The sequence below is a fragment of the Bos mutus genome, chromosome X, assembly GCF_027580195.1.
Source record: "Bos mutus isolate GX-2022 chromosome X, NWIPB_WYAK_1.1, whole genome shotgun sequence".
NCBI lineage: Eukaryota > Metazoa > Chordata > Mammalia > Artiodactyla > Bovidae > Bos > Bos mutus.
The window spans coordinates 50,479,589-50,723,381 of NC_091646.1; the positions used below are offsets into that span (position 1 = coordinate 50,479,589).

At 40.9% G+C, this 243,793-nt stretch overlaps 1 protein-coding gene across 1 annotated transcript; it reads left to right on the top strand.

Moving 5' to 3' along the window:
* Positions 1 to 101,880: 101,880 nt before the first annotated feature.
* Positions 101,881 to 231,959, top strand: PAK3 (p21 (RAC1) activated kinase 3). Its single transcript, XM_070365521.1, has 18 exons — positions 101,881 to 102,139; positions 103,083 to 103,148; positions 103,267 to 103,376; positions 108,963 to 109,061; positions 129,588 to 129,789; positions 153,616 to 153,716; positions 159,287 to 159,440; positions 160,932 to 160,969; positions 165,363 to 165,494; positions 167,670 to 167,835; positions 176,132 to 176,195; positions 202,727 to 202,775; positions 203,089 to 203,201; positions 204,834 to 204,951; positions 206,400 to 206,499; positions 207,373 to 207,569; positions 221,430 to 221,567; positions 225,088 to 231,959. The coding sequence occupies exons 5-18, from the start codon at positions 129,615 to 129,617 to the stop codon at positions 225,175 to 225,177; spliced, it is 1,635 nt and encodes a 544-aa protein (XP_070221622.1). The 5' UTR covers positions 101,881 to 102,139; positions 103,083 to 103,148; positions 103,267 to 103,376; positions 108,963 to 109,061; positions 129,588 to 129,614; the 3' UTR covers positions 225,178 to 231,959.
* The last annotated feature ends 11,834 nt before the right edge of the window (positions 231,960 to 243,793 follow it).

Sequence of the window (243,793 nt, forward strand, 5' to 3'; positions counted from 1 at the left end):
TGTATTACCATTATTGTTATTATGCACCATGGGAGGAATTAAGAAAGTAGGACACCTGCAACCATAGTGTTTTCAGCATTCCTGCATCTCTAATGTTATAGAGGAGGCCATTATCCTCTTTTTGAGAAACAACAGCTACCATGTTAAGCACTTACTATGTGCCAGGAGTAAAGGCTTGCATACATGATCTCATTTAGTCCTCACAGCAATCCCATGAAGTAGGTACTGTTTTTCCATTTTAAAGTCGGGTATGTGAGGCTCAGAGATGTTAACTAACTTGCCCATGGTAACACAGTAAGTCGTTAGCATCAGAGTTCACCGGCAGGAGACTAGCTCTAGGATTCTGTATCCTTATCTCTGTGCTAAAAGGCGTTTGAAATAGCACACTCAAGACACACATACCCCCAAGTGGTAGACGTGGATCTCTAAGAGGGAGACACCAGTTTCACCCTTTGGGCTCCATACACGGCTGGCTGTAGGAGGAGACCCCCAAGCAAGTGGACCACTCCAGCTGGGAGTGATTGTGGACAGAAGTGGGCACTTGGATGCTTGGGGGTGGGGTGCTGTGGGAGTATCTGGCTTCCCAATTGGGAAGACTAGGCTCAGGACAAGAGTGACAGACCAACTCTGAATTGCAGAAACACCCAGAGTAGCAGTCACCAACTTCATCGCATCCTTGTGCCTGTTGGGCAGCTACAGGCACAGAGAGGTGCTGAGGCTTGCCTAAGGTCACACAGCTCGCAAGAGGGCAGGTGCAGTGTAGAACCCTGGTCTTCAGGCTCCAGTTCGGTGCTCTTGCTGCCACTCCACTCCCACTGGCCCCTCAGGTTCAGTGCACAGCAGTCAGAGGGAAGCCACGTCTTTGTGAGTGAAGCCATTGTCTGGATGGTGGTTCTCAGTGTTGCCCAGAGACCTGCAGAAGTGGCAGTCTTCAAGTCCCACCCAGGACTGACTGGGGACTGAGATCCAGCAAAATGGGACTTTGCAAGCCCTCTAGGAGACCCTGATACACACTCAAGTGTGAAAACCACCGGCCCAGACAGAAAGGCACAGTGCCAAGTGCTGCAGCCATAGACGTGCATTCGGATCTTCAACTCGCACAGCACAAAGAAGGGTCGTCTTCCTAGAGAAGGACAGTGAAAAGGAACACAGCTCTCAAGCCACACCTGCAGAGCAAGGTCACCTTCCAACACATGTGGCGGTTAGACATGCACAGACGGGGAGGAGGAGTGCAGCCAGTACTTGCTCATCCACAGGTGCATCAGAGACAGTGTAGTTTTGCCAACTCAGCAACTCCCCAGAGATGTGCCAGTTCCACTGCTTGTTGCCCAGGAGGTGCATCCCTGCCCTCTGGGAAATTGCCATGCAGGATCATAGAACCTCTGATCTGGGAAGGATCTTAGAGAGTACCTACCTCATTGCCCACCCCTACTGCATCACTGGTGATGCCCCTGACTTTCCTTCTCCAGAGGAACCTGGCAGGCTACAGTCCATGGGGTGGCAAAGAGTCAGACAGGACTTAGCACTGAGCACAATCATTTTTAGGACAGTGGTAGGCCGCACAAAACATCAGTGGCTCCTAGTTTGTGGCCTCTGGTTTAATATCTTTCTTTCCCACTTGGCTGTCTGCTCCACAGGGGCACATGCCCCTGGTTCTGCTCTGCTCACCACAGTGTCTGGATTCAACAAATGGAAAAATAAAAATAGAAAATGGACCCACCCTCCCAGTAGAACACCAGGTTCAGAAAGAATACACTGGCATGGGGATGGCACTCTGTCACTCCTCGCCTCTTTTTCAATTGCCCACTGGAAATGGCCCCATGTCCCTTTAAGCCCTACTCCCGGTTGACCCCTGCAGGCCTCCTTACCCTCTGCCCTGAAGTCATACCCTGGCCACATGGGTTCTGGTGGGGGTGGGGCCCTCTGTGACGTCACCAAGGGCCCAGCCCTGCCTGGTCCTCAGTCTCCAGGTGCCAGCGCAGACCAGCGCACCAGGAGCCACTTGGTCTCAGCTCACGATGCGCTCTGTAATATGGTTATTTTTTTGGCCTACGTTTATCTCGTTTGTCTTTGCCTATGTGTTTTATGTTCTGAGAGATGAAGCCGAAGAACTGCCGTGGATGGTGCCCAGTGGAAGGCACTTCCGCGTTCGGCAGAATCAACCAGAGTATGCCCCAGGCTGGTTTGGGAGCAAGTGGCACTGGCTGTTAATCTTCCTCATGTTTTTGGTGATCCTGAAGTTTCCTGGAGGCGATGACAAAAGTAATGCGGGCACTCCTCCTGGCCGTCAGGGCTGTTCATCTGGCTCTCCAGGAAGAAAGAAGATAAGGGCTTCCCCCTACAAAGACTCTATGTGCGGTGCCTTAACCCAGTCCGAGACGTCACTGATGAACCTTATGTCCAGGGTGAAGAATATGAAACTCACTGCTGCAACCGGTGATCAATGCCAATGTCCCAATATCCAGGTTCCTGGTGACGGATGGAATAATGTTACAATACTTGAGGTATGGGACACCGGAGACCCCGATGAAGTGGATTTTCACATCAAAGAAGAAGAGGAGTAGTTGAGTGTTGACAAAGTGTATCCAAACTAATAAAAGTATTTTGCAGCAAAAGGAAAAAATGCCTCTGATATTTTTTATTCGTGCTACAATTTTACCTTTTCCAGAATGTGGTATAATTGGTATCATGCAGTGTTTTCCAGACTGAGAGACCTGCGTTCGATCCCTGGCTTGGGAAGATCCCCTGGAGAAGGGAAAGGCTACCCACTCCAGTATTCTGGCCTGGAGAATTCCATGGACTGTACAGTCTATGGAGTCACAAAGAGTCGGACACGACTGAGTGACTTTCACTTTCACAGTGTATACCCTTTCCCAGAGTAGCTTATTATACTTTATAACATTCATTAAGGTATCATCCATTTATTTTTGTGATTTGATAGCCCATTTCTTTTTATTCTTGAATAATATTCTGTTATATTGATGTTCTGTAGTTAGTTTAAACATTCTGCTAGTAAAGGACATTGTGGTTGCCTCCAATTTGTGTGTGTGTGTGTGAGAGAGAGAGAGAGGGAATGAGTTAAGCTTTATAAAATTCATGTCCATGTTTCTGTGTGGGCATTAGCTTTCAAATCATTTGGTGAACTATCTAGGAGCAAAATAGCTAGATCATAGAGTATGACAATGTTTAGCTATGTTAGACATTGCTTCCAAACTGACTGTACCATTTTGCATTCCCACTAACAACAAATGAGAGTTCCTGTTGTTTCTCATCTTTGCCAGTAACTGGTTTTGTCAGATTTTTGTATTTGGCCATTTCAAAGGGACTAGATCTGATAAATAGAATGCCTGATGAACTATGGACTGAGGTTCGTGACACTGTACAGGAGACAGGGATCAAGACCATCCCCATGGAAAAGAAATGCAAAAAAGCAAAATGGCTGTCTGGGGAGGCCTCACAAATAGCTGTGAAAAGAAGAGAAGTGACAAGCAAAGGAGAAAAGGAAAGATATAAACATCTGAATGCAGAGTTCCAAAGAATAGCAAGGAGAAATAAGAAAGCCTTCCTCAGAGATCAATGCAAAGAAATAGAGGAAAACAACAGAATGGGAAAGACTAGAGATCTCTTCAAGAAAATCAGAGATACCAAGGGAACATTTCATGCGAAGATGGGCTTGATAAAGGACAGAAATGGTAGGGACCTAACAGAAGCAGAAGATATTAAGAAGAGATGGCAAGAATACACAGAAGAACTGTGCAAAAAAGATCTTGACGACACAGATAATCTCGATGGTGTGATCACTCACCTAGAGCCAGACATCCTGGAATGTGAAGTCAAGTGGGCCTTAGAAAGCATCACTATGAACAAAGCTAGTGGAGGTGATGGAATTCCAGTTGAGCTATTTCAAATCCTGAAAGATGATGCTGTGTAAGTGTTGCACTCAATATGCCAGCAAATTTGGAAAACTCAGCAATGGCCACAGGACTGGAAAAGGTCAGTTTTCATTCCAATCCCAAAGAAAGGCAATGCCAAAGAATGCTCAGAGTACCACACAAGTGCACTCATCTCACACGCTAGTAAAGTAATGCTGAAAATTCTCCAAGTCAGGCTTCAGCAGTACATGAGCCATGAATTTCCAGATGTTCAAGCTGGTTTTAGAAAAGGCAGAGGAACCAGAGATCAAATTGCCAACATCTGCTGGATCATAGAAAAAGGAAGAGAGTTCCAGGAAAACATCTACTTCTGCTTTATTAACTATGCCAAAGCCTTTGACTGTGTGGATCACAATAAACTGTGGAAAATTCTGAAAGAGATGGGAATACCAGACCACCTGACCTCCCTCTTGAGAAACCTGTATGCAGATCAGGAAGCAACAGTTAGAACTGGACATGGAACAACAGACAGGATCCAAATAAGAAAAGGAGTACATCAAGGCTGTATATTGTCACCCTGCTTATTTAACTTATATGCAGAGTACATCATGAGAAACGCTGGACTGGAAGAAGCACAAGCTGGAATCAAAATTACTGGGAGAAATATCAATAACCTCAGGTATGCAGATGACACCAACCTTATGGCAGAACGTGAAGAGGAACTAAAAAGCCTCTTGATGAAAGTGAAAGAGGAGAGTGAAAAAGTTGGCTTAATGAGGTGGATGAAACTGGAGCCTATTATACAGAGTGAAGTAAGCCAGAAAGAAAAATACCAATACAGTATACTAACGCATATATATGGAATTTAGAAAGATGGTAACAATAACCCTGTGTACGAGACAGCAAAAGAGACACTGATGTATAGAGCAGTCTTATGGACTCTGTTGGAGAGGGAGAGGGTGGGAAGATTTGGGAGAATGGCAGTGAAACCTGTATAATATCATGTATGAAACGAGTTGCCAGTCCAGGTTCGATGCATGATACTGGATGCTTAGGGCTGGTGCACTGGGACGACCCAGAGGGATGGTATGGGGAGGGAGGAGGGAGGAGGGTTCAGGATGGGGAACACATGTATACCTGTGGTGGATTCATTTCGATATTTGGCAAAACTAATACAATTTTGTAAAGTTTAAAAATAAAGTAAAATTCAAAAAATTTTTCAAAAAAAAAGCTCAACATTCAGAAAACTAAGATCATGGCATCTGGTCCCATCACTTCATGGGAAATAGATGGGGAAACAGTGGAACAGTGTCAGACCTTATTTTTGGGGGCCCCAAAATCACTGCAGATGGTGATTGCAGCCATGAAATTAAAAGACGCCTACTCCTTGGAAGAAAAGGTATGACCAATCTAGATGGCATATTCAAAAGCAGAGACATTACTTTGCCAACAAAGGTCCGTGTAGTCAAGGCTATGGTTTTTTCCAGTGGTCATGTATGGATGTGAGAGTTGGACTGTGAAGAAAGCTGAGTGCCGAAGAATTGATGCTTTTGAACTGTGGTGTTGGAGAAGACTCTTGAGAGTCCCTTGGACTGCAAGGAGATCCAACCAGTCCATTCTAAAGGAGATCAGTCCTGGGTGTTCTTTGGAAGGACTGATGCTAAAGCTGAAACTCCAGTACTTTGGCCACCTCATGCGAAGAGTTGACTCCTTGGAAAAGACTCTGATGCTGGGAGGGATTGGGGACAGGAGGAGAAGGGGATGACAGAGGATGAGATGGCTGGATGGCATCGCTGACTCGATGGACGTGAGTTTGAGTGAACTCCGGGAGTTGGTGATGGACAGGGAGGCTTGGCGTGCTGCAATTCATGGGGTTGCAAAGAATCGGACACGACTGAGCGAGTGAACTGAACTGAACTGAACTGAATTAGTGTGTAATGGTATCTCATTGTTTTATTTTCACCAGTCTACTCTGAAAAGTTATCTTAATTCCATATTTCCATTGTAGCATTTCCATTGTGTTTTATTACCATAAATTCTTCAGGCGTTTTATCTTTAATCTGAGGTTTAAATAGATCATCTGCTCAGGGAAACTTCTGCTGCTGTTTATACCATCAGTTATTACTTTGCTAAATTAGTCCTCTAATAATTTTTTCATGAACGACTCATAACTTTAAATCATGTATATTGGAAAATACTTATTTTTAATTGACAATACTGACTACATTTTCTTTTCTTGAGTATTGCTTTGTCCACTAAAGTTTAGTGGCTCCACACAAAAGTTTAAGTTCAGCATTAACTTCTTCCTTTTTTTTTTTTTTTTTATTTGATTGTCTTATATACTTGCTAGATGGTAACCAAAGTTATATTAGTACCAGTTGCAGTTGCAGTAGTACGTTTACCCTGGAAGTTTTACTTACAAGCATATATGTATTTTATCAGAATATTGACTTTATCTTATGTCTTCTTTGTATGGTTTTGAGAAGCTATATGCTCATTATTCAAGTATTTTTATAGTTTGTGCCTTTTCTCCACTGAGATTCAAATGAATCCATTTATATAATGTTAGATAGAGGGAATAATCATAAAATATGTTGATATAGTTACTAAGGGAGATATATTTTTAAAAGAACAGTAACTAAACTATTTGCTATTTGCTAGCAAAAATAATTTTCTCTCAGTGTATTTTGTAATTATGAAAGTCCAATTATTCTTGCATATAGTCTATATAATCAGAGAAGATATATTAGCAAGGACCTCAATCGAGCATAGATTTATAGAAAATCTAATGTTCGGTTTTAACTAGTCTAACTCAGAGTCTTGTTATGGTTCAGTTATCAACATTCTTGTTTTTCTGTCAGTAAAGAGAATGTGCTAGTTTTCTTGGGGGGAAGACTATTTTAATCAATATTTTCCTATGCTTTTGATTTTCAAGAAAACAGAAATCTTAAGACACTTGTTTTCAAGGGTCTGGTACTGTGCCTAATGAATATTTCTCTAATTAATATGTTATCATTAGTAAAACATACATTCTGTTTACTTCCAACACTGATTTAAAGTGACCTATGATAAAAGATGTATTAAATGTTTGGGATTGACATGTACAGACTGCTATATTTAAAATGGATAACCATCAAAGACCTACTGTATAGCTCAGAGAACTCTGCTGAATACTCTGTAATAACTTAAATGGGAAAAGAATTTGAAAAAGAATAGATATATGTGTAACTGAATCACTTTGCTGTACACCTGAAGCTAATGCAACATTGTTAACTAATTATACTCCAAGATACTACTTTGCCAACAAAGGTCCATCTAGTCAAGGCTATGGTTTTTCCTGTGGTCATGTATGGATGTGAGAGTTGGACTGTGAAGAAGGCTGAGTGCCGAAGAATTGATGCTTTTGAACTGTGGTGTTGGAGAAGACTCTTGAGAGTCCCTTGGACTGCAAGGAGATCCAACCAGTCCATTCTGAAGATCAGCCCTGGGATTTCTTTGGAAGGACTGATGCTAAAGCTGAAACTCCAGTACTTTGGCCACCTCATGCAAAGTGTTGACTCATTGGAAAAGACTCTGATGCAGAGAGGGATTGGGGACAGGAGGAGAAGGGGACGACAGAGGATGAGATGGCTGGATGGCATCACTGACTCGATGGACGTTGAGTCTCAGTGAACTCCGGGAGTTGGTGTTGAACAGGGAGGCCTGGCGTGCTGCGATTCATGGGGTTGCAAAGAGTCGGACACGACTGAGCGACTGACCTGATCTGATAAAATTAAAAATTTTAAAAAGAAAATAAACTTTCATAGAAGACAAAGATAGCAATATAAACTAAAAAACATTGAGAATGAGGCAAAATATTATTGTACTTCACGGTATACTAGCTTTATCAATATAAATATAGTCATTATTTGAAATGGAAGGAAATTAACTCAGCATTGCTCTTTCACATAAAGGCATATAAATGCATATTCAGATATAGATACAAACAATAATGGCATTTTTATCAACCATTCATCTCCTTGTATGTTGTCCATTATAATAGAATCTGTTTGTTGTCTCTCTTAATATAGTGGTATCCTCTTTCATATATCAGATGTTTGTTAAGCACCTACTATGTGTCAGAGTGTTTCAGGCACTGGAGATACAGTGGTAAAAAAATTCCTTGTCCTCATGGAATTTATATTTTATTCTCAATTTAGGTAGAGATAAGCAAAGAAGCCAAATATATCATGTAATCACTAAGGACTATGGAGATAAAACAGGCAGAGGGAAAAAGAACTCAGTTAACTAAACATACATGGAATTAGAAAGAACACTAACTTGTTCTATATTTTTCATTTTTGTCACTAATATAAGAAATCTAAGACTCTGTGGAACTGACATTGAGAAAATCATGCCCAGAATTATATCTTGTTATTAGTCAATGCAGTGTTTAAAGTGGACATGGTGAGTTTTTAGCCACATCTTCAAAATATACATTCTTCATGTATTTTACAGGCAATCTTCTTTTTTAAAGTTGAAATACAGTCCATGGGGTCGGAAAGAGTTGGACATGACTGAGGGACTAAGCACAGCACATAGTTGATTTACAATGTTGTTTTTTTAACTGTTTATATGCAATCTTAACCCTGTTATTGATGACGGATTTCTTTTGCCCTGATGGCTATCTCTTTGTAGAATCTTAATAAGTTTGAGATTAGAAACAAAGACTTTCCTGCAATGCATGTGGTCTTAGTTCTTTTACACATTTCTTATTGGATGTTTTAAGTTATAAAAAAAATAGCACATTAATTTTTTGAAAATGACAACATATCTTATCCAGGAATAACTCTGGAACTTCATGAAAGAAGCTTATTTTCCCACTGTTAATTTTGCATGCCAAAATGCTCATATCATTAGTCATTTCTCTCAAATATATCCTTGCAATTTTTAACTGAACTGAGCCTATGAATTTAGTAATTTTCTAGTAGCAAATAAGATCCTACGGGAATGAGACACCAAGAAAAAGGTGGGGTTGGAGATAGTTTTGAGTATAGGTATAGGCCTAGGATTCAGGATGTTCCATTGTATTTCAAAAATATGTGGGAGATACCAGTTTTGGAAGGACAAGCCTTGTGCACTTTTAAAGTTTGTTTAGTGTTGGCTCGTTTCTGGCTATGCAGTGAAAGTAAAAGTATTAGTCACTCAGTCATGGCCAACTCTTTGTGACCCCATGGACTATAGCCCACCAGGCTCCTCTGTCAATGGAATTCTCCAGGCAAGGATACTGGTTGGGTTTACCATTTAATTCTCCAGGGGATACATACAATGTATATATTTAATATACATATTAAGTAACCAGAAAATGAAAATTCATGGTTGGAGAGAATATTAACCAAGTTTTAATAGTTCTAATGTGAAAGACAATGCCTTTGCTAGCTTGCATTAAGCGATGTGAAATATACTGTATGAAAACATTTCCCAAAGCTGGCCTTTTGTTACAAAAATTTGAGATATGTGCAATTCACACATCTTTGATCAATTTAAGCACATTCTGTCTTACTGGCAGGGACCAAAATCTGTAATCAGACAAGGAGTCCTCTGATGGGGGAGATGATAGAAATGGCAATGACAGTGCACACGGGGTCCTAATTGAGGAATTTTCTAACGGTTATCTAGTAATACGGGGTGCCCTCCATTTGGACTCTGGCAGTAAGTTGAGTATTCTTTGGTTCCCAATCAGTGAAGTGAAAAATCATCCAGTTGTGTTTGACTCTTTGAGACTCCATGGACTATACAGTCCATGGAATTCTCCAGGCCAGAATACTAGAGTGGGTAGCCATTCTCCAGGGAATCTTCCCAACCCAGGGATCAAACTCAGGTCTCCCTCATTGCAGGCGGATTCTTTACCAGCTGAGCCACCAGGGAATCCCAGTCAGGATGAGCACAGTTCAAAATGTTCTCAAGTCCTGGGCCAGGGGGAATGATCTCATTTGGGACATTATTAAGTTCCTGTGAAGAGGAAAGACATTAACCACTCACAAATATTTTGTCATTGACTAAACTGCAAAGATGTATCTGTTAAAGCCATCCATCTGAGTAGACTAGTTCTCTCAAATAGTAAAGACTGTCAATACATCCTAAAAGCGAGTCGATATGTCAGGCATTGACAGAGCTGCTTTGAAGCCAAATGATCTGCTTTGTGCATTCACCTTTCTTCCAAAATATATTCACCAACACATGCAAATCTGGACTCGGCCTCCTCTGATGGAGCCTTTTCAAAGTAAACTGAGTTTCTGTGGCTGCAGTGACACAGACGTTTGGGTGGGAGGAGGGGTGGAGGTGATGGTGGCCATGCTATTTCAAGGCTGGGGAAATGGGTGACCCAGCTAACTAAATGACATGAACTCCCTCACAGACATGCCAGGCTTCCCCTTCATCTGCTCATGGCTGGAAACAGAAGAGCTCCATTGAATCAATTAAAGCAACAAGTTAGATTGACCCAAATTCTTTCAGGAAATGCAAAAGCCTGCTGGCTCCTGGGATTAGCTGGAGTTTCCCAATTGCTCCCCATCTGTACATCACCTTTGGGTCCACTCTAGCTGTGGATGGCTACATCTGCTCACCTCAGTGGCTTGTTTTCCAAACCAAGGTAATTTGAGAACCGCCTAGTTCTAATCAAGCTTCTTTGAACTCTGGAGAAACTTTGTGGCCAGCCCAAAGAGAAATTTGGCCTTCTTCTGAATTGATTTGCTGCATCTCTGGCATTCTTTTCCACCACCTGCCCTTGCTCTTCTGTAATTCCAGGTGTTGTAGCCAACTTGTTAGACGCAGCTTTGTGGAGAACACAGCCCAGAGCAGGTACCATTCAAGGCTTCATTTCTTATAAAGAAAGAAGGATGGGGCCAAGTGGCTGTAGGGGAAATAGCAGCATGGAAAAATAACTGTTTTTTTCCCATCAGGGTAGTGGCATCAGAAGAAGTGAAGAAAGGTCCAAGAACCTTATAGGCAATGACTGATGGCAGAACTCAGATTAAAGGAGACATGGGGCTTAGACAAATTATACTCAGGGCTCACTCTTTCAGCAACGGTTCCTACCCCTGTGATCTCTAGGGACCACAGAAAAAGCCTATGGCACACAGGTTCTTAAACCTGGCTGCACATTAGAATCTCCTGGAAAGCCTAAAACTGTATAGCACAGGGAGCTCAGCTCAGTGCTGTGATGACCTAGGTGGGTGGGATGTGGGGAGGTGGGAAGGAGGTTCTAGAGGGAGGGGGTATGTGTGTATATATATAGCTGCTTCACATTGTCGTACAGCAGAAACTAACACAACATTGTAAAGCAATTATATTCCAATGAAAATTTATTATAGGCACAAGCCCCTCCCTCAGAGAATCGTTCTTAATCAGTGTGGGGATAGGACCATGGCATCGGCACTTTAAAAGCTCTCCAGATGAAAACCAGAATTGCCATAAAGGACATCATTGAGCTGATTGACCACATTTGAGTATGGACGTTTTATTAGATCATATTGCTGTGTCAATGTTAAAACTCCTGAACTTGATAACTAGATTGTGGTTACCTAAGAGGATGTTCTTGTTCTTTTTTTTTTTTTTTTTATTGAAGGATGTTCTTGTTCTTAGGAAATACATGCTACCATATTTAGGAGTGAAGAACATGATGTCTGCAATTTAGGTGAATGGATTAAAGGGGGAAATACCATGTAGAAACATAACAAGGGATGGATACAGTAAGTGGCAAAATGCTAACATTTGGCAAATCTGGGTGAGGGCTTACCCTGCTGGCAAGGGTTCCTTGTACTATTCTTAGAACTCTTCTGTTAGTTTAAAATGATTTCCAAAAAAAAAAAAAAAAAACAATCTAAAAAGTACCCCAGATGAAATAATGTACAACAACATTTAGAAACTACTGGATTCAGAAAAACAGAGAATGAGTACCTATTAAACAGCGGTTACAGTGCAAGCCTTTCTGAGTCACTGTCCTACACCAGTTCATCTCTCTTCTTTAATGGTCATGTAAATCTCCTGGGAGTCTGGTTAAAAACTGTTTCTGATTCAGAAAGTCTGAGCTGAGGCCTGAGATTCTGCATTTTTAATAGACTCTCTGGTGATGCCAGTGCCTCTGGTCCATGGGCCACACCTAGAATAGCAAAGCTCTACGACTGAATCACCCTGCCATCCACCTGTCAATCAATCAACATGTTTTTTTGGAACCATCTCCTCTGGGCTCAGCAGTGTAGGAGAATCCCAAGCTCTGGGATCTAACCCCTGATGATCTGAAGTGGAACTGATGTAATAATAATAATAGAAAGAAACTGCACCACTAATGTAATATGTAATGTACTTGAATCATCCAGAAACTGTTCCCCCCACCCCCCAGTCCATGGAAAAAATTATCTTCCACAAAACAGGTCCCTGGTGCCAAAAAGGTTGGGGACTGCTGCTCCAAGTGAAGTAGGGTGGGCCTGCAGAGCTCTGTGGATAGGTAGTCCATCCATCTTGACCCTGGACTATGGCATCACCCTGTGAGCCATGTGGCTTGGCCCTGTCAGAGTCACTCTGATCCCCAGAACAGAATGGAGCCCAGCGGAAGAAGCTGAAACAAAGGCTGGCAGCACATGGAAGGGGGGTAAGAAGCAAAACAGCCCATGATACAGGTCACAGGGGAAGTTCAGCCCCTCCTGGTGGGTGGCAGTTGGGGCCAAGCTGAGGCTCCAGCAGAGAGCAGCATAATTCTGATGAGGTGTCTGGGTACAGGCTGCCTGAATCTGGCTGCCTCCTCCAGCGTGGAGACTCATTTCTTAGAGTTAGATGTCCAAGGAAGATTCTCGTTTCATGCTGACTGTGGCATGCTTCGAGTTTGTTGCTTTTGCTGTAAGAGGAGCCAAAATGTCTCTCCCCTGGTGGGAGCAGATGGAGCATAGCCCCTGCCTCCATCAGAATTTTCCAGGCCTTGCCTCCCTCCTTTCCCTCATGGCAGCGCCCTTCCCCTCTGCCTGCCTGCTGTGATCATGTTTTCCATGCATTGAATTAGAGGCCAGTCAGTTATTTGTATCTCCCCTGTTTACATCCAAATCAAGGCCAACTAACGGGTGCACAGAAGGACCCAGCTGGGCTTTACTGAGCAGGCAGCCCCAGAGAAGTTTCTGGAAGACAATTGAGAAAGACCTGGCTGACAGGTCTGAGTTTGGATCAGAGTGTTGCCATCGAAGAGCTGTATAAACTTGAGCAAGTTATTTAACATCTCTGAGGTTTAGGTTCATCATCTGTAAAGTGGGGCTGATGATAGCATTAAATTCATAGGGCACTGAACATCAAATGAGTTAGAGAGCTGAGCAGGAGCTTACTAGATGGAAGACAGGCATTCATTTGATGGGGATTTATTGAGTTTCTTCTATGTATAGACATATGTGTGTGTTAGTCGCTCAGTCATGTCCGACTCTTTGTGACTCCATGGACTGTAGCCCACCAGGCTCCTCCGTCCATGGGATTCTCCAGGCAAGAATACTGGAGTGGGTTGACATTTCTTTCTCCAGAAGATCTTCCTGACCCAGGGATCAAACCCAGGTCTCCTGCATTGCAGGCAGATTCTTTACTGTCTGAGCCACCAGGGAAGACCCATATGTATAAACATACTTTATACTGTTCTGAACCTGAAAGAGTGTAGGTGTTTGGTGCAGGAAGTGGAGAGCTTCAGTGCCTGGCTTTGGGTTTGAACCTGTACACTTCACTTACTAGGTGACTTTGTAGCAACTCCTGAACCTTTCTGGGGCTCCATTCTCTCATCTGTAAAATGGGTATGATAATAGTCCCTACCTCTGAGGATTGCTGTGAGGATTAAAGATGGGCTTAGAATGGGAGTTTAACAAGGATTAAGTGTTATTTGCAAAAGTTCCTGCAGTCGAGAGTCATAGGAGCTGCTTTGAGAAACCACACACACACTCATACACACGCATACACTATCACCACACGAGTGGGCAGCCCAGAGAGGACAGGTTACAGGAGAGACACAAATAGGCATTCATTGCCTGTTGGAGGCTCTTTGAACCTCAGGCCAGGGCCCATTTCTGCAAAAAATTCTCTCTGGGACTGTGGTGCCGTGAGCCCCTGGATTTTTTTTTATATGGAAGTAAAATCCACATAACATGTAATTAACCATTTTTTTTTGGCCATGTTGTGCGACCTGTGGGGTCTTAGTTCCCTGACCAGCAATCAAACCCGTGCCCTCTGCATTGGGAGTTCAGAGTCTTAACCACCAGCAAAGTTCCTGCAAGTGACCATTCGAAAGTGAACAGTTCAGTGGCATTTAGTACAGTCACCGTGTTGGCTGCCCCCTGCCCCCTGAGTTCTTTAGAGTTGGTTTCCCCTTTCAACTGGCTGTATCCAGAGGAGGCAGCCCTCATTTGTTTTTGTCAGTCTTCCTGTCACTGTACCATACCTGTCTCCATTCCCACCTGGTTCCTCCCCCTCCATTTTTCCAATGGGCCTGTCTCTCTGCACCCTTCTACCTTTTAGGGAGACAGGAGTAGGTGTCTCTGGCTGACATCTACATTTAGGGAGAGGGAGGGAGTATGTTGACCCACTGGAAAGGTGCCAGCTCTGAAGGGTGGCACCAACAGAGTTCAGGTTGGAGCTGGTAAAGCCACTTTTTGATACGGATGAAAACAGGCACAACCCATTGTCGCTTCGCCCTCCAGTGGCCCCAGGGACAGCAGACAATGCAAAAGGGATTACTACAAACTATTCAGACCTGAATATTCATTGGCAGGACTGATGCTGAAGCTGAAATTCCAATACTTTGGCCACCTGATGTGAAGAACTGACTCCTTGGAAAAGACCCTGATGCTGGGAAAGTTTGAAGGCAGGAGGAGAAGGGGACGACAGAGGATGAGATGGTTGGATGGCATCACCGACTCAATGGACATGAGTTTGAGCAAGCTCCGGGTGTTGGTGATGGACAGGGAGGCCTGGGGTGCTGCAGTCCATGGCGTCGCAAAGATTCGGACACAACCGAGTGACTGAACTGAACTGAATGGCCTCTCAGATCACTTTTTGTGATTGTGTCTTCCATCTTTGGGCTCCTCTTCCTTATGAATAAATTTGCTCTGTATCAAAGCATCTATTACAAAATAACCTTGGCAGGCTCCACAGCCTCACAAAGATCTACTTTGTATTTGTACTTGTGAACAAGAGCCACATCTTGAGTATTTTAAAACAGAAAAAGAATAGTTGATAGGTACGGAATTCTTCCAGGATGCAAAGCACTGTGCTAAATGCCCTGAACTCATAACTGCTCTATATGAAGTATCTCATAGGAGAGTTCTTACAGTGACTCAAGGAAGTAGGCAGTTTTGTCATGTATCTACATTTTATAGAGAAGAAATTCAGGCACAGAGCTGGTCAGTGACTCATCCAGGGCCACCTGGTGAATAAGTATCAAAATCCATGTTTTACGCCATGAAGTAATACTGTGCCCTCATAATCCCAGCATAGATGTTACTTAGTTGGCTGAACAGAAAAAAAAATGTGTATCAACCACATACAGTAGCTTCCTTCATTCACTGCCTCCTACCTTTTAGTTCTGGATCATGAATTTCCCAGCTTTATAACTTTGGCTGAGTCATGTAACCCCTCTGAAAATGTTTCTTCATCTATATAATTGGGGTAATTTTCTTGTCTGATCTCCAACAGATTTGTGAGTATAAGATATACAATGATACAGGGAACATTATGTAAAGTGCTGTGTCAATGTCAGGAATTACTATCATGAATAAATGGCTTCCTGGGATTGTGTAAGAGCCGCACAGTTGCAAGTTGGGAACTAGAGCTCCTGAGGTGCTCTGTAATAACCCTTGGGAGTAGCAAGTTTCTTGGGCTTAATCGAATCCCAGACAAGCCAATCCCATTTCTGCTCTTCAAGGCTGTGTGATCTTTTAAGCACTAGCCAGCTTCTCTGTATGCAGGTCAAGAAGCAACAGTTAGAACTGGACATGGAACAACAGACTGGTTCCAAATCAGGAAAGGAGTACATCAAGGATGTATATTGTCACCCTGCTTATTTAACTTATATGGAGAGTACATCATGAGAAATCCCCGGCTGGATGAAGCACAAGCTGGAATCAAGATTGCCGGGAGAAATATCAATAACCTCAGACATACAGGTGACACCACCCTTATGGCAGAAAGTGAAGAAGAACTAAAGTGCCTCTTGATGAAAGTGAAAGAGGAGAGTGAAAAAGTTGGCTTAAAACTCAACATTCAGAAAACTAAGATTATGGCATCTGGTCCCATCACTTCATGGCAAATAGATGGGGAAACAATGGAAACAGTGACAGACTTTATTTTTGGGGGCTCCAAAATGCTGCAGATCAAGTGACTGAAGGCATGAAATTAAAAGACGCTTGCTCCTTAGAAGAAAAGCTATGACCAACCTAGACAGCATATTAATCCAGGAGATCCAGCCAGTCAATCCTAAAGGAAATCAGTCCTGAAAATTCATTGGAAGGACTGATGCTGAAGCTGAAACTCCAATACATTGGCCATCTGATGCGAAGAACCGACTCACTGGAAAAGACCCTGATGCTGGGAAAGTTTGAAGGCAGGAGGAGAAGGGGATGACAGAGGATGAGATGGTTGGATGGCATCACCGACTCAATGGACATGAGTTTGAGCAAGCTCCGGGTGTTGGTGATGGACAGGGAGGCCTGGGGTGCTGCAGTCCATGGCGTCGCAAAGAGTCAGACATGACTGAGCGACTGAACTGAACTGAACTTCTCTGAACTCCCTTCCATGTCTTTCATCAAGTATAGTTGGGAGAGCACTAGGGGACTCCTCAGGGTTTGGTACAGCAAAGGATTAAATAAAGGTGGTTGAAGTCTTTTAAAGATGGCTCTGGCCTAGTCCATTTTCCTAAAATCACAGCCTATCTATCACAGGGGTTGTCAAGCACATTAACTTGACATGATATGGCTGACAATGCCTTGCATGGTGTCAGTGCTGGCCTCACAGCACACGCTCAAAGGGTGATGACTCTTTTTGTGACTTGTTTTTCTTGGAGGGAAGGCAGAATGCAAAAGGAAGAGGGAGGTAGCAGCCAGGGGCAGGCAGTTTGGGCTGTTGGGCCTCCTGGACCACAAGGTTTGCCAATTCCCCCATTTCCTTGAAATGAAGGTGTGACTTTGAAACTCAGTTGCTTCCTTTTTAAAGAATTAATTAATTTATTGTAATTGGAGGATAATTACTTTACAATATTGTGAAGGTTTTTGCCATACATAGATATGAATCACCCATGGGTGCACATGTGTCTCCCCACCCTGAACCCCCTCCCACATCCCTCCCCATCCTATCCCTGTGGGTTGTCCTGGAGCACCAGCTTTGAGTGCCCTACTTCATGCATCAAACTTGCACTGGTCATCTGTTTTACATGTGGTAATATACATGTTTCACTGCTATACCCTCAAATCATCCCACCCTTGCCTTTTCCCACATAGCCCCAAAGTCTGTTCTTTACATCTGTGTCTCCTTTGCTGTCCTGCCTGTAGGATCGTTGTTACCTTATTTCTAAATTCCATATATATGGGTTAATATACACTATTTGGGAGAAGGCAATGGTGCCCCACTCCAGTACTCTTGCCTGGAAAATCCCATGGACAGAGGAGCCTGGTGGGCTGCACTCCATGGGGTCGCTAAGAGTCGGACACGACTGAGCGACTTCACTTTCACCTTTCACTTTCATGCATTGGAGAAGGAAATGGCAACCCACTCCAGTGTTCTTGCCTGGAGAATCCCAGGGACGGGGGAGCCTGGTGGGCTGCCGTCTATGGGGTCACACAGAGTCGGACACGACTGAAGCGACTTAGCAGCAGCAGCAGCAGCATACAGTATTTGTCTTTTTCTTTCTAACTTAATTCACTCTGTATGATAGGCTCCACTTTCATCCACCTCATTAGATCAGTTGCTTCCTTTTAAAATTTGTTTATTTCAGTGCTTCAGGTCTTAGTTTCTGCACATAGGATCTTCTATCTTCATTGTGGCATTTGAGCTCTTTAGATGCAGCATTTGAACTCTTAGTCGTGGCATGTGGGATCTAGTTCCCTGACCCCCTGGCCCTCTGCATTGGGAGTGTGGGAGTCTTAGCCGCTGGAGTACCAGGGTAGTCGCCCCAAACACAGTTGCTTCTTATTCACTCCGGAACAGTTTATGCACCAGGCTGTGTCTGACTTTCCATGTAGCTTATTTCTGTTTCCCAGGAATGTTGGCAAGGGGATGAAGCCTAGTTAAAGCTCTCCCCACTCCCTCACCCTTCACCTTTCACCTCTCCTGATATACAAATGCTTCAGCAGCAAAGGAGGCAAGACTCTCCAAGCAAGAAATAACTTCTCTTGTCCCTAACTGTAGACATGAAAGACAGGGGAGAAGAGAAACCGGGGATGCAGTGGAGGGGAGAGGAGTCCTCTAAGACCCATGGAAAGTTTTCTTTTTTCTTAATAGGAATTGAATTCAACGTTTTCAGAAATTATAAACGTTCCACACCTTCAGTGCAACCAGTGAAACAATACACAGGCATATGAAGCAAAATAAGCAATGTGCTCCCCTCTCCTTTTCCTCTCTACAGAATAAGCAATAGTAACAGCCTGCGTCTGAATCCTCCCTCTGCCTTCCTGTGCACATGCGAAGGCATGCAGGCACAGAGCCTGTGGTTGGAGATTTTGGTGTTTGTACTAGAATGGGATCATGAGATACACATTGCTCTGCAGCCTGGTTTATGCACTGAAGTACATCACATATATGTGTTAGTATGTGATATTTTTCTCTTTCTGACTTATACTCTGTATGATGGGCTCTGGTTCCACCCATGTCTCTACAAATGACCCAATTTCATTCCTCTTTATGGTTGAGTAATATTCCATTGCACCACGTTTTTATCCATTCCTGTGTTGATGGACATTTAGGTTGCTTCTATGTCCTGGCTATTGTAAATAGTGCTGCAGTGAATATCGGGGTGTATGTGTCTTTTGGAATTAGGGTTGTCTCAGGGTATATATGCCTAGTAGTGTGATTGCCAGGCCATATGGTAGTTCTGTTTTTAGTGGAATCCAGGAAAATGGTACAGATGAACCTATTTGCAGGGCAGGAAGAGAGATGTGGATATAGAGGACGGATGTGTGTACATGGGGGAGGAGGGGAGGGTGGAACAAATTGGGAGAGTAGGATTGACACATATGCACACACATAGACACTGCCATTTGTGAAATAGGCAGCTAGTGGGAACCTCCTATATAGTTCAGGGGGCTCAGCGCAGTGCTCTGTGATGACTTTGATGGGTAGGATGGGGGCTGGAGGGAGGTCCAAGAGGGAGGGGATATATGTATGCATATAGCTGATTCACTTTGTTGTACAGCAGAAATGAATACAACGTTGTAAAGCAACTAGACCCCAATAAAAACAAACAACAATGACCAAAAAAAAAAAAAAAAAAAAAGTACATCACAGACCTCCCAGCATACCAGTAGTCATAGATCTGGCTCATCTCTTCAAATAGCTACATAATACTCCATAACATGATTCTACTAGGATTTATTCAGCCATTTGTCTACTGAGGAGGGCTCAAGTTGTCTAGAACTTTGTGGTCATTCCTGTGAAAAAGGTCACAATCCCCACTCATCTCAGCATATTTACCAAGGCTGGTTAAGAAGATTGCTGGGTTTCAGAGGGCTTTAATTTACCTATGGCGAGATTGCTTGGCTGGTTTTCATAAACAGAATTCTGATTCTCTCCTTTTATTATCAAAAATTTTATTGTTCATCTGTTAAGCGGATCTCACTTGCCTTCTCAGTAATCCATGTATTGCCCCATAGTAGAGGGTGTGAACTGAAAAGGACTTTTGTAAGGAATGGACATCCAAAGATAGCATCTTCTTTCCTGTGTGATCCCAGGAAGAGGTGGATTACAATTTATCCAACTGGACCACATCTTCCTGATGCCTTCCTTCACTGATCTAGTCCAGTTATTCTCCTGCCTTTTCTAGCCATGAGCATTCTAGGCACAACCTTGATAAGCAAAGAGAAACTACATTTTGTTGGGAGCAAACACATTCTGGCTTCTCCCCCAGGTAAAGATTCCTTTGCAAGACAATGCAAAAGGGCTAGAGTGGCCACACTAGGAAGATGAGCACAAATTACAGAAAATGATGAATATCAATCTGCTTAGCTGGTTTCTTTTGCAAAACTATCGTTGAACAGTGCCTTTAAAAATCAAGGACATGGTGGGGACATGGGTGTCCACTATAAAGTTCTTCCAAACTTGTATAACAAAGTGTTAAAATATTGATATGTGGTTTGAGTTACAAAAATTCTGGTCACATACCATTATCTGAGCATATAAGATCCATATCAAAATACTTTACTGTGTATATACTTGATGCTTTTTAAAGCACTTTAAAACTCAAATTCCACTCTTACAGCAGCCTTGTGTGTCAGAAATCACTCTCACTGGACAACAGAGAGAATGAGGCCTGGAGAAGTAAATGATTTGTCCAAAGTCTCATATATAATTGGCTTCCCTGGTGGCTCAGTGGTAAAGAATTTTCCTGTGATGCACGAGATGCAGGTTCGATCCCTGGGTCAGGAAGATCCCCTAGAAAAGGAAATGGCAAACCACTCCAGGATTCTTGCCTGGGAAATCCCATGGAGAGAGGAACCGGGCAGATTGTAGCGCACTGGGTCACCAAAGAGCTGGACACAACTTACTGACTAAACAACAACACCGTATACATGATTGGCAACAGTGTGAAGCTTTGACTATGGGATCCTGAATCCAGTGTTCATTTCACTTGTAGGAAAGGGGTATAAAATGATATCTTCATTCCATTTTTCATTAGGCCTCTGTTTGAGTCTCATTTGGCTTAACCCAATTTCTCTTAGTCTAGGCATACAGATCTATGCTTCTTTCCATGACTGACTGAACACTGATGGAGCAGCAGTAATGTACTAGGTGTTCCAGAGACTGTAGAATTAGATCTGGCTGCTGCCCTATAGCTCCCAATCTCAGTTTGTTGAAGCCAATCTAAAATAGTTCTTGCTCTGAATAGACAGTACAGGTTTATAGGAACATGTCTCCTCTCTAAGCTTGTTTCTCACCAGTATGGACTCCTAAGGGAATCTCTTGTCAGACAGGAATATCTGGTAACTGGTGTTTGAGTAGTCCTGAAAAATCACCCTCATTTTGCCCAATTCAGTCTTAAAGATAGATGAATATGTCCGTTTGTTTTCCAGAAAAACAAATAGAGGCTAGTTTTCTCTTCTGAGGGGTCAGAAGTACATCTCACCCAAAATGTTATAGTCTGAAGCACATTGGAATGGTCTCTTTGATCCCAAATATTTTCTTTATCAGCGAAAATATCCCTTTTAGAGATATTACTCCTTTCTGACTGGGCTTCCCTCGTGGCTCAGTTGGTAAAGAATCTGCCTGCAATGCAAGAGGCCTGGGTTCGATCCCCAAGTAGGGAAGATCCCCTGGAGAAGGAAATGGCAACCCACTCCAGTATTCTTGCCTGGAGAATTCCATGGGGAGAACAACCAGGCAGGTTATAGTTCATGGGGTCGCAAAGAGTTGGACACGACTGTGTGACTTACACTTTCATAGATACTATTTCTTTCCTTTAGGGACTTCCTATAGCTCAGACAGTAAAGAATCTGCCTGCAATGCAGGAGACCCAGGTTTGATCCCTGGGTCAGGAAGACCCTCTGGAGAAGGAAACGGCAATCCACTCCAGTATTCTTGCCTGGAAAATCCTATGGAGAGAGGAGCCTGGTGGGCTACAGCCCATGGGGTCACAAAGAGTGGGACACGACTGAATGACTAACACTACTCCTCCCCCTCCTTTCTGACTCTCACATCCTGTTAGTTAGCATACTATATTAACCATGCTCTGTGAATATCTTTTGCAATGTTGTGGACATCTATCCCTTTTCTAATCATTCCCACTGCCCCTGGCCTGATCAACTTCAACAGTTACCACAAGGTCCCAACAGGTCCCTCTACTTATTATCGATATCCTGTGGTTCACCCTGCATTCTACCAGCAGGATTCTATTTCTAAAACACCATTCTGGTTATGTCATACCCTTGGTCAAAAACCGTAGCTGGCTTTCCATTGCCTGGAGTTGTAGTTTTCAAAGTCTATTTGTTCATTCGTTCATTCTTTGGTTTCCAGTTACCAGGGGATGCTTTTTTCATGCAAAATACTAGGTATCTGAAACCTCCAAGTGAAAAGCAGATAAAAAAAAGTGACATGCTCCAAAAAAAGGAGCTGTGCTTTAGTTGAAGCGAGGAGGGAGGACACAGGGCCTCCTTTTTTCCCTTGGCCTCAGGGAACACAGTGTGGAGACCACTGACTTACTCCTGAGATTCAAAGGGCTTAACTTGGTATTCAAGAATGCACTACCCTGGCCCTAACATGCATCTCCTGTTGGGCTTCCAACTTTCTCCCAAAGGAATTTGCTTCAGCAGTTTGGTCTCCACACAGCTGGAGCTTTCTCCACATTTTTTTTTTTAACCAAAACTTTCTCTTTTTTTTAAAGCCACCCTTTAAAAAATATTTATTTAGTTTTGGCTGTGCTGGATCTTCGTTGCTGTGTGTGGGCTTTCTCTAGTTGCAGTGAGTAGGGGCGACTCTCCAGTGGCGATGCTCTGACTTCGCATTGTGGTAGCTTCTTGTGTTGCAGAACAGGGACTCTGGGCACCCAGGCTTCAGTAGTTGTGGCCCATGGGCTCAGGAGTTGCAGCTTGTGGGCTTAGTTGCCAGGAGGCATGTAGAATCTCTCCAGACCAGGGATCAAACTGGTGTCCCTTGCATTGAAAAGTGGATTCTTTACTACTAGACCACCAGGGAAGCCCAGCATTCCCCACTTTTTACCTTTTCCTGACATATGCATTGCTGTTCTCTTTTCCTTCATTGCACTCACCCTTCAAGGACAAGCTACTTCAAGAAAGCTTCTCTGACTACCTTGCTTCACAGACTACTCGATTCTCAGGGCTATGATGACTTTATCTTCCAAATAACAACAAAAAAAATGGAGACAGAAGCTGTTCAGCGAAGAGATTGCCACAGAGACTGTTTTTATGTTCTCCTTCTAGCTAAAGAAGTCTCATGGTGTGAACTGTGAGGCCAAGGTTCCATGAGTTTGTGTCCCAGCCCTGCTACTTGTTAGCCATGTGACTCTAATTACTGTGCTTCAGGTCTCTTATCTGTAAAATGAGGACAATAATAGTACTCATCTCAAAGATTTATGTGAAGATTAAATTGTGTCAAGCTCTTAGAACACTGTTTGGCACTTAGTAAGCAGCTGATTGGAGAAGGAAATGGAACCCACTCCAATGTTCTTGCTTGGGAAACCCCATGGACAGAGGAGCCTGGTAGGCTACAGTCCATGGGGTCGCAGTGTCGGATACGGCTTAGCCACTAAACCACCACCACATGCAGTTGATAAAAGTTAACTATTATTAGGATAGCTCAGACATGAGGTCATGAAAGTCTGAGCTAAGGCAGAGGCCGTGGGGTGTCTATCAAGGGCAGAATTGTTGGGAGATCTGAAGGTAGGGAATTGTGGAGAGAGTAAGATAAAGAGAGGGCTTCCCCAGTGGCTCAGTGGTAAAGAATTCACCTGCAGTGCAGGAGTTGAAGGAGATGCAGGTTTGATCCCTGGGTTGGGAAGATCCCCTGGAGGAAGGTACGGCAACCCATTCCAGTATTCTGGCCTGAACAATTCCATGGACAGAGGAGCCTGGTAGGCCACAGTCCTCGGGGTCACTAAGAGTCAGACGCTACTGAGGCAACTTCTCATGCATGGCATGCAAGATAAAAAGACTAGTACACAACCAATGAAGGGTGAAACGGGTTGCTCTGTCATCAGAGGAAGGAAGTGCCCTGATAGTTGGTTTCTGCCCAGGCTGCTATCAGCAAGGCTGTATTCTCATGGAGCATGTGCTCAATAAGAGAATGATAACTATCATATTCCAATGCATATATATGGAATCTAGAAAAATGGTACTGAAGAATTCATTTACAGGGCAGCAATGGAGAAACAGACATAGAAAACAGACTCATGGACATGGGGAGAGGGGAGGAGAGGGTGAGAGGTATGGAAAGAGTAACATGGAAACTTACATTACCATCTGTAAAATAGATAGCCAATGGCAATTTGCTGTATGGCTCAGGAAACTCAAACAGGGGCTCTGGATCGACCTAGAGGGGTGGGATGGGGAGAGAGTTGGCAGGGAGGTTCAAAAGGGAGGGGATATATGTATACCTATGGCTGATTCATGTTGAGGTTTGACAGAAAACAACAAAATTCTGTAAAGCAATTATTCTTCAATTAAAAAATAATGAAATTGATCAACCGTAAGTACCTTAGCAAAATTCTATTTTTCAGTTAACTGGAAGCTAAGAGTATAGCCATTTGGAATTGGGCCCTAAGACAGAAGGTGTTGGGAGAGGTGAAAAGAGAGCACAGGGCACTGTCAGGAAGAGGCGGCTACATGGGAGCAGGTGGGAGCATTGTGCCAGATAGCATAAACTCTCTAAAATGTTAGCTGGTAGGATTAAAAGTGCACTAGCTGCCTGGGGCAGGAAGAGACAGTCCCAGAATAACTGAATGGAGACATGGAAAATCCCAAAGAGAAATTTTGATAGCTTGCCTACTTCAAATGGAGAAGGAAATGGCAACCCACTCCAGTATTCTTGCCTGGAGAATCCCAGGGACAGAGGAGCCTAGTGGGCTGCTGTCTATGGGGTCACACAGAGTCCGACACGACTGAAGTGACTTAGCTACTTCAAAACATGCATGTGTCCTAGAGTGTACATGGAGAGATCACAAGGTCCAAATTGTTTTGTTCAAGTATAATTGGGTTAACAATATTATGTTAGTTTCAAGTGTACATCATAGTGATTGGATACTTTCATACATTGCAAAATGATCACCACAGTAAGTCTAGTTACCATCTGTCACCCTACAAAGTTATTACAGCATTATTGACTATATTTCTTATGCTGTACATCCCTATGACTTATTTTAGAAGTGGAAATTTGTGCCTCTTAATCATGCTCACCAATTTGACTCATCCCATTCCCCACCCCCAATCCCTTCTCCTCTGGCAACCACCACTGTGTTCTTTGTATCTCTGACACCATTTCTGTTTCCGCTATTTTTTAAATTTTTAAAAAACAAGTTGTTTTAATTTGCTTATTTATTTATTTTGGCCACGCCTCTCAGCTTGTGGGATCTTAGTTTCCCAACCAGGGACTGAACCCCAGCCCTCGGCGGTGAAAGTGCAGAGTCCTAACCAGTGGACCACCAGGGGATTTTCTGTTTTTGTTATTTTCATTCATTTGTTTTATTAGATCCCACAGGTAACTGAAACCAAACAGTATTTTTCGTTCTCTGTCTGACTTATTTCACTTAGCATAATACCCTATAGGTCCATCTATATTGTTGCAAATGGCAAGATTTCATTCTTTTTATGGCTGAGTAAAATTCCATTGTATATGTGTACATATTTATCCATTTATTTATCATTGGCCACAAATTTCTGCCATATCTTGGCTGTTGTGAGTGATGATGCAATGAACATAAGGGTGCATTTATCTTTTCAAATTAGTGTTTTTGTTTTCTTTGGAAAAACACCCAGAGGTGGAATTGCCAGATTGTATGTTAGTTCTAGTTTTAATTATTTGAGGAATCTCCACAGTGTTTTCCATAGTGGCCACACCAGTTTATATTCCCACCAACAGCACACAAGGATTCCTTTTACTCCACGTTCTCTCTAACTTTTATTATTTGTTGTCTTTGTGCTAATAGCCATGTGACAGATGTGAGATGATAGCCCATTGTGGTTTTCATTTTCATCTTCATAATAATTAGCGATATTGATCTTTTCTTCATGTGCCTGCTGGCTTTCTGTGTGTCTTCTTTGGAAAAATGTTTATTCAGATCCGTGTGCATCTTTAGATCTGCATTAAGTGCCATATATTCATATATACAGCATACATATGGGTCTTGTGTTTTATATCCACTTAGCCACTCTGTGTCTTTTGATTAGAGCATATAGTCCACTTACATTTAAAGTAATTGTTGATAGGTATGTACTTATTGCCATTTTGTTCATTGTTTTCTTCCTTTGATCTCTTAAGTTGCTCTTTGATGACTATCTTTAGTGTTATGCTTGGATGTTTTTCTCTTTTTGTGTGTGTAGCTACTACAGATTTTTGGTTTGTGGTTTCATATATATATATGTATATATGTATTATTGTTTTAAGTTGATGATCTCTTAAGTTTGGATGAATTCTAACAACCCTGCATTTTCACTCCCTCCCATCTTTAATGTTTGTGACATCACATTTTACATATAATTGTTTTGTGTGTCCCTTTAACTGTTGTGGATATAGGTGATTTTACTACTTTTCTTTTTCAGCCTTTCTACTAGCTTTATAAATGGTTAGTCCACTATCTTTACTGTACATGTGCCTTTACCAATTAAATTTTTCCTTTTATAATTTTTATATTTATAGTTGTGGTCTTTTCTGCTTAGCGAAGTCCCTTTAACATTTCTTGTAAAGCTGGTTTAGTGGTACTGAACTCTTTTATCTTTTGTTTTTCTGTAAAACTTTTTATCTCTCCTTCAGATCTGAATGGATTCCCTGGTGGCTCAGACCATAAAGAGCCTGTCTGCAATGTGGGAGACCCATGTATCCCTGGATCAGGAAGATCCCCTGGAGAAGGAAATAGCAGTCCTCTCCAGTATTCTTGCCTGAGAAATCCCATGGACAGAGAAGCCTGGCAGGCTACAGTCCATGGGGTCTCAAAGAATCGGACACGACTTTCTTTCACAGATCTGAATGATAGCCTTGCCATGTAGAGCATTCTTGGGTTTAGGTATTTTTCCTTTCATTACTTGGAATATATCATGCCACTCTTTGTGGCCTGCAAAATTTTCCTTAAAAGTCAGCTGAATTCCTTATGGGAATTCCCTTGCACTTGCTTTTTCTTGTCACTTTTAAGACTCTCCTTATCATTCATTTTTGCCAATTTAATTACAATGGGTCTAGGTGGGGACCTCTTTGGGTTCATCTTGTTTGGGACTCTGTGCTTCCTATACCTTGATATCTGTTTCCTTCCCTAGGTTAGGGAAGTTTTCAGCCACTATTTCTTCAAATATGTTCTCTGCCCCTTTGTCTTTTCCTTCTGGTACCCTATAATGCCAATGCTGGTATGCCTGATGTAATTCTAGAGAGCTCTTAAACTATCCTCATTTGCCTAATTCATTTTTTTCTGTTCAACTTGGGTGATTTCCTCTACTTTGTCTTACAGTTTGCTGATTCATTCCACTGTATCATCTAGTCTACTGTTGATTCCTTCCAATGTACTTTCAATTTCAGTTATTGTATTTTTCAGGCCCTGTTTGGTTCTTCTTTATATTTTCTAGCTGTTAAACTTCACTGTGTTCTTCAGTTCTTCTCCTGAGTTTGTTGAGCATTTTTATGATCATTACCATGAGTCTTTGTCAGGCAGATTGCCTAGCTCCACTTCATTTTATTCTTCTCCTGAGGTTTTGTCTTGTTCCTGCCTTTGGAACATATTTATCTGTCTCCTCATTTTGCCTAATTTTCTGTATTTATTTCTAAGGATGAGGTAGGTTGGTTACACTTCCTGTTCTTGGAGAAGTGGGCTTATGCAGGAGACATTCAATCGGGCCCAGCAGCAAACTTCTCTCTGGTCACCAGAGCTATATTCTCTAGGATTGTCCCCTCTGTGGGCTACATGGGCCCTTCTCTTGTGGCAGAGCTGACTACTGTGGGCACAGTTGTAGGTAGGATTGGCCCCCAGTCTGGTTGGCTGCTGCCTGCTGGTGGCCTGGGTCACAGCTTGACTGGTTGCATGGTTCAAAATGTCCCAGGGCTGGTGCCAGCTGGCTGGTGGGCAGGTTGGGTCCTGGGTTGGCTGGCCATTGTGTCAGGGGGGATCCAGAAGCTGGTGCTGACCTACTAGTGGGTGGGGTCGGGCCCCAAGTTGGCTGATTTGGGGAGCCAGGGGGCCTGGGTCTTGTCCCAGCCTGATGTTGGGCAGGGCTAGGTCCTGGGATCCCTGGCTATGGGGCAGGATGGTGGTCTAAGACTGATGCCAGCCCACTGGTGGGCAGATAAGACCCTGGCACTAATAAGCTAGAAGGAGGACTTGAAAATGGCACTTTCCAGTGTCCTTATGGTAAACAAGCTCCAAAAAGTGGCTGCTATCAGTATTTGTGTCCCTGGGGAGAGTCCCAGTTGCTTTCTGCCTCTCCAGGTCATTCTCTGAGATCAGCAAGCGAATCTGACCCAGGTTCCTTTCAAATTACTGCCTCTGCACTGGGACTTGAAACATGTGAGATATTGTGCAAACTGTTAAAGAGCAGAGTCTCTGTTTTCTACAGCCCTCAGTCTCTCCTGTATGCAAGTTCTGCTGACCTTCAAAGCTGGATGTTCTGGGCACTTGTCCTGCTGGGGCAGAACCCCAGGCTGGGGTGCCCACTGTGGGGCTTGGACCCCTCACTCCTTGGAGAGAACCTCTGCAATTGTGATTATTCTCCTGTTTGTGAGTCAGCTACCCAGGGATGTGGGTCTTGACTATACTGTGTCTCTGTCCCATGAATGTGAGTTGTGCAAGGGGCAGCATAGAGGCTAGACCTAGATTTATTTTTACTTTCTGGGAGTGAGATGAGGTCACTACATCGCTCCGATACATTTATTTTTATGTACCATCTAATGAAATCCAAGTCTGTGTTCACTCTGGGCAAAGGCAAGGCGAGGATGAGAGGTAAAAGCCAATTCAGTCATATAAAATCAATAAATATTTGTTAAACACCTACTTTGAGCAAAATAAGCAGATGTTAAGCAGCTATACCTATTCTACGTAAACACAGCAGAAATTATGAATGACTCCCTACCCTAGGGAGCTTACAGTCTAGGTGAGCACTCAGGTCTAAACTTGAAGCAATAATGAATAATGCGAGTCAGGTTAAAATTCAATTCAGAAAACATTTAAGCATTTCCTATGTATCATGCGTTGTTTATTCAATGGTTAATAATAAGTGCAAATGGGTTATATCAGCAAGATGGTGGACTAGGAAGCTCCAAGTCCTCACAGAAACATCAAATTAACAATTAAGGACTGACTACAATATGGCAACCCACTCCAGTACTCTTGCCTGGAAAATACAGTGGATGGAGGAGCCTGGGGGGCTGCAGTCCATGGGGTCGCGACTGAGCGACTTCACTTTCACTTTCCACTTTCATGTATTGGAGAAGGCAATGGCAACCCACTCCAGTGTTCTTGCCTGGAGAATCCCAGGGATGGAGGAGCCTGGTGGGCTGCAGTGTATAGGGTCGCACAGAGTCGGACACAACTAAAGTGATGCAGCAGCAGCAGCACAATAATTTTATAAGAGTTTCAGAAACCAGTTAAAAATCAGTAGCAACCAAACAGATGCACAATCAAATAAAAGCTACCTTAAAAATGGCCAGACATTTCATTATACTTTACTCACCCTTGCGGTATGGTCAGGGGTAATCAACTGAATTCCTGGTTCCCCCACTTGGGACAGAAGGAGCAGGATGGAACGTGTATGCAATATTCTGGCCTGTCTGTGGGCTACCTGAGGAACTTATTTCTGTATCACCTGACTCAGAGCACAGATGAGGAATAGTGACATAGTTTGGATTTTGGGCTGGAAGCTATGGAGGCAAATTGCAGGAGAACTGCAGACCTGTGGATGCTTGGGACCAAGAAATTATGGGCAAATGAATATAATAACATATCTAGTACCTAAGAAGCAGCAGAAGTGAGAATCTTTGGGAAATTAAAACATTTAAAAGCAGCTGGGCAAACTGTTTACAATAGCCAAGACATGGAAGCAACCTAAGTGTGCATCATCAGATGAATGGATAAAGAAGATGTGGTACATATATACAATGGAGTATTACTTAGCCATAGGAAAGAATGAAATAATGTCATTTGTCACAACATGGATTGACCTAGAGAATATCATACTAAGTGAGGTAAGTCAGGCAGAGAAAGACAAATATTATATATCACTTATATGTGGAATCTAAAAAAAATAATAGAAATTAATTTATTTACAAAGTAGAAATAGCCTCACAGACATAGAAACCAAACTTATGGTTACCAAAGGGGAGTGAGGAGTAAATTAAGAGTGTGGGATTAACAGATACATATTACTATCTATAAAATAGATAAATAACTCAACATTCAAAAAACGAGGATCATGGCATCCAATCTAATCACTTCATGGCAAATAAATGGGGAAACAATGGAAGGTGACTGCAGCCGAAAGATGATTGCTCCTTGGAAGAAAAGCATGACAAACCTAGATAGTATACTAAAAAGCAGAGACATTACTTTGCCTACAAAGATCCATATACTCAAAACTATGGATTTTCGAGTAGCCGTGTGTGGATGTGAGAGATGGACAATTAAAAAGGCTGAGTGCTGTAGAATTGATGCCTTCAAACTTTGGTGCTGGAGAAGACGCCTGAGAGTCCCTTTGACAGCAAGGAAATCAAACCAGTCAATCTTAAAGGAAATCAACCCTGAATATTCACTGGAAAGACTGATGCTGAAGCTCCAATCCTTTGGTCACCTGATGCAAAGAACTGACTCATTGGAAAAGACCCTGATGCTGGGAAAGACTGAAGGCAGGAGGAGAAAGGGATGACAGAGGATGAGAGGGTTGGATGGTATCACGGACTCAATGGACATGAGTTTGGGCAAGCGCCAGGATGGTGAAGGACAGGGAAGCCTGGTGTGCTGCAGTTCATCAGGTCACAAAGAGTCACACATGACTGAGCAACTGAACAACAACAACAAAGCCAGTGCATCTATGGTATTTTATTATAGTGGCCTGAGCTAAAATATCAGGAAAATAATATATAAACAAAATGAGAATATCAATAAAATATAGAAATTATGAAAAAGATGAAAAATTTTGATGATGAAAATGAGAATAAATGAATTTCAAAATTCACTAGAGGATTTCAAAGGCAGATTCAAACAGGCATAAGAAAGAATCAGCAAAGTTGAAGACAGTTTATTTGAAGTTATCCAGTTTGAGAAGCAAAAAAGAATCAGTAAAAGTGACTAGTGCCTATGGGACTTATGTGATATTATTAAACAGACCATTATACACATTACAGAAGTCCTAGAAGAAGGGAGAAAGAGGCAGAGAGATTAGTTGAAGAAATAATGGCTAAAATCTTCTCAAATTTGAGGGAAGACATAGATATACAAATCCAAGAAGCTCAATAAATTCCAAGTAGGATAAACCCCCAAAGACACAAATATTGGTTCAGCAGTAAAGAATCCACCTGCAATGCAGGAGATGTGGGTTCGATCTCTGGACTGGGAAGATCCTCTGGAGTGGGAAGATCTTCTGGAGCAGGAAATGGCAACCTGGTCTAGTATTCTTGCCTGGGAAATCCCATGGACAGAGGAACTTGGTGGGCTACAGTCCATGGGGTCACAAAGAGTAGGACACAACTGAGCAACTAAACAACAACAAAGACATTATAATCCAATAGTCAAATAATCAAAAGAGAACGACAGACAAGAATGTTGAATGACGCAAGAGAAAAATGACTTGAATGTATAAAGGAGTCCCCCATAAGACTGTTACCAAATTTCTCAGCAGAAACCTTGCAGGCCACACTGAATGAAAAGCAAACTGTCAATTGAGAATTCTGTATCCAGCAAAATTGTCCTTGAAAAAGTGAGGGAGCTAAGACAAGCTCAAGACAAACAAAAGGTGACGGAGTTCAGGAGTTCATTCCCACTAGATGTACCCTGAAAGGAATGCTAAAGGAAGTCTAAGTTGAAATGAAGGAATACTAGACGGCAATTTGAAGCATATGAAAATATAAATTCTCCAGTAAAGGTAAATAATACATGGACAAATATAAAAAACACTCTAATTTTAATTTTGTTTGTAACTCCACTTGGTATTTTCTAAAGGATTTAAAAGACAAGTGCGTGAAAATATAACCTATGTTAATGGGTACACAACATCAATAACATAACATTTGTGACATCAATAACATAAAGTGAGTGGGTAGAGCTGTAAAAGAGTAGAATTTTTATGTGATTGAATTTAAGTTGGTATCAATTAAAGAAAGATTGGCATAAGGATGTTGCATGTAATCCCCATGGTAACTACAAATAAACTATAGAATGTACACAAAAGGAACTAAGAAGTGAATCAAAGAGTGTACGGAGTGGACAGTGAAGGGTCTTCCCTGGGGATGTGAGGAAGGTTGCTAGCCCTCTCTGGGCAATGTATCCCACTTGGACACTCTACTGTATTGATTCACTTCTCCCAGGAATCACAGACCCATGCCAGTGAGGGACTAAGTTACAGTGTCATTTCATGCTGCCTGTTTTCCTTGCTTGGAATTTCAGCAAAATTTCATGGGAAGCTTGGCTTAATGGGGCAACAATCTCCCATACATGTTTCAGATATTTGTTATTCTTGATCTGTTGGTTGTCCCTTGGTACCTTCCTCAAGGAATTGGGAGCCAGTGAAGCCTCAGGAAGTTTTCAGGGGAGGAGGTAAGTTTTAAGGTGTGGTTCCCTTTTTCACATCCTGCCTAAAATCTCCTTGTCACTTCTCCACATCTATCAAAAGACTGCAGCAGGATTCCCACCTTCATGTTGAGGAGGTGGGAATCCTTACCAGTGTTCACTGAGAAGAAACTTGTGTAGGAGGGTGGCAGGACTGATGTTTGAGAACTATTTAGAATCTGCAGTGAGAGGGAAGGCAGAACTGAAAAGATCTAGGAAGGTTTTTAAGAGAGATAATGCTTAGTTCAACCTAACAATTGTTAAATATCAGATTTCCATATTCCCCACCAGAATTTTCATGTGACATTCAGTTTGAGAGCTAGATTAACTGTAGAGTTCATTTCCCTTTAAGATTCCAAGAACATTAAACTTCCCTAGTTATGTTAGTTACCTATGTATGTGGGTGGATGAAGAGATGTTGGATGTATGGATAGATCAAGGATGACTGGATGGCTAGATGTTGGATGATTTTTGATGGAAGGATGGATGGATGGGTAGACAGATGGATGAACAGATGGACGGATGGAGAACTGGACTGAGACAAAAGAAGAAAACCTCAAGTTGATCTGCTTGTTTCTTGACTGTTTTTGAAGTTCAGGTAGGCCTGCCTCAAGACATCATGAAATACTTCCTGGTCATTTTCCACTTTTTTTCATTAGGTTTTGAGTTAACAGTGTTATAAATGCTGCATCTTAGCTCCATCTGCATACATTTGAATGACATTAATTCTTTCCTTTTAAAATATTTATTTGGCTGTGCAAGGTCTTAGTAGTAGCTCGTGAGATCTTTGATCTTCATTGTGGCATGCAGTTTCTTTTAGTTGTGGAATGCAAGATCTTTTCCCCTGTCCAGGGATTGAACCCAGGAAGCCCCTGGCATTGGGAGTGGGGAGTCTCAGCCTCTGGACCATGAGGGAAGTCCCACATTAATTCTCACTGTGAAAGTTTAAGCTACACATTGCAAGTGATTTCATCATTAGCTCAACTCTCCAGTGTCCTATACTTTTGACAACTGGTAAATAAGTAATGAAACCCACCCTCATCTTTATCCCAAGCAAATTACAAATTGGACGAGTGATGTGGTCAAAGCCAATTGTTTGCAATGGCTCATCCATTGCAAATAAGACTCATTAGCATATACATGCAGTGCATACAAATTGAATACCTACAGTGAGAGAAAAAAGCACAGCTCCTATCTTGGGGAGCTCACAGTCTAATGAAAGAAAGAGATATTTGAAACAGGGAACCAGGGTACAGCAAGTGAGTACTATACGACTGGGGTAGTCTAGAGCAAGAAGTGAGCCACTATTTGAGAGGGTTAAGGAAGGCTTCCTATAGGAAGGAGGTACTGAGAATCCCTGAAGGCCAACCCAAGAAAATTAGACTTATTCCTATAAAGAGAAGGAAACCAATGAAGTGCTTCTTTGAGCTGAGAACAAAGTAGCAAAATATATTTTAACCTTTTCTGGTTGGGGGCTGGTTTACCACCATACTCAGTTACTGTAGTGACTGTAAATCTCTATGACTGAATCAGTTCTGATTTCCAAACATTTCCACTGTTGTTGTTTGTTCATGCACTTGTCTTTGTTTCTTTATGCATTTAATACAATCACTGACTTTATTGTTCTCAGCCTCTTTTGACTTTTCAGAGGTGATCAGGTGGTCAGAACATTCTCTTATTTAGGAGTTGCTACTGCAACGTTATTTTTCAGCTTTGGTGCTCTCTGTCTCTCTCTATGTCTCAAGAAAATTTAATGACTTAGGGATTCATGGATAGAATGCAGGGAGGGTCTATTGAATTTGAATAAGAAAAAAAGTATGTTTATATTTTTACAAATCTCTAACTGGAATTTAGCTTTTGCTTCTGTTACAAATTTGGCAATAAGCCACAGTAGTATTAGCAGTAGTTGTAGTTTTATCACCAGGAGAAATCACAGATGTTTTTATCCTATAACATTACAGCCATTGCCAATTTCTTGAAATATCATTTGTGCTGATCACTATTTACAAATTACATTAGTTATGAGACCTTCTGCTAAAACCTATTTAACATGTTAATAAAAGGAATATATGTGACTATATCACAAATTTTTATTTTTAATTCTTTTATTTATTTAATTTATTTGGCTGTACCAGGTCTTAGTTGTGGCATGCGGGATCTAGTACCCTGACCAGGGATTGAACCCGGACCCCCTGCATTGGAAGCATGGAGTCTTAGCCCCTGGACCACCAGGGAAGTCCCCACAAATTTTTAAATAATGGGCTTCTTTCAATATTTCCTTGGTAATCCTATACATTTTATACATTTAAAAACGTTGTTCAGAAAGAGATCCATAGGTTTCATTGGACTGCCATGGGGTCCATAGCACAAAAATGGTCGAGAGGCTCACTACTGCTTTTGCCACAATTGCTTGGTCTAGAGTAAGGAGTAATATTTCTTTTTCACCACCATGTTAGCGTCTTTCATCCAGAAACTTGCCCAAGCTTGTAAACATGTAGATCAATATTCTCGAGGACCATTAAACCCAGGTTGTGTTTTGTGTAACTACAGGCGGAAAAAGAACATTACGTGAGCAACTCTGGTTTCCAGCCAAGCTTATTCTTCAGGGTGCAAGACCTCTGGGTGCAAGATAATCCATTATTGCTCTACTGGTAGCCAGTTCTCTTGTAATTTTCGGGAACAGTCAGAAATTGAGATGGGGAGGCTCACAGCACTGCATTTAACCGTTCTTCTTCCCTGGGTGCACCTGTGAACAGTAGACTCTGTAGATCAAATGAAGATAATGAAAAACAAAGGGAAGAAAGCTCACTGCTGAGCCAAGCTGGGCAGGTACTGACAGACACATGTTAGGAAAGAAGGAGGCAGGGAGGTCATGTACATTTCAGCTGAGGGAGGGGTAATTTTGCACCATTTCCCTTTCTCTTGATGACTGCAGTGGAGGGAGAAGGGGGCAGGGATTGGCTCAGTTGTTGAGGAAATGCAGTAGTTTGGTTCTGCTCCCTCCGGGTAGGGACTTAAAGAGCCAGATCTTCTTCCTTGCCCTTTTCTTAAAGGACTCTTCACGGGGCTCCTTGTCAGTTTCATGTTCACCTGCTTTTTTCCCCTTGTTACTAACACACAGGAAGGTATACTCACACATGCACATCAGTGAATGACTCACACTGAAAATTTGAGATGTGCTACACATTGATAGCCAGAGAAGGCAATGGCAACCCACTCCAGCACTCTTGCCTGGAAAATCCCATGGATGGAAGAGTCTGATAGGCTGCAGTCCATGGGGTCCCTAAGAGTTGGACATGTCTGAGTGACTTCACTTTCACTTTTCACTTTCATGCATTGGAGAAGGAAATGGCAACCCACTCCAGTGTTCTTGCCTGGAGAATCCCAAGGACTGGGGAGCCTGGTGGGCTGCCGTCTATGGGGTCGCACAGAGTCGGACACGACTGAAGTGACTTAGCAGCAGCAGCAGCACACATAGATAGCATATTGAAAAGCAGAGACATTAGTTTGCCAACAAAGGTCCGTCTAGTCAAGGCTATGGTTTTTCCAGTGGTCATGTATGGATGCGAGAGTTGGACTGTGAAGAAAGCTTTTTGCCGAAGAATTGATGCTTTTGAACTGTGGTGTTGGAGAAGACTCTTGAGAGTCCCTTGGACTGTAAGGAGATCCAACCAGTCCATTCTAAAGGAGATCAGCCCTGGGTGTTCTTTGGAAGGAATGATGCTAAAGCTGAAACTGCAGTACTTTGGCCACCTCATGCGAAGAGTTGACTCATTGAAAAAGACCCTGATGCTGGGAGGGATTGGAGGCAGGAGGAAAAGGGAACTACAGAGGATGAGATGGCTGGATGGCATCACTGACTCGATGGACGTGAGTCTGAGTGAACTCCGGGAGATGGTGATGGACAGGGAGGCCTGGTGTGCTGCGATTCATGGGGTCGCACAGAGTCAGACACGACTGAGGCACTGAACTGAACTGAACTGAACTGAACTGAAACACATACATACATAGTCCCATTGTGACTTGATTTTTCATCACTAGATTTAGGTACACTGACCCAGAAACACTCTATATTAGTGAGAGTTCATTCACAGCCTGTCTCTATGCACAACACAGGGTCTTTGTGGCAACAGTCCCCTCTAGATGTGTGTCACATGTAGCTGTCAAGAGTCAAATCTTCACACTCATCACCTACAACTGTGAGAGATGATGCTAGTGCAGGCTTTCCTGTCTGTAGGGGAGTGCACATTTTCTAATCTGCCATGCCCCTCCCCTCCCTCCTCCTTCCCCCATAACTACCAGTCCAGGCACACACACAGGCATTCATAAGACACGCTGGGACTAAGGATGTGGAACCAGAGGAGGAACCTTGCCTCACAGGCAGGGCAGTGCTCTGCTAAAGCCCCACACTGGCCTGCACTCACCTTCCAGTTTCTGCTGACAGGGTGAAAAGTAACTCTCTCTGGCTTGACTCTCATTTAGTAGAGATGCCTGAGCAAGCAAAGAAAGCACTCGGGTGGACCCCTTTGATGAGACTTTTCTTAGTGTGTGGGAATGCAACTCCCTTGGCTAAGCTAGCTAGTGAAAATAGTTACAGGATACACTGGGATGTCTGCCACCCACGCCTTTTAAAGAAGATTCCGCAACACCAAATTAGCCATTTGAAAATTGAGCGTAAGTGATTCTCATTTGGCTAATTGCTTTTAGGGAGTCTGTCAAAACCCCTCACTTACTGCAGCCCACACTCAGAAATTCTGAAATAGCTCTGTGGTTGGGCCAGTGGCTGGGGAGCAGCTACAGTTGCTGGAATGAAGAGAGCCTAGTATGGGACCTTGGGCCCTATGGGGACTGCTAAGGGGAGGCTCTTAAGGGGCTTCCCAAGCTGACCTGATATTTCAGTCACTTTTTTTAAATTAATTAATTAATTAATTTTAATTGGAGGCTAATTACTTTACAATATTGTAGTGGGTTTTGCCATACATTGACATGAATCAGCCATGGGTGTACATGTGTCCCCCATCCTGAACCCCCCTCCAACCTCCCTCCCCATCCTATCCCTCTGGGTTGTCCCAGTGCTCTGGCTTTGAGTGCCCTGTTTCATGCATTGAACTTGGACTGGTCATCTATTACACATATGGTAATATACGTGTTTCAATGCTATTCTCTCAAATTATCCTACCCTCGCCTTCTCCCACAGAGTCCAAAAGTCTGTTCTTTATATCTGTGTTGCTTTTGTTGTCTCTCATATAGGGTCATCATTACCATGTTTCTAAATTCCATATATATGTGTTAATATACTGTATTGGTATTTTTCTTTCTGACTTACTTCACTCTGCATAATAGGCTCCAGTTTCATCCACTTCATTAGAACTGATTCAAATGTGTTCTTTTTAATAGCTGAGTAATATTCAATTGTGTATATGTACCACAGCTTTCTTGTCCATTCGTCTGCTGATGGACATCTAAGTTGCTTCCATGTCTTAGCTGTTGTAAACAGTGCTCTGATGAACATTGGGGTACACGTGTCTCTTTCAATTCTGCTTTTCTCGGTGTGTATGCCCAGTAGTGGGATTGCTGGGTCATATCAGCCACTTGGTTTTAACACAAGTCAAGTACCGAGAAACTGGACTATGACTAGTAGGGCATGAGAGGCCCTAGGTCTACTTGCACCACCTTGGGACATGGCTATAAGAACCTCAGGGCAAAGGAAATAGCAAAGGAGGCCAGGAGGCGATCCTTAAATTCACAACTTTCCCCTAGAGTTAAAAAGCTCATCTAGATCTTTTTCCTCAACCCTCTCCAGGGCTATGCCATGGTTTTGTTTTGCTGTGAATAAGCAGAAGATCAATGAAGCTGTTGGCTGGAATCATACTGTGTTAATTATCTATTGCTATGTAACAAATCATCCCAAAGCTTAATGACTTCCCACAAAACATGTTTATAATCTCCCAGGCTCTGTGGGTCCGGAGTCCAGGCACAGCTAAGCAGGTTTTCTCACAAGGCTTCCTCATGATGCTTGTCAGGACTGTAGTCATCTCAAGGCTCAGCTGAGAAACAATCCACTCTGAAGTTCACTCATATTGTTGTTGGGAGGATGCAGCTCCTTGTGGGTTGTCAGACTGAGGTCTTGCTGCTGTCTGGAGACCACCCTGAGTTCCTTGGCACGTGGCCTCTCCTGTGTGGCTGTTTACAGCGTTAGTGTGGCTAGCCCACAAAGGCAGTGGAGAAAGAGTGTCAGCAAGATGGATTAACATTTGGCTGTTAATCAGTGAAGTTACTTCCCATCACATTTGCTATATTGTGTCCCTTAGGAGCAAGTCACTAGGTCCAGCTCTCACTACATGTCTGTCGATCCCAGAGGGAGCATTGAGGTCCATGTCAGAAGCTCTGAAGCAGATGTAACATTATGGAAAGAACGTTGGACTGGGAGTCAGGACTCCTGTCTTCTAATTCTGACTCTGCCGTTAGCTAGCCATGGAACCTTGAGCAATTTCCCTTGCTTTCACTTTCCTAACTTTCTTTACTATAAGGTGGGGACTAATAGTACTGGATTATAAGGATGAAACAAAGTGAAAAGCATAACGGTACTCTGAGGAACTTTTCATAAGTATTATGTCTTATTTTGGAGCAGGGTGGGAATAGGGGGGAGTCCATCCCCCTGCAGAAGAATAGAGTGTAATGTTTAAGTCATATGTTCTGGAGATGGATGCTTGGGTTCAGCCTGAGCTGTGACATTAACAGTGTGACCTTGGTCTAGTTACTTAATTCCCCTAAACATTGTTTGTCTGCAAAATGTGATGATGATACCTACCTCACAGAGTTGTGAGGAATAAATAAAATGATGTTTATAAAACATTTTGCAGGGTAATTGGCACACAATAAGATCTCAAAAACTAGAAACAGTCAGTTTTCATTCTAATCCCAAAGAAAGGCTGGGGAAGATTGAAGGCAAAAGGAGAAGAGGGTGGCAGAGGATGAGATGGTTAGATAGCATCACTGGCTCAACAAACATGAGTTTGAGCAAACTCCAGGAGATGGTGAAGGACAGGGAAGCCTGGCATGCTGCAGTCCATGGGATCACAAGGATTCGGACATGCCTGAGCGACTGAACAATAGCAACAATATCTCAATACATTTGACCTTAATTTTGTGATTATTATTGTTATTATACAGCAATCACGTAAGGAGGCATAACCTCATATATTCTTAAAAAAGAATTCCACAATCTTATGCCTTACATTGTTTCGGTCTCAGCACCCTAGTGGGGCTGGGAACATTTTCTCTTAATTTCAAGTTCTCATTTCTCCTGCCCCTGCGTGTGTGCACACACACAGACATACAAATGCATACACACAATCCTACTTTAAATTTCCCCTGCTATTCTTAATTCTCTCTGTACTTTATTCTCTCCATAAGGATGGCAGCCACAGAGTAAAACTGAAGGATAGATTATTTCTGGGAGATGGTCACAGTAAACACTCAGAATGCTAAAATATGGCCAAAGATGGAGCTGCTGCTGCTGCTGCTGCTAAGTCACTTCAGTAGTGTCCGACTCTATGCGACCCTGTCCCTGGCATTCTCCAGGCAAGAACACTGCAGTGGGTTGCCATTTCCTTCTCCAATGCATGAAAGTGAAAAGTGAAAGCGAAGTCACTCAGTCGTGTCCAACTCTTAGCAACCCCATGGACTGCAGCCCACCAGGCTCCTCCATCCATGGGATTTTCCAGGCAAGAGTACTGGAGTGGGGTGCCGTTTCCTTTGCCAAAGATGGCAAAGATATCTATATGTCTATCTGTCTATGTATTTATATCTATATCTCCAGAGAGAGACAGAGAAAGAGAGACAGATTAATGCCCAGAAATTTTTAAAAAATGATCCAGAGAACAAATGGAGTTCATCTTCCATAAGCAAGAGACTGCCTGAATGCTCCAGTGATCACGTTGTCATTGCTTCTCCACTCCTCCCTTTCCAACAATGTGTAAAATACAATTTTTATATAAGCTTCTTTGTCTGATATTTTAGACAACCTTTGTAGTACTTCATGGATGCTGCTGTTTCAGTCTTTTGGTTATTTCCCAGGTCAGGGCAAGTAGATTACTATGGGGCCAAAGGGTGGGTTTGCTGTCAATAGTCATCTGCTCTTTTTTCCCAAGACAACCTCTGTATCCTACTTGGGCTGCACTCCCTTGAAATTGACCTTGACAGCTGTGCCAAGCCTGTGGTAGACGTAGTGGAAAGAGCTCTAGACTAGACCTGGGATCTAATGTCACCTCTTCTGCTAGCTAACTGTATAACCTTAGGCAAGGCTGTCCTTCTCTGAGCCTCACTTCCTCATCTTTTCAATGGCAATGGTAATATCTGCCCCATTGGCCTCATAGCCTTGTTGGGCAGTTCAATGGAGATGTCAAGAAAGCGTCCTGAACACATGCAGTGCTATGCTAATGGACATAGTTGTGGTTATTGAGGGTCAAGGATTCTGCCTCTTGTTTCAACTGCTGCCATCTGCAGGGACTCACCCAAATCTCTAAGCCTCTGTTTGGTCCCCATTAAATAGCCACTGTGATGCCACGCCCAGAGGGAGTTGTAAGCAGTTGGCTGAATTTTCGCAAAGCACCTGTTGTTCTTTGCTGTGGGTAGCCGATGCCATGCTGGGGACTGAATGGTGCCTGGCATGAGAGCGGGCAGGGGGTGGGATGGGGAAGTGATGTGGCATGCCAGCAGGCGGAGATTGTGGTCATGACTATGAAACATTATTAGATGTTTTCAGGCTTTCCTATAGAGAGATAAAAAACAGAAAGAAAATGCTTTAAAAATAGAATTTTAAATGCTGTGTGACTAGAAGAGATTACGCTTCAGTCCCCTCATATATATGTATTTTTAATTCTTACTCTGGGCAGAGTGCTAAGTTCTTTCTATGCAGTATCTCATTCCTTCTCCACTTCAGCCCCTTGTGAGAAAAGTACTAAATAGATGAGAAAATTGAAGTTCTGAGAGAGGTGAAGTAGCTCTCTCAAGATCAAGTGGCAGAGCCTCACTCCACAGTCATCTTGACAGGTGAATAAAACCAGCCCCAGTGGACAGGTCAGGAGACTGAAACAGAGAGGTAAGTAAACTCCCCAAAGCCAAATGGCCAGTCAGTGGAAAAGCTAATGCCAAAACTCAGGCTTATTATCTGTATGTTGTGAAATGTGGGGGCTTGGGCTCCCTGTGTAACACCATGTCCATCAGTTCATACATCTCTAGGCAGCGATTCCTTGAACTAGTACTCAGTGCAAGGGACTTGCTAAAGAAGGTGGCCCTGGACTCAGACCAAAGTCTAGTTGAGACACCAAGAATTACATGAGGCTAAGCTTGACTAATCAAAGTTGTGTGTGCCGAGTGTCTGTTGAGTAAGTAGATAGACCTGTGGACCATGGCTGGCCCTCACACAGACCTCAGGCAAGTCATTAGATGCCATGGGCCTAAATGTAGGTTTTGGGGAAAAGAAAGTGAACATCTTAGTTGCTCAGTTGTGTCTGACTCTTTGTGACCCCATGGACTGTAACCCATCAGGCTCCTCTATCCATGGAATTCTCCAGGCAAGAATATTGGAGTGTATAGCCATCCCCTTCTCCAGGGTATCTTCCTGACCCAGGGATCCAACCCTGGTCTCCCTCACTATAGGCAGATTCTTTACCATCTGAGCCACCAGGGAAGCACAAGCTTTTTATACTTGTTTTTGTTGTTGTTAAGTCGCCAAGTTGTGTCTGACTCTTGGAGACTCCATGGACTGCAGCAAACCTGGTCTGCCTGACCCCCACCATCTCTGGGAGTTTGCCCAGATTCATGTCCATTGAGTCAGTGTTGCCATCCAAACATCTCATCCTCTGACACACTCTTCTCCTTCTGCCTTCAATCTTTCCCAGCATCAGGGAAAACTTTACAGAAAATTTGTCCAATTGAAACTAGCCATGCATAAGAGAGCCCACAGGACTTTCTTTTGCCAACATTGAGTCCTTTCATTAAAAAATCTTTTGGGGGGTTTATTTAATAGGCAAAAATTGCTTCTGACTGTTACCTCATTTTATGTATTTTATTTCTAGGTGAGGTTGGAAGCTTTTCACATATTTATTAGCCATTTATAGTTCCTCCTTTAGAAAATAGTTGTATCTTTTGCCCACTTAACCATTAGTGTCTATTTTTCTTGACAAATTGGAAACTCTTTATATATGAAGGCTATCAACCTTTTGTGCCAATTTTTTTAGGCTTCCTGATTCCCTGCCAGTGTTTTAAAATTGAGAGGATTTCCATTTGAGGTTTGTACGGGTGTAGATGGCTTTTTTAATTGTCCCACATCCCTTGTTCGTTCACAAACTGATCTTTCCTTGATATTGTTTTTAATCACTCAAGGGTAACCAAATATTTCAGTTCTTAGAGGAAGTAGAGTGAATATTGTCTTCCCCTTAGTCATAGAGACTTGGCATTACCCTGGTAAGAAAAAAAACTTGAGCCTGTTAAGTAGCACACAGCATAGGTCTGCTGTCTTTCTAGTACAAGTATCGGGTGCATAGTAGGTGCTGAGGAAAACTTTGTTGTAAAATTAAAGCAAGCATGAGTCTCCCCCGCCACGTTTTACTAGTTATATTCTCATGTCTTATCTCAGTTAAAGGCAAAATCCATTCTTTCTCTTTTTCTCTCAAATTCTTTCAATATAATAAAAATTTGATTATATCAGGAACAGGATACCTATAGTTATTCATGGGCTTTTAACACTCATAATCTCCCTTTCAACAAGGGATTCAACAAGGTGCCCCAGTTCTGTGAATATCATGGAGAGGACTGCGACATAATGATGAAAAGCCCAAACTCTAGTGACAGAAAGATCTCATTTCAAATCCAAGGTCTGAGGACGTTCCTGGTGGTCCAGTGGTTAAGACTTGGCCTTCCAATGCAGGGGGGTCTGAGTTTGATCCCTGGTCAGGGAGCTAAGATCTCACCTGCCTTGTGGCCAAAAAACTTAAACATAAAACAAGCAATATTGTAACAAATTCAATAAAGACTTTCAAATGGTCCATATTAAAAAAAAATACAAGTTCTGCACCTTACTAGCTCTTTGACTGTTGGCCGATTACTTGACCTGCTTGTGTTTTGATATCTATCTCTGTAAAATGAAGATGATAGTAGTACCTATCTCATAGTGTAGAGGTATTTCCCAGGGTTAAGTGAGACAATGTATGCAGAGAATCAGGTACAGATTAGGTAAGCATTCATTGAATGGTAGCTACAGTTATTACCAATGATAATAATGTGTGTGTTGGGAGCAGTGGGCAAGGATGGACATAGCCTCAGGGACTGGAGCATAAAGGACATTAACATGAAGTCCAAACAAATAGATTCAAGTTCAAACTCTATCATCAACTCATTCTGTGACTTTAGAGTAGTTTCTTTCCATCTCTGGGTCTGGTACATTGACCGTAAAGTGCTCTGCCATCTTCTGCCCAACTGAACTGGGGCACTAACCACATCATTCTTTTTTTTAAATCAATTTTTATTGGAGTATAGTTGCTTTACCATGTTGTGTTAGTTTCTACTGTACAGCAAAATGAATCAGCCATACATATGCATATATCCCCTCCCTTTTGGACACCCTTCCCATTCAGGTCACCACAGTGCCTTAAGTAGGGTTCTCTGTGCTATACAGTAGATTCTCATTAGTTATCTATTCTATACATAGTATCAACAATGTGTGTGTGTGTGTGTCAATCCCAGTCTCCCAATTCTTCCCACATTCCTCCTTCCCCCACCCCACCCCACCCATCATTCTTACAGCAATGGCTGCAGCATCCTAATCTGCCTTGCACTCAAGAGTAGAAAAGGCCTTTCTGAGGTTAAATCTAATGTAGCCTTTGGGACTGCAGGAAGAGTAAGTACTAGTACAAATTAGGTAACAAAGTTACAGAGATAAACATGTTTCAGCTCAATAAAAGAGTTTATCACAGTGCAGTCGGTGAGCATACAGTGATAAGCTACATTGCTTCGGTCAGAATCCTGACTCTGACACTTACCAGCTGTGTGACTTTGAACATTTTAGCCTCTCTGACACTCAGCTTCCTCACCTGTAACACTGGGATAATAATATTACCTACATCATGGAATGCAATGCAATGCTGAGTTGCTTCAGTCATGTCTGACTCTTTACAGCCTGCCAGGCTCCTCTGTCCATAGGATTCAGACAAGAATACTGGAGTGGGTTGCCATGCCCTCCTCCAGGGGATTTTCCTGACCCAGGGATTGGACCCATGTCTCTGCATCTTCTGCGTTGGCAGGTTAGTTATTTACCACTAGTGCCACCTGGGAAGCCCACCTATATCATAAAGTTATTTTAAAGATTAAATAGTTCAAAATTTGTGATTTGCTTAAATCAGTATCTGACATATATGAAGCACATGTAAGTGCTAGTTAAATAGCAAAATAGATGAAATTGAGAGCTCATTAAGAATTGGAGGAAGTGCTTTGATGGGTAGCAAGTTCCCTGTCACTCCCAGGATGCCGGTAGTCACTGGTATTATGAAATATATTCAAGCATCAGGAGAGAATTAGACAAGATAAACTTTATCATCACTTCCTGATCAGAAGTTCTGTGACTTGCTTCACAAGGTCACCCAGCTAGTCAGTAGCAAGTAATACCTCAGATAAACCAGGTTTACTTAGAACTTAGTAGTTTTCTTTCTCTATGCCACTCACTGTCATTTAAGCTTGTGTTTCCCTGGATGACATTTGAAGATCGATCCATGAAATTCAGTGGCATAAAGGGCGAGTTCAACCAGTCACCCTTCTCATGCTCACAAAGCAGCTATATTACTCAGAAATCCAGTTTTACTTGCTGCCTCCTTGTCAGGTCCTGGACAGCTTTGATTGACAAGAGGCTTTGGGTGAAATTGTTTCATTAATGTGCTGAATGTCACTTGCTGATTTACAGACTTCCCATTTGTAAGATTCCTGTTGCTCTTAAATGAGAGGAATTATCACGTCATAAAGCTAATGCCATCAGACTTTCAGTTTTATATCTGACCTAGCTGTACCTGCATCTGCCATTTGACTTTAGACTGTAAGCAGAAAATAGCATCAATTCATCTACCCTCCACCACCCGCCACTCACTAAAGACCAGAAGGAGTATGCCTCCAGGTGAGTTTGCTCAGTGAGAGAGAGAGTGCTGGAGTTACTCTAAGCTCAGCAGACCAGGCTGATGCTTTAATAGACCATGAAGACAAAGGGCAGTGAGAGAACTGGGGCAGAGACGATTTCTTGGAGAATCAGGCTAGACTGTAGCCCACACAGATGGAGCCTCATGAATGATCAGAGATGGAGGGTCAATATAGCCTGCCCTAAACTTGTCTGAAACCCAAACCAGGAAGGCAAGCTGCTGCTGCTGCTGCTGCTAAGTTGCTTCAGTCATGTCCAACTCCATGCGACCCCATAGATGGCAGCCCACCAGGTTCCCCCATCCCTGGGATTCTCCAGGCAAGAACACTGGAGTGGGGTGCCATTGCCTTCTCCAAGGAAGGTAAGCTAGGTATAAGCAAATAGGTAAATGAATTTCCCTAAAGTGGCTGGGCCTGTGGGGCACCCTGTGGCTAAAAAAAGGGTCCTGTGGGGCTTCCCTGGTGGCTCAGTTGTAAATAATCTACCTTGCAGTGCAGGAGACACAGGTTTGATCCCTCATCCAGGAAGATCCCACATGCCATGGGGCAACTAAGCCCTTGAGCCATGGTTATTGAACCTATGATCTAGAGCCCGGAAACCGCAAATACTGAGCACACATGCCACAATAGAGCCCATGCTTAACAACAAGAGAAGCTAACAAAATAAGAAGCCAGTGCACCGCAACTAGAGAGTAGCCCCCACTCACCCCAACTAGAGAAAAAGCCCATGCAACAACGAAGAGCCAGCAGAGTCAAAAATAAATGAATAAATAAATTAATTAACGAAAGAAAGGGTCCTATGAGGCCCCCAATTCTAGGGTCCTGGCTGAGAAACACTTGCCCACCCTGAGAATCCAAGGGGGACATCCTGCATATTAGAGAGGGGCTGGGCCCCTCGGAGTACTTAACTGTTCCAGGAAATGCAGATATAGCAAAAAAACTGTCTCCAAGATGCTATCAGAGTAGTGGAGGCGGGAGGTTTGCCTGCGGTAGAAGACTCAAGCTAAGTCCAGAGAGAGTGTCACTTGATGACTGCAAATGACATTAGGGCCTTGGAATCAGAGAGACCTGGGTTCATGTCCCTGCTTTGCCAAATTCCACTGGTTGAGTTACTTAACTTCTCCAAGCCTCAATTTTACTCTTCTCTAAAACAGAGGTGATAATAGAAATCCTTGATTCATTGGGTTGTTGTGAGAATTATGTAAGATAGAAGATAGGTGAAGCATTTAGGACCCTCCTTGGCAACAACTAACTGCCTCAGTTCAGTTCAGTTCAGTTCAGTCACTCAGTCGTGTCCAACTCTTGCGACCCCATGAATCGCAGCACGCCAGGCCTCCCTGTCCATCACCAACTCCCGGAGTTCACTCAGACTCACGTCCATCGAGTCAATGATGCCATCCAGCCATCTCATCCTCTGTCGTCCCCTTCTCTTCCTGCCCACAATCCCTCTCAGCATCAGAGTCTTTTCCAATGAGTCAACTCTTCGCATGAGGTGGCCAAAGTCCTGGAGTTTCAGCTTTAGCATCATTCCTTCCTAAGAAATCCCAGGGCTGATCTCCTTCACAATGGACTGGTTGGATCTCCTTGCAGTCCAAGGGACTCTCAAGAGTCTTCTCCAACACCACAGTTCAAAAGCATCAATTCTACGGTGAAAAGCTTTCTTCACAGTCCAACTCTCACATCCATACATGACCACTGGAAAAAACCATAGCCTTGACTACACAGACCTTTGTTGGCAAACTAATGTCTCTGTTTTTCAATATGCTATCTAGGTTGGTCATAATTCTTCTTCCAAGGAGTAAGCGTCTTTTAATTTCATGGCTGCAGTCACCATCTGCAGTGATTTTGAAGCCCCCCAAAATAAAGTCTGCCACTGTTTCCACTGTTTCCCCATCTATTTCCCATGAAGTGATGGGACCAGATGCCATGATCTTAGTTTTCTGAATGTTGAGCTTTAAGCCAACTTTTTCACTCTCCACTTTCACTTTCATCAAGAGGCTTTTTAGTTCCTCTTCACTTTCTGCCATAAGGGTGGTGTCATCTGCATATCTGACACTATTGAGATTTTCTGCGGGCAATCTTGATTCCAGCTTATGCTTCCTCCAGCCCAGCATTTCTCATGATGTACTCTGCATATAAGTTAAATAAGCAGGGTGACAATATACAGGCTTGACATACTCCTTTTCCTATTTGGAACCAGTCTGTTGTTCCGTGTCCAGTTCTAACTGTTGCTTCCTGACCTGCATATAGGATTCTCAAGAGGCAGGTCAGATGGTCTGGTATTCCCATCTCTTACAGAATTTTCCACAGTTTATTGTGATCCACACAGTCAAAGGCTTTGGCATAGTCAATAAAGCAGAAATAGATGTTTTCCTGGAACTCTCTTGCTTTTTCGATGATCCAGCAGATGGCAATTTGATCTCTGGTTCCTCTGCCTTTTCTAAAACCAGCTTGAACATCTGAATGTTCATGGTTCATGTATTGCTGAAGCCTGGCTTGGAGAATTTTGAACATTACTTTACTAGCATGTGAGATGAGCGCAATTGTGCGGTAGTTTCAGCATTCTTTGGCATTGCCTTTCCTTGGGACTGGAATGAAAACTGACATTTTCCAGTCCTGTGGCCACTGCTAAGTTTTCCAAATTTGCTGGCATATTCAGTGCACCACTTTCACAGCCTTATCTTTCAGGATTTGAAATAGCTCAACTGGAATTCCATCACCTCCACTAGCTTTGTTCATAGTGATGCTTTCTAAGGCCCACTTGACTTCACCTTCCAGGATGCCTGGCTCTAGGTGAGTGATCACACCATCGTGATTATCTGGGTCGTGAAGATCTTTTTTGTACAGTTCTTCTGTGTATTCCTGCCACCTCTTCTTAATATTTTCTGCTTCTGTTAGGTCCATACCATTTCTTTTATCGACTCCATCTTTGCATGAAATGTTCCCTTGGTATCTCTAATTTTCTTGAAGAGATCTCTAGTCTTTCCCATTCTGTTGTTTTCCTCTATTTCTTTGCATTGATCGCTGAGGAAGGCTTTCTTGTCTCTTCTTGCTATTCTTTGGAACTCTGCATTCAGATGCTTTTATCTTTCCTCTTCTCCTTTGCTTTTGGCTTCTCTTCTTTTTTTTTTTTTTTTTAATTTTATTTTATTTTTAAACTTTACATAATTGTATTAGTTTTTGCCAAATATCAAAATGAATCCATTACAGGTATTTCACAGCTATTTGTAAGGCCTCCTCAGACAGCCATTTTGCTTTTTTGCATTTCTTTTCCACGGGGATGGTCTTGATCCCTGTCTCCTGTACAATGTCACGAACCTCTGTCCATAGTTCGTCAGGCACTCTATCAGATCTAGTCCCTTAAATCTATTTCTCACTTCCACTGTATAATCATAAGGGATTATAACTAACTGCCTAGTAAATGTTAACTATTATAATCATCATCATCAACATTATGGATCAATTACTGAAAGCAGACAAATATAACTAAGAAAATACATATATATTTTTACATACTTTTGTGTGTGTGTGTGTGTGTGCTCGGTTGCTCAGTCGTGTCCAACTCTTTGCAACACCATGGACTGTATAGCCTGCCAGGCTCCTCTGTCCATGGGATTCTCCAGGCAAGAGTACTGAATTGGGTTGCCATGCATTCCTCCAGGGAATCTTCCCAACCCAGGGATTGAAAATGCATCGCCTGCTTGATAGGTGGATTCTTTACCACTAACACCACCTGGGAAGCCCTTCACATACTTTTAAGGCATACTATATTTCACAATAAAGCCATCATCAGAAAGAAAAAAGGAAGGCAGAATGGTTACAAATGTATGACGAATCATGGTTCACACCTTCAGCTCTGTGACCTGTGAGTGCCTGGGTAAATCATGAAGCTACTTCAGGCTCATAGGACCAACCTCACAGGATATTGTGAGAATTAAATGTGAAAACCCCTAGAAAGTGCTTAGAGCAGTGCTCTGCACAGAATTAACTAAGATTTATTCTTGGTTATTATCATTATGGATGTTTTCCCCTCTGCAGTTCTCAGCCTTGCTGTGTTTCATGTTATTCCACCAGACTTTACCCCATCATGTTGAGCTGTGCCATAGGGAATTCCAGAGTGTCACTGATGGGTTCCTGGAGTCAGGGCATGCAATTGAGACTCTCAGGTCCTAGGGTATAACCTTGTGCTAGTTGAAAGAGGTAAAACGTTGTTAGGAGCCCAGCCTATTAACTAAAAGCACTGTGGCTTTCAAAGGTCATTGTTTTCCAGTGGCCCTACAGCTGAGTCAGTTTCCCAATGGACCCTGCACTATGATGTAGCCCCTTCCTTCCACACCCACACACCACCAGCCAGTTGAACGTGTACACTCCTGGCTGATGCATTTGCCATTTTCTTCAAATATTTGCAAAAAGCTTCCCAGAGCAGGAAGCCTCACTGCTGCAGAGCATTCCATGAGAAAGCTGAAGCAGTGGTTTCCATGGCAATGCCTTGGCACTTATTAGTGTTTGCGTAGGCACTAAGGCAAAAGCTGGAGTCCAGACAGACCTTTGCTGGGCAGGGATGAGGAGAAGAGATGGCTGAATTGCTCTCACTTTGCCCTCTTGGGTGGTTGCCCTCAGGGACAATGCAAGGGGAATGTTTAGGATGCAGTCTGCCCAGATGCCCTTAGAGAGTCTTTAACTCTTCTCCCGGAAGCTCTGAAACTACTCATCTCACCCAGTACCCCACCTTTGCCACTAGGTTCAGCTTCCCCAAACACCCCTTCATATGCCACTCCTCTGCTGCCCCAAACCTTTGGTGCTGGTCCCTAGTAGTTCTAGAGCAAGTCTAAATTATGGCTTTTGAGTCCTTCCACATCCTCCTCTTTCCTGAAGCTCTGGCTGCTTTTCCTCACCCTATCCTCATCCTTCCCTCCCTCCCTGTCTACAAGGTTCGTGTATGATTCACCCATATCCTGTAAGTATAATTATTTGGAGCCCTGAATTTCTGTGGGGACAGTTTCCTCTGGTATTTCTCAGATTCTGCTGTTCTGGGCTTTGATTTCTGTCCCCTTTGACCCACAAGGCTTCAACATGAAATCTCAAATTTTCTAGCATTAGAAAATTCCCTTAGGGCAAAAGAAACTACCTCCATGCTCACTTAACTTTTTAGGTTCCTATTATCACTTTAGTTTTGTCCTATAGTACTTGCTACCTTGTTCTTTTTTTGTTGTTTTTTACGTGTGCAATATTTTATTAACCATTACTGTACATTTCTTTCCTTTCATCCCATTAGCCTAATTTCTTTTTTAACCAGTATCATTAGCTTTCTTTATTATTTTTTTTGAAGTGTAATTGACATATGACATTATATTAGTTTCAGGTATACAGAATAATGATTCAGTACTTGTATGTACTGAAAAACAATCACCGCAATAAGTCTAGTTAACACTTGTCTTCATACATAATCACAGATTTTTTTATTCTGTGAGAACTATTCTCTTTGCAACTTTGCTAAGAGAGCAAATATGCAATACAGTATTAGCTATAGTCACCATGCTATAGATTCCATTTCCATGCATGACATTTATTTTATAATGGAAGTTTGTACCTTTGGACTACCTTCACCATTTTACCCCCACTCCAACCCTCTGTCTCTGGCAAGCAGCAATCTGTTCTCTGTCTCTATGAACTTGGATTGTTTTCTGTTTTAGATTCCATATAGAAATGAAATCATCCAGTATTTATCTTTCTTTGTCTGACTTATTCCATTCAACATAATGTGCTCAAGTTCTATCCATGTTAGTTCAAATGGAGAAATTTTGCTCTTTTTAATGGCTGAATAATATTCCATCATGTGTGTGTGTGTGTGTGTGTGTGTGTGTGTGTGCAAATGTGTGAATCTTGCACATCTTTTTCCATATCTTGGCTGTTGTAAATAATGCTGCAGTGAACATGGGAGTACATATACCTTTTTGATTTAGTGTTTTCATTTTCTTCAGATAAATACCCAGAGGTGGAATTGCTGAATCATATGGTAATTCTGTTTTTAGCTTTTTAGGAATCCCCATACTGTTTTCTATTTGAGAAGGAAATGGCAACCCACTCCAGTGTTCTTGCCTGGAGAATCCCAGGAACAGAGGAGCCTGGTGGGCTGCTGTCTATGGGGTCACACAGAGTCAGACACGACTGAAGTGACTTAGCAGCAGCAGCATACTGTTTTCCATAGTGGTTGCGTCAGTTTATATTCCCACCAACAATGTAATTCCTTTTACATCACATCCCGGCCAACACTTGTTATTTCTTGTCTTTTTCATAATAGTCATTCTAACAGGTGAAAGGTGATATCTCATTGTGATTTTGATTTTTATTTCCCTGATAATGAGTGATGTTGAGCATCTTTTGATATAACTATTGGGCATCTGTATGCCTTCTTTGGAAAAATGTCGGTTCAGATCCTCTGCCCACTTTTAATTGGATTGTTTTTGCTTTGTTTTTTGCTATTGAGTTGTATGAGTTCTTTATATATTTTGGTTTGTTGTTGTCCTGTTACTAAGTCATGTCCAGCTATTTGTGACCCCATGGACTATAGCACACCAGGCTCTTCTGTCCTCCACTATCTCCCAGAGTTTGCTCAAACTCATCCATTGACTTGGTGATACTAACCATCTCATTCTCTGCCACTCGCTTCTCATTTTGCCTTCAATCTTTCGCACATCAGAGTGTTTTCCAGTGAGTTGGCACTTCACATCAGGTGGCCAAAAGATTGGAGTTTTAACCTCAGCATCAGCCCTTCCAGTGAATATTCAGAGTTGCTTTCCTTTAGGATTGACTGGTTTGATCTTCTTGCAGTCAAAGGGACTCACAAGAGTCTTCTCCAGCACCACAATTCAAAAGCATCAATTCTTTGGTACTCAGCTTTCTTTATGGTCCAACCCTTACATCCATACATGACTACTGGAAAAACCATAGCTTTAACTAGATTGACCTTTTTTGGCAAAGTGATGTCTTTGCTTTTGAATATGCTGTCTAGGTTTGTCATAGCTTTCCTTCCCAGGAGCAAGCATCTTTTAATTTCATGGCTACATTAATCCTTTATCAGATATATGATTTACAAATATTTTGTTCCATTTGGTGGGTTGCCTTTTCATTTTGTTGATAGTTCTCTTTGATGTGCAGAAATTTTTTGTCTAGTGTAGTTCCCTTTATTTGTTTTTGCTTTTATTGCCTTTGCTTTTGGTGTCAGAGCCAAGAAAATCATTGCTGAGATGTGTGTTAATGAGCTTATGGCCTCTGTAGTCTTCTAGGAGCTTTATGATTTCAAATGTTACGTTCAAGTCTTGAATCCATTTAGATCTAAATTTTGTGTATTATATAAGATAGTGGTCCCATTTCATTCTTTTTCATGTGACTATCCAATTTTCTCACCACTTATTGACTGTCCTTTCTACATTGTACATAATTGGCTCTTTTGTCATAAAATAATTGAATATATATTCATGAATTTATTTGGGGGCTGTTTCTTGTGTTCCATTGATCTATGTGTCTTTTTTTAATATAGATTTATTTATTTTAATTGGAGGCTAATTACTTTACAATATTGTATTGGTTTTGTGAGACAGCAAAAGAGACACAGGTGTATAGAACAGTCTTTTGGACTCTGTGGAGAGGGTGAAGGTGGGATGATTTGGGAGAATGGCATTGAAACATGTATAATATCATATGTGAAATGAATCGCCAGTCCAGGTTTGATGCTATGTGTCCTTTTTATGATAATACCATACAGTTTTCATTCCTATAGCTTTGTAATATAGTTTGAAATCAAGGAGCACATCTCCAACTTTGTTCTTCTTTCTCAAGATTGCTTGGGCCATTTGAGTCTTTTGTGGTTCTATCCAAACGTTAGGAATATTTGTTTGATTTCTGTGGAAAATGCCATTGGAATTTTGATAGCAATTGCATTGAATCTGTAGATCACTTTGGGCAGTATAGACATTTTAAGAAGCAACCCATGCTCCATCACATGAGCACTGAATTTATTTCCATTTATTTGTTTCTTCTTCCATTTCCTTACTCAGTGATTTGTCATTTTCAGTGTACATGTCTTTTATCTCCTTGGTTAAATTTATTCTTTAGGCATTTTGTTGTTTTTTGGATGAAATTTTAAGTGGGATTGTTTTCTTAATTTCTCTTTCTGATAGTTCATAATTAGTGTGGTTCTTTATTGATTTTAAGACATTTTTAAAAAGCATATATTTATCCAGAGATTTTTGGTGGCTTCAACCAGTATAAGAAACCAAAGTATACTGAATGCAATTTTGTCATCATGCTTTGAAGTAGACAGGTAGTCTGGGAGGCTAAATTATATCATTTTTTGTGGATGAGGAACTTACTTGCCTGGAGCCACACAGTGAAATAATGACTGAGTTTGAAGGAGAATTCAGGCTTCCACCATGTATCTCTTGTACTCTACCACCATGTCATCACCACATTACCAATCAATGGAGGGGTGTTGTTCCCCAATGTGCTACCCCCTACTCTTCTTTTTAGCATTTAAAGATTAATTTATTATATTATAATATTTTCTCCTATTAGAACATTTGAGAATGGACACATAATCTAACATAATAGATAATTTCTATTTCTTTTTTTTTTTTTGCTACCCCCTTCTCTTGACAAATACTGAGAATGTGGCTTTCAGTTGCTCCTCATTTTCCTTCTATGTTCACTCAATGGCTGCTAATAGCACATCAACAAAGAACAAGACCTGCTTTTTTTTTTTTTTCCTTTCTTTTTTTTTTGGGAGGGGAGGGTCATGCTGCATGGCTTATGGAATCTTAGTTCCCCGACCAGGAACTGAACCTTGGCCCTGGCATTGACAGTGCCAAGTCCTAACCATTAGACTGCCAGGGAATTCCCAAGACCTGCTTTATTAATTTTGTCTTTAACCACTCTGTTTTGTGTAGGAACCACTAGAAAGAGAGTTGGCAACTTTTCAAAAGCAGTGGTATCAAGGTTTCTGGTCCTTTCTTTTCTTTTCTGTCCAAGTACTCTGGTCACTCCCTGGATGTTACCATAGAAATAGGGAGATAAGTGGTCGCTGGCAAATAATGGATGCTTTGTTGGTTACTCCCATCTATCATCATCTCCCACACTGTAGTAGCAGTCCCTCAGGTGCAGCTTTGAAGAATGTGCATACCAGAATTCTGGAGTGCTTTAACTCATAAGTGTTAATTTTTCCATCTGTGCTGTCATCTGTGACTATGAGAATGTGATCTTAGAATGCATTTTGCAGGTTAGTGGAACAGAAACTCCAAGAAACCTGCCGTTTTGGCATTGCCCACCTAAGCTAGATCATGGAGATTGTGAAAATAAGCCTTGTGGGAGGAGAGTGGGGGCTGGCATTGGAGACTCAGAAATGTCTAGAAGACGAATGATTCCAGCTATGACATATGACATGAAAGCTTGCAGTCTGTCTACACAACCTCTGCGAGGGAAGCCTAGGGGACAGACACCCCAGCCACAGACTCCTTTAGCTCTTGTCTCCTCTTTTGCCTTCCACAATGAAATTGACTGCCACTTTAGATCTTAGGCACTGTTAGCTTTTCTTCCCGAGGATCCTCATCAGATGCTACAGGTTTAATCAGGCACAGAGGTCTGGAAAGAGGCCAACAAGGGGAAGCAATGGGCAAAGTGCCCAAAATGTATAGGAAATTACCTTGAACGTCAATTTGAAAGCAGTAAGGTGGTTTGACACTAGTTAAAAGCAGAACTACACTGCTAACACTTCCCAGTATGTTATTGGCAGATATTGCCCAGTTGCCGGGATTATGTTATACTTTTATTTTCAACAGTTCTATTTTTTGATGTTTTGAGCACAATATTTCTATTGATATTTGAGAAAAATTGTGGCAAATTTAGCATATGGTTATGGGTTTCTTTTTCATATAAATAAGAGATTTCACTAAATTTGCTATCCCTCTAAGTGTGATGTGATTGCACTCAATCTGATATTTCCCAGGATAATGAGAAGGAAGATAATTGGGAAGTTGAGAAAGGAAGATAATTGGTTGGATTTGGCAAACAAAAGTTGGGTCTATTCTATTAAATAAGGGCCACCTGTCTCACCAGCAGTCACGCCTAGTTACACACCTCCAGCTATAGAGGTACTGGTGTAATGAGCAAAATTAATTTTCCTCTAGGAAGTCTCAAGATTATGGTCTCAAGATTCTAGGCAACTGCCTCCATGGCTGATTTCGCTGCATCCCACTTGCAGTTTCGATGGTCCAGAGCTGGGCTAGGCTGTGGGGGTTGTGGCAGCTCATGAGTTGCATTGGCTACCAAATGCCTGTCTGGTGCTCCAGTGGACAGGAACTTTTCAACACTAGTCACCTCTGTTTGACCCTGCTTCTGAGCTTTTGTTTCTGCCACTGCCATGCCACTAAGCTGAGGTAGTCTGGCCTTCTCATTTACTGATCTAAGTTTCAGTCTGTAATCTCATCTCTTATTGTTAACAAGGGTCATCCTGGCTAACCTGCTCAACTGCAGGCCAGAAGAGATCCTTGACTGGTGGTGGGCAGAGTGAGCTCTATGGGAGCTGAGACTGAGAGGACAAGAAGGCCATTATTATTTACTGCATGTTTACTATTTGTTGGGCACTGTTACATGTGCTTTACATGCATTGACTATTCTCATTTGCTGTCACCAAAAGAAAAGGTCAGAATGGCTCAAGCCCTAAAGGATGGGCCATCCACTTGTTTTCCCTGCCATCAGCGAGGTGGTCCTGTGTTGGGAGGAATTACTCCATGAGGCGTGAGGAGCCTGTGGTCCAACAAGCGTATGACTTTAAACAAGCCACTTCCTTTCACTGGGCTTCAGTTTGGCACGTGTGTGCTCAGTCACGTCTGACTCTGTGTGACCCCGTGGACCGTAACCTGCCAGGCTCCTCTGTCCATGGAGTTTTCCAGGCAAGAATACTGGAGTGGGTTGCCATTCCCTTCTCCAGGGGATCTGCCAGATCTAGGAATCAAACCCGTGCCTTATGCATCTCCTGCATTGGCAGGTGGATTCTTTACTACTGTGCCACCCGGGAAGCCCTAAAAATGGGGTGGGGTGTCCCAAATCTCAACTCAGCAACTTGTAACTTGTGTGACTCATCCAAGTCACTAAACCTGGATATGCCTTAGTTTCTACATCTGTAACTAAAGATATGGCTAACACCTGTTTACATGAAAAACATTCAGAATAGTATTGAAATGTTAAAAAAAAAATGCTATTATTACAAATAATAGATATTAATGAGTATCTTGTTCCCCTATCTTTCCTATATGAATTGTCAGTGTTTGTAACCCTTAATGCAGCAGAACTTGACTAATTCTGCAATTCCATATTATTATGTACAGCTCTCAGCACGCTGGGTCATAACCATAATCGTGCCCTAGAACGCACATATGACACAGCACCCGGCCACACGAAGGGATGGAAGCTCAGTACTCAGTCCCCAGTGAATGAGAGACAGGCCTATTTGTATTTATTATCTACCAGTTTTATTGAGATATGATTGCCTTACAGCACTGTATAAGTTTAAGGGGTACAACATCATGACCTGACTCTACACATCATGAAATGATGACCACAATAAGTCTCATGAGCATCCATCATCTCATGCTCATGTGTACTCAGTCACTAAGTCGTGTCTGACTCTTTGTGACCCCCGGTAGCCCACCAGGCTCCTCTGTCCATGGAATTCTCCAGGCAAGAATCCTGGAGTGGATTGTCATGCCCTTCTCCAGGGTATCTTCCCGACCCAGGGATAGAACCGATGTCTCCTGCATCTCCTGCATTGGCAGAAGGGTTCTTTACCACTGAGTCACCTGGGAAGCCCATCTCATCTCATATGGACACAAACAAAAAGAAAGCAGTGTTTCTCCTTGTGATGGGAACTCTGTGATGGGAACTCTTAGGATTTGCTCTTTTAACCACTTTAATAGATAACATAGAGCAGTGTTAATTATCTTTATCATGCTGTATATTACATCCCTGCTGCTGCTGCTGTGTTGCTTCAGTTGTGTCCAATTCTTAGTGGCCCCATGGACTGTAGCCCACCAGGCTCCTCCATCCATGGGATTTTCCAGGCAAGAGTACTGGAGTGGGGTGCCACTGCCTTCTCCGACATTACATCCCTAGTACGTATTTATCTTATAACAGGAAGTTTTTACCTTTTGACTGCCTTCATCTAATTCCCCCTCCCCCACCCCACCTGTGGTAACCATAAATATCTTGTCTTTTTATGAGTTTTTGTGTTTGTTTGCTTTTTAATTATAATGGCCCTACAACACCATTGTCAGTACCTTTTACACAACGTAGTGATTCGATATGTCTATACATTTCAAGCTGATCACCATAATAAAATTCAGGCCTCTTTAAACTGATAGCCTGTGAGGTAAATGCCATAAGGGATTCCGTTATAGAAATTCCAGATGCTTTTTAACTTTCAAAACAAGTTGACTGCATTGAGATATATCTGTGTATAGATGAAGATATGATGTCATTTCACACTCTACACATAGTAATAGATACTAATGAGTATTTGTGGCATAAGGCCTGGTCCCTGATCTCAGAGTTAGTTGAACGTTAAGGGGGAGAGACACATAAACTCAACGGGTTATAGGACAGGGCAGTGTTAACTATGAGTCTAAATAAGAACATGCATATAACCTTATAAGCTGAAACTATATAAATGCTTGTGGTTGTAGTTTTTTTCTGTAGGCCTTAAGAACTACACCAGGAAAAGGAGGGATCATTTCTTGTTGGGGCATCAGGGAAGGTACTGAAACCTGGGATTTTCAATATGCATAACTGAGGGCAAAGGCTCAATGGATAAATAAATAAATATTTTAAAAAATCTAATAAAATATGTCAGATCATCACTCATTTGCTTGAAATCATCACTTCTCATTGCACTTAGAATAAAATCCAAACTCTTGCCTGTGACATACAAGAGCCCTACAGGATTTGGCCCCTGCATGATTCTTCAGCCTCAGCTTGTGCCACGTTCCCTCTTGCTCCCTATATTTCAGTCTCACTGTCTTGTTTGTTTGATAAACAAGTCCATTAGGGCTTCTGTGCCAATTCATCTCTCTATTTGGAATGCTGATCTCCTAATTCTCTACATGTGATAGATGTCTTCTTGTCATTAAGGACTCAGCATAAATGTCACCTTTTCAGAAAGGCCTGTAATGGCCACTTCCTTCCTTGTTATCACTTTCTAGTACATCAGCCTGTTTTCTTTTCTTTTGGGGAGGAGGACTGTGGTGAGTCTTTGTCACAGTGCATGGGCTCTTTGTTGAGGCTAGAGGGCTTTCCCTAGTTGTGATGCATGGGTTTCTCTTGTTGTAGACCATAGGCTCTAGAGCACACAGGCTTAGTAGTTTTGGCATGTGGGTTCTCTAGTTGCAGTGCATGGGCTTAGTTGCCCCACAGTATGTGGGATCTTAGTTTCCTACCCAGGGACTGAACCCATCCCTGCATTGGAAGGTGGATTCTTAACCACTGAATCACCAGGAAAGTCCCTGTTTTATTTTATTCATAGTATTTATCTCTATCAAATTATCTTGTTCTTTAAGTATTTATTCCCCACCACCCAGACACACAACTAGAATGTAAGCTCCGTGAGAGTAGGAGCCTTTTCTGTTTCATCTGCCCTTGTATTCTCCCTGCCTGGAACAGTACCTGACATGTAGTAGATTGGATGAATGTTGAATAAATTAATTGGCAGCAGAGCAGTTACTACAGTGATGCAACAGGCAATAAAGTCCCTTTAATTAAATTGGTGATAATAGGAAGCTAAATTGGAAAAAAAAATCAATATCAGATCAAACCCACCCAGATTTCATTTCAGGGCATTTAATACTGGAAATGGTCTCCCCCAGTGACTCAGCAGTAAAGCACTGCCTACAGTGCAGGAGACGCAGAGATGTGGGTTCAATCCCTGGGTTAGGAAGATCTCCTGGAGGAGGAAATAACAACCCACTCCAGTATTCTTGCCTGGGAAATTCCATGGACAGAGGAACCTGGCGGCCTGTGATCCATAGGGTCACAAAGGAGATATAATTGAACATGCACACATGCAATGCTGGAAACACTGGAAGGCTTCTTAGGTCACTATTTCTATTACAGAGTATCAAAACTGGGACCACAGATCAATTAAGAAATAAGTAATTATCCATTCATTAATCAAAAAAAAAAGCTGTGGAGGAATAGATCAGTAGAACTTGCTATCTGGAAGTTATAGGAGTGGAAGGAAGGGATAAATGATAATTTCATAGTTTCTTGCCTTGAAATCAAAGCAGAAAGCTTGGGAGAAGAATTGCTGGTGGGTGGGAAGGAAGGATGACAGGCTTGGTTTAGAACATGCTGAGTTTCACTCATCCCCTGAGGTTTCTGGCAGAGCCTTTCAATGTGGGCCTAGAATCCTACAGGGAGGAGGAGATAGAGGTGGAGGATTTCATCAGCATAGAGATGAGAGTTGAAAGTAATGGCAGCAGGATCCTTGAGGAGTACAAAGCAACTGAAGGGTATAGAAAATTCTTATTTCAAGGGATCTGTTTATTATATCTCATACCTCCCAGGATGTACAACTAGAATGTGTGGATTATAATAATCTCCGACTCCCCCAGCCTCTTCCCCACAGTTCACTCCCTCCCTTGAACAATCTTGTGGATTCTTTCCCAGGCAGGGGGCCCTAAGCGTGGGCTATGAGGAGTCATTGTCATTCTCCCTGGTATCAGCTTCATAACATACGTTCCTCACTGCTCACAGGGGCGGATATCAAGATAAGCAGTGGAGAGTGCCTCAGAATGATTGAAGAAAAACTTGAGGGGGAAAAATCTGCCTATAAAGTACCAAAGAATTTATGCTTTTGAACTGTAATGCTGGAGAAGACTCTTGAGAGTCCCTTGGACTGCAAGGAGATCAAACCAGTCAATCCTAAAGGAAATCAACTCTGAATATTAATTGGAAAGACTGATGCTGAAGCTGAAGTTCCAGTACTTTGGCCACCTGATGTGAAGAGCCAACTCATTGAAAAAGACCCTGATGCTGGGAAAGATTGAGGGCAAGAGGAGAAGGGGGTGACAGAGGATGAGATGGTTGGATGGCATCTTCGACTCGGTGGACATGAGTTTAAGCAAGCTCTGGGAGTTGGTGATGGACAGGGAAGTTGGCGTGCTCCAGTTCTGGGAGTTGGTGATGGACAGGGAAGCTGGCATGCTCCAGTCCACAGGGTCACAAAGAGTGGACACGACCGAGTGACTGAATTGAACTATAAAGTCATCACCACTATTTTGCTTTCCCACTACAGGTGCACTTTCTGATCCCTTATCCACCGGAGACAATGAAGCATCAACAAGCTCTTCTAGACACGCAGAGCCTCTTGTAAGGCTGACTAATGTTGTCAGTCAAAACACTGTTATAATTTGTATTTATGGCCAACATGTGGCTTGTCACAGTGAAGGAGCTCCTTCATGGAATTTAGTAGCAGGGCTGGGATGAGGTTCTCAGACCCCTAGGGCCAGCCCCTCTGCTTAGAAGGAGCTGCTGGCAACAATCTCAGAGTGTTATCCAACCCTCTCCCTCTGCCAGTAAGCAAGGTCTCATCCTTCACCCTGGGCTTCATTCTGAATCCCTGCTGGGAGCCAAGAGCCTATCAGAGACTGATTGTTTTACTTCCCTTGGCAGATTGGCACTGGCCAGTGTCAGGACTTGTGCAGAGAGTATATAATAGGGTCCCTAATGAGGACATGACAATGATGATTTTGTTTCAATTGAAGGGCTTATTTGTCCTATGTCAGTGTCTAGACCCCACAAGGCAAACCTGGAGGCCAGGGGTGGGTGGAGAATGCTATAAAGTAGGGACTCAGGACAAAATGGCATGTGACCCAAGTCTCTCAGCCGTTTTGTGAAATGAAACTTACAACTATGTGTTCGGCTTTGGGCCTTGGGTTTGAGCAGAAAGAGAGGGATGGGTTTGGGTGGTCAGAGTGGGTTGTTGCCTTCTGAATAAGACGAAACTGTCTGGATTTGGATTCTGATTTTTTTTTTTTTATGAGGCATGTTCCAATTGAGCAGTGACTCTGTGTGGCTTGTTCACATGTCTCTCCCCAGGGCATCAAAGGGTGCCTGGCACATAGCAGGTGCACAATAAATATGTGTTGACAAAAATGAAAAAATATATGTTGAATATATGGATGAATGAAAATAGGTTTGAATATCCACCCCAAATCTTAGAATTGTATTGATAAACTCAGCTTGTCTACTGGAAACCTTTTCCTAGCTGTCACTGGAAGAGGTTAATTTCTGTAACATTCCAGGCAATGAGCCAAAAACTCACAGAGATTGCTTTTAAAAGATGGTCTTGGGCCCATTTCCTCCCTTTTTGTTTTTCTCTAGACCTAGTCTTCCATATTGAACATTTCAAGATTTCAAGACCAAGTCTCAAATTGGCCCTAAGGTGGAGCTCTCAGTTCAAGGCAAAGGTGGACCTTCCCCAAACACACAGATTGTGAATCCATCCTCAGCAGCTCCAGGGTCATTGTAAAATAAGATACTGGGAAGCTTGGAAGACAAACAAGCATGTGGCTGTAAACAGGAGGAAGTACTGGGGGCAGAGAGGAGAGTAATGGGGGCACCATCTAGCCCACCCCTCTGGCCCAGGTTGAGCCTAGCTCTTTGAGCTGCCTAGTTCAGAAACCTGAGTCACATCCCTCAGTCCTCCTGCCTTCCCTCCTCCCAGATTCTCCCACCATCTCTGGAAATTGCTGAGGAAGAGAAATTAGCCTTAAGTTAGATACTTTATTGGTGAACCAGGAAGAACTGTAGGAGCAGGCAAGAGTCAGAGGTCATGAACAATCTATAAGTCATCAACACAGAAGTTAAGAAAACAGAACACTGGAATGTGAGCCAGAGGGCCTCCAGAAAGTGTTTTATATAGCTTTATAGCTTAAATATTTTGTTCGTCATGTGTTATAGAGAATACAGAGTAATAGTCAATAATTTCTTTTTTTTTTAACTCTGTCTTGTGGCGTTATTAATAATGGCAGCTAACATGTATTGTGGACTTCCCTGGTGGCTCAGACGGTAAAGCATCTGCCTACAGTGTGGGAGACCTGGGTCAGGAAGTCCTCTGGAGAAGGAAATGGCACCCCACTCCAGTACTCTTGCCTGGAAAATCCCACAGACAGAGGAGCATAGTTGGCTACAGTCCATGGGGTCACAAAGAGTTGGACACGACTGAGTGACTTCACTTCACTTCAACATGTATTGTAAACTATATGCCAGATACTGTCCTAATCCTCTTAAGCAAATTATCCCACAACTTCATTTAATCCTCACAATGATTCCCAAGGGGTAAGTGCAATTAATATTATCACTATCTTTTAGATTATGAAGCTGAGATCTAGAGTGGTGAATAAATGTTCTTGGGTCACACAGCTACTGAGTGATTGAGACAAGGTTTGAAGCCAGGCTCTCTAACTTCTGAGAGCAAAATTGGTGCACCTACAATAAGTGTGTTTGCTTCCTTTGACTCTCTGACATAAGTACCAGTTTTATAAAGTTTTAAGCCGACACAGTAGAAATGGAAGTGGGTGATTTTATAAATAGTTTAGCTTCTTTCTCAGAATAAGGGACTTAATATCTTGGCCACACCCCTTTATGTCAGAAAAGCTAAAAAGGATATGGTGATATATTTTATACTTTTATTAAATAATAGGCCATGTTACGTATGTTGTAAAGCTGTGAATTGACAGTGGTGGCTTCTACTTTGCAAACTTTTCATAGATGTACAGCACAGATATCTCATAAGCACAGTAAAATTAGGTTCTTATCTGTTCTTCTGGGACTTCCCTCGTGGCTCAGCTGACAAAGAATCTGCTTGCAATGCGAGAGACCTGGGTTCAACCCTGGGTTGGGAAGATCCCTTGGAGAAGGGAATGGCTACCCACTTCAGTGTTCTGGCCTGGAGAATTCCATGGGACTGTATAGTCCAAGGGGTTGCAAAGAGTTGGACACAACTGAACAACTTTAACTTTCACTATTCTTCTGAGATATAGGACATATTCAGGAATATGCCCCATGTGTGAGGTGCAGGATATCTGAAGCAGGGCCTTCTTATATGTTTATTTCCAGGAGGAATTTGAGATTAAAATATAGAGAAGTATAGGCTTCTAGAAGACATGTTGGAAAGAGGTGTGCCTGGTTGAGGAATGAATCTCTACCACTGGCTCAGGAATGGATGAGACAGTTGGAACCACAACAGATTCTGAATCTTGAGGTTCTCAGTGCTCTTTGGCCAGTAGCTACCAGTGTCTCTGAGTGCAAATGGGGAATTGGAGGCCCGATGTCTTCTAGATTACAAGATTTTAGGAACAGGTCCAGAAGAATGCCCAGGTTGTCCCTATTTATTTATCTATATAGATATTAAATGGGCTTCCCAGGTTGTGCTAGTGGCAAAGAACCCACCTGCCAATGCAGGAGACATAAGAGACCCAGGTTTAATCCCTGGGTCAGGAAGATCCCCTGGAGAAGGGCATGAAACCCACTCCAATATTCTGCCTGGAGAATCCCATGGACGAGCTACAGTCCATAGGGTTGCAAAGAGTCAGACATAACTGAAGCGACTTAGCATGCATAGATATTAAATGATGGAATATAAGCCATTGAGTAGTCACCAGTCAGCAAACCTTTGACAGTACTGGTTCCTTGTGTGTTTTAAGTGTCTGGATATAGTATCCTTAAAGGTCCATTCCAGGACCAGGCACTTTTGACATACTACATACTATTAGGCAGGATCTTAATAAAGAAACTCTCAGATGAAGGTACACACAGTGGGGCACTCGTGCCCCACCTAAGACCCTCACATCTGTGCCATACTACAACACAAGGCAGGCCCTATCCACCTTAGAGCCCTTTATTTTTACATTGGCACATTCCTTCAGGGATCTCATCCACTGATCAGGATAACCCCACACAGTACCTTCTCAGACCAAGGTCCACACCACAGTGGTGAACCCCACGCAGCAGCCATCCTGGCACTCACCCACTCTCCTAATACTGTCAGGCAACTCTTGCTTACATGAGAAGCCATACCCTAACTGTACAGAATAAGAGCTTTCTTTTTGAGGTTGCATCTTAGCTGTGATATACACTGAGACAAGCCTGCTCTCCACCAGAGTGCACCCTACCATTATGGAGTCTTGACAGTGACATTCATGGCCTACTTCACCAGTCTTAACTCTTGTGAGGCAACTGCTGCTCATTGGAGCTCTTGTTGAACTTTACAATGTAGTGAAACCAGTCTTACACGATCTGTCACCATGCCACCACTCTGAATATCATGAGGTCAATCTTGACCACCAAGCCACCACTTCATGCAGGATGGCCAGGTCAGAGACTTCCCTTGTTGGATCTAGAGTGTAGCTGACCTTACCAGCTCTCACCTTCACCAGGCTTTATGCTGCCATTTTGCTGTTAGTAACGCAACCCATCTCCTAGACCAGGGTTCACATATACCTGGTGAAACAACTGTCTAGTGCTCCTGATTAGTGCTGTATTATCCAGAAGGCCAGCTCGTATATACTTAGGGCACAGCACTGCAGGAGCACCACCAAATAACTTTTTTTTTTTTTGCCACACTATGAGGCATGTAGTATCTTAGTTCCCTGACGGGGGATCAAACCCATTCTCACTGCATTGGGAGCCCACAGTCTCAATCAACAGACCGCCAGGGAAGCCCTCAAATAACTTTTTAAGGAGTTAGAAATGTGACTTGAAAAAATGAAGTAGTCATGATAAGAAAAATCAGAACTTTGTTGAATTTTTTTTACACCTGTTATATAGTTTAGAATGATTTCCATTTGAATAACAAAGATGAGGGCAGACTTCCAAAATCTTTTCAGTTAATTAGGGCTTCCAAAGGCCTTGATTTGGCCTGCCTTTTCTGTTTCCCCACAAACTATGAGGCAGTCACCTGTCACTACTCAAAATGCCTCATGCCATCAGACAGCCTTTGCTTAGAATAGTAACCTTAAAACTAGGACAAATATTCATCCAGAATACATGAGTATGGCCATAACAGTTGTTCAAATACTGAAATTCTTCCTTACTTACTGATAAATACCTACTTCTCTATATCATCATCCCTTCCCCTTGTGCATCTTATCGTCATCCCAGCTTCCCTAGACCCTCCCTAAGACTTCTTGGACCTCCTCAGAATCTCACAACCAAGATATAAGGCCTGCTTTAGCATCATATTCCAAGTGGCCAGTGCCCATGCAGAATCTGTTGTTAAATATTTTAAACATTATCCTCTCCTGCAACCACTGCCACCAAATATTATATAGCTCTCTAAGGCTCACTACCTTGGTGCACATGCCATGAGGCAAATCTCTACCAAACCAGCAAGACTCCAGTATAGGTATGCAGTGCGTGCTAACCACTGGCCCGCACCATCACTCCCATCCTTATATGGACCCTTTGTTTGGGGGCTATTCTTGAGCAGACCACATCCCAATCAAGCTCTTCATGGAGCAACCCTCCAGACAGTTGTTCATCTCCCCACACCAATTGACAGGTTATAACCATGCCTCCACTTCACTTATTGACTTGACCAGCCACTCACAACTGCTCCTGTTATCTGGACAACCCATGATCTGACCAGTGCACACAACTGTAGCTTGAGGAAATGACTGGCAAGAGCAGGCCCACATAGCTGGTACCAGTCCTCAAAGCCCAAGGACCAGACCAGAGTCCATCAAGAATATGGTGTCAGCCAGTAACGTGGCTCCCACACCACCTATCCATAGAGCATTAGGCTGAACTTATGAAACCAAGATCCAAAACACTGTCTCCATCAGTTCAAGTGAAAGTGAAAATGCTAGTAGCTCAGTTGTGTCTGACTGCCTGTAACCCCATGGACTGTAGCTCACCAGGCGCTTCAGTCCATGGAATTCTCCAGGCAAGAATACTGGAGTGGGTTGCCATTTCCTTCTCTAGGGGATCTTCCTGACCCAGGGTTCAAACTTACATCTCTTATGTCTCCTGCATCGGCAGGTGGGTTCTTTACCATCTGAGCCACAGGGAAACCCCCAAGAATTCAAGGGACATACTAAACAGAGTCAAGTCTCAAGTCCCTCTCGCCTCAACAATGAATCACTACCCCAAGCAGTCCTGTGAAACCTTTCAGGACACTGACTATAACAGGGCAGCAACTGCTCTCCACGTGGCCCTAGGTCCTGACCAGTGTGAGATCCACATTAACACTGACCAGGCAATCACACACACATCCATGCCTCACATTCTGAAGCAAGTCCTCACCAGGCTAGAAAACGAAACTCAGTCCATAAAACTGAAATGTTCTGAGAGAGACTAAGGACTCCAACAGAATCTGCTAAGTTGACCAGAGCCCACAGAAGCATTCTCCACATAATGAGATGATTTGATCTATGAACAAATCTGGCATATAGCCCCATTCTTCACATTCATCTCTTCCTTCCCTCCCCTTCCCTCTTCCTCCCCTCTTCTCCCCTTCCTCTCACTCCTTTACTTCCATTCTCTGTTCCCCTTGTTCTCTTTCTCTCTCAGTCAAGTCACTGCTGTATTATTTGTCAAAAAAAGTATGGATGTGTCCCCAGTTCTATTTATGCCAGAGGAAAACTCAGGAAGGCTCAAAGGCGATACCAGCAACCCCTCCCCACCACCCCCGCCAGGCAGGACTGTTGCAGGAGACTGGGCCTCCTGAATGAGAATCTGTGCTCCTGGAACAGCATGACTGGGGAACAAAATCCCCTTCCTCTAGTAAGCAGGGTCCCCAAGACAGCTGCTGATGAGATAAGACCAGAACCCAGATGGAGGGTGATGTCGGCCAAGTTGAGAGGGACTAGAGGAGACCTCAAAGCTATGGTGGAGAGGGCAATGGCACCCCACTCCAATACTCTTGCCTGGAAAATCCCATGGATGGAGGAGCCTGGTGGGATACAGTCCATGGGGTTGCTAAGTCGGACACAACTTAAGCGACTTAGCAGCAGCAGCAGCAGAGAAGACCTCAAAGCTATAGTTTTTCCAGTTTTCATCTATGGATGTGAGAATTGGACCATAAAGAAAGCTGAACACCAAAGAATTGATGCTTTTAAACTGTGGTCTTGGAGAAGACTCTCGAGAGTCCCTTGGACTGCAAGGAGATCAAACCATTCTATTCTAAAGGATGGAATGTTCATTGGAAGGACTGATGCTGAAGATGAAACTCCAATAATTTGGCCACCTCATGCGAAGAACTGACTCGTTGGAAAAGAGCCTGATGCTGGGAAAGATTGAAGGCAGGAGAAGAAGGGGACGACGGAGGATGAGATGGTTGGATGGCATCACCAACTTGATGAACATGAATTTGAGCAAGCTCCAGGAGTTGGTGATAGACTTACAGGGAAGCCTAGTGTGTTGCAGTCCATGGGGTTGCAAAGAGTCAGACACGATTGAGCAACTGAACTGACCAAGAGGAGCCCTTCTTCTGAGCCTCTTCATACCCCACTCCTTGCTATACCACATGAGGGGATATAATTGTTAAAAGAAACCCTTCGTATGAAAGTTTGTTGTCAATCTTTAGAGATTGAAACAAACCATAATTCATTGTCCTTCTTTCTGCCCATTATTCTCCTTTCACTACATTCTATTCAGTTTTGGTCTCACATGTGATATTATCACATTCAATCTCACTCCCCACTCCCTCCTTAAGTTGTCAGTGTCCTCCATTTGGTGTGTGTATTTTAGGACCTTTTCCTCTAAGTTTATGTATGTATATAGAGACCAATACAAATACAGAGGATTATTTTGTGGGTGGACTTTTTATAATCGTGCTCTTAAGTAGCTTTTCAAAATTTAGAGTGTATAAACATATGTGCTTCCCCAATCCTTTGCAAATATTTTTTCAAACTTTTCTTCTGAAAAATTTCAAACAGAAAAAATGTTATAGTATAATGACTGTCTATATAACTGCACCTAAATTAAATAATTGTTAACATTTACCATCCTTGTTTTATCTATCTATCCATTATTGAGCTATCATTTTTTGCTGAACCACTTCATTGTAAGTTGTAAGTATCATGTCTCAACCCTCAAAATCCTTCAGCAAGGACCTCTTAAAATAAGGACACTCTCCTACATAAATGCCAATTACATTCAAATGATATCTTATTACTCTTATGAAAATTAACAATAATTTCCTAAGCTTTATATCATTTAATATCCAGTTCACATTCAAATTTCCCTAAGAGTCTCAAAATGTCTTTTATAATGCTTTATTTTGGCAACCAGGATCCAGTCAAGGCTAACTAATTGCATATTTTATTGAAAGTAGTAAAAAGTGAAAGTGTTAATCGCTCAGTCATGTTCGACTCTTTGCGACCCGTTGGACCATAGCCTGCCAGTCTCCTCTGTCCATGGGATTCTCTAGGCAAGAATGCTGGAATGGATTGCCATGCCCTCCTCCAGGGGAATCTTCCCAACCCAGGGATTGAACCTGTGTCTCTTACCATCTCCTGCATTGGCAGGTGGATTCTTTACTAAAGCCTTTGTTCTTTTTATCTGTGAATATTTTTTATATTCCACATATAAATGATAACAAAATATTTGTCTTTCTCTGACTTATTTCACTAAGTATATCTTCTAAGTCCATCTATGTTGTTGCAGATTATAGGATCTCATTCTTTTTAAATAACTGAGTAATATTCCACAGTGTCTGTTGTGTGTGTGTGTACACCACATCTTCTTTATTCATTCATCTGTTGATGGACACTTAGGTTGCTTTTGTATCTTCGACTACTGTAACTAATGCTGCTATGAACATTGGGGGTGCATGCATCTTTTTGAATCAGTGTTTTTGTTTTCTTCAGATATATACTCAGCAGTGGAATTACTGGATTTTATGATAGTTCTTATTTTTACTTTTTTGAGGAACCTCCCTACTGTTTTCCATAGTGGCTGCACCAATTTACAGTTTACTAAGGTTCCCTTTTCTCTGCATCCTCACCAACAATTGTTATTCATAAACTTTTTGATGATAGCCATTTTGACAGGTGTGAGGTGATGTCTCATTGTGGTTTTGATTTGCATTTCTCTGATAATTAGTGATTTTGAGCATTTGTTTATGTGCCTGTTGGCCATCCGTATATCATCTTTGGAAAAATGTTCATTTATATTTTCTGCCCATTTTAAAAATCAGGTTTTTTTTATGTTATTTTGAACTTATTGATTTGTTCTAAAAGTTTTTACTGATTTCCTTAGAATTTTCTACACATATGATCATATCTATGAATAGAGATAGTTTTACTTCTTCTTTCCAGTCTCTCATACCATTTTTCCCCTGTCCTAATTGCCCTGGCTAAAACCTCCAAGCAATGTTGAATAGGAATGGTGAGAGTTGACATTCATGTTTTATGATCTTATAGGGAAATCTTTATTAAGATTTTTCATAGACACCCTTTGTCAGGTTGAGATTTCCTTTTATCTCTGGTTTGTTGAGTGTTTTCATCATGAAAGAATGTTTGGTTTTGTCAAATTTTTTTTTTTTGTATTTATTGAGATTGTGTGGAATTTTCCCCTTTATTCCACTAACGTGGTGTGTTAAGTCAGTTGATTTACATATATTGGACCAATCTTGAATTTGGGGGATAAATCTCACTTGGTCATGATATACCATCCTTTTTATATGCTGATGGCTTTCATTTGCTTCTATTTTGTTGAGGATTTTATATATGTTATTTGTAAAGGATAGTGGTCTATAGTTTTCTTTTTTGCAGTGTCTTTGTCTGGTTTTGGTATCAGGGTGATACTGGCCTCATAGAAAGAGTTAGGAAGTGTTCCCTCCTTTTCTAATTTTGCAAGAGTTTGTGAAGTATCAAGTATTAATTTTTATTTAAACATCTTATAGAATTCACTGGTGAAGCTTTTTGTCCTGGGCTTTTCCTGGTAGAAATTCATTGATTATTAATTCAATGTTTTTATATAGCTCTATTCAGATTTTGCAGTTCTTTTTGAGTCAGTTTGGTCCTTTGTGAAACTCTGGCTTTGTTATGTCTCTTTAGACTCTTTTATTCTAGAACAGTACTCCCACCTTTTTTCCCCAAACATTGATTTTGAAGTATATCAAGTTGATTGTCTTGTAGATTGTCTCCTGTTCTGTATCTGTCTGATTATTTCAAATGGTATAGTAGCAAATGGTATTATTTTACCTGTTACTGGTTCCCTTGTATTTCCTATAACCTGGAAGTTACATCTGGTGGCTTTAGTAGTGTTAGGAGAAACATTTTTCTTGTCAACATTTGATGTTTTAGAAAATTTTCATTTGGGCAATCTAATGGATGAAAATGGTATCTCACTGTTAATTGCTAGGAAGATTGGATATATTCTTAGATTTATTGGCCATTTGAGTTTACTGTTCTGTGAACTTTTGGTTTTTATTCTTCGCGCATTTTGCTACTGTGTTGAACATCTTTGTCTTGTTGGTTTGTAGGCATTTATTATATATTCTGCATAAATGAAGACTGCATCCATATTTTTCATTTAGATCTTTCACTCACATGAAAATTAGTTTTCCAAATGATGTATATTAGGTAAGAATATTATTTACTTAAGCTGATAAACTACTGTCTAGATGTGAAGTTTTGAATAGTCAGGTTTTCATTGATTTGAGATGCCACTTTTATTGTATACTGAATTCCCATAGGTACATGAATCAGTTTCAGGACTTTTCATTATGCTCTGTTGATTTATTTTTGTCTAGTCCTACGTAAATACATTTTAATTACCCAGAGGTATTACATGCTTTGATATCTACAAGTACCTTGTCTATTTAAAACTATCTTGGCTATTCTTGAATATTCACTTTATTTTTAAATTTTAGAATCAGTTTGTCAAATTTTATGAAGTATATTTTACAATTTAGATTGTGATTACCTTGATCTTACAAGATTATTTTTGTGAGAATTTATGTTTTTAACATCCTGTCTTTCATTTATAAGAAGGTTTTTCTATGTTGTTCAATACATTTTTAGAGTTTTCTTCATAAAAATTTTGACCATTTTGAGGTCAGATTTATTCCTATGTATTTCAGAAGGTTGGTTTTTTTCTATTACACTTCTCAGTTGTTTATTGCTGGTATATAGAAAGCTATTATTTTTGGCCTATAAACCATATACCCAATCACTTTTAAAAGTGCTATGAGGGGCTTCCCTGGTGGCTTAGTGGTAAAGAATCTGCCTACCAGTGCAGGAGACACAGGTTTGATCGCTAATCTAGAGATCCCACATGCCACAGAGCAACTAAGTTCATGCGCTGCAACCATTGAGCCTATGCTCAAGAACCTGCGAACCAAAACTGCTGAGTCCACAAGCCACAATTTCTGAAGCCCATGTGCCCTAGGGCCCATGGTCTGCAACAAGAGAAGCCACCACAACGCGAAGCCCACGCACTGCAACTAGAGAGTAGCCCCTGCTCTCTGCAATTAGAGAAAAAGCCCTCACAGCAATGAAGACCCAGCACAGCCATGAATAAATAAATGAATAAAAGTATTTTTTAAGTGCTATGGGCTCTAAATAGTTTGTCATTTCATTTTTAAACCTTCTTCATATGTCTTATTGCATTGGCTTCTACAATTTGTGTATGTTTTAATTTCATCTTAAAACAAGCCAAAGAATGTTCAAACTACTACACAATTGCACTCATCTCACACTCTAGCAAAGTAATGCTCAAAATTCTCCAAACGAGGCTTCAACAGTGCATGAACCAAAAACTTCCAGATGTTCAAGCAGGATTTAGAAAAGCCAGAGGAACCAGAGATCAAATTGCCAACATCTTTGGATCACAGAGAAAACAAAAGAATTCCAGAAAAACATCTACTTCTGCTTTATTGACTACGCCAAAGCCATTTACTGTGCAGATCACGACAAACTGTGGAACATTCTTCAAGAGATGGGAATACCAGACTGCCTTACCTGCCTCCTGAGAAATCTGTATGCAGGTCAAGAAGCAACAGATAGAACTGGACACGGAACAATGAACTGGTTCCAAATTGGAAAAGGAATATGTCAAGGCTGTATATTGTCACACTGCTTATTTACCTCATTATGCAGGGTACATCATGCAAAATGCCGGGCTGGAATAAGCACAAGCTAGAATTAAGATTGCCAGGAGAAATATCAATAACCTCAGATAGCAGATGACACCTCCCTTATGGCAGAAAGTGAAGATGAACTAAAGAGCCTCTTGATGAAAGTGAAAGAGGAGAGTGAAAAAGCTGGCTTAAAACTCAACGTTCAAGAAACGAAGATCATGGCATCTGGTCCCATCACTTCATGGTAAATAGATGGGGAAACAATGGAAACAGTGACAGACTTTATTTTGGGGGGCTCCAAAATCACTGCAGATGGTGACTGCAGCCATGAAATTAAAAGACACTTACTCCTTGGAAGAAAAGCTATGACCAACCTAGACAGCATATTAAAAAGCAGAGACATTACTTTGCCAACAAAGGTCCATCTAGTGAAAGCTATGGTTTTTCCAGTAGTCATGTATGGATGTGAGTGCTGGACTGTGAAGAATGCTGAGCACTGAAGAATTGATGCTTTTGAACTGTGGTCTCGAAGAAGATGTTCGAGAGTCCCTTGGACTGCAAGGAGATCCAACCAGTCAATCCTAAAGGAAATCAGTCTTGAATATTCATTGGAAGGACTGATGCTGAAGGTGAAACTCCAATAATTTGGCCACCTGATGTGAGGAATTGACTCACTGGAGAACAACCTGATGCTGGGAAAGATTGAAGGTGGAAAGAGAAAGGAACAACAGAGGATGAGATGGTTGGATGGCATCACCAACTCAATGGACATGAGTTTGAGCAAGCTCTGGGAGTTGGTGATAGACTTCCAGGGAAGCCTGACATGCTGCAGTCCATGGGATTGCAAAGTGTCAGACAGGACTGATCGACTGAACTGAACAGGAGACAAAGGCCAGTCCCTTGAAGACTGTCATCTGGTCATTGTGGCAATCATTGCTTAGGGCTGACTGGCTTTGCCCTTTCCATGACATACTGTTTGTAGTGTCATATGACAGCTTCTGCTCCTGTTACATGAAGAGAAAAAAAAAAAAAATCTTGCTTCTTACACTAGCTTGGAAAACCTGGTGGCTGACACCAAATGTTTAACATGTGCTTTCATCAAAAGAACCTCTCTGCCTCATACTTTGGGGAAATACCTGGAAAGCACAATGGAATGAGTATTCTTCAGTCAGGCCATGGTCCTGTGAAAGGAGCTAGGTGACCACAGACCTGGATTTTAACATTAGGTCTTTTCCTCATTTTTTATGTGAACTAAGACAAATCACTTGATTTCTCTGTGCCTCAGTTTCGTATCTGCCAAGTGAGGATGAAAATAATATCTACCTCGAAAATTATTTCATTATGATGATTAAAAGATGGTATGTATAAAATGCTTAGCAAAGAATCTAACACTATTCGAGGTTCACAAAAATTATCTGTTAGAATGAATTACTGAATGGAAGTATTGTGAAAAGCCTCAGAGTGAAAGGCTGTCTTACAGTAATACACTGTCTTACTCTGTATCCATTTCTCTCCAGTGACTTGCAAGCAGACACTAAATGATTTGAACCTGATGAAAGTGAAAAAGGAGAGTTGAAAAGTTGGCTTAAAGCTCAACATTCAGAAAACTAAGATCATGGCATCTGGTCCCATCACTTCATGGGAAATAGATGGGGAAACAGTGGAAACAGTGTCAGACTTTATTTTTGGGGGCTCCAAAATCACTGCAGATAGTGACTGCAGCCATGAAATTAAAAGACGCTTACTCCTTGGAAGAAAAGTTATGACCAACCCAGATAGCATATTGAAAAGCAGAGATATTACTTTGCCAACAAAGGTCCGTATAGTCAAGGCTATGGTTTTTCCAGTGGTCATGTATGGTTGCGAAAGTTGGACTGTGAAGAAGACTGAGCGCCGAAGAATTGATGCTTTTGAACTGTGGTGTTGGAGAAGACTCTTGAGAGTCCCTTGGACTGCAAGGAGATCCAACCAGTCCATTCTGAAGGAGATCAGTCCTGGGATTTCTTTGGAAGGAATGATGCTGAAGCTGAAACTCCAATACTTTGGCTACCTCATGCGAAGATCTGATTCATTGGAAAAGTCTCTGATGCTGGGAGGGATTGGGGGCAGGAGGAGAAGGGGACAACAGAGGATGAGATGGCTGGGTGGCATCACCGACTCGACGGACATGAGTTTGAGTGAACTCCGGGAGTTGGTGATAGACAGGGATGCCTGGCGTGCTGCGATTCATGGGGTTGCAAAGAGTCGGACACGACTGAGCGACTGAACTGGACTGAACTGAAAGAGAAACAGGATTCCCCAGAGAGACCTTCAGTAGCACCCTGCTGCTAAAGCAGCCATATCTTCTTCTAGGAAAGAGTGGGCACATGTAATTGGGCATTCATTGCAAAAGCAGTGACTCCGTACACATGAAAAGAAGCTCTAGACTCCTCAACATTGTTCAAGATTAGCTGGACTCGGAGACTGATTTGATCTAACCCCTGAAAATCTCCAGGGTTTTCCTTGTGCTTCAGGGACTTTATTGGCAAAGGGAAGACCACAGTTCCAGGATTGCTGTAGACTACAGACCCCTCCCACATACCCTGAACTATGTTAATCTGTTTACTGCTCTGTACATCAGAGTGCTTTGGTTGTTTAAAGGGGAAACCAGATGGTGTGCCTAATTTGGGCTCTGACATACTCCTACTTTGGCGAAACCATTTCCCTACTCTGTTAAACAGTTTCTTATTTGCTGAAAGAGAATGATGCTGTGACTCATCCCTCTTTCACCAGGGCTTGGTGAGATAGAAAGTTACCCAATTTAAAAACAAGAATGGCAATAATAACAATAGTAGTAGTAATGTCCAGCAAAAATAGCAGTACCATTTAATGAGTATATAGGATTTGTGAAGGAGAACACTGTGAAGTACTGTGCATGCTTTGTCTCATTCTCTTCATAAGAACCCTATGAGATAGTTACTGTTAACTCCTCTATTTGACATATGAGAAAACTGAGGCCCAGGGAGGTTAAATAACTTGCTCAGTAGTATATAACTAGTATTTTGTAGTTTCTGTTGCTATGATAAATGACTGCTTTTTCTATCATATATCCTAATAAGTTATTGTAATAGGAAAGCTGTTGATTTTCATAGGATGATATTTTATACACCCTACTAGAGTTTCATATTGGTTCTAATATTTTGTCAGTTGACTGTCTCAGATTTCTGTATAGCCATATTACTTGTAAACAATAGCAATTCTTTTTTTTTTTGTTTTCTAATCCTTTTTCTCTTATTTATTTTTCTTATCTTACTGCGTTGGTTAGGCATCAGAATGTTGAATAGTAAGTGGTGATAGTGACCATCCTTGTCTTTTTCTCATCTTAATGTTCTGTCAATAAGTAGTTCTAATTAACAATGGTTTATTGAGTAATTAATACCATCTGACACTCTTGTAAGTGCCTTTATATATTTTATATCATGTAAACCTCATACCAATACTATTAGGAGAAGATACTATTATTTTCTCACTTTTGTAATATGAGTAAAATGAAGTTCACAGAGATTAAATAATTTGCACAAGATCACATAGCTTGTATATGATGGAACTAAGACCCAAACCTAACCAATCTGACTCCAAAGCTTGTGCTCATAGCCAATATTACCTCCTGGCAGTTTCCTAAAAATTTGCTGAGGAAGTTCTCTTCTATTCCTTGCTTGCTGTGGGTTTTTATCATGCATTGGGTATTACATTTTGTCAAGAATTTTTTTCTGCCTTTGTTGAGATGACTGTATGATTTGTCTTCTTAATCTGCCATTATAGTGAAATATGTTCATAAATTTGCTAGTATTGAACTCTCCTTACTTTCCTGGGATAAACCCTACTTGGACATGATGTATCATTTTAATAAGGTGCTAGATTTCATTTCCTTTAGGATTTTTATATTTTTATTCATAAGTGAGATAAATTTATAATTTTCTTTTTCTTTCTTTTCCTATCTGTCCAATTTGTGAGAGTGGCTCATCTTTTTCTACACTTTGGAACCATTTATATAAAATGGAAATTGTCTGTAATTTAAAGGTTTGAAAAGGTAAAGCTGCTTATGTTTTCAACTTGTTATATGATTTTTGTCTATTTTTTTCTATTTCTTAAATAAATTTTAGTAATTTGTCTTTTCCTAGAAATTTTCCTATTGAAATATATTGGTTTAGAACAAACACATAGATACAAAGAGCTGAGTAGCTGTTACTAGAGGGGGAAGTTTAGGTCGAGGGTGAAATGGGTATAGAAGATCAACTGTATGGTGACAAACAGAAACTAAGTAGGGTATACAAAGTCAAAATATAGTGTTGTATACATGAAACATATAATATTATAAACCAATACTACCTCAATTAAAAATAATTTTTAATAAGATTTTATGCAATATTCTTTTATTTTTAATATTACCTTGGTTACTTGTGACCCTATTTGGCTTCCTGGTGGTATTCATCTGTGCCTTCTCATTTTTTTTCTTAATTAGTACTTACTGAAGGTTTAACTTTAAAATGTTTTGGTTTTATGAATCAATTCTATTTTATTTGTTTTATATTTCACCATTTTCTGATTTTTATCTTTATCAATCCCTTCTATTTGCCACAAATTTACTTAAGTGTGTTTTTTGTAACTCTTAGATTTGATAGCTTAATTAATTTATTTTCCATTTTTGTTTTCTAATAAGTGAATTTAAGGCCATATGTTTTCCTCTGAATATTGCCTTGACTGCGTCCAACAGACTTTGATGTGTACTGTACTCATCATCATTCAGTTCTAAAGCATTTGTAATATTTTAAATTCCTCTTTTATTTAAGAGTTGTTTAGAAGTGTGTTTGTGGCTTTAATTTATAAATGTATGTTGGTTGGGTCTGTATGATGGGAGTAGGGTATTTGGTTATCTTTTTATTGCCAGTTTCTAATTGTTTTTGAGTCCTGCATGGCCTGACTTTGAACCTGTATTCTCAGTCAATACAAAGAGTAATTGTCCATCCCAGTGTGTGTCTCTGCTTATCTCCCAATCTGGAAGCAGTGTGGTGTTGACTTATTTATTCAGTACAACCTAGGAGTGAGCCTTTGAGAATATGAGAAATGAGACTGTCAATTTCAAAAAGTTAGTTGATCCACTAAGAGAGGGGCAGCTTTTTTCCTAAAGAGCTTCCTCCACAGGGTGGAGAGAGGTATTTAACCTTCCGAGCCCTCTTTGCCAGGCAGTACACAATTAGCATGTTGGCTTATCTAATTCTAGAGGTTTGTAGCTACCCTGAAGAGTCCTGCTTAGTTGGTTATGGGCACATCTCATAGATCATATGAGGGGTAGAAGCTTCTAAGTCCACTCCTGGAGAAAAAAAGCTATCTGTCCATGGAGGCTAGGGCTTCTGGTTAATTTTTTTCTGCTCAACACCACTATCTTCTTGCTTTTCATACCCACTCTATCCATAGCAAAGGGAGTAATTTGTATATTACCTTGTAACCTATGATATTTCTTTGCTTATATTTGTAACTTTGCATAGCTGTCTTGTCTCCCCATTAATATTTTCAGCTTCTTAAGGGCAGAGGCTGCCTCTTACCTAGCTCCACGGTAGTTCCTCAAGTGGTTTGTAAAGACCTAAGCAAAACAAATGCCTCAGTAAATTCATGCTGAAAGAATAAATTAGATGAATGGGTAACAATATTCTTAGCAAAATAAAACAAAACCAAAACAAAATCCATCGTCTTCCTGCTTAACAATCTGTATTGGTGTTTCATCTCCCTTTGTACCTTATGTGTAAGACCACAGTCTCATTGCCTTGTGACACAGTCTGTATATCATCTGTCTGGACAGAGGCCTCCTTCAGAATGCTTTTGTGGTCTCTTCCTCTATGCACTCCTACTGCCAATCCCCCACTGCTGCCTGATGTATACATCCTGAGAATGGTGAGTTTTAATTTGCTTTCCACATGAATAGGGCCATTTCTTTCCAACTGCACCCTCCAGCAGTGTTTCATTTTCACACCCTCATCCATTGTTTTTAATGTCCTTGCTTCCAGATGACCCTTAATTGGGCTCTTTTGTAGATGAAATCTGACTGCCTTTTTCTTTCTCTCTTCTGTGTCATTAATGACAGTGCAGGACAAAGCAGGCTCTGACATGGCATTCTGCTAATCTCTTTGCCAGATATGCGGTGGACTAGATTATCTATTAGCGCTTTATTTTTCTACGGTCAATTTTCTACCCATTCAAGCCATTACAAAGTGATTTTGCATTATATGGGCACAAGGTAATCCTGAAACAAAAGAACAGGCTGGCTGGGATTCCAGGGGAGTTGCACCAACCCAGAGCTGTCTTGAAATTGATCATCTGTATGGACTGCATGTTCTTCCAATGAGACTCCCATTAAGTACTCTAGGACTTCAAAATGGTGGTGGTCATGTTCCAGGTTGGGATGTGCCTCAAATGGAGACATCTGGCCTTTCTGAGACTGGGCTGCTTTTGCTGCAGAAAAATCTTTGCAATTCTTTCACTGCAGGGAAATCTTTGCAGTTTAGATTGAATTGGGGGCAGGGGTGAGGAGGGAAGGTTTTTTTGTTTTGTTTTGGTTTTTGAGCACAAGAATGTTTTAATCTCATGGTAAAGCCTTTGTGTAAGGCATTACTATGGGCTTCCCCGGTGGCTCAGTGATAAAAGAACCTACCTGCCAGTGCAGGAGACATGGGTTCAATCCCTGGGTCAGGAAGATCCCCTGGAAGAGGAAATGGTTACCCACTCTAGTAGTCTTGCCTGGGAAATCCCATGGACAGAGGAGCCTGGTGGGCTACAGTCCAAGGGGTCACAAAGAGTCAGACACGACTTAGTGACTCAACAACAAATCATTACTATACCTCTTGGATGACTCTTTCAAATGAATCATAGATCTTAGCGCTGGTAAGGACCTTGAGACTATCTGAGGCAGTTCCCATCCTTCTGCTAGGGATGGTACTGTGACCACCATTTTTACAGATGAGGCAGCTGAAGGCCACAGAAAACAGCATTCTGTAGTCCCAGGATCATCAGAAGACATCATACTTGATGCTGCCACTGTTCGTACTGCCTCTACATTGTGATACTGCACCTGTTCGTATTTCCTCTACTTTGTGATATTCTGTCTTCATCACTACTTTGATCTGCTGTTGCTCTCCAGAGAGTCTGACCATGTTGCTGCATGCTGGGCATCTAAGGAGGAGAATCTTCATTCATAGTTCCCATGATTGAGGGTGATCTGACTGACTCCTGTTTGCCTGTAGAGAATTGTTGTATCCTTTAATGCAACGATACTTTCCCTGAGCCTCCAGAGCCACATGCAGTTCTTTCACGTGCAACCTGCCATTTTCCCAACCCTTTGATGTTTCTATTAAAATATTCTTTCTGAGGATACTTCATAGGGTGCATGTAGTCATCAGGTGGCTCTCATGGTTAATGAATGATTGCACATCAGACTCTAGAATCCATGTAAGTAACCCAACCTAATGGGACAATGTGTGTGTCCCTCAGTCACTCAGTCGTGTCCAACTCTGTGGCCCCATAGACTGTAGCTTACCAGGCCCTCTGTCCATGGAATTTTCCTAGTAAGAATACTGGAGTGGGTTGCCATTTCCTCCTCCAGGGGATCTTCCTGACCCAGGAATCGAACCTGTGTCTCTTTGCATTTCCTGTGTTGGTAGGCAGATTCTTAACGACTGCACCACCTGGGAAGATGCTTAATGGGACAGTAAGCTTATACTAATAATATGTAGCTGGATGTTAAAAGTGTTTGGGGGAATTCTTACATATGCCACTGAGGAAACCAGTTTACTGAGGCTATATTGGTCTTTCAGTTCAGTTCAGTCGCTCAGTCGTATCTGACTGTTTGCGAGCCCAGGAACCACAGCACACCAGGCTTCCCAGTCCATCACCAACTCCCGGAGTCCATCCAAACCCATGTCCATTGAGTCGGTGATGCCATCCAACCATCTCATCCTCTGTCGTCCCCTTCTCCTCCTGCCCTCAATCTTTCCCAGCATCAGGGTCTTTTCAAATGAGTCAGCTCTTTGCATCAGGTGGCCAAAGTATTGGAGTTTCAGTTTCAACATCTGCCCTCCAATGAACACCCAGGACTGATCTCCTTTAGGATGGACTGATTGGATCTCCTTGAAGTCCAAGGGACTCTCAAGAGTCTTCTCCAACACCACAGTTCACAAGGCATCAATTCTTCAGCGCTCAGCTTTCTTTATAGTCCAACTCTCACATCCATACCTGACCACTGGAAAAAACCATAGCCTTGACTAGACAGACCTTTGTTGGCAAAGTGCTTTTTAATATGCTGTCTAAGTTGGTCATAACTTCCCTTCCAAGGAGTAAGCATCTTTTAATTTCATGGCTGCAATCACCATCTGCAGTGATTTTGGAGCCCCAAAAAATAAAGTCAACCACTGTTTCCACTGTTTCCCCATCTATTTCCCATGAAGTGATGGGACCAGATGCCATGATCTTAGTTTTCTGAATGTTGAGCTTTAAGCCAACTTTTTCACTCTCCTCTTTCACTTTCATCAAGAGTCTCTTTAATTCTTCACTTTCTGCCATGAGGGTGGTGTCATCTGCATATCTAAAGTTATTGATATTTCTCCTGGCAATCTTGATTCCAGCTTGTGCTTCCTCCAGCCCAGCGTTAACTGATAAAACTGGATTCTAAGCTTTGCTCCACTATGGAATAGTGACTACTTAACCAGATGTGTGCCATTGGACACATTAAGCTTTCTGTTCTTTAATTTCCTTATCTGATAAGATAATAATAGTACATGTCTCATGGGTTTGTTGTAAGGATTAATTCACATAAAGAATCTAGACCCTGTTATACAGAGTGAAGTAAATCAGAAAGAGAAAAACAAATATTATATATGAACACATATATATGGAATCTAGAAAAATGGTACTTGAGGAACCTATTTTGAGTCAGCATCACCAACTCAATGGACATGAGTTTGAGCAAGTTCCGGGAGTTGGTAATAGACAGGGAAGCCTGGTGTGCTGCAGTACATGGGGTCTCAAAGAGTCAGACACGACTGAGCGACTGAACTGAACTGACTGAGGAACCTATTTGCAGGGCAGAAATAGAGACACAGATGTAGAGAATGGATTTGTGGACACAGCAGGCAAAGGGTCTCCCCAAAGGATAGGATGGAATGAGAAAGTATATTCACTATCATGTGTAAAATAGATAGCTTGCCAGAAGATTCTGTTTAACACAGGGAGCCCAGCCTGGCACTCTGTGATGACCTAGAGGGATGGAATAGTGCGGGGGAGGCTCTAGAGGCAGGGGAAAGTGAAAGTAAAGTCACTCAGTCATGTCCGACTCTTTGCGACCCCATGCACTGTAGCCTATCAGGCTCCTCCGTCCATGGGATTTTCCAGGCAAGAGTGCTGGAGTGGATTGCCATTTCCTTCTCCTATATGTATAATTATGACTGATTTGTGCTGATAAATGGCAGAGATCACTACAACATTGTAAAGCAATTGTGTGTGTGCCAAGTTGCTTCAGTCATGTCAAACTCTTTGTGACCCCTATGGACCATTGCCTGCCAGGCTTCTCTGTCCATAGGATTCTCCAAGCAAGAATATAGGAGTGGGTTCCCATGCCTTCCTCCAGGAGATCTTCCCGATCCATGCATCAAACCCATGTCTCTTGTGTCTCCTGCATTGGGAGGTGGGTTCTTTACCACTAGCACCACCTGGGAAACACATAAAGCAATTATCCTCCAATAAAAAATAAAATAATTTAGCCCACATGGTGCCTACCACATTGTAAAGATTTAGTACATTGTTATCATCATCATCATCATCATCACCACAGTCTCCAACTACATTTCAAGATTGTTGTAAGATTAATAATGATATAAACTATATGGCAGTGTTTCTTATCTCTAGTAGTTTCTCAAAAATGGCACCGCTTATGAATATGGTTATTAGAGTGCTGTGACTATACCATGAATCTGTCACATTGCTGGAACATGGCTTATTTGGTCACATAGATGGTTTATCTTGAGCAAATAGTACTGTTCAAATTTTCTACTGCAAATCCACATGTCCCGCTAGAGAGTAGAGTGATAAACACCTGGAATCCTTTAGAAATGGATCACCTTTCTGAGTTTCCCCATTAACCGTCTGTCAGTTTTCTAAAAGCAGTACTAAAATATACTGTCAGAAAATAATTTCTTTTGAGGATAGAATTGTGACAAATGATACTACCAAGGTGGCTAACTAACAGAGACACAATTTTGCAAGGCAGATTTTTGAGATGCGCTCTGATTACTTGGTCTCAACCTTACTTTATTTGCAACATCCACCCATACACCGTACCTCTTAAATAAATTCCCAGCCAAACTTACGTAGTGGACATTGCAAAGGGTTAGAGTCAGAAAGACATTGATTCTCCACCAGGTTCCACCATTTGCTAGCTCTGCAACCTTGGCCAAGTCCCTGAATGTCAGTTTCCTTATCTATAAAAGTGGTATAGAAATAGTTTTGCAACCCCTTAACTAAAAGCCTAGGAGCCAGATAAGTTTCATAATTCACTATTTTCTTTTTATTTTAAAACTACTACTGCAGAACCCAGCAATCAATCACGTCAATATTTCTGCAAGGGAACATGCATATTTATAGAGAGAGCCTCAATGGTTTTGTCACCATATAAGCTTAGTCGGAAAACTTATTAAAAAAATAAAAGCTGATTTTCAGAGCTTTCTGGAATTGGGAGTTATTGATCATGGACTGAAGAATTGTACCTGACCTCATAGGATTATTCAAAGGGTTATATGTGAAGTACATTGTGAGTAGCAGAAGTCCTGCTGCTGACCCTAAATTGAGATTCAGACACATCTGTGTGTAAAGATGTCTATTTGCTTGAGATAATCTGCAGAAAAGGAAGGAGCTCTGTGAGGAGGACCGTGGGACACCTCGGGCTGTGGGGTGGAGGAGCCATCCAGTAGGATATGATGGTTCTGGTTCTGTAGGCAGGGGAACAGAGTTGGAAAGTGTGAGGTAGGGTGATGAGGGCTCTGAAGAGGGGGTGTTGTTTCAGGAAGAAGCTGAAGGTCCTCTTCTCCACCGGGCCTCACAGGGTAGATGCAATGTAGCTTCAGGGTCCAGGTGACAAAGTGTGTCACAGAAAAGTGAGGGGGCATTTCTACCATTCTGGGGAGACCCATCAGTGGCTTCAGCCAAAGCTTCCTGAAGGGAGGGTGGCATTGTTCATGGGCCTTTGCGGACTTGCAGCTGTGAGCGCCCAGGAATCCATACCCACCCCCAACCGGGGCCTCCGTGTTCCCACAGCCTGAGGTGCCCTCTAGCACTGGGGCCTGACAGTCTCTCATTAGAAAAGGAATGTCTGTCTGTCATGGTCCAAGCAATTGGGCCAGTGCCTGGCACGTAGTAGGTACCTAAAGAACATTTGTTCAATTCATTTATTTGCAGTTGACCTTTTGTGAGGAGAGAAGGAGTAGAAGAATAACAGGAAAGAACTTGTCTTGAAGATTCTCAGAAATAACTGGGGAAACAGTAAGGAGAACTGAGCAGGTGGAGGACATGCATCAGTGCCATGTGACTTACTAAAATGTATGTGATCTCGTGTAATTAAGGTCAGGTATGGTTTGGAGAAACTTGAGACCCAATGGTTTATAAAGGTTCAAAATGTCTTCTGGGGTGTCCTGGGTATTAGATAGCTAAGCTTTATGTAGACACCAAGTGGATCTTGGGAAGTTTTTGACTCTTAAGAAGACCTTCAGGTGAGATGAGGATGGAAGGGCTGATTCTGGCAGGTTCTTCCTAAGGTTTAGGTGCTCCATTTGCCCGCGGGAGGTGAGTTTGAAGGAAGGGAAAGCCAACAGTAATAGTTTGGGGAAAAAAAGGACAAAAAGCAAAGATTCTTTGTTGTTCTCCACTGTGCCAAGAAGAAGCAAGTTTTACTTGAGTTATTACTATTACAGCAAATTCATTTGTCACCCGTGTACATGTGGAAATGCAGGTTACATATATCAAGTATACAGCACTTTTTGTGACATACAGTAGATATCCTTTAATGATTTTTATTTTTCTTTTATTTTTAAATTTTATTTTATATTGAAGTATCTGCACATTAACATACATTTTGTTATTCAGTCACTCAGTCGTGTCCAAATCTTGCAGACCCCATGGACTGCAGCATGCCAGGCTTCCCTGTCCTTCACCATCTCTCCAGAGCTTGCTCAAACTCATGTCCCTTGAGTTGGTGATGCCATCCAGCCATCTCATCCTCTGTCATCCCCTTCTCCCCCTGCCTTCAATCTTTCCTAGCATCAGGGTCTTTTCCAATGAGTCGGCTCTGCATCAGGTGGCCAAAATATTGAAACTTCAGCTTCAGCATCAGTCTTTCCAATGAATATTCAGGGTTGATTTCCTTTAGGATTGATTGGTTTGATCTCTTTGCAGTCTCAAGAGTCTTCTCCAATACCATAGTTTGAAAGCATCACTTCTTTGGTGCTCAGCCTTTTTAATATACATTAAGTATCTACATTAACAATGTTCTGGTAGTTTCAGGTATACAGTAAAGTGATTTAGTTATACATATACATGTATCTATTCTTTTTCAAATTCTTATACACACAGCTGTATTTAAAATGGAAAGCAAACAGAGACCTACTGTATAGCATGGAAAACATTGCTCAATATTATGTAACAACCTAAATCGGAAAAGAATTTGCATAATAATTTTTTTTGTATAATGATATTTAAATGGAGACTTTCAGCCTCTGATTTCCTTCCTCCATTTCTGATCTCTGAGTATGAGGTTGTTGAGGGCAGGAATATGCATGTAGTTATATCTTTGTTTCCTTAATGCCTGTCATGCTTCCTGATATATAAAAGGTGTTAATAAAAAAAAAAGACTGCTCATTGCATGAATGAGACACATTGATAATTAAGACATAGATATACAAATTAATGCCACAGAAATAATGAAAAGAAGTGATCTTCGCCCAAACAATCTGACATGAACACTAGTAATTTACTTAGCAAACAGTCTTTTGGTAGGAAATGCAAAAGGTAACTTTATTCCACCCTAGGTCTGGGATTATCACAAAACTAAATTTGGTGGGCTCAAATGACAGAAGTCTTCCTATTTGCTTTTCTTGTGGCTTTTGACATTCCCTTCCCATAAATCCAAATACGGAATAGAAAGTGTATCCAGTCTTTTCCTTCATACGATTTTGTGTATCATAGATGCTGGCTCAGAGTGGGTTGGCTCACATTGCTTGAGTGAGCCTTACCTCATTCTGGTTGATGGCTATTTTTATGAGGTCTCCATGACTTGATGCTTGCCTAAATTAGTTTATTCATTTGTCTGCAAGCTGACTTTTAAGAAGGCTCCACTCTTGTAAGCTTGAGTCATTATTATTCCATAGCCTCTCTCGCTTGTTCCAGGACTAGTTTTTGGTCTCTTTCTCTTTCATCTGATTTATTAGCATGAACCCTTTCTGTTCTCTTTAACCTCTGTTTTAAGTGGCACCTTCCCTCCTTCCTTTGCCACACTCCATACTCTCTAACATCTTAAGTGATGAATTTTATCCTTGTTTACATCCTTCCTTCTTGCCTCTGTTTTTATCACAGCCAATTCTTGGCCTCTTTGATAAACTGTTGCACATAAAACTTCACCTCTGATTTTTCATTCTGGAAGGTGCATTGCCATGCTCTTGACAGTGAGCAAAGGAGGACTTCTCCACCCAGGCGGTATCTATCATTGCCCCATGCTTTACCCACTGCCTGCACCAACTGTTTTCCTTATACAGCATGCCTTTCACTTGGTTCTCCAATACTGCACACTTTTAGATACTTGGCAGAGTGCTAAGCACTGTATAGATAGCAGTGAAAATGGCCTTGCCATTAAGCATCGATCTTATTTATTTAATATCTAAACAGTCACCTCTTTTACCCATGACATGAATAAAGGCAACTTCAAAATAATTTTTATCTTTTTCATTGCAGATATACCCATCCTGATTAATCTTGTGTCAACAATTAATTTGGGTGTCTTGAAATATAACATTCACAAACCTCAAAGTATGCTGGAGAGCTGACTGGCTGGTCCATTCAGATGTGTTCATGAAATATTCACAAGTGCACACACATTTCTATTTCTTCCTGGATTATCTGTCTTTGTGAGCATCCAGAGGGCAGGGACTGGCCTGTTGGCCTTGATTGTGGGGAAAGCTAGCTGAGAGCCGCCTCACTCCACTGCATATAAAATAATGTGTACAAGAGGTTACTGATTCACTGCATTCAATTAATTTTCCCTTCTCTGTGCTATTGAAGAGAAGTAGTGACTGTTAAATGAAATGAAATGAATTGACATAAAACTAATCACAGATTGTAAATAGTTTAGCTCCAATTGTGAAGCAGCTTTTAAACATGGACTGCTTACCCTCTGTGTCTTCCTTAGGGATTTTCATACTCCATCCTGAGCTCAGTCTCTGCAGAAGATATCAGCATCTCCTCTAGGAAGCTTCCTTGGGATCAGCCTCCCTTTCTGTGATGTGGATGGATGGCACCCAGTTATTTTCTAATTGAGCAGAGTAAATGATAAGCTCTGGTGTCTAGCTTGTGGATGGTTCGCATCCAGGGTGGTTTCAAAACACCTAGCCCAGTAGCTGAGTCCTTGAGCCTGTAAGCCTTTCTGTAATTTATTTATTGTTCAATCACTCAGTTGTATCCAACTTTTTGTGAGCCCATGGACTATAGCACACCAGGCTTCCCTGTCCTTCACCATGTCCCAGAGCTTGCTCAGACTTATGTCCATTGAGTCGGTGATGCCATCCAACCATCTCACCCTTTGTCACCCCCTTCTCCTCCTGCCCTCAATCTTTCCTAGCATCAGGGTCTTTTCCAATGAGTCGGCTCTTCGCATCTGGTAGCCAAAGTATTGGAGCTTTAGCTTCAACATCAGTCCTTTCAATGAATATTCAGGATTGATTTCCCTTAAGATGGACTAGTTTGATCTCCTTGCAGTCCAACGGACTCTCAAGAATCTTCTCCAGCACCACAGTTCTAAAGCATCAATTTTTTGTCCATCAGCCTTTCTTTATGGACCCACTCTCACATCCATACATGACTGCTAGAAAAACTATAGCTTTGACTATACAGACATTTGTCAGCAAAGTGATATCTCTGCTTTTTAATATGCTGTCTAGGTTTGTCTAGAGTTTTTCTTCCAAGGAGCAAGTGTCTTAATTTCATGGCTACAGTCACTGCAGTGATTTTGGAGCCCAAGAAAATAGAATCTGTCACTGCTTCCACTTTTTCCCCATCTGTTTGCCATGAAGTGATGGGACCAGATGCCATGATCTTCATTTCTTGAATGTTGAGTTTTGAGCCAGCTTTTTCACTCTCCTCTTTCACTCTCATCAAGAGGCTCTATAGTTCCTCTTTGCTTTCTGTCTTAGAGTGGTATCATCTGCATATCTAAGGTTGTCGATATTTCTCCTGGCAATCTTGATCCCAGGTCGTGATTCATACAGTTCCTAATTTCGCATGATGTACTCTGCATATAAGTTAAATAAGCAGAGTGACAATATTTACCTTTTTGATTCAGAAACTTTGAAACTATGCTGTCACTAACCCAATGAAATGTGTGAGGTTTTATTTTGCTTTGTTTTTGTGCCTTCCTTTTTTGGTATGTTTTGGCACAGTAAATTATTTGAAAACAACTACCCTTTTCCCTAGGTGCTTTGCAAATGACCTATTGGGTAAATGGCCTAGTCCATTTGTCTTGGCTAGTGTAGAAAGAGCTTTGGGCTCAAAAATCATTGAAAATGGGAGAGTATCTACTTAGAGGAAAATGTATTTGCTTATTATTTTTATTTTTCAGTACAAGCAGGTTTTCCAAAAGTTGCATAAAACATCCAGCTTATCTTCAAAGTGCTGAATTATTTGTAAATGTCATTTTTTAAACAAGATAATTTGTGTTTAAAAATGAAGGTGTTATTTAAAAATAACAAATGAAGATGTTATTTTAAAGCGTGTATTGTAGCCAATCAAAACCCTCAGACCAGAAAATGGCTTTTCAATTTCACCAGTCTGTTTTAATCCAGGTTATCTCAAGGGTCTGTTAAAATACCAGTGAGAATGTGTCCCAACCCCACCATCACCTCCCGCCCTTCTAAATCAGAATGCAGAAAGATGAACAGCAGTAAAGATGGATGTTCTTGAGATGGGAACTAGCCTTGACTCCTAGTATGGTCAAATTGCAATTAACCAGAAAGCTGAGGGTCATCAGCACTGAAATGCATTTTGAATTTCTTTCTGACCAAAAGCCCTGTTTTTGTTTGGAAATTTCTTAGAGTTGATGACAAGTCTTCCTTGCCTGTATAAATGCAGAAATCTCTTTTTGAGATCATGGAGTTCTGATGACTGACAACCCTGAACCCCATCAGAACCAAACTTGGCTGTGGGATGGTCACTTTAGCAGGTTCTTTTTCTCTATCAAAAAAATTCCCTTTTTCATCCTCTCCCCCTAAACCTGCAGCAGTTTCTATATTTTCACCTGTGCAATTCATTTCTAAGTGCAGATATCTAAAGGACACAATCCATGAAATGATTAGGACTGTACTGAGAAGAACTCAATCAGATTTCTTTTACCCAAACCAAGGAAGGAAACAAGCAGCTACCTTAGCTCTTTGGGTCTCTAGGTGCCTAGGAGAGGACATTGAAAGGAAGAATGGAACACAGAAAGGGAAAGAACTTATTTGTTGTTGTTCTGTCACTAGTGATGTGAAGTGAAGTGAAAGTTGCTCAGTCGTCTCTGACTCTTTGCGACCCCATGGACTATATAGTCCACGGAATTCTCCAGGCCAGAATACTGGAGTGGGTTGCCTTTCCGTTCTGCAGGGGATCTTTCCAACCCAGGGATTGAACTCAGGTCTCTTGCATTGCAGGCAGATTCTTTACCAGCTGAGCCACAAGGGAAGCCCAAGAATACTGGAGTGGGTAGCTTATCCCTTCTCCAGCTAATCTTCCCGACCCAAGAATCAAACTGGGGTCTCCTGAATTCAGTGACTGTCACATGCAACTCTTTGCAACCCCATGGACTGCAGTACACCAAGCTTTCCTGTCCTTCGCTATCTCCTGGAGTTTACTCAAACTCATGTACATTGAGTCAGTGATGCCATCCAATCATCTCATCCTCTGCCACTCTCTTCTCCTTTTGCCTTCAATCTTTCCAGTGAGTCAGCTCTTCACATCAGGTGGCCAAAGTATTGGAGCTTCAGCCTCAGCGTCAGTCTTTCCGATGAATATTCAGGGTTGATTTCCTTTAGCATTGACTGGTTTGATCTTCTTGCAGTCCAAGGGACTCTGGAAAGTCTTCTCCAGCACCACAATTTGAAAGCATCAATTTTTCGGTGTCCCGCCTTCTTTATGGTCCAACTTTCACATCTGTACATGACTACTGGAAAAACCATAGCTTTGACTAGATGGACATTTGTCAGCAAAGTTATGTCTCTGCTTTTTAATAAGCTGTGTAGGTTTCAAAGAGTCAGACATGATTAAGCATAGACACAACGCAACACAGGTTTGTCATAGCTTTTCTTCCAAGGAGCAAGCGTCTTTTAATTTCATGACTGTGATCACTATCTGCAGTGATTTTGGAGACCCCCAAAATAAAGTCTGTCACTGTTTCCTTTGTTTCCCCATCTATTTGCCATGAAGTGATGAGACTGGATGGCATGATCTTAGTTTTTTGAATGTTGAGTGTTAAGCCAGCTTTTTCACTCCCCTCTTTCACTCTCATCAAGAGTCTCTTTAGTTCCTCTTCACTTTTTACCATTAGAGTGGTATCATCTGCATATCTGAGACTGCTGATATTTTTCCTGGCAATCTTGATTACAGCATATTAAGAATAATTTATAGTTTTGTTTAGGACAGGCCTGTCATGTCCATGGATTATTGTCTTAAACTGTAGAGAGATGACTCGGATGTCAACATGTGTGTGTCGCGTGTGTGGGATGGATTTTTTATAAAAAAAAAAGTGAAATACAGTTTTAAAAAATAGATTTAGTATTTGAGGCTTTTGTTATGGAAATTCTAGATCTTTTAGCATTTACTAAAAATCTCAGGAATTTGAAGACTGTGTGGTATAACTAGAACAGGATACTTTCCCCATCACCCCCCTCCACCAAGGAAAATCCAAATAGAGCCTGGGTGGGGGAAGGTGATAAATCCTCAGCCCCCCACCCCCAATGTAGCTCTGATAAATGTCTCATGATTTCAACTAGAGTTGGGGGGAGAATGATGCTCTGTCTGCCTCCCTCCCTTAAGAAAGAAATGAGGGGGCGTGGGCTTTTGAAATTACAAAAAGCCTGGTTAAGAGTTCTTTCTGGCCTTACATGGATGCTGAAAATTAAAAAGGGTCAAAGACGATCCCAAGATTAGTGAGAAAGAACACCCACCTCCCGTTTACAAAGACACTGCATGTCTTTCAAAAGAGAACCAGCAAATTACCATAGAAATCTGCCCCAACCGATGGTGCTCAAGTAGGAGTCAGAACCTTTGTTAGCAGGGGTTTGTGGGGGCCGGCACCACAGTGAACACAGTTAAGCCTCACTAATTCCCTGAATGGGGAAAAGGCCAATCTCGATTTGTAAGAAACTTGAATTTGAAAATATGTTGAAAGAAATGCCATGTGATTATTTCCACAAACCTGCCTGCGGTCAAACTGCTGGCTGGGGTCTGTGCTCTGAACTGTGGAGCCTCTTAAAGGCCTTGAACAAACAGATAAGGACTGTAATTAGCATACTGGTCATTTGAATGCAAAGTGCAATCGGAGTGGCGCTTAAAACCTGCTTGTTAGCACACTCCACTAGCAGGATGTCACTTTCCTGGGTTTATAGTATTAATTTGCCTAGCAACCTACCCCCTTTCCTTTTTGGCAGTAAACTTGAGCCTGGCAGGTCAGAATTCGTTCAATTTTCCATATTAGCTGCGGGAATGAATAAAGAGGGGAGGAAGTGAACCACTCGTAAAAAATCAGCACGAACTTATTTTCAACTTCGATTTTTAACTGACCTTTGAAACTCATCAGTTAATTCATATTTATTATTTACTGGGTAAGGAATGTGTTGTCTTGGTTGATTAAAAGGGGAGAGGGGCAAGGCCTTGCAGATATCCCTTCCCCCCACAAGTGACCAATCAAGTGAACACAGAGAACATTGAATGTAATCAGTTCCTGGATTATAACAAAATAAGGATTGATTATGAGGCTCAACAGGTGGATAACTATCTGGAACAGCAGCACAGTGATATTTGGATCTATTAACCACCTCCAAGATGGCCAGCCAATCCTGCGTGCACATATTAACTTGGTTTTTAAATCCACTCTTGAGACCACTTAATTTGAAGTGTCACTGAGCTGTATTTGGGAAGGGGAAAAAAGGAAAGATGAATACAGCTGAAATTTTACTCAGATATTCAGAGTCTTCATCATTTTGTTCTGCACATGGAAGGAAAGGGCTGTGTTTTTTTTCCAAGTCGAACAAACCATCTGGCAGTTGACATGGGGATTGCTGGAAAAAGCAGTGCAAAGCCTGAGGGAGAATCAAACTTAAATGCCTGCCCTTTGGGAAAGTTCTCCAATTCTACTTCCTGGCCCTGAGAGAGAGATGGCGAGATGTTACCCACTAATTAAGGAGGAAAGTTAATCCTTAAGTAATGAAACCCCAACTATAGTGCTTCCCAAATTTTAGGACACATTTGAATCAGAGGAGAGTAGCGTATGAGTTTTTTTTTAAAACTCCAATACCCAGTTTCATACCATACAATTAAATCAGAATCTCTGGGCATGGGTCAGGCACTGGCGTTTTATACTGATCACCAAGTGATTCCAAGTGCAGCAAATTGGGACCTACTTACTACCCTAAAGCTTTCCCACTTTATAGGCATTTAATTTATATTTAATCTTCTCAGTTACCCTATGAAGGATCCCCATTTCACAAATGAGGAAATTGAGGTTCAGAAAGGCTCAATAAGTTGCCAGAGTCTCAGAGCTGTTAACTAGTGAATCTAGAGTTTGAATATCAGCAGATTAATTTCAGAGTCTGCACATTGAACTTCTATACAATACTGTTTCTCTGGGCTATTTTCCCTGGATCCGGTGACATTCCAACAAATCTGATATGACAACCCCACATCCACTCACTGAAAATCTACTAGGTACCTACTACGTAAATCTCAGTTTTAGGTATAGTGTGTGACTCTAGGTAGATTCAAGGAAATATGGTTAACTCTTGATAATTTGCGGGGCCTTCTGGATAGCCATAGGTTGGTTGTTGCATTATTTATGTTAAAGCTTAATAAGCAAAAGGCTACCAGAGACAAGACTATAGTTGTACAAAGTCAAATGTATTGGACTGTCAAATACAATTGGACAAAGTCGATATGCATTGAGGAAATGCCTTCCAGAGGAACCGTAGGGTACCACTCTTGAAAAGAGGAGGAGGAGGGAACATCTTTTGAAGGATGCTGAGGAGGATCTAAGGAAGCAGGGATGATTTCTGGATTGATTGCAGTTTCTGAGATGGGATCAGGAGAAGAGGGGTTGAGTAAGAATTGGGTACTGTCATGAGGCAAGGGTGGCTTAGTAATTGGTATTCTTAGTAATACAAGAGAATAACAAAGTGGGTCTGAGCCATCACTGGCAAGACAGTATCAATAGTAGTAGTCACTCAAAGAAGATGGAGGTCATTATGGCATTTTACAGGCGCTATGTAACCTTGGGAGAAACTGTGTTTTCTGTTAACTTTGCAGCTTGTGTTCCTTTGTCTGTTCTCCCAGCCTAGTGAATGGCAGGGCTGTTTTTCCTTAGTCCAAGCTGATTTTTCTCTCTTTCAGTCCCAAGCAAGTTTTGACTCTTGAGATTTTGGCCTTTTTTTCAGAGGGGATGGGCCTGAGGGGGAAAAAAAGTTGACATTCATATCTACCACAAATAGTTTTGCTGCTTTTCACCTGAGTTGGTATATTATCTAATGAGAGAGCGCATGTAAAACTGGCAAATTCTGAAAAAGGTTTGTATTTCAGTTAGTAGTACTGTATCAATGCCAATTTCACAGGTTTTGACAAGGTACTGTGGCTGTGTAAAGTAACATAATACAATGTATCAAAACATTGGGGGAAACTCATTGAAGGATACCTGGGAACCCTCTGTACTATTTCCACAATTTCTCAAAGTTTAAAACAGTTATAGAAAGTGTGTAGCAGAAGAACAGGTTTCTGCTGATCATCTTAGTAAGACATGTTAAGACTTTATTCTCTTCCCCCCAAATAATCCAAAATTGGTTGTATCAACGTCCTGTTGTATGTCACTGAATTGGAATAGGGTACCCAGCAGTGATGTCAGTCAACATTCATGTCTACCAGGTACAGATAACAGTGGGTTATAAACATCAGAACAGTTTGTGCTTCAACAGAGATGTTATTTGAGAAGGATTTGGAAATACACATTAAATATCACCATGTAGGGAAAGAAGGGACTCCCTGGTGGCTCAGCTGGTAAAGAATCCACCTGCAATGCGGGAGACTCGGGTTTGATCCCTGAGTGGGGAACCCACTGGAGTGGGCAATTCTTGTCTGGAAAATTCCGTGGACAGAGGAGCCTGGCGAGCTATAGTCCACGGGGCTGCAAAGAGTCAGACACGACTGAGCGACTAACACACACACACGCACGCAGGGAAAAGAGAGAGAAAGCTATGATAGGCAAAGGGAAGAGCAGGAGGAAAGGCACAGAAGTATGAAAGTCAAGGCATATCAGGGAAACAGATATTGGTTTGGTGAAGCTGACGCTTGGAATATAAGGGAGGACAGGTGGGAGAAGAACCTGGAAAAGATGGGTTGCAACTGGAGTGTAACTGTCTGGGTGTAATTCTCCTCTTTCTGAAATCTAAGACTTTGGATTTTCCTTGGTATACTTACTACACCTCTCTTGTATCCTAGTTACTTGGATTTGTATTTTTTCTCCCCAACTAGATCCCAAGTTCCTTGAGGAGACAGTCCAAGTTTAGTTCAACTGTGTAGTATCTGTAGTACCTAACTGTGTGCCCTGTCCTTAGTAGGTGCTAATAAAATTAGATTTGCATGTAGAATGTGTCACAGAGATGCAGTTGATAGTCCCCCTCATGAACATCTGGAGCCCTAAGATAATGTAGAGAGAGGTGTTGACCTCCAGGTAAATGAAAGCATCAGGAAGAGAAGCACATAACTCATCGTCCTCAAGCTCCCTTTGTGTCTGGCTTTGGTGAGCAGATATGGCCACGCCCTGCCATCTTTGACACATGCCCTCCATTGACCTTTGACGAAGCCCTGATGGTATCTTTTGAAGAGAGGTAATACACCTTGCACATATCAGTTTAATATTCCACTCACACTGCCCTCTGTTCAGCTGCTCTGCATGCTTGCAGAGATAGGCTTCACCCTTCCACCACCTGTTCGTCAGGTCACTGAATTTATAGTAGATAGAATGGTTTAGGTGGGAACTTACCAATGGTAGGTGAGGAGCTCCTCAAGGAGATTTTTGCCCAGGATTGGGCAGATGTACATTGTCTGAGGGGATCTCCACTATGCCTATTGATGATTTTTTTTTCCCTTAACCTCCCAAGAGAAATATTCTACTGCTCACCACTTTGCTACTGCTCACAAGGGAAGGTTGAATGTGGGGACAGGGCCACTTCTGTTCCTGACAACCTCATTATATGGTTATCAAGAGCAGACACTGCCCAGGTTGTCACGACAACCAGCAATGATTCAAAGCTTCCCTGAAAGGTCTGTATCTCTGGCAAATAATCATCCTTTAGCTCTCAGCAGAGGCTGAACTGAGCAGCCAATCACAGGTGAGCTGAGAAAGCATGACATCATAGTCCACATAGTCGAGCCAGTCCACACACACACACACAACAAGATTTGGTTTTCTGTTTCTCCCCTTGGTTCTTTGTCCCCTAGATTTTGTCCTCCACTTTCTCATTCTCTCTTTTCCCCGAGTAAAATGGAAAGAGCAATGAAACCAACTTTTCAGATTCAGTTTACTCTGCGGTTTGACTTAGGTTTGGATGGCAGTGTGGGGAAGGAACGTATAATGTGATCCACTTAGGAACAAAATCAAACAGAGCAACAGCTCAATTAAATCATGTGGTTTGATATGTAGGACCATGGAAGTGGGGCTAATTAAAACCAAGTCAGAGGAGAGGAACTTCCTAATTCTCATATTAATTCATCCACATCCACCTGCATTTAATTGTCTTCTGCTTTTCCTTCACTAACTCCCTGGTGGAGGGGAGGAGGGCAGAGGCTGTGGGCTTCTGAAAGCTTGTAGATTGTACAGGGCAGGTCTTTAACTGATGCTAATTATAGTGAGGTAAGGTGAGGAGAAATACCCCCAAGTCCCAAGGTCCTGCCATACAGGGAGTATATGTAAATGGGGACTCATCAAGTCTATTAAGGAGCCATGTAGCTCTACAACCTGTTAAAACCACTCCTGTTCTATTAGCCATTGGATTTCCCTGGTGGCTCAGTGATAAAGAACTCGCCTGCCAATGCAGGAGACACGGGTTCGATCCCTGGGTTGGGAAGATCCCCTGGAGGAAGGTATGGCAACCCACTCCAGTATTCTTGTTTGGAGAATTCCATGGACAGAACAGCCTATCAGGCTACAGTACATGGGTTCGCAAAAGAGTCAGACACAACTTATTAAAAAGCAATGACAACTCCATACAAGAGTCCAGGGAAATAGGCAGGACAAGTTTCACAATGGAGAAATCTCAAGCTGAGAGAAATTTGTCTTTACCAAGGTATCCTGGCCACAGGTTAGACTAGAATCTGGACCTCTTGATGCCCTGTTGAGAACTCTTAAGACCCACACAAATGGTGTTTTCCTAGCCATGAGCTTCCCGTTTTCCCCAGCCTCTGGTTTTAAGCAGTGTCGGATGAGACCTCTGCTCAACAGGCTACCCAGCATGTTTCCTCCTACAGTACAGCTGGAGCCCCTAATGATTGGAGTGGAAGGCGGGAAAGTTGGGAAGGAGCCCAGTAGGGCCTGACTACAGTGATGGCAATAGGCTAGAATGAACAGGCCCAGATGAAAGAGGAGTGGGCAGAAAGCTCCCAGACAATGCCTTGTGCACTAGCTGCCAAGCTAGGTTCTTTTGTATTCAGAGCAGTAGGTTTTTTGTGTTCCGCACCCCCCCGCCCCCGCCAAGTATAGTTGCTATAGCAAAAACTGTGAAGACCAAGAGCCACAGAGACCCAGAGTTGACCACCAGGAATAATTTCTGGCTTTGGGACTTGAGGCAGGGGTGGAGAGGAAGCCAGAAAATCCAGGCTGCTTTTGTTCAGTGGGTTGTACATTTCTGCCCAGCCTCCAGTGCCTGCCCAGGTATGGCTCAGCTCAGCCTGGAACATCAGAGCCTTTATTGCCAGGCCTGAACCGTTGACCTGGCATTCAGAAACCTTTTAGGATAGTAGGGGTGCTTTTGTTTCTTTTGATTTTTCTTAATCTGAAGTAAGCTATATTTCCCCCTTTTAATGTTTCTTACATACAAAATACTGTGTATTGTAAAAAATGCAGAAGCATATAAAGAAAACACCATTCCCCCACAACACACACACACACACCCATGTGTCTTCCTTCCCACCCTTTTATTTCCCAGAGTTAACTCTATTAGCAGTTTGTTATGTATGTGCTCAGTTGCTTCAGTTGAGTCCAACTCTTTGTGACTCTATGGACTGCAGCCCACCAGGCTCTTCTGTCATGGAATTCTCCAGGCAAGAATACTGGAGTGGGTTTACCATGCCCTCCTCTAGGGGATCTTCCCAACCCAGGGATCGAACCCGCATCTCTTGCATCTTCTGCATTGGCAGGCAGGCATCTCCTGACCCGGGAGTGGATTCTTTACTGCTGAGCCACTGGAGAAGCTTGGTTTGGTGTGTATAATTCCAACTTAAACACATGAACACTCTTTTTTAAACAAAAATAAAATAATAGTACAAGTTCTACAACTTGTTTTTTTACTCAATAATGTGTCAAGGTGTATTTTTACTTCCATACAGAGGTATCAACTTGATTATTTTTTGCTGATATATAATATTCCACAACATGTATATACTGTGATTTCTTTAACAGTTCCCTTAAAGAATCAGTTCAATTCAGTTCAGTTCAGTCGCTCAGTCGTGTCCGACTCTGCAACCCCATGAATTGCAGCACGCCAGGCCTCCTTGTCCATCACCAACTCCTGGAGTTCACCCAAACTCTTGTAAATCGAGTCGGTGATGCCACCCAGCCATCTCATCCTCTGTCGTCTCCTTCTCCTCCTGCCCCCAATCCCTCCCTTTATGTAAAATTTTTTCATTCTCTCATAAGACTCAGCACTGAACATACTTCAACACATTTTGGCATGTTTTTATGAGTATATCTATGGGCAAATTCCTTGAGTTGAAATTGCTTGATCAAGTAGCTTATGCAGTAAAATTTTCCTAAGTATTGCCAACTTCCCCTCCAAAAGGCTGTGCCATATGACACTGCATCAGTGGTATATGAGAGTGAGCAATGTTCCCTTTGGGCTTCCCTGGTGGTTCAGTGGTAAAGAAGCCCCCTGACAATGCAGGAGACCCAGGTTCAATCCCTGAGTTGGGAAGATCCCCTGGAGAAGGAAATGGCAACTCACTCCAGGATTCTTGCCTGGGAAATCCCATGGACAGAGGAGCCTGGTGGACTACATACAGTTTATGGGGTTGTGAAAGAGTCAGACATGACTTAGTGACTAAACAACAACAACAATAATGTTCCCTTTAGTTGGGATTTGGCTGAGACAGTTTGAAGATACTCAGTTTATGTCTGTTGCTACAAGCCCTATCCCAGAGCCTCTCACTTCTCATGCGAGTCAAAGGGCTGGTCGGGTTGGTGGGAACCAAAGGAAAAATACAATTGAAGTTGCCATGTAGGGTGGTAGAAAGAACAGAACTGACAGTGGGAAACCTGGTTTCTAGGACCATCTCTCTGAGGCATTGAACAGAGAGACTGATCTTACTTTCAACCCTTGGATCACCATTCACTCATCTGTGAAATGCACGTCATAATAATTGCCACAGTACACTGTTGTCATTGTTGTAAGGATGCACATGAGGAGATATGAAAATGGTATGTAACCTAGGAGGCAGGATGCACATGCCAAGAGGTTATTATGGTAATGTTGTTGTATCCTTAAATCAATGAGCTTGGGGGAAGGGAGCAGGGGGGAGTGACAGTTGATGAACACATGAAATCTTCTAAGACATTTCAGTTTCCCTGCAAGGTTCCATGCAGTTATCCTATATTCCTGGAGAACAAACCCCAACAGCAGTGAAGACTGCTTTGTGGTATCAAGAATGATACAGAAAAAAAAAAAAAAAAGAATGATATTGGTTATCACCCTTTCACCACAAGACTGAAATCTTTCATGTTGATTCTGGCTCCTAAGTCCAGTCCTTTTTCTATGACACCACTATGTTTTAATTCGTCAAGCACCTAATAGGATTTTGGCCCTGTGCTAGTTTCTGTCATCACCAGAGAGAGAAGAAACACATGCATGAAACATTTAAATAACCATGTGTGGTGATGGCATAAATAGCTCTGAGTTATAGCTGAGGAATATGGGAGGATTAGGGTGAAATCAAGTACCTTTTAATTACAGTTTAAATCAATAGCCTAGAAGACCCAAGTTAAATCATTAGCCAGGAAAATCCAGTTATATCTTTTTATTATTTAAATGTGTTCTTATTATTTAAAATAACCCAAAGAAGTGCATTTTACAAATCAGAGATGTAGCATTTAGTAAATGACATTCATTTATATCAGTGATATTTAGATTACTTTTACCATGATGTAAAAACCAAAATCAATGTGATGGGCTCCTCTTTTTTAACCCCAAAGTTAATTAAAAAGATATCTGTGAGATCATTGGAAGCAGAACCATCCTGATTTAAACCTATTAATCAAGGATTTCAGGAGGAGGGTAATGGGAGTTTTTGCATTAGAAGACAATAACCACGCTGAAAACAAAAGGTATTTAAAAATGCCCGATTAAAGAAAATCAAGCTGATATACTCAGATTTTTTTTTTGAAGCCAATATATATTTTAACAAAATCAGTAATACCACACATCATATTAGAAAAAGCATGGGCTTTGTACTCAGATCTATATATAAATGCCAGCTCTGCAAAATTCATGTAATACTCATGTATGCATAAATATATTTTTTAATTAAGAAAAATAAAAAGTAAAATGCAAAGTGATCCTTAAAGTTGAGGAGTATGTGGTTTAATTAGTCTTTGCCTCCTTCTTTCCTGCTCTGTCATAGACTTGAAGGGTCAATGTTATTCTCTTTTCAATTCCCAGTATCATCACAATTTAAAAGGAATTAGTCCATGGGGTGGGAGGTGGGAGGGAGGTTTAAGAGGGGGGGGACATGTGTATACCTATGGCTGATTCATGTTGATGTTTGGCAGAAACCAACCTAACATTGTAAAGCAATTATCCTCCAATTAAAAGTAAAAGGAAGTTGATACCCACCAATAAAATAAAATAAAATGAATTAGTCCAAAGAGTCATCCCAGTCTCCAAGTTCCTCAGACGTTGTCTCTGGTGAGTCTAGGGGCCTGGTGTGTGACTCTTCCTAAAAGGACCCTTGCAGATATATTAGTTCATTCTTGACTTTGAAGCTTCTTTTGTTGACTTCATGCTGAAATAATTGCTGGATGTTACGTAAATGTTGAGAAAATTGGATAAAAGTGCACTGGGGAGGGTCAGACCCATCTTGACCATTTAAGTATGTGAAGACACACATCTTTATAAAAAGAAGTTTGAAAGTGAAGAGGAAAAATCACCCATAATTCTACTTCTTTAACCCAACTATAATCATTTTATGTTCATCTCTGATTTTGTTTTTTGCTGGCATATTTTGCATCATTATAATTTGAATGTACTTATTATTTTGCACTTTTGGTCATTTTTGATAACAGCTTACTAGCTTATTGCTGGGATTTACTCTAATTTACAAAACCTAGCTAAATTACTCTAATTGACATAATCTAATGTACATAATCTAGAGAAGATAGATTTTGGAGTAACAAAACATGGTATTTGAAGTTAGATTTTAGAAGGCTTCTGACATTGGTAAAATTTTGAACTTTTTCTTAAAGACAAGCAATGCCATGAAGTGTTTCAGTGAAAGGATGGACAGAGACAGCCACATCTTAACGATTGTTAGTATAATCACACACACACACACACACACACACACACACACACGGGATTCCAGTTCTTGGGGTCTCAAAGAGTGCAACACAACTGAAGCGACTTAGCACAGCACAGCACATGTACACCTATATATTTGAAGTGGATTAATAGTTCTCTTTTTGTATAATGATTTTTTTTAATGTGTGTTTCATGTGTAGAAGGGTGTTTTTCCTATCTAGATTGTCATCTCTTTGCACCCACTACCATATCTGCCTCTCAGGTTACTGTGGATTCAGGAGACTCCCATCAGTGTGACCTGCTTGCCTGACAGGTGGTGTCCCAAATCCAAAGCATTTCCCCCCAGTAAAGAGTGATTGTGTAGCTGCACAGACTTCCTCCCTGAAAATGTACCTGAAATCCCAGTCTTCCTGCGGGGGGCAGTTGAAGAAGCTATACTCAATAACGCCCCTCCTCTCCCACCGTCAGGTGCACCTCTTTCTCTACGGCCCCACCTCTGTCTAGACAACCCTGACAGTGTAGAAGTTTCCATCTCCTTTTCCTTTCCCTCTCCCTGTTCCCTCCCCTTCATTTTTTTTTTTTTTCCCTCCCAGGCGCTTCCTGCCTGGAAACAAAAGATTGGTCCCCAGTAGCCCACTCAGGGTGATTTTAGTTTTCTGCTCCCTCTCTGATTGGCCTCCGCGCGGTGCAGAGCCCGGGTGACGTCATAGCGGAGCAGGGCGAGGGAGCGGTTGCCGAGCAGGGCTCGACCGCGGACAGGCAGCTGTGGGCAGCGGACAGTCTGGGGTCTCGCGCGGGGGGCTCCAGCTTTCCCCTGCCCGGAACGAGTGTGCAGGAGCGGGAGGAGAGCCGGGGGAGGGGGGTGGGGAGCGGGCCGAGCCCGAGCTGCGGCTGCGGCCGCGGGGCTGCAGCGCCCCAGCCCCGCCAGCCAACCCCAGCGCTCAGAGGGAGAGGCAAGGTCTGGACGGGGTGGCTGGACCAGTGGCAGGTAAATCCCACGATGGATGGTACCCGGCTCGCTCTGGGGAAGGGGGTGGCAGCTGGGCTCTGCTTTTAGGCGGCCGGGCCGATTTTCTACCCGCTCGGACCCTCCTCCCACTGTCGCGGAGCCCTGGCCTCGAGTCCCCTACGTTGCCTCCCCGGAGCCCTGACACCCGGCGCGCACCGTGCACGATCCCGGCTCGAGATCGCGGACAAGTGGGTGTGTCGGGGCCATTCCCGGATGACCAGGGCCCCTTCGCTGGGTCAAGTCCTAGACTCGCTTGCTGGGGCCTGGGCCGCTTGAGGCAAAATCAGCCCCCAGAGCTACGTCAGGGTGTAGGTCTTATACCATCTTCCCGCCTCCCTCCCCAGACACTGGAGCAGCGACAGCAGCGCTCCCCCCCGCCCCCGCCCCCACAAGGGGAGGGGGTGTGGCCGCGGCCCGGCAAGTCCGGGGGAGGAGGAACAGCCAGACAGAAGCACAGGGAAAAAGTGACGATTTTCTTAAATGGATGCCTCTCCCCCTTTCTTTTTCTTCATCCCCCTCCCCTTTTTTGGTGGGGTGGAGGAGGACAATCAGAGCAGACCTCCTTTCTTCTCCTGTGGTGACTAGAATGATGCAATAATGTCCCTAGAAAGCCCAGGGTCCCTCAGTTGGCTTCTGTCTTTGTCTGGGGAGCAGGGTCACCAGGTCCACTGCCCCCGTTCCCAGTCCCCCTCAGCTTGCCGGGCCCTTGCCCTCAGTTTGCGAACTGGCTTTGCCAAGATACCTGCCATACTTTGGGAGGGGGGAACTTGGACCTTTCTGATTCTTGTTCTGGCAGGCTCTCCGTCCCCAGGTGGTGGTGGAGGGGTGGGGTGGGGGAGCTGAGGGAGGGCGGTGCCTGAAGGGAGGGAGCCAGAGGCCCCACTTGTTTTGTTTTGTTTTGTTTTTTGGTCCCACCTTCCAGAATCTAGTGCCAGACTCTGGACTTGAGGGTTCTGGGCTGTGGTCTGTAGAAGCCAAGGAGAGAAGGGTGAGTGGCTTGGCTTTGGGAAGTATGAAGGGGGCGGCTGCAGTGCTATTTTTAAGAACTGGTTTTCAGCAGGGAAGCCTTTAGCCATGTTAGTCTTGCTCCCCCCATGGTTTTGCAGACTCAAATCCAGGCCAACTGTATGGCTGTCTGAGGTGTTGGAACAGAAGGAGGTCCATTCCTGTTGGTGACAACACTGTGGCCCTGTTCTGGGATGACCGAGGTATAAAGGTCAGTGCGGTTTTCACTGGGCCATCTGCAAAGTTATAATTGGGCAGGTCTGCGATTTGGTTCTTGAGGCCTCTCAAGACACCTTTGGGCAAAGGGGCTTAATATGGTAATAGACGATTAACAGGCCCAGGTTTGTATAGAGTCATGTCAGCCTCTGTTTCTTGATACAGATATCATACCCTCCTCCCCCATGAAAGAGGCAAAATAGCCAGAGACTGGGACAACGCGGGTAAAAGCTGACAGCTGCGAGATCTCGAGGGCAGGAGGACCTTGGGATGTCAAGGAGCAGGCCCTCCAAGCCTCCAGGCAGGCAAGTGGGCCTTGTAGGAGAGACCTAACAGAAAAAGGGGGATCGCCTGTGATAGGGGTACAGGCATGGGGCCACAACATCCTAAGGACGTTCCAAGTAGCTGACTAGCTGACCATTCCCACAGGTAGCAGATTTTGAGAGTTGGAGGCGGAAATGGAGTATAGAGCAAGCCAGCTTGCTGAGGTCTTTGAGGGGAGGGGAGCAGACAGATGTGAGGAGAGAGGGAATTGAGGAATAACTGCAGGGCTTGGGAGGTGCTACTCCCATCAGAGACTGTTATTACAAGGTCAGAGGCTGAGCTACTGTGAAGTCAAAGTGGGTAGCCAAGGCAAAAAAAAAACCCAAATCAGGTCTAGAAATCAGATAGAGTAGGTGGGTAAGGTCAGTGGAGTAGGTAGGAATAAAACCACAGAGAGAAAGAAGAAAAAGGCAGCGTTTTCCCAGGAGCCCAAAGGCCCTGATTTCCTTGGTGAACTAGAGGAAATTTTGCTGCTGAGGCACCTGTGGCTTAGCCCAGACTTAGGGGGACAATTTCTGCATAGCTGGGGAATCAGTAGCATTCCTACTCAGGTAAGCTGCCTTCAGGAGCCGGTAGCTTTGGTCGGTCGAGGGAAGAAGTTTGATGATGAGCAGGGTACTCTCTACAACTGGCTCTTCCTCCTGGGTAAGGAGAAGGGAGTGGAGGGCCAGGGCCTCAGAAGGGACTGAGGGAGCTTCTAACCTGGCCTAGACGGTAGGTTGACTGATTGTACATGGGGTGGGCCAGGGCTGGGCCTGGGGCCCCTGCTTGGGGGATGGGGGTATGTATCTGTCCATGCTCAAAAAGAAAGTCCTCCTTCCCAAGGGCCCATGTGCAGGCCAGGGATGGCGAAAACCACTGCCCTAGAAGGTAAGTGAAGCTGCTGAGGCATCTAGAGTTCAGCTTAAGCTCCCCTGTTGTTCCCCCCAACCTCACTACCTGCTGGAGGCCAGGCGGTTGCCTCTACGGGGACCGGGGTTGGAGGGGAGAGGGGCGCGGAACTCGGCTGCCAGCGCGGCACTAGGCACTACTCGGCTTCTCCAGCAGGGGGCGGGCAAGGGCAAGACTTCAGGCACCAGGGACCCGAGTCCTCCATTTCAGGTGTGAAGCCTGAGCCTCCGAACAAGTGACAGGCTGGCATATATTTCAAATCTGCTTTAGGGGTACCAGATGAACCTTCGGGTCTAGCAGCCTGTTTCCACTTCCTCTCAGAATGTGTTGCTTCCTCTCATGCCCCGCTTCCTTGTGAAGGTATTTGCATTTACCTCCATGGACTTCCCTTGTGGCTCAGCTGGTAAAGAATCCGCCTGCAATGCGGGAGACTTGGGTTTGATCCCTGGGTTGGGAAGATCCCCTGAAGAAGGTAATGGCTAACCACCCCTGTATTCTGGGCTGGAGAATTCCATGGACTGTATAGTCCATGGGATTGCAGAGTCACACACGACTGAGGGACTTTTCACTTTCCACGGTGATTACTGGAGTCACTAATATAGCCTAACCCGGAGTTTAATTGGAAATGTTAATCAATGCAATGGATCCGTGTCTGGTTTGCACATTTGGTCAGTTATCTGCAGGTTGGGGCGATCTGCACGGCACCCAGGGGGATGTGAGGAAGGGCAAGATGGCAGAGCCACAGCTGGCTGTGCTGGCAGGAAGCTTAATGAAGGAAGTAGAGCTCGAAGGCTGGAAAGAGAGAAACAGGTTTCTGGTGGGGAATAGAAACCAAGATAAGGCCTGGGTGCCTGATCACTGAAGTGATATAGGACAATCTTGGAGACCACACAGTGGAGATGGAGGCCAGGGTTTTGCCCTGAGGTGGGGAGGGTCCTGGATTTGGAGAAGGAAGGGTTTTTTTTGGTAGTTGTTTTGTCTTCTGTCCGTGGCATGTGGCATGGGGGATCTTAATTTCCCGACCAGGGATTGAACTTGTGCCCCTGCACTGGAAGGTGAAGTCATAACCACTAGACCACCAGGAAAGTCCGAAGAAGGAAGTTTTAAAGGGAAAAACAGCTGGAGTGGAACCAACCATGGGAGTCCAAAAGTCAGTGTTCTGGTCTGAGAGTTTCTTCCCCTTCTCTGGGCCTCAAGTTTCCTTGTCTTTCAAATGACCGGGGTGAACTAGGTGGTTCCTAAGATGGTAGTAACATTTTAGGAAGTGGGTCCATTTGTTCTTGGTAATGAAAAAAATTTCACTCAAGGAGAGGCCCTTCCCCTCAATTTACCCCTTTTAAATAATACTTTTGGGCATTCCTCTAATTTAGAGGAAGACAGTACAAAACAAGTCCACAACCACTACACACATTTCATCTCTCTCAGCAGTGTGGCCTTACTTTTATTTAAAATGAATGGGAAGGGGGTCGGATGGGGGGAGATGCCCACGTGTAGAATCTCCCCCTATAACCAAGACCCTGATGGCTCAGATGGTAAAGAACATGCCTGCAATGCAGGAGACTGTGTCTGATCCTGGGTCAGTAAGATCCCCTGGAGAAGGAAATGGCTACTTACTCCAATATTTTTGCCTGAAGAATTCCATGGACAGAGAAGCCTGGTGGGCTACAGTCCATGGGGTTGCAAAGAGCTGGACACAACTGAGCGACTAACACTTTTTACTTTTCACTTCAACCAAGCCCCTAAAACGCGCTATGGGGAATTTCACCCAGATCTTATACCCTGGGGTGGAGACAGATACCCAATAGTCGCTCTGACTCTTGGGGTGAAGGTGAAGGAAGGGCCTGGCTTAGGGTCTGTATCTTTTTCCTTCTGTCTTCCTCCATCCTGCTCTCTCTTTGAGCCAGGTGGACTTTTTGAATTTCTATACTTTTAAGACATTGCCCCTAACAATCAGCACAATTGCGCCCTCTAGTGACCTCAATGGGAATGCCTTTGACAGAGCTCCCCTTATACCCGGGGTGTCAGTGTTTAACCTGCTCTGCAACTACTCCCTGTGGAGAAGGGGTCCAATACTTCCAACAGCCCAGAGAAGAAACTTAGGCGGCTGCAGCTTCCTGCAGGCCCATCTGGGGTTGGGAGTTAAGAGAGGAAGCCATCCCACCCCCAGTGCCCAATTTCCTTCTTTGGGCCTGAAAAAGGTTCTGGAACATTCCCAGATATTTTCAGTGCTGGACCAGGCACCTACCATGGGGAGGGGGCGCTCTGTAGTAGAGAGAGTGGTTGTTCACAGATTCCCTCCCCCACCAAAGAGGTGTCAACCCTAATCCCCCGACAGATGGTGGCAGGAAGATGGCAGCAAGGCTGGGGTGTTGGTAGGCACACGGGGGCTCCACTGATCTCTACCTCTGCCTCCAGTAGGAGGCTGAGCCACAGGTGCACACACAAGCAGTATAAACACACAAGAAGATACACACAATGTGGCATAGACATATGATACACAATATAGATTAGACCCAGGCACCCCACAGCACAGAATAGATGGAATACACATGCAACACAGTACAGGCCCAGGGCACATATATAATATGGTACTGACCTGATATGCATATGCAATACGATATAAACACAACTACACACACACACACACACACACACACAGAGGACATGGTAGAGGCACACAAATATGAAGTGATACTGGATGCAGTTCAGACATACCTGACCCCATTTGTGCTCACACACAGGACACCTCCACTCCCGACTTCCAACACTAACCTCCAGACGGGTGGGAGGAGTGTGACCACTAGGTGGAGCTCTGTGTCCTACTGTTGCTGTTGCTCCTGCATTGGCTCCAGCTGTGCAGTCAGCTCAAAGCAGGCTGCCCTGGAGTTAACAAGCGGCTGAAGGGAAGTGGAGGTCTGCCTAAGGAAAGCTCTTGATCCGGCACACAAACCTGGAGCTGCTTGGTTAGTACTGGCTGGTGCACTTGCCCCCTGCCCTCCTCCAGGTCCTCTAGTGTGCCTCCCCACTAGGGGATGGGCAGGGGACTTACTGCGGCCCTTCTTTTTGAGCCCTCTCAGGAGCTTTGGCAGCCCTCTCTCCTTCGCCCCCACCCCATGCCCTTGTAGGATGGTCTCATGCAGGGGGGGAGGGGCAGCATACGGCTCAGCAGCGCAGTGGGTTGGATTTGGAAAGACTGCCTGGAGTGTGCATGTGGGACGGGCCCAGGGAATGCTAGGGCCCCCAGGGGACAGACATGCTTGGGAGGCTTGCCAGCAGCAACTGGCATTCCTGGGGGATGGCTTGGTCTTTTTATTCTAGAAGGGGGGAATTGGGAATGATGGGGCTTTTCCTGGCTCCCCGGGGCTTCAATTTTACTGTCTCTACCTTTAAAATACCCATCCATCCATCCATCCATCCATGTGTTCAGATTAGGACCCTCTGCGTGTGCTAGCTTGGATCTGACCCCGTTGGAAGTTAGCCCATAGGTGCTGCTCTTCTTTGAGGACAAAGACTGTGGAGAAGAGGCGGGCAGGGAAGGAAGGAGAAGGATTGCAGAGCTTGGGGTCCTGTCAAGGAAATATCAGTCTCCTCCTTGAGAGGCTCAAGTGACTGTGAGGAAAGGGAGGGGTTAAACCGACCCTGTCTTCTTTGTGGTTGGGCATGGAAACTTCTTGGGGGAAGCTAGGATAAATTGTGACCTCCTAAAAAGCTCTGGATGTATTCACCCAAAGAAATCTAGAGAAGACTAGGGAAGACATCCCTGTGGCAGAGATTAGAGGAAAGTTCCAAATAGGATTAGAGGCTGAGGCCCTCAGCAGCTCTGAGATGATAGAAAGTTAGGGAACCTCAAAGTGCTCTGCTCACCAACTCAGTGAGGGACATTTTTGAGAAGGAAATGGAAATGATGGTGGAGACTTGGAGGTTAAGGATGAAATAAGCTGAACAGCTGGGTCTTGAGGCAGCTCAGGTATCACCAGAGCCAAACCTGCATTTGCCATCATCTCATGGCTTCCTCCTGTCCACTGGATGATACCATCTCCTGTCAATATGCAAATATTTCACATCTGTCATATTTGACTGAGCGCTCTCAGCACTTACGCAAGCTGCTGAGGGTGGTCCACTCACTAGCAAGTAGATTCAGAGTGGTGAAGTGATAGCCATTCTCAACTTGAAACTCCCAGTTCAGTGCCCTGTCTGGACTCTGATGTACATGGGCTTTTTTATACTTCTTGACTCTGACTCTCTGCCTTCTTAAAGGATTTTCTGTAGTGTGTGTGTGTGTTTGTGTGTGTGATGTTTGGGGGAGATGGAGCAGGAGCAGGTGGGGAAAGAGGTTCCCATTCCCCCACAATGCTTTTCTTGGCAGGTTTCCCCCAAGAGAGAGCAGCTGAGTCCTTGCACCCTGTGACAGCTGCTGTTCCCAGCCCTGAGCCCATCGGAGGTCCTGCAGCAGTGGTGGTGTGAGGTGAGTCATGGATTCCAGGGCAGGAAGTTAGGGATCTCGGAATTCAGGTAAATGCCACCTTTCCACCAGAGCTCCTGCCATCAAAGACCCTACTTTCTGGGGACTTATACCACTGCCCTTGGTTTCCCATCTCTGATATGAAAATGACAGCTTTGACCTACATCCTGGAGTAGAAAAATAAGCTAACAGTCATTGTCAAGTCCTTTGCAAATGTCAAGCGCCATCTAGGAGCTTTAGTATAGAACAGGCACGCATCCCATCAAGCTGTCATTTCCTTTCCTCTTGCTTTCCTGATAGTGAAGTGGCATTTCGGCCACGTGCGACAAATTCACCAATTCTTTCCTGTTATTTCTACCGCCCCATAACCTTCATGTTACCTTCCTATTCAAAGCGTACCCCTATCCTGGCCATCCCAGTTTCGGGGTCTGGAAGGCTTAACTTAAACTTTCCAGAACCTTCCCTCTGTCTTCCCACCCAGCCAGGGGGTGTGTCCTTCCCCAACTCTCCAACAACGCTGAGTCCATAGCATGTAGTGTAGCCCTTGTTGCTCTGCTGCCTTAACTAAGTCTTGCATGGTTTCTAGCATATTCCTCTTGGCAGGTAAACTAGACTGAAGCTCTTCAGGAGTAGTGACCAAATTTCACAGTTCCCTAGTCTCGCTCAAGTGTCTGACAGTTCCCTACCAGCTTTTCCATTTGAGCCTCTCTCTCTTCCTGTCCACTTCTTTCAGATTTCTTGGCTTGCCTCTCTGATCATCTACCTGTGTCTTTTCCTCTCAGGTGGCCATGACAGCTTCTTCCTCTTTCGTCTCCTCCATCTGGCCTTCTGTTGCTATATGCTACAGTCTAGCTATCTGTTTGTATCTTACTGTCCCTCTCTCTGTCTGGTCTTCTGTCTCTTTGTCAGTTGCAGAGATGTCTCTCATATTGCCCAAGGCAAAACCAGACAAGCAAAAGAGAAAAAAAATACCCCATGGGAAAAACAAACAAACTCAAATAAGAAACAAGGAATATGCAGTGCAGTTCTCTTTCACACTGAGCCTGTCCTGGGCCTCCAGGACAAAGGAGAACTGCAACTCAGTGGCAGGTGTTTCTGTGATGCCTTCTCATGGAGAGGGAAGCTCCAGACTTTTGGCCATGAAAGTGAAGGTGTGAAATTACAGCCTTGTTGATACCGATGCATTCAGCTTTCCAGAGATGCCCTGGCAGGGGATCCTCTATAGAGCTGGAGCAACAGAAGGTAACTAGAACTGGCTAAAACAAGAGGCAAGCCCCTGGGTCTCTCCTGGGTGTTCAATGACAGCCACAATAATAACTTACATTTATTGAGTACCTACTGTTGCCAGCATTATGCTAGGCGTTTTTATTTGCATGAGACCGTTTGATCCTACAGTAACTCTGCAAGGTAGGTATTTTTTTTTTTCTGATAGTTGCTGTTTTTGTTTCTGATTATAAAAGTGATACGAGCACGAGGTAGGTATTTTTATCATCTCTCTTACCCATGAGAAGATAGAGGTTGAGAGCAGCTAAGGCACGTGCATGTAACTCAACATATATTGTGATTTGGGGCAGGGGAGACACTTCCTGAAGTGTCTCTCAGCATCTTATTTTGGAGCCCTCCACTGTTCACATAGACACATGTGCATGCACACACAAAACATGCACACTCACACACTCTTGTACATTGACGTGATCATATTTACCTCCCTGGCTCACACTCACTGTTCACACCGGACACATTTATAGCAATGATCACCCTTAACCCCTCACCCTCGTACATGGTCATATTTCCAGACACACTATGTACTGGTACATTCCTACTGCCATGCACTGATACATACATTTATTTATTTTATTTTTAATTTAATATATTTGATGCACTGTATTTTAACTTTGTTTTTTTAATTTTTGGCCCACCACATGACATCTTAAGTCTCCGAGCAGGGACCAAACCAGTGCCCCCTGCAGTGGAAGCATAGAGTCCTAACCACTGGGCCGCCAGGGAAGTCCCCATAGTCATATTCACCTTTCCATACTGACACACACCCATGCTCACGTTCTCATACACTCACCCATTGATGTTCCTTCTTACGTTCTTACACTCCCAGTCATACCTACAGACTCACATCCACACAGATGATATAGTCACCCTTAACTCCCAAATTCCTACACAATCACACACACTTTGTGTACGGATACAGGTTGACATTCCTCTGCCTGTTTCTCATGCAGTCCATACACACACTCAATTTCATATACTGTGACACATTTGCACTGTCATCACTTTTCCTCCTTACAGTTACACGTTTACACATCTCATAACTCACCAGGACACACACATGTGTATACATGCTCATATGTTCACATTTATACATGCTCACACCATAAACACAATCTCACCTATTTAAACTCTTGTTTTTGTACACTCTGGATTGCTTTCTCTTCCACTCATGTACTCAGTGCTGACACAATCACTGTAACTCAGTCACATTTGCATGTAATCACACTTACACATGGCAACACTCATTTTGACAGATTCACAATAGTGCTAAATAGTGACCCACACTCTAATGTACACACCCATGTAAAACTTTCCCTATGTATACACATAGACTGATTTTTACCACATTGACACACTTTCTTACTTCACATGCACACATACATACACATTGTGGCACACTCAGTTGTGTTCATGATCACAACTGTCACCCCCCCCCATTTGCCATTGTTCTCTTCTCAGCCTCAGCTAAAAGGAAGAGAGTTGCTCTTAGGCAGGTGCCATTGGGACTGGATCTTTCTAGCAGAAAGTAAGGAGATTTATGTCTAGGATTAAAAAGAAGCAACTCAAATCCTAGATCAAGTTTTACATCCTTTTGCCATAGATTCCTTTTGCAGAAATCATCTCTAATGGGCAGAACCTTAGCCAGTCCTTTCCAGAGAGGTTAGAATTTAGATGGTTTGTTTGTCTTTTCCAAGTTTATGGCTTAACTTGCCACTTCATTTCCCTCCCAAGGGGAGATGAAGGTGAGGCGTGCATTTCTTTAAGCACTGTTAGTGGTTTCCTATGCAAATGCAGGTGTCTGCTTTTATGTTTCTGATGTGGAATTGCCTGCTGATTAGACACGTGGAAAGGGCAGTCATGCTTCCAAGCAGGTACCTCTCATCCAGCCAGGTCTGCTTTTCCCCTGTTTACTCTGAATCATGGTATTCAAGGAGGAGAAAGAGAAGGTTAATGAGCTAGCTGGATAATAAAATGCATTTCTATTGTGAGTGTGCATGTGCATATATAGACTCCACTGGAATTTCAACAGCTGTTAAAAGTCAAGTCAACAGAGGAAATTTCTCAGTAGGCGGGGGTAAAGACAAGCTGAAGAAACTTCCTTGCACTCCAGACAGACTGTAGATTTCCTTGCAGAGGGTGAGAAAAAAACCCAGGAGTGAACCAGTAGATCAGGAGCCTGGTGCCAGAGCTGTGAGCCACCCTAGTCCACACCAGCACCCTGTAGGAGTCTCCCTAGTCTGTGGCTGCCCCTGCTGGAGTCTCCCTGGAGGAAAAATAGTGCAAAATACGACTGTGCTACCATGTGATGTATTTTCTGGCACACCATAGGGAAGAGCCTGTACTCTGGAATAACAGCTCCCCCCAACCCTGCCATGAACACCCATCATTAGATTGAGAACGTCTTCAATAGTAGAGACCACATCACTTTACCAATTTTGGATTCTCAATGCCTGGCATAATGCCAGACTCAGAGCAGCTGCTTGTGAAACTCAGCTAAGAAACTAAAAGGGATGGGTGGGCAGCAGCATATTGTCAGGACAGATCCAGTGCCTCTGTCCCTCCACCCCAGAATTCCAATGGCATTTACCAGCTCAGACTGAGAGTCCTCTGTGGACCTTACATAGTGGGGGAAATGCAAAGGGTGAAAGCCCCAGACTCTGCCTTTGATGTAATTTCCTTTGAATGAGAAAGATGAAGTCACCAACTTGAAACTGTAGTCCAGGGCAGCAGTCTTGAAGTTTGGGGTTAGAGGAATTTTTATCATGTCATCCAGTGGTTTTTCAACATCCAAAGGCCTTGAAGGCCCATAAGTGGTTGGAAACAGCAGTCAGGATTAGGGAAGCCACTTCCCAAAGCAGACTGCCTCATAGATGTCTTTCTTAAGCACAGGGAAGATGGTTCATCTTTATAGAAAATTGTGTAACAAAGCACTTTATCACTGGGCATAAGGCAGAGGAAGAAAAGTGAGCCTTTAGACCTTAATGGAAATCTTGTACTTAATTAAGATTTAGCCACCACCTCCTCCAGGAGACAGCTTTAGGGAAATTTCCTGGCAAATATATATTTGATCTATTCTGCCAATGTGCTGAGACTTAACTGAAAGCAAATTATAAAACTGACAGTACTGACTGAAATTTAGGAGGGGAAAAATGCACCTACCTGAATTCACTTCAATACAGTGAGGAGTGCTAAGTAAAGAGACCCACCCCTTGTATTTATATGGTATTTTATACTTCTCAAAATATCTAATAACCTGTTCATTCATTATGATAGAGGTGGTGTTGTTCATTGTTGTTCAGTCACTAAGGCGTGTCTGACTCTGTGACCCCATGAACTGTAGCACACCAGGCTTTCCTGTACTTCACTGTTTCCTGGAGTTTGCTCAAACTCATGTCCTTTGAGTCAGTGATGCCATCCAACCATCTCATCCTCTGTCATCCCCGTTTCCTCTTGCCCTCAGTCTTTCCCAGCATCAGGGTCTTTTCTAGTGAGTCCAGTTTTTGCAAGAAGCATTAGGAGCACCGACTCTGGAATTAGCTACCCCAGCTTCTGAATCCCAATTTGGCTACTTCCTACCATGTAACCTTGTTTGAGTCAACTACCTATGCTCAAGTCTCAGTTTCCTCATCTGTAAAATGGGCATGACACTAATACCATCTACCTCATTGAGTTGTTAGGATGAAATGCAATGTCTTGCTCAACAAATGTTGAGCACAAAGTCAGTGCTCAACAAATGGTAGCTCTTACTATCCTTACCACAACCCTTGGACTGTGGTGCTTTCAAAGGGGCAGAACCCTGAAGTAACAGAGAAACAGTATGGTTCTTTGCTGCCAAAGACCTGATTTTCACAGAACTTGTTGCCTGCTTTTCTTTAAGTTTTTATTTCTCTTAACCACAAGCTGGGTCAATGCTCATTCCCACTTAAGAAGAGTGAAAAAGAAAACCCATGAGCACTTCCTCAATTCCTGTGTCATTTTAGGACATCCTTATCTGGCCACTGTAGTGATGTTTCTTGTTCATTTCGATGTCCCCCCTCATCCTACAACATTTCCCTTGAAATCATGAAGCCTTCAGTAATGTCACCTTCATTTGCTGGTATACCGAAACTTAGGGGAGGAGGAATGAAAAAGACTCCTTATGCTGGTGGAGCCCAAGATCTGGTCTCTAACCACAGGCACACCTCTGACCTTGATTCTAATGCTGAAATGCCTGCATTGTGGGCGCTGGGTCTGCTCATTTCCAAGCTTTGTTCCAAAACATCACAATGGAAGCACAGTTCACCCATCTCAAAGCCCTAAGAGCTTTGTTGTCTATGCAAAAGCTGTGGTAACTGAGAACTCATCATTTCACATAAAACTGTAGTGTGATTGAGGAAGCATAAATAAGAGCATAGACTTTGGAGTCACACAGACATGAGATTGTATAGACTTTTTTCTATTATGGTTTATTACAGAATATTGAATATAGTTCCCTGTGCCATACAATAGGACCTGGTTATTTTTCCATTCTATATATAATAGTTTGCATCTGCTAATCCCAAACTCCCAATCCAACCCTCCCCCACCCCACCCCACCCGCCTTGGCAACCACAAGTCTCCAAAGTCTGTTCTCTGTGTCTCTGAGTCTGTTTCTGCTTCGTAGATAAGTTCATTTTTGTCATATTTTAGATTCCACATATAAGTGATAATCGTATGGTATTTGTCTTTGTATAGTTTCACTCTGTGACCTTGGCAAGTAAGCTGCTGTCTCTGAATGTCAGTTTCATCTGTAAAATGAAAATAATGATACCTCAAGGGTTATGCAAGTTATGTGAACTGGTTCATGAGTAACTTTTAGCAGAGTGCCTAGGACATAAATCTTAATGAATGGTGGTAATTTTATGGCCCATGAAATCTGTGGCAGTAATTGTAAACATCTTCTGTGGGCAACATACCTTAAATTGCTTTACTCATTTCTCACATGTGGATCATTTGATCCTCACAACCTCTTGGTGAGGTAGTCACCTTTCTTCTGTGAAGAAAAAGATTCAGAGCAATCAAGGGATAAAGCTCATTAGCAGCAGTGCTGGGCTGAGAAGGTTCCAGTCCAGGCTGAATATTTGCATCTTTGCTTCACAGCGTCTTTGAGGTGGTGGTTAGCAAGTACAACCTCTTTGAATTGAGCATAAACCTTGTGCAAAAAAAAAAATGTCTAAATGGTAGCTACAGTTTTTCTGTTCTCTGAACCATGTGGTGTTTCTCTCTGTGTCTCTGTGTTGTGGTGTTTCTCTCTGTGTCTTGTGTGTTGTCCAGCATGTTACAGAAGTGCAACAAATGTGACATCATAAGAGTGCCCTTTGCAGCAAAGCTGAGGGTCGTGGTGATATATGGCTATGGCAGGACCAGTTCCCACCAAAATGAAAATCTTTCTCAAGGCATGTCATGTGGTGTTGTTCATGCTGCTCGAGGAGTACCAAATGTCCAGAGCCTGGAAATAGAAATTCTTGAAATATACTGAAACACATCACTAGACCTCTGGGGCTCCTTGGCTGTTTCTCTTCTGACCTGAAAATGATGAGGCATCAACTTTAGGGAACCCTAGGAAAAGGATGGAAGGACAAAAAGATAAGCGCACTTTTGACCTCTCTGTGACATTTGCCTCATAGCCATACTCATCTTGGAATACTTTTCTCTTGGTTTCCATGATGTCATAGATTCAGTTCCTCCACTTCTTTAACCGTGTTTCTCAAGGATCCCTGGTTCCTCCTCCAGCCCCTAAATATTGGTGTTCCGCTGAGATCTTGCCTTCTGTCATCCTGTGTCTTATTAGGAGATTGCACCTGCTTCCATGCTGATGGTCTCCAAATTAATATTTTCAGCCCACATATCCTGCTCTCCATTGAACCATTCCATAATGCCATATAAACATGTTATGACTGCTACTCTGTCTATATTTATTGTCTTAATTTTGCTGTCTCTGTTGAGAGGAATGTTTCTCAGGTGGCACTAGTGGTAAAGAATTCACCTGCCAATGCAGGAGATGCAAGAGGTGCAGGTTCAATCTCTGGGTTGGGAAGATCCCCTGGAGAAGGAAGTGGTAACCCACTCCAGTATTCTTGCCTGGGAAATTTCATGGACAGAGGAGTCTGGCGAGCTAAAGTCCATGGGGTTGCAAAGAGTCAGACACGACCGGGCAACTGAGCACACACATTGAGAGGAATAGATATAGCTAGAGAGAATTTTTTCCCAATCACATGTGAATTGATGTTCCTTTCAGCTTTTTATTTTTGCTATGTAATAAAGACAAGGTTCTTAGATCTTTGTTTTGCTTCCCACTAGATATTTCTAGTATAATTTTTATTGAGCTATCCAATGTGTCACGGTGTTTGTTCTCTCTTCTTTGTACATAGACTTGTAGAAAAGTTATATATTTGAGGACCATTTGTAGATATTTAGTCTTTGTAGAATGTTTATGTTTGTTGGTAGAGTCTTTATAAAAATTTAGACAATTTTTTTATGAAACTGATAAGGGCTGTCCTATTGGCCAAAACCAGAATAATGTGTTCTTAGAATTCTCTTGGGAATATGATTACTGGTGGCAGTCCAGTGGCTGCTCATTTAAGGGGCCTTCCACATCATCATATTTGTTATCAGCATACCAACTTCATTAGCTTTTTAAATAACCACCATTCTAAGCTAGTTGTTTACTCTCATTTCCTAAAAACAAACTGAAGCACAGTTCTGTCTGGAATCCTGAACAAAAGGTAAAGGCTACACTGGGGATGTAATGAACAGCATGATGACTATAGTTAATGATACTGTGCTGTATGTTTGAAATTTGCTAAGAGAGCGGATCTTAGTGTTTTCAACATACCAAAAAGCAAAACAAAGCAAAAAATAAAACAATGTGAGATGATGGATGTATGAATTAATGTGATTGTGATAACCATTTCCCATTGTATACATATACTAAAGCATTAATCACATTGTACATCCCAAATATATACATTGTAAATTTGTCAGTTATCCTTAAATAAAGCTGGAAGACCCCCTAAAGGCTAAAAAAACCCATATTAGTCCTCCCACACTCCTCCGGGCTTCTTGGGATAGAACTCTATTTGTACCCAGATTTCTATTTAGGGTCCTGAGACCAGTTAATCCCACTACTAGCATCTCTGCCATCTTTGGCCAATGTCCAGAATAGAGCTACTTTTTGAAACCTCTCTTTTCCTGTTTCTATACTGCCCATGCTTCCTCACACATGGCTTTTTATCTAGACAGGCAGAGTCCAAACCCCTAAGAAAGGCATATGAGATCCTTCTTAATTTGGTCTTTACTGGTTTTTTTTTTTTTTTTTTTTTGCATCAAGTTACGTGTAGCTTCTCTCATACTGCATTGTCTGTAATCTTCTCTTGGTCTTAGTACATGTTCCTTGTGCCTGAAATGTTACCTTTGGTTATTTGTCCTTTTAAAATCAACTCAAGTATACTTCCTCTGTGAAGCTTCATTCTTCAGGCTGTTGGGAACCCCTCTCTTGTCCATCAGTAGCTACTTGTTGTCATCTTCACCCTGAGCTGCCATGGCCAACACCCATAAAACTGTTTTCCTCAAGGGCAGAGACTAACTAGTTCATCTCTTGCCCTAGACCATGGTGAGCTCCTACTTATCCTTCAATACCTTGCTCAAGTGTAGTATCCTCAGACACCTGTGGGGAATACTAGCTACCCTTCCTGCACTAACTTTTCAAAGCATCCCCCTCCTTCTGGGCACATATTAAACACTATATAAATGCTGAATGAAGGATTGAATTTATTTATGAAGATTTATTGATTGCCACAAGATTGCAGAACAATCAAGGAATGGAGCCAGAACTAGCCCTTCTTCTTTGGTTGGAGACAATTTTGGGGGGTTTATAAAAAGACCTAACTAAAAATCAACTCCAGAAATTAAAATTAGGGAACAAGATGCAACTTAGTTCTTAAATGGAACATGAAAGGAAGTGGTTTCTTTTCCCACATATTATAGTCTTTTTTTTTTTTTTATTATAGTCTTAATATATTTTCCCTCAAAGAAGTCTGTTCTGCTCATATATGACTTTAGGTCTGGAAAATGCTTTGTGCCACCCGTACTGGTCCCTTCTATATGTTACCAGGATCCTGTGTTCTGGCTTTTGAAAGTCTTATATGTGTTACTTTCTTCCAGAGTTTTAAGATCTGTTTTTACATAGGACCAGAATCTCTTAGTTCAGGAGAAACAGGTCCTTAGAAACATGATCTGGCATAGTTGGAGTATTTGTTTGCTGGGATATACTCCTGAATAATGTATTACACCACCCCAGTACTTCCCATTTCTCAAACCCCAGCAAACTCCTACTCATCCTTCAATACTCTGCTGAAGTGATATATGTCTGATCTTCTCTGAGAACATTAGTTACCCTTTCTGCTCTGTCCCTCTAATGCATCCTTTGCCTACCTGGGTTGCATCCCTTTGTATTTCCTATTGCATGTATGTATGTCCACCATCCTTATTTAACTGTGAGCTCTTTGAAGACTGGGACTGGTCTTCATTCATCTCTGTTTGTATGTATCTCCATGTACCTGACACAATACCTGGTAGGTATGAATGCTGGTGGCGTGAAGACGAAAGGCATGAACATCCATATCAAACACTTGCCTTGAATGTGCAGGTATTGGTACTAAAATCGGTACTAATTTCTCACCTAGTAGGAGAGTAGTCAAAAAGTGTCTTTTCTTCCTTCTGAACTCCTCCAGTCCCTCTTTTTTTTTTTTTACACTCTTCAATTTGCAAAACACATGCCCTTACCTATTCTGTAGTTGTATTGTTATCTGTATATTTAATATACATTTTATATACAATATGCAGCCAGAGATGAAACCCACTATTCAAGCCTATATAATCTCTTTCGGGGCTGGACATTGACTGATGTTTATCTCTTTACTCCCTGCACCTCGCATGGTACCTAGTACATAAGCCTCAATAAATATTTGTTATTGAAATAAATGAATACAAGCACAGATGGGTTGCTTAAGAGGCATGAGTTACTATCTGACCTTCTTACAGGGTAGCAGGTCTCTGTTTTGGTCTTCAGATTCTTTGAAATGAAAGTCAATCAGCAATCCATAATAAGAAGTCATGTACTTGGTTTCTTTTCCTATAAAAAGCAATGTCAGGCTGACATAAGATCTTCCCTTTTCCTCTCTTTATACAGCTGTATAACTCGCTGGTGATTGGCTGACATAATTGTAAGTGCAGGGAATGTATTAGGCTCAATCTTAAAGGAGAAAGAACACTCTGAGATGACCATTGCTTTATACAGAATTGTAATACAGAGTTATATATATTTATTTATTATGAACACTCAGCTTTCCTCCCATTTTCCTGCCACTTTTTTTTTTTTTTTTTTTGTCATGCTGTATGGCACGTGAGCTCATAGTTCCCCAACCAGGGATTGAACCTATCTCTGCCGTGGAAGTGTGGAATTCTAACCACTGGACTGCCAGGGAAGTCCCTTCCTTCCGCCAGTTTTGGTCAGGATGTGTTCTAGGCCATAGTTCTGGCTCCACAGAAGTCATTGGGAACTACTGACTGAGTCCCTCTGCTGATTCCCACTCCTTGCACTAAATCCTGCTTCTGTTTTATCTGCACTTTTCCTACCAGGATATCATTTCCTTCATTTGAGAGGTAAGGGCTGGGCCCTATGATCTCAGTCTGGGGACTTCCCCAGGCCACAGAAACACTTAGGTATCTGACAGCCTTCTCTTTGTGTGTGCGGATGAGTACTGGGGCATCAAAACTGATCGTGTGCTGCAGGAGGGGTCTGCTCCAGCATGAACCAGTCATGAGCCATATCTTAGAGAACTGGGCAGTGGCAGCCACAACCATGTGGCTGAGTACCCAGCCGCAAGGAGAATGAATCACTTGGTGGATCGGAAGCTCATAAGTGAACTTAGCTGGTACAGGAAAGCCAGCAGGCTTGATTGTGAGGTCATCCTTTAGGCTTTTGGTTTCTAGAGGAATTTCTTTGGGTGGACTGTAATCTTTTCTTAGACCCAGGGCCAGTTTTCTTTAAGACAATAATAATCCCTTTTGGTGGGGGTAGGAGATGGGGAATTCCTACAACTAAGGCTGTGGCCAGCAGTTTATCCCCTACCATTTGTGAAGTGTGATAGATGGAAATTGGGTCTGATCATTTCCCATTCTTCCTTTTTTTAAAGATAATATTTCCTCTTCATTAACTATAGCCCCCCACATGCTATATAGACACATGCTCAGTTCTTTTGTAAACTTTGGTTGAGGGGCAAAAGCTGGAAGAAGAGTTGCTGCATTTTATACCAGTTCAAATTCTTTGACCTCCAGTTCTAGCAAAATGTCTTTTTTGGAGGGGTGGTGGGTAGAATTTGGAGAAGTCAATGGCACCCCACTCCAGTACTCTTGCCTGGAAAATCCCATGGACGGAGGGCCTGGTGGGCTGTAGTCCATGGGGTCACTAAGAGTCAGACACGACTGAGTGACTTCACTTTCACTTTTCACTTTCATTCATTGGAGAAGGAAATGGCAACCCACTCCAGTGTTCTTGCCTGGAGAATCCCAGGGACGGGGGAGCCTCGTGGGCTGCCGTCTATGGGGTCGCACAGAGTCAGACATGACGGAAGCAACGTAGCAGCAGGTGGGTAGAATATGAGCTTTGCTAAAATGATCTAAATTCCTAGTTTACAAAAATGTTATGTGAATGTCTCAATTGACCCCATGTAGCTCTTCTCTTCAAATGTTCAGTGGGTACCTTCCCTATAGAAAGCCAATTTGGGTATGGAAAAATTGAGACTAGACCAAGTTCCTAGGTCAATGAGCCATAAGGCACAGGTTTGAAAACAATGTCCAGACATCTCTATATATACAAAGAGCCCTAGCAATATTGGCAATTGAATTTTTAGGCTTGAGTTTAAGGGAATTTGTGACTTTCACTAGAGTCGATCAGGGAAGGGTATAATTATCACCCATGCATAGTCACAGAGAGCAGTTAGAACCCCAGAGACTCAAGATGTTGGTTTACCATATCCTGTTCACTTGGGCTGCTCATCTGCATCTAATTTTTTTCTGTCCAACAGCCTCCAAGGATACTGTGTTCTGTTTTGAGAATTAGGAAGTGTTTTATTACTTGAATTTTACTTCTCTTCCCCCCCTCCACATTTATTTGAAGCATCTTTTACTTTTTTATGCTTTAACAATTTCTACCTCTGTTCTTCCTGCATCTTACTTTCTCTTTTTAGAACATCAGTGTTGGAAATGAAAAGCCCAAACCTGTAATAAGGCATCAGTTTGCAAATATAAACACACGTCAGATGGTCATTAGCATTTTCTTGGCATTAGCTCATGCAGCATACACAATGAATAATAAAGTACGGTGCTGCATCCATTTAGAAGCTTAGGAAGTCGCTCAAATAGGGAGCTACTTGTCCCACATAATATGTGCAGTATGCCGTGGTATACCTATTAATTTCTTTATTTGCAACCTATCATTGAAATTTGCAACTATAATATGCTGGCTTATTGGATTTCATTAATGTGAAGTTCCTGATGCAAACAATGGAAGTCACTCAGAAAGATGCTAGCAGAGAATAGGACTACAGCAGAACTGACCTCATTTGCTCTTGTGTGTGAGACAGAGCATGAATGTGTTCTGTGTGACCATGTTTTGTATGTGTGTCAGTCGTGAGCTATCTTTTGCAGGATCTAAGACTGAAACAAGGCAGCTGTAAAAAGAGCTAGTGCCTCCCTTACTTGTCTGGCTGCTTTTGCAAATCTGCCTAATAAGTAGCTCAGCTCCTCTTGATCAAATGATCTTCGAAATGGCTTCCCTCCATTACATGCTGTAATGGTATCTCCCAGGCGAGGCTCTCTGAAATAGCACACCCCTGTCTCTGATAGCAGAGTTCCCTTGGTGAGTGCCCCAGAACAGACAAGCCCCAAAACAAGGCCATCTAAGAATTGGTCCTACCGGCCAACAAATCCTCCTGGAGTTGTGTCAGTAAATCTTCTAGCCTTGGGTCTTTGGATGAGAAATGCAGTTGAAATCAGTAAGTACCAGCCTCAAGTGGGTTGAAATGAAAAAAGGTAGAACTGTCATATGAATATTTGGGGAGGATGCAAGTGTATGTATAAAGAGAAAGAGTGTGTGCATGTGTGGGTGGGTTTACCTGGATCCACATTGTAATGGTATCAAGGGAAGGGAATTGAGGAGAGTTCGAGATTCTAGTCTCGGTTCTTGGCAGTTATTTTACGACCCTTGGGTAAGTCATTTAACCTCTATGCCTTGTTAATTCCCCATGTGGAAAATGTGGATGGTGCTCCCTTCTTCACATGTTGTTGTCTGGCTCAAATAAGAGCAGAGCTTGAATAAACTCGTGGTCCTTACAAGGTCATATAGTGAACAATGAGGTGTTGATAATCCAAAGGTGGCTGGCTTTTCCATGATGCCCAATTTCTTGGCCAATAGACTAGTGCCAAAATGTCCAAACTCCTTCTTGGCTCAGACTTGCTTGGAGTAAGCATATAGGCTTATTCAACGTTAAGAAAAATGTACTCAGAGCTTCAACAAATGCATAGAACATATAGAGTTCCATTCATTCCCTCACATGTGAATTTAATGCCTACTGGGAACAAGGCACTGTACTAGGCAGTATGAAAGCATGACAGTTATGACTGAGGAGTTCTTACCCTCTAGGAGTTTATGATCTAGTGAGGGGGATGACATTTTTAATGACTACATGCAGTTGGAGACCAGATGGTAAAAATGCTAAGCTGGGCCCATCAGGTTCTTGTCTACCTAGCCTGGGAGTGGGGGTTTAGGGCTACTGAGGGACACAGATGTGGCAGCTTCTCCTCCCTATAGAATGGGAGGAATGCCCTTTCTCACTTCTTTGGCATCTTAGCCTATTATGGGAAACAATGGCTGAAAATTTGCTAGAAATCTTCAGATGCAAGTTGCTGTAAAATGCAAAGCACTGTATATTCTTTGAAAGGATAATACATTGTACCCTTTGTGGAAGGTCAGGTGTTTTGTTCCTTTTTTGGCAATTGAAAACAGTTCACTACGTCTATTTACACTGTCAATCGTAAGTGTCTGGCTACTTCAGTTGCTAAGAAGGTGTCTAAGGTAAAGTGGGTTTAGTATCAGCATAGGCTAGTTAGCGAAGCATCATTTGTGTCCCCATCACAGTTTATACCTGGAAGCTCAGCTAGCCATCTTGAAAAATGTGTACTTCTGTTTACAAGGGAGCCCAAGAAAGAGCCAGCAAGTAACTCTTGGATCCTTTTTCCCACAACCAAATATAATTCAGTGTAAACACCATTCTCACAGTAAAAGCAGTAACCTCATCCCCAAATACAAAGAACAGTCCAGTGTTGGTATCTTTGTCTAAGGAGATGTTGGCTGACTTTAAATCTGTGTCAGCCTAATACCTCCAAATCTGGAAACTTATTAAAAGTTCACTTCTTACTGATCTGTAGAGCTAATTCTTGCTATAAAGATTTACCCAATTCTAGAAATTTGAAATGCCCTAATGTTCTATTAATGTCTTAACATAGTGAGAGTTCTTTGACTTGTTGACTACATTTTTGTGATACCAAAATCAATCTTCTTTCTTATGTGTACTTGTCAGTTTGATTGTCATCTCATCAGCTTCAGGTGTCTTGCAGCCAACCCTATTATTTTTGTAGGTATCTCAGAAATGTCAGAAACCTTGGAAATTTCCCCTGGGCTGCATCTCATTCCTGCGTTATATCCTCTAGTTTGATATGAGAGGGACATAAGCAGTATTGATGGGCTCACCGATTTATAGTAATGGCCTTGTGTGGTTGGTGGTTTGAGAACTTTACCTCTGGGTTTATTAGATAATGGCTGTGTGTCTGCTGGCCTAGGCTTTTGTTTTTGAAAGGAGGCCAGTATTAGTTTGTTTCTCATCGGGAAAGTATGCAAATAAACAGTGATTTAGATTTTTGAAAGCAGACAGAATAATACAGACATGCATTGTCTCTGTATGGTATCAGATACCATTGTCTCTGATGGTATCAGATCTGATGAAAATATTGATTTCAGTTGCCAGTGGCTTCATAGATGGTCTTGCAAGTCATAGGACCAGTATTTCTGGATTCTCACCTTTCACACATGCGAGTAGAGCACCTGTGACAAATGGGCACAATTGGTATTTTTGATTGTATCCAATTCCACACTTATGTCATGGTATGAATTTTGGCCACATTATCTAGAATATGTTTGAGCACCTATCTTTCCCCTTGACTCCTGGAACATGCAGGTTGGTGGCTTTTTTTTTTTAACCTACTGAATGTTCTCTGAGGGTTTCATTTGGTACCACATTAACAGAATACATTTGGAAGAATGAGAGAATGAGCAGTTTATACAGTGCCTAATCATTTCATCTAAAGTTGCCATGCATCTTGATAAAAGTTTTCCTCTGAAATACTTTGTAGTAAATCTCTGTGTCAAAAGGCGACTCAGTGAAGGGGTGTGTGTGTGTGTGCGCGCATGTACGCACATGTGTGTGCACCTATGTGCACATGCCTGCCCTTGCATTTGGGGGTGGGACTATGGAAGTATATAGCAGAGTGAGGGGAAAAGGGAGATAAGGAGGGAGGAAAATAAAAAATTAATCTTTTTTGTACTCTGAAAGAGGGTTGTTCCAGCTTCTTGGTTATCATGAGACAAGAGGCTCATTTCTTACTGCTGATGAATTTCAATTGTAATTACAGAACCTTGGTAAGCCACATTAACTCCCAAGGGCTGGACCAAAAATATACCATCTGCAAAAGTCATTTCAATTCTCTTGGAAAAAACCTAGTAGCCAAGTCTGAAAGCAATTTGTGAACAGATACAAGCTGTTGCTGGGTGTCCATTCAAATTAGCGGTTCCTCCAACAATGCAAAGGGCCATGTTCTAAAAGTGAAATGACATGGCTGGTGGCTGGGTCCAGCATGACCCACACTTGCAAGTTTCTTCTGTGTTGCAGAAGTGAACAACAACAGTTAAACTTTAAAGATCAACAGTTTTTCGATTGGGTTCCTGGAGAATAATGGTGCTTTTGTACAACTCTTGAAGTAGAGCCTACAGCTACCCCAAACAAAATAGTCTCTTTCAAGATCTTGGAAATAATGACCTCATAGGCAGATTGAACCAGCAATCCATTAATAGTTTCCTTTGTAGAGAGGTGTCTCAGGGGAGGGACCTGGCTTAGTAAATCAGCATTGTTTATAAACATAACAGAATAGACTCCCCCTTTTTTTCTATGTTTGTGGAATAGCTGGAGATACCTCCCACTTGGGAAGCAAATAGATTAACAGCAAGAGTGCCTTACATTGTAAATTAACCTCCAATTAAAATAAATAATTTTATATTTAAAAAAAAAAGAGTGCCTTACAGGGCCCTACCCTTTCTCCATTGGTCACCTAAAAGTATACTCTGAAGCCCTTGCTTTTAAGGTGAGTTAGAGATAAGGAGTCGCCCACATTATTCCTTTGTCACAAACTCAGAATTATCTGGGACCATTAGAAAAAGATGAAGATTGGTTGTGCCTTGTAAAGGGTCACAAAGAACTGACGTAATATTAGGATAATTTGAGCAAAACTGAATCTGAAATGTCTAGGTAAACTGAGTGTTTATTTGCTTCGTGTTCCTATTGTGAAAATGGACCAAGATTCTTCAGTTTCATTTCCATGTCTGTAAGAGATTTATTTCAGCCCTTCTTATAATCCCTTGATGAGTTGAACAGGATTAAACTGATTCCAGTTTGCTGGGCAGTAGAAAGGTGTGCCATTTAAGCTGGGTCCCTTACAGAATGCCTGTGATGTGGACCATGGCAAGTATGTGGTATTCATATTTTCGGCAGCAATTTCTAGTCTAGTATAGGAGAGTATAGTGTGAGCTCTATATTCCAAGTAGCCCTTTTTAATCTCGACCTGAAAAGAAACAGGGCATCTACTTTTTGAGTCTCTAGCCAGAGAGAGTATTTAAGGATGAAAAAAGCCACTGTTAGCCACACCTAGTTATTCACAACAAAGGCGCCTAGTATTTTGGATTACGTAGGTGCACTAGAACCCTGAATAGCTCAGACTCCTACTTGCCTTATTGTGTAAGATCAGTTTTGTATATAATTTTAAAGAGGCCATGTATGTTTCTCTGGCTTCTGTCATCTCAAGTTAAATATGTCCTCAGAAAACAGATATCATCCAGAATATGGTGGCTCTCTCTCCCCATGAGACACATTTTTCAGAAATCTGTTTTCTAAGTCTTACTTACAATCCTCAGTTCTTTTGCAATAACTTTCAAATTTCATTATTTTTACCAAGATTCTGTACATTTGAGCTTTATTTAATAATCATCTCATATTCAGGCATTATTTTTAAACCCAGAAAGGAAAACAAACAAAACACACACAAGGTGAAAAAACTAGTGCTTTTAATCTTTGTCTGGCAAATTCTTCTTCAACACTAAGTAAAAACCATGAACCTGTCTGATACAGAATACCATTGGTGAAATCAGTCTTAAACTCACTTATCTTCTGGAGAAAGAATGAATTGAGAAGGATCAAAATGTGAAAGGGAACGTAGACCCATTAGCACTGATTTCATATTCTAGTTAAAATTTTTACCACAGAGTCCAAAAGACTGTTCTATACATCTGTGTCTCTTTTGCTGTCTCGCATACAGTGTACACCCGTGGTGGATTCATGCTGATGTATGGCAAAACCAATACAATATTGTAAAGTAAATAAATAAGTAATAATAATAATAAATAAAATAAAAAAAAAAAAAAAAATTAAAAAAAAATTACCAGTAGTCTATGGATATACTTGATCCTTGGCATCACAGTTTCTTTTTCATTTTACCTTGTGCTATAGTCTCACCAGCTTTCCTGGTGGCTCAGTGGTAAAGAATCTGCCCGCCAAGCAGGAGATGCGAGTTTGATCCCTGGGTTGGGAAGATCCCCTGGAGAAGGAAATGGCAACCCACTCCATTATTCTTGCCTGGGAAATCCCATGGACAGAGGAGCCTGACGGACTACAGTTCATAGGGTTGCAGAGTCAGATATGACCGAGTGAGTAAACAATAAAGAGAACACAGTTTCACCCATATAGGAAAATGTGAGACTTACAAAGCTGGTGGTGGTAGTGACAAAACATTTACTACTGAATATTTTCACTGTCATGATTCCCCCCAAAAACTAGAATTGGTCTTAATTCATTAAGATAATGCAAGGCATGACATTTAGGCAAAGGAAAATAGATCTCTTGTGCAAATCAGTCTCACCAATCATTGTTTGTTGGTGGTCACCTGTGCAGATGGAGAAGCTATGAATTGGTACTCAGTTATTTTTGAATACTTACAGGCTCAATATATTTGAGAAAATTTTAAACAGTAAATTTTTTTTTAATTTCCACAATGTAATATAATTTAGAATTCATTACTGAAAATAATAAACATGTAACCTCTGAAGGGCTGAAAAGAATGATAGCAGATTATTTCTCATTAGAACAGGTAATGTTTTTGTTGTTGTTGATTTTCTTTTTTTTTTTTTTTTTTTTACAACATTGTATTGGTTTTGCCATACACTGACATGAATCCGCCACGGGTGTACATGTGTTCCCCATCCTGAACCCCCCTCCCATTAGGTATGTTATTGGAATAAAGTGATATGCTGAGTTGTGTTTGGAGAGCTCTTATACTGCTAATTAGTGCCAGTTAGTACTTGATGAAATTACAAAGATTTTGTTGCAGTAGGATTTGATTTTCCTTGTATTGGAAGTGGAGATTCACTTGGTAGGTACTCTTTAAAAACTGAGGTATTGTTGATTTACAATGTTGCATGTATTGCTGCTGTACAACAAAGTGATTTAGCTATATATATATATATATATGATTAATATATATATTATGCATTCCTTTTCATTATGGTTTACCACAGGATATTGAATATAGTTCACTTGTTATTTATCCATTCTGCATACATTAGCTTTCATCTGCTAACCTCAAACTCCCACTCCATCTCTCCCCCACTGTTTCCCCTGGAAGGTCCTTGTAACACCTGCCTAGAAATGGCAAGTGTCAGGGCCCTAGTGGAAAGACTTGAACTAGAGTGGGAAGACAGCTAGGAACTGAAACATTTCCTTGAGTTTGTGCTTTTCCAGTTCATGTAACCCTTCAGTGGGATGAAACCCAAATGTGTTCAGCTCTCGGCACAAAATACTAGAGAATAATGAAATTAAGAGCAGATTAGTTGCTAAGACCCAAACTGGTTCTTACAAGTCTGTCACCCCTGTCAACTCCCTTGTTGCCTCTTCTAGGAGATAAAATATGACAAGGAATAGGGTTATGGTGTCTCCTCAGGAAACAGTCCTCTCCTTGGAGTTCCTCTTTGCTCCTGGTGACACTTATCTCTGTTCTATCATCTACTCTGTTACTTGAAGATGGAGCAGTGCTTCTCCTAGCAGTCTACCCCAACTCTGCTGAAACTACCAGGTTTACTAGATTGTTTCTCAGTTCTTTCTCATAAAGCAATAGAATGTGTTTTGTTCATCAGGTACACACAGGTAATAATCAGATGCCAAAGGCATCCCGGTATCAAAGTTACTAACATGATTGTTGTGGGCATCAAAAATCAACAACCAGGCCTATGTCAATTCTAGACTCTGAGGAGGTGGTGCTATGTGACCAAAATGATCATTGTTGTTGTTCAATCACTCAGTCCTCATTCCTGCCTGACACTTTGCAACCCCATTGACTGCGGCACTCCAGGCTTCCCTGTTCATCACCAGCTCCCAGAGTTTGCTCAAACTCATGTTCATTGAGTCAGTGATACCATCCAACCATCTCATCCTCTGTCACCCTTTCTGCTCCTGTGCCCAATCTTGCTCACAAAGAGGAAAGATTGTAAATTGTGCATTAAAAGACTGTGTGTGGACAGCAGAAAATAGAGTGTCTTTGGGAGAAAGCATCTTAGGTATTTGTATCTACATGTTGAAAAAACTCACCTTTGCTTTCCTCTTTAGGAAATTGTATCATTAGGCCTTAGGGAGACAGCTCCCTTCCCTCTAGAAAAGGAACCCCTCAGAATGGTTGTCAAACCTGAGATTGCATGAGACCAGTGCTCCTGTTTCTAAGACGTTAGACCTCCTGTATATACCAGATTGTCTTTCAGACCTCTCTGAACTCCTGTTTTCACCTCCTCTTCTTTAGGAGCTGTGCAATCAGTTATAACTGAAAATGTCTGACGGTCTGGATAATGAAGAGAAACCCCCAGCTCCCCCGCTGAGGATGAACAGTAACAACCGGGATTCTTCGGCACTCAACCACAGCTCCAAACCACTTCCTATGGCCCCTGAAGAGAAGAATAAGAAAGCCAGGCTTCGCTCTATCTTCCCAGGAGGAGGGGATAAAAGTAAAGTATCAGTGGCCGGGCGTTGAAAAGGGGCTAGTTTATTCTTTCATTGTCGCTTTCTTTCTCAAGTCATTTCTTGAGCATGGGCTGTTCAGGGCCTGCCTGACTTTTGCATATCCATCTTCAGAGGCTACATTTTGTCAGAGGATGATGTTTGATTGTTACTGTAGGTTTACAGAAAATACACTTAAATGCTTTGTTTGTCTTTCACATAACATTGAATTCAGCAGTAAGCCACGGGAAATCATAGCTAGAAGACTGTTTTACAAATATGAATAGTGCCTTTCTTTCTGATAAAACTTAAAGGAGAATTTATAGTAATCCTTTCCTAACCACAAGTTGTCCTTATTAGGAATTTGAGTATTGGTGGATTTACTTCTGTATACCATTTTGACAACCAGGAAAATGTTGAATTGAGCATATGGAAGTCAGTCCAAGTGCCATGTTATTGTCTGTCTGACTATATCACAAAGTGTGCAGAAATTTCTGAGTCATTTGTTTCCTCTACCATTCTTCTGCCAGTCATCCCCTACACAATCAGCCTATTTTACACTAAGTATCACAACAGTATATTATCATTTATCCTTGGTCCTCAAATATCATATGCTGACACTTTGTGACATTGGGGAATATAAAATCCCTCATAAGTAGTTGTCAGGTTGTGTTAATTAGCATAAAGCCTAAACATAGCTTCTATAAATGTGACTATTGTGGCAGAAGAGAGTGAAACCAGGTACAAGGGCTCCAGCATCAGAGAAAGTCGCTAAAGGGCAAGAAGAGTAATATCTCTTGAAGAGAAAAGGGACACTCTTAAGCTTCTTAAAGGTAAAACATAGCTTTATAGGTAGCTTATATTGTATTAATGAATTTCCATAAGGAAAGCTTAAACTCTTATTCAGGCCAATATCGCCTCCTGTATACCTATGGCATGTAATAAATGCTTTATCCCTGGTGACCCAAGGATGGAAAAGACAGAAATGTTGTTAAACCTCTGGATTGAAAACAAAGGAATAAGAAAACACTTCCCTGGTGGTAAAGACTCTCCCTGCCAATGCAGGAGACCCAGGTTTGATCCCTGAGTCAGGAAGATCCTCTGGAGAAGGGAATGGCTAACCACTCCAGTATTCTTGCCTGGAGAATTCCATGGACAGAGGAGCCTGGAAGACTACAGTCAGACATGACTGAGTGACTAACACTTTCACTTTTCCATGCAAGGGATCTCCCATCACGTGAGAGGAATTTTTGAAGACATATTTTCAGACACCAAAGTGGATCCCGAAAAGAAAGAACTGCCTAGAGCAATGGATGGTTTGAGAAATGCATGGTGCACCTGGAAATGCATGCACGACATGGAAACTGAATCTTAGTTGACAGTGGTGCCAAAGAAAGAACCACTAGATCCTGCAGCTCCCGCGTTATGTCTTCCACAACTGTAGAAAGCAACTGAAGAGGAGAGTCATGTGCGTGCACAAATCTTTGGTGCTGTTGAGACCGCCATGCTTTGGAAGCCCTTAAACAATCCTGTTTGCCCTTCTGAAGAGCATGAGCCAACTGATGCTGACATGAGGCCAGCCGAAACAGAGAGGCTGGTGTTTCTGTTTTGTGCCAATACTTCAGGTGACCTCACAGTGAAACCATTACTGGTCTGCAGAAAACTAGGCCCATATCCTCTCAGAGGAAACAACTAAGCTAAGTTTCCAATATACCAGCATGCAAATAGAAAAGCCTGATGACTCCCTCTCTCCTTGAGAGATGGGTTTAACAGTGCTTTCTTGCAGAAGCTCAAGACTACTAAAAAGAAATCTTGAATTCAATGTCGTATTGATTCCTGCTTGTCCTTTTGGTTCCTCAGATGCATTGGCAAATGTGCATCCTCATTTTAACGTTGTCTTTATAACCAGTGGCATGATTCAGGTCCTGGAGCCCTTAGACAGTGTTTTGTCTGACCTTTAAGAAGACTTATGCCAAGCTAATGTATAACTTTGTTGTTCAGGATCTTACAAAGGCACCTCTGTCTAAAGATCCTAGTGCATGGAATTCCTACACCATCACTCATGCTGTATTCTTCATAAAAGAGGCATTAGATAGTTTAACATTAATGTGCTATGGGAGACTATGGGGCATGTACCCAGAGAAAACAATAATTGAAAAAGACACATGTACCCCAGTGTTCATAGCAGCACTATTTACAACAGCTAGAACATGGAAGCAACCTAGGTGTCCATCAACAAATGAATGGATCAAGAAGATGTGGTACATATACACAATGGAAGATTGCTCGGCCATAAAAAAGAACAGATTTTAGTTCTAGTGAGATGGATGAACCTAGAACCTGTTATACAGAGTGAAGTAAGTCAGAAAAACAAATATCATATGTTAATGCATACATATGAAATCTAGAAAAATGGTATTGATGAACCTATTGACAACGAATGGAGATGCAGACATAGAGAATGGACTTGTGGACACAGTAGGGAAAGGAAAGAGTGGGGCAAATGGAGAAAGTAGTATCAACATATATACATCATCATGTGTAAAATAGATAGCTGGTGAGAAGTTGCTGTATAACACAGGGAGCCCAGCCTAGGCTCCAAGCAGCAGCCCAGCCCTGCTCTGTGATCACCTGGAGGGGTGGAGTAAGAATAAGTATGTATTCTTCATAAAAGAGGCATTAGATAAGTTTAACATTAATGTTAAACTAATTTCCCCCATTAATATTGGGGAAAGGGGAGAGATGCTCAGGAGGGAGGTGATATATGGCTGATTTGCATTGTTGTACAGTAGAAACTAGCACAACATTGTAAAGCAATTTTCTAATTAAAAAATATTACATGGGAGAAAATTGGACTAGAGATAGAGAAGTGTCTTTCAGTGATTTCTCCTAAAGACCTTAAGAATATTGGAACAAGAAGAAGCTGTGGGTCAGGATGAACATTTGGCACAGGAGCAGTCGTTGGCTGAAGTTGAGTCTGAATCTATTGATGCTGATTTAAGTGATGACTAGAGGATGACTCAGGAAGCTCACAGGACCCCAGAGGTGATTATCATAAGTGACAATGAAGATAATGAGGAGGCTATAGTACTGGAGACAAATACAATTTTAAGCAACAGGAGAAAAATTTTTAGAACAAGATTAAAACCTCCTCCAAGAAAGTAATGAAAAAAAATGTGTACCTTTACATATCAAAGCTTACCTGTTCAGAGCTTGAGTGATTTAGCTGAATTCTTTAAGAGCTGCTATGATGCCTTCAAAAGAAAATCACTTTGGACAGAAACCATCTTCAGCAGAGCTTAAATCATCAGGTGGTACCATTTAATATGATTGCTGGACAGCTGATAAACTGCCTTTGTACAAGTCTTGAGTGATTTAATTGAATTTATGAAGAGGTGGAGTCTTTTTTTTACAACACCATGTTCAGAAGAAAGCAACCTCAGAAGAGCCTAAATCATTAACTGGTGTCATTTAAATATCTGTGCCAGACAGCAAATAAGCTGCCTTCAGACAAACTTCATTGCAGCATTATTTACAACAGCCAGAATGTGGAAGCAACCTAGATGTCCATCGATGAATGGATAAAGAATATGTGGTACGTTTACACAGTGGAATATTACTTGGCCATAAAAAAGAATGAATTTTCATTCTTTTGAGCTAAAGATTTGCACTCTATGCAAATGTGCTATGGTGTCTTCAGAAAAAGACTTGAGAAGACAGAAAGCATCTTGAAGAGCCAAAGTTGTTAAGTCATTTCACTGAAATTCACTTGCTTGTTAGGGCTAAAGCCCCAGTCAAGTTGTTTTAATCTCAGGATCAGACTTAGATGAAGACTCTGGAGCATGAAGATCCATGATTTGAACTAACAGTCCACCTCTGTTTGTTGCTTCACCATCACCCCAAATTTCCACTGCCATGAGTGGGTACATCCTTATCACCTCTGGAAACCATTTCAGGCTCTAAATGGAAACTATGCAAGCCTATCACTTTTAACTAATTCAAGCTATGTCAATTCTCATTATTCTGTTTATGTAATGTACTGTTATTATTTTGTTTTACTGCATAAAAAATACTTATGAGGACTTTCAAAAGTTCACATGTGACCTCAGTTCCCCTGCCATTTTTTTTTTTAATCACAGAAAATTATAATTTCCTCAGTGGAACTCTCCTGTATATAGGTGAGGGTCATTGAGGAACTTGACCCTCATAGGTAAGGAGGGGTTGCTGTTTATATGTTTCTGCCTGTGAGTGATGACTTGGGTTATACCACAGTCAGTCTCCAATGAATGGAAAGAGCACTGTACTTGGGTTCTGGAGACTTAGGGTCAAGGCCAGCTCTGCCACTGATTATTGTGACTTTGGGCTAATCACTTAGTTTTTTTGATCCTCAGTTTCATCACCTGTTAAATGAAGATAATAAGACATGGCCTACCTAGCAAAATATTTTTGATAATCAAATGTAATTCTCAATATCAGAGTGCTATTAAAAGTCAAATTTTAAAGTGCTAAGTAATTGTAAGGTGTTATTATATCTGTATCATTCTGGAACTTTACAAACAACTAAAAAACTAGGTTTTAGAATTCTTGTTTCTTTTTTTAAGTAACTTTGTCCATAACTAGAATTTATATGTCAGTTAATAGGAATTTTTTTTTAAGTTAAAATCAACCCAAAATTTCACAAGCCAAAGATAATTAACTGGGTTGGTATTTTTCCTCCCAGTTCTTCTCATCATATGGAAATGGTCATTATTAATAAAAACTTGGAAAATAAAGACAAACATATAGAAAAGATAAAAACCACTCATATCCACAAATCTCAGAAACAATATTAACATTTAGTGGCTTGCTTTCCATACTTTTTAATAGCTATATATATATAGTTTTTATATAGTTAAAATCATAATATATAGTTTTACACCAGCTTTTTCACTCAACATTTTATCATGAACATTTTCCCTATGTTTAAAAAAATTTTCATAAATACAGTTTATGATGGTGTAGAATATCTCATCATATAGTAGCATCATGGTTTATTTAACCATTTATTTTGTTGGTTATTTGGGATCCTATCCAAATTTTTGTCACAAATAATGTCATATTGTCTATTTCTTGAGTTAAATGAAAATACTTGCTTTGGTGACAGCAGAGGTTTCTGTTTGTTTGTTTGTTTTAAGGAATCTCTTTTGTTGCTACATTTCATTGACCGAATGGAACTTCAAAAGACAGGTAGAAGAAAAACAAGCAGTAAATATAATTTCCAGGTTGAGGACCTGTCTTTGTTGGAGGCCTTCCAAGAGCTGAATCTTGGTTTTAGAGCAAAGTAAGAGGGACAGTTGGCCACCGTATTATGATGCTTCACCATAGAAAAGTTTTCAGAATTTAGACCAGGAAAAGGATATCCTGAACACGAGGTTCGTTTTTCTTTTATGGACCCTGTGAAGTATGAGACTGATTAGGTTTCTCTTTTGTTGGCTGCTTGAAAACTTAGTGCCAAATGTGTGACCCATGCCTGGCACCTGTAATGGGCCTCTATGGTGTGTTTGCACTTGGTATAGCTTTCATCCAGGCTCCATTTTATGAGCTTATCTTTGTTTTGTTTTCCTTTCACTTGATTGACTTTGAATTTCTGCTGCTATCATACTGTATTTTGTGTATTCTTTTTTTGGGGTTTCAAAATTTATTGTACATCAGAGTCACCCTGGAGAGCTTGTTCAGACACAGCCTGCTGCCACCTCTCAGAGTTTCATGTTTATTTGATCTGGCTTGAGGCCCAAGAATTTGGATTTCTAACAAGCTTCCAGGTGATGTAGATATTGCCAGTCCAGGGGCCACACTTGGAGACCCACTACTTCAGGCGTGAATTCCTTGAAATCAGGAAACAAAGGAAGACCTCTTTGCTTTCATTTCCCTCTACCTAAAATATCTTTGGCTGGTTTCTCAAGTGGATAAAAAAAACTATTCAGATTTGACTGAAAAAGGAAAGAGAAAACTAAGAATTTTGTTGGGAGGAGCCTTAAAATCTGTAACAATTGTGCCTTTTCTTTCCAGGGGCTTAGCATCCAGGTAACAACAAGGGCCACTCCAGTTTCTAAGTGAAAGTAGCCAGGGGCACTTTTCCTTGTTACCTTTCTTTTTTAAAAAAATTAAAAAAAATTTTAATTGGAGGCTAATTACTTTACAATATTGCGGTGGTTTTTGCCATACAGTCACATGAATCAGCCATGGGTGTACATGTGTTCTCCATCCTGACCCCACCCTCCCATGTCCCTCCCCATCCCATCCCTTTCTTGTAAACCACCTTATATCCATTATGGAACATGGTGGGGAATAAATACATGGATGAATAAATCCATAAAAAATACATGAATAAATAAAACAGTAAGGCAAAGGCAATGAGACAAGTGAATCACCCAGGATTCTGAAAATGGCATAGTTCCTCTTAAAGGAAGAACATGTGGGAAAGAGGCAGGTGAGGCTACCTTCGGAAGGGACACGTCCTGTGTGATGTCTGTGTCATCTGAAGCGTGCTTATGCGTCTCATGTCTTGTGCTGCACTAGAGCTTTAGGTGTCTTTCAGGGGGTATGCAATGCTGTGTGAAGAGCTGTGTCTTTAGGGAGCACAGTTCATGTGTATTTTGTTTGTGAGAAATCCAGAGATTTGGGAGCTGGTGAGCCCTGCAGATGGAAGTAAAGGCCCCTACTTCCTGGAAGCAGACAAGGAGATAGTTGGATAAAGCAAATCAGGACGAATAGAAAGTGATCTACGATTGACTTGTTAGTTCCTAGTGTCAAGCCTGTGCCAGGCACATTACATGTATTGACTCTTTCAATTCTAATAACTACTCTGTATTACCCCCCTTTTACAGGTGAGGCCATTTAAGCTCAAAGCATTTAAGTAGACAGCCTAGGCTCACACAGCAGATGCCAGAAGCCAGAAATCTCCTGAGTCTTTCCAACTCCAAACCTTCTGCTTGTGCTACTCTATCACACGGTCCTTTTTATTGCCACTCAGAAGGAAAGAAAACTTTTTTTCATGTTTTTTGTTACTGTTTAACATTAAAGAAGATTCAGTTATCCTTTATGGTCTTGTTATTCACATGTTTTGGTCAATAGACATTATTAACTTTAATTGCTCACAATAAAAAATTCTTAGTTTGCTAACTAGGCTGAACAGTATGCCATCTTTCTTCAGTGATGCTGAAGACCCTTTGGAATTTTGCAGTAGCTCAAGGTTATTTTCTTTGCATTAACAATGAGTGGGAGTCTCAATTAACTTAATTGAAGATTTTCGTAGCAGGAAGCCAGATGTCAGAGACGACTACATCCTGGATAGTGTTTACAATACCTCTTGGTTCTTCAAATGTAGACCATACAGCTCAGCAAAGAGTACTCTTTGGAGGTCATTGCTCTGCCCTTTGGGGAGTCTGAAGGACATAGGATCTTGCTTGTCCTCCAGGGCCAGTGCTCTGCCCCAGGGCAAGAGCCTCCTATATTACCCCCTTTACTCATAGAAGTCCACTGTGTTTGAAATGGGAAAATGGTGGGGTAAGGATGCACTCTGTACTAGGGCCTTTGATTCTATTTCAAGGCCAGTAAACAGGGAAGTTGAGCACAAATATGGTATCCCACTAGAGACAGCAGACAAATGCAAAAAAAAAAAAGTATGGAATGCAGGATTAGAAGATAAGTAGAAAAAAGGAAAGAAGCAATGGGGAGAAATTAAGAGAGGAATGAGGGGGAGAATTATGAGAGTTATGAGAATTATGAGGAATTAAGAGAGTGTACGAGGGGGAGATTAAGAGATGCAGAAGATATAGGAAATGGAGGAGAAGAGAGGAAGGCAGAAGAGAGATACATCAAACATTAACATGAAGGGTTGCAAGGAGACTAAAATTGACACCAGCTAAGGGATATGAAGTTGTTTTCCTCCTTAAAACAAATGAGGCCTCCCCGACTCCTTCAAACTTACTTGTGCCCTATATAATTATACATGTGAATGGAAGTGTATGGTTAAGGGCATTGCCTCATATTTCCTTTTAGTTTTCCAATATTGTCCATTGAAATTGTTGCATGTGTGAATTGGGTATAAATGCGAATGAAACTAGTGTGTGTTGCCTTGGAAGAAGATGGGTAAGAGTCAGGTTCCTGATAATTTGCCAGAATGATCACTTTTGCTGCAAGCTTTTGAAGATGATACCACTGAAGTTGACGGCTGTCTGTATGTGAGTGGGGGGTCACTAGAAGGGCTCACATGGGACCATCATTTCCTTTTCCCTATCATCCTTATGGAACATGCCACTTTTGAATTGGGCTTATAGCTACTCTTGCAGAATCAGGTACCACTTTGAGTTTTTATCTATGCATTAAAGGCTGCCGATTTTATAGAGAACATATATTGTTTTTCATAGACACTGAAGAGCTGACAGGGGGAAGTGGACTTACTATTCCACCAGAGGGAATGCAACTAGCCATAAAGAAATTCCAGATATGCCGATTAAGTATTATCAATTACTAAGGTTGAAATTTTCTAGGTTCTTTATTGGAGGATGGAGTCTAATGGCTTTAGCACATTCTACTTGAAGACAGGAGAATGAACCTTCCCCTATGGGCCTTCCCAGCTATATACATCTGGGGTTTGCTAATATAACAAAAGACATAAAAGCAGTGACTGTTTATGATAGCCCAATTTAATCTCCTTTCTTGGTAGTTACGTTTGAAAGGTCATCATTCAGTAGATGGGAAGTGCTGGGTTTAGATGGTGACATGATTCCTTAATTTTCCAGCAAAAACAGTCACCCTGTTAATATGTATGTATATTCCTAGTGAGATGATGTCTTTTGGATGGCAGTTGTAGAGTTATAGTATTTGGTGAACTTTCATATCAATCACCTCCTTCAAACCTCCTGTGATGAAGGCAAGGTTTATCCATTTTACGAAGGAAGGCAGAAGTTTAGAGAGGTTAACTGACTTTCACAAAGCTTCCCCACTACTGCTTACAAAGTGAGGCTGGCCTAGAATTTAAGATCCCGACTCCTGGTTCAGTGATTGATTATGATACTGCTTGTCATAAAAAGAGAGTCACCTAATGTGTTTTAAAAATAGGTTTGGGGCCAGTGAAATATCAAAAATGGAATTTTTATGGAAGCAAGTAAAACCTAAGAGCATCTAATCTATTTTTTCATTCAACAGTTACAACAGTAGTCATGCCTTTTTACAAGTTACTCCTCCTGAGGGCATAACTTGCTAGCAGAAGGAAACAGCCTTTGTTTAAAAAAAGAACATTGTTAATTATTTTTCCTTGATTCCTGTGTTATATTTTTCCATCCTTTAACTCTCTATTACAAAAATATCTTATACTTTATAATTAAAATATTAAAGAACTATATAGAGTCGCCTGTCCTTCTTCCCTTTAGATTCATTCATAATCCAATGTTTAAGGGTTTGGGCCCTTTCCCTCACTTACTAAACATTAGTTTCCTTTTCTGCTCAATCAGTGTGTATTTTGCCCAGGATGCTAGGTTTAAGCCAGAAATATATCTGTTATGTAGAACCTCTTTTTAAATCGTTTACCCACCTTGCTTTAAATACTTAGAGCAAAGAATTCAATCTATTTTTAGGCCTAATTTTCCATTGTAGTTACCACATAGTACTTTCAGGTATTTCCAATGGGAAAAATAAATTTGAAGGCCCACAAAATGTCATTCTTTCTACCAAAAATAAATAAATAAATAAATAAAGGAAAACTAGATAACTGGTCTCTCTCCTGTGTAAGGGAAAATGTGCATTTCATGAATCCAGGAGGTGAGACATTCCTGTGGGTCCCCTCTCATAATATGTTCTCCAACAGGATGTTTGTTTATAGAGCAGAACGGCCAAAAACTAGCACCGTCTTTGCATAAATCAGTCCCTCTGGAACTATTGTCCTCACAATGAGCACTCACTTCCTTTTTTTTAACTTTTTATTTTATATTGGAGTGTAGCTGATTAACAATGTTGAAACTATCACAATATTGTTATTTGAGCACTCGCCTCTTCGAAACCACCTGCAAGGCTGCTCTGTTGCTTTAGAAAGAATTGTTCTGGGATACTTAGTCTTATCCAAGAATAAGGCTGCAAAAGGTTTCCCTTGGGAGAGAGGGAGGTTTATGGCTCAGGGTGCTCAGTGACCCACAAAACAGGGGATGGAGCAAAATGGCATTTTTTTAAATTAAAGCACCAACTGCAGTACTTAACTTACTTTCCTGGTAGTTAAGCAGACACTAAGGCATTCTAATTCTTGAAAGACCACAAGGGTAACATTTTATACATGATTTTTGTGAGCCATTGACTAGCAGCCTCTTAGTGAAATAGAGAAAATGATCGAACCACTAAAAGTGTCTCTCATCCAGCTAAGGAGTGACCAAGTCACTAAAGATTGTCTCTTAGGAAAAGTAAAGGTTGTCACCCATAGGAGATGGGTGGCCCTTTGAAAATATTTCTCTATCCTTCTAACATGGCATTCCTAGAGCAAAGCTCAGAAATGTTGAAATGAAAAACAAGCATTTTAATATGATGCATCTCTAACCCAGCCACCTGTACTACCCCTGCCAGAAATGACCTCTCTGTCCACACAAGTTATTTGGCTTCAGGAACACACAACACTGAGTACAGATTGCTCCTAGGTGCGGGGAGCAGAAGAGGACTTCTAGTGTCAAGCTAGGGGTTGTAGGACGAGCGACCCTTCTAGGAGGGCTGCAAATCCAGTGCAAGCCTCCTAGTGAAATATGTTATTAGACCTCCTTTGTCTCAAATGAGCTTAATGGAAAATCACGTGATAGAGATCTGTGTGCAACCAGCCAATTAAATCTGAGCTGCATGCTGAATTTGAGCCCGGAGCTAGTTTATTAGCTACCTCAGTTTAAAAATGAGATAGAACAGAATTGGATGTCAATATAGGCTTACCTGGAGCATCTTTTGCAGTTTACTTACATATTTTACTCAGGAAAGATTGGTGTCTGTTTTTTATGTGTCTCTCTGTGCTGAGGGTCGTGGGGGGATCCTACCTGTAAGACAAGGTTCTCTGTCCTCAGGTCATTTTCGATTTAGGTGCACAAATCAGACACACACACACACACACACACACACACACACACGCAGTTTATGTAGAAAATGCCCAGCAGGTGATCTCCAAGGCAATAGATGCAGTGGCAGATGGATCTTCCGATTCCATCCCCACCATTTATTTTCTTCCTCAGCCTGTGTGAAAGAACAGCCATTTTGAAGCCTGCCCCCATCATCCCATGTGTACCGAGTAGCACAAAGCTACCTGGTTTGTCTTACAGTAGACACCTTTTTCATCATCACATCCATCTGCTCAAAAGCCGTTCCAAGCACACTCTTTATGACTGTCCAATTTCTTCTTTCTTCCTGATTTCTAAGACTATATCTGATCCATTTACTCTTCTTTCTTCTCAGTTCCTCGTCAGTGTGCTATGGATATTCCAATGTCTAAGCTCTGCTTCTCCTATTTTTCCTACTTGAGATGCCTTACCTTTCCTGCCTACCCCTTCTTTAAGACCCATCTCTCAAACTCTCCTTCCTCTCCAGCAAGCCCTCACTCTCCACCACAGAGTTCTCTGATCTTCTTTTCTTTGGACATACAACAAGCTTTATACTCTGTTCTTCCCAACTTAGCACCAAATTTTCTTTAGTCTGGTACTATCGGTCTCTGTTTCTTTTTTTTTTTTTAATTAATTTATTTTTTTAATTGAAGGATGATTGCTTTACAGAATTTTGTTGTCTTCTGTCAAACTGTTTCATGTTTGTTAAGCTTATTTCCCCAATGAGATCACACATTTAGAACATTCCTTAGGTTCCCAGTGAGTCACCCAGTACAATCTGTCACTGCACTGATCCACAATTCCAAGTCTACTGGTTAATTGACCCACTGACTGGTTCCGAGGAAAGGGGGCTGGGACCATAGCAAGCATTGTTCCTCAGAAGCAAGGTTGTGAAATGTTGCTGTTTAGAACTAGTCAGCCTCTGTGGTCTTTTCCCCTCCTTTGGAAAAATTGTTTCTGCATTTAAAAAATGTTTTATATAATATTTTGTTTTTTTTTTTATCTTTCTGTATTATTATGGCTTTCAATGTCACTTTTTTCTTATGCCATACATTGTAATTTTGCATGCTTTCCATTGCTTTTCTAAAAATAATGATTGTCCTATGCTTTTAGGCCAAATTTATATAGGAAAGTGTTTCTCTATGTCTGTCCTCTGTTATTCCTTTTCTTTTCCTTCATGCTCTGCTTTGAAGGAGCTAGATAGTGTTCTAAAAAATAATTCTGCATGTGACCATGACATCCAATGAGAAGGTCCAAAACAACTTCCAGGAATTTTAGGGGAAGATGACAAATGGAACTCCTACAACAAAGACGACTCAGGTGACAGTTTTATAAAATGCTTTCTGAAGGCAAGCATAGCACTGCCCTGGGATTTTGTCCAGGGGAGTATTTGTTGCTTTGCTGTACCTTGAACCCAGCACAACTGAGTTACCAATATATGCTTTTGACCCTAAAGTGGCACCTGGCAAGAGGTGTGCCTGAATGAGTACAGGGTCATCCCCAGTGTTGGGGAAAACAGCAACACTGCCATCACCACCCAGTGCAGCTCTAAAACATACCCTCCCACCCCTCCAGCCTTCTTGGGGAAACTGGATAAGTGTCTCCTCATCCATGAACACATAATGGCAAATAGGCGTGACCTGTCTCCATATATTGGGTCTCATTTCATATAATGAAAGTCATTCATTCATCCATTCATTTTTTCATTTGCTTATTCATTAAATATTTAGTGAATCAGGCACCAGGCGTTGGGGTATGTTGGGGTACAGAGGTGAGTAGGTGCCAGTTCCTGCCTTGAAGGAACTGATGGCCTAGTGAGGGACACAGACAAGTCAGTGAGTGAGTAGAGTTTAGCATGGTAAGTGCAATAGAGAAGTAAGCACTGAGGAGGGGTGTCTATTGAAGACTGAGGGAAGGAGCAGTTAGGGGAGGCTTCCTGGAGGAGGGGACCACTCAACTGAGGTGAGTCTTAAAGAAGGAATAGAGCCAGCTATGTATGAGTTGGGTGGGATTTAAGATACAAGGAACAGAATTATGAAGGCAGTAAGCATGACATAATATTAGTTGAGGTTCTATGACTATAACTACAGGTAGTTCAGCATAACTAGTGCATAGAGTGCTAAGGGGAAGGGTGGGAGATGGAGCTGTGAAGGTAATTGGGGATTGGGTTCTAGAGGGTTTATATATGTCATACTAAGGCATACAAAAGGGCTTTGGATATGATTCTGAAGGCAGTGGGCCAACACTGAAGCAGGGAAATAATATCAGATTTGTGTTTCAAAATATCACTGTAGCCACAGGAGAAGAATGAATGTGGATGGTGCAAAGGATGGGGGCATCATGAAAGAAGACAAGTCAGGCTGTGGGAATCACACAGGTGTGAAATCACAGAGGTCTAACCTAAGGGCCAGTATTGTAAGAATAAAAGAGAGCAATGCAGAGAGAACATTTAGGAGGAAGAGTTAATAAGACCTAGGTAACTAATCAGGCTTTCCAGGTGGTTCAGTGGTAAAGAATCTGCCTGCCAATGCAGGAGGTGCAAGAGATGCAGATTTGATCCTTGGGTCAAGAAGATCCCCTGGAGGAGGGCATGGCAACCCTTTCCAGTATTCTTGCCTGGAGAATGCCATGGACAGAGAGGAGCCTGGTGGGCTACAATCCATGAGGTCACAGAGAGTCAGACATGACTGGCTGAGCATGCATAGCATGCAGGCAACTAATCAGATGGTGACAGGAGAAGCTAAAGAGAGTGAGGTAGGGAACACAAGAGGAACTGTAGTTTCTTCTTGTAGATGGGGAAAGGCAGTTGAGAATTTGTTTTCTTTTGAAAATATTTCAAGTGAGGGGGTTGTGAGGCAGCCAAATAAAGGTGTTCAATAGGCGGTTAACTCCATGGGGTCAGAGGAGATCCATGTGGGGAGTCTCAAAAGTAGATAGTAATTGAAACCACACAAGTAGATGAAGTGACCTAAGGGAAAAGTGTGTTGATGATAAGAGATGAGGACCTAGGACAGCTCCTGGGGACTACTAGTTAAAGTCTACAGAAGACCCAGAAATGTACGAATAGACTCTAGGAAAGAATTGTGTGAAAGATGGTGAGGAGACGTTAGTTTCATGAAGATCATAGTCCGCATGTCAGTTTTGACTGTGAAGTCAGTGGCTGTGAGGACTGAAAAATGGCTATCTCAGGGAGGAGATCAGTTTGGGACCTCAGATTCATTTCAGTGGTTTGAAGAGTGAGGGTTAAGGAAGTCTAGATTGCCTTTTCAAGAAGTTGAAGCTAGAGAAGGAATGGTTGAGAGATTATAGCTACTGAAGAAAGCTATGTGGTAGCAGGGAGCTTTAATTTTTAAGGACAAAAGAAATCTCAGCATGTACTTTTAAAGCCAGATAGGAAGTGTCAGTAGAGAGGGAGAGACTGAATAAACGGAGTGAGACACCCCCCCCCCCGCCCCCCGCCATGGAGAAATGAGAGGGACAGGAACAGTGGAGCACCAGTGAGGGTATAAACCTCAGGTAGAAGGATAGGACAGTGTTCCAGTAAGATGTGAAGGGAGATGTTACTAATGGAAATGCATTCCTAGGAGTGGGACAGGAAGTGAAGTCAAAGGAGTTCTAAACTCATGGCCTCTGTTTTTTCCAGTGAAGTAGAAGGAATTTCTTATGCTGAAAGTAGAGGAGAGAATGAAGCAGAAGTTTGAGTGAAGTGGTGAAATTCTAGAGTATTCCCTAAGAGGAGTGGGAAAGGAAGTTGGCCAGGGCCAAGAAGGGTGTTGCAAGCACCACTGATGACCCAGCTCTGGTCCAGCACAGTCTACATGGTTGTGATTTTTTCCCCCAACAACTTTACCAGCCTCGGTATGGAAATGGAGGTTTCATGGCTAGATTCGATCAGGGTAAGGTTTTGTTGGAGAGTTGAAAGAGGAGGTCAAAGTAGCATAGTTTCCAGGGCAGTGGGTTAAGGGCAGTTTAAATGATGTACTGTAGAGTCCAGGCCAGGAAGAAGCTGAGAAGTTGGCTAAAAATGGAAGGGTCCAGGGATTGGAGGTTTTGTTGAAATCAAAGAATAAGTAAAATAGGAGTAATGACATGAAAGAGTGAGAAAGCTGGGCCCAGAGAATAAGATAACAGAGTTATCTGAGAGAATATTACAGAGAAAGGGTCATTCTGGATAATGAAAAGGCCTGACATAGCTGTGATTCTCCACTCTGCACATCATCTGTGGCGCTTCAAAACATCATTTGCCCAGGCCTCCCTTTCAGAAATTCTGATAGGGTAGGTTCTGAGTGGGCCCAAGATATTTGGATTTTTGTGAAACTCTACAGGTTATTCTGATGAGCAGCCCTGGTTAAGAACCACTCGTGTAATGGTGGCCATGGGAATGGATTGAAGGAGTGGAAAGGAGATGAAGTTCATTAAAGCTGAGGGGCATCAAGGACTTAAAAGGTGAGGGTGTGTGTGACAGAGGTGCCCATTTGTATATTATGTTTAACAGCAAGATGGCAGCACTGAGTGTTGGAAAGAATATTGGGAGCCCAAGTCAATGATAAAGGGGACTTGGCCAGGAGAACTAAATGGCAGTGACCTCAAAGGAGGGGTCTTTGTAGACAAGTGCAGAATTACTTATCTCAAACAATTTGGAATAAAAATGAGGCAACTCTGCCCTTCTCCATTGCCCTAGGCCTAAAGACATGGAATGGGGAAGAATGATCAGCGTCCATCAAGGATAATCTGAGAAAGTGATACCTTCGTTGGATAGCAGGGTTTAAAATGATTTTTCTCAACCCCAGCTGCTTAAGGAAATACTGGAGGGCCTTTAAAAATCAACGATTCTGGGGACAACCCCAGAGTAAATCTGAATCTCTAGCAGTAGGGCTCTGAAATCTCTCTCTACCACCCCTCCAACTCTCTCTCTCTCTCTCACTCACTCACTCTCTCTCTGACTTTTTTGAAGTTTCCCACACAAAAGTGATGCATAGTGAGGTTTGAGAACCTAAGGCAGGAAGTAAACAGTGCCTTTAACGAAGAGGTTGGAGTGAAGATGTAGAGGGATTTTAATGGAGTAAGCCCTAGTCACTAGAGGAAATGCAAAACATTGGAGTGAAGAATATAGGAGATGACAGATGACTTCTCCTTTAAAATGTAGGGGGATGGAGAAAGATGTCAAGATGAAAGACTCTGGAGAGACTAGCTGACCCCTGGAGTTACAGCCAGAACCCATACACATGCAGAAGGTCCCAGTACTAAACACCATTTGTAATTTGTGGTCTAGTCACCAATTTGTGACCTTTGTTCTAGGTTCTGATAGAATATGGTTGATAGTCTTACAAAGTGGTGCTTCTTCTTTGTGCTTCTGCTCTCTGCAAATATCAATCCAGAGCTGAACAGACTGCATCTCATGAGCCCAGGATTCAGGTTAGGCTGAGTCTTAATGTAAACAACCAATTCTCTGAGAATTCTCTAGAGGAGATACAGATATTTTTAGTATTCCTTAAAATAAAAAGAAAGAAAAAATTTCTTACTTAGGATCCAGTCATTGAACATTTGCTGAAGATTAGGCTCAAATCTATTGATTTTTTTAATGCTACTGGATAATAAATGTGGAAGTTGCTCAGTCATGTCCGACTTTTTGCGACCCCATGGACTGTAGCCCACCAGGCTTCTCTGTCCATGGGGATTCTCCAGGCAAGAATACTGAAGTGGGTTGCCATTTCCCTCTCCAGAGGATGTTCCCAACCCAGGAATTGAACCTGGTCTCCTGCATTGCAGGAAGATTATTTTACCTTCTGAGGCACTAGGAAAGCCTGGATAATAAACAGTGCAACTATTAAGAACTTAGGTTCTGTGGACACAGCTGGGACCTGGATTCAAATCCTGGCTCTGTCAGCTTTTGAATCCTGCATATGTGGTTTAACTTCATTGAGTCTCACTTTCTTCATCTGTACAACAATGTGTGTGTGTGTGTGTGTGTGTGTGTGTGAGTGCATGCTCACTAAGTCATATCCAACTCTTTGTGACCCCATGGACTGTAGCCTGCCAGGCTCCTCTGTCTATGGAATTTTCCAGGCAAGAATACTGGAGTGGGTTGCCATTTACTTCTCCAGGGGATCTTCCCAACCCAGGGATTGAACCTGCCTCTCTTGTGTCTCCTGCATTGGCAGGTGGATTCTTTACCAGCTGAGCAGCTCTGCCTTATAAAATTGTGGTTGAAATTAAATGAGATAACCCTAGAAACACTCTGCACGTGGTAAATATTCTCTAAATGCTAGTGACTACGTGTGCAGACGTAAGCTGTGTGTTAGGAAATGTGAGAATGAGTAAGATACAGTCTCTGCTGTCAAGTGTCTCAAATTTTAGCTACAGAGATAGGTATGTAAAGAAAAAATGAAAATGCAGTGTTAATCAGGGCCAAGCTCAGAGTATACACTGGGTCACTCTATGGGAGCAGGAAGAGAAGGGAATTTAACTTTGTCTGCAGAAGGAAGACAGGAAAAGTCTTGCCAAAGGAGAGAGAATGCTAGAGTGAGTCTTCAAGAGTAAGGATTAATGGGAGTTGACCACACAAAGCAGAGGCGTGTGGTAAGAAGTCAGGCTTTCCAGGCCTCAGCCTAGCTCGTATAAAAGCTTGGCAGTAAGAGAGAAGCTGGCAGTTGAGGGAGTATGAAATGGATAAGGAACAGTGGGGGCCACAGCAAGAATAGACAGTGGAGAGGTAAGCTGGGGGCAGATCATGCAGGCCCTTGGCTCACATGCTAGGGTGCATGATCTTTGAATATCTGGATAATGCAGGGTCTTAAAGGCAGGAATGTGGTCAGATACGTATATTCCAAAAGGTTATTCTGGCCACAGAGTAATGAATCACAGAGGGCAAAATTGGAGATAATAAGACCTGGTGAAAAATGCTGGTGCCTTGGACTAAGATGATGATGATTTGTGGAGATGAAAGAACAAAGATGGATCCAAAATGAGTTAGAACGTGATGACTGATTAAGATTGAATTAACAAAGGAGTCAAAGAAGCTCCCAAATTTAGAATTGGGCAGTTGGGCCAGTATTGGAATACCCAATAGCCAGAGTAAGCATGTGTCTAAGACCCAGCAAATTAGGGCACCCAAAATGTGAAAACAGTTTGGTTTGGGATATACAGTAGTTAGACAAGTTAATCATCATAGGAACATCAGAACTTTTGTGGCTTCCTTACCTTTTTAATGAAGTAGGATTGTTTTTATTTGAGAGAGAGAGTCATAATCTTTTCATTGCTTAGAGTCTCCCAAAGAGGAGGAGTCCAAAGCCTTAATCCTTCTCTGATCTGGGCAGTGAGTGGTTATCATTTCACTGAGAATATGGACACTGAAGGAGGAGCAGTTTGGATGTCCTGCCTCTGTTATAATTAGTGCTACATGATGAGAATGGCATAATTAGGCTGGTAAGGGACTGGCAATCAGGTGGCCTTAGGGAGACACCATTAAGCTGATTCTCGTCATTCAACTTAAGTAGTGGAACTTTCCTTGTAGCTCAATTGGTAAAGAATCTGCCAGCAGTGCAGGAGACATGAGTTCGATATCGGGGTTGGGAAGATCCCCTGGAGAAGGAAATGGCAACCCACTCAAGTATCCTTGCCTGGAAAGTCTCATGGACAGAGGAGCCATGTGGGCTGCAGTCCATGGGGTCGCAAAGAGTCGGGCACGACTGAGCAACTAACATTTATTTACATCTCAGTCAACATGCTTCAGTTGTGCTGTCATTGCTAATGGAGAAATAGGGAGAGCCTATTTGCTGGCAAGAGAGATCATGAATGCAAGTTGATATCATGATTAAAGATATAGCCTAAGCTAGGGGTTCTTAACCTGGATCCTAGGGAAATATTGAGCCTCTGAAGTTATATTCAGAAGTGTGTATATGTGTGTATAATCCAATTTTGTAGACAGAAGTACCACAGCTTTCTTTAGATATTTCATAGTGGTCTTTGATACCAGAATGGTCACCAACTACCAGTAGATTTACTGTGAAGTAAATACAGCTGCTTCTTCAGAGTTTCTCACTTGGGATTCTTCCAAGGCTCTTGAAGGAGTCCTACCATTTTTGTATTGTTTTTACTTAAAGGGAATATTCCTCTCAAATCACATAAAGTCTTTGTACCCACAAAATCTATATCTACCCCTGCCAACCACAGATTAGGAAACTACCCAACATGAGTTAGTATCTGGGAGTGAATGCCATCCAAGAGAAATGAATGCCAAAGACTGTGCTAGGAAAGGAAAGGCAGAATAAGAAATGCCCATCAAACAAAGAATGATTACTTAGGGAGGAGGAGGATTAGACCACATTGTCGAGGAAACAGAAAGAGAGGTGGTTAGCTATGTTCAACATGAATGGGAGATCAGGAAAGAGGAAAATAAGAAAATGATTACAGGAGTAGCGGGGTGATCAGTGGTGATCAGCGGACTGGCTAGAAAAGAAAGCTGAGTGTTTTGTTTGCCTTTCTGGACAAGTAAAAGTGGTAGTTGAACAATTATAAGTGGTAGTTATGGTCTATAAACATGCAAGGGAAGTAGAAGTACCTACAGAAAATGCTAATCTTCATTGTTCAGTTAAAATGATAGTCAATAAAATAGATTCACTGTAAATGTGGAATCTATACCGAGTTGAATTTAGATGGCACATATATACTTTTCAAAATGAGTCCTAAATGTGTTCTATGGCCAGGCAAAAACTTTGAGTGACCCTTATCCCCCTCACCCACTCCCCCCGACCGCCTCAACCTTTCTTTCCTAATCTTGTATCTTAATCCTCTTACTTCTTGAATTTCCATATTTGTGTCCCATATCTCTGTCCTCTGGCTGGCGAAAGGGAGCAGTGAGAGAGTCAAAAGAGAACAGAAGCCATAAGAGTGACCATTGGATATGAAATGTTTTGAATTTAAAATTTATCCTGGCAACCCACAGAACCAGTAATCCATTATGGTTAATTGAATGTTGTCTAAAACTCAGGGCAAGGAAACATCTATTTGAACCAGAATGTTCTAAATTTGCCACCCTGGCAGCTCTAAAGTTGATTGGTTTCAATTGGGCAAAACTGGTTCATGCTGACTTACCCAGTATTAGGAGGTTATTACTTTTTTGACTGTGAAATGCAGCCATAGCAGAGATACATACTCAAATTTGCTGATATATAAATGCCATCTTACAGTGTTTCCACCATAACTTCCTCCTGGGATCGTTTTGATATAGACTAATTTCATTACAGTTCCCAAATTTATTTCTTCAGTGATTATTCCTTTAAAGTTTTTTGACTTATTAACTATTAAACTATTTATTCATAATTGTGTCACTATTAAAAATCTGTTACTTGAGGACAATAATTTTGAACAGTTAGAACTGGACATGGAACAACAGACTGGATCCAAATAGGAAAAGGAGTTCGTCAAGGCTGTATATTGTCACCCTGTTTATTTAATTTATATGCAGAGTACATCATGAGAAATGCTGGACTGGAAGAAACACAAGCTGGAATCAAGATTGCCGGGAGAAATATCAATAACCTCAGATATGCAGATGACACCACCCTGATGGCAGAAAGTGAAGAGGAACTAAAAAGCCTCTGGATGAAGGTGAAAGTGGAGAGTGAAAAAGTGGGCTTAAAGCTCAACATTCAGAAAACGAAGATCATGGCATCCCGTCCCATCACTTCATGGGAAATAGATGGGGAAACAGTGGAAACAGTGTCCGACTTTATTTTTCTGGGCTCCAAAATCACTGCAGATGGTGACTGCAGCCATGAAATTAAAAGACGCTTACTCCTTGGAAGGAAAGTTATGACGTACCTAGATAGCATATTCAAAAGCAGAGACATTACTTTGCCACCAAGGGTCTGGCTAGTCAAGGCTATGGTTTTTCCAGTGGTCATGTATGGATGTGAGAGTTGGACTGTGAAGAAGGCTGAGCGCCGAAGAATTGATGCTTTTGAACTGTGGTATTGGAGAAGACTCTTGAGAGTCCTTTGGACTGCAAGGAGATCCAACCAGTCCATTCTGAAGGAGATCAGCCCTGGGATTTCTTTGGAAGGAATGATGCTAAAGCTGAAACTCCAGTACTTTGGCCCCCTCATGTGAAGAACTGACTCATTGGAAAAGACTCTGATGCTGGGAGGGATTAGGGGCAGGAGGAGAAGGGGACAACAGAGGATGAGATGGCTGGATGGCATCACTGACTCGATGGACGTGAGTCTGGGTGAACTCCGAGAGTTGGTGATGGACAGGGAGGCCTGGTGTGCTGCGATTCATGGGGTCTCAAAGAGTCAGACACGACTGAGGGACTAATCTGATCTGATCTGATGACAAAATTTATAAGGACATGGAAAAATAGCTACAAAATATTGGAATTGGTTTGAGGTTTCTAGTTCAGTTCAGTTGCTCAGTCGTGTCTGACTCTTTGCTACCCCATGGACTGCAGCATATCAGGCCTCTCTGTCCATCACCAACTCCCAGAGTTTACTCAAACTGATGTCCATTGAGTCGGTGATGCCATCCAACCATCTCACCCTCTGTTGTCCCCTTCTCTTCCCACCTTCAATCTTTCCCAGCATCAGGATCTTTATAAATGAGTCAGTTCTTTGCATCAGATGGCCAAAGTATTGGAGTTTCAGCTTCAGCATCAGTCCTTCCAATGAATATTCAGGACTGATTTCCTTTAAGATAGACAGGTTGGATCTCTTTGCTGTCCAGAGGACTCGTAAGAGTCTTGTCAAGCACCACAGTTCAAAAGCACCATTCTTTGGTGCTCAGCTTTCTTTATAGTCCAACTCTCACATCCATACGTGACTGCTGGAAAAACCATAGCCTTGACTAGACAGACTTTTGTTGACAAAGTAATGTCTCTGCTTTTTAATATGCTGTCTAGGTTGGTTATAACATTTCTTCCAAGGAGCAAGTGTCTTTTAATTTTATGGCAGAAGTCACCATCTGCAGTGATTTTGGAGCCCCCCAAAATAAAGTCTGTCACTGTTTCCCCATCTATTTGCCATGAAGTGATGGGACCAGATGCCATGATCTTAGTTTTCTGAATGTTGAGTTTTAGGCCAACTTTTTCACTCTCCTCTTTCACTTTCATCAAGAGGCTCTTTAGTTCTTCACTTTCTGCCATAAGGGCGGTGTCATTTGCATATCTGAGGTTTTTGACATTTCTCCCTCCAATCTTGATTCCAGCTTGTGCTTCATCCAGCCCAGCATTTCTCATGATGTACTCTGCATATAAGTTAAATAAGCAGGGTGACAATATACAGCCTTGACGTACTCCTTTCCTGATTTGGAACCAGTCTGTTGTTCCATATCTGGTTCTAACCATTGCTTCTTGACCTGAATACAGATTTCTCAGGAGGCAGGTGAGGTGGTCTGAAATTCTCATCTCTTGAAGAATGTTCCACAGTTTGTTATGATCTGCATAGTCAATAAAGCAGAAGTAGATGTTTTTCTGGAACTCTCTCACTTTTTCAGTGATTCAACGGATGTTGGCAATTTGATCTCTGGTTCCTCTGCCTTTTCTAAAACCAGCTTGAACATCTGGAAGTTCACGTATTACTGAAGCCTGGCTTGGAGAATTTGAGCATTACTTTGCTAGTGTGTGAGATGAGTACAATTGTGTGGTAGTTTGAACATTCTTTGGCATTGCCTTTCTTTGGGATTGAAATGAAAACTGATCCTTTCCAGTCCTGTGGCCACTGTTGAGTTTTCCAAATTTGCTAGTATATTGAGTGCAGCACTTTCACAGCATCATCTTTTGGGATTTGAAACAGCTCAGCTGGAATTCCATCACTTCCACTAGCTTTGTTCATAGTGATGCTTCCTAAGGCCCACTTGACTTCGCATTCCAGGATGTCTGGCTCTAGGTTACTGATCACACCATTGTGTTTATCTGGGTCATGAAGATCTTTTTTGTATAGTTCTTCTGTGTATTCTTGCCACCTCTTCTTAATATCTTATGCTTCTGTTAGGTCCATACCATTTCTATCCTTTATTGTGTCCATCTTTGCATGAAATTTTGTGTCTAGGAATGACCTGGAATTAATTCAGTAAAAAGCAGCAATTTGTTCTTTTTTTTTTTTTTTTTTTTACTAGCAATGTTCTGGGTAAGATATGATTTAAAACATTTTTAATGATAAAGAGAGACTTGCAACATTATTGATTTGCAATAATATTCTCACTGACAGAAGACTAAGCATCTGTTAAGATATGTTTTGTAATGTAAACATGTAAATTTTAAAAGTTCTAGTTACTTGATATTTAGCTATGGTTTAACATAGAAACACTTATAGATAAACACATATAGATAGTTTAAGCACTTTTCTATTCATTCTTTCTAATAGTAAAGGTTAGCTTTACTTGAGTCTAATGAATTTCTTCTTTAGTAGGTGATGTTTGATTCAGCAAAGCCAGTTAAATACAATCTACCTAGATACCTGTTGATTATATCATTAGACTGGTAAAAGATATAAATCAGTTTGACTACAAGTTTTGTTTGAATTGGATGTGGAAATTTGTAAATTATTTGGACCTGACATTTTGTCCAACTCTCGGCCACTTACTTATATAAAATTATAAATTCTGGAGTTAAGTATTGTTATAATTGCATTGGTCTCAGTTGTCATTCAGCTTTGTAATTATTTTGATGAACCTAACTGTACAACTTATGGATGCCAAAACTTTATCCCAAGTAAATACATGTTAACATTTTGCCTTTAGCCAATAAGAAGAAAGAGAAAGAGCGCCCAGAGATCTCTCTTCCTTCAGACTTTGAACATACGATTCATGTGGGGTTTGATGCAGTCACTGGGGAACTAATTGTAAGTAAGCTTCTTATTTTGTTTTGTAAGGCATGAAAAAATTTTTTTCCTTTGTGAAAATAGGTTTCAAAGAAGAATTGCCACGTCCCAAAATATCAGACTTGATGTTTTTGGTGATTTCAAGGAAGATGGACTTTGCCTAGTCTATCACAGGTGGAACTAGAGAGTGGCTTTAGAACTGGAAAAATTATTTTGTTCATCATGACAAAAATGTCTAATTGTGGTTAGCCTTCAACTTGATTGAAAATGCTAATTTGCTATGGCACAGGAAGCGTAGTCTAGATAGACTCAACTTGACATTGTTCTTTATCACTTGAAGTGAATCAGAGAACCATTGACTCAACTTGGCCAATGAAGACAGTCTATCTGAATAATTCAGGCTTTACATTGGATCCTGGATTACCTAGATAAATTAACCACACTAACCAAAAGTCTCTGTAAAATTGACCTTTTTTTCCCTTTGATTTCAAGAACATAGCTTACTTTTAGGCCTATATACAGGTATATTTTATAGACATTCAAAACAACAAACCTCATGTTTCAGGAAGAAATATTAATGGGTGTATTGTGTGCTTTAGTGGTTATATACTTACTTTATATTTGTATATATATAATATTTGTATATATACTAAATACCAATAAGAATTTCCCAGAAGGCTATAGCTATAGATCCAGTCTTTCTTTGGATATTGGTAGTGCCCAAATGGCACATAATCTCAGATCTATGATATTTTATGCCTGTTTTTTTTTTTTTTTTTTTTTAGATGTAGCATTTTTCTTTTAGATGGATAAAGGAAAAAGATATGGGTAGAAATATGTCCTCAGGAAGATCAAGTACTTTTTCATACTAGTAAGGACCTCAGTCAAAATGTGCATTTTGAGATAATGAGTAATTTTGAATGCATTCTGGAAAAAAAAACCTTTAGTAGAACCATCTCCATTGATTCTTGGCTTCTTAGAAATTTAGATATTAAATAAGTAAATTTCCTATTTCATAACATGATGGTTAGTGAGTAGACTTTGTTATAAGATTAAATTTTTGAAAAGAAGGAACAAATTAATTTGATTTAGAGAATCAAACCATGTTTCTAAATTAACAGACAAGTTATCTTTTTTCTTAATTCCGAAAGTAAGCTGTGTGAGAATGAAATGGAAATTGATTAAACATCTTAGTCTTGTAAAATGATATAAACTTATTATATGTTCTCAGTAGCAAGTAGAAGAGAATGTTAAGAAGTACTGACATTAATAAAGTTGAGATAATGGTTTAACCAATTTCATCATTGAAATCAGAGACATTATTTAAATGGCTTTGAATTTGAGCCCAGTCTCTGTTGTTTGCCATATTTGAGAATATTCTGTTAGCTACACTTAGAAAATATAACCTCACTGTCACTGCTACCACCATTATCACCACCACCAAAACCAACAAATCTTTATATATTGTTATTTTGAATAATCTGAACAAGTTTAGATTTTAAAAAAATCATAGAGATGATGCTTTTTTTCTGACGTTTGAAACAGTAAAAGCACTTAATCATTAAAAGTTTTCTCTTAAAACACTTCACTTATTTAAGAGCTCTCTTCCCCAGTTTTGACTTTTTGTTTTCTATGTGCTTTTCTTCTGTTTTATTGTCTTATTTCATATTTCTCTTATCTTTTATTCTTCCTTTTTGTTTTTGGATGTGAAAAATTTCCCCTCCACTGTTCTCATGTGATATAGTCTGGTTCCTTTCCAATTTTAAATATTTTTCCACTTTTTCCTACTTGTCTGACATCTTATGATACAATTTTTAAATTTATTATTATTATTATTTTTTACTTTACAATATTGTTTTGGTTTTGCCATACATCAACATGACACAATTTTTCTATCTTTTCTTTCCTTTGTTCTTTATGGGTTTTGAATGGAAATGAAAGAAAGTGAATCACCAGCATTTTGCTGACTGTAGATAAGTCGTTTTCACTTTGCTATCAATTAGAACCCAAAAAAAACAATCAGAGCGGTGTGGGGTAGCAATATGTGATGCACAGTCTTTCCAATCATGAAAAACAGCTCAATGCAACTGAACCAAACCAAACAATAACTTTTCCCCTCTTCTCAAAAATCTAATATTGAAATAAAGTGTTTGATGCAGTTGTTAGAAATCCACTGAATATGGATAAGACACAGGCTAAATTTGGAAATCTGATGTACTTTATTGTCATCATGATAATCTTTTATAACTATCTGACCCCACGTTTTTTTTTTTTAAATACCAAATTCTTTTTTTTTTACTATCTTAACCTGTGATTTATATTTACTGACTTTAACAATACCAAACGATAATAAGCTTTTAAAAGTCATTTTATTGGTAGGATTTAGAATTCAGTCTTAATTGCCCCCATACCACTAATTGATTATGTATATGTGCGTGTGCATGTGGAGGGGGAGGGACATAGTACTAAATTTTCCCACTGCAGTTGTTGAGGTTGAATTTTGAGCAATTGGTTGAACTATCTAGTCCAGTTGTGTCCCAAGGGCCTGTTACTTAGAATATTTGGACACTGATTTGGTGTATTGCTTGGTGCTTATCCTTTGACTAATCGGCCCATAAAACCTTGTACACTTGATCATATGCTTGGACCCTGAGGTTAAAATTAGGTTGGGAGGTGAGATTTGGGGTATGAAACTATTACAAGTCCTTACCCTTTATCTTGCCATTTTTGTCCCAAATACTTCAGAACTCCCCCTTCCAGACCTCTAGACCTGTGACGGTCGCTTCAAGTCAATCAGAGGGAAAAATGGTATGAGTGATATAAATAATCATTTCTTCTGATAAGATAAATGCTTGGCCTGTTGTATCATGCTGCCATTCTCCTGGACTACACTGGATAATCCCCAGCTTGATGTATATCTAGTTGTTATTACCTACATGGTCAGGCCTTGACATGTGCTCCTGCTTCTGATGCTCACACGTCTAGGTCTTCATGAGCTATCTAACTTCTGGGGTTTGTACCTCAATTTGGAGTAATGAGATGGCTTTCCGTTTACATCCCTTTGTGGCATACATTCAGATTTAAGTGTTAGGTCTCATTGATGAACTGGTTTATCTCAACTTAAAAAGGGAAAAAAGACCTTATGTCACCAGCATAGTCACATGGTAAGTATAGTTGTCTGGAGGATCTTTTGCAGTTGACAGCAGTTATTCCTGCTGTCTAGTGATCATATGACTATTATCACAAAAGTTTAGAAGTGCCATGAGAATGTATAGTAACTGCAAATATTCTAATGATTATGGTAATGATCATGCCAGTGATGTCTGCTCTAGTGGTTATGTGCAATGCATACCTGGTTTTGTAACACTTCATAACTCCTTTGGCCATTACAGTATTAACCAAATGCTATTAATTGCACTTAGAATCAGAACTGGGATCATGCATGGGCTCCTGAGTTCAAACTTTTGGCTTAAAGCTTTAGCATCAAATTGCGTGATGAATGCATGTAAAAGTGTCCTTTTCACTGTGCTTGGAGTAACCCCAAATGCCAGAAATCAAAGACCTGTATCCCAAATCAAACCAGTTGGGTCAAAGCATGTTTCTGTAGTGTTGTAAATAATATCTTTATTTAGACAAAGGTGTTACCTTATATCTGATCTTATTATGTGGGAAATGGGACTTTGGAACAGCAACATTAAAATGGAGATTGTTCATAATATGGTTTGAAATGAAATGGTTTCCCTTCCCTGGTTTAAATGACTCAGAAATTCAAACATAGAGTCTGGCTGTGTGGGAAATCCTTAATCTAGTTTTTTCTAAGCCAGCCATGACTTTAGCTCCAAAATACAGAAAAATCACTTTAATGAGGTCAAGGTTAAATTCAGCATCACAATATAACTCTTCTTTGAATTTTAGCCATACAGACACTTCCCATGTGAAACTGAAAATGGTTCACCAGAATTGGGAACTGAAATTTGTAAGTTCATCACATGGCCACTGGCTACCTGTGATCACCCAGTTGTAAAAGACGACTTACAAATTATTGTTGAAGCTTTTCATGATGCCATCCTTCTTTCCTCCAAATTCATGTTTCTGCCTTTTAGTAATTTCTCTAGCCATGTAATGGTAACTCTTACAATTGCTTATTTATGGAGGAAGCATCTGGCCAAAACTGGAATTATTGCATCCAAACTTTGGAACATTGTCGTTTTCTCTGTTTTCTGGAATCTGTTGTCCTGTAGGCTGCCCTGGCCCTGATGTAGTTAATGCCTCCCTATTCTCACAACCGCCCCGCTTTAGAAGGGATTTCCCCTCCCCATTCAGACCCATTGGTTTCATCTCCTCCCACCTTCTAAGTTGTCCCACATTCTGTTTTAACTTTCTTTTCTTTCTTTATTTACGTCCATTACAGCCAGATCTCTATGGCTCACAGATGTGCCCAGGGAAGCTCCCAGAGGTGCGTCACAGGCCCAAAAGAAGCTTGCATCAAAGTGCTTCTTTGAGATGTCATAGCACTGCAGCAGCAGGTTCATGTGTGTGCAGTAGAGTTGTTGCTTGGCTTATCTCACTTTTTTGTTGTCATTCCCAAACTCTGGAGGCCCACGTCACACATTGTTTTGCCGAGACTTCATAGGACAAAGCCACGTAAATTGTGTCTAGATGCACTTCAGGAATAGTGTGTCTGTTTCTCGCTCCAAGTTGCTCTTGGAGGTTGGATAATTATGAAATGGGGGCATCCATAGGCCGAACATGTAGGAAAGGATGCAAAGCTCACCTCCCAGTGTAATCTTTGCAATTCTCCTTGGTTAGAGTGCCAAGTACTCCCTCCTCTCTGCTCTAAATGCTTTGGATGATTGCAAATTTTCACAAGGCTTGGTTGCCACAGTCCCCAGGTTCTATGTGGCCGATGAATGAAGCGGGGAGGAGGGGATAGAGGGAGGAGAGGAGAAAGCTGCAGGGAAGATGCCCAAAGCAGCCTTTACTATTTAGCACTCCTGTGGTTATTGCTCTGCCATGATTCTGTTTTTGTCTCCTCTCAATCCCTCTTTATATTAAAGTTCTAGACCCCCCAAAATTGCATTTCATAATCACAAAATATGAACTGACCAAGGGTGAGGCTTTCCTTTTATTCTAAGAGATATTCTGATTACAACATGCTCAGAAACAGCTTATGTTATTCTAGACATATAAAACCTATTGATCTGAACTATACTATGCTGTGCACAAATTTAGAGAAGTCTTGCTATGTCTGCCCTGAGTCGCCAGAAAAAAATAAGCTAAGCCGTAAACATCATTTCATGGATGAGCAGAGTTAATATGGAGGTGATTTTCATGCGCTTTTTTTTTTTCTATCACAGTCATACTCCCACCCACCCTTTTAAGTTGGATCCTAGTTTTACCTATGTGTTTTAATTAGAGAAGAGAATGATTGCATTATTAAGTTACTAACTTTAAATCTAGAGTGTAACTTCAGTTTCCCAAGTGTAATCCTACAGGTAGCATGGGCTTCTTGGTGAAGAACTTTACTGGAACATGAAAATGCAGCTGCCGAATGTTCTGAGCTGCCATTCTTTCCCTTTGGTTGTCCACAGGGAATTCCTGAGCAATGGGCACGATTACTCCAAACCTCCAACATAACAAAGCTGGAACAGAAGAAGAACCCCCAAGCTGTTCTAGATGTTCTCAAATTCTATGATTCCAAAGAAACAGTCAACAACCAGAAATACATGAGCTTTACATCAGGAGGTAAGAATAAATCTAAGATATCAAAAAGTAAAGGAGAAGGAATTCCCTGGTGGTCCAGAGGTTAGGACTCCATGCTTTTATTGACATGGGCCTGGGTTCGGTCCCTGGTTGGAGAACTAAGATCCTGCAAACTGTGCAACACATCCAAAACAAACAAAAACCTGAAGTCATTTCAGTCTCAGAACTTTAGGATTAGAACAGAATGCCTGGAGGGCATTTGAAGACAGTTCAAGCTCCTTTTCCAAATGACTTCAACATAAGTCAGCCAGAGGATAAGTTGGAAGTTGAAGTTGATGTTAGGAGATTTATGGTACTTGAGTGATTTTAGAGCTCAAACAAGGAAATTTTCCAGTGAAGTAGTAGTTGTCAGTTTGAATCAGCAATCACAATTGTTGTTTTGTCTCTTCACTGGCGTGAAGACACTCAAGTCACTTAAGATCAGGCCTTGCGAAGTGTTCATGAAATAAGAGGAGTCTGGATCAAACCCTGGTCTCTTGAAATTAATTTTTTTATCCTTTTGATCATTGAATTGCACCATGATGACACAGCACAAATTTTATGGTTGCTGGATTATTTTGATCAGACCTCAAAATCAGACTTACAAAAAAGACATATGTCTTGGTATTTATAAGAGATCAAAATGGCTGTGTTCCTCCTACCTTATTTCAGCTTCATTTGCTAGCATGTGACCTGGCCTCTGACACGTTGATGTCCAAATTTGCACTATAAACAACTGGAGAAATATACCAAAGAATAATTTTACATTTTGAAAAGGATAATCTGGATTGCATCTCTAAAACAATTTATTATTTTACATCTAAAGGAAGAAGAGAATACTATCATTACAGCTCCAGCTAAAAAGAGCCCCTCCCTCTTGGCATTGGTTTTAATACATAGGGCAGATTTCAGAATTTATTCTTTATTCCATGTTGCCACTTCTTTTTAACCATTTTTATGTGTCACATTTTCTCAGCTTACAAAGATGAGATCCTGAAAACTAGGTTAGAACTCAACAGTATCTGAGTTACTGCTGTATTCTGAAACTCACCATGTGTTTTCTTGATGCTCTCATGTTGTGACTAATAGCATAGGAAGGGGAGGGAAGGAGCAGAAGGGGAAAAGAAGGCAGGGTGGAAGGAAGGAAGGAAGGGAAAAGAAGGAAGGAGGGGAAGAGGGAAGGAGGAAGCTGAGGAAAAATTCTGAATATAGATGAGTAGAGTCATACCAGTCAGGAGTAGGTAATCTCAGCATTGCTCAGTATAGGTGCAGTTCACTGGAGGCCTTCATTAAAACCTATAAAATGGGGTGGCGAGAATGTGATGATGCAAGGGTGTGAACTATTTTAACAAAAATGTCATTTGTCATGATATCTATTTAATACTGAATTGACAATTTTCCTTCTGGTCAAACACATGCGGTTTTTTAGAGCATAGTCTCTCAATGAGACAGTCTTTATAAAACAAAGGTAATATCTTTATCTTCACTTTTCAGATAAAAGCGCACACGGATACATAGCAGCCCATCCTTCGGTAAGTGAAAAATTGAAAATGGTCTTGTATGATTGGTATTTCTGGTGGTCCAACAGAATATAATTGTGCAGGACTAGTTTTTAAATACACATAGAGTCTTTTAAAAATAGTTTAAGAGGTATAATTTAGAATGATAAAATTCACCCTTTTAAAGTGTACAGTTTGATGCGTTTTAGTAAATGTATATACCTGTGCCACCATCACCATAATCCAATTTTAGAACATTTTCATCACCCCAATAAAGTCTCCCAAGTCTGCCTAGAGTTAACCCCATCTACCCCACCCTAGCCCTAGGGCATCACTAATCTGATTTTGTGGATTTGTCATTTTGGACATTTCACATAAATGAAATAATATAGTATATGACCTTTGGGGATTGACTTTTCTCACTCAGCATATGACCCAATTAAGTAAGTCGTATCACTGTCTCCATTTTACAGATGAGATTCAGAGAGGTGAAATAACTTGTCTAAGGCCATACCACTAACATCTTTTGGTGTCACCTGTTCCAACAAACTGAGATGAAGTGGGGAGGGGATAACTAAAGGTCCCATAGATAGTTTCCAGAGAAGTGACTGGAAAATAAGGAACTTAGCTCAAGGGCCTTGAAAGTGCTATAGTATCTGAAAGAATACTCATACAGAGAAAATCGTCTTAGACAAGGATTCTCTTTGTATGAGTTTCATTTTGATGACCTGATAGAAATAATTTCCTGCCCTGCCTGCTTCCTTAAGAGTGAAATATTCTAATTAGCATTAGTGAAAGTTTCCTAACTGCTTATTCAGAGTCATGGATAATCAAGCTAATTCTTCCTTTTATAAAGGACAAATGCTGGCCTGCTTGATATCACCCTGGGCAGTCAGTGTGACAGCAGTACAGTAAATCATTATTGGTGAAAATTAAAGACTTTCAAATAATATGGCAGTTCCTCAAAAATTTAGAAGAAAATTACCACAGGATCCAGCAGTTCCACTTTGGGATATATACCCAGAAGAACTGAAAGCAGAGTCTTGAGTAGGTATTTATACACCCATATTTGTAGCAGCAATGTTCACAGTAACCAGAATGTGGAAGCAATCCAAGTGTCCATCAACAGATGAATGAATAAACATTGTGGTATATCCTTACAATGGATTATTAGTCAACCTTAAAAAGGAAGGAAATCCTTACATATGCTACAAGATGGATGAACCTCTAGGACATTATGCTAAGTGAAACTATCCAGTCACAGAAAGAAAAATACCATGATTCTGCCTATATATAAGGTACCTAAAGTAGTCAGTATCATAGATACAGAAAGTGGTTGCTGGGTGAGGTAGAAATGGGGTGTGGTTTAATGGGTACAGAGTTTCAGTGATGAAAAGAATTCGGGGGATGGATAGCAGTGATGGATGCACAGCAATGTGAATATACCTAACTCTCCTGCACTGTACACTTAAAAATGGTAACTTTTATGTTATGTCTATTTTACCACAACTAAAGAGAAAACTTAAAAGAATAAAGGCTCTGGACATAAGTGTTTAGTCTTTTCCTCCACTTACAAGCAGAGGCCACTTTGGGAAAGTGGCTTGATTTCTGTGACCCTCTCTTTCCTCAGCCTTAACTGGGAATACTAATACTTGCTTCCTAAAACATGTGTGACTATTGAATATGATAATGCATATAATATACTTAGTACATTTCCTAGCACCTACTACGTCTTCATTAAATGTAAGCTACTACTGCTGCTGCTTTTATATGGCAACAAGGACGAAAACTCATTCTCTCCACACATGAGACTTGCATGAGGCCCTGGTACTGGTGCCTTGCTCAGAATTCTCAGAACAGAGCAGAAGGTAGCCCTCCTGTTCTTACTGCTCATTGCCCTCCTGCTGCTTCTTTGCTATGACAGCTTCCTGGACTCCATTGAAAACAGCACATGAAGGAAGATGATAACAAAGTGGGAAAGACAGAAATGCCAACCTTCCATCATCAACACATACTTTACCTCCCTTGACTTAATTACTGTCATTATTGTGCAATACAAGATAGATATGTTGACAAATAGTTGTTATCTCTTTAGGGAGGTCAGTTATTTTGAACACCAACTTCCTAGGATGGTCCATTGGCCTTATTTTTAGCTTGCTTCTATTGGTTTTACTTGTAGAACTAAAACTAACTCTACATAATGTTCAAAATATTCCATCAGATCAGGAAAGAAACTGATGAACTCACTGTTTGGAGTTAAGAACAACTGGATATTTACTTTTAAAAACATGTATCTATCAAGTGCCTCCTTGTCAAAACTAGGAAATTTAGAGCCCAGTCGAGTAAGGGAAGAGAAGTATGAACATAAAGAAGCGTAGTACCATATGGATCATGTTACACACCATAAAATATGTCCATTTTCTATGAGAATTCAAAGAAAGGAGCTTCCTTTTATCTGGGGAGGGATAAAGGAAGCAGGCCCTTTTCAAGGGCTTAAGCTCAGTGCCTAGTACAAAGTATGCACTTGGTACATATTTTGAACGTTGAATTAGAAAAATGCTTCATAGAAAAGGTGGAATTTGAACTCGATCCTAAAGTTCAGATGCGATTGGATCTGTGAAGATACAGAAGGGTATTCTTGGCAAACGGAAAGCATGATAAAGGGCAGGGTAGTGAAGAGAGCAAGGGGACAAAGGGGTATGAGTTTGAATGAAGACTAAGATGCAAGAAAAGGAATCATAGGAGTTCATCTTTGAAAGTTAGGTTGGAGCCAAATCATAGAAGCCCTTAAATAGTATTCTAAGGAATCTGGTCTAAGTAAGTGTATAGGGGGAAGCCCTTGAAGTTTTGTGGAGCAAGAGAGTTAAGTTATTAAAGCTTATAAAGAGTGATTTGATCACACATGTTCAGAAGGAATTAAGGACAGAAGGTAAGACTGGATGAAGGGAGACCGACTGGAGAGATATTGCAAGCATCCAAGCCCAGAGGTGATGTGGGCCTACGTGAGACAGTGGCAGTGGGAATAGAGATTAGATTTAAATTCCAGAGATATCTAGGTTACTAATTAGATGTTGGAGGAAAGGTTGATAATTGCAGGTTTTGAATGATATGTGGGTGTCCAAAAAGATGAGGACATTATCTTTCAGGAGGTACATATTTCTGTAAGAAGATGCTGAGTTTCCCATCAGGCAACTTGAGTTCAAAGGGCTGGCCAGATTTCCAGATGGAGATAATTGATTAAACTACTTGACTAAGGGTGGGTTTCTATTGATCAGATGAACTAAATTTGGAACTTTAAGGTCACGTTGGATCACTTCTTTCAGACTCAGTAACTTAGGACTGGGGAATTGTACTTTACGTACTTTTTATGATTTTAGGGGGAGATTGTACTTCACACTGCTTGTGCTTTTGTTGCATTAGAAACACTTCCAGTAGACCTAGCTATCCTATAGGATGTGACTTCATGGGATTGACTACGCCTTCTAGACATAGTCTCAATTGTTTATAAGTTTCAGCATCTTCTAGTAGCCTGGATGGGAATCAAAATAGAAACAATGTTGTAGTCACTAAATCTGTTAAACTAATGGCTATATAATTAATATGGAGTTAATGAGGCCTCCCATAGTTGTAGGAATCTGATTTGCTTCTCACCCATCACAGCTTCTTTGGTATTAGTGTTATTAAACACTAAATACCTTTCAGGGACCTACTCTTCAATCTGAGGCTATTTTGACTTTTGTGTATATTTATTGTACTATCAGGGCTTCCCAGGTGGCGCTAGTGGTAAAGAACCTGCCTGCCAATGCAGGAGACACAAGAGATGTGGGCTTGATCCCTGGGTCAGGAAGATTACCTGGAGGAGGGCATGGCAACCCACTCCAGTACTCTTGCCTGGAGAATCCCATGGACAGAGGAGCCTGGAGGGCTACAGTCCATAGAGTCCCAGAGAGTCAGACACGACTGAAGTGACAGCACACACACACACACGTTTATGCCATATCCAGATGCATGCTCTTATCTTTAGGCACAAAATAGCCCTTTTCTTGTTGATAAACTGTCAGCAGTCAACACAGTGATAACCTGCCTGGTACAAATTCAAGGCTTTATTGGCAATTAATTTGATTTTTACAATATATTCATTGATTTAAAAAACATTAAAACTCGAAAATGTTACATGAATAGTTCACTGTTTTTGAGCTCAGTGGAAAATGAAAGGAATTTAAAAAATCTATGGTGCTTAAATCCTGACCTGAATTTATCTCTGAGTGTGGGCAGGTCCTGGCCACCAAACTGCAGACAGTTCTGCTGATGTGTAAAAGATGAAATTCCCTCCTATCCCTACATGCTTAAATATCTTATTTCCCTTTTCTCATTTCTGAAGAAAAACAATGAAGAGTTAATATCTGGTCTTTGTTTTTATCCTAAGAGTACAAAAACAGCATCAGAGCCTCCTTTGGCTCCTCCTGTGTCTGAAGAAGAAGATGAAGAAGAGGAAGAAGAAGAAGATGACAATGAGCCCCCACCAGTCATTGCACCAAGACCAGAGCATACAAAATCAGTAAGTCCCAAGTGACTGTTTCCAAATGATTCAACAGATGTCCTTTGAAACAATCCTAGAGTTCGAAATTAGTTGATGGCCCAGTATCTATTGAGCATCTGTGTTCCCAGAACTAGAATAAGTGAGTGAAAGGCGCTCAGTTGTGTCCAGCTGTTTGAGACCCCATGGACTATACAGTCCATGGAATTCTCCAGGCCAGAATACTGGAGTGGGTAGCCTTTACCTTCTCCAGGGGATCTTCTCAACCCAGGAATCAAATCCAGGTTTCCTGAAATGATAGCTCAGTTGGTAAAGAATCTGCTGTGATGCAGGAGACCCTGGTTCAATTCCAGGGTCCAGAAGATCCCCTGGAGAAGGGATAGGCTACCAATTCTGTTATTCTTGGGCTTCTCTTGTGGCTCAGCTGGTAAAGAACTAGAATATAAGATACAAATTTGGTTGGGGCTACTGTTTGGAGATACAGATTAGCACATGACAGTGAGAGAATAATGCCAAACAATATATAAATACGTGCTAAATTTTAAAACCATTGCAGAAGTTAAGCTAGAGAATGAAATCCATGGGAATCACGAAGGAAGTATTGCATCAGCAGAGGAACCAAGACCACAATTAGCACAGTGTGTTTGGGGACCTCAAAAGACTAGCTCCTGAGAGCTTTCAAGGGCAGTATACTTGAAGCAATGTAAAGTTCTTTTTTTTGATAGAAATCAGTTGTCTTTAAAATCTTATTAAAGGCTGAGGGGCAGGGTGAAGGGAGGGATGAATAGGTGGTGCACAGGAGATTTTTAGGGCAGAGAAAATATTCTGTATGCTACCATAATGATGGATACATGTCATTACATTGTTGTTTAGTCACTCAGTCATGTCCGACTCTTTTGCAATCCCATGGACTGTAGGCTGCCAGGCCCCTCTGTGGGATTTTCCAGGCAAGAATACTAGAGTGGGTTGCCATTTCCTTCTCCAGGGGATCCTTCTGACCCAGGGACTGAACCTGTGTCTCTTGCACTGGCAGGTGAATTCTTTCCACTGAGCCACCAGGGAAGCCCCCGTGTCATTATACACTCATCTAAACCCATAGAATGTACAACACTAAGAGTGAACCATATGGTTGTTGGATTGAAAGTGATGAAAAATAGGGTACTTGAATATCATAATTCTGTTGATCCAGTCTGTGTGTGGCCAAAAATGTAATAGCCCAATGCTACCTTTATTATAGTTTCCTCTTCTAGTTCCTCCTGCTTGACTTTTGTAGGTAAAAACAGTTCCAGTTCGGTAAATACCTCTACAGAAATTGATAGTCCTGGAGGCTGCCATCTCATATACAAGATGATGGGATACAGATAAGGTGTTTCTGGAAAGAATCAAGGGGGAAGGTCAAACATAAATTTTGAGAATTAGAAGAGGGATAGCAAGTATGCTGCTGCTACTGTTAAGTCGCTTCAGTCGTGTCCAATTCTGTGCGACCCCATAGACGGCCTCCTACCAGGCTCCTCTGTCCCTGGGATTCTCCAGGAAAGAACACTGGAGTGGGTTCCATTTCCTTCTCCGATGCATGAAAGTGAAAAGTGAAAGTGAAGTCGCTCAGTCGTGTCCGACTCTTAGCAACCTCATGGACTGCAGCCTACCAGGCTCCTCTGTCCATGGGATTTTCCAGGCAAGAGTACTGGAGTGGTGTGCCATTGCCTTCCCTGGATAGCAAGTATACTCAGACCCTAAAACTTTAGGAAGATGATGTAATTATCTAGGGTTATACAACTATTTAGTTACAGAATTTTCACTAGTATTTGTATCACCCACACTCAGTTAGTGATTTTGGATTCAAGGGACATTGAATTTATTGTTGTTCAGTGGCTAAGTCATGTCTGACTCTTTGCAACTGCATGGACTGCAGCACGCCAGGCTTCCCTGTACTTCACTTTCTCCCAGAGTTTGCTCAAATTCATGTCCATTGAGTCAGTAATTGAATATATTAATGACCTAAAAAATTGATACTTCTAGAGTTGTAATTGTAAAGGATACATTTAATAATTATAAAAGTACATGATGAAAAATCACTGTGTGTATTTTTTAAAAAAGAGTGAACCACATGTAAACTGCAGATGTTCAGTGATTCTGATGTGTCAATATTGGTTCATCAATTGTCTTTAACTTGGAACAAAACTTTTTGTCTTTAAGATCTACACTCGTTCCGTGGTTGAATCAATTGCTTCACCAGCAGCACCAAATAAAGAGGTCACACCACCTTCTGCTGAGAACGCCAATTCCAGTACTTTGTATAGAAACACAGATCGGCAAAGGAAAAAATCCAAAATGACAGATGAGGAGATCCTAGAGAAGCTAAGTGAGTTTTTTTCCGCCATCATCCGTTTCTTCATGAGAGTGTTTCTCATAAACCACTTTGAGTGGGAATTAAACCTTTAAAAATTTGAACCTGCTTGCAGGCTCCCTGACGTCATGAGATAAACAGTTTGAGATGCACTGTGTATTTTAAATCTCCACCCCCCCCCTTACTCCTAATTACACAGAAACCAAATATTTTCACTTGAAAAAAAATCAATTTAGGGAAAAACTTCACTAAATGAATTAAGTAGTAAGTTTTATTTTAAGATTATACCTCCCCCAAAGAGATGAAACAGTCTGATGAAATATATCCTATGATCATACCCTAGGGGCACCCACCTGATCAATCATGATAGGTAATTCAACCTCAGAATCCAACACAGTCAATCAAAATGGGCAGCCACAATAAAATAGCCCTTTCTCTTAATTTAGGAACATTGCTATATGGACAGGAAGTCAGGGCAAACTGATGCTTTCAACCTCCTTCTTGCAGTGTTATTAGTGTATCCATGCTTGTGCATACACAGTTGCTCCATTTTACAAAACACTCCTTTTCCGGTTACCTTTCTAGGTCAGAGAGATTAAAAAAAAAAAACAAATTCTCTGTTGAAAAGAGCCAAAGTTCTGTGAAGCATACTCATTAAACTCATACTCCAAAAGCATCTAACAGATTGCAAGTTTTCTGCACTTTGTGCCCTCCGTCTAACTCATCCTTCAAACCTCAGCTCAAAAGATGCCTCCTCAGGAAAGCTGTCCTTGTCTCTCTCAGTATGAGTTGAGGGATCTTTTTGCTGCCTTTATCATGCGATGGTTTGATAGCATCACCGACTCAATGGACATGAGTTTGCACGAACTCCAGGAGTTGGTGAATGACAGAGAAGCCTGGCATGCTGCAGTCCATGGGGTCTCAAAGAGTCAGACACAATTTAGTGACTGAACTTTGAACTACTGTAGCAAATAATCCCACTGTACTTTGTCTTCTTCACTAGACCAGGAGCTCTTTAAAGATGAGATTGTGTCTTCTTTTCCCACATGTCCAGCTCTAATAAAGTGCCTGGTACATAAAAGGACTTAATGGATGCTCTTTGATTGAATGGGTGAAAAATGAGCAAACAAGTGCCTCTTCACCAGGTTCCTACTTGTCTGTTCTATGCCAGAGTCTTTTGGAGGAAACAATCAAAATATAATTTTCTGATATTAAGAAGCTTACAATTTTATTTGTAAGATAAAGTTTATTAGTGTGACACAATTAAAGAATAGGATGCCATCTTGTTCATGCAACAGTCCATCTAAAAGAACTCAGAAAAGGAAGAGAGCGGTGCAGGCTATAGGTCACAGGAAGACTCTGCAGAGGCGGTCATAGGGCCATTTTGCCCTCCAGGGGACATTTGGCAGTATCTGGAGACATGTTTATTCTCACAGCACAGGAAATGCCACTTGCATCTAGTGGATAGAGGCAAGGATGCTTCTAAACACTGTAATGCAAAGGATAGGCTTCCTTCTTTTCTCTTCTGCATCAAAGAATTATTCAGCCCCAAATGTCAACAGTGCTGATGTTGAAACAATCTGAGACAGAGGTATTTGGGAAGGCTAAGTTTCGGGTTACAGTAGTCAGTAAGTGCTCAGAACTGGAATTGAGGGTTTAGCCAACTGACTTTACTGTACATGATTAAATATGCCTCTTTGGTGCTGATACCAACTATTTCCTGAATAAAAGCAGAAATAATTCCCATTTACTAAGTGCCTTCTCTGCTGGCCACTTTACATGCATTATCGAGTTTAATATTCACTGTAATTCCTTGTGGTAGATTTTCCTAGCCTCATTTTACAGATCAGTGAAAATAAGCCTCAAAAAGCTAAAGTTACCAGATCACCAAACTAATGCATGACGTACCCAGAGTTGAAATGCAAATCTCTTTGCCTTTGAAGCTTGTATTATTTCCCTTATTCAGTTTACTTCTGCATATGCCGGCTGTCTGTTTGTGTAAAAGGGATGAATAAAGGAAAGAATTGCCTGGATAATTTCAGTTAAAGTATTCTTGGAATACTTAATGCCTTAGTTTTCTTTATTTTACACAACCTATTATATCAGATTTTAAAAATGTAACAGCCTTGCTTTAGTAAAACATGATTATTTGATACCTATTACAAATCTCACTAGATTTATTATAATGTAGGCACAGCCCATGCCAAAGTGGACTCCACTATAAGCAGGGGAAGTGGGAAGGGTGGCCTCACCTTCAGTCTCGGGAATCTGATTACTGTGAGGTGAGTAGCCCAGACCACAGAGCTGTCAGGCTATTCTTCCATGCAGATAGCAATTGTGAGGGCCAGCCCTTGGGATCATTCATTAATGGCTGAAATGAACAGATCATCTTTCAGTTTTACACAGATGGATAGCCTGGGTCTGGCATGTTCATTGTGGTCTGGTCTGAATCTGATGGAAAATAAAGAAACCCCTACATTTTACTGAATTTTTTCAAAAGGTGCTGACTGTCAGCAAAATTGTGCAATCCTAGAAATTGTTTTCGGACTTCCCTCCTTTGGGCCCCACAAACGCTTCCTTCTCGTGCTGCCCCCCAGCTGAAATTCCCCACTGAAAATTCTTTCTCTTAATTTACCCACAAATAGAGCCAATATGGGTTTAGAGAGTTCTTTTGTTTTTTTGTTTGGTTGTTTGCAGAAATCAGAATGTTCATTATGCTAAAGAGAAAATCTTTTCATGGTTGGACAACTTAGTTTACTTTATATGTAGGACAATACATTGATTGACTTTTCTGTCACTGAAACCACATCATGAGCCCCATTTTTAAATACTAGTATTTAGTGATTTCTTAAATCCTTGTCCTTAAAAGTGAATGGTTTGTTTCTCATTTAGGAAATTGCTCCGGTTGGAAGTTTTTCTGGTATTGTTATCATTTTTTCCTTTTGATTTTGAGTGGCTGATTTTCGTCACTTTGTGCCTATTGTGTCACAATGTTTTTTAATCCTATCTTTAGTATAATTTATGAATATAAATTATAATGGCTCTGATGAAAGAGGTCACTGTAAAAGCTTGTTTTGTAATTCAGAATTGTAAGCAAGGTTTCCTGTCCACTTGTTTTGCATCAGTAGATGGCAGCACACACTCTCCTGTGACTGATAATGGACCTGGGGTGCCATTTTATTTGAATAGCAGTTAAATTCAGAAGCAGGAGCACATCAAAATGGTCGTCTTTTGGTAATTCTTATGGGACTTTCCTGATGGCTCAGCTGGTAAAGAACCTGCCTGACAATGCAGGAGACCTAAGAGATGTGGGTTCAATCCCTGGGATCCCCTGGAGAAGGAAATGCCAATCCACTCCAGTATTTTTGGCTGGGAAATTCCATGGACAGGGGAGCCTGGTGGGCTGCAGTCCATGGGGTTGCAAAAGAGTCAGACACGATTGAGCATGTGCACACATGTACACACAGTCCTTATGAAAGGATTAATTCCCAGTTTTTTTTATTGTTGTTTTTATACTGCATACCACAGAAATAAAAGTTGAATCATTTACTACCATAAAACCTTGTTAACTAATGCCTGCCAGTTGGATTTGGTCATAATTCAGAAAGTGGCTTGGGCTGAAGCTTGCTTACATTTGTTCCGTCTACGGAAAACAGTTTGCTCAACAACTTATAGTATAACTTTCTTAGAAGACTTTAAACTATTAATAAAACTTTGGTTTGAAGTGACTTTAAAATCATCATTTCATTAAAAAAATTAAGTTCCAGGTCCGTACTAACCATTAATAGCTAGCTTGAATAAGAGTAGTTCACAATGTTATAGAAATCTGGGAGGCAATTTGAAAAAAATGAAATAGCAACTCAGGAATCATTAAATTAGATATAACTCAAGTAAAAAAATATATATATATAACACATTAGATATAACTCAAGTAAAATACATCTCTGTTTTAAAATATGGGGCATTTACAAAATGGAATTCCTAATTTCATTTGCTTTTAATTCAACAGATATTTATTGAGTAACCAATGTATTCCACACACAGCTTTATATGAAGAAGCACTGGGGATACAAGATGCATAAGACATGGCTCCTGTCCTTACGACATGATCTATAAGGGGATGTAAAATACATAGATATAGATAGAAGGATGATGGATTAAGTACAAAGAAGGAGAGCAAGAACAAAAGCAAGAAGAAAGCAGAAGTGTCAGAGAGAGAGAGAGATAGAAGGTGCAATAGTAGTACAGAGAAGTTATTGACTTTATTCCAAAAAATCAAGGAAGACTTCCTAGAAGAGGCTTAACTGAAGCTGAGTCGAAGGATGCATAAGAACTTGCCAGGAAGAAAACTTAGAAGGACATTCTAGGCAGAGACTAGCACACAAAGGAGGTACAAAGGCATATGCTTGGGAATGTTAACTCATTCAATACCACTTGAATATAGAATTGATGGTAGATGTTGATACTAGAGTTTTAAGAGAAGAAGCCAAATCATGTAGCAGGATCCGATCATGAGCTGCAAGTTGTTCATTTTGGTGAGAGCATAAGGTTCTAGTGGGGGAGATGAAATGGAGAATGATGCAGGAGCCAGATATGAAGGACCTTGGATTCCATGCCAAGGAGTTTGAGCTTTACCCTGTAGGTGTTAGGGAAGCCTCCAGGAACCCTGAACTGGAGAATCACTTGATCAGGTCTGTACTTAGAGCATCCAGATAGAGGTGTGGAGCCTAGACTGAAGTGGGTGGAGGCTGAAAATTTTGAGTCCAGTTAGGAGGCTGTTGGATAGTTCAAACAAAAAATGATGAGGACCCAACTAGAACAGTAGTAATGAGGAAATGATAGATTCGAAAGGTATCTAGGAGGTGAACAGAGATAGGCCCAGGACTCAGTAGAAAATACTATGTGGGGGTGAAGGTAAGGGATGAGTCAAGGTGATTACCAGATTTCTGACTTGGGCTCCTAATTCATGGGATGGTAGTACCATTGACTGAGATTGGGAATACAAGAGGGAAAAACTTACAGTAACTAACATATGGTAAGTCTTCTTTAACCTAACTGGAACATGGACTTGCTTGTCTTACAAAAAAACGAACAACAACAAAAACCTAACCACCATGGATGAACAACCCATGAGTGAAACATTTAATTTGTTATTTTTTCAAGCATACTATGTACTGGTAATTCTGAATTAAATTGTTCACTAGCCCAGAAAGTAGATCATGTCTAAATTAGTACAAAGTATTATCTGTAGCACACAGTTTAGCTCTGGAATATGTATTTTCTTGTTCACATTCATTTGGTTAATGGATTCAGTGAAAACCATTGTTCTGGGCACTGAAGTTACCAGAATGAAAAGACAACATTCCGGCCCTCAGAAAGCAGCATGTTTGGGGCTTCCCAGGTGGTGCTAGTGGTAAAGAACCCGCCTGCCAATGCAGGAGATGTAAGAGAAGCGGATTCAATCCCTCGATAGGGAAGATCCCCTGGAGGAGGGCATGGCAACCCACTCCAGTATTCTTGCCTGGAGAATCCCGGGGACAGAGGAAGGGCCTGGCAGGCTACAGTCCATGGGGTCACACAGAGTCGTACACGACTGAAATAACTTAGCACACACACAAGTCTCATTAGAAGGATCAGAGAAGAATTCACAAGGGATGACTTGATATTATACTTACATAATAAATAGGAATTCATGGGATTGATAAGAAAGGGAAAGAGGGAGCATGTCCAAAGACCAGAGCCTTGGATAGTGATGGTGTTGCTAGGATATAAAGTAGGAAGGTTGGAGAGGAGAGTAATAATATAAGGTTAGACTTGATTGGATAGGAGCTAGATGCTGCTCGATGGTAAAGGGCCTTCTATGCCAGACGAAAAATGTGAACTTGATCCTGTAGTAAGGAGGAACTTTTGAGGATTTATGGATAATGGAGTGAAATCACTCTGAAGTAGGCTAACCTTACATCTCAGTTTACCCAAGACAGTCTTGGTTTATGAATTATATGGTTACCCTATTCCAGAGGCATTGTGGAAAAGGAATTAGAGAAGGCAGAGTTTAGAGTTAGGTAATGACTAGCACAAATGTTTGAACAATAGATATTGAAAGCCTAAACAATGGCAGTGGCCATGGGCATGAAGAGGAGAAAATGGATAAGAGTGACAATTAGCAGATAGACTCCATAATTAGATCATGTATATAAATCTTTTTTTACTGATTCCACACTTCTTTAAATAGGGGCCATGTTAGTAAGATATAACTTAAAGGTAATGATACTGATGTTTGAGATAATTTAAAAGTACTGATACTGATACTGAGGTTCAGATAGAAAAAGGAGAGCTGAAAGTATCCAGATAAATGAATGATTCCCTTCAAAGTTGTCCTCTTGTGAACTTATTTTCATGATGCTGCTATGGCACAGAATTTTCCTATACCTATTTGAGCATTGCATTCAAGAGTCAATGTCACTTCCTTTAGATTGATTCTGAGTAATGGCAAGTATTGATCCTCTGAGTAGTGGATTCAATATTTTGAACTTGTAAAACCAGTATTTTTTCCCAGAGCCCAATAGGATAAATGAATGATTTTCTTGTATGGTTTGTTAACTTATTCCACAGTGTTTGAAACAAGAACAGTAAATAGATAAGTGCTTGCCTGGGGATGAATTGGTAAGCAAAGAGGGAATCCAGAGTGACTGCTAACCCATACAAGATTTATTTTTAGAATGATAATCTAAAATCAGATTATGGTAAAATTTAGTAAATTTGCATAAGCCTAAATATTTACTCAAAGCCATTTAATTGTGCACTTTATTTTTATTTTATTTTATTTTCATTTTAAACTTTACAATATTGTGTTAATTTTGCCAAATATCGAAATGAATCTGCCACAGGTATACATGTGTTCCCCATCCTGAACCCTCCCCCCCTCCTCCCTTCCCATACCATCCCTCTGGGTCGTCCCAGTGCACCAGCCCCAAGCATCCAGTATCGTGCATCGAACCTGGACTGGCAACTCGTTTCATACATGATATTATACATGCTTCAATGCCATTCTCCCAAATCTTCCCACCCTCTCCCTCTCCCACAGAGTCCATAAGACTGTTCTATACATCAGTGTCTCTTTTGCTGTCTTGTACACAGGGTTATTGTTACCATCTTTCTAAATTCCATATATATGCATTAGTATACTGTATTGGTGTTTTTCTTTCTGGCTTACTTCACTCTGTATAATAGGTTCCAGTTTCATCCACCTCATTAGAACTGATTCAAATGTATTCTTTTTAATGGCTGAGTAATACTCCATTGTGTATATGTACCACAGCTTTCTTATCCATTCATCTGCTGACCGGGCTATTATAAACAGTGCTGCGATGAACATTGGGGTACACGTGTCTCTTTCCCTTCTGGTTTCCTCAGTGTGTATGCCCAGCAGTGGGGTTGCTGGATCATAAGGCAGTTCTATTTCCAGTTTTTTAAGGAATCTCCACACTGTTCTCCATAGTGGCTGTACTAGTTTGCATTCCCACCAACAGTGTAAGAGGGTTCCCTTTTCTCCACACCCTCTCCAGCACTTTAAATGAGTGAACTTGATGGTATGGAAATCATATCTCAGTTAAACTGTTAACAATGTTTTGAATGCTAGCAGGGTCCTAGGTTCAAGGATGTGTGGAGATTTTTAGGATTTTATTTTATAATTATACAATTTTTTAACTGAAGTATAATTGTCTTACAATATTATATTACTTTCAGGTGTCTGGGGATGTATGTTTTTTTTTTTTTAAAAAAACAACAAGTCTCATTACTAAACTGTGTTCTTTATTAGACCCATCCCCATCCCCCACTGCCCTTATTGTAGTACTGGGTACATATTAATTGCTCAAGAGATATTTATCCAGCAGAACTGAATGTGCTGCAGAATTTAATGTACTCAACTTCACTCTAATTCAGAGAAGATAGTGATTTTATTAAATACTGTGTTCAAGTCCTTAGATGTTTTTATCTCCTAATCTACAGTATCCTTTTATGAGAACTTTTTTATAAATGTTGGGTTATAATTAGTTCTTTTTGTTGTCTAAACATCATCAATTTTGAGTATAAGCATCTGGGTTATTACTACTAGTTTAATTAATATATTACTGTTTATTACTTTAATAAAATGTATCATTATCCATATAAATTTTAGAAACCACAGGAGAATGTTTCTCTAACATTTATTTGTCATTGGCTCTAGCATCATAAATTTTAGTATTAAATAGAGGCAAATCAATCAATTTAAATGTCTCTCTTTCTCTCTTTCTTCCCTCCCTCCCCTCAGGAAGCATTGTGAGTGTTGGTGACCCAAAGAAAAAATACACAAGATTTGAAAAAATAGGTCAAGGGTAAGTGATTATATATATGAAGACCATGTGTGCATGCATGCATGCACGTTAGCTTATATGAAAACTCCTGCCCCCTCTACATCTGTATGGATGTTAATGCTTAAGATCATGTTTCATTGTCAAAGTGTAAAGTGACAGGTAGTGGGGAGGGTCCTTATTGAATGATCCAGAGGTGGGCAGAGTTGACAGATTGAGTAATGAAGAAATAGATTAGTAATTCCTGAATGGGATGGAGTTCATCATTTTCACCTAGTATGCTTATAAGAATGGAGATTCCCAGGTCCTGCTGCCAGAGGTTTGGTTCAGAAGTCTGGAGTGGGGCCTAGTAACCTGAACTTTGGAGCCGTTTCCTCAAATAATCCTGACCCATCAGCTAGACCTGGAAGCCAGGGGGTTAGATCAGGGGGTTAGATCATTCGGGGGAGCTAAAGGTGGGAGTCACCAGTTCTACAAGTCAGCTATAAATAGACATGTTTCTCAAGCATCGATGTGAAACTAAGCAGGAGTGCCTGAGTAGGCAACAGGGTTTGAAATAGGAAAATGTTTTGTTTAAAGAGAAATGAAACCAGAGTATCATGTATACCTGTGGTGGATTCATTTTGATATTTGGCAAAACTAATACAATTATGTAAAGTTTAAAAATAAAATAAAATTTAAAAAAAATAAATAAAAAAAAATAAAGAGAAATGAAGCATTCTAAAGGGGTATCCTTAAAGGGGAAATGAGACAAGATATTGGGTTGGCCAACAGATTCATTTGGGTTTTTGGTAAGATGTTACACAAAATCCCGAACAAATTTTTTGGCCAATACAATATTTAGGTGTACCAACTCCTGTATGCCAGGAACCAAGATGGCACCCCAGAGGTCTCCTGACTGAGACCAGGGCTGGGAAGAAAGGGATACAGCTGATGTACCTGCAAAATTGTGCTATCCCCTCAGCTAATGGAGTCTGTTTTCAGGTAAGAGAATGTAGGATTTCTTCAGCCACCTCACTGCTTTTCCTGGGATTCTTAGGTTCAGAAAATTATATATTGTATATAAGTTGGACTATTTTTTGTGATTTTTATATTTTATTTCTTTCTCCCTCTGCCCCGCCCAACTTTTGTACTAACGTGTCTTTTGAAATTGCAAACTTATGTTGGGAAATGAGGGAAAGGATTCATTAGACATTTTGACTAGAGGGTAAGAGGGATACTCAGGGATTGTGCCTGGTGGGAATCAAGGTGAGAAGACCCTAAGAGGAAGGCAGAAACTGAGGGAGAAATATATGGCAGTGTCTTCTTCCAATGAAAACCATAATGGTGATGCATTTGAACTTTCTAGGAGAGTAAAATGTATACCTGTTTGTGTTCTTGCTTCATTCCTCATCATTTCATGTCACTGGTATTCTCACTCGCTCATTTAAAAAAAAAAAAAGTTTTGTGGTGTCTAGAGGTCCCCTGAAACTTAACAAGTCAAATAGTATTTCTGCCCATTGCTCTAGGACAGTGCTGTCCCGTAGAACTTTCCAGGATGGTAGAGATGGTCTACATCTGCACTGTCCTATGTCATAACCACTAACATTAGGCTGTATAAAAGTGAAAGTCACTCAATCATGCCCAACTCTTTGCAACCCCATGGACTATACAGTCCATGGAATTCTCCAGGCCAGAATGCTGGAGTGGGTAGTCTTTCCCTTCTTCAGGAGATCTTCCCAACCCAGAGATTGAACCCAGGTCTCCCACATTGCAGGTGGATTCTTTATCAGCTGAGCCACAAGGGAAGCCCAAGAATATTGGAATGGGTAGCCTATCCCTTCTCCAGCAGATCTTCCCAACCCAGGAATCGAACTGGGGTCTCCTGCGTTGCAGGTGGATTCTTTACCAACTGAGTTATTAGGGAAGCTATGGAGCACTTCAAATGTGTCTAGACTAAATGAGAGCTATTTATTTGCATAAATTTATTTGTTCACACATTTATTGAATACCAACTATGTGCCAGGCACTATGCTAAGTGCAGGAGAAACAGAGCTTGCTAATGATAGTGTGGGCTCTCAAGTGATGAATGCTTGAACAGGCTAAATAGGATACCTTGGGTGACATGCCTACTCAATTCACCAAAGTGTAGGGCAGGATTGGCTTCTGTAGCCATTATTTCCCACCTGGAGTTTTCCTTCTTAGCTTCCAGTGAACTGGTTGTTTTATTTAAGTTAGGAAGCTCTGCCTTCTCAAGTCCATGTATCAATACAAACCTTAACTCACTTTCTTTTTGTCCAAAAGGTTAACACCATAAGGCAGGTTAAAAAACACAATATTATGTACTAAGGGAACTTGGAAAGGAAAAGTTACCTTTTAGATTTTTATTTTAATTGAATTGGGTCTTTGATGGAGCTAACATTGCAAAATGATACACAATCCATAGAGAAATAGCATTGCAGATCTTTGCTGTCCAGTATGGTAGCCATGTGGCTATTGAGCCCTGGAAATGTACTAGTCCAAATTGAGATATACTGTAATTATAAAATAGACACCTGATTTCAAAAAGTTACTATGAAATAAATGATGCAAAATACCATAGTAATAAGGTTTATATTGATTATATGTTGAATTGATATTTTAATACATGTTAAGTAAAATATGTTATTAATATTAATGTCACCTTTAAGCTTTTTTAAATATAGCTTCCCCCCAAATTTAAAATATGGCACACGTTAATATGTTTAATGGACAACACTGCCCTAGTTGTAGGTTTAAATAGGAGCTTTTTATTTGTTCATAAAGTGTTTTTTTCAGAGTTGTCTTTTAGGGCATGAAAGATGTTATAATTTTGTTTTGATGGTTTATTCTCACTAAGACCCAACCGAGCCAAAAAATCACTGAATTTAGAAAAGAAAAAAGTAAGAGATGGTTTCAAATATCTCCCAGATACCAGGTAATGAAGCAAGACTGATTTCTCCAAGAACAAAGATTAGACTGCCAAGCTATTTTGCATACCAAAGAGATTTCCCCTCCTGGATGATATTTGTGCCTCTAACCTCTGAAGGTGCAAAAGGAGAGTTCTCTATTTCTGCATACCTTTGTAAAGCTTTTGCAATCTAAAATGAAAAATCAAAGCAGAAATCTTGCTTGCCACTGCAGAAAGATTTGTTTTAACATCCCAACAAGTTCATCATTTTCAAGAATGATGAAACTGGCAGATAGTTCACTCACAGACCACATCAGCTTTTAAATAAGCCCTTAGGGGGTAAGGAGTCATTTTTTTGGGGGGGGGAGTTCTCAATTTACCTAATTTTATTACAGTTATATTTGATGAGGGTTCATACTCAAAATATTAATTTGCTCTAACCAGCATTATTTTACAGGGAGGAGTTGAATTGGCCCCAAGCTATTTGGTTTTACATTTTCTATTGCCTAAATATTGATGGTTCCCCCAAACCTATCACTTTCTCTGCATTCTTTTTTTTTTTAATTTTAATTTTTAATTGGAGGATAATTGCTTAAGAAAGATGTGTTGGTTTCTGCCATACAACAATGTAAATCAGGCATAAGTACACACATATATATGTATGTATCTCCCTTTTCTCATGAGCCTCCCTCCCAGCCTCCCCCCAGGACTCTTTTTGATTTATCCTTTTTATAGCCTTTTATTGTCTAGCACAGTCCTTTTGTACTTAGCAAATCCCCCTAAAACAGTTTTAATCAACAGCCAGAGTTCATTTGGCCAAGCTCAGAGATTTATATAGCTTCCTCTGTCTGCTTTCCCCATTTCTCTTGATCTGTTTTTGCCCCAATAAATATTTGTTGAACTAATAAAAATGTTTGACTTTCTAGCTCTCCCTTTCTTCTGTGCTCTGTCTTTTCCTGAGTATATGCATGTCTTTCTAGCTCCTTCTGTCTCTCTTTTTTCCCAATGTGTCTTCAACTGTTTCTCATAATGACTAGATCAGCCTCACATTCTCCTTGGGCTGTTTGGCTATTTGTGTGTGTCACATGTCTGTCTTTTTTACCCATGTTAGCTTCACCTTCTGCCCATATTCACATACACATCCAACTAAAATGGTCATCATATAAAATCAAGATGTATTTGCATAGTATTAAAGATGTAAGCTAGTAACTTAAATCTATTTATTTACTCTAACTCTATCATTTATATAATAAACCCATTTCTTATTCATTTTTGAGTAGATTTTTGCTCTCTTAATTTTAAAGGGAATGAGCAAAATATTGATTTATTTCTCTCTAGACCAGGAAAAAAACACTTAATTTTCCTTTTACTTAAATTGCTCTCAATGAATTTTCCCATGAAATATTGACCCAAGTTAGATAAACTAGAGTCTACTCTCAATATGTGGGCTTCCTTGGTGGCTTAGTGGTAAAGAATCTGCCTACAACTAAGGAGATGCAGGTTTGATCCCTGGTTGGGAAGATCCCCTGGAGAAGGGAATGGCAACGCACTGCAGTATTCATGCCTGGGAAATCCCATGGGCAGAGGAACCTGGCAGGCTACAGTCCATGGTGTCGCAAAGAGTCAAACATGACTGAGAGACTAAACAACAACAGCTATAAATGTATAGAGTTTTTATTTTCTTTTCAAACTTATGGAGTTTTGGTTTTTTAAAAAATTGTTTTGCTTTACCTACTATGATGGTGACATTCAAACCTGTGTTAGTAACCATTCAGTGCTAGGAATAATCAGCCCCAGTATTCCATTTTTAGCTCCCTGGAGCACAACAACTTACTATTGGGAGCCAGATTTGAGAGGAACCTCTCCATTAATCACCCTCATCTACTTGGAAAATGAAAATTTTTCCAGTATGGGTTCCTGCTGTCCCAGCATTCAGGCCTGGGGCCAGAGTATTGGACTTCATCTCTCATAAATCAAATTCAGAATTGCATGTTTAATCATCTGAGGCCATAGCTGTGACTTGAAGGCTAAAAATGACATTATTTTATCAGATTTGCTGTGAAAAGTATGCTGTAAGTGGCCACCAAATCTAAGTATTTAGAGCAGATGTATGTATAGTTTAAAAGGAAACAGAAAGAAAGAAAACAGGACTGGTACCCCACAAATTATCATTAACTTGACAATATGAGTTTCTCAGAAATATATCTGGTGGAGATTTAAGCATCTTCACTCTCTAGGATAGTTATAGAAAAGAACTTGTTTAATAAATGAGGTAGGGTGAGACACCGAAATTAAATATTGATTTTCAGTCAACAGCTGTCATTGGCTCACCTGTGCAACTCCTGAATAAGCAGTAGCTGTGTAACAGAGGGCTGAATTTGTGAACATGGCAGCTGTCTGAACAGATTTCTCATTAATATATTTGAATTCATTTTAAGGTCTTTCCTTAAATAAGAGTGCACTGAAAATAAACTTTTTTTCTCTTTCAAGTTTCTGTTTGTTTTCTCTTCAACATTTTAATAGAAAAATATTTTTCAGGAAGCAGCTCAGAGGAAATAGTTTGGATCCAGTTTAACAAATAATGTGTTTCATTCAGCAAACTTTTGTCAAGGGTCTACTATGTGGAATGCAGAGTAGTAGTTAAGAACTAGGTTCTAGAAGTCAACAGAGACCTTACTAGCTCTCAGAACATTTAACACAGAGAAATGGAGAGTTGTATTAAGAAATAAGCTGGACCACCTCACTCCCAGATGCATCTACCTTTCCCCCATCTTTATCCACATACTCTTATCTTCTTCACTGTCATCTCCCTCACAAATCGCTCTCTGGCTGTTGCGGCCCTAACATCTTTTCTATGTCCTCCTGAATCCTACAGCTTAGATCTGCACAGGCACGTCTACACCACATATATCTTAGCTTGTCTAGACATATAAAATTGGTTGAAATTCTGAAATCCATGGTGAAATAAAGGGAGACTATTTGGAAAGTTTGAAGAGAAAGAAAGCCCAGATTCTGAAGTCAGAAGGCTGTGGGGAGGGTATTTAGTTTAAGCACCAGTTCTCTCAGTCATAGTAGGCAGAATTCACATACCTTATAAGGTTGTGAGAAATGAATGAGAGAAGATATTTAAAGTGCTTTGCACAGTACGGAGCACATAGTGAAGGGCTCCGGAAATGATAGTTATTTTTAGGGGTAAAAGTCACACCCACGGTTAGCAAAATACAGTAAATATTGTAAATAATTACTAAGAGCTATGGGGACAGGGAGAAGGGGACAAATCATTTATAGCCAGGGGACAGGTATGATGAAAAACTCTTCAAGGAGGATGTGCTTGAATATTGGGATTTAACAAGTAGAGATTATAGCAAGTTTCAGCTGAAGAAAACCAAGTGAACACCTGCTTCAGACTGTAGGTTTCATTCATTTTGATATCCCTAGGATCTGCAATAATGTCTGGCATAGAGTAAGTATTCAGCAAGTATTGGATGAATGCATACTGAAAAGACTAGGAGAATTAAATCAAGAATTCCAATTCTATAGACAGTCAGAAGTATATTTTGGCAGGGAAGTTAACAGGAAATAATGCTAGAAAGGTTAGTTGGGGCTATGTTATGAAACAAATTGAGAGATATAAGCAATACCATGTTTTTTCTTTGTTTGAGTTTAATTCTTTTAAGTAGGTAATACTTGGACATGATAGAAGATACAGAGGAGTAGACAGTGAAAAGTAAGTGTCCCTCCAACCCTTTCCTCTCAGCCTCTCAGTCACCTTGCATGAAGAAAACTTCCAGAAAGAGGTTTTTTATGATTTCTTTATTTTCACAAAATCTCTGCACACTTACACAAACACATACACATGTGTACATGTGTGCTTATACATATCATATATGCTCAAATATTAGGTGACACTGTTTTTTGACTCACTTGAATACACAGACTATTAGATATATGAATAAATGGTGAGTATCTATTTATGACGTTTAACTTGTAAATTCACCCTTATTTACATATTTAAAACCACACATTATATAAAATCATTTATAAATTAGAAGACATTTTTCTACTCTCAACATTTCACAAACAGTATAATTCAAAATCTGCCCATGCATCTTTATTGTTTTTTCTAATCCCAGAGCCCCCTTTTTGAGTCCCCAGCAGTTAGCCAAGTACATCATCTGACTTCCATCTAAGATCTTTGAGAGGAAATATTTTTGAATCTACATATGATTCTGATCCTGGATATTTTATTCCTAGTTACAATTACCCATTTATATGACATTAAGATGATTGTCTTCTGAATCTATCCTGTAGGTGTAGATTTAGATCTTAACAATGTAACTCTATACTATATCACTTTTAAAAATCTCTGTTACATTTTTCAGACTTACACAAGAGTAGAGAAAATTGTATAGGAATAGGACCTCCCATATTTTTATCATCCAAATTCAATATTTATTATTATTTTTAATATAATCACCATGACATTATAACATGTATAAAAATTTAACATCCAACACCCAGCTGATAATCAAGAGTTGGCCATTTGTCCCAAAAAATGCAGTTTTTGTGGAAAGTCCATCTTCACTTATAGAAGTCCACTTTCATTTATGGAAATTCCACTTTCACATTCCATAAAAACTGCATTTTTGAGACAAATGGTCAACTCTTGATTATCAACTGGGTGTTTGATATTAAATTTTTATACATGTTATAATGGCATGGTGATTATATTAAAAATAATAATAAATGTTGAATTTGGGTGATAAGAATATGGGAGGTCCCATACAATTTTTTCTACTCTTGTGTAAATCTGATAAATGTAACAGAAATTTAAGTTGGTTTATTTGTTCACATCAGTATCCAAAAAGATTCACATATCGCATTTGGTTGTGTCTCTTAAATCTCTGTACTCTAAGCAGTGGTACCCAACCTTTTTGGCACCAGGGACTGGTTTCATGGAAGATAATTTTTCTACAGACCGATGGTGAGGGGATGGTTTCAGGATGATTCTCATAAGGAGTGCACAACCTAGATCCCTTGCATGCACAGCTCACAGGAAGTTTGCACCCCTGTGAGAATCTAATGGTACCCACTGATCTGACAAGAGGCAGAGCTCGGGTGGTAATGCAAGCGATGGGGAGCAGCTGTAAATACAGATGAAGCTTCACTTGCTCACCTGCCACTAAATGTAATGGGCCCACAACTGGTACCAGTCCTTGGCCTAGGTACCCTGCTCTAAAGCATCTTTCTTTTACTGCTGCCATTTACTTACTGAACAAACGCATCAGCATCTTGTAGAGTATGCACTTCATGGACTTGTCTATTGGTTTTATTTGATTCCATTTACCTTGCTTCCATGTTTCTTGTATTTCCTATAAATGGAAGTTAGATCTAGATGCTTAATTAAGCTCAGGTTCAGTTTGGGGTAAGATTTCTTTGTCTGTGGTGCTCTGTGTTTTATAGTATATTATATCAAGAGGTACAGTGTCTGATTGTCCCATGTTTCAGTGATGAGTACATCAAAAGACTCACTGGGTAGTTGTCCCCTCCAATGCAAATTTTGTCATCAGCCTTTCATCTAATGGTTTCATCTATTGATGATTATTGCCCCAATCAATGATTTCATTAGAGGTTACAGAATGACCATTTTTTAAATTTTATCATTCTGTCTACACTTATTGGTTAAAATACTTATATAAGAACTTTGTCTCTTTAGCTGGGGAGTCTTTGGTTGCCCTGAAATATAGCTCATGCAGGGAAGTCAAGATAAATACTTAATTTTTAAATTGCCATTTTTCAGTATAACATGTTGGTACTCAAGCTACTTCCAAAGGTGTCCAATGAGAGGTATTTTGATTTAAGTGGGAGAGGGAAGTATTCTCTTTTTTTTTTTTTTTTAAACTTTACATAATTGTATTAGTTTTGCCAAATATCAAAATGAATCCGCCACAGGTATACATGTATTCCCCATCCTGAACCCTCCTCCCTCCTCCCTCCCCATACCACCCTCTGGGTCGTCCCAGTGCACCAGCCCCAAGCATCCAGTATCGTGTATCGAACCTGGACTGGCAACTCGTTTCTTACATGATATTTTACATGTTTCAGTGTCATTCTCCCAAATCTTCCCACCCTCTCCCTCTCCCACAGAGTCCATAAGACTGTTCTATACATCAGTGTCTCTTTTGCTGTCTCGTACACCAGGTTATTGTTACCATCTTTCTAAATTCCATATATATGCGTTAGTATACTGTATTTATAAAGATCTTTTATTTTAAAAAAATCTTTATAAATTCGTGGGTTTTTTTATGTTTTCAGTCTGTTTCAATTCACCTATTACTGTTTTTGATGGTCAAACTGTCCCATCTTTACCTACTGGGAGCCCTTTTCATTGCATTCATTTTGTTTTTTGGTTTATTTTTTAAATTAAAATAATTTATTGGAGTAAAATCATTTTATAATGTTTTGGTTTCTACTATACAGCAAAGTGATTTAGTTATACATATTCATATATCCCCTCTTTCATAGATTTCCTTCCCATTTAAGTTGCATTAAGTTTGGAAATGAGCTTTAAAAAAGTTTGTTTTTATATCTAACACCTGCATTTATGAGGTCATTCCTTAAGAAATAATGTATTTACATCCTTTTTTTCCAATTCTGACAGATACTCTTTATGAGCATCCAAAACTAGCATTGATTGAGAATATTCCCACTTACTGTGTCTCTCCTAAACTGTAGTTTGTGGATAAAAATAAATGGGAATGGAGAATTACTACATTACATAAACGATTTTATAAGGATATGAATATAAGGCTATTCCCTTTTTTTCTGAAGAAAGAATTGGGAGAGAACCCCTTCCCTTGTATTTGGGAAATATGGTGCGTTTCTCTTTGTGTGTGTGCACGTGCAGGCTGTGCATATATTTTTAACAATGTTAACACTGTATATCTCCTTTGTTACCATGTGCCTATATCTTAGAGATGGCTCCATCTTGGTGCTCCATTCTTTTTAACAGATCCACAGTGTTTTGCTGTTTAGATGTACCAGGCCCAAATGGATAGACATTTAGCTTGTTTCCAATATTTTGCTACTATAAACAAATAAGCCATTTCATACATATGCAAGTTTATCATTAGGATAAAATCCTAAAAGTGGAATTGTTACATTAAAAGATAAGTGTATTTTTCATTTCCAAGTTGCCCTCCATAGAGGTTGTTCCATTTAACACTCCCACCAACAATGTATGAGGGTGCCTGTTTGTCCACACTCTCGCCAACACACCATGTTCAAATATGTGGGGTTTTAGTACAATAATAAAAACTGTCCCCACACTTATTTTCAAAGGAAAAAATGTTTAAGAAAGATATTCTAACAAGAAATTATCTGTCAAAAGAGAAGGCTATCCTGAAGAATCCATTGGCCAATATAATCCATGTTTATATTATACCAGAGTATCTTTGTTGCATGTTGTGTCTCTTCATATATTAGATCAGCCATGCAGCTCAATTTGTCAGCAAGTGACAATGGGAGGATTTCTTGAAATCATTTTCCTCCTATGCATAAAGATGCATATCTGATGCAAAGAAATTTTTGTCTACCTCTGGATCTTTGCCAATCATAGCATATGACCACTTCATCAGTAATTGCAAACAAACATTATTTGGAAGCCCCCAGTCCCCATCCCTCTAAATTAACTTTAGTTTTAGTGCTTAAGCAAGAAAATATATCACATTAAGTATTTTGCAGACTTATCTCTTCTTATTATTGTAACATAATGTTCCCATATGGAAAACCATTATTTTTGAAACTTGTTTCTTCAAGGACTGGATGAATAACAGCTTGCTTTGCAAATCTGACAAAGCAGTATTCAGCATAGAACTCAGAGATAAGTGCTGAGAATAAAACCTCTGACTTGTTTTTCTTTGTTCAAGAAAATATTTGCAAGAGCAGAAGTGGTAACTCGAGGGCTTACAGAAGTGATTCTTTGGGTAAGACCACCCACCCCCAAAGTGTTTGCCTCCTCATGGGATCTATTCAGGGCTGTACAAGATAGAACACTGGTATGAGGAACTAAATAGATGCAGTCTGAGCTTCATAGTAGATTTTGTGATGAAGGGGACTGGAAACACATTAGCATATGTGAAGAACAGTGTTTATGGAGAAATGGAAGATGCTTTTTGCTCTACTTCAGTTCAAATCAGTTCAGTCCCTCAGTCATGTCCTACTCTTTGCAACCCCATGGACTACAGCATGCCAGGCTTCACTGTCCATCACCAACTGCCAGAGCTTACTCAAACTCATGTCCATTGAGTCGGTGATGCCATCCAACCATCTCATCCTCTGTCATCCCCTTCTTTTCCCACCTTCAATCATTCCCAGCATCAGGGTGTTTTCAAAGGAGTCAGTTCTTTGCATCAAGTGGCAAAGGATTGGAGTTTCAGCTTCAACATCAGTCCTTCCAATGAATATTCAGGACTGATTTCCTTTAGGATGAACTAGTTGGACCTCCTTGCAGTCCAAGGGACTCTCAAGAGTCTTCTCCAACATCACAGTTCAAAAGCATCAATTCTTTGGTGCTCAGCTTTCTTTATAGTCCAACTCTCACATCCATACATGACTACTGGAAAAACCAAAGCTTTGACTAGACAGACCTTTGTTGGCAAAGTAATGTTTCTGCTTTTTAATATGCTGTCTTGGTTGGTCATAGCTTTTCTTCCAAGGAGCAAGTGTCTTAATTTCATGGCTGCAGTCACCATCTGCAGTGATTTTGGAGCCCCCAAAAATAAAGTCTGTCACTATTTCCATTGTTTCCCCATCTATTTCCCATGAATTGGTGGGATCTTAGATGCCATGATCTTAGTTTTCTGAATGTTGAGCTTTAAGCCAATGTTTTCACTCTCCTCTTTCACTTTCATCAAGAGGCTCTTTAGTTCTTCTTTGCTTTCTGCCATAAGGGTGGTGTCATCTGCATATCTGAGGTTATTGGTATTTCTCCCACCAGTCTTGATTCCAGCTTGTGCTTCATGCAGTCCAGCAATTCTCATGATATACTCTGCATATAAGTTAAATAAGCAGGGTGACAATATACAGCCTTGACATATTCTTTTTCCTATTTGGAACCAGTCTGTTGTTCCATGTCTGGTTCTAACCGTTACTTCTTGACCTGCATACAGATTTCTCAGGAGGCAGGTCAGGTGGTCTGATATTCCCATCTCTTGAAGAATGTTCCACAGTTTGTTGTGATCCACACAGTCAAAGGCTTTCGCATAGTCAATAAAGCAGAAATAGATGTTTTTCTGGAACTCTCTCACTTTTTCGATGACCCAACAGATTTTGGCAATTTGATCTCTGGTTCCTCTGCCTTTTCTAAAACCAGCTTGAACATCTGGAAGTTCACAGTTTACATATTGTTGAAGCCTGGCTTGGAGAATTTTGAACATTACTTTGCTAGCCTGTGAGATGAGTGTAATTGTGCAGTAGTTTCAGCATTTTTTGGCATCGCCTTTCTTTGGGATTGGAATGAAAACTGTCCTTTTCCAGTCCTGTGGCCACTGTTGAGTTTTCCAAATTTGCTAGCATATTGAGTGCTGCACTTTCACAGCATCATCTTTTAGGATTCGAAATAGCTCAATTGAAATTCCATCACCTCCACTAGCTTTGTTCATAGTGATACTTCCTAAGGCCCACTTAACTTCGCATTCCAGGATATCTGGCTCTAGTTGAGTGATCACACCATCAGGATTATCTGGGTCATGAAGATCTTTTTTGTATAGTTCTTCTGTGTATCCTTGCCACCTCTTCTTAATATCTTCTGCTTGTATTAGGTCCATACCATTTGTGTCCTTTTTTGTGCCCATCCTTGCATGAAATATTCCCATGATATCTCTAATTTTCTTGACGAGATCTCTAGTTTTTCCCATTGTATTGTTTTTCTCCATTTCTTTGCATGGGTCACTGAGGAAGGCTTTATTTTCTCTCTTTGCTATTCTTTGGCACTCTGCATTCAAATGGGTATATCTTTCTTTTTCTCCTTTGCCTTTTACTTCTTTTCTTTTCACAGCTATTTGTAAGGCCTCCTCAGACAACCATTTTGCCTTTTTGCATTTGTTTTTCTTGGGGATGGTCTTGATCCCTGCTTCATGTACAATGTCAGGAACTTCTGTCCATAATCAGGCACTCTCTCTATCAGATCTAATTCCTTGAATCTTTTTCACTTCCACTGTATAATCATAAGGGATTTGATTTAGATCATACTTGAATGGTCTAGTGGTTTTCCCTACCTTCTTCAATTTCAGTCTGAATTTGGCAATAAGGAGTTCATGATCTGAGTCACAGTCAGCTCCAGCTCCTGGTCTTGTTTTTGCTGACTGTATAGTATAGAGCTTCTCCATCTTTGGCTGCAAATAATATAATCAATCTGATTTCGGTATTGACCATCTGGTGATGTCCATGTGTAGAGTCTTCTCTTGTGTTGTTGGAAGAGGGTGTTTGCTATGACCAGTGCATTTTCTTGGTAAAACTCTATTAGTCTTTGCCCTGCTTCATTCCGTATTCCAAGGCCAAATTTGCCTGTTACTCCAGGTGTTTCTTGACTTCCTACTTTTGGATCCCAGTCCCCTATAATGAAAAGGACATCTTTTTTGGGTGTTAGTTCTAGAATGTCTTGTAGGTCTTTATAGAACCATTCAACTTCAGCTTCTTCAGCATTACTGTTCGTGGCATAGACTTGGATTACTGTGATATTGAATGGTTTGTCTTGGAAACAAACAGATAATTCTCTCGTTTTTTAGATTGCATCCAAGTACTGCATTTTGGACTCTTTTGTTGACTATGATGGCTACTCCATTTGTTCTAAGGGATTCTTGCCCACGGTAGTAGATATAATGGTCATTTGAGTTAAATTCACCCATTCCAGTCCATTTTAGTTCGCTGATTCCTAAAATGTTGACCTTCACTCTTGCCATCTCCTGTTGGAGCACTTCTAATTTGCCTTGATTCATGAACTGAACATTCCAGGTTCCTATCCAATATTGCTCTTTACAGCATTGGACTTTACTTCCATCACCAGTCACATCCACAACTGGGTGTTGTTTTTGCTTTGGCTCCATCTCTTCATTCTTTCTGGAGTTATTTCTCCACTGATCTCCAGTAGCATATTGGGCACCTACCCACCTGGGGAGTTCCTTTTTCAGTGTCCTATCTTTTTGCCTTTTCATACTGTTCATGGGGTTCTCAAGGTAAGAGTACTGACGTGGTTTGCCATTCCCTTCTTCAGTGGACCACATTTTGTCAGAACTCTCCACCATGACCTCTCCGTCTTGGGTGGCCCTACACAGCATGGCTCATAGTTTCACTGAGTTAGACAAGGCTGTGGTCCATTTGATCAGATTGGTTAGTTTCCTGTGATTGTGGTTTTCACTCTGTCTGCCCTCTGATAGAGAAGGATAAGAGGCTTATGGAAGCTTCCTGATGGGAGAGACTGACTGAGGGGGAAACTGGGTCTTGTTCTGATGGGCGGGACCATGATCAGTAAATCTTTAATCCAATTTTCTGTTGATGGTTGGGGCTGTATTCCCTCCCTATTATTTGACCTGAGGCCAAACTTTTGTGGAAGTAATAAAGATAATGGCGACCTCCTTCAAAAGGTCCCATGCACACACTGCTCACTCAGTGCCCCCAACCCTGCAGCAGGCCACTACCGACCCACGCCTCCACCGGAGACTCTTGGACACTCACAGGCAAGTCTAGGTCAGTCTCTTGTGCAGTCACTGCTCCTTTCTTCTGGGTCCTGGTGCCCATAAGGTTCTGTTTGTGCCCTCCAAATGTCTATTTCCCCAGTCCTGTGTAAGTTCTGGCAGCTGTATGTTGGGGTTAATGGCGACCTCCTCCAAGCGGGCTTATGCCATACCCAAGTCTGCTGCACCCAGAGCCCCTGCCCCTGCGGCAGGCCACTGCTGACCTGTACATCCACAGGAGACACTCAAACACAGTTCTACTTAATACTCTTAAATGCACTGTGTTGTGTGCTGTCACTTGTAAAGAATGAGGATGCCACTCAATCAGCCACCATTAGCAGAGGTTGCACTTCAAGTTGTTTTTTTCCAGCCACAGTAATGAGCTTGGATTAAGCCACCTGCCTCCCCTACCTTTTTCCTGTCTAGGCCCTCTTGAAACCAATAGTGCACACTGGCAAACAGTTGTTTAGACTTAATGTTGGAGTGAATAGTTGAGAGTTAGCAGGCCTTTCCATGGATTAAGCCTTGTAAATGTGGCCTCATTATCACTGGACTATAATCCACTGAGCTCCCTGGTCCCACACCAATAATGCGTTACAACTCTATTTAAAATTAGATGACCATGAATACACTGGGGAAAGTCATGCCCTAGCTAAAGAACAAAAAATTGCCTGTTCCTGTTTATAATCCTAGTAATTACAGACTATATCATCTGGCCCTTCACCACATTCTGTATACTTAAAAGGGTACTGAGATAACATGATTTTTGCACAATTTTTTTTTAACTTAGTGGTGAATTTTTGAGTGGCAAATTATAAGAAACTCTGAATCTCTTCTTTTCTGGCAGCATTATTGCCAGTAATGGTAACATTGTTACTGTTCCTGAGCCCTAAGGGACTCTTGTTTAGCCATTGTTTAGTTGCTAAATCATCGCTGACTCTTGCGAACCTACGGACTGTAACCCACCAGGCTCCTCTGTCCATGGGATTCTCCAGGCAAGAATACAGAAGTGGGTAGCCATTCCCTTCTCCAGGGAGTTTTCCCGACCCAGGGATTGAACCCACCTTTTCTGCATAGGCAGGTGGATTATTTACCACTGAGCCACCAGGGAAGCCCCTTAAAGAATATGTCTTACCAAAACAAGTAAATATGTGGGAGTATTGAAAATATGATATCTATGTATTTTTATATATAGATATCATATTTTAACATATAAAATGATATCTATATAAAATATATATTTATATATAAATATATATAAAATATATATTTTTATATCAAACTCACTATATTATATCTCACTATATTAATATAGTGAGACAGTTTCTACATAAAGGCCTACAAGGAGTACGTGTATCTTATATACTCAGCGTAAGATAAAGTCCAGTCCTAAGAACTAATTCTAGGTCCAATTAACTCTTGGCTGCATGACCAATCTTAACTGATTCAGAAACAGGAAGAACCATCTTCTATGGTTCTTCCAAAGGAATCAAACTTATTGTGTCCAGTTCAGTCGCTCAGTTGTGTCCAACTCTCTGCGACCCCATGAACCACAGCATGCCAGGCCTACCTGTCCATCACCCACTCCCAGAGTTTACCCAAACTCATGTCCATTGAGTTGGTGATGCCATCCAACCATCTCACCCTCTGTCTTCCCCTTTCCCTCCTGCCTTCAATCTTTTCCAGCATCAGGGTCTTTTCAAATGAGTCAGCTCTTCGCATCAGGTGCCCGAAGCACTGGAGTTTCAGCTTCAACATCAGTCCTTCCTTCCAATGAACACCCAGGACTGATCTCCTTTAGAATGGACTAGTTGGATCTCCTTGCAGACCAAGGGACTCTCAAGAGTCTTCTCCAACACCACAGTTCAAAAGCATCAATTCTTCAGCACTCAGCTTTCTTTATAGTCCAACTCTCACATACATACATGACTACTAGAAAAACCATAGCCTTGACTAGACAGACCTTAGTTGACAAAGTAAATGTCTCTGGTTTTTAATATGTTGTCTAGGTTGGTAATAACTTTCCTTCCAAGGAGTGAGTGTCTTTTAATTTCATGGCTCCAATCACCATCTACAGTGATCTTGGAGCCCCAAAAAATGAAGTCAGCCACTGTTTCCACTGTTTCCCCATCTATTTGCCATGAAGTGATGGGACTGGATGCTGTGATCTTAGTTTTCTGAATGTTGAGCTTTAAGCCAACTTTTTCACTCTCCTCTTTCATGTTCATCAAGTGGCTCTTTAGTTCTTCTTCACTTTCTGCCATAAGGGTGGTGTCATCTGCATATCTGAGGTTATTGATATTTCTCCTGGCAATCTTGATTCCAGCTTGTGCTTCATCCTGCCCCGTGTGTCTCATGATGTACTCTGCATATAAGTTAAATAAGCAGGGTGACAATATACAGCCCTGACGTACTCCTTTTCCTATTTGAAACCAGTCTGTTGTTCCATATCCAGTTCTAACTGTTGCTTCCTGACCTGCATACAGATTTCTCAAGAGGCAGGTCAGGTGGTCTGGTATTCCCATCTCTTTCAGAATGTTCCACAGTTTATTGTGATCCACACAGTCAAAGGCTTTGGCATAGTCAATAAACCAGAAATAGATGTTTTTCTGGAACTCTCCTGCTTTTTCGATGATCCAGCGGATGTTGGCAATTTGATCTCTGGTTGTGTCCAGGGACAAGTTAAATGGTTCACAATGGGGCACATGGACTAAGTGAATAGAAAATTAGAGACAAGAGAAATATTTTAGGGAGGCAGCTTAGCATAGTAGATACAAATGTGGGCTTTGGGAAGTACCACACTTGCATTGTAAAAATCCTAAAGATCTATAGCAGAGCATGAAATGGTGGTTAAGACAATGGGCTGTGGATCAAACAAATGGATTTTTTAGCTCAGCTGCTGACCGTCTGTAACTTTAGGCAAGCTACTTAACATTTCCCATTTCCTCATTTGTGAAAGGAAGATAATAGAACTTATCTCATAGGGTTGTATAGGGTGAACATTAAGGGAGCTCATCCATTTACAGAGAGCAGGCAGAAAGTAAGGCTCAATAAATGATAGTCTTTTCTAGCAGCAGCAGTAGAAGTCAAAGTAAATGTAAAAAATAGCCAACCTAAATGTGGATTTAACTCTTGACTGTGATCTCATTAGCATCAGATTTATACTTATGAAACCTTAAATGTGAATAATGCCCTATTCTTCTTTCTGTCTCACTCTTATTCCCATGAGGCTCTCCTTGAACCCTCTAGTCCTCTTTCTCTTTCCATTTTCTCCCAGAGCAAGAGCTTCTTCTTAGCCCTGCCCTTCTTTACTGCCTCTAATCTATTTCGATGCTGAAATCAGAGTAATTTATTTAAATTATAAGTCCTACCATTGGTTGACATTGGCTCTGAGCAAGAAACATCGAAACGTGATGAAGATTACTGGTACATAAACTGACTTGTCTTTAGAGGAAAGGGAGAAATAGTGAATTGTTTGTTTCCTTTTGGACCCTTTAGGCTAGATGCCAGTGTTTCCATTTGAGTATTAAGTGCTTGACCAGGTCAGGAAGAAACTGTTGATAAAGCATCTAATGTGATGCCAAGAACCCAGCAGTACACACTACACTGTAATTGCTGATGAGGCCCAATGGTTGAGCAATCTATTGGTTTAATATTCTTGGATCATAGTTCACCAAACTCTCTGTGCTTCAGATTTCTCATCTGTAGTGAGGAAGTTAACCTGGATGATCTCTATAGTCCCTTGGGTCCTGATAAGGCATGATTTCTTTATACCATTTGAAGGACTAAGGTTTGGAGTACACAAAATCCCTATCATAAACAAATGTTCTCCCTACAGCAATCTGGCTTCAGTATAACTGCAATAGGAGAATAAAAGGGATCAATGTAATTAAATGCCATAAAAATCAGACAATGTTGACCATTTTAACACCTCAGCCCCAATATACCAGAGGATTAGGAGTTTTAACTGCTACCTTTGTCACTTTGATTTCTGCCATTATTATCTCCTAAAGTGCTACATGATACTGACTTTTTTTTTTTCTGTGAAAGTGATTGACAGATTTTATAAAGATACCTAATGAGATACTTCAACATACCCCAGCTGTTGCAAAGTTTGTCTTTTGGGAATTACTGTGGCATCTTGTTGACACAAAGACTGTTTCTTTGTGACTACACACAACTGTGCATCAACTATTACAAGGAGAGTACTTCCCAACCTTACCAGCAAAGATTCCTTCAATTATTTGTCCTTATGAACTCCAGATTGTGAATAATAATAACTATTAAACTATATTTATTATAGCTTATTTCCCATACTTGGTGAACCAAAAACAAAAACCAAAAACATATAACTGCTACTTAGAGCATTTGATCAGCATAAGACATGCAATCACAAGTTGATGTAATTCTCACTAAAAGGAAATGTATATGATATTTTAATTAGCTTCATCTTAGGTAAGTATCAAATTTCTCTTGTGAATTTGAAACACCAAGATATCTTGGAAACTCCCAGATGCTTAAAAAGATTTCTAGTGATCCATGGATTATAATTTGGAAACTTAACAAATACATTAGATCAGATCAGATCAGATCAGTCGCTGAGTCGTGTCCAACTCTTTGCGACCCCATGAATCGCAGCACGCCAGGCCTCCTTGTCCATCACCAACTCCCGGAGTTCACTCAGACTCACGTCCATCGAGTCAGTGATGCCATCCAGCCATCTCATCCTCTGTCATCCCCTTCTCCTCCTGCCCCCAATCCCTCCCAGCATCAGAGTCTTTTCCAATGAGTCAACTCTTCGCATGAGGTGGCCAAAGTACTGGAGTTTCAGCTTTAGCATCATTCCTTCCAAAGAAATCCCAGGGCTGATCTCCTTCAGAATGGACTGGTTGGATCTCCTTGCAGTCCAAGGGACTCTCAAGAGTCTTCTCCAACACAGTGATCAACCAAATAATGATTATCATTATTACTGATGTTGTTATTTATTGGGCAATTATTAATACTATATGCCAGAACTGGTTTTAAACACTGTGCATTTTAATCTTCCTTTAATCCTGAGTCACAAAGAGATTACATGATTTAGCCAGTATCACACAACTAGGAATTGTGTGGAGGATTTGAACCCCAGAAGGTTTGAGTTGATGGAGATGAGGCCTACTGTCCTTAACCCATCAGTGAACAGAGACAGTGCTCTAGTAGGTGAATAAGAGAAAGAGAGAGATTCACATTTAACAGTTGAATCTTAAGTTGCTGAAATATGGAAAGGCATCAGAACTGAAGGGTGGAGAAGTACTAGGAGTGCTGAAATGTAGCTGGAGACAGGGCTCCAATCTTTATTCTTTAGATTATTACCTGAGTTTGTGCATTTGTGTTGAGAATTCTACAAAGGTTGAATGTTGGGCCAATCAATAACTTATTGGAGAGAACAATGAATTCTGAATACCTAGCAACATGTTTGCTGTGGGCCTAGAGAGGTGAGAAGTTGGGTAGATGAGGCTAACCCCATTTTAAGACTGGGAACACAGTTGGAGGGAAGGAGAAAATGGCTGCCCCCAGACAGTGGCATATATGCAATAAGGTGGGAGGAGGGGAAAAGAGGGAAAAGCTCATCTTTGAGTTAATAAATTATGTTCTAGAGTTTCAGGGTCTTTAAACTTCTGTGGAGTAGGGATTTGTGGCAATGCTATATGACAGAATACCATAAAACCCTGGCTATTGGGCTTGCAGGGTTAGTACTCTTAACAATTTTCAGTTCAGTTCAGTTCAGTTGCTCAGTCGTGTCCGACTCTTTGCGACCCCATTATTCACAGCACGCCAGGCCTCCGTGTCCATCACCAACTCCCGGAGTTCACTCAGACTCACGTCCATCGAGTCAGTGATGCCATCCAGCCATCTCATCCTCTGTTATCACCTTCTCCTCCTGCCCCCAATCCCTCCCAGCATCAGAGTCTTTTCCAATGAGTCAACTCTTTGCATGAGGTGGCCAAAGTACTGGAGTTTCAGCTTTAGCATCATTCCCTCCAAAGAAATCCCAGGGCTGATCTCCTTCAAAATGGACTGGTTGGATCTCCTTGCAGTCCAAGGGACTCTCAAGAGTCTTCTCAGGCATCACAGTTCAAAAGCATCAATTCTTTGGCGCGCAGCCTTCTTCACAGTCCAACTCTCACATCCATACATGACCACAGGAAAAACCATAGCCTTAACCAGACGGACCTTTGTTGGCAAAGTAATGTCTCTGCTTTCGAATATGCTATCTAGGTTGGTCATAACTTTCCTTCCAAGGAGTAAGTGTCTTAATTTCATGGCTGCAGTCATCATCTGCAGTGATTTTGGAGCCCAAAAAAATAAAGTCTGACACTGTTTCCCCATCTATTTCCCATGAAGTGATGGGACGGGATGCCATGATCTTCGTTTTCTGAATGTTGAGCTTTAAGCCAACTTTTTCACTCTCCACTTTCACTTTCATCAAGAGGCTTTTTAGTTCCTACTCTTCACTTTCTGACATAAGGATCGTGTTATCTGCATATCTGAGGTTATTGATATTTCTCCCGGCAATCTTGATTCCAGCTTGTGTTTCTTCCAGTCCAGCATTTCTCATGATGTACTCTGTATATTAGTTAAATAAGCAGGGTGATAATATACAGCCTTGACGTACTCCTTTTCCTATTTGAAACCAGTCTGTTGTTCCATGTCTAGTTCTAACTGTTGCTTCCTGACCTGCATACAAATTTCTCAAGAGGCAGTTCAGGTGGTCTGGTATTCCCATCTCTTGAAGAATGTTCCACAGTTTATTGTGATCCACACAGTCAAAGGCTTTGGCATACTCAATAAAGCAGAAATAAATGTTTTTCTGGAACTCTCTTGCTTTTTCCATGATCCAGCAGATGTTGGCAATTTGATCTCTGGTTCCTCTGCCTTTTCTAAAACCAGCTTGAACATCAGGAAGTTCACGGTTCATGTATTCCTGAAGCCTGGCTTGGAGAATTTTGAGCATTACTTTACTAGTATGTGAGATGAGTGCAATTGTGTGGTAGTTTGAGCATTCTTTGGCATTGCCTTTCTTTGGATTGGAATGAAAACTGACCTTTTCCAGTCCTGTGGCCACTGCTGAGTTTTCCAAATTTGCTGGCATATTGAGTGCAGCACTTTCACAGCATCATCTTTCAGGATTTGAAATAGCTCAACTGGAATTCCATCACCTCTACTAGCTTTGTTCATAGTGATGCTTTCTAAGGCCCACTTGACTTCACATTCCAGGATGTCTGGCTCTAGATGAGTGATCACACCATCGTGATTATCTTGGTCGTGAAGATCTTTTTTGTACAGTTCTTCTGTGTATTCTTGCCATCTCTTCTTAATATCTTCTGCTTCTGTTAGGTCCATATCATTTCTGTCCTTTAAGGAGCCCATCTTTGCATGAAATGTTCCCTTGATATCTCTAATTTTCTTGAAGAGATCTCTAGTCTTTCCCATTCTGTTGTTTTCCTCTATTTCTTTGCATTGATCGCTGAGGAAGGCTTTCTTATCTCTTCTTGCTATTCTTTGGAACTCTGCATTCAGATGCTTATATCTTTCCTTTTCTCCTTTGCTTGTCGCTTCTCTTCTTTTCACAGCTATTTGTAAGTCCTCCCCAGACAGCCATTTTGCTTTTTTGCAGTTCTTTTCCATGGAGATGGTCTTGATCCCTGTCTCCTGTACAATGTCATGAACCTCATTCCATAGTTCGTCAGGCACTCTATCTATCAGATCTAGGCCCTTAAATCTATTTCTCACTTCCACTGTATAATCATAAGGGATTTGATTTAGGTCATACCTGAATGATCTAGTGGTTTTCCCTACTTTCTTCAATTTCAGTCTGAATTTGTAATAAGGAGTTCATGATCTGAGCCACAGTCAGCTCCTGATCTTGTTTTTGTTGACTGTATAGAGCTTCTCCATCTTTGGCTGCAAAGAATATAATCAATCTGATTTCGGTGTTGACCATCTTGTGATGTACATGTGTAGAGTCTTCTCTTGTGTTGTTGGAAGAGGGTGTTTGCTATGACCAGTGCATTTTCTTGGCAAAACTCTATTAGTCTTTGCCCTGCTTCATTCCATATTCCAAGGCCAAATTTGCCTGTTACTCCAGGTGTTTCTCGACTTCCTACTTTTGCACTCGAGTCACCTATAATGAAAAGGACATCTTCTTTGGGTGTTAGTTCTAAAAAGTCTTGTAGGTCTTAACAATTTTAAGACAATGAAATCCTGTGGGAGGTAGGGAATACAAAGGTCAAGGATTTGAATGATAAAGCTCTGGGAGATGCTAATGACTAATCTCCCTTGTATTCTAAATCAATCGCAATTTTAGCTCCTAGGATAGTGGAAATGGACTTGGGGGTGAGGGCAGAGCGGTGAATAGGGGAAGGCTACTTGGACAAGAATTTGTGGCCTCTCTCCCTAGCTTTTTATTGGAGAATAATTGCTTTACAATATTGTGTTGGTTCCTGCCATACATCAACATGAATCAGCCATACATACGGCCCTTCCCTCCTGAGCCCCCCTCCCACCCCCCTCCCGATCCCACCCCTCTAGGTTGTCACAGAGCACTGGGTTCAGCCCCCTGTGTCACATAGCCTCCTTTAGTTTAACTTGAGCAGTTTAACCCTCCCATTTATAGATTAACCTTCCCATTTTATATTGAGGGTTTATCCATGAGGCTTCGTTTTATAGATGTTCCAAACTTAAGGAAAAAGGCAAAACCACTTTCCTAAGGGAGAAAAACACAGGTGAGAAAGCTCCAAAAGTGTTCAAATAGGTCACCTTTGTCCTTTCTGAATTTAGGGGCAGACACTAGCAAGGGTGCTTTGGCTGGGAGATCGGGAAGGTCTAAGTAATGACTCAATGAATAAAACCAATAACAGCAATAGCAGCAATAAATGATAATAATAACAGCTACCATCCCCCACCTTTAGGAGTTTGGAATTAACATATACATAGTACTGTATATAAAAACAGATAATCAACAAGGACCCAACTCAGGGAACTCTACTCAGTATTCTGTAATAACCTATATGGGGAAAGAATCTGAAAAAGAGTAGATATTTGTATATGTATAACTGATGCACTTTGCTGTACACCTGAAACTAACACAACATTGTAAATCAACTATACTCCAATATAAAGTAGAAATAAAAGCATAGCAGTTACCAATTCAGTGTCACCTCTGATCTGGGCACAGAGCTAAATGCTTTTATAGATTGTGCCATTCTATTCTCGGTAGCGCTATGAGATAGATGCTCATTTTGCAGACATCATCACTTTTTTTTGCCTCTGAAGGAGCTGTGCAAGTTGCCTAAGGATATAGGAATAAACCAAGTAAAGAAGGATATAGGAATAAACCAAGTAAAGGAATGTTTCAATCAGTCTGCAAATAGATTTAAGTAATTGCTCGGGCCTTATGCAGCTGAAATACACACCAGGTTGAAATGATCTATTCCTTTGAACCCAGGAATTTCTGAGTTCAGAAGGACAAATCACAAACTGGCCCCTGAAATTGGGAATGTCTGATAGCTGATTCCAACAAACAAGTGTTTTCCAAAGATTTAAATAGAAGAAATATTTCCTTCACAGAAAGGAATGGTTTTATTGCAATTAAATGTTTGCTTGAAAAGACTTTTATTAATTTGTTCATTAAACAGATACTTCTTGAGCACCAACTATCTGCTCTGCACCCAGTGACTCAAACATGAAATTGAGACAGATTTAATAAAACCCTCGATCCTAAGGAATGTCTGAAATAACCAAATTTAGGTAGAATCTATTAGTCAAGTGTGCTTTTTCAGTCTCATTCCAATGGCTATTTAAATACCCTCACTGAGTAAGGAGGGCAGTAGAGTCCTTGGATTCTGCTGCTGCTGCAGATCATGGAATAAAAGAACCTTTAATGAGATAGCCCCTTTCCTGTATTTTATAGGTCAGGGAGTCAGATGGCCTTGGACTGTAAACTGTATAACCTTGGGCAGGTTACTTAACCTCTCCCAGCCTCAGGCTTTTCATCTGTAACATGGGGGTAAAAGCACTTGCCTTACAGAAACATGATAAGGATTGCACAAGATAATTTATATCAAATTCTTAGTGTAGAACACAACATGCTCGATATATTATACGTTCACTGTTATTGTGATCACCATTTGCTGAGTGAGGAGACAAATTCAGAAAGGGGAAATGACTAGCCTAAGATCGTATAGTTTGTTGTTAGGGCAGATAGTAAAACTCAGATCTCTGTTAGCAAATATTCCTTCTACTACACTACCTATTTTATTCCCTAGGAATAGGTAATGTAAACTTCCTATGCCTGTTAGAAATAATTTGGCTCATCCAGGGAGAAGAAGGGAGAGGAAAACAAGGAAATAGATAACATAAGGAAATAATTCCTAGAGTCAGAAACCAAAACAGCCAGGGAGATAACCAGAAAGCAGAGGAGAAACAGCAGTTACCAGAGAGTTTAAATCATAAAATTGCAGCATTATAGTGCCTGCTGAATCACAGAAACGGACCTCTATCCTCATTCCTTTATTCACCACAGACATGTCAATGAAATTAACTAAGCTTTTCTTTTTTCCTGGGGATGGCAGTAGGGAGGTGGTTCAGAATGCATGTGTGTTTCACAGAAAGTTCCCTTGCATACAGCTTTACTAGACAATTTCTATTTTCAAAGCAAGGTCATCCTATAGTGGAAGTTAGAATAGAAGCATAAGTACTACCAAGACTTAAGGAATGATAGACTTTAAAAGATAGTGGGCTGGAGTGAAACCTAAGAGTAGAAGCTATTGAGAAGTTTAACAAAAAGAAAAAAAGGCTTAAGAGTAAAGCCACATTGTTATTCCTCTGTATATTGACAATATAGGTAATTACAGTGCTGGGAATAATTGATTTGTTAGATGAAGATATTCTTAAGAATTAGAAATATATAAAAAAACCAGTCTGTCCATATGTTAAAAGCAAAGATTAATTTACAGTTGTCTAAGCAAAAGACAAAACCCTGATGCTGGGAGGGATTGGGGGCAGGAGGAGAAGGGGACGACAGAGGATGAGATGGCTGGATGGCATCACCGACTCGATGCACATGAGTTTGGGTGAACTCCGGAAGTTGGTGATGGACAGGGAGGCCTGGCGTGCTGCGATTCATGGGGTCGCAAAGAGTCAGACACGACTGAGCGACTAAACTGAACTGAAGCAAAAGATGATATAATCTTTCCTAAAGTATTCAATCGAAGACTGCAGTATTGGTTATGCAATGTCCAGTTCAGTTCAGTTCAGTCACTCAGTCATGTCCGACTCTTTGTGACCCCATGAATCGCAGCACGCCAGGCCTCCCTGTCCATCACCAACTCCCGGAGTTCACTCAGACTCACGTCCATCAAGTCAGTGATGCCATCCAGCCATCTCATCCTCTGTCATCCCCTTCTCCTCCTGCCCCCAATCCCTCCCAGCATCAGAGTCTTTTCCAATGAGTCAACTCTTTGCATGAGGTAGCCAAAGTACTGGAGTTTCAGCTTTAGCATCATTCCTTCCAAAGAAATCCCAGGGCTGATCTCCTTCAGAATGGACTGGTGGGATCTCCTTGCAGCATCCAAGGAGTGTTCAAAATATTCCAGGAGTTTCCTAGAAGGAACAAGGCCATTTTGCTCAGTTCATAACTGCCTAGTTCCATGGCACACATAACATCTGATTAGAGTTTCTGACCCACCAATAGAGATACTTGATGATAGTTTGGGAAGCAGTTACTATACAAAATGATTGTTCCTTTTGTACTTCATCCTTTAATCTTGAGTTTTCTGATTTCCCTCTCCTGAAAATAGTTACATATTATTCCAAATAAAATATACTAATAACACTTCAATTGCTTGTTCATTTGATAATTTTTGCCTTCACAGGGCCTCAGGTACTGTTTATACAGCGCTGGACATTGCCACAGGACAAGAGGTAAGCATTAACATTCATTTCTAGCTTTTACTTTCCTTTATTCGTATTGATCAGAATTCTTCTTTGATGGCATTTGTGCCTGACAAAATGGGTACCACTGGGTTGACATAAGTTTCCTTCATTGATATCCGAAATATCTGCTGTGAATGATGAATTCATGATTGGCAAAAGAAAAGGAGCATGGGTTTGTGGCATTAAGAAAAATCCTAGTAAGGTAAAGAATTTGTATGTCTGACTCTGTTGCTGAAAAACATGGATGCTTGTGTTTAGTCTAATGATGGTAATTCATTCTTATCTTTTAATCATGATTCAGGTGGCCATAAAGCAGATGAACCTTCAACAGCAGCCCAAAAAGGAATTAATTATTAATGAAATTCTGGTCATGAGGGAAAATAAGAACCCCAATATTGTTAATTATTTAGATAGGTAAGTTTTGTTTCATCATATACTTGTTTTCTTTATGGGATATAATTTTCATGGCCAATTATTTAGGATCTATTCATTTAGCATCCATTCTGCAAATATCTTTCAAATGCTACAAAACAGTATCAAATATATTGCTAAACTTGTACCCACTTATCTTTGTCTACCCATTAAACATTTGAAGACACATTTTATGGTGTTGCTTCTAAACATGAGCAGTTTGTGTAATTTTCTTTTGAAGACTGTGGTTCTGTATTGCCACGAAACAGACTATCCCATATAGTAGAGAGCTGTGGTGTTTTAAACATTTAATCAAGTGTTTGTTTGGAGCCAGTGCAGTGTCTGGCTATCTAAGTAAAGAAGACAGACTACAATGGCCCTGCTTTAATGGGTGCTTTGTGATGAACTGACAGTGAGGTCTAGGGAATTGAGACTTTAATCTCAAACCTTTTTCCTAGACCAGATAATTAATGTCTCTTTCGTCAGTCGTGGTAGCATTGGGTTATTAATAGGTGTTTAAAAACAGCACTAACTCTTTACTTGTGATTTAACATCTATCTTATTCAATTTCGATGTTTTTATTTGGCACCACTGTGCTGTGTACTCTGGGTTGATACAAAGGAAATAAGACCAAGTCTACAACCTCAACGAGCTTAAGATCTCACTTTATGTGTTTTGTACCAGGTAGACCAGTGGTACAGAAAGGAGGCAAAAGAGGGGCCAAAAAAAAAGTGTCATTTAGGAGGCAACTGCAGCAGAGTGACTTTATTCTGCTTTTGTAATTTTGTAAAAACTGCATTTGTAAAAAAATGCAGATTTCTTGGTGGTTCTCTGTAACTAATGAGGTATTTCATTTTTATGAAATGAGAATTTTAATGAGAATTTTCCTTTTGAACAAACTTTCTGAAGTGAATCTTATGGGTACTGCAGTTTGAACACCACTGGATAGAAAGTCTTGCTTCATACTTATGTCAAGCTGGGAGCAGGATAGGATTGTTGGGATTATTCCATTCATTGTAATGCCTCTCTCTTGCTACACAGGGGGAAAGACAGACCTGATCATACTGTTAAAATGCCTTCAGATGATCCCAGGGGTTTGAATTTGCTCTTGTGACCTGCCTTCCTGTATTTGATCATGTAGGCTGTGCTCCTCAATACCTACTTAAAGATAATGGGCATGTGATGACCGACTTCTATCAGAACTGAGACTTAGGTGCAGTAAATCCATTGCCAATTTGAATCTTTTTACATTATCCTATAAAATTGTGTCATGGGCAGTTCAGTCCAAGATGTCAACACTACGGCTTGAATGATCCAAAAGGGCTATTCACCAATCCTGTTAATTGAAATTAGCTTTTTATAGTGGAATGACTGACAGTAGTCAGTCACCAAAGGCTTCCTTGCTCTTTTCCTTCCTTCCATGGTGCACTTTCATCTCATGATCCTTTAATTTCCACGCATATTCTCTTCTAAGATAAAGGAAGTGTCTCATAAGCATAACTGATATTTTCCTCTTGTTAGATACATGACCAAATGCAGACAAAGACTGATTGCACATTGCCTTCTTAATGGAAATATAGAAGGGTCTCCACTTCCTTAGGCCTGAGTCAATGTCTTTTTCCTCTCTTGTTGTAGCTACTTAGTGGGTGATGAACTGTGGGTAGTCATGGAATACTTGGCTGGTGGCTCTTTGACTGATGTGGTCACAGAGACCTGTATGGATGAAGGACAGATAGCAGCTGTCTGCAGAGAGGTAAGAAAATAGAACATTTTTGGCTGATGAGAACACTCACATTGGCAGTTTTTTTTTTTATCTTTGATTATTTAGAATGTTTATAACATCAGAATATCAATAGCACATCTTTTATACTAAAAAAACAATTGAAGATCCTAACAATTTAAATCCTAACCCTCTCTCCCCAGCTCCTTGTTTATTTTAGTTGCTTTGTAATGGATCTTTCTGAATTCTATTATACCATTCACAGGGTACAATATCTAAGCCTGCCTAGTGGAGTCTTGGTGAATATGGAAGGCAGTAATGTTGACATGGAACTTCTTCCTGGTTGGGGGGAATTTTTATATGATAGTTATTTTGCTTTGTCTATGCAATATAAGCCGTGTACATATACAGATCACATTATAACCCCATTATTTTCTGGAAGGCAGTTTACACGAGGTCCTCCCTCAGTCCAGAAACTAGTTGCTTTCACAGTACAATCTTGAAACTCTCTCAGACCCCTCCAGTGGGTCTGAGTGTCTGCCTGTTTTCTAATAATAGTGACATATCCCCAGTTTCAAACTAAGCTAAGGATATTTTGTTATATTAATTTTCTCAATATTAAAAAAAAAAAACCACTCCTCATTGGAGTCTTATCTTGAACATTACCCTCTACCCTCTATTCATTGAAGTTTTCTATAGACACAAGTAGGAACTCTGACCCACTGAAACTTGAAAATCAATGATAGTAAAACAAAGCCAAATAATGTTAGCTAGCCTTTCATTGTTTTATATTTTAAATTATTCACTTAAATTTCCTCCTTCTGCTGTCCTCTCATTCCCATTTCTTCCTCCCCAAATATGTACACATATCCACCAAATTCATATATTTTCTATTCATACAATAAATCAAACTTAAAATATTCAGGGGATTCTTCAGCCTTTAGCCTGTGTTCCATCTTTTAGTATTACAACACAAAGCCATTTCCGAACTAGTACCTATAGTTACTTCAGAGCCTAGAAGCGGTTCCCGAAGCTAGCTATCTGTCTATCAGAACTAGCTGGGGCACTTGTTTTAAATGCAGATTTCTAGGTCCCATGCCAGACCTTCTGAATCTAATCATATCCCAGATGCAGATGCTTACTATATCTGTAACAGATCAAGCCAAATCCATATCCTCCAGACAAGCAGATCCAAATATGATTATAGTAATTGGTTCAATCAATTGTATTAACAATGTAGTGCTACTTACCACACCATCACTCTTTGTGGCCAAGTCTGATTCAGGAGCTTTCATATGTATAATGCTAAGTTGCATCACTGATGTAAATGGTAACATGATTTCAAAATGGCTTTGAAACATTTAATTTATTTCACCTGACAACTTAAGCGTGTACCTTTGCCCAAAATTTATCTAGAAATGAAACACATTTTTAAAAAATTTTGTGATATAACTAGAACTTTTTTCTTCCTGATACAATAGTGCCTCCAAGCTTTGGATTTCTTGCACTCAAACCAAGTGATCCACAGAGACATAAAGAGTGACAATATTCTCCTTGGGATGGATGGCTCTGTCAAACTGAGTAGGTATTATGGTTCAGATGGCATGTGAGAGAGTGTCAGGGGATTTATGCTCTTTTACTGTCTATCTTGGAGAAGGCAATGGCACCCCACTCCAGTACTCTTGCCTGGAAAATCCCATGGACGGAAGAGCCTGGTAGGCTGCAGTCTATCGGGTCGCTCAGAGTCGGACACGACTGAGCAACTTCACTTTAACTTTTCACTTTCATGCATTGGAGAAGGAAATGGCAACCCACTCCAGTGTTCTTGCCTGGACAATCCCAGGGATGGGGGAGCCTGGTGGGCTGCCATCTCAGGGGTCACACAAGGTCGGACACGACTGAAGCGACTTAGCAGCAGCAGCAACTGTCTATCTTGAGAAGAAAAAGGCTCTTGAGAGTGAGGGTTTGAAGGCATTTAGAGGCCAGATTGAGGTGAAGCATTTTTTTCACATTGTATTCCTGTAGATTGTGACCAGATTTGGGGAGGGTTAATAGTTAAGAATATCTAAGTGGTTTCTATCTGCTGGATGACAAATACCTAAGCTGTAATACATAATTATATTATAATAGTCAAAAATAATACTAAAACATAATAAAATCTTAAGATTAAAAATAAAAAAAAAAAAAAAAAGAAAGAAAAGAAAAAGATTCTATAAGTTAGAGGGAACAGTATGAGGAGGGAACCAGGATTGAGGTCTAGTAAAAATGGTATCACGCAGTTACTTCAGACTAGTTTAAAATCTGGAGCAGCTGAGAGATCGGATAACAAAAGGATATGAGTGAGGCAGTTGCAGAAGCTCAGTGTCTAAAGGAAGGTACGGTCGTATCTGAAAGTGACCTCTCGTAAAAGAAAAATAAGTTGAGCTGATTTTAACTGACTTTTGTTCTCTGCAGCTGATTTTGGGTTCTGTGCCCAGATCACCCCTGAGCAAAGTAAACGAAGCACGATGGTGGGAACTCCCTATTGGATGGCACCTGAGGTAGTGACTCGAAAAGCCTATGGTCCGAAAGTTGATATCTGGTCTCTGGGAATTATGGCGATTGAAATGGTAGAAGGCGAACCCCCTTACCTTAACGAAAATCCACTCAGGGTAAGTAAAAAGAAAACTCAAGTCCTTTATCCCCAGGGAATGGAAAAAAGCCAAATGTCATTTCTTGTCTCCACTAAAAGTGGCCAGAATGGGCTCTTTAATGGGACAAGTGACATAGAAGCTCCAAATTGTAATTTTCAAAATTACTGTGAGTTATTTATTTTATGTTTCTCTTAAGATGTCTCAACAGCTTTTTCAAATGCTTTGATAACACTATTTCTAATGTCAGGGGTCTTTAAAATTCTGTAGCATAATTTTCTGCTGTCAAAAATATATATAACTTTTTTAAAAGCAAGATGTGGGAAGAAAACAGTATTTTTATCACATGCCACTTACTTTTAGCAAAGTAAATAAATGCATTTCCAGAACAGCTGAAATTTTTTAAATTAGATTTTCATTATCAGTAAAGATTTATTGAGCCACAGCAGCTTGGTGGGTATTGAATGGAACACAAGATAGACACAGTACCAGCCTGGCAAAATCACAAACTTAATTAGACTGTCAAGTTAAAAATGAATGGAAATTGTGTTGGGTAACTCAGTTTGCTACTGCAGAATCAGAGGTTAGATCCTTATGTGGTCTGGTTACTTCTGTAAGGAGAAAAGCTCCATTTTGGAGCCTAACGCCCATTCAGAGAAAGGCAAAGGAACATGAAAGAAATGGTTGCTCAGTGCAGAAGTGAGCCAGGAGCTGTTTTGTTGAATAAAATCTAAAGGTAAGTCAGAAGCTGTGTTTTATATATATAAAGGGCATCACACTATTAAGAAAAGGAAACATGTACCCATTCGAATTCTAGTCTCAAATTCTATGCAGAGTGCCAGTGCCAAAGGCATCTTGCATATTGTTGGCTTCCTTACCACTAAGAGTCTAAAATTGAATTTTACCATTAGTATGTAAAAATCATTTCCTGTACATGGTTAAGTGTTTACACGTTCAACTTATAAAATCCATATGAAAGCCAAATACATGTGGCTTTCTGTACATGTAAAGAAACTTACAGACTAATTATCTAGTTATTTTGAAATGGAGCAGTTTCTAATTGGGAGCTGCATTCCCTGTGAATGGAGAGGGGGACAGCCTCCCCTTTGCCCCTCCCTAATTCTTCTCTGCTAGTTGGCCTCTTGTCTTAGACCTAGCACTGAATATAAAATAACAGATAGGAGTGAATGCCCTAATGAATGCTATGGGCTATTGCTCTGGGCTCATGAAACAATCTGGAAGTGAGACCTGCACCGTGATTAGCTGCCTGCAGGGCTGAGTGGAAAAAGAGGAGCATTTTCCCACTGTTTGTGGATCAGTCCTCCATGAACTTAATCAAACCCACCCCTGACCTATGGATAATTACATGGGCTTGTCCTTATTGTCTAACCACCTTTGCCCTTTAAGAAGTAGCAGTGAAAGAACACACCAGGCCTCTTGTTTCCATGGATTTCCTCCTCTAAATCTTCAGAGTTTGGAGGCACTAAACAGATTATGGCTATTTTGCTTTCTGTCTTCTAATGAGTAATTTACAGCTTGCAAAATTTAAGGATTAAATAAATGCTCTGTAAAGCAGTTGGCCTCAGTAATGCATTTATTACCTTCTTCAGTTCCCCAAGTACAATTGATCGCTCTTCAGCAAGGCTGTTAATTGTTAGAAAGAAGGAAACAAGTTGTAATCTTTATGGGCATCTTCTAGCCTGGGATTAGAGCTAATAATTAACAGCTTGTCTCTTAGGATCCGAAGCCTTGTATCTAAATAAGTGCTTGTAGATTAACAAGCCACAGGTTCAGGAAGCCTACATTATGGCTATAACAAAAAGATTCGTCAGGAAGACCACCCTGTTGAATTCCACTGATAAGGATTTACTGTAACTATGCTCATTATTCTCCATGTGTGATCAACCTCCAGTGACTCAATCAAGTCCGTATGGAGGCAGCCCTCTATCTGTTTGCCAGGCGCCACAAGGACTTTTTAAGTTTTGATTTTGAATATGTTGTCCTCCTGTTCTCTTAAATAAAATCCAGTATCCCTGGCTATATGCCCTTATTTGGGATTTGAAAAATATAGTCACTGAAACACTGGAGAGGTTGGACAGAAAAACGCATACCATGACCTTGTTGGAAGCCTGTGTTTTCTTGAATTCTGGTGACCAGGGCGTGTGGAGAAATAGAAAATGGCAGAACTGGCTTAGCCCTTCTTTCTTTAACATCCTTCTGAGACTACCACCAGTCTACCACTTTAGCTTTGAAGATGAACAAAAGGAAGGAAGTGGAAGTGAGACAGAGTGGTAGAGTGAAGTCTAACATGTTAATATGAAAAACATTTGGCCTATGGAGTCAGGCAGATTTGGGTAAGTCCTGGTTCCACCACCTGCCAGCTCTGTGACCTTCAGCAGATGACCCAGAACCTCTATAAGCCCTGTTTCCTGTGTGTAATTGGGGACAATATCTGTCTTGCAGAGTTAGTATGAAATCTAAATGAAATCATGCATGTAAACACCTAGCACAGTGTCTAGCTCATTGTAAGGAGAGGGAGAAAGAGATTTATATATCAATAGAAAAGTGAGAAAGGAAACGGAACAGATGCTTAGAATACTTTTTACCCATTCATGAAGGGAGGTTGGATTCCCCACTTCCCTTCCACAGTAGCATCCCCTTGAAGAGTGGAAGGTCCTACACGGTTCAGTATAAATTACCATGAACAGGTTACACTGAGCAGCAGAGGTTAAAGTTGGAATCTGGGACTATACATTCGAAGGCTGTTGGCATTTTGCTGTGGCTTTTGTGTGTGTGTCTGTTGTGTCAGTTGGAACTGAGCAAGCCTTCTTGGAATATTGCCTGTTAACATATCACCGATGCAAGGAATTAGCTACGTTCCCCCCCTAGTTTTAAAGTAGTTGGGATTTTTTTTTAAGTAAATTGCTCTGTACTAATTGACCTAATTTGCTCATAAAATGCCTTTTAAAGGTTAAAGAGTTGTTAACTGTGCCAATGTTATAAGGTTGGTACTCTTTCAGAGACAGAGAGGAGACAAGTTCCTCACTGCCTGAAGTTTGTGCACTCAACGTAATTGGCCTTGAATGTGTTGTTCTGTGACCCACAACCATTTTTGGTGCAGCCTCCAATAATAAAGTGCCTTGTTCTTTCTGTTCACCAAAGTGACTGAAGTCAAATTCAAACTTTCTCTGTGGATGTGCAAATCAAACGTTGGTATACTGCTCCTCTCCCCAACTTGTGTGTTCGTTTGAAGATATCTTTTTATAAACCTATGATTATAATGACCTGATTCTAAATAAGGAGGCACAATCATTTCCATAAAACAAATCTTTGGTTTGTTGTTGTTGTTGTTGTTTTCCTCAGCACTAAGAGAGTGCCTCTTTATTAACTTGGCATTCCACATAATGGGGCTGTTCTTGTCAATGGGTTTTGAGGGATTTTGGTGTTTGTGAAACATCTCAGTGATATCCAGTGGAGGATCCTACTGGACCCTGTGGGTGGAGCCCCTTTTCTGTGTAACTTTCCAGACCTTTATCCTAGTTGAGATGAACTTTAAGTGTTCTCTTTCTACCCTTCCTTTAAGCATCTGTGAAGCCATATCAAACACTGGATCTTTGGAAGACAATTATCAGTATCAAGAAGAGATATCTGAAGGCTAAAAACAGTGTTTAAGAGAGTATGGGACCCACCTATCTTATACCAGTGGTTCTCCTCCTTGGTTGTACATTGGAATCCCTGTGAAGCTTCAAGAATTGATAAGGTCAGGTTTCTACACCAAGGACTAGAACAAATATCAATACAAAGCTCTGTGGCTAGCCCTTTGTAGAACCCTGTCTAAACTGAAAAAACCATTCTTTATCAGCCCTCTTTGAGCCTGGTTGTTCAACCAGAAAAGAGCATGCTCTCATTCTGGCCACATTTCTCCTTTTCATCTAAAAAGGACATCATGAATCACTTTGTCAAAATCCTGGCACATTCTGGCATTCTTTGATTTACTGTTTCCAGCCACGCTATCAAAAAAGAAATGACATTAGTTCAGCACATACCTCCTTGCTATGCCATTTTCTTTTTCAATTTTGCTTCTGCTGCAAATGCAGTCCATCATTACCACCTGCTAGCTGTTGTGTACATCGCACGTATTGATGATAATAAAGCCATCAGTCTAATTGCTCATAATTAGCAGCGTATAACCTGTATGGTCAGAGAGAAGGGTGGGAAGAAGTACCAACTGAGACCTGTTGTCTACAGGAAGAGGCTCCCTACTCCCCCATCCCCACACTTGAAACACTGCACAAGTGTTAGTTTCTTCTTTTTTACTATAGAACTAGGGAAATTGTGGTTAGCTTGTATGCCTAGAGAAGAGAATTAAGCAGAATAGAATCTCTAGCACTAAAAAGCAGCAATTTAGGGCCAAAGTGCTTTGAGCGCCCTCCAACCACTGGAACCTGTGTTGTGGACTGGAATGTCTGGGTTTGATGGAATTAAAGTCAAATATAAACTTTCTGAGTGCCAGAGAAGCAAGCGTACTTTGCTAGCACTCTGTCAATATTGTTTTGAATGTATTTCAGGAAGAGCTGGAGCAAGGTTTATTGATGGTTTGTTGACACTCCGCCTACTTTGAGGGCAAACCTATGCCTAAAAGGAGGGGCGAGTTGGGATAACAGCAACTAAAATAATTATGATGAAAAAGTAACAGAGTCTCTTTTTAATCAGAAAAATATTGCCTGTCAAAAGATAGATAGCTCTTAAGACTCATTGGTTGTCAGGAATTTAGCATAGGAAAATGGGACCTAGCCATAGGAAAGCTGCAAGTCTCATTTAGATTGTAATTCAGAAGCAGACAGTTCAAACCAGTGATTTATGATCCAGAAGACAGCCAAAGGAGAAACTGATTCCACAGCAAACAAAAGTCTGAGAATCTGACTAGGTGAAGATGAGGCAAAGAGAGATTATAAACGTGGTAACCAGGGACCTACTGTTGGCCAAGACTGATATTCCTTTATCATGTGAATTGAAGAGTAAATTCTGTTCCCAGGTCTACCCATCAGGAGCCCCATGATCTTGCATAGATTACTTCTTGCTGGGCCTCATTTTGTTTTGCTTCAAACAAGTGGAATTTCACAAGATTATTAGTTACCCGTGAACTCTGTGAATTCCATGGGCTCCTAGAATTCCATGGAGGTCCTTGGGGCCCAATGGGGAGGTCATGTGGTTCTCAAGTCCACCAAAATAGTTCCCTCATTAACTTGTTTTCTATATCAGGCTTCCACATGAGATTTAGTTAAATAAAGTGGGAAACTCATGGGTCTCTGTCTCTGATTCTGTTTTCCTAGGCTGTAGATACATGCTACAGCCTCCCATGAGTGCCAGGACAGCCTGGGTTTGAGTATGCACTGTCTGTAGAAGGGCTTCCAGAGTTATGATCTTCAGACAGCTTGAGTGGAGGGACTTCCCTGGTGGTCCAGCGTTTAAGACTTCACGCTTCCAATGCAACGAGTGTGGGTTTGATCCTGTGTTGGGGAACTAAGATCCCACTTGATGAGTGGCACAGCCAAAAAAGAAAGAAAAAAACAAAGAAAGCTGTTTGGAGACATCTCTCTGATTATCTCCTGACTAAGTCTGTATTCCATAGAGTGAAAAGAACCCCATTTCCCTACCAAGAAAGACACTCGATCGTGATGCAAATGAAACATGCTGCATGTGGGGCTGGGTAAGAAGCCAGGGAAGAACACAACAGTGATAAAGCTGTTTCAGGGACCCATTTTCTACCCTGGGTTTTACTGAAAAAATGTGCATGTTATTGTGTACAGAGCTATTCACCTGATGAACTGCATATAAAACAGAAGTTGAAGCCAGTTTACGTAAGCAGTAATGCATGTTTCACAGATCATATCACAGTCCAGCTGGTTTTTGATGCTAACATGGAAATTTGGAAAAGCCATAAAGAATCAGGGACTTAGTACCTTCCTGCTGCAGTGTTCTGAAATGAGACAGGAATAAACATATAATGGTAAACAGTACTTTGAAACTAGAAACTAGGTGTGGGTTGAAGAGAAAATGGGAGATGAGGAAGTCAACAGACCACATGTTAGATGATGTTTTGAGAAGTTTTATGGGAGAAGGACCAAAGAAATGGGGAGATAGCAGAATGGATCCTAGGATCAGGTTCCCTTGACCTCCCTGAGTTGTGGAGCCTTTATCTTCATCTCTCTTCCTCGTCACTCCACCAGCCACCTTCTCTCCCCAGGTCCCTTGGCCCTAGTCCCTGCCCTGTGTTCTGCTACCTCTGTTTCTTACAGCTTTTCTCCTCCACCTCCTGCCCTATTTTGCTTTCCTGCTTTTCTATCTCTGTGCCTATCCCTCCTCTACTTCCAAACCCCTTGTGGTTCTCAAGCTTGGGTGCTTCCTGGGCTGTCCAGGGTGGCTCCTTGAGCACACATAGCCTGCTCCACATTTCTTGACGAACACTATTAATCCTGAGAGATTAAAATGAGCATGGTCTTTATTTTATGGCAATGGCCAGTTTTTTATGCTTGAAAGGAGCACTCTAAAGGTAGTTCAACACCTAATCTGTCGGTGGTACCTAATTACCTTTTACAATCAACCAATAAGGGAATAGATCTGTAATAGGTCAATTTTTAATGACTTTTTAAGGATTAAACAATAACAGCAGAGCCCCCCACCATGTATAATTTAGTGACAGATGAGACCTACTATACAAGACAAGTCAGGAACTAAATTTAGAGCACAGTGCTTATTCAGTTATCACACTGAACTGTTGGGTTGAATAAGTCAAAATAGGGAATACAACATTAGTTATAATATAACAACTTTTTTGTAGATTTGGCCCCATTTACTCTTGTCTTAGAAATGTCAGAGCCTTTAATGAAATCCATATACACATCAGAGGCAGTAATACACTCTGGCCTTTAACTTCTGAAATCCCAGGTCAAAAGTAATCTCTAAGTCATAAGGTGTCAAGTCACTTGTTGCCAAATCTCTCCCATAAAACACTCAAAGATAGTTGAAAGGAATTGGGACATAAGTAGGTTATAGGCAACAACCAGAAGACACACTGCTTATAAACAGTCAACATTATATACAGATACTGGCGAATAAAATAGGAAACCTAACTGGACCTTTTGTTCCCCATTTCCAAGTTTAATTGTAAAACGATTGACCTCAAAAGGGTCCGTTTCCTTTGTTAAAGGTAAAGGTGGAGTTACACATGCTCAGTGTGTCTCATCTCTTTTTTTTTTTTTTAGTTGAAGTTTCAATATCAGACTCTCAGAAATTAATAGAATGAATGTACAGAGAAGTAGAAGAATATAGTAGACCCGAAAAGCACTATGAACCAATTTGACATAATTAAGATTTATACAATTTTCACCCAACAGTAGGATACAAATTCTATTTGAGTTCCCATAGACTATAAACTAGGAGATTGTGAAACATATCCAGGGACATAAGACCATGGCTTCTTAGATATAGCCCTCATTTAAAAATGGAAATTTAATTTACAAATACATGGGAGTTTTTAAAGTATCTTTGATATTAATTTCTCATTTTGATATTATTTTCTCATTTAAATGCTTTCTTCTCTGGAGTCACCCTCCATGATTTTTCAGTCTTCTAACTTTATTGAGGTTTTCAATAGCTAAGTCACAGAGCTCTCTTGGTAAATGTCACACTGCATTTGAAAATATGTGGGTTATTTTCAAATCTTTTGATATTGGTCGCTAACATAATTCCACAGTAATAAGAGAACAGACTCTGTATGATCTCAATGCCTTTAGACCATGAAATTTCTGTACCTGGTCTTACGTCAGTGTGTCTCATCTCTTGAAGAGTCCTCGTCTGCCTCTGCTTACGAAAACCACTATCACAGAGGGTGGGAACACTGTGAGGTGGTGCCGTGAAGTGGTCAGGCGTATGGACTCTGGGCTCCCACTTCCTGGATTCAGATACTGACCCTCATTGCTAATTGTGTAATGTTGGGCAAGTTATTATGTTAACCCTACCGCCCTCAGTTTCTTCATCTGTCAATTGGTCATAATTGAGTATAACTCAGGGGATTGTTGTATGAATCATGTGAGCTAATAGTAATCATTCAGTAAATGCTAACTAATAATATTTCCCATGAAACAATCTTTATACAGATATTAAGATATAGATGAATAGCCCTCTTGGTCTTATTGTTACATTGTTTGTTAAACAGATTTTTATGGGCTAGTCTGGGAGCCTGTTCACCATGTATAACACCATTTCCATGGGAAAATGTATTTTGAGTTCTAAATATTCAACTTAGAAAGAAATGTTCCACCACTCTCCTCTTTGTAAAGTGAGTCTTTATATCAGTGCTGGGGCCTCTCAGGGTTGCTAACACATTTCCATATGAGTCTCCTGGTTTGTTTCTAACCTAAACTTTACAAACTGTTAAAATGAACTGAAGTCACAAACTGAAGCCTTTTAATTAAATGGTTAGTCCAGTTGCAAAACTGCCTTAATGAAAATGTATTGGGTACCTATGCATTGTTTGGGGACCTCTTTGGAGAAATGTGGTAACTTCTAAGATGACTGCTTTGATCTTTTTTTAACTGAAGAAATTGCCAGTAAGGTAAATTGAATTATTCCTCTAACTGGGTAAAGTCATGCTATCTAAGTACTTAGGTAAATTTAGTTGCACATCAGGATCTGTAGAAAACTGCAACATTTGTTTGTTATTGACAAGGGATGTAAAGTTATTAAGAATTCCAGAACACCAGAAACTTCTAGGTAATATGTATATCACAATGAAGAAAGGCAGTATTTTTTGGCCAAAGGTTGTCTGCCTAATATTATAAATAAGGTCAGTAGGTCATGGGGGCTATATCGTCTCACCTTAGGAATAAAACAGACCTTGTTAAATAATGTAGCAGAAGAAAAATTAAGAGCTCTTTCTCTCTTCAAGATCAGTCAGAGAAGACTAAGTTTCTGTGTTTCCAGTTCCAGAGAGAATTAATTGTCTTCACTTGCTCTCTGGGTTTGCCCACAACAAATTACCATGTTGTGGTAATCTCCAGTTTTCCCTCCCTTTCATGGTATCTCCTTACCTACATTGCTCATGGCACTCTCTTCCTTCTCCCACACCGAAGAGTTGGGTAGTCAGAAGTTCCCGCATTTCAGGCCTATTCAACTCAGAAAGGGTGTCATTCTCTATGTATCTTCTTGTATGTTTACTCATTCACTTTAGCTTCTGAGCTTTAATACTTCGTATAGCAAAGTCTGTCATATTCCCATCTCAGTGAGATTTATTTATACCTTTTGGTTTTCATTTCATTTAGCAACAAAAACATTTATTGATCACCTGTTTTGAGCCACTATCCACAAAATCCAGAGATGCTTGTAACACAATTCCTACCTTCACAGTCTAGGGAGACAGACCTGTGAACAAATAACAGGTATTCACCCTACAACATGAAAACAAAGGGGTATAGTAGCTCAAAGGAGGAGAGGGCTAACCCTGTCTCCATGGTGACTGCCACCCCAGTTTGCTTGGCACTGAGAGACATAGAACCTTCAGTAGTAAAACTCAGGACAGTCCCTGGAAAACCAAGGTGGTTGTTCACCATATCCATCTGGGAGAGATTGAGAAGACTTTACAAAGGAAGTGCCATTTGAAATAGAAATTAAAAGGCAAGTAGAAGTTCACCAGGCACTGAAGGGAATAGCATTTGAGGCAGATATGAAAGAGCATTTCTTATTATAGGAATGAAGAACTAATTGGCATGAATAGTATGTGAGCTTTGGCTAATATGTGTATGTATGTGAAAGTGGGGGAAGCAGGGCTCTCAGATGAGAACAGAGGAGGACTAGAAAGGGAGGCAGAGGCCAAATCATGGAGGACCATCTATGCCATGCAAAGAAATCTTTATTATGTCCAGTGTTTTCAAACAGCTATAGTGATCCCTTGGTTCAAATTAAACCTTGCTTGGAAGCATAGTGAAAGTGAAAGTCGCTCAGTCGCATCCGACTCTTTGCAACTCCATGACTATACAGTCCATGGAACTCTCCAGGCCAGAATACTGGAGTGGGTAGCCTTTCCCTTCTCCAGGGGATCTTCCCAACCCAGGGATCAAACCCAGGTCTCCTGCATTGCAGGCAGATTCTTTACCAGCTGAGCCACAAGGGAAGCCCTTGTGAGTGAAATAAGTCTAGTCTAATTATTGAGCCAGGCTTCCCAGGTGGCTCAGGGGTAAAGAATCCACTGCCAATCAGGAGACGTGGGTTCGATCCCTGAGTCGGGAAGATCCTCTGGAGAAGGAAATGGCAACCCACTCCAGTATTCTTGCCTCTTGCCTGGGAAATCCCATGGATAGAGGAGCCTGGTGGGCTACAGTCCATGGGGTTGCAAAGAGACAGACAGGACTTAGTGACTAAACAACAGCAATTTCTGAGCCAGCCCATTTTCTTTTGAGCTTTCAACTAACTTAGATAAAAACCAGAATGTGGTCACTTGTGCCTAGTTTGATTTTCTTCAATCTTTCTTCAGCTAAGATTTGACTTTGCGAGGAAAATGCTTTTTGCTGTAATTGTTGTATTGCCCACAACTGCTTTTGTCTCTCATTAGCAGGGCAGTGAGTAGCAGTTTTATTTTTTACAAAGATAGGGCCCAGCTTACACGCAAGTTCTTTTTAAAGTTAATTATTTGGAACTGAGTGCATTTTCCCATAGAAGCAGCATTATGCCTAGTGAGTAAGTTCTCAGGCCAGTCCACAAAGGCTAGTTCCGCCGTAATATAACTGAAAGTGTGGATTTCTGCAATGGAAATTAGTTGGAAATATGTACTGTTGCAATTAAAATGAAAACAATAGCTGAAAAAGAAATTGTCTGGGTTTTTGTTTCCCTCAAGGGGTGGTACTGCATGAAAAGCAGGTTTAATCCTAGGAGGACAAAGAAAAATAGCTGAGGATTTTTGTGTAAACAGAATGGCACAGCTTTTTAGATTTTATTTTTTAAATAATGTTTTGGAGGATTTTTTTAAAATAAAGCAGTCACATTCATTGTAGAAAATTTGGAAAATTGAAAAAATGTTTTCAAAGATTACATCATTAATAATCCTGCCACCCAGGAGGAACCATTGTTCACATGTTGGAGTGTTTCCTATCGATCTTTTTCTTCGTACATGAATTGAAGAGAGGTGAGAAAGACTTTAGTAGAGATGTATATATATACTTGTGAAAAGCAGTTTTATTTGGAGTAGAATGTATTGAGCTAAGAAAGGTGAGACGAAAAGTGAGAAAATGAACCAGTATGGCATGTACACAGACTTAGGGAGAGTGGAAAGGGAGAAAAGAGATGTGTTTGTTTAGTATTGGGTTTGGCTACAGAACAGAAAAAAAGCAAGCAAAGGATGCAGAGGTTGGCAGAAATTGTGACCAGCTGAAATAAGAGAGTTTTAGGAGGAGGCAGCAAATGTCATTTGCAGGAACAATTTTCTTTTAGTAACAGAACAAAGATGGCTTGTGAGGACAGGTGCTCCGAGCATTAATCATTAAACCCATTGCTTAATGGGGTGGAATAAACCAGTTCTCAAAGTGTGGTCCTAAAACCAGCAGTTTCAGCATCAACAGGATACTTGTTAGAATGCTAATTCTCAGACCCCTCTCCAGATTGATCTGTTTTTAACAAGCCCCTCTAGGTGATTCCAATACATGCTATAGGTTGATAGCCACTGGATGAAATGGTCCTTCCTAACCCTTTCTAAAGTACATCTGTGGAGGTCTCTGGAATGGAGGAGAGATGTTCTCACCAGCTGATGAAAACAGGACTGGGAAAAGACTTTAATAGAAATGTTTTTGGCAATAATATTCAGAGCCATGGTGGGAAAAGGGGATGATAATTTGCTACAAAGTCCAAGCCAGTTCAAGAGGGAGCGTGTCTTCATAATAGTTAGGAGTCTGGTTGCATAGGCAGGCATAACCTTGGTGGTAATACCTGCAGGAAAACTCCTGTGTATCCTTCAAGACCCTGATCAAATGTCAAGCTCCTCTGTGAAGTGTTCTCTGAGCTATGGTGTCAATGGCTTCATCCTTGTATTGACTTGGCACTTGCAACGTTCATCTGATTGGCTCTTATCTCACTGTATGGTGGGTATATATAAGTCTCTCTTCTTCACTAAACTGTATGACCTTTGAAAGTAGGACATTATTCATCTTTGAATCTCCAGTGTCTAATATGATTCTTGATACATACTTAATACTCTAGAATAATTTGCTTAGAGGAGGCATGAGGAATGGCCAGCTTTTTATGGCTGTCAGGAGCTCAGAAGCCTTTGAAAGATGAGTTTACTTTTGTGAATTAACCATGGTCTTGAATCCAGCTCTGTGCCTTGAAAGTTATGGCCCTTGATTCTGTCAGCACACCATGAGTTGATCTCTCTCAGTGACCTCAACTAAGATCTCAGAGATATATTAGCAACTTAATATGTTACAGTAGGCTTCCCTAGTAGCTCAGGCAGTAAAGAATCTGCCTCCAATGCTGGAGATGTGGGTTGGATCCCTAGGTCAGAAAGATTCCCCTGGAGAAGGAAATGGCAACATGGACAGAGGAGAATGGCTGGCTACAGTCCATGGTGTCGCAAAGAGTCAGACATGACTGAATGACTCTCTCTCCAAAACACACACACATACAACTTACAGTAGGATACAGGATTACTAATGTCAGCTTTTCTTATGTTTTCTATTATAGCTAGACTTTCATGGGAAACCTAATTAAAATCTATAGGGGTACATCTGCCACAGGACAAAAGTATTGGATTGGTCAAAAAGTTTGTTAAGATGTTATGGAAAAAATCCGAACAAGCTTTTTGGCCAACACAATACTTCCATCTTTGGGACCCATGGGTTACTTCTCATCTCATCCAGGCACTGCCATCTTCTGATTGCTTTTACTTCTCTGATTCCATAATGTAGCCTGTTCATACCTGTGCTGTACTATTCGCTTCAATCATGTCCGACTGTTTGTGACCTCATGGACAGTAGCCCACCAGGCTCCTCTGTCCATGGGATTTCCCAGGCAAGAATACTGGAGTGGGTTGCCATTTCTGCCTCCAGGGGATCTTCCTGATCCAGAGATAGAACTCGAGTCTCCTGTGTCTCCTGCATTCCAAGCAGATTCTTTACCCACCAAGCCATCTGGGAAGCCCCTGTTCATCCCTGGTCTACTCACACATATTCTCCAATCAAGATAAACAGTTAGTAAATTACAATCACCTTTGCAACTGTGCCTTCCAGAGGTTATACTTATATCAGTGTGTTCAGATGTGTGTGTGTTTCCCTAACTCTGTGGTCACAGATTCCCAGGCAGTCCCTTGGTTTCATTACCTAGGTGGTTAATGACACATTCATTTTATATGGATTTTTACTGGCTTCCCTGGTGGCTCAGATGGTAAAGAATCTGCCTGCAATGCAGGAGACCCAGGTTTGATCCCTGGGTCAGGATGATCCCCTGGAGAAGGAAATAGCAACCCACTCCAGTATTCTTGCCTGGAGAATCCCATGGACAGAAGAGCCTGATGGGCTACAGTCCATGGGGTAGCAAAAGAATCAGACACGACTGAGAGACTAACACGTTCACTTTACTGGCTTAGCTTTCAGAGGACAGCCTTATAACCTTATTTCCAAACTTTTGAGGGTGGGGCACCTCACTGTCCTTCAGTTACTGCCAAGAGTAATCATTTCTCAATGTTACAGAAACTTTGCAGTGTATGCCAATGTCATTCTCTAAAATGGAGATTTTAAGACCCAAGGTAAAAATCAGAAACTGGATATGTGTCTTCTGTGTCAACTCACGATCCTAATATGTATGTGCTGAATAGATTTTTCTGATATTTTTCTGCAGGCATTATATCTGATAGCCACTAATGGAACCCCAGAGCTGCAGAATCCTGAGAGACTGTCTGCTGTATTCCGTGACTTTTTAAATCGCTGTCTTGAGATGGATGTGGATAGGCGAGGATCCGCCAAGGAGCTTTTGCAGGTGAAAATTAAATAGGACAGTTACAAACAGAGAGTCATTATATTGAGCTTTTCCACCTCGATGTGTGACAATCAGAGAACTCTGTTGAGAGATGCCTAGTTCGAGTTAGGCGCTAACCATTTGATTTGAGATCACAGGCACAGAAATATAGGCAGGCATCTAATATGTAATGGATTGGCGTGTGGCCTTTCTTCTGAGAAGTTGGCAGTTTAAACTAGAACTCTCTTTTGTTCTTCCTGGAGTCTTATTTTGCAAGGGGAAAAAACAATGTGAACCTCTGGTGTTGCTGTTTTGTTCTAAACTTTGCTTGTGCCCCTGGATGTTGTACACAGGTGCTCTTGGCCGGAGGTAATTCTCTACATAACTATGCAATTATTTCCATGGCATTTGCTACTCTAATGCTTTACTGGTCAAAGCCCCTTTGCTTGTGATGCCAAATGGCAGGCACCTGCTTGCCTGGGTGAGTACCATCCAGTGGTGAGTGCCTCTGTAACCATTTGTCCTTTTCATGGCTCTCAGGGATTCGTATATATGATGATAATTAGTACCTACTTGATAGCAAAATTTTTACACATATTATCTCATTAATTCTTACAACACTCTAAGATAGGTGTTATTAATCCTTGTTATGGATGTAGAAATTAAAGCTCACACAAGTATTGAATGGCAGAACTTGAATTTGAGCCCTGGATTGTCTTTCTTCCACACAAACCAATTTAGAAGGGAAAAAAGCATTTATATTGATAAAGCAATGCATGCCCAGGATCACTGCTGGGGATGGTCCTTCAGGGAAGAAAATAAAGATCTGTAATAGCCAAGCCAAGAAAAGTGACTACTTGTCCCTCCTGACTTTGAACACATAATCCAGTTAAATAAAAGGCATAATATTTGGTCATGCAGAGTGTGATTAACGATAGACTCAGTCTGTTCTCGGCCAAACAACAAAAAGTTCATATTGCTTCTGAACTTCTTCCAGAGACAGAGAGCCACACTCAGGCGAAAATACCCTACCCCAACCTAAGTTATACCTGGGATAAACCAATTTGGAGGAACTGGGAAAGCTATACCTTCTCTTTTCTGCTATCTGTGAGCATTTCACAGGCTGTCATGAGGCCTGAAAATGTCCTATCTGAAATAGCCCTTTATTAGTCCTCCCATTATTCCAGCCTCAAATTATAGATGAAAAACTGGAACTTTTGAGTACATCATTTCCATGCGTGTACGCCTCTCACCACCCCACATACACATCCTGTACACATTCCTATCATGTCTTCTTCAAGGATGAGTGAAAATACAGTTTCACTTAAGGTAGCTATACAGTTATATATATATATAATTAAATCAATTATCTAGTTAATTCCTTACTCAACAATACTTTTATCTGAACCAGTCAGATTACTGATGCAAAATGATGTTTTGAGAAGATTGAAGAGTGTGTTTGTTGAATCTTTTGATTTTATACATGTAAGCTATGATCTGCATATTACCTTAAGTCCATATAACTCCATTCTCTGCCTCTAGTCCATTTTAGAGGTTGGAAAACAGACTTACATGACATTCACACCACTGGAAGACTTGAGAAAAGGCACAAATAAATGAATTTTTATGGAGCAACTTCTGTTTGCAAGGCTTAAGTGCACTGGGTGATACAAATCTCTTAAAGGCATGATTCCTACTCTTTAGAAGTTCAGTCTCCTTGGGAATATGAAAAAACAAGATTGTTCAGAGACTCAGTGGAACCAAGTGGCCATTCAAACAGTGAATGTCATAACTGATTAGAGATATGCATCTCTGGCCTATGGCATTCGTAAGATGTCTGTGAAAGGGAAGGAGTTTGGCTGGGCCTTGAAAGACAGATCAGTCTTAGATAGTTTAAGGGGAAAAGGGGAAGGAATTTCAGATAGGAGGATTATCACCTGATCAAAGGCATGTAGGCAAGGTTCAAAGGAACAGAAAATAGACAGTGTGGCTGAAGTAGAGTTCAAGTCAGGACAGCTGCAGGTGGCAGGACTGTAGAGAGCCTTAAACACCAGGCTAAAGCATAGGGGCTGTAGGAAATGGGGAAATAGTGAAGCCATCTGAGGGACACACATGATGAAAGCTTTGTTCAGGAAGATGAAACTGATGGTCTGCAATAAGAATTAGCAACAGAAACAAGTGGAGGAAGGAATATGGGGGGGAGGTTATTGTTATAAATCAGGATTAAGTTGATTAGGCCTAGGCAAAGCAAGAGATCATTGTAAAAGGCATTGAAGAGGCAGCATTTGGTAACTGGTTGCATGTAAAACATAAGAACACAAAAGTGACTTCAGAATAACAAACCAGTGGTAACATTAAGCAAAAGCAGAAGTGATAGAGGATAATAATACACTGGCTAACATTGATTGGCCTTGATATAGTTTACAAGAAACTGTCGCTTACCTCATTTAACCACTGTGATAAGCAGAGGATTGGATTGAACCTAGGTATTCTGACTCCAAAGCCCCTATAGCTTACATCACATAAGAGTACCCTCTTTGAGAAACTTCAAAGTATAAAAAACTATATTTTTTTCTTGAATTAATTTTATTTTATTTTTATTTATTTTAAAAAATTTTTATTTTTTACTTTACAATATTGTATTGGTTCTGCCACACATCATTTTTAAAAATCATTTATTTTTAATTGAAAGATATGCTTTACAATACTTCTGCCATACGTCAACCTGACTAAATGTACATTTTTCAATGTGGAGTTCAAGGTGGCAGGAGGACATTCAAAAGGAAATAAACAACAGGCAATTAGAGAAATAGGACCAAAATTCAGGAAAGAGATCAGGTCACAAAATGGATATTTGGGAGTCATCTCCATAAGGCTGTTAAGAGCTTGGTTGGAACCATGAAAAGGAATGAACTCTCCAAGGAATTAAATTAGAAAAAGAAGATGATGAGAGTCAAGTTATGGGAGGTGGAAAGAGGATGTGAAACCAGGAAGAAGATAGGGAGGGAGCAGTCAGTGAGCATGCATATAGAAGAGAACTGAGACAGTAGAATGTTACAGGCCCCCAAAGAGAACAACATTTCAAAGAAGGAAGGGACATTCACTTGTATGAAGTACTGTGGAGCAACCAAAAAAGAAATGGCGGAGGCACACTATTGGGTTTAGCAGTTAGGAGGCTATTGGTTTCAGGGTTAAGGGCTCTAGTGGTCAACAGAACACAGTTTTTCAAGCATTGAAGGCTGCTCCAGATAGAGTCATCAATTTAAGAAAATCAGAAAGTTAGACTCCCTAACACAGTGAGATTTTACAAGACACCTACTCTGAATTTCTAGCTCTGCCAGTCAGCTTCCCAAAGATTTCATGACACTGAAGAACAAAAACATCTGAAGGACAAAAGCTGGCACTATATATTTTTAAATGATGTTTAATTGGATCCACAAAATACAAATTTTAATGAAAAAAAAAGGCTCCTTGCAAGTGTAAAGTAATATACTTGTTGGAGGAAAGAATTCCAGTAATTCCTCTGTTTTTCCTTTTGCAGCATCCATTTTTAAAATTAGCCAAGCCTCTCTCCAGCCTGACTCCTCTGATTATTGCTGCAAAAGAAGCGATTAAGAACAGCAGCCGCTAGGACTGCCAGCCTTACCCCACACCATCTCCCTCATGAGTAAGACTGAAATAAAACTCCGCTGCAGGAAAGATGGAAGAAAAGACAGTCAAATGGGGTGGGGTTTCTTTAACTTTGAGATGAATAGAAACTTCTTATAAGCCTTTTTCCTACTCCCTCAGATTATGTAATTTATTTGTAAGCCTGAATCGCGGCCCATACAGGGCAGCAATGTTGAAGTGACCATAAAAAGGTCACTTCCACCGTGAAGCGAAAGAGCCAGTAGTGAATCCCCTCATTTTGTGCATTCACTTTGAAGAAAAAAGATTTCTCAAAGATGCACAATCCCTCTTCATAGTGTTGTGTTTGTTTTTAAGTTAGAGAGTAGTCCCTCTTGCATTCAAACCTCCTTCAAAACTCCTTACCCAATGTAATGTTTTTCACTTGCATTGTCATTAGATGTCCAGAAAAAAGATGTCAAAACTTTTTTTTAAAAAAAAGAAAGTAAAAAACAAAACAAACAAGCAAACAAACAAACAAAAAAAAAACAAAATGAAACAAAACAAACAAAAAAAAAAAACCTCAGAGCAAGTACTGTGTGAACATGTGGAAGTCCATGCCCTCATAGAGTTGCAATTTTTTATTCTTCTTCTATAGTGGTGGCTTGGTTTGTGTACCTGTTTTTCTGCATTTGTATTGGAAAAGGTTTCTTTTATGACATTTTCCAAAAGCAGAGAGGAATATGTGTGTTCAGGAAGGGCTTTTAAAAACTATCTAAATAAAGTTCAGATGGTGAAATCTTATCACATTTTCATGATGATGCTTAAGTGGTAGTTGATTTGTCATTTGTATAAACCTGCTTGCTTATCTTCATGGTACCTGCAAAAAGACACACCAAAACTATGGCACTCCAGTTAGGTGAGTCTAGGTCTTAAACCTAGGAAATCCTGATTGGAGAGGCCACACTTAAACAAAGATGGGGCTTTCTCTAAGAGCCAAAAGGAAGATAATATAAGCATGAAATACTGAAATCTTCATTGGACAGTAAGTAAACAAAGATATAGATACCTAGTTTAATCCTGTTTTGTGCTTGTGGAACGTATGCAACTCTAAAACAGGCACATCAGGAGGAAACAGACCCATTACCCAAGATTTGCTGATGATAAAATATTATTTATCTTCACAATTTATAACAAACATTAAAAAAAAGTTTTAAGATATGGAGAACAGAAATATGTAAGCATTCAACTCTGCAAGAAATGGGAGGTTAGTGAAAACTACATCCCAGTCAACGTTTGGCTCTAAGTACTTACTGTCATTTCCCCTATGTACCACAAATTTCTGTTTCTGCATATGGTGTGTTCATACTTAGCCCTTTGGGCTTTTGAATTTCAAAAACATGTATCTAAAGATCTTGAAGTCCTCCAGTGAAAAGCCTTTGGCTTTGCAATCATGTATCCCAAGACCTACCAGTTCAACTGAGTTCCTTTTGTGGCTTGGGCAAGATATGAAAATTTGACTATTATTTCACCATGTATCAATTTATTAGACACTCAACAGTCACCACTTCCTGAATCTTCTGAGAGTAGAAAAATATCTGGAGGGTGTCTGCATAGAAAGGATATGCTTCTCTTTCGAGTGTTATCAGTTTTATAAATTCTGCAGAATTTTTTCTCTAAGCCTTTGAAAAGCTAGCAGTTTGTGCAGTAGAGGGCTCCTTGATTTGTAGTATGTCAAGAATCTGAATAGAACCTATCTGCATTTAGCAAGAGAGGGAAAGAGATCACTGCCATGGGCCTCTCTCTTTCTCTGCTGAGGCACATCCGTCCATGTAATCATCTGTTCATTCCTTAAAATGAAAGCACTTTCTTTAGAGTTTTTGCTAACCAACCATATAGTGCACACGTTTATATTTAGGAGATAACACCACTGGTGGATTTCCTGTTGTTTCCTTTGACTATGAAATTTGGGAGGGGCTTGAGCCCTGCCCCTAGAAAATGTGCACAAGGGCATAAAACAGCAAATGTGAAAAGATCAAAGAGTAATATTAATTTGAACCATATTATGTTATTCTTCACAAAGACGTGGCTGGGCCTGAAAATGTTAATGCCACACTGTTTTATGTGTGAGAGAGAGTGAGGCCTTAATTTTGATTTCATTTAAAATTAAGTATTTTTTAAATTTTTCATTCATCGTACCAGGGAATTCAATGAAACAATAGGTGGGATGCAAATAGAATTCAGTACATTGGTACCTATGCCCTGCCACTGGAGAGAGCCCCAAACCTGGTTGGGAAGCCCTAATTGTCCGTGAGCATCCCTTATATGTCATGAAGGCATTTTTTTGGTGGAAGGACACCTGGAGCAGTGATCCTTCAGATTACTGGAGGCAGAGAAATGGCTGCTCTTTTATGCTTTCAATTCAGCATGTTAACAACGAGGAGTCTTGTACTACTTCACCACATCCTGTTGTACCAAGATTTTATGATAATATATCCCAGTAGGCTTTACTCTTACAGATTTATATCTATGTAAATTTTAAAATGAGAACAGCTTCTAAAGACCATTCCCTGTGTTGGAGAGTTATGTATATTTCTAATAAGTATTAGAGAGAAGCTGTTTCTCCTGCCAAAATGATGCTGAGGGATTTACACTTGGTATACCTGACCAAGTTGTACTCCAGATGGTTAATAGTTTATTCCCTTTTCCTGGATTATTTTTTTGTAGCTCATCTTGACATTGGTGAGTCTATGAGTGCCCTGAGATAAGGAGGGCGCATCATCGAATGTTGATTCCAAAATGTCCTGAGATAGGGATAGGGCAGCGGGAAAGTCAGGGAAGGGTGAGAAGCACAGTAGAGATTATTTATTTAAGAAAGAAAAGAACGTTAATGTTGTAGCAAGGATCCAGCACGTTGTCATCATCCTATGAAGATTTTTGGATGACACATCCCCTCAAATCAGTCACCGTGTTGGGTAATGACTTCGTTCTTGCTGATCTCGTCTATGTGTCATTGTAAATATTTGTGTGTCCATGTTCCATTTTGGCTACTGGATGGCCAAGTCATGTAAGAAGATTTAACTCAAGTATTTATTCTTTAATTGCGTTATTCAGATTTCTTTCAGGCTTGTGAATTGCACCCCAGTGTTTGATTTTAACCACCTGATCCCCACATCTTTCCCTCCCTTGTGAAGCACATTCCATTGCTAAAAGAAAAAGAAATACGAAATTGCTTCCTGTCGTCTGTAAAACTGTTTTGATAGTTTGAGATGTTTGTCTATAAACGATATTTCTCAGCTCAAAGATTGTGTAAATAATTCTATTCCTTTGCTCAATGGGTTGTTTATTTCTAATGAGGCTGCCAGTTCTCAGAGAGAATCTATAAAATCACCTTTAAATAACATAAATAGGGATGACAACTATGTAAAAATAAGTGTGCATATGAACAAAGACTGGGAACACAGACAATTGAAATCAGTTGTGTTGGGGTGGTGGGATTATGCACATTTTTTTCTTGTTAAGATTTCCTTTGATATTGTTATACTATTGCTTTATAATAAATAAACATCAGAAAGGGGACTATAGAAACATAGAAAAGATGCCAGAAGCAGATGCCTTCTGGCCAGAGCCCAGAGCATGCAGGGCACAGATATTTGCTAATTACAATTATTCCATAGGCTTTATATTTGCCTGGATGCTGCGGTTGGCACACACTCGGTATGGCACATGCTTTCTTCGGGGACTAGTATCTATAAGTTAAAGCCAGGGAGATGTCGCTATTAGAACTTCAAACACATCCTTCTGCTTTCAAACTGGCTGGCTGCCCCCTCTGCTTTGGTATGGCCTTAAGTTTTCTGTTTTACTTACTTTAGATTGGAGGGGTCACTTTGGATAGCCCCTCTGACAACATCTGTTTCAGGTACTGCCTTTCTGGATCATTTTAGCAGATTTTAGGTTGAATTTTGGAAGAACAGAAGGTTAAAATCCCCAGCTCCCACCATTTCCTTTTCCAACAGGATATACTATCATTCAGGTAGGATTTTCTTTTAATAAACAGTAGGCAAGTCCTGTTGATTTCAGTAGAAGTTATGACTTGCACTTAAAAGCTGACTGTGAAAATATTGAGACAAACATTTAGAACAGCCCTGGCCTCTTGGCATTCAATCTCAACTCCTTTGAGCTTTGGCCTGAGATGGTGACCTCTAGGTGCTTTCTGATCTGCCTAATTATAGGTTGTATGCAGTAACTACTGTCATTTTAAACAGAAATCAGGGAGACTATCTACCCAGAGAGAGGAATTTCCTTGTAACTCACCAAAGACTTTGCAGGTGAGGACTTTTATGATACGGTAGTGGCCTCAGGTGTTAGTTTCACCAAGAGCAGACCTTTTATCTAGAGAACCCACTTGGGGCCATTCTCAACATATAATCTACTTATCAGAGTCTTAACCCTGACATCCCCAGTTGTTACTCATGGTCCTTTTCTGAGCTACTTGCAGTTAATATTTGTTTAAACAAAGGCATGGCCAGTGATGGCCTACTCCTAGTCTCTGAGCAAGAGGACTGAAATTCAGCATTTGTAAACTGACAGTCTACCAGACCTGAGATTTTGAGTGAACTTAACACACAATTCTGAACATATATTTGCATGTGAATTGGGAAAGGATTAAAGGGGACCCTAGAAATAATGGAACTGTTTTTCCTAAGAAAGACTTTTTCATCAGAAATTGGTTTCTGATATGATCTTTCTGTTGGTAGGCTTTTTTTCCATTCCTTTTCTGATCCCGTGCTCCTTTAGTGACCAAGTGAATATAAACCCGATTCCTCATGCATTGAGGATGTCTGTGTAATATCAAGCAGTATCTAACTGAATCTGCAAATGCGGGAACTGAGACTATAACTTCCACGTGCACACTTTTGTGTTCAAGTAGACAATAATAATGAGGAGCATTTACTGCCACATGATACAGTCACACTTGTAAGATAAACTTATAGAAGCTGTTTAGTGCCATCAGAGTCTCCTTTGGAAGCTGCCGTCAGATGAATGCTATCCCATAATACCAGTAGTGAGGCAGGTACCATGTGCATCTGATTTAGGACCTATGAGGAAATCAACAGCAATTAGAATCAATCAGATGTAATGGAAGTAGTGCTAACCTAGAAGTAAGAATGGTGGTGGTGGTGTAGTCACCAAGTCATGTCCGACTCTTGCGACCCCATGGGTGTAGCCCACCAGGCTCATCTGTCCGTGGGATTTCCCAGGCAAGAATACTGGAGTGGGTTGCCATTTCCTTCTCCAGCAGATCTTCCCAATGCAGGGATTGAACCCAGATCTCCCACATTGCGGGCAGATTCTTTACCAACTGAGCCACCAGGGAAGCCCAGAAATAAGAATACTTGGATTCTAATGTAGGCTCTGCTCCTAACTTACTGTGTGCCCTTGGGCAAGTCACTTAACCATGTTGTGTCTGTTTCCACATTTATAAAATAAAGGTGTTGGACTAGCTCTCCAAGGCTTTCCAAAGCTCTAACATTCTGTGGTACTATAGATTGCCTTGATAATTCATCCTGCTAAAGTGATGGCAAATATCATATGCTTAAGCCTGGGTCTCTTATGTTGCAGTTAAACAATAGAACTATGTAAGATGATGCCAAAAAAAAAAATCAAACCTCAAGTAAATGAAGTGAATAAATACTAGGGAATGTTGATAAAACTCGTGGCAGCCTTCCAATTCCTTCACTGTTGTTTTGTTTTTGATTTAGTGTTCCTTTTCTGTTGAGTGTTCCAGCTTTTCTTTTCCATACACTCTGTATGTAAAGTCTGGTTTTCATTAAGCTGTGGCCAGTATTCGCTACTAGAACAGAAATACACTGTCACACTTGCTAGAATAGAACTATACTTCGGCCTCTCCTTTCCTATGAAGCAGTGTTGGGCTTTATAGAGTTTATTTCCAAAATGGCACAAGATGGCAGAACCCATGCCATGGCTGGGACTACTGAGTGGGCCTAAACATTTGCAGGTTGCAGAGAGAAAAAGGAAAAAGTGATTACATGCTATTAACATTAAGGAGTGTTGACAAATCCACTTGGGAACCAAAGACAGCATTTCTGATGACAGCTCCCACAGGGATTGGCCAATTGGATGAGTATGATACTATAAAGAGGATCAACTTGTAGTTAGTGGACAGTCCCAATGTCCTGCCTACAGCAGTGCCAACCAGCCCTAAGTGTGAAATTCAAGTTCAGTGTGTGTGCTTGTGTGTGGTGTGCTTTATGGACCCGCATATACTATATTCATTAGTGATAATAAGACCTTTCACAGAATTCTGTAACCACTAGTGGGTTGAGTTTTAAATCTCAGTACATCAGCAAGGAAGAGACAGATCACAGGGTAGTTAGTGATATGTACTGGGATTATACTCGTAATATCCAGACAAAACAAGTTAAGGAGGATCTGTGTTTTCATTATCAGAGTTGTATCTCATTTGGCTGTGCTTTACTTTTGTTAAAATGTGTTATCTGTAAACCCATGTGTAGTGAAATTCTTCTGTAACTGAATTAAAGGTATTTATGGTCTTTCTGTTTGATTTTTTAAGTAAATTATTTCTTTTGTAAACCTGCTGATGGTATGGTTCCATCCTTCTGACCTCAGCATCTGCTCTTTTTAAGGACTTTTGTTTATGATATTGTTACTTTAAATTGTGGTTGAAGCAATAGAAAATTGAAATATGGATTGTGCATGACTGTGTCTTGAGTGTAAAAATAATGCAGTTTGAAACTTGGACCTAAAGTATTGCAAATAAAAATGACAAACATCACTGAGCTGGTGCTTCTCTCTTCTGTCACCCTTCAACCCACCCCCTTGGCATTGGCCATTTTACCCCATTCACAAGTTAGAGGGTAGCATTCTCTCAAACGAATCAAGGCAGGGAAAACGTCCAGCCTTGTAAGCAGTATAGGAAATGTCCTGCAGACCCTGCCACTGGATAACTCAGGCCCAGAATCTCCATCAGGTTTTTACATAGAAGAGCTCGAAGAGACAAATCTGTATACTCGATGCAGAGCAAAAGGCAAATGAAGGAAAACTGCCAAAAGAAAGCATATGTAGTAATTTGTTTTTTTGCTCATCTTTCTGCTTGGAAAATTCGGAACAAGTACATCTGCATAATGTTTGGTTTTTATCTTCTATCTAGAATCAAGGGCCACAAGTCACAGGAGATTCCAAAGCCATGTCACTGAGAATATTCTTTCTTTTATTCACTCTTTCATTCATAAACGGTTTATTGAGCTCTTGATATATGTCAGGCACTGTGGACTTTTCTGAGAAAGATAACGTTCATATTAAAAACCAACTCCAAGTATGACTAAATGACAGTAAAGTTCATTGAAAGCTGCTAAGTGAACATGTTGGAGTCAGGTTTATCAGAAACTCTCTGAGTCCTTAGGATGAGATAAAAACACGAGAGATTTAACATAGTGGAGGTTTGTTACCCTGGTAATACTTTTACAGTGGGGTAGTATTCCTTCTGGAGCCTGTGATGTCTTTGTGTAAGTGGATACCCAATGGTACTCTGTTCCCTTTGAGCAGATTATATATCTTGTGCTCATTGAGTATTCTTGCCTGGAGAACCCCATGGGCAGAGGAGCCTGGTAGGCCACAGGCCACAGGGTCACTAAGAGCCAGACACTACTGAAGTGACTTAGCATGCATGGCACACAAGATAAAGAGACTAGTACACAACCAGTGGAGGGTGAAACGGGTTGCTCTGTCATCAGAGGAAGGAGGTGTCCTGATAGGTGGTTCCTCCCCAGGCTGCTATCAGCAAGGCTGTATTATCATGGAGCGTGTGCTCAATAAGAGAAAGATAAATATCATACTCTTAAGCATATGTATGGAATCTATAAAAATGGTACTGAAGAATTTATTTAAAGGGCAGCAATGGAGAAACAGACATAGAGAACAGACTTATGGACATGGGAAGAGGGAAGGAGAGGGTGAGATGTATAGAAAGAGTAACATGGAAACTTACACTACCACTTGTAAAATACATAGCCAACAGGAATTTGCTGTATGGCTCAGGAAACTCAAACAGGGGCTCTGTATCCCATGATCTTTTCTAACTCATTATTTGTATCATTTTGAGGATTGTTAACACCTACCTTAAGCCATCCTTCAAGTTGGGTCTGGATCATAGGATTTTATAGGCTATTAGTCAAAGCCCTGATGTCATCTGCACTAACATCTGTACTATAACGGATGCAGTGTTGCTTGTGCTGGGCCTGTGCATGGTGCTCTGTGACCTTCCAGGAAGCACTGTTCCTCTGATGGGAAAGGTGAGGCTCGGCACTTGGCCACAGGCTTAAGGATCCAGAAGATGCCATGTACCAGCTTTAGTTTGCCTCACTTTCTCAATTCTTTGGGTTTTCCACCAACTTTTCTTTTACCATCATGGCATCACAATTGAAGGAGGCTCCCTCCCCCTCCCCCCACCCCACACACAGTAACACATCATCTCCAACCACATTTTCTTTGTCATTGCCGTGGAACCTGGCTATACTGAGGTGTAGCAGCTCCAGAAGCCAGTTCAAGTACAAGTTTGGCTCCTTGGACTCTAAGTATGTAAGAAGTAAAGGAATGAACACTGCCTGAAGGGGCATTTACTTTGCTGGCAAACATATGGATGGTGGCCCCCTTGGCTTTCCATTAATTGCCTATTGGCTGGGGTACATGCTGTGACCCACTGTAATAGGTTCACCCCATTTTTCTCCCTGTCCATGGATAGAGCAATGATTTGGGGCTCACCAGGGAGGCCCGATTCCTCAACATCAATAAGCACTCCATCTTTCAGCTGCTGTCCTCCTACTCCAACATTGTTCTGGTGCTTCTGCAACATTGCATTCAATGTTACTGCAAAATGCCTTGGGAGGTGGCAATCTATATGTTTCTGGCAGTTTCTACTTTAGTTATATAGTAATATTATATCAGCATCCTCCTAAATTTCCATACCTTCCACTTCCTCCCACATAGAAGTCTCTGGATTTCCCTCCAAAAAATGTAAAATCATCATTCATAATACGGCAGCAACCCAGAACCCAAATCCTGGCTCCCACCACCTCTTTTTGCTCTTGCCTCAACTGCACTCAACCACATACTGTCGATTCATTTGAGTCTCGTAAATGATGGATTCCCCATAGGCTGACATGGGATTAAGAGTTTAGATTTCAGAGCTAGAACTTCATTTCGCTTTTCTTAACTAAGTGTTAGTTTCAATTATTTTGATTATTTATCAAAAGAGGATAAATATACATGATGGGATTGTGAAGAATAAGAAAGTTAACACATCGGAATGCTCAATACATAGCATAACTCAATACTCAATACAAAATGCTCAATACATATCAAAACATATCAATAAATGGTAGCTCTTGGGCATCCCTGGTGGCTCAGATGGTAAAGAATCTGCCTGCAATGCAGGAGACCTGGGTTTGATCCCTGGGTCAGGAAGATCCAGAAGGGAATGGCTACCCACTCCAGTATTCTTGCCTGGAGAATCCTGGTAGACAGAGGAGTCTGGCAGGCCACAGTCCATGGGGTTGCAAAGAGTCAGACACAACTAAGCAACTAAGCACAGAACAGCACATTAGCCTTGTAAAATATCCTGGCCGATTGGAACACCTCCAAGAGTAGCCAGTCCTGAGTGAATTTTGGCTGGTGATCCAAATGCAGAGAAGTGTTTCTTGCATGACACAGCAGCCATCGTTAGAGATCTTCTGGTCCCATGTAGAGCCAGACTGGAAGGTTGTTGAACTGTGCAGTGTAAGTATGCACCCTGTTTTTTCCAATCTACATCCAAAAACAAGAAAATCTTTGCTAACACGGGTGGCTTGTATCTGGGTGTAGCATCCCGTTACACTATCTGTATTGGTGAAATCTTGTACTGTGCAAAGCAAACTTTTGCCTCACATTTGTGTTTCAAGTCCTTATCCATCTTTGGCTGAAATAACTGGTTCTTTAAGAGTTACCAAATCTTTTCCCTTCTTATATTGCCAAATCCATTCTGTAACACTCTTAAAGCCATAAGACAATACTCTTGGGGAAAATCCAGCTATTTCAATTTATTTTTAGCAGGAGGCATTACAGGACCCATATAAGACATAGTCAACCCACAACTGAATCATCCAACTAAAGTCAGGCAATCTTATTGTATTTAAGTTATACTTTAATGAAACTGACTAAAAAGAAACAACAGATCTTCCTCAACTTCTGATGGGGTTGTGTCCCAATAAACCCACTGTAAGTTGAAAATATTTTTTTTTATTTTTCTTCCAGTTTTATTGAGATATAATTGATATACAGCACTGTATAAGTTTAAGGTATACAGCATAATGATTGAATTTACATACATCATGAAATGAATATCACAATAAGTTTCAGTGAACAATATGTCATCCCATATAGATACAAAATTAAAGAAACAATTTTTTTGTGATAGAACTCAGGATTTTCTGTCTTTTCTTTAAAAAGTTATTTATTTACTATAATTGGAAATATTTTAAATTGAAAATGCACTTAACACAACTCACCTACTGAACATCATAACTTAGGCTAACCTGCCTTAAATGTGCTCAGAACATTTACACGAGCCTGCTGCAGTCCATGGTGTCACAAAGAGTCGGACACGACTGAGTCACTGAACTGAACTAAACTGACAGTTGAACAAAACCATTTAACACAAAGTCTATTTGATAATAAAATGCTGCAGATCTCATGTAATTGATTGAATGCTGCACTAAAAGTGAAAAACAGAATGGTTGTCTGGGTACAGAATGGTTGTCAGTGTATCAATTACGTTTGTGATAGTATGACTGACTGGGGGCTGCAGCTCACTGCCACTGCCCAGCAGCACAAGAGACTATCGTACTGCTTGTCACTAGCCTAGGAAGAAGTCAAAATTCAAAGTATGAATTCTACTGAATGCAAACTGCTCTTGCACCATTGTGAAGTTGAAAAATTTTAAGTCAAAGTAAGTTGGGTACCATCTGTTTATGATTTTAAGTGTGAGTGTGCTGGTGTATGTGTGTTTGTGAATATATGTATATATCATCTGACCACATTTACTGCAACCAATCTGATCCAAGGCATCTTCATCTCTTGCTTGGTTGCAATAGCCTCATACCTGGTGTCCTTGCTTCTATCCTAGCCTGTGTAACTCTAGTCTCAATGCAGCATTCAACATAAATCAAAACTCTTCTTTGGGTCCATATTCCTCTCCGACTAAAGACAGGGTCCTTATAATGACTTACATGGCCCTCCACTGTGGGTAAGTACCACCCCCTACCTTCTCATCCCTTTCTATTCTCCCCTTCACTCGTTCTGTTCCAGGAACACTGGTTCCTTGCTAGTTCCCAAACATTTCAGTCGTGTATTTGCCTCAGAGACTTTGTGATGACTGTTCCTTCTGATTGGAAAATACTTCCCTTAGATAGCCACACATCTCATGTCTCACTTCCTTTGGGTCTTTGCTCAAATATTTCTTTTTCAGTGAGGCCAACCTGGTTACCCCATTTCAACTGCAATTCCACCACCAGAATTCCTGATATGTTTTCCCTTGTCCTTTTCCTAACAATATCTATCAGTTACTTTCATACTCTACTATTTCATTTATCTCATCTATCTGTTTTCTGACTCTTCCCAGTTGAATGTAAGTTCCACCAGGGCAAAGATCTTTTTTTTTTTTTAATTCCTTGAGGCATCCCCAGGCACACAGCAGCTATCTACAAACCTTAGTTAACTCAGTGAATGTTGGCTATTCCTTTCTTCTTTCTTTTTTTAAAAAATGTGTAAGTTGATATGTTGTATTTTCATTGTTATTCAGTTCAAGAAATTTTCTTCCTGTCTTTTTTGGCCATGCAGCATGTGGGATCTTAATTCCCCAACCAGGAATCAAACCTGAGCCTCTTGCAATGGAAGAGCAGAGTCTTAACCCAGGAAAATCCTTGTTCCTTTCTTCTTGAAACTCTGTCTCTTCTTGATTCTGTGACCAGTTTTTCCTGATCATTCTCTTCTCTGTTTTCCATTTATCCAGTTCCCTTTTCAGAGTCCTGCTTCTAATCATCCTTCACATGTGGATGTTCTTCCAGGATTCTCTCATGGTCAATTTTATTCACACCCAAGTCTCCCATACCCCCCACATAGCATAGCTCTCTAAGTAATATCTCCAACCCATATGTCTCCTCTATACTTCAGATCCTGATTGTAAACCCATCTACCCACTTGAAATCTCCACTAATGTGTCCCAAAGTCACACAACACTCAAATTGTCCTGAACTGAATGCATCAACTAATATTCACTATATCAGAGCCTCTCCCTGTGTTCTGTTCTGTCTCCCATCACCACCCCAGTCAGAAACCTGGGTATAATCCTTGAGATTTTCTTCATTTTATTTACCCATACTGTCTCCTCAGTTACCAAGTTCTTATGAGTCTTCCTATTAAATATCTTTTCAACTGTCCCTTACTCTTTACCTCCACTATTTATTTGGGGAATATTGCAGCAAAATAAATAATGAAGGCCTGAAGAGTACCAAGAATGGAAACTAAAAGACTGGTTTGCTGCTAGTGTCTGTTCTTAAAAGAAAATCTGACAAAGTCATGACCTTTCTTAAATCCTTTCCATAGACTCTCTAGCATCACCAGGACAGGCCCCTTGCTCTCCAGTGCATGCCCTTCATGTGGATTCTCATATCAAGCTCAATAGCTTGTCAAACACTTCCTAAAAAGAAACCATGACACTTGCTTATAAATCCATGGAGAGGTACAGAAACCACATAAGAAATTCACATCAATAAATCAAAATTAATGAACCCTAGACCTGTAGGGAGTAGAAAAAAAGATGCTGAAGAACCCTGACTATAGGTTGTGATTGCAAACTGTTCCTGTATGATAATCCCATAGGAAAAACATATAAAGCCAATGCTATAATTAGTTCTGAAGCTGAGAACTCACAGACTAAAAAGAGGAGGGGGCATCTTTGTAATAACCAACATTCAGAATCACACGGTGTTCTCTATTTCATGGCGTTTGGATTTGCCCTTCCAATTGCTGCAGCCTAGCCTCCATCCTGGAAGGTAAGCTAATTCTCTTCTCACTTTGATGCTCAAGAAGGTATGGTCCTTCACAGAGAACAGACTTGTGGTTGCCAAGGTGTAGGGGGTTGCGGAGGGATAGAGTGGGAGGTTAAGGTTATCAGATAAAAGCTGTTAAATATAAAATGGATAAACAACAACATCCTACTGTATAGCACTGGGAACTATATTTAATATCCTGTAATAAACCATAGTGGAAAAAAAACTTTAAAAATAGAATGTATACGTAAGTATAATTGAATCACTTTACTGTACAGCAGAAATTAATACAACATTGTAAATCAACAACACCTCAATTAAAAATTTAAAAAAAAATTTTAAGGTACAGTATGTTAATGCATATATATATGGAATTTAGAAAGACAGTAACAATGATCCTATATGCAAGGCAGCAAAAGAGACACAGATGTAAAGAACACACTTTTGGACTTTGTTGGGGGAAACGAGGGTGGGATGATGAGAGAATAGCATGGAAACATGTTTACTACCATATATAAAATAGATGACCAGTGCAAGTTCGATGCATGAAGCAGGGCACTCAAAACTGGTGCTCTGGGACAACCCAGAAGGATTGGGTGGTGAGGGATTTGGTGTTCAGGATGGGGGGACACATGTGGACCCGTGGCTGATTCGTGTCGATGAATGGCAAAAACCACCACAATATTGTAATTATCCTCCAATTAAAATAAACTAATTAATTAAAAAAAGAAGTTACGGTCCTTGACCAATAACCTGGATAGGTTCAATACATTCAGAATCCTTGGAAATGGCCTTATAGTGGTCTAGAGCTAGACACACATACATTTTCCATTACAGAGTAAAATGGATTCTTTACATAATTGTTGCTGAGACCTGTATCTCAAAGGTTTTGCCAGGTGAGAAGGTCTACTCTAAAATCCAAAAATATAAGAGTTATTGGTTTGACTCTAAGTCCAGCCCTGGGATAAAAGGCAACGCCCATCTCTGGGCAGAGCTTCTCTGGAGAGATGTACTGTGCAAGAGTCCAGGTTAGCTGGGATAAGAAACCTAACACAGACCACAGACTTCCCTAGCGACCCTCAACATCTGTAGGGAGAATATGGCAGCAACTCAACAGCCTAAGAAAGTGCAGAGAAAGGAAGTGACACTCCCTCTGCTAGGTCTGGGAAGCAGGGTTAAAGGGGCTTGGACAGATGCTTTCATACACTCACTGGCTTCAGGGCATGGGAGCAGTTGGCCCATCAGAGGTTCTGAAGTTAGAACAACTTTATTCCCACCTCTGCCACTGAATAGCCCTGTAAGTTGAATCCAATTTCTTAAACTCCCCAGGCTTTCACTTCATCATCTGTAAAACTGGAATTGTTATACCAATGTAAGTTCATTGTAAAGATGGAATGAGTTCATGTTGTGGGAAAATGCAGGGCACCAGACTTGGCCAAGAGTATTTCTCTTGATGTATGGTAGTTTTCATTTACCCTGGTCCAGCCTGGGACACTATGAACAGTGAGTCTGCAAAACCAAAAATTCTCAGGATCAGAACTGCCTGCTTTTGATATGCTCCAGTTCGCACGTGGCACTAGTTGTTAAGAACCTGCCTGCCAATGCAGGAAATGTAAGAGACGTGGGTTCAATCCCTGGGTTGGGAAGACCCCCTGGAGGAGAGCATGACAACCCACTCCAGTTTTTGTGTCTGGAGAACCCTGTGGACAGAGGAGCCTGGAGGGCTACAGTTTACAGGGTTGCAAAAAGTTGGACATGAATGAGCAACTTAGCATGCACAGCACAGTTGTAATAGCAAGGTCTTTGTTTCTATTTCTAGAGGACCGGATAGAAATAATACAAGAGGAACACAGGGCACTTGCTGAGAAGGGGGCCATAAATGGAGTCAGTGTACAATTTTATCAGTAAATGATATTAGTTTTACTTTTATCTAAAAAGTAATGCATGTCCCATGTTCATTTTGATGTTTTAAATTAAATGCTATTTAACATTGTTTGATGTCTATATTATCCAATTTGATCTACACATTCAAAGCAACCCCTGTCAAAATTCCAGCTGGTTTTTTGCAGAAATTACAGACTTACCCTAAAATGTATATGGACATTCAAGAGACCCAGAATAGCTAAAATAATTTTGAAAAGTAATAACAAAATTTAAAATCTCCAATTCTTGATTTTAAAACTTACTACAGGGCTTCCCTGGTGGCTCAGTGGTGAAGAATCTGCCTGCCAGCACAGGAGACGTGGGGTTCAACCCTGGTTGGGGAAGGACCCACAAGCTTCAGAGTAACTAAGCCCATGCACCACAACTATTGAGCCTGTGCTCCAGAGCCCAGGAGCCACAACTTCTGAAGCCCATGTGTCCTAGAGCCCATTCTCAGCAACAAGAGAAGCCACTGCAATGAGAAACCCACACACCTCAGCTAGAGAGTAGCCTGCACAGCGACGGACCCATCACAGTCAAAAAGTTAAAAAAAAAAAAAAAAAACTTACCACAAAATTACAGTAGTCAAGACAGTGTAGTATTGACATAAAGACAGACATATAGATCAATGAAATAGAATTGAAAGCTAAGAAATAAACCCATACATTTATGGTCAGTTGGTTTTCAGTAAGAGTGACAAAACTATACAGTAGTGGAAAAAATAGTCTTTTCAACAAATGATGCTGGGACAACTAGACATCCACACTTGAAAGGAAGAATTTGGACCCTTGATGTACATCAACAATAAAAATTAACTCAAATGGTCAAAAATCTACCTGTGAGAGCTGAAAGTACAAAACTTTTAGAAGTGGACATAAGCATAAATCTTGTGACATTCAATTAGACAATGGTTTCTTAGATATCACATCAAAACCATAAACAAAGGAAAAAAAAATAAATTGGACATTACCAAAACTAAAAAACATCATGCTTCAAAGAACATCATCAATGAGGCCACCATCACCCTAATACCAAAACCTGACAAAGATGCCACAAAAAAAGAAAACTACAGGCCAATGTCACTGATGAACATAGATGAAAAAAACCTTAACAAAATTCTAGCAATCAGAATCCAACAACACATTAAAAAGATCATACATCATGACCAAGTGGGCTTTATCCCAGGGATGCAAGGATTCTTCAATATCCACAAATCAATCAATGTAATATACCACATTAACAAATTGAAAAATAAAAGCCATATGATTATCTCAATAGATTCAGAGAAAGCCTTTGACAAAATTCAACATCCATTTATGATAAAAACTCTCCAGAAAGCAGGAATAGAAAGAACATACCTCAACATAATAAAAGCTACATATGACAAACCCACAGCAAACATTATCCTCAATGGTGAAAAATTGAAAGCATTTCCCCTAAAGTCAGGGACAAGACAAGGGTGCCCACTTTCACTACTACTATTCAACATAGTTTTGGGAGTTTTGGCCACAGCAATCAGAGCAGAAAAAGAAATAAAAGGAATCCAAATTAGAAAACAGAAGTAAAACTCTCACTGTTTGCAGATGACATGAACCTGTACTTAGAAAACCCTAAAGACTCCACCAGAAAATTACTAGAGCTAATCAATGACTATAGTAAAGTTGCAGGATATAAAATCAACACACAGAAATCCCTTGCATTCCTATACACTAATAATAAGAAAATAGAAAGAGAAATTAAGGAAGCAATTCCATTCACCATTGCAACGAAAAGAATAAAATACTTAGGAATATATCTACCGAAAGAAACTAAAGACCTATATATAGAAAACTATAAAAACACTGGTGAAAGAAATCAAAGAGGACACTAATAGATGGAGAAATATACAGTGTTCATTTATCAGAAGAATCAATATAGTGAAAATGAGTATACTACCCAAAGCAATCTATAGATTCAATGCAATCCCTATCAAGATACCAATGGTATTTTTCACAGAGCTAGAACAAATAATTTCACAATTTGTATGGAAATACAAAAAACCTCGAATAGCCAAAGCAATCTTGAGAAAGAAGAATGGAACTGGAGGAATCAACCTGCCTGACTTCAAGCTCTACTACAAAGCCACGGTCATCAAGACAGTATGATACTGGCACAAAGACAGAAATACAGATCAATGGAACAAAATAGAAAGCCCAGAGATAAATCCACACACCTATGGACACCTTATCTTTGACAAAGGAGGCAAGAATATACAATGGAGAAAAGACAATCTCTTTAACAAGTGGTGCTGTGAAAACTGGTCAACCACTTGTAAAAGAATGAAACTAGAACACTTTCTAACACCATACTCAAAAGTAAACTCAAAATGGATTAAAGATCTAAATGTAAGACCAGAAACTATACAACTCCTAGAGGAGAACATAGGCAAAACACTCTCTGACACAAATCACAGCAGGATCCTCTGTGATCCACCTCCCAGAATATTGGAAATAAAAGCAAAAATAAACAAATGGGACCTAATTAAAATCAAAAGCTTTTGCACAACAAAGGAAACTATAAGCAAATTGAAAAGATGACCTTCAGAATGGGAGAAAATAATTGCAAATGAAGCAACTGACAAAGAATTAATCTCAAAAATATACAAGCAACTCCTGCAGCTCAAGTCCAGAAAAATAAATGACCCAATCAAAAAATGGGCCAAAGAACTAAACAGACATTTCTCCAGAGAAGACATACAGATGGCTAACAAATACATGAAAAGAGGCTCAACATCACTTATTATCAGTGAAATGCAAATCAAAACCACAATGAGGTACCATTTCACGCCAGTCAGAATGGCTGCTATCCAAAAGTCTACAAGCAATAAATGCTGGAGAGGGTGTGGTTAAAAGGGAACCCTCTTACACTGTTGGTGGGAATGCAAAGTAGTACAGCCACTATGGAGAACAGTGTGGACATTCCTTAAAAAACTGGAAATATAACTGCCATATGACCCAGCCATCCCACTGCTGGGCATAGACACCAAGGAAACCAGAAGTGAAAGAGACACATGCATTCCAATGTTCATCGCAGCACTGTTTATAATAGCCAGGACATGGAAGCAACCTAGATGTCCATCAGCAGACGAATGGATAAGAAAGCTGTGGTACATATACACAATGGAGTATTGCTCAGCCATTAAAAAGAATACTTTTGAATCAGTTCTAATGAGGTGGATGAAACTAGAGCCTATTATACAGAGTAAAGTAAGCCAGAAAGAAAAACACCAATGCAGTATACTAATGCATATATATGGAATTTAGAAAGATGGTAATGATAACTGCATGCAAGACAGCAAAAGAGACACAGATGTATAGAACAGTCTTTTGGACTCTGTAGGAGAAGGTGAGGGTGGGATGATTTGGAAGAATGGCATTGAAACACATCTAATATCACATGTGAAATGAATCGCTAGTTCAGGTTCGATGCATGATACAGGATGCTTGGGGCTGGTGCACTGGGATGACCCAGAGGGATGGTATGGGGAGGGAGGTGGAGGGGGGTTCAGGATGGGGAACACGTGTACACCCATGGCGGATTCATGTTGATGTATGG

Coding starts and splice junctions, on each gene's coding strand:
- PAK3 (XM_070365521.1), top strand. CDS start 129,615: ATGTCTGACGGTCTGGATAATGAAGAGAAACCCCCAGCTCCCCCGCTG. Junction 153,717..159,286: donor CAGTCACTGGGGAACTAATT/GTAAGTAAGCTT, acceptor GGTTGTCCACAG/GGAATTCCTGAGCAATGGGC. Junction 202,776..203,088: donor ACATTGCCACAGGACAAGAG/GTAAGCATTAAC, acceptor ATCATGATTCAG/GTGGCCATAAAGCAGATGAA.